This window comes from Sparus aurata, chromosome 8 (assembly GCF_900880675.1).
Source record: "Sparus aurata chromosome 8, fSpaAur1.1, whole genome shotgun sequence".
NCBI lineage: Eukaryota > Metazoa > Chordata > Actinopteri > Spariformes > Sparidae > Sparus > Sparus aurata.
The window spans coordinates 23,754,373-24,042,730 of record NC_044194.1 but is presented as its reverse complement, the minus strand read 5'-3'; the positions used below and the strand labels follow the sequence as shown (position 1 = coordinate 24,042,730).

The following is a 288,358-nucleotide window of genomic DNA, read 5'->3' as shown; positions in this document are numbered from 1 at the left end:
CATGCCAGAGAGGCATTTTTCCACTGTTTAGAGGCTGCATGTTAAAATGGTAGTAGTCAATGTTTTCAGAGAGATTACTTCCCTGTCAGGGGTTTGTTAATCTTCTTTTTGGGAGGATCAGGGCCGTTCTGCATGCCATGCAAGGGTGAGAGACGGACTGAAAGGGAGGGAAGGAGAATAGAGCGTGGCCACGAGTGGCCCTCACATTCTCGCCTGTGACCTGCTTCTGTTTGCTCTCTTTTATTAAAGCCGTCATTTATTCTCCGCTGACAACATGACAGAGAGTATTGATGAGGAAGCCTTTAGACACCACCAAACCTGCCAAGCGGCCCTTTGTAATTGCAAATAGCCTTTTAATTTAAGCCTGCTTATCATTTGGCTTATTAATGCTTGTCCTCAAAGTTCTGTGCTTTCACACAAATCATAATTTAAAACGATTTAAGGTTAGCATTAGAGCCCCACCAACATATCGTTTGACAGATATTAACAGATATATCCGTATTGGCGTATTAGTTGCCCGATGTGCACCAATGTGAAACCGTCATATTTTCAACATCATATATTTTACTTCAAAATATCTGTGTCAGCAGCGCCCCAAAAATCCAGTATCAGTTAGGCTCCAATTTTATTGCACTGTGAAGGCAACAAAATTCATCAAAACTGTTTCGATGTATATGCCAGTCATCACCTGGAAAACTATTCAGAGACAGCGGTCAGGTCTGTCTGGTCGATGTCCCCTGGCCTGGATATATTTGGACTACTTCCTGAAGCCTAATGGCTACCGACAGCAATGGAGCCGCTCTGATGACCCCGTATCTTAACTGGACATCCCAGCGTCTGCAGCACTGGCCCGTGTGTGGGGTTGAGCCAAATGACTGGCTAATAATGACCCCGACTTCTGACTGTCTAGACAAAGCATTATCTCGCCCTTCGCTGCTGTTTTCATGTGGATTTCAGGGCACCGCCTGCAGCAGCTTCATCCCTCTTCCGAACATAAGGAAAGATCAAGATAATGTGTCTTAGTACTGGAAGGTATCGGGCCACCAGGCCAGCTTCTTCTTTCCTCATTTGACATTTTGTTCACAGTGGTGAAAAATGCTATCATGTTAATCTAAACCCATCAAATCATTCAGTGAGCCGCTGTTCTCTGTACTATGGAAGCATCTGTGTTTTCTCCTTCATTCCTTTAAAGACCTATAGGACAACATTTGGGCACCTGACTCTCCTGACCTTTCCTAAGCAACTTACAGCCGTATATTTTAATATTATCCGAGGTGTTTTTTCAGTGATAAACAGATCGAATCCTATATTTCACTTACTGACCATATAAATGCATCTAAAAAGGACGATAGGAAGGTTATTACATCATAACAGAGAAGGCTGGAGCAAAAATAACATTTTCAGAGATGTATATTATCCCTTGAGCGTGAAGAACAAAAGTGTCCTCATAAGACTCTTTACTGCCGGCCCAGAAGAGGAGACCACATGGGTTACCTTGACGAATCGATGCTGCAGGACGTGATGGCACAATCCCGTATACTACGAAGCCCCTGAATACCCAAACAAGACATGTGTGGTACCAATGAAAAGCTGAGAAACACCACCTTACATGGGTTTTTAAAGCACAAGGACAGGAATAGTCAAAAATCAAAAAATCTCAAAACACTGAGTGTTAATTGATATTTCAAGGTTTCACCCATCAGGACAGGCATCTTTAGTTGGAGTGATGCTACATCCAGATGAACACCTGTAGTGGGAACACTGACAGAGACTTTGGGTTTACACCGACCAGTAAACGCACCACAGACGAGGAACATCTTGTCCATACAGAGCAGCCTAGCTTTGTGTTCCTGCCTCCTGCCTGAGCTCTGCCCTCAGTGGGGGAGCTACAGCTTGACACCGCATATCTCTCTCTCTCCCTCACACCCGTGGCCACTATTGACTACCCTGTCTGCTTTTTTAGCTCTCTCATCTCTGCTTATTTATAGAATAATGCATCAGACAAGCTCGCGGGGAGATACTGTCACGCAGGCCGCTGCTCCATCAGCCATTACGCTCATCCTGACCACGGTATCTGACCGTTTGGGATCGCACCGACATTGCTTCCAAACGCTGAAAAGAAGGGGACATATCCAGCATGCGGCATCCCGCATATTGACAGCTGTGTCACAGACACTCACAGGACTTCTTCGTGGCTTGCAAATCAGCAACGCGCCGGCTGTAGATGTGACACTCCCTCAACTCCCCCCTTCCTGGAAGCAAACAGCCAAAGATACAAAATGTTGTGTCGGCTGTGAGATAACACGTTTGGTCAGCACTTGTTCAAACACACACGCGGATACATGAGCAGGACGAGACACACATGAGGGCGACTGATTTGAAACACAACTCCGGATAAGTTCAAGTTGAAATATTAACACTCCTAACCTAAAGTAAAGGTTGGTCCACACAAGGTAACCGTCAGCAGATAAGGAGGCTGCCACTCACGCTGTAAAGTGCAGTCATAAAAAGGGCTGGTGTGAGAAAAAACATTTGTCTGGTTTATACTGTCAGGTCAGCCTGACGAGGCTGAAGGGACAAAGAACGGAGGAGAGGAGCACAGAGGCTGTAGTCGAGCTGGATCTTTATTAATCAAATCACGAGTGACCGAGGGAGGGCCGAGTGACCAAGTGCACAAAGAGGCACAGCAGAGACCAACTTCCTCCCAGAAGAAAGAAAGAAAGAAAGAAAGAAAGAAAGAAAGAAAGAAAGAAAGCAAAGAGGCCTTGCTGCAGAAGTAAGACACTGAATGTAGGACAAATAAGAAACTATATTTGCTCCGTGTGGCGGCATAAAATAAGGACAAGGGGAGCGAAACATGCCTGACCATAAACCGATGCCACCTGTTAACTCACGGCTTGGCTGCACTACCGCTGACTTCCACTGTACGCATCGAGCAGTGCAGCTCGCAGCGCGGGGCCATGCAGGGACACGGGTGTACCTGATAACCAGCCGTTCTCCAGAAAGCTTATCATTTACGCGCAGCGAGAAACGCCCCGCCACACCACACTTCCTCTTATGTCATTAGCATCAACAATGACAGCTGGACACAATGTACCGTAATGAGATCAACATACGAGAAACTGCAGGCAAGAAGCAGAAAACAATGCAGGGGGAAGGGGAGGGGGGCGCGCGCACAGATGAGTAAAATCATGTGGGAGAAAGACACTGTACTGTACAATGGTAAATTGATTAGAGAGGGGCCAGCGATGTGTGGATGCTGTTGCGTGCCGACCGTGCTGCACTATAGTCAACAGAGTATGGAAGTGTAGGGAGGACAAAAGCCAGTGATATGCAAAGACGAAACACCAGCAGCGCCTACGACACACAGGCCCGCATACGCAAACCGAAGGAGAAGCCGTGATACTGTTAGCTATCAACATGGTAGTCATTATTCATCCTGATGTTCAACAAAAGGCCAAGAGGAGAGCGAGGCTTGTAAAGGAACCTTTGAGAGACGGATGGACCCCTTAATTCCATTTCTAAAGGGTCTTCCTGGACACGCAGATTGAATTATACTGTCAGACGAAAACAATCAATTGACAGGGAAGAAAAACAAACCAGAAAAAAGGAACGTAAAAAATGTTTTTCATTTAGTATGCATGGGTTGTCCTGTATATTCTGAACAGGTATTTACCTTGTGAAGATTAGAACTGTATTAACATGCAAAGTGTTAAATGAGTATTACTGGAATATTAGCACTACTTAAGGTTATTAAACTAATGATTTCAGCTCTGCAGAGTACGAATGAGAGAGTCAAACGGGGACAGTTGGAGGGAGTGCTGCCTTGGCCAGACGGCATCATTGCTCCACCCTGCCACCCTGCCCTGTCCTGCAGAACGGACCCGGATTTGGGTGTGCTCTTCAGCTCAGGAGTCAAAGTGTGCTGCTGCGTTAATATCCAACAGCTGCAATAATGCCTGTCCTGCTCGCTGCGCCCATCTCCACCACCAAGGATGCACTGAGCACCAGAGGCGCAGCTCCCTGCATGTGTGCACAACGTGTGAGATGCACGCGTGTTTGTCTGTGCGTCTGGCTTGGCTTTCGGTGCTTCTTAAACCTTCCTGAACTATTTGTCAAACCTCTAGCATCCTAGCTATGTGTTAATGACAAGCATGGACGCACCACCCCAAACACACACACACACACCTAGAGGGATTAATCGGGCGCCCCACCCCTTTTGAAACCCTTCACTGAACCCACACAAGACAGGAACCAGTCGAACCTGACCGGGCACCAGAGGTGCAATCACACACACGCACGATCAACACTTCCCGTATTTACAAAACACAGCTATGTTCAAGCTGATATGATAGAGATATCTAGCTTGAATTAAAAAACTTAACAGAAGAGGAACAAGATATTCGGAAAATATATATGAACGAAAAGTGCTTTGCAGATTTCTCATTTTGCATTGCTGCAGCTGGTGCGAAACTTCCGAAAAGCTGGCCGTTACTTTCAGCTCTCAGTTGCTCACAAGTCCTCAACTTGAAACCAGGATGGCGGAGGGTGCTTTTGATGCCGGTGCTTGAAACCCACTTTTTACTGCCTGAAACAGAGGCAGACACAGGAAGAAACAAAACCTCTGCCCATCTCACATCAGAGCTCTTTATAACCCCTCCACATGTGGTCGGCCTTCCGCTCCCTCGTCTCCCCCGGTATATCCTGCGACCTCCCCTCCCATACTCTCTGGATGGTGCACATGCCTCCCCAGGCGACAAGGGTGTGTGATATTTCAGCAGGGGGTGCGAGGCTGCTGCTCGGGGCCTATTAAGGCCACAGATCAAACTCATTTTTTTTTTTTTTTACTACAAATGCTTTTTTTCTCCCCCTCTTAAATTCCTCAACGTGCACACCTGCCTTCATGCCGCGGGTTCCATACGAACGCTCAATAAATTGTTTTAATCTCGTAATCTCCCTTCATCTTCTTCTCTTTAACCCTCGCTCCCTCTGCCGCCTCTCTCATCCTCTCTGTCTTTGACAAAGTAAGGAGGCCCACTGCCGCCACGCTATATATTCAAACAGCCTTTTAAAAGATTACGGCGCACACACACACACACACACACAGAGACACACACACATGCTCACATACCAATTTAGCAAAAGCATATGTGTCCTTAATCCGACTGACAGTGTCTCGTAAACATGGCTGTTGAGTCTTTCTGGCCACAGGGCTGAAGAAATAAATATGGCTGGCCGACTCAGCCCTCTGCGTCTGATTCAGCGTGAAAATCATGGCTTTAGCAGATTATATTTACAGTGTCCTGACAGTCACAAATAGCAAAACCAGGCAGGAAACGGCTCCTCTGACCATCGGTTTTTAACACCCACATGCTGGGCGGCCGTGCACACATTTTTGAATTAGCTTGCATAAACACCTTCAAAAGGAGCACGAGAGTTGTTGCTTTTACAATTATAACCATTATGACATACTTTGTTTGGTTAATTACACGAGCAAGAAATAGCAAATTACACGAAACAAGACCCGTGTAAGAGAATTTGCCAGTTTGCGTTTGGTCCTGTGGTGGTGGAGGACTTATTTCTGAACTCCCAGTTCAGGATAGTAGCTGAGAGGGATTTTAACAGATGGAAAAGATGAGCTGTGGGAAGCCAGTAAATAATGATTCATCGTACTGTAAGATGCTTGACTGTGAGTAAAGATAGAAATGCTTGTGTGTTAGACTAGCTGATGTAATTTTTTTTCTGGCCGGGCTATTAAAGCATTGAAAGGATCTGAATGAGGTCCGTGTTACTGAGATGGATGCCACTTAACGCTGCCATGTTTGTGCCCAAATGTCTTTAAGTTTAAGGCTCAACGATCGCAGAGCTCCTCCTCCGTCTCACAGAGGCCTAATGAGGTAAAAACAACCCGCCTGGCCTGAACAGCTCTGGAGCAGTGGTGGAAAGAGAACAGGTCCTCGTCGTTAAAGGTCATTTTTTGGCCTTTGTCCGGGCCAGCTTCTCTAAAAGTGATGGAGGGGCGGGAGCATGTTGGTGTGTGTTAGCAGCTGCCGGGCTCTGTCAGGGGATCTGAAGAGACGGGCGCCTCACCGGACAGCGCTGATCCCAGATGTAAGACAGGTTAAAGGAGAGGAGCGGGGTGAGACCCACAACCCCCAACACACCGCCAACACTGAAATCCCTCTAAGTCCAGTGACCCCCCCCCCCACACACACACACACACACACACACACTCCACTCCTTAACCAACTGCCAACCCCCCACCTCCCCAAGCGCCCCTGACCTCAGGCGGTGCCCCGGATCCCCGCAGGCCCCCAGAAGAGGGTATTCATCTCTTCACCCCAGCTCCACTGCCTCCCTCCCTCCATTTTCTACCTTACTTCTTGGATCTTTGTCACTCCCAATCTCTCTGCCATTCTGCCTCTCACTCTCTGTCTCTCAGGCTGAATGAAGGGGTCAGTTCAAAAGGCTGCCAGGCAGAGAGCTGCCGGCTGGTCATGATGTGCCTGAGGCTTTGAAGTGAGGAGTGGATCTAAAAGGTGTGCAGCGTGATTTGTATGCTGCAATATAACCAGAAACATAAACAGGTGCTGCCATTGCTCTTCTTTATAGTTAAGTTTACCACTCATGCATGCTTTATAACAATAAACACTTCCAAATGGATAAATGTTGCAATTGTTTCTGTTATGTGACCATAAATATGTGTCAAAGACAAGCCTAAAGTTTCTATTGTAAATCTACTAAAATAAAAATGGCTGCACTGTATTCCCTCTTTGTCTGAAACCTAGTCTCTTCTGATTGGTCAGCTCAAACATGCCTGAGCCAACACCCATACAGTCAGTCAATTCCAACGTGCCAAACTAGCCATTAGGTATAAATTATTCAAATGCGTGACATGGTGAGGTAGTGTGATGTCACAAAGTCACAGAATTAAAGGTGGGACGACTGACGAGGCATTTCAGGAGCAGTGTTTTCTGTGGGAGAGAGGAGCTTCTGTTGGTGCTGACTTTTACCTCTTCGACTCCCAAGAGCTTTCACATGCACAAGAACCATATAAAACAATGAAGAAAAGGGGGGAAAAAAAGCATAGTAGGGATCCTTAAAAAAAAAAAAAAGTTAAAACTGCCTTCAAACAACCATAACGATTCATTTATGCTGCAACTGAATGAGTTCATGGAGCTGTGGGGAAATATTTCTTACAGATAGGACTTTCCTCATGTCAGCACTGGAGCGGTATTAGAGGAGCCACAGGATTGTCTAATTGAATCAATGACTTTTTAACTTCGCTGTCTTTTCTACTTTATCCCTTAAAAGCTCATAAAAGCAGCCTTCAGCGGCAACACAGAAATAATTTTCTCAAAACAAGCATCCGCACGCTCAAATCAGTGCAAAAATCTTTCTGCATAATCCTTAAAATCTCAGCGATTTCTGTCAGCACATTTTGTCACTTCCACCTCTCGCTCTTTCTGATGTGTGACTTGTGCTTTTACTGTTTTGTGGGACCCATTTTTCACGGGTAATACCTGAGAGAATCCCTGATCTGAACCGAATTAAGAAAAAAGAGGCATCCCTTGAGACGGAGAGGTGCCTATATCTGTGACAGTCACATTTTGTTTCCATTTCTGGTTTCATCGCAGCCCGCTTTCATGGTAATAGAATAATGGGAATCATGCAGCATTTATAGAAAAAAAGAGATAAGTGGTAGCAGATCGAATAAGAAGATGAGAATTGGAGGATGATTGTATGTGAAAATGAATGTGAGAGCAAACATGGCTCCAAAAAAGGTGAGCAGAGAAGAAGGAAGGGGCTAAAGCTGCTCATTTCCATGCCTGTTGACTCTTTTGACTAGCCCAGTCCTCGTCTACGCTGCCTCCTTTCTCTGGTCCGTGCCTTTTGCCTCCTGGCTCTGGACAGAAATGGGCTTGAGCGCTCGTCTGAGCTTTGAAGTCCTTTGGTTATCAGCCAAGCGTGGCGCTGTACCTGCAGCCATCTGTGAAGGGGCCGCCAGCAGCCACCCACCGCTCCACTTCCCTTCCATGACCGAGAAGGGCCGGAGCCAGCAGTGGTGATGGTGATGGTGATGGGGCTGGTGGCGGCACTTAGTCCACATTGGCTGGCCGCACATGTGTCAGCGAACACTGGAGCATATAAAGCCCCTAAAAATTCCAACCTCAGTGGCCTGATATTACTGTGTAATCCTGTCCTTTTCTGCTCATTTCAATATCTGCCTGTAAACTCTCCCGCTCTCCCTCTTTATCCTCACCCGTCCTCCCACCACGGGGAGGGAAATCATGGAGGTTATGAAAGGCTTGATTAAAAACTGCAAACCATTTTTCACTCTGCACCCCGCGTAATATGAAGAGACGGTTAGGATCTTTTGTTTAAATGAAGTGGCGGTGAGAGTGGTAGTTGCCCTCACCATCCAGCTGTAGTATCTTACATCATCGCTGTTGCATTTGCGCCGCATTATCCGAGGCTTTGATCAACTTTTTTTTCCGCTCACTCCGTGTGGCATGTCAAGTTGACAGTCAGCAGGAGAAGCAGCAGTTCTTAACCAACATATGTGCAATGTCAACCGGACTTGTGTGTGTGTGTGGGGGGGGGGCATCACCACAAACAATAGGATTAAAACCTGGTGCAGCGTGCACCACAAACAAGGTTTGGTTTCGGGGGTTAGTGATGGCAATAACACAAGCCAGGAAAGGGATTGAGAGGCGGGAAAAGATGGGGGAGTCTGAGGGCTTCAGGGTGGGGGTCATGATTACAGAGAACAAAAAAGCTACAGTAGTTAGACCTCATCTCAGGCCAGCCTCCAATTACACACACACACACACACACACACACACACATACACGCACCCACATACATGGGGGCTTCCAATCTGGCCATCAGGCTGTTGCTGGAGTGTCACATGGGCACCATGTGTGCTGGCCAATGGCCTCTCGGCTTATCAACAAACAGAGCTGGATGGAAGGGCAGATAAGAGATAGAGGTGGGGGTGGGGCCATGGAAAAAAACGCGGGGCCGATGGGTGTGGGGGTGGGAATCGGAGGGGTCATTGGCAGATGATGATTACAAAGTGTGCGCTCAATCTCCAGCATGTGAGCAAAATGCAGATCACGCGGCAGCGTGGTGTTATAAATTCACATATATGTATGTATAAATAAAAAAACAATTCGACACCTTCGGCATATAAAGTGCCCTTTATGCTGGAGGAATCCCTGTGTAATTACTGCTTAACGGGCCCGAGTTAACAAAAGGCTTCATTCAGTCTGCGCTGTGTTGAGAAGCAGTAAAATGTGAACCTTTGTTTGAACAGTGGCTCTCGTAGCAGATCAAAGCATCGGATGTGTCATAAGGTGCAGAGAGTCTCGGTAGGCTATCGAGCTTTTAAAACAGATGCTAGTCTCATCCTCGCTGTGGAGCAGGAGGAGGCTATTCAAATTAAAGATGGACATTCGTCTATTTTTTTTTTCCTCTCGCGCTGAACATCGAATACAAGGGGGTGAACATTATCAACCAGAAAAGTGTTTCCCAAAAACTACAAATCCATCCAGAGGATAAATGATCCATTCAGCACTTATAATCAAAATACTATGTGTGTTTTAAGTCTTTTTCAAGCAATCAAGGGTACTGTGATCTCAAGGTTTCAAGTTTTAAAGTATGTCGTCATTTATGCCACTGTGTGTCGGGGGTGTCTCAATCAAAACAAAGCGAACACCGCGTGGGATCGTGGGAGTTGTCTAAATTGCTGATGAAAATCTATCTAATGTTTACGGACAGGTCACACTTTAACATTTAATTCACCATATGTTAAGTCACATTCCTTCCTCAATCGGCAGGCGACCATTTGAATCGCATCTTGACTTTCAATAAAATTAACGATTTCTCCGTGTTTCAACAGTGTTGTAAACATTCCTATAATGCACATACACAACTCAACAAAAATATCATGACAGAAGTCTAGTCATTTTTAGACATTTTAACGCAGAAATGTTTCAAACTGTTAAATCCAGATATCACAAAAGGTCTTTTACATTTTTTTTATTTGTTATTGGCCGGTAAGTAAAAACAACTGCGAGACGCCTGTTACACCAGCTTCCTCCTTAACAGAGCCTGGAGTCGTTACACTGCTAGTCAGAGAGAGCCAGAGGCAGCTGTTCCACACAGGCTGACACCATGCACAGTGTGAGACAACAGCGCACAGGGGGGGGAAAAAAAGGCCCTTCACACATGCATGACAACCAACACGGAAATGCCTTGTGTAAGCAGTCGACGGGGTTGAGGCTCCATCGCAGCCAGACCCCCACCTCCCCCCCTCCCCCTTTCCACTTCGATAAAAACGAACTAATGTCAGCAACTGATGTGGTCTCCCGGCTTCAAGGACCTCAGAGCCTGGCTTTCAGAGTCGTTTCTGAGAGAGGTCTGAAACATATGGCAGAAGCACTAAAACAGGAGGCTAACTGAATGAGGAGAAAATGAGAATTGCAAGGTCCCACTTGCATCTCAACTGAATTTCCTCCTTTCAAAGAAAGAAAAAAAAAAAAAAAAGAGTCTAGAGAAGAATGATGTGCTGGAGTAGTAGAGGCAGTTTTACTCCAGAGAAATCTGCCAGGAGAGAGTATATGAAAAGTTGAGCCTGTTGAAATAGCCAGACGTATTCTGCTCGTATTCAAGACTGGGGCCTCCTGCGTCAGACTGGCCTCCACTAACCTGTCATTTCGATCCAGGCTGACGCCCCCTCACGACCCCCTCCCACCCCCCATTCTGTTTCCAAAACCCTCAGATCACACCTGTGAACTATTTCAGCACATCAGAGAGCTCACATATTCCCCCGTCTTCCACTGAGAGCTCCGCACACACACACACACACACACACACACACACACACACACACACACACACACACATAACTCGTCTCATATAAAACTCACATCCTATCTCCCTTCAAAGGTCTGGCTTCTTCTTCTACTAAATGCTTCAACAAATCAATAGCGCCAAGAATCCCCCCCCCCCCCCCCCCCCCCCAACACTGGATTTCACTCCCTTTTTCAGATAGGAAGCTTTGAATAATGCAAAAGTGATACTTGTAAAGACAGCTTATCCATTTTCATAACCCTTTCAGAGCAAGAGCCTCCTCGCAAACAAGTCAGGAGGTTATTCACCGGGTCAGCACACAGATCAAGATGGCCACTGAGTGAAAGTGGAAAAACAAGAGATAAACATTCACAATGGCACCTACAAGGATTCTCTGAGTGATGACTGCTCTTTCCCCGCGAGCTATTTGAGTGCAACTAATCACTCCATCTCTCGCCTCCCTCCCCTGGCCTTTTCTCCTTCTAAACTGTGGACAGTGAGGAGCTAAACACACCACCGCTCTTGTCACACCACGTCAGGAAGAGAGACCCTCCTCGGTTCCCCTCCGACCCCGCGGCCCCTGAAGGCCCCGAGCGTTCTTCCTGCAATTCTAATCAAAGTTTAAAAAGCTGCAACCTTGGACTCTCGGCCCGGGTCGAGGGCTGCGAGGAAGATATCAATCAAGTGGCTCCAAACAAGCGTGAGGGGAAGAGGGAGGGAGGCAGAGAGAAAGTTGAAGTCTGGCTCTCGGTGTCCCTCTGCTCCGTCCTCAGAGGAGTAACTTCCCCTCATTCCCCATACCTGGAAAACTACCAGGTAATTCAGGGGCGCATTAACACGTAATGGCCGTGTAGATGGATAAAACATTAATCTGCCTGTGATGCTGCAGCGCCTGTCACCACCGCCATCATCATCACCATCATCATCATCCGCCTCTGAGTCATACTCTGTACATTTTTCCAGGCCGGAGTGAATGAATCCTCTCTGGAGTCGCACTGGTTGACCTGCGAACGAAACTGACTTCCTGCCCGGCCGGTGCCCAGCTCCGCAGCTGTCTAATCCCCTCCCAGGCTCTGCCCTACAAATGGGTGAAGGCACATGTGTGCGCACTCATGCACAGATAGAGAGACGTGCGCACACGCAGGCATGAGCACGCCACAACAGCCATACCTAGCCAGGGAAGAGGACAGACAGGGGGATTGGCGGTGTCTGAATATTATCTTTTCCACAGCTGGGGGCTGCTGGAGCCGCTCCGCTCATCAGACATCCATCAAGGTGTCAGTTTGGGTTATGAGACTGAGCTCCCAGGGTGATCAGAACGCTGCCCCGGCTGCCAGCAGGCCCGCCTGACGGCCTTCTGTCCCGGCCAAGAAGGACCAAAGGCAAACACGTACTAAAAAAAGGGTAAGAAGCATAACCAACACGGACACAAATTGAAACAAGCTGACCACTTACTCGGCCGAGGATGATCCTCGTCCTGATGGATGATCATGAAAGAGAAATCAAGTTCAGCGAACAAAAACAAACCTTTTTCAAACAACAAACTTTAAACCATCATGGGCAGCAGTTAATCATATAGATTTGAGTTGTTACTTGCCCTCCAGCTAAGGGTGAGTAATCACCATAACAACTCCCCCCCCCCCCCCCCCCCCCCCCCCAAGAAAACATTTCCACCAGAGACTTTGGTCATTTCCATGACTGCTCCACATAACAGCCCTCTCCAACACTGAGGAGGACAGGCGAGGTAATTAATTCCCCCTGCCGCCTCTTTCTCTTCCCTTCTCCTCCTCTCCACGGTGAAGGGAAAAGCCGGGGAATGTAATTTACACTAATTACCTTTTGCATAGGAGTCTCATTTCAACTTTCCTTTTCATGTCGTAGCGCCGTAGTCTCGGGCTATACGCCTCTGAGCCCACCGCCCCTAATGAAGAATCACCACAGTGCTCCTATAGCGACACAAGAGCACTGAGTGACGAGTTTACAGCAAACCTGCTGATGGTCTACATCAGCAGCTTTTCTACAGGACGCACACGCTCCTGTTAGAAGCCACCATTGCAGGAGACTTTCTTCCACTAATGTCACTTAAATATGACTTTTCAACAGTTCTTTCTCTTGATGGTGATTTGGACTGGAGAAGAGAGGTGGGTTCCCTTTCACGCCACCAGAGGGACCAGAGAGCAGGCAGGGTGATAGAAAGCATGAGGCTGCTCAAAAATAAATATTGGAGAAGGAGAAGGGGTCAGCATTTTGCTTTGTGTTGTTGCTGTTCACTTTATACAAGCTTCCACTCAGCATGTGGTCCGTACACTTTCACAGGTTATCTCTCCTAAGCATCTGTGCCAGGCGAGCATACTACTTCTGCCCGATGCATGACTACAGCTCAACGAAACCACAATCAAGCACACTAATGCATGCAACTGTATCACACTAACGCATCTGTTTGTATCATACCATATGATCTGCTGGTATTATTTGTATAGTTGCATGAATCATGCACAGTAACCCCCTCCTCCTCCCGATCATGCACGGATTATAATGGGCCGATTGCGTTGTTTTACATTAATAACCCACCTTGCAACGACATTGCAAAGCAAACACACACCGCCCGTGCGTAAATGACTCTCGGAATAGCAAAAACAAAATAAAACAAAAAAACAAGACAACAAAACAACAAAAACTGCATGACAGCGAACAATTTGGGGAAGCATGCGGGGCTGCATCCTCTCAATTGGATTAGTCACAGCCACAATGCTGCAGCGATAGCGAATCTGCTGTGTTTAAGCTCGCCTCTGGTTCCCGGAAGAAAAAAAAACACACACACACACACACACACACACACAATTCACAGGCACCGAAACGCGTAAAGTCAGTCAGCTTCACAGACCGGCGTGAATAAATAATTGGGGGATGAGAGGAGGAATGAGAGGCAGAGGGAGAGAGGGGGGACTCGGACCGATCGGTCTCCGACCTTTTTTTTTTCTCCTCCATCCCCTCTCCTGAACGTAGCAGAGCTATCGTTTCCAGCGGGGACGCGAACACAACGCTCCCAGGTGTCTGGACACACGCAGGCTGCTGTGTGTCAAACATACACGCCAGTTCTGTTTTGGGGGGTTTTTGCAGCCCCTCTTTCTCAGCGCGGTGTGACCAGGCAGAGCCGCTCAGTCGCACTGACTCATAATAACGCTGTTCTGTGAGTGGACGCACGGAGCTGTGGCTGCAGAGGAGACTCACGTCTGCTCCGGGGGAAAAAAATGACACATAAAGTAAATATACGCTGAATTAATCCCGAGGGAAGGAGGAAAGGGGAGCAAAACGCATCTGCCTCCGTATCAGCCGCAATTCAAATTGTACCACAATTGATACAGTGGCAGAGAGACTGAGGAGGGAGAGAGAGAAAAAACAGACAGCACATTTCCCGAACCCGTCTTACCTTCGTATACAGGGGCCATCGGTGCAAGGATTTCTGTTATTCATGGCAAAAAATAAAGCGAGATTTCTGTTCAAAACTCAATGAAAATCTGCCATCTTGAAACACTGATGAGAGTGTCGCCGCGGTCTTCTGCATTACTGGCCCAGTTCATTAGTGAGGAAAATGCTCATAATTCATATCCAGGCGTTTCCGAGCGGAGGCTCCGACGCGAGGGGAGCGACGGAGGAGAGGCTGTGCGGCTCTAATCCCACCTGCGGCGTCTTCTCCCGGGGCTCCGATGATGAGCCGCGATGACAGGTTTCCACTTCAGCTATTGTGCGACATGTCTGTGGAGTGAGGAGTCTCTGCAAAAGTTGCAGTGGTCAGAGCGCAGCGAGTTTGGTGTACAGTGAGAGAGTCGAGCGACGAGCGAGTCGATGGGAGGGAGGGAGGGAGGGAAGGAGGAAGGAGAGGAGAGGAGAGGAGGTGCATCACTCACAGACACACGGAGAAATGATCCTCAGCGTCATTATTATTATTGTTATTATTATTATTATTAGAATATGGTTTTATGATAATAATCTGAATAATGAACAACGATTTCAAGCCTGAGTCAGGAATAAAAGTGAAGAAAAAAAATAATGTGATTAATGTCATTTATATATGTTTTTGTAATGCTGCGTTTTCCCTTTTGTTCTGCAACTTAATTATTGCTTATAATTTTTCATTCCCCCCCCGTGTATTCGACCCTAGTGTTTTCGAAACTTGCATGCCAATAAAGCTTTTTCGAATTGAATTTGATATGAATGATCAACAAGACTCCTACCAGTCAAGGCAAGGAGTTCATGTTTTTTTTTTTTCACCTTGCAGGCCAAAGGTTTTACATAAAGTGAAGAAATGCATAAGGACAAGATTCAAACGCAATGACGAGGCATTGAATTTCAAAATAAAATAAAATCAGATTTAAAACATATGATGTAAAATAAGAAGAAAATATCGATAAAGTACATTCATAGTACAGCTGGGCCCTACTTTTATTAATACAACTATTAAAACTGCTACAGCTACTTGTTATGAAGTAAGTAGTTGCTTTATTTTGAGATGTAATTAAGATTGTGTGTGTTATGTTTACTTTTTGTTTATGTTTATAGTGTATTACTGTGTGTACCTTTCCCTGTGTTATTAGGCCTGCCATTGCTTATATATATATATATATTTTTTTTTTAAGCTTACACTGATTTAAAAAAAAAAACAATAACATTATGTACAGATGATGTAATGTAATAACTATTACTAACCATAATAACGATGGTAATTATAATCAGAATACTGAGGAAACAGCAAGATTAATATTAATCAAGCTGATAGGATCATTAGTGTTTTGATGTAGGTATTTGGACGTAATGCGCTGACAGCTGTTCCTATATTATTCACAGCCGTGCAAAGTGCATCGGGGATCGATGGCTCCGCGGTTGTTGGGTCAGGCCTGCGCGAGGCTGGAGCGCTCCTACAGTAGGCTACAGTATGACGACATGAGATTTGCACAGAATGAACTAGAGCGGAATCGGATTACATAGGCTCACACAAATGTGAGTAATCTGTCATTTACCAGCGACCCTAAACTGCACTCGCAGCAATTTGCGCACCAACCTCTAAATCAAACATGTCGATTTAGACATGTGGGCGGCTGTTGATACAGCAGTGCATCAGAGAGCAGCGGTGTCACCCTATAGCCCACCAAAGAACACTAACCCCGACAAATACATCTGCGGATGTCATGAGCGGGACAAGAGGCACAAAGTAGTTTTAAATAACCACAGAGTTATATTGTGTAAGTGTGAACAAGTCACCAGTGGCGCTCTATCTTCAGCGCATACCGTGCACGTTAAGCCATACAGCTTTGCAAAGAGTTATGCAATTACTCATTGGGTTTAAGTATGTCACAGGGCCCTGCGCCACGGCGCGTCCGAGCGCTGATGTCACTGCAGGACGGGCACGGAACGAGGTCTCACAGGCCCGCAGGGTGTGCAGACCTGTATTTGTTTGGCATTATAACAACAAGTGATGTATGAGACTCTCTCATCAGGAGTGCATCGTTCAGTCATGCTAAGTCCCGGTGTACACAGAAAACACTAGAATGTTCCTGAATGGATCTACTGTGTAATGTGAGCATGCTGGAATAATGTAGAAGCCCGTTGGATATTCAGAAGATGCTGAGGCACAGCCTACTACAGCTGAAGCACCAGCTTCAAAGGAGAAGTTCCATCCACAAAGGGAATTTCAGTCATTATCTACTAACCCGTTCAAAGTCTGGGAAGTGTCCGGGTTTCATTGTAAACAGCAGCATTCGCCTGAACAGCTGTGGTAGATGGGAACTATTTATTTATTTACTGTTTCTAAAATTCAAGTTTAATATTTACAATATTCTTGAGATACTAATACAAACTAAGAAATATATTTTTTTTTTCCATAACTGACTGACAAGCTGTTCTCAGAGGAAAATAAGGTCACCGGAACACACAAAAATAAGAACAACAGCTGAAAAGAAACATGAAACATGAGACAGCCAAATCCAAGCCTCCAAAATCCCTAAAATCCCAAATGGATTTGAAAAGACATGATTTACACCCTTGACAAGCTTCAGCACCACCTTCAGATGGGGTGTGTGCCAACACTTTGAGCTAAGTAGCTATACTGAAGATTTTGGCTTTAAAAAGGGTGGAACTGAAATCTTTTTAAATCAATTTTGGAGACTTGAATTAAACCTTACAATGTGTGGAGCCATTTCAGGTATCTATTCGGTTGTTATCTTTAATTTTTTAAAACAAGTCCCCATCTACTTCAGTTGTTGAGGAGAATCCTTCAATGTTGTTTTGCTGTTGTAATAGTCGGAGTTACTGAATGTAGCCTCCTTTTATTTAGTGGATAATCTAACCTGTACCTAGAAGAAGAGCAGGTGTACTTCCGCTCCACTATGCGTAAAGATGCCGCCAGCGGAGTGAAGACCCCTTTTTATTCTATTTTATTTTGTGACGTGTTGGTGTAGGACCCTCGGCCTGTGTTTGTCAGTGCATGTATGCATGTAATAACTTGTGCCGCAGAGACCTGGCTTGGTATGGTCTGTATAGTGGAATAACAGTATGTGCGGAAATCCCACATGTTGTCTGCTGTGTCTTTAAGCTAACCGGAGCTACCGCCATTGAAAGCGGACCATAACCTTCCCCTTCACCACCCGGTTTACACCGTGAAGCTCCAGGAAAGTTTTGTGGAATATGAATAAAACTTCACCAGACTTTTGACCAGCATGGGGTTGAGTAGATAATGACTGAATTTTCATTTTTGGTTGAACTTATCCTTTATGTCAGCACTTGGCCTTAAAGGAGTATCCAGACTAAAACTGCAATCTGAGTAAAATATGTCGATATCTGCACTCGTGACGAAGGAATATCCTTTATTTATTAATTCAAATCAATGAAAAGCTTGTTCTGTAGAAAGGTTTCTTAGTCTCAGTAACAAAGTCATTGATCTCAAAAGCAAGAGATCCTCATTTTTGAGGCTTTCCTGTATCGTATCTGTATCTTATATTCATATCAACTCACATTAATTTTAACGTCCTGTTACTACTCACCTTTAGGTTAAGCCCCCCTATTCCAAGTAGATACAGATAATAGTGTATTCATCCCGAATAAATATATAACAATAAGTTTACTTACTGTTCCTTAATTATTCATTGACTGTCTTTTAGTGTGGTGCGCTGGCTTTACATAGTATTCTTCATGATTATTTTATATGTTCATATTGCCAAACATTTCATCTAGTTGCGTTTTTCCTTCTATTGAGGCTTAAGCAGAAACAGACCAACAGGTTGTGCAGGGCTGTTGTGGGGATTAGGCAAGAAGGAAGAATATTAACTTGTGTTTGTTATTTGCTGATTTCGCTGCAGTCCGCCGGTCTTTCCCGCAAGGAAGTGTGTGTGTGTGTGTGTGTGTGTGTGTGTGTGTGTGTGGTATCAAGGCACGTATACACCACAGGGCCCCCCTCAGGACAATCAACCCTGGAATAGAGAAATGATACAAATCATTCTCCTGTTTCCTGCAAATCTGACCAGAGACATCTGATTTATTGTGTAGGAACAAATAAATGTTGCAGCTATTCTGCCTCCCTCAGGCTTTCAGTCCAATTATACCAAAGTCCAAATGGAGCAGCGAGACATATCCGTCTCCTCGTCCCCTGTGTTTCCTAAAAATCCAATTACCCAAATCCATTTTTTAAAGAACTACGGTCATTTTTATAAATTAATTATAATACTTTACTCACCAGTAGGATTTTAAATGTGGCGACACAGCAGACATCAAATTAGTTTTAATAAACTTATTGGGAGATTAAAAATGTTAGCGCGCACAAAATGTTCATTACAGTCACTCATTGCATTGCAAAACTGTGTTCACTGTCAGCTATAATAGTACGCACTAGGCCAAAGTTGAACCAGGATGTAGCTCTGCAAAAAGCATTTCCCAACAGTTTGGGAAATAACTTAAAAGTTCAATTTCACCTTTCACTTCCCAGCAGGGTTTTATGTGAAACTGGGGACTTCTAATCTTTCTGACTGCTTGTGTTGCCTTCCTGAATGGTTAGAACTACAAGATCTTGAGGAAAAGGGAACTGTCCTTTAAGGTTTGTGAGCATTTGTAAGACTTTGTCAACGCGGGTGTGCAAAACTTACTCAAACCGATGCTGCAGCAGCCTGCTTAGGCAAGTCTCCAGAATGTCCGAATGCAGCAATCATGCCCTGAAGTTTCATTAAAAACCAGTCAGGAGTGGTGAAGACATTACCCGTGACAGACAAACAGATGATGACATGTTGAACGGACGGACTGACGTACAGACAGACAGATGGTCCGGGGTGATTACATTGGATTAATGACCCACCTCAGCCTCCCCACCCCAAGTTCATCATGTAGGACAATTATGACTCACAAGCTGGAACTACAAATCCCACTGAGTGAAGATAACAAACAGGATGATGTGGCGCACATGTACTCCTCACATCTCATGATTTTCTAATAAACTGGAGGTTAACAAAAGTGACTAATTTGTTATTTTATTCTAGGGAAAAGAAGGCTCACAGACTCCTACAGCCTCTCGCTAATACAAACTGGTTCTTCAGCCAAAGTCCGTCACGTGACACTGAACTGTAATTACGCGTGCATTGTATTTATGGTGTTAACGTGTGTTTACGTTTTCGTTTTGGTTACAATTCGGATTATTTTCCATTGCGAACTTTGCCACACTCAATATGAATTTTATGTGTTCATTTTTTAAGAATGCATGTTTTACACATTAATTGTTAAGGGTTTTGATCAAATCAGTAATTGCACATGAATACATTTGATAAAACATGGCTGGACAAATAATTGCATTCAGCACGTACAGGTATAACAAATGAAGAGTAACAATATAGAACAGCGCCTCTCCATGACCTGCTTTTTCATTTTTCCTGACAAGTGTTTTTGTCTTCCCAGGTCACCTGCAACAATAGGTGTCCCATTCCCGCTGGGATTATAGCGGCCCTTTAAGAACCTCATCCAGACCTTCGATCATTTTGTTAGTAGGCTAAGTAGCCCATTCATTAGTTATGTCTGCTACTAAGCACAAAAATACTACTACTTCTAAGAAAAAAAAAAGGTGCGTTATTTTTCCTGAAGTTTTATATATCAATAGTGAAAACAAAGGTGAGAGAAAAAAATTAAACAGAATATTGTTTCAGAGTATTTCAATTCTGAGCTGTACCGGTCAGACAAAGGGGATTCAAAATGTCACTTTTTGATATTCAGGTACTTTTCGGGCCTGTTCTCAGATTTGTTTTCAGTCTCTGTTATACGATACCTCGTTCTCCGGTTGAGCAAAGACTATAAACTGTTATTAAGCAGGAGAAGATATGAAACATACGCAGCAGATAGAATTAAAACCCCTGTAATTACGGAGACTTACAGAGTGTATCTACACACTTGTGAGAGTTTTGGGTGCTCATGTTTGTGTTGACACAGGACAGAGTGCGGCCTGCAGTGCTAGAGGAGACACACATTTAACCACACGGACTTAAGCACAAGTCGAGTCTGGTAAGAGTGAGATTGCGTCGAAAGTACACAGAAACAGCCTGAACTTAAAGGAGAAACTCAAAATGAAAATAAATACGCCAGCTCTCTTATTACGCAGCAATTGCCAACTGCATGCGTGCGCCTCATATACTGTTGGCTTCCCCTTTCATTATCTTGTATTGCCTCGTTCTTGTTTAGATGTATCTTATATGTAAAACTGAGTTACGTAGGAGGCTCTATATAAATAAATACCTCCTCCTATCTCTCATTATGTGGATTGAGACTGCCTGCGCACTCCTTTGGAAATGTGTTTCTTCTGTTTTTCCCTCTGTCCCTCCACTGTTGAAGGAAAACATGCTCAGCTGCAGCTGACCTCTGACCTCTTGTGCAGCACTGAAATAAACCCTGTGCTGATTCTGACCCTGAACTGCTGTACTCCACTGTTTAGTCCCACGGGTCCAATTATTACCTCACACATATGAGAATCAGGGTTGCGTCTCGGTTCACTGACATGGATGACATCATTGACAATAAAATTGACATTTCCATGGGAAAATCACTTTGACCCAACCAGACTATGATTTAAAAAAAAACTTTGCCTTGAGAGAAAAACATGCCCGCGTAACAAGTTTAGTGACTTCCTGTTTATAACCAATCTGTTTTTCAAGAGTAGCACCAAAAAAAAGTGAGACATGAATATTCAGCACAGCAAAACAGCTTTGGAGCATTCTCCTAAACACCTAAAGTAGATGACGATCTGCTTGGAAACTTAAAATAAGAACTGAAAAAAAATGAAAAGAGTTCCATGCAGCTCATCCAGAGTAAGACATCTCCAGAAGCCTGGCGATCCCAAATTGACTTAAAAACATTAATTACACCCTCTCATGTCCTTGGGCAAGATGTCAAACCCCAAATTGCACTTATTGTGTGTGTGTGTGTGTGTGTGTGTGTGTGTGTGTGTGTGTGTGAATTTCCTTATGAACGGTGGCTCCTTGCATGGTAGTCTGGTGTGTTGTAAAGCACTAGCAGGACGGAAATGCCCTATAAAAATGCACTCAATTTACCATTCAGTTTCCATGTTATCTGTCCTATGAGCAGCAGTGATGCAGTGGTTATGATCACACTGTATTTCAGCTTCAGCAATAGAAGGCTTGATTCAGTTAATGAATTTCCTCTCATTGACAATTAAGCTTCATAATTAACTCAGTAAGCGGTACACACTTATAGGCTCGGGGAAAAGTGTTCATCAATCCATGGATCTAAACACTTATGAGGAAATATTTTTAAAAAAGAGGAAATAAAACTACAGCAACAACAAAAAAAACAACAAAAAAAACAGGCCTTTCTGAGTTGTTATATGAATGACAGCTCTCCTACACAAAAGCTGTGTTTCCTTTTGTGCTAAAACCCCTTTTGTGGCTTTTGTTGGTATGTACGAGTGTGATGTTTTTCCTGCCTGTGAGAACTGGTGGTTTACCAGACATCTCGGCAGAGTAAACAGAATTTAGATTCGTCTGACAACGTCTTCGGCACCGACCACCTTTTTCTGATTGAGCTATGGTATTTCTTTAACGACAAACAAGTGGCGTAAATTACAACCCAAAGCTGTAAATGATTATCCCATATGCGCCACACGCACCGATGCATGCAGCTCACCAACCAGGCAATTTGTCGTGCCTTATAAAATAGAGCACACTGAATAGCTTCTCTTTCTTTTTTTTTTATGTATTTTTTGAGTGTTCAGCAGTGTTTCTCAAAATGCTCTTTATGTGTTGCAACGTCCTGTCTCGTGTCTCGCCTTGCCTCTCCGGCGCTGCCTGTTCCCGCTGCGGCTCAGCCCGCGGTGGCCTGTGGACGTTCCTGAGAGGTTTATCATTGACACAGTGTTACTGAGGACGGGACGGACATGACCTCCTGGGTCACAGTTGGAGGGGAAGGAAGGGTGAGAGCTCTACCAGCCTCCAGACAAAAGCTGCTGGAACAAATAATTGACAGGTTCCCTTGGAAACCGACCAACTCATCTGCATGGGACAAATCAGCCTCGCAGCACCGTCTAAAGAGATGATGTAGCCTGGAAGAAAGTAGCACTCAATGTCTTCATTTCAAGTCGTAAGAGGTAGCTTATTATACATGGTACATGCTCTGACTAATACACTTTAAATATGATAGCTGGCGTAATCATTACAGAGTCATCCTTCACAATGTTGACACATCGAGTATAAACAGTGCTTTCTCTGTCATATGATCTCTTCCCTGCCTTTCTTCTTTTCCATGCAGATGCCATCTATATGCAGTTACATGGAGAGTCCTTGATGTGCAGGCAGCCGCGTTTCCACAATCATCTCTCTCTCTCTCTCTCTGTCTCCTTTCCTTTCTAGGAGCCTTGATCAAGGGCTCGTAGTGTGCCACTAAGGGGTGTTTCTTCCATCACTGAGGCTGTAATTGATTTCTAAATGTATTCCATGTCGAGGCCAGTGGGCTGTCCACGTCAATCAAGCTCTTCCTCATCTTTCCGGAGGTTTTCTACTGGTGGGTAAATGTGTTCAGCCCCGAGCTCACTGTTAAGAACCAGCGGAGGCCAGCAAAAGGTGGTCACTGGTGTTCAAACGGGTGCAGCTGGATTTTAAGGGGATCTGCACGTCCAACACAGTCGCCAGGACAAATGTGCACCGTTAGCGTTTCTGACCACAAAGGATATGATTACATTTTACATTTCTTTATTTTGATGAAGGTTGTCAGTCATCCAGGTCATGGTAGTCCTAAGTGCCATATCAACTGGACTTGTTTCAGTTTCTTGAAGACGCCTCACCTCACATCCGAGAGGCTTCTTCAGTTCTGAACAGCTGGGATGTCAACATGGCACATGGCCTATGACACCTACGAATGTGAACATATCAGCGCTTAACTGAAAACATTTTTTCCTGGTGACTGGGTCTGATAGGTCAGATGTTGTGTCCTGTGAGTTGATAATTGAGACCAGACAAAAAACAGCTTAACTATCATAAGCTAGTCAAAATGGTGCAGCTTCATGACCAGATGTTAATGGTCAAGTGACATGCCTAAGGTAAGTGTGTCAGAGTTTTGACTGGTCATCATCTTGATACCGGAAGATTGCTATGAAAGAAAAGTTCAACCTCTAAAAAAGGATTTAATGTGATTTACAAATCTGTACAAATTGTTCTTGTAAACACAAATTGTGCAAAAAAAAACCAGGGTCATGTGTTTCTGCTGAGCACCGATTACACAACACAAATAACGCTGCGGACCTGAGGCGAAGTCCTTTTCGAAGAATTTGTAACCAAAGCATCACAGTGAAACATCGAAAGGGACTCTCTGTTTGAACGACAGGAGGAAGAGAAGAGAAGAGAAAAAGTGTCAAAGGACATTTTACTGATCACTAAAAATCACTGTAAAAGTTAAAGGGGCATTCCACTGATTTTCCGCATGAAGGCCAGCTTACTCATCATGGGAAGCACCGCTCAGCTGCTGAAAACATGACTGTCATCTGTTGCTCTGGAGGGAGTTTTCTATAGGCTGAGAAAGTAACCCTGATGATGTCATTCAGGCCATTCATTAGAGTTAGAGTTGGGCTTGAACATATTTGACAGAAAGGTGATATAAACTGGAGGCATTTCGTTTGTAAGATTATTACATTGTGGTAGCATCTTGGGAATTGTGGGATCAAACATATTGGAAGCTTGACTCCTACAAGGGAACGTAATTCAGAAGAATTACACTTTTAACTCATGAATCTAAAAAGTCTAAAATAGCATCATGAAATTCATTTGTTGACATTATAGAGCTATCACTTGCGGAAAAAGCTCATCTGTCAGATGTGAGATGGGACCCAAAGAACAGGCAACACGCTCTTGGTCCATCGCACCATCACCTCATTTTCACACTAACCCAAGAGTAAAGAGACATACCCTTCTTTATTGTCTATTTTACTGTAAATGGGACCATAATTTACCAAATGAACGATTGAGACCATAAAATTATTAGGGAACTATTGTGAGAAGTGTGGTCATTTTCTCATGAACTTATATGCAATCAGATTAATTTTGAAACCATTGGAGTCGCCTCCTGCTGTCCGTTGGAGAGAATACTGGTTTAAGGCACCAGCAAAATATGGACAAACAATCTGGGTCACTAAGTGCTTCTGTCCCAGTGCACTATATATTCACTGTACACACTCGGGGTGTCTGTTTAACTCTATTTCACTCATATCGTTTTGGACCCCTGAAAATGAAATCAAGCCTGCATGTCAGCAGGGGTTTCCAATGTCAGGAAAAGCCTTCAAGGGGAATTTAAGGTTTGAAGTCTGAATGTAATGAGTAGGGACTGACCAAAACCAACACCACTACATCTGAAAGTACAGATTACAATTGCTCAGTATCAATTAATGGAATAATTCTGCATATAAAAGTACCAACAAAACTGTCTACCCCTGCACAAACAACAGCAAACTGTAATGAAAATGAAAGAGAAAATGCAGCCTACGCTCTTTATTTAACTCCGAGTGCTGTTTAGTGCTACAACAAGGCTTACTTACATGTACACACAGTGCCTGTCATGCATGTTGTTCCCTAAAGAGACTCCAGGTTTCAGCTCCTCTATAGTTGGATGAACATTAACCACTCAAGATGAAGCACTTTCCTTCAGTTGGCAAGACACTGCGTACAGTCTAAGTGCTTTGATCCAATTTTGCAACTACTGAAAGTGCTGTTTTTATTTCCCTTTTGCACTATTATTACTTGTGCACATGGGAAAAAAATTCTAAAAAGCAGCCACACATGCACAGCCACACACGGAGAGTCAGAGAGCAAAGGAGAATCTGTGTCCAGAACATGTAAATTCCTGTCTGTTTGTGAAGCTGCAGCTGCTGTGGGAGTTATGCAACCTGCTATCAATATAAGTGAAGATTTACATGCCAAAGAGCAGAATGTACATGTGAGCTTATATTGCATAAAAACCACTGTGTGTGACAGCAGCTGTGCCCCCCCCCCCCTCCTCCCAGATTAGAAATGACAGGGTTCAGGGAAGTCCAAGTCCAGAGACAAATAGAGAATTACGCCCACACTTTCAACTTCACTCCTCAGCAAAACAAACTAAAGGTTGTGTCCTTGAAACACAGCCTGTCAGTGGTTTCTCGAGTGCTAGAGGCCTGTGCGCTACCTTTTCTTTCCTGTCTGACATACTGAACAGCGCAAAGCTGTGCATGCCCTGGGAAATCAAAAAGCTTTCCTCGTTTTCACAGAAAGAATGCCTCCCCTTTCCCATTTCCTTGGGATGAATGCTCTCACGGCCTACACACCAAAGAGCGTTAATGATCGTTATCTCCAAGTGGCTTAAATGCTCAGCTGAAGCAGTTTAGTACACGCACACAAACACAGGGGCAGGGGCGTTTTTTTGCAGCGCCGAGGAGAAAACATTTCCTCCCCCTGGGGCCGTGGGTTCAGCAGAGTGTGGCAGGCAGACTGGGTTTCACACTCCTCTGCCGGGCAGGCTTGAACCCACGGTGAACTCCCCCGCAGTGAAGGCAGAGCAGTGACTGAATGACTGATTGACTGACCCCACCTCTCCGCGCCCCAGACAGTCCCAGCCAGGTTCGGTTTGGTGGCTGCAGCAGCACTTGTGTCTGGAATGGGGATCACAGGTTAGAGTGACACCTGCTGGAGTCTGAAGAAAAATGATTTGCTAAATCTCGTGTGAGTTATGATTCTCGAAGGCCGGACCACATGTGTTGAATGCTGATAATGAAATGCTAACAAGGTTTAGAGTCTTTCTAAATAATGTTTTTTTTTTCTGTAACTGAGAAACTTTGGATGTGAAAGAAAGAAAACTGGCACACACCGGACAACCTTACGTACAGCTACGTCTCCAGTTTTACTGAGCAGGAGAGGCATTCGTTACTCTGAAAATAGAAAAGGGAGCTAGACTTTCACAGCTCGGTGCGGTGTATGTTTTGGCCGGCGTGCCTCAATGGTCTACTCACTCTGAAACCTTATAATAAGGAAGCTGATATCATGATGAATGTTGTCTGAAATACAATGCCCCATGGCACAGGGACTACCACTGTAATCCCTCTCCTCTCCTGTTTTCTCCTATAAAATGCTCTAATGGTAGCTAATCACTTAAGCCCTGCAGTATGCTGTGTAACTAAAGCAGGGCCCGTTCAGGGTCCCAAGGTTGCAAGTGGAACCGATGACATATTCTTAGATGAGCTCACAACGAGTGAGTTTCAAACTGTTTTGCTAATCCAAGCGGCTCCTTTCTGCTCATGGACAGAGTGACTCATGGGGTCGGTAAGACAGATGATGATGATGATCTTAGGTATTCTTTTCATTAGATGTCATTAGCGTAATTGAAAAGTGGCAATGACATTCAGTGCAGTCATGAAGTCCTGTGCAGAACACAGATCCCAGAGTAATAATTAGATCTCGAACTCCACTGCAAACTACATGACAAAAAGCCTCCAACTATGATTTAGATGATGTTACGAAACATGACTTCGCAGTCGCAGCGTGCTTTTCCTGTTTTTCCACAGGACAGATAGGATGCTTATCCCCCGTGGGAACAAGCAACTGGATGCCTCCGCAGTGCAACCGCTGAGTCCGTGGTGGTGATAAAACGCTCAATGTCCTGTCCAGATTGTTCAGGAATGTTGGAGAGGAGCTCAGTGATCCATATGTTCTTTTCCACATGGCGCAGTTATCTGGACTCTTTAGATCACATCCAAACCAACGTGTTTCATTAGAGCTGGCTGTAGGCGCTTGCCTGTGGGGGATTAAGTCCATAAATCACAGCTGAGATACTTATTGAAATCAGCAGCGGGTTTGCGCGGAGATATTCCCCAGCAAATCTGAATCGACTGATTGCTGACGTGAGTAGTTACACGGCTCTGTTGCTCACCGCTCTGCAGGAGCGCTTCATCGATGGGGACAACAGTTGGTGAGGGAATTCAACTTTCTGTGCGTGTGTGTGTGTGTGTGTGTGAGGCTGTGTAAAACTAAAATAAAACCAGAATGCAATCATGGTGTAATATCCTTTACACGATCACATGTTTGTGATGGTGGTCGATGCTTGTGCACGACTGAGCCTCTCGAGGATGCCCCTTTCATACCCAATCACAATACAATCACCTGTGACCGAAGAACATGTTTGCCTGTGGACTGTTCCAAACCGGTACAAACTAATAATCCATGTCAATTTAAATAGAATCAATAATGGAAACTTTGGTTCGTCCCAGTGAAAAGTCGAGGAATAAGAGCTGGGGGAAACAGAATGTGTCCGTAAGAAAAAGCTCCAGTTGTGCAAAAAAATGTAGCTACTTTTAGCTTGCTACAGTGAGCAGCGTCCTAGACCGCCTAAACAGAAACCAGATGTATCAAAACCGAGACTTAAAGGGGTCGAGACCAAGTCAAGACCAAGACCAGACCAGTGGGAGTCTCCCACCTACGACGAACGTGGAACATTACTCGGCCTCCGCTCTCTGCTCTGTGAGAAAGCAGTTGCATTTGAACCCGGCATTATTCATCCAATCACAGTATTAATGATAAAAACTGACGGTGATGTCCCTGCAGTTGTAGTCTCAAGTTAAACATTAGAGTTAGATTGATTATGGGCACAGTGTTAATGCCTTACGAGTCATTCAGCTTTTACTAATACTTAAAATTAAGGATAGTCAGCTAAAGGACAACATTATACAGAATCCTGTATGACATTAACAGCACAATCACTTCATTATCATTTCACCTGCACTGCTCTTGAATTTCTTGAATTCATTTTCTCCATGCTTCAATTTTTGGTCGCCTGCCCACAGAAAGAGCAGGGATCATCAGCCAACTCTGTCAATGAGTCAATTATGACATCATTTCAGCAAAACATATTCTGGAGAGAAACAATTCTCAGCTCAAATATTCTTAAATTGAATTTTCGTTCAGTAGGGTGCATGGCAACAAAATTGGGCTACTAAATCACTTGTTAATGGTTCGAATATAATTCAGGGTTAAGTAATAAAAAGGCTGTGTTGCCAGAGGCAAACAACCTTCACAATAGTTTCTGCATTGGCACTGAAAGTTTCCATTGAACATAAATCACTAATGCAGAGCAGTATTTGTAGGAGACGGGGTTGTTATATCATTGCAGGGGAAAACATTCGGCTTTGTTTGAAAGCTACAGAGAGCCTTCATACAGCCAGCAGGCTGAAAATCAAAGAATCTCTTTTGGAATAATCAGGAAACCTTGATTTCTTTCTCAAATTATTCAGTTTACCATTGGTTTGCTTTTTTTTTTTTTTTGTTGCAGCACGGTAATGAGGAGACAGGAAGTACCTACGTGTTACATATTCTAAACATATTACCATCTATTTTTATCTCGCTTCAAAACACATTTGAAAATCAAATTACACAAATCTTTTCTAGCTGTAAGAAAGAAAAACGTCCAATTCATATCTAAAACACCAACTCTGCCTCTGCATACATATGTGAGTCCATCCGTGAGTCTGTTTGTTCAGCGAGTGTGCTAAAGAGGAGGAGCTGCCAGCCTCTAAAGCCTCTGTAATAATCAGGGTTTCTCTTTGCTCACAAAGGCTGAAGCCCTGACAAGGGAGTCAGCAGCTTCTGCTCAGGTGTCAAAAGCTCTACACACACACAGGAAGAAACATGTGTGGATCTCTGCGGTTGTAGACGTTAGACAGGTCTGCTGACTGGGCGGCACATTGACCTTCCACTCTCTCTGTGCAGTTTGACTTGTGTTGTCATTGGCCAACATGGTGAGCGCTTGTTGTTTAATTGAGGCTCATTGGGCGGCTCACATCTGTCCCTGTCTATATCCCTGTTAACAACACCCCTTCACACTTTTACTTGAACAAATGACTACATGTGATCAGTAAATGGTCTCTGATCAGCCGTCAGAGAAGATACGGAAAATACGGCTGGAGAGGTCTCGCAAAAAACATGACGACACGTTCCCAGCAAAAATACTAAATGACTAGTTTTATGTTAGCACAAACATGGCGGGAAATTGTCCAGAGATCTCCTTAAAAATTTCCAGTGGTTTCGCACTTACAAATGTTGAAACACAGTCTTGAACTATGGTCACTGGCTTGCCAAATCTGTGTGTGTAACTACAATACAAGAAACACATAGTCAATGCTTTCCGCTGTTGGTCCGGTGGTGAGCCGGTGCAGTCAGGTGGATTTTGGTGCCCCACTCCGCCCCTGTGTGCATCAGTACGTATACATATATGTAGATGTGTGTTAAGGGGGGTAACAATATGGGAAGAATTTTGCTGCACATTGCACGCCATAAACTAAAGCATTAACCATTTTTATGTCCACATGTAATAGCCACCGGATATGGGAGAATGAACACTAGATCCTGGTAAAGCGAACCTGTAAAGAACAATCTGAAGAGCCCATTTATCTATTTCTGTCTTTGTCCACCCCTCTCTCTAAACATTTCTCTTTTTTTAAAGGCACACAGCCATCAAAAGATGAGACACTCAGCACCTCCTAGCAACAGGAAGAGGGTCTGCTCCCCTCGGAGAGCTCCTGTTAATCTCTACCCTCATCGCTGCCTTTACGACCACGCTGACGTCAAAGGCCAGGCCTCTGTTATTGTCTCTCTAGGATTGAAGTGCCTCAGATGCAGGACTCACACCAGCGTCGTGCTTCCTGTCCGAGTCTAGAATAGCTGTCCTCTCCATCAGACTGGCAGCGATCGTTGAAGTCACCTACAGGACTGCATGTGCTGTGATGGGGGGGGCCCAGCTGTAAATATCGCTGTTGTTGTTGAGGGGGATGATGTGCTCAGTGGGGAGGGGATGCACAGCACTGTGTGCGTATATGTGCTTGTGGACAAGAGCATACGAGATGGCACAGGTAGGGGGGATCCATGTGACTCACAGCGAGGGGAAAGGCTATGGATTAAGGGTCACATGCACCTTTTGTGTTGCTGTACGAAGGGAGAGAGGCAGGTACGACATGTCTCGTCTCAGCGTACACATGCCTGATGACGCATTTGCCTCCTCGGCTCTCATGTCTAACATGCAATTTAATAAATCATGAGCATAACCATCCTCTTTTTTCTCCTGCCTTGCTGTCTCCATTGTCCGCTCCTCTCCCTCTTCTGTGCTTTGTCATCTGTCTTCTTTCTTTTAGAGGAAAAACATTCCCCCTCTTTTCCTGCCTCAGTGGTTCATTTCTGTCTTGTGTTGTTTGTGGAGGCTCAATGGAGCGTCACTTACTGGCCCCTCGACAGATTCCAGACTACGCACTGCAGCTGCGGCTATAGAATAGACGTTAGGGCTGGCACCGCGTTGCTCCAAATTACTCGCTCTGCTTTCAGTGTTTAAATAATGGTCTTAGCACAGAGTTAATGGCGGTAGTGGGAGGCCAAGTGATGAACGCAGTGTTTTTCGGTGCAAAGTGTTCCAGCCAGAGCGAGCTCAGGACGGACCGGGTCCCCGGGTTAATAGGGCCCGGGGAATGATATGTTGTCTTAATGGAAATGAAGGCTGCTTGAGGGAGGACATTACTGTGATTCTTCCATGTGTGATGTTTTTGAAGAAGTGAATGTGGCCATTATTTCCTGCCGTCGCGTTCTCTTGTTGCATCTTTGGGGGAAGGGTATCAGAGTGAATGGGTTACAGTCGGCTAGTGCCCCTTTGTTAACGCCTTTGGCTTACATGCAAAAGGACAAAAAGCAGCGCATTGATCAATGTTCTGTCTTCTTCCACTGTGTGCTCCTCAGTTTAATTGTACATATTTGAGCCACAGAAAGAGACAAAGTGACATTCCTGTCGCCGTGCAGCTCCTTTTTCATTTTTTTTCCCTGCGACTTCCAGGCCTGTGTTGCGGTAAGAGATTGTTTCATTAGGGGAATATTCATGGGTGGGGAGTGCAGGCTCAGTTATTGATGCAGCTCATTGGCTTTTTGTGAGGCACAATGGGCTCCCTTGATTGATTGCGCTAGACGGCCAATGATGTGACACAGAGGAACGGCAGACATGTGGAACTATGAGCTATAGATGGAGATAAACCCCCACTGAGTGCACACACAGACACACACACAAACACACGTGGTTGTAAGCACACTGTAAGAACATATCACTGTCATGAAGACAGATCTCTGATGGTAATGAACAACATCTAGTCCTATACGATGAGGAGATTGGCCCCTGTTTGGACAAAGCAATTAATATTAATGCTTGGCTGCCAATGGAATAAAAGCTGAGACTGCCGCTCCAGCCCCAGTAGGTTTCGACGATAAAGAATCCGGAGCAGTGGAGAGGATTCTGGAACACAACTTCTACAGACTGGTCTGTTCTGGTCCGGGTTTTCCAAAAGCTTATCAGGACTAAAGTCATCTTCAATTTCTGACAAACGACATCAATGTTCTGTTTGTTCTGTTTGTTTTTTTTGTTCATTTTTGGGAAGTACTGCAGCCCCGGAGCTAACCAGATTTGGTTAGAGCGGATTCTTTTGGCTTGTGACTCTGCAGTGCAATAGCTTATTAATCAGAGGAGTGTTCTGCTCTCTGTGATAAGCCTGCGTATTGTGTGTGTGCGCGCGTGCGTGCGTGCGTGCGTGCGTGCGTGCGCGCGTGCGTGTGTGTGTGTGTGTGTGTGTGGTGGTGCAACTGTGTGACCACCAGCCAGGATGTGGGATCCGGGGCTGAGCTAATACAGACAATGCTCCACAGTGCAAACACTGAGACATGCATGCTCACACGCAGTCACTGAAGAAGAAGCTACGTTTCACACTCATCCAGCAGCACGGGGGCTCTTCCCTCTCTTCCCCCTACACCTACCCCACCCTCCACCCTCCACCCTCCTTCTCCAGTCTCTCCTTCTCTTTTGCCCATCTGGACACATCCATTTAGTCAGCCCTGAGTCTCAGCAGGCCAGTGTGGGGGTCCCAGGCAGGCAGATCTGATTCTGGCATCCTCTCGTCCATGTGACTGCCTCTGCATATGTGTGTGTGTGTGTGTACACGCGCTTGTGTATCATGTATGTTCACCATCTGGGGGGGCTTACTCAGCCGTGCACAAATCAATGGTCATGTATCGATGCCGTTTTTATGAGGCACTTAACAATAAAAAAGCAATAAGCTATGACACGGATAATGCGGTGGGGCATCACAGGCATTGCAAAGCAATTATAACAGCTCTGCTCCTCTCCGTATGATTTACAGACATGCCTGCAGTCTTAAAGAGCTCTTTGATACCAACAACATTTCCAGGAAGTGAAAGGAGGATTTATAGAAGTGTTTGCCTCGCTCATCCCGCGCTACCTCGTATCCATTTTCAGGGTTTTAACTGATATTGAGCTGAAGTGATATCATTAATAAATGGAGTGACTTTGCTTCTCCCTGGAGCCTCAAGTGCATTACACTCCGCCGGTGGGTGTGTAGGTGTTTTTTAAATTGTCACGTATCACTCTTTGCAGTCCATCACAGCAGATGTAGCGCATTTCACCACTAATATTGTAAAACCCGGCGGTTGCACGATTGCGTGTGGGTTGGTAATATTGTTTGTGGATTTGCCCACAGCATTCTTACCCGCCGATCATAACGCCGGATTATTCATGAAGTGAAACTGCAGAGAATTACTGTGAACCCGGTGTAATTATAAAGCACCTCAAATTGGCCTTATGTGGGCGACTGAGATACAAAACACACATGACAGCAACAAAACTCCATTTGATTAAAACTTCTGTTTGCATAATGCTTGCTAGGTCGTCCGTTTTGATCACAGCGTGCTGTCAATCTTAGCGCTGTTTCATTTATTGCAGTGGGATCGAAACATTTTCCCTCGGAGGGCCCAAGACTAAACTTAATGGTGGGCCAGGGACAAAAAGGCGAACACCTGATGTATCATATTGTTACCATGCAAAATGGTAATTAGTTTTCAAGTTCCTGTAACTGAATGACTTCATGTACACAAGTGTCACTCTGCCAGCTGTCACGTTATTAAAAAAGAATGAATAATCAAGATCCTACATATCTAAAGAGCATTTTTATCTCCCAAAAAATGTAAAAGTCAAATTTGTAAACTTTTTTTTTCATTTAATCATTCAACTTTTTTGTTTTTTAATGATTTTGATTGTTTTATGTTTGACTGTACACATCTGGCAGGCCACATCAAATCTCACGATGGGCCAACTTTGGCCCAACTGTATTATTCATAAATGTGCGGCTCATTTTAATTATTCTAATTTAATAGTTAATATTTGGTGAGATATTCCACAATATGTTAAAATCAAAGTGCACCTCAGTCACTGCTGCTGTTGCCTTGTCACATCAACTTCATCTATGCAGATTAGTTGCATTTCACAGAGACGGTTCATCATAATGAACTGTGACAATATAATAGAAGTCTATCAGGCTTTAGAGAATACTGTTAAAAAGCGACAGTTTTTCAGTTCTTAAATACAGTAAGGCAGCTTTCTTTGTAAAGCACGTCATACATCATGGAAATTCAATGTGCTTTACAGGGTAGTAGAATACATCAAAGGTAAGTTATTTACAATTTGAGAAGTGCGAAAGTAAAGGCAAGCAGTTCAATAGATGGTTATAATAGTTATGAGGTTAAGCATTTTCTCCTGCATCCATCATAATCAGCTGGCTATTGGTGGTTTCTCTTTCAGTTGAACATACCAGATTAGGCCACAATCAGAACTTTAAATCTATTCTCCTTTCCTCTACCCTGTTTATCTCCAGCACCCAACGTCTGACCTTACCGGAGACCCGCTCCTCTTCCTATCCAACCAGATCTGGTCTATTCTCTTCTCCAGCATCGAGGCTCCGTCATGGCATCATTACCCCCATAAATACATTGACAACACAATGGGGTCTAATCGCCAAGGACTGTTAACATTTCTCATCTTTGCTGTGCACGTGTCAGTAAATACTTGTTCGCTCGTAATGAGTCTCCTGATTGAAATACTTACACGAGCGGTGAGGCTTTGAGTGTGAACGCATCAGCAGTGTCTGTTCAGAAGCACAATGTTGATGCTGATGTGGTTGGTTGTTTTATTGAAGTTTCTAGCCCCTTTCTTCGTGTGCTCAAATGCACCGCGTGAACTCTGGCAGCGGCTCAACCCTGCACCCTGGGAGGAAGTGTGATTTATGATGATGATGAAGCTGTGTACTCAGGAACCGGTTAATTGACATTAGTGATCGAAATGTGATCCTAAATTACTGGCTGGGTTTTTTTTTTTTTTTTTTTTTTTTTTCCCCGGAAAGGAAAAGAAAATCCAGCCACACCCCACCCCTCCAACCCCATGTGCCCTTCTTCAACCAGGATTAGGTTTTTTTTTTTCTTGCACAGGCTCTCTCTCATCTCTCGCATGTCACACTCCGACACCGTGTGTGTGTGCCTCTCACAGATGTGTTGTGGAGTGCATTTTCTGGACATGAATGCAGCCTGGTGTGTGTGTCAAAGGGGTTAGTTATCTCTAAAAATCCTGCAATGGCCATCCCCAGACGGAAGCAGGAAAGAAAACAGGACAGACAGCTATTATATTTAGGTGCCTTTCAGACCCCGCTGAACTCGTCTGGCTCATTGTGGCTTTATTAATGTTGCATGCCCAGCCGTGTACGCTATAACAGAGCCACTCACCACTGAGGGAAACTAATTGCTTCAGTCTGAGCAAACTGCGTGCAAAGACACATTTGGGCTTTTTAAAACGAGAGTTTCTGTTGCGAAAGTTATCTTCGAATCCAAGAGCGCCCAATCTGTCATAATCTAATCTAAGAGCCCTTCACACAATCTGAGCGCCTTCATCAAGGGGACTGATGATGATTACTGCTATGTATATGCATATTATCTTATATGCAGGCTTTTATCTGTTATATGGCAGGCCCTTGATGTAATTCAATTTGCGGCGATGATGGTAATTGTGATTGCTGTTTAAAGCTGTCCAACCAAAGACATCTCCAGCTTACATAAGGCCGAAGATATAACAGTTGATTTTCGTGCGTTATCAAAGTAAATCTTGAAGTAAGTGTTACATTCACTCAGGCGAAGATTTATTTGAGGGTCCTCTTCCTATCAGACTCCATTAGACAGTATTACAAACGGCTCACGTATGTGTCACGTAGCATCCTGATCCCAGACTTCAGCAGCAGTCTGATGAAAAAGAAACTTATCTAGCTTTGGCTTCATCATCCAACCCCAATCCACCCCCCCACCCCCCCACCCCACCTCAGCCCTTAACCCGTGGTCACTGCTCGCACAAATCTCCCTCTTTTTACTTCCCACCCCATTTTTAGTTTGCGTGGTTTGCACAAGGCGTTTGTGTTTCAATGCATTCGAGCAACTGTGACGCGTGTAAGTGTGTTTGTGTTTGTGTGTGTGACGTCTGTGGATGCAGCATTAACGTCACACACGCCTATCTCACGCAGCATGCAGCCACACTTCCTCGTCTATTTCTCCCTCCTTCCTCCGTGGGCTCTATCTATCCTCTGTCTCTTCCTGTGAGACTCCTGCCCTCCGCAGTCACTCTCTTCACTGTCCTCTGGTCCATTCTTCACATTCGTTGTCCCTCGTCCGCCCTCTCCTTTCCCCTACGTATCAATAACACAGCCTCCCAGATCTTTTCATCGCTTCACACCTCCTCCGGTGTGAAATCTTCCACCCACGGTGTCCCTCATTTGATGTTGCAGTTAAAATAAGGAAAGTTTCATTACGACTAAAGGTCAGACCTCGTCATGTTGCTTTTATGTTCTTTGCATTTTGGTCATGGAACTCGAGACTTAAGTTGAGAAGTCTCTTGTTTATGTACCAAGCATGAAAGAATTGGTACTAGTTTGTTGATGTTTGGTGAGCTAACTGGCTAGCTCACTAACGTTACACTGTTACTGCTGATGTATGCATGACTTTCATTTCTGCATTTTACATATTCTAATGTTGCTTCCCCAAATCTGATGTCACATGACGCCCAAAATGTAACCAAAGTCCAGCAGTGAAGTTGCTGCACTTGGTACCACTCCTTTTAGTAGCACGGTTAGCTAATGTTAGCCTATAAAGCCTCGCTTATGGTCAGGTAATGAAGCAGTGTTTTTTTTTTTATTTGAACACTTGATTGACAGTGATAAATGTAAGTGGCACTGTGATGATTCCAGGATGGCCACAGTAACAGCATAAGACTGCACAATGGAAATGTTCCAATGACAAGGGGGTACGAGTAAAAACTGGATGTCATATCGCGTTTTTACAGATTATTATGAACGTGAGCTGAATTTCACGTGAGAGGGTGGGGAGCTTGAAAGTGAGAGCTAGGCAAGATGGCTTCCAAGCCAAAGACCACTGTTCCACAATGTGTTTCAAGATCTTTCGGACACGAAACCACTGGATAATGAGAAGCCAGGACAATTTCAAGTTGTGGTTGAGGCAAAAAAAAAAAACTAAAAAAACCAGCAAAATCAAACCATGATCTTTTTTTAAGCCTTCACCAAAACAAAGTGAACATAAAGAAACATAAAGCTTCAAAATATCTGTGGTTTGAAGAAACGCACATTGCCAACGTTTGTGCAGCTAGCAGATCCTCTGGTCAGCTGTTGTTGTTGTTGTTGTTGTACGGTAGCCCATCTTTTGTTTCTGAAAGACAATGAACAGAGATTTTGGGCCCTAAAACTGTGTCCAAGCTCTATTCTAAAAAAGGTGGTGAACCTGAGTTTACGGGCTTACATCCCTGACATCTGACCACCCCCCAATCCCACTCTAACTGCATTGTGCTTAAGGAGTGGATGCAGCTCCCAGAGGCACGCTCCTCATCCCTCCCTTCGTCCTTCCACCCCCACCCCTCTCCCACTGCTTTGTGCGAGTGCAAGAGATGCATCTCCCGGTGAGGTTAGTTGCTCATCTCTCCCTCTCCCGTAAGGAAGGAGTCTTTCTCTCTCTCACTCTCCCCATCCCTCCAAATATTCCTCACTCTCTCCACCCCCACCCCTGTTGCCTTGTTTTGAGGGAGAGAGAGAGAGCGAGAGAGAGAGAGAGAGTTGCTGGCTCCCAGAGGCAGACTGCTCATCCCTCAATAACTCCAGCTGGCTCCCTGCGGTGCTGAGCCCTGTCCTCCACCACTCAATTACTCCCCTCCATAAAGACGTACAGATGGGCTGGGATGCATACGTGCACACACAGACACTCACGTAAGACTCTCTCTCAAACACACACACACACACACACACACACACACACACTCACACTTAGGCATGCCAATTTACACACATGTGAAGTCAGGAAAGCACATATCTGTCCGCACACACATGTGAATCGATGCACACAAACACAAACATCCTGATCAGCCAGCAGGGCCCCTTGCACAGGTTGCTCTGTGCCTTTTCCTCCTCCAACAGACTCACGAACGGACACGAAGACAAACCTCTCCTCCTTTTCTTTATTAACAGGAGACAAATCTGTATTGTTCTTTTTTTCTTTCACTCTCTCTCCCTCTCTTACAGCAGCTTTTTCTGAGTCCCCCCCCCCCCAACACCCCAACACCAAATTCACTGCACATCCACGGGCGGTTAATGAGAACACAGCACAGATTTGGCTTACCTGCTCGCCTTCCTGCCTCTTGTTCAGCAGAAAATACCCAACAGACAAAGACTCGCACCCAGAACAGGAAAAACACCGGGAAATAAAACACAGATGCATACACACAGACACACAGAGGTTAATTCAGGGGCGGCATAGCTAATGGTAATTTCCACAGGTTATAATGGGAAAGTAGCACTGTGTTGTCTTTGCATGACCTTGCAGGAGGTGTGCAGGTAAGAGACTTTTGCAGCGCTGATCATATAAAAGTGATGATAAAATGGCGGGTTGCCCTTTAGGCCCCGAAAAATATAAATGCACACTGTGCTTTACTTTATTGAGTTTATGTTCTTTTTTAACATAGTGCATTTTGTTTAGCATGAATTTGAATTAGCAAGTCAAACTAAAATCACAGAATTTCAAAATGTAATACTAATGCAAGTAATTCAAAATTCAAATGTAAAAAAACACAGTAGTATCAGAGTGCGCTGTGATTTGCATGTCTCAAAAGGCTCAACCTCAGCACCAGTCGAAGGAAACGGTTTTTAATTGAGGAAACTGAACATGTAATTCATTTAGATATAGCTAAAAGTGATGTTCGGAAATCAGAGGGCACTTGGCAGGGCGTTTACCTTTACCCTCACAATTCTTTTTGCTGTTTATTATCTTGAGAGTGTGATTGTCCATGAAGACAGCTCATTTATCCGGTTCAGTTTAACAGTCAGAGCAAAGTCCTGTAGGTCAGAACTCCTCAGAAGCCAGAGAGGACTCTCTGTCTGCTGGATTTCATGCCATCCAGTTGCCAGTTTTGGAGACTATCATTCATAGAAGCAAAGCATTCAAGCATGCACTTGATTTTAAGCTATTTAAACACCTGTCACATTTCTTTTAATTCTTGACATCAGCATCAGCATGAAAACTCTCATTTCATGCATTTTGTGGGCACCTTTTCCGTATTCATCATCCTATAGATTCTGTTTTTTTTCCCTGTTTGCAATTACTCTGAGCTGCCTCTGCTGCTGATGATGATAATTATGCCTATTCATGTTGTCTGTGTTGCAATGATTAATTTTGTATTTGGGAGGTGTTACACAAAAGGTAAAATCATCCACCTCTCTATCTGTATATCTAACTCTGATATTGTATTTTAACAGATGTGAGTCATTAGTGGTGCAGATTAAAATAAGAAAATAGATACATTGCCTGACACATTTTATTCTTTATTTTAGTTACATGTTGCATTTCTATTATTACCATTCTATTTTCTTTTTTTTATTTTATTCTATGAGTTCAATGTAAAGTGTCACATTTAATGCAAAGGTTTCCTGGCATGTTGAGACAGCGATGTTATATAAACCTTGAACGTGTTTTTTCAGCTAGTAACTATTAAGTTAAGGGGAACTATTACCACTAAAATGATGTGTTTTTCAGGTGTTCACTATTGAAGTTTTGTTGTAAAAGTAACATCTTTCAAATTGAATATTCTGTCTCCTGTAATAAATCTGCACTTCTAGTCATCATTTAATTGATTCGCATTGACTTGACATGATAGACGGACTTTGCATTAAATGTGACTCTTTACATTGACCTTGTGTAATGCGATTAGAAAGATGATTTACACAAAATTAAAGGGTAACCGCATCAGTTTTACACATTGAAGCGTGTTCGAAGGTCCTGTGGAGTGTCACTGCATATGTGAACAAAGTGGTATTTGGTGGCTCAAAGTAATCTGACAAATTGCCTCCAGTGATGTCACTCAGTGGCTAAGTTGAACTGTGGGTAATGTAAGAATCAGATTTGGAAAGGAAGAATGAATCTCTGCTTCTGTTGAATTGATTTGAATTATTTGTTGCTCATAATGAAGCCAACTGTGTTTTAGGAAAGCAATGCTGGACCGGTGGATTGCTTTTAAAAACCCGGTGCCTAAATTAAATACAATGCAACTCAAGCACTGAGTGACATCACTGCAGGCAACTTATCACACTACATGCAGCTTCCTCTGGAGCTGCAAAATACTTAAGGTACTTTTTCACACATGCAGCACTCCCTGAGATCTGTTAATACATTTTACTGTTTAAAGTGGGTGGAGTTACCCTTTAAAGTTGGTGTTTTCAGGCAAATAATTTTTTCGAGTGTAGTCTGGGATCTTGTCATTCCAAATCTCACAGTGCTGGTCTCAAACACATGCTGCACTCAGAGGTCTCCACACAGGCAGACTTGACTACAACACCACCATCTGCTCTGATCAGCCTGAGACGCAGCCAAGCACATACAAACATCCCTGCGCAGGCCTCTATAGGACTTTTCATTACCTAACGTCTGGTGAGTCTGAGAGCTGTTTGTCACAGAGGGAACCATAATGTGCGTTTTGACCTAATCTGACTTACTGTGTTATTACGCATTAAGTGATGTGTTCCAGTGTGTGAGCGCCGCCTGTTTCTCTCCACCTCTACAGCTGATATTTTCATGTCACTTTCAAATTTGAATTTTGTTTGTTTGTTTGTTTGTTTTTGACTGTGGCTCTGTTTGGTTTCACGTCTGTTGATTTTTCTCAAAACCAAGTCGAGCAAGACACATGTGTAATGTAGAAATCAAGAAAACAAAGCTTCTCTCTCTCTCTCTCTCTCTCTCTCTCTCTCTCTCTTTTACACACACACACACACACCAAGGCAACAAGGGAAGCAAACATCGTTTCTCACCCGGTCTGCGGCGCTTACACTCACATTAGACGCCAACCGCTGTGTCACTCAAAGCCCCAGAATACAATCTATTTAACACAATGGCAGCTTAGTGTCAGACACAGAGCAGTCGTAAACAGTGTACGCTATATTATATCTGGGATTCTACCGCTTAATAATGAGCACTCCTGCTGAGATTATCCCTCAACCAATACTGTTTATATCAACACAACATTCTACAGATGTTTAGCTGCTTCTACATTATTCAGGCCATTTTGTTTACTGTTTCTCACAGGCTCTGGGGTTATTTGTAGCACATGGTACCGAGGGTATGAGAGAGATGCAGGAAATAGAAAATAAGGTGTTTCGATCCGTTTCTTTTTCTTTTTTAAGGTTTTTTTTTTTTTAAAATCCTCTCCACGCATAGTCAGGAGCACAGGAGGGAAACACTGCTGCCGTTTGAATTATTCTGAACAGATGTTATCTGCTACCAGTAACCTCTACATCACCCTCCTCTCCACTTGTTCTGACACGCTGGCCCCTGCCTCTGTGCTGATTAGAAGGTGAATAAGCCAATTTGTCATATTCAAACCTATTTATAATGCAGGCAAATTGATTAAGGCTAAAGCCTATATTTAACACGTGGAAGAACAAGCAGAAGAGGACACAGTGTGTCTCTGTGTGTCTGTGTGATATATGCAGGAACCCTGTCTGTCAATTCTGACACATGCAGTTATAATTATCACACTGTCATTAAAATGACTCAGTGTGAGTGCCTGGCAGGCTGCTTTATTGCCGAGTTTAATCTATGACCGGTTCACATCTCATTATTAATATGGTAATGGATCTCCTTGAAGAGATTAAGGGATGGAGTGGTTGGTGGTGACAGTAAAAGCTATTTTAGATTTTAGAATCAGAGAGGGGGTTGATGCTGCAGTAGATGAGTACTGTCGTTTAATGTAGTGTGGGTTTCTTTCATGGCTGCTAAGCTCTTTTTTTTCAGCCGCTTTTAGTAAGTTGTGATGTGTGAAAGTGCACTTGCATGTACAACAGGCACCAGAATCAAGTTTTTATCATTTTATGTACGACACATCCAAATTTGCACTTGTCATACATATTATATCAACATTTCTAAAATACACATCAAATCATGTTCACATTCCATTTATATAAGCATGAAATAACTGGATTCTATCAGCAACACAACAGCAACACTGGGACAATAGACCAATCACACTTCAGGGTGATGGTAGAGGAATGTTGCACTGCTGTGATCTATATTATAAGTACATAAGGATATATGCAGGGAATTTGACAAATTGTTATCATTTCCCTGCTTCCTAATTGGTCAGCATATGTAAAGACAGTGGAATATGAAAATCTGGAGGGACATCAGGCCATATTTCAAAGTCAAACAACATAATAATCCATTTGCTTCCACTGGACAAATGCTAATGTTAGCCTTCAATGGTTTCCTCGTTAACATTACGTTTTGATAGGATATGATATGAAAGGTGTAAATGAATTCTTATCTGTCAACACATGTCTTGGACACATTTATTGAAGCCTGGAAGTGACGCACTCTGAATGGAATCAAACTGTACTGTTAGTTAGGAAGTGGTTCAATGCTAACGTTAGCTCATGGGTTATCAAATACGTTTTAGCTTGAAATATGGCCGATGTCCCTCCATAACTTCACTATCTGTTCAGTTGCTGATCAGTCAGGCAGTTGATAGAAATTTGTCAGATACGTTAATTAGACCTGTAACTTGGAGACCACCAGTGTGGCGTTATCCCAGCATTCAACATACAGTCACGTTCTATTTCTAGCTGTATTAGGGGCTAAAGAACCAGTGTTGCCAACTTGGCGACTGGCGCTAGATCTAGCAACTTTTCTGACTCTCTTAGCGACTTGTTCACACCATCAGGAAAAAGGTGAGAAACACATTCAAATTTGTAATTCCTCTGCTGACAGTGCCAAGGTCTCTCCCTATTGTCTGCCTCCAGCTGCTGCAGGAGCCGGAGTTCGCTTGGTTGTACAGTGAGTGTCAGTGGATTGAGCTTTTTCAGTAAAAATGATAAAAGTGTGTTTGAACTTCTCTATTACTCTTTGTCTCTAGATCTGCATTGGGGTATTAAAGTTTGGAAAAATGTAAACCATTTGATTCCTCTGCCCTTTATATGGCTCAAAGTGATCCCTCACTGCAACTGACACTACCAAAAGAGCTTCGTGTTGCAATCTGGCAACATTCATTGTGAATATGTTGGCTACACTGAATAGAACCAAGACAATAAATGATCTATTCCTTACTTCAATCCACATGTATGTGCCTAAGCCTAACTAGATCACAAAAAAGGCATTGTCACAAAGCACAATTGAAAATTCAACCTTAGGAAATGTAAAGTTTCGACATATCCGTGATTTAGAGTCACGTACATTATCCTGCCGTTTGGTTTGGCATTTGATGTGTCTGCTGTAACATTTTTACTGGTTTTGTGAGAGTCTTTTTCATGGGTTCTTGTGTACAAGCTGGTCGCTCCTGTCTAACAGCTTTATTTGCCGTCTGTAAATGCCATCACTGCGCTCTCACCCCCAGCACACAGCGAGGAAACCCATCCAGTAATTGGCCTTTCATCGGTCAAGGCCACCGCTGCTGCTGCTGCACTCCGCCACCGAACCCTCTCTTTCTTACTCGCTGCAGAACAGAGGAGGCACATAACAAGAGTGAATAACATCCTGCCACATCCTATAATGCCCCTCAAACAAGGTCCTGTACAGAAGTCCTCTGAGCACGTCCAAGGACTCGCATGTCAGCGAAAACCGTGCCGATGTATATGAATAATGCATGGAGGAGGTTTTAGGAGTCTTGGGGCGGGGGGGTGTGGCGGGGTTACATTCCCCTGAGCAAATAAATCCGTCAAGTGTCATGATGTTGTGTGTTCATGTGAGCAGATGCTTATGCCGTATATCCAGGATTAGATGCTGTAACGTTGGTTGAATCTCTCCCTTTATTTGCTTTAATACTGCGCTCATCGGGACACCTCTGCACTTTTTCTTCGAGGTATCCAGTCTTCGTTTTTTCCAAATCCCAAACCATCACAGCCTTTTCTCCTTGGCAACACATCCATGTTTTCGGCAGGTAGGATTAGACTGAGGAGGGTTTGATATAATCTCTAACATCTGCTACACATTTCCATCCAGCTTCTTTCCTCTGGCTGTCTTTTCTTTTGTCTTTAGCAAAGCATTTCACCCATGTCAAAACTACTTAAGTCCTTGAGACAAACCCACACAGACACGCGCACACACCACACGCACTGAGCAGCATATCACCCCCCTAAGGTGAGAGAAATCTTGCTTCTAACATATTACTGCACTTCATTAGATTTGTTCATTAAAGAAGGCTCACAAGTAATGACTTTCCTGCACCATGTGACCGCCAAATAGATTACAGTATTGATAATTGCATTAGTTTTATGATGAATATGTAAAAAGTGGAAACGGGGAGTGGGCGTGTTTAATATTGCAGAATTAATAACGTTTTATTTCGTCTCAGCCTCAATTCCTCCACAGCGACTGAGACACTGAATGCTTCGGCGTCTCACTGAAGGGGATTATAAGCTCGGATACAGAATATACTCTCCACTGGATAAATTCTATTCATGCTGTTATTAATGAAAGAATGCAATACCAGTGAAAGATAAACAGATTTACGCTCATACATTCACATACATTGTGTTTCATTATATTAAAGCCCCACTGCAGACATCTGACCTTGCTTGGTCATGACACAGTGATTTACCTCTCGGCCTTTCAGTATCCACTTTCAATTTCAGTTTTGATTCAAACAGTAAATAAAGCAGTCAGCATAAAGACAGTAAACAGTGGTTTATATTTCTATATTTTAAAAGGATTATTTACCCCTTCTTCATGCCATGCCCCAAAAACGTATTATCCAGTCTGAATGTAAAAATGTAGTAACATCAGAGGCTCCATACGTTTGATACATTACACATGTTTTATACATGAATATGTCATGAATATGTACATATTATTTCATCGAAGTAAATGTTACAGATGTAAAAATGTCATATAAATCATTCAGTTTCCTTCTAATATTTCTTAAAGGGTAACTCTACCAATTTTATGCGTTAAACTTTTTAAATGTCTTGCAGAATTCTACTCGATGTGTCCAATGTTAGACCAGTGGACTGCTTCTCAAAACATGGTGCCTACATTACCCACAATGCAACTTAGGCACTGAGTGACATCAGTGGAGGCAATTTATCAGATTACATGCAGCTTCCTCTGGAGCCACAAAAGGCTTTGTATGGCATTTTCCTAAAATGCGGTAGTACTCCCCGAGACCGGCAAACACGATTTATAGTTATGTGCACTCTTTCAAAGTCAACAAAATGTATTTTATTCTCATGTGTAGCCACATGCTTGTCATATGCACTGTAAATAAAGCAATACACAGCAGATTGCTCCACAAGTGTCAAAACCTGTACAGGTTGGGTAGCTGGTTAGCATGCTAAACACTCCAACATGATACATAGAAGTCATAAGGTCAAAACTGATATTTCTCCACATTCTGTTGATAATTTTAGTTAAGTTTGGAATTTTCAATTTTTAACCATATTGCACCTTTAACAATAAAGACATTACATTGAAACATGGACCTTCCTAACTTCTCTGTCCCTTTCTGCCTCAGATATTAATTCTAATTTCTATTTTTGAGTGTTCGGGCATTTTCATTTCCTCTATTGGACAGCAGGAAGACAACCTGAAAGGGGAGAGGGATGTTGAATGACATGACACAGTGGCCAAACAACCCACTTGCGGTAAATGCCACCACAGTTCCTCATTAATTCTCTTTTCTACTGCAGTGTTGTTTTTTTTTATTCATCTGTTCACTTGTGCTTATTTTCTTTCAGCTAATTTGCCAATCACATTTTGTCTGCTCCTGTTTTCATATCGCTTTGTATTTTCAGTTTGAACGGAACATTAGGTTGGAGGTCAATATGATAATATCTTTGTTTTTTTAATGTTTTTAGATACATTTAGTTTGGAATGTCTTTTTTATAATTGTATTACTGTGCAAAACCGTGTGGACATTTATTGTGTATATAGCTTATGTTTATGTTAAGTTACGTTTGAGGTAAGTAGTGGTAATTATTATGGTTAGACTAGGTCTCCATTAATGAATGTAAGTCCATGTAATGTCCCCAAAAGTAATGGGAGCTGTGTGTTTGTGTCTATCAGTGGGATGGAGGCTGTTTCCTTCCTCATCTCTCCTGCTTCTGACCCTCATTGGAAAGTTACTAATGGAAGTCCAAAAAACCTTTGCCTGTTGATGAGTTTTCATACAAACACGACCTACATACATTTTGTCTTTATGTCTTTTCGGGCTCCATCAGTATCACGTCCTGCGCCTGCAGCCACATGGAAGCTGTTCGCTTTTGTCTCCCTGCAACATGCCCCTGCACAGGCACATGCAAATAGAAAACTCTAAATAAGAAGCTATGACCTGGAGTCCAGAACAAACTGAAGAAAAAGGCGATGAATGGAGGAGTTGTGTTGGCAGTGGGTTTGGCAAAAACACAGCAGTGGAGCCCTCTTGCTGTGTGATGGCAGGGAAAGCTGTGGCTGTGACAGACTGAGAAGGTGTTACTGCTGCTCCTCTACAATTTCTAAGTCTATCACTCAGAGAGGAAAAATATAACCCATCCATCTGGCCCTCATGGAAGATGATTCAATTTGAGCATTCCCTTGAAAAATACAGTTCAATTGTTGCTCGAAGGCAGAGATAGTTTAGTTTAGTTTTTTTGCGATTAACAAAGGGCCGGCATGCAAAACTCCTCTCGGGCTGCCTTCCTGTAATTCTTTACATTCATCAAACAAAACAGGTGACAGAGGACAAACACAACTCTCATTTGAATGCACTTGTTTCCAATGCAAATCAAGGGACGTCATCTGTGCACCGCAGCAAGATGTTGTTTCATGTCAATCCAGGCGAATCTGCGTCAAAAACAAGTGCATTTACAGCACATCACCCCATTTAGCACAATAATCAGATGATGAGACTCATTACAGGACTAAATGACTTGTTAAGATGTTTTGGTTTTTTTTTAGTAGTGTGGGTTCATTCAGCCTCTAACCCACTACCACCCCCTCTGTTCCCTGAATACCCAGCAGTACATTAGCCGGAGAGCTACTATTACACAGTCCCAGTTCCAGAGAGCAGCTACCGAGAGCTGAGTGTTACAGTAAGCCCCCACAGGTTTAATGGCGCGGACTTCTCTCACCACCTCGCCAGTTCATAGCCTGCTCTCTCTAGGAGCACCAAGGTCACATTAAAATGGAGGACACAGCAGCTTCCATGTGTGTGTTCGTGTGCACGCCTGTGTGTGTGTGTGTGTGTGTGTGTGTGTGTGTGTGTGTGTGTGCCTTTGACTACAAAGGCAGAGGACGGTCATTAGCAGGGGGAAATTTTAAAAAAAGGGGGTGAGGTTTTCTCCCTAAATGTGGCTGAGAGCGAGGTCTCGCCATCCTCAAACACGAATGGAAGTGTCTAATCCCCCTCGGTAAAAGAAATTCCGATAGGACAAACTTCAGATCATTCTGCGTTGCGCGGAGTCAAGAGTGCCGTATTGATCTGCTCTGTCTGTGATGAATCCACAATTAGAGGCCTGGCAGGCCGCAGGGGAGTCTGTCCTCTGTTTGATTGAGCCTGCCCTCTTTGCCTCCACAGCTACAGTATGTGGATGAAACATTAAGCAGCACGCAGAGAGCTGTAAGTGCATGTGTGTGTGTTTGTGTGTGTGACAGCTGTGGCAGGTTCGTGTGCGTGACAGAGGCAAAGACTGAAAGGAGAATGAGATGAAGACAGAGGCGGTGAAGTGCCAAGATGCTCACTGGCATTACAGACACGGACGGGGCTGAACAACAAAAAGGGACCAGGAGACATTCCTCGTGGCTGATGTAGTGCTGCAGAATGAGGTGGTTTGGGCGGCGGGCGAACTCTTCTCGGGAACGAGACCAAGACATGAAGACGGAAGAGGCCTGCCAAGAGTAGAGATGGTGATATTTAGAGAGGAGTGCTTTCGATTGCAATATGAGGCTACGCACGAGTTGCAGGTGTTCGAGGGGTTCTGCCTGTAGGAATGCCAGTGTCAGAGCTCAGCAGTGCAGAGAGAGGGAGAGAGAGAGAGAGAGAGAGGACATGGGGGTGAAGTGGGGTGGGGGGGCATCCTGCCAACTGGGTCTGCAGCTTAATTAAGTCTAAAGCAGGCGAGCTGCGGGGCTGCCCCGTCGCCTTGCATATCAACGACCTGAGCGCTTTCTAAGCACCTTAGCAGACAAGCCCTCCTTTGTGAGCCCGAGGAGTCTATTCAGCCGGGGCCGGTGGAGCCCAAGGAGCTCCTCTCTTGTCTCTCCTCCCAGTAATGGGCATGTACTGGGCTTTTTCTTCTTCTTTTTTTTTTTCCAAACATTTGAATGGAGCTGTGGTTCTTTAGTCAGCCGAGCGCTGAGGGCTGATCGAGAGAATCATATGTGAGCGTTTGTTGCCAACAAAACACACTTAAAGACATTTTTCTTCAGGGTGAAAACATGTTGTCAGATTTGTGAGTGCCTCAGGACTGCACCAGAACTGACCAGAGTTTGAGAGCCTGCAGCCACGGCGAACGATCAGCTCTTTGGTGATCTGTTCTTATCTTTGAGAAGGTCACAGCGGTGCCTCTTCAGACAAAGCTTTCTGTACTGAAGCGCAGCAGCCCTGTTTAATTCATTACCAGCGTCAACTCGACTAGCCACTGACCTCTAGTGGCCTGGGAATGAATCCCTCACAATTAAGCCCTCTCTAATTATGATGAAAATGAAGGTGATGGTCAAGAAGACTCCAGTTTGCCATCAAACATCCATCACCAATGTATCTCAACATTAAAAAAAAAGCACATAGCTCAGCGTTTTCTGTCATGATTTGGTGTTGCAGAGGCGACATGCCCGGCCAACGTTGCAGAGCATAGTTTTGTCTTTTCTCCCCCCGTCACTTGCATGATTGTGTTTGTATCTCAGGCATGCTGCACGCTGGTCAATGATGAGATGAGAGAATGTGTGTGGACATGCACACACATGCACACACAAACCTCGCAGAGCAGCAGTGCAGAGGTCACGACTGATATATTCTGCTGAGAGCACACAGAGATCCGTGATGAGAGCAAGTGGGATTATTACTTTTGGACCTCCTGGCTCCTTCGGGCTGGTTGGCTGGCTGACCTTGAGCTGACGACTGGCTAGCATGATGACGGACTGGGTTTGTGGTGGATGACCATTCAGCAGACTTATTGACCACATGCATGCCCGCAGGGAGGTCTAGCCAGCAGGCTGGTTGCCTGTTTTGCTACTTTTTTCCCTGACTGACTGACTGGAGGCTGATTGATAAGCTGCTGATTCGTTGGTAGCTGGCTGATTGACTAACTTGCTGGCTGGCTGCATAGATGTCTCTCTGCTGTATATTTCATTAGGCCATCAATTTCCTGGCAGCTCCGCTGTTACACAGCCAACACTTCACACACATCTGCTATCACCAGCACACCTTTATCGCCCTGCAGAGAGCTGCATGTGTCAAGTGTGCAGATGGACAAACCAGTCTTTTGTTCAATTATATCTTATTTTATCAAACATAGCTCAAGTAGAGCCTCCTGGGCTCAGCAGTTCATTTACACAGAATGAGAATATTTATGTATATTTCTCGCTATTGACAAAAATGTATTACAGTCATGTAAACTGAGTGATGGAACTGGTTTAGTATAATGAATGTGTGCAAAGAGGAACAGATTGGTAGTTTGTTTCATCGGGCTACACTCCTCTGATTTACATCAGCATCTGAGATCATAATCTCTCACCGTCATCAGTGTTTTATCATTGTTATTTATTTATTTTTTATTTTTTTCTACTTTATAGTTCTTTGAGACCACTGGACAGGCAGGGAGGGAGAAAATTCAGTGACACTTTAAATTTATGCAGATAGAAGGATGAAAGTATACATTTGTGGAAATCAGTATTCTCAGATTTCTATATTGCCAGAGCTCAAAAGACAGATGTACAGCTGGATCAGCCTGCTATGTTTGGTTTATTTGTAAGGGTAAGTAGCTACGGGGAATATCAGAATATCACCTCACGCTTGTACAAAGTGGTATTAGTAGACAGGGCATGCCGGGGCTAGCTGGTTAGCATGCTAACTTCAGCAGACGTCTCTGCAACACAATGCAGAGACATCTTTAACATTTCATCTACACTGTTCCTTCTTTTTTTGAACATTTTGAAGTAAAATTGTGGCCATATCTTACAAATTGGCCCTTTAACCTTCGCAGGTATTGATGCAAAAAAAATCCCTCGTCAAGACAGGAACCTGAGAGCGAGCACTAAGCTCTTGTCTTACATACTGATATTGTGCTTCAGTAGCACAATACTCCCAAACAAATTTGCAACGAATCATATAACCTGAAACATCACCTGCAGACATAAATGTGTGTCGTGTATAAATGTGCACAGAGTAAATACACAAACACTCCCCTTCACTTGTGTCTGTCCCCTCTGTGGTGTCAGGTTTGGTCGGGGATCAGATGAGTTTCAGGGCTGCTGCTGTTATCGTGCTGTCAGCCGCCTGTCAGTAAAAAGAATCTGGATTCACAAAGGGCATTTAATGCTGATCAATTCAGCTGTCGCCTCGTTTCGTACTCTGTATTCACCATTAGCCTGTGGCTGATGATGAACCTGTCTCTTACAGGAAATGATCTCATTCTGTGTGAACAGTTCTGACTCACACTTTCTAATCCCAGGTTTCTGTTTGATCTCTTGTTTTCATGCCTTTTTTTCTTTTTTCTTTTTTCTTTTTTCTTTTTCAGGGTCTTGCAACTGTTGTTGCTGTTGTTGCTCATCAAGTGTATTTTCGGGGCTTTTTCAACTCACTGGTCTCATATAGACACACAGTAGACTGTGTGTGCGCACGTAAATGAGATCTCTCTACAATATCAACCTTGTATAAATTCTGCCAAACAGTTTTGAAAACGTTGCATTGATGTCATTTCTGCCACAGCATGTGGTGAGGTTTATAAATGCAAGGTCAGAAACTGAAACCGTTAGCATATAGACACGTTTGATAAACACTTTTCCTTCAAATGATGTTCGCTGACAATCTTACCTAACCATACGAATAATGCGTGACTAAAATGTATGCACACACGGTCTTGTGTTTGCTCTCAGAATACTTGTCAGGTATCAGAGTGTATCGTGAGTAGCACCCCACCATGACAGCCTCCCAGTGGGGACACCGGCATTAAAGTGCCACACTCTCCGATGCCTCGCCTGATCAGTCTGCCTAGAAAAGACGGGGTGCTTATGAAAGGCAGATTTCTTTCTTAAGAATACATCAAAGCGACCAGGCATGCTCACTTCCCTCCTTCCACACTCTTCCGAGGCTGAAGAAAGAAAACAAGAAAGAAGGCAAGGTTGGGAGGAATAAGCGCGGCAAATTGGGTTTGCCATGGCTGGATGTGATGCAAAGACCGGACGAACTAAGTCAGAATTCAGGGATATATGCCAAAAGAAATTACTACAGCTCTCAGTGAGAGTAATCCACCACTTCAGTGTGTACTTCCTTTTCTTTTCACAGCGAGGGGAGCTCATGCCATCTTTATTGAACTCCAGTATCAGCTGTCAGAGCATGAAGGATTCTGTGATGTATTTTGAGCAGCTCCTTCAAAAAAAAGTTTACGTTTCTCTCTGAGGGATTTATAATCTATAAGTGCTGGGGTGAAATTTGCATAGATTTAAAGACTATCATTTGGTGCTGGAAGTTCCTCAAGCAAGAAAGTACTGATTAAGAAAATCCAGTCAGTCTGAGATAAAACAAACTCTCCTCGAGGTTTGCTCATGCAATTATATATTTCACCAGCATCAGCCAACAGAAGCAAAAGGAGGTAGAATATGATCTGTATGATAATAAATAGATACATGTTATGTTAATGACCTTATGTGGCATTTAATAAAAGTCCAATTCCTTCCTGGAATAACTCATTATAGCCGCATTGTTCAAAAGCTGCTGACTCACATCTACAAAATAAACTGCAGGCATCTTTGTGTCTATAGAAAGAATAACCAGCAACTGCAACTGTAACATACACATGAACTGTAGGTTCTTCACAGAGGAAGAGCGTCTGATTCATAATTTGTATGTGTGTGTGTGAGTGTGCAGCCCACCAGCAGTTTAGAGGGCAGCGTCTGCAGGGGAGCCCGTGAATGAGCACGGCCGTCTAAATCAGTGCTGACAGCCTCGCTGCTCATCTCAAAGTGTGAAAACAGAGAGTGCACGGACAGCTGAGGATCAGCTAAGAACTGTGAAGGATTCTGCGATGTATCCACTTCATCTCCTCCCAAACATTTTCAAAAAATCTCTGTGGTAAGTCACTGGGTATTCACACCTCGGCTATGAGAATTAAGCTTTTAAAAAGCCATCACACTCAATTAATTGTTACCCTGATTTGCCCTGGAAGATTTTATATCCAATTATCACTTCAACAATAAATGGTTTAAATTATCTACATTTTTTCCTTGTCACTCTCAACTCAATTTTCCATGTGAAATTGATTCTCATTTAAAAGGCTCCTGAGAGTAAAGACAGTCTTGTGTTAACTTTTAACCTCCATTGTTATAGTTACCACACTTAATACTCAATACTGTAATGTGCTAATATTCATTTTAGCTGGAACAAAGTGCACCATAACACAGACATTTTACTTTATTCAACATTTTAGTGCTAAATCACATTATTAAATGTTGCCTTTCTCTTACAATGAGAACTGTTTCAAGGTCTACGTATCCCAGGATTCCTCATGTTTGAGCTGAGAGTGTGTGTGTGTGTGTGTGTGTGTATGTGTGTGTGTGAGAGAGAGAGAGAGAGAGAGGGCCCCATGTGACTGTATAACAGTTTGTTATATATGGTCAAATCTTTGACCTACTAAACTGCAGATGTCTGAGTGTATGCACTTGCACATGGTGCACATGTGCATTCATATGTTTGTGTGTGCTCCTGCACGTTAGATCAATACATCAGAGACTGAGATTTGACTTACACTAGTTGCCAGTAGACTGGTCTGCCTTAGGATCATTACAGATTCTCGTCTACACATCTGTTGAAGGTCAGATTGCTTTTCCAGAAAGTTGTCGCCCTGACCAGAAACAAAGGCGGCTTAATATTTCTTTGCCAGAAAATTGTCAGAAATCATCAGTATTAAAGGGTAGCTCTGCCAATTTTTCAAATGAAAGAGTGTATACTTGCTTTTATTTTTTTGTATGGACCTTGAGTCTGAAAATAAAGCTTATCTATCTATCTATCTATCTATCTATCTATCTATCTATCTATCTATCTATCTATACAGGTTTTGGGAACAACTACTGCATCATGTGAAGACAGTAGTAGAACGCCTCCTGTTCTATGGATTGCCACTCAGTGTTTAACTTGCATCGTGGGTAATGCGGAAAAAAAGAAGTAGAATAGAGTAGGATTTAAAAAAAAAAGGCATATGTCCAGGTGAGATGAGAATGTAAGTAAATCCACAGGTTTTTAGTAATTGACGAAGGTACTGGAGTATTGGATTTTTAAACATTTTTTTTTTGTGATAAATTATTTTCTATTTTCAAGAGAGAAGGGCATGACACAATTCAAAAACAGTGATGCAACAAGTAGTATCCACTTCCCTCTACCTACCCCTCCAGAATACCCCCCCGGAATAGTGACAACCCCCTCCCTCAGTGTCCCAACACGATCTTCTACATTACATACTGTACAAATAGTGATACAGCACATAGTACATTGGTCATATCAGTGTCCTATAGGCCAAAGTAAGTGCACAGAATTAAAAAAAAAAAAAAAAAATGACAAATCAAGTCAGATTTTTAAACAATTTGTAAACCTGTTGACGGCACTAGCTGAAACGTTCAGAGATCATCACAGTTGTTGGAACATAACTGTACCAATTTCTGTGTCAGGCTAAAAGCACAAATAGAAGAAGTGTTAAAATATCAACTAAAAGTGAAGTGTTTGGATGAAATGGTATCACCACAAAATCACTTAGCTTCACTCTTGCCATTTCATGGTAGACATTTAGTGATGGATCATTAAATGATCCATGAGGAAAAATATCATCTAACAAGTCCTGAACTGCACAGAGCCATCAAACTCAAAGCTGCAAAGGTGTATTTCTCTCTAAATGATTTTTATAAAAAAAAAACCCTCAAGCAAAACAAATACCAATGCACTATTTTCTCTCACAATCCCAAATGAAACCATCTCCAACTTTTTCTATCAAAGCCAGCCGTGTGTGTGTTTGTGTGTTTGTGTGTGTGTGTGTGTGTGTGTGTGTGTGAAGGTGTGTGTGTGTGTGTGTGTGTGTGTGTGTGTGACCCTGTATTGTAAAAAGATGATGTGTGTTTTCTGTACAAGTTCACGCTCTGTGATTTCAGAACAGTCTTTGGGGCTTTGGTGTCCTCATCCTCAGATCCCACAGCTGAACCTAATACAGGGGAGCGCTGTACGACGGGAAGAGGGCAGGGAGCGGAGCGTGAAGGAGCAGAGCAGGGCGGAGGAGAGCAGGACGGATGAAAAGGAGGGTTTGAGTAGAGCTGAACAGAATAGAGAGAGGCAGATAGAAAACAGAATGCGTTGAGGGAAACTGAAAAGAGTAGAAGATGATATAGAGTCCTCCATAGTGGAGTAAATGACAATTTAGCTGGAAAGTATCAAATGCAGCCGAGGTGAAAATCACACCGAGACAAGATCCAGGCAGAGCAGAGGAGAAATCGGGATATATCAGCATATACTGCAGCGGTATCCTAGGATGCAGCCGTCACACCTAATGATAGGCTGAGACATGCATCAGATAGGGTTCAGAGGTCACAAGGCCACCCTGGCTTTCATCATCCTGTATATTGGCTCTGGGTTGTACAGTGTCTGAATGTCAAAGGGGGATGAAGCCGGCTGGAGGGAAAATCAATGCACTTTGGAAACACTGTTTGGCGCCTGCACTTTGTTCACAGTACACACATTCAAACACACACACACACACACACACACACACACACAAAAGCATGACGCAGACCTGTTTTGACATTTTACCTGAAATAAATCGGTCTGAACTGAGCTTTCAGCAGGTATTGTGGGAGGCACCTGCTTTATTTTGCTATATGACTTCTCTTAAAACCAAAAGCTCAAGCGCGAGCACAGATTTACTTATCAGTAAAGCTTCATGTTGAATTGTGTATTGTGAAACGAACATTTGATGTTTTTCTGCCCGTCGGTGAGTTGCGTTGCAGCTTCTTTTACTTTACTGAATCAGACAGCAGCATTAAGAGCAGCATTAAAAGACCACATAAATAGCCTGTGGAATTACTAAAACAAATTAAACTCCCAGCTGGCTGATGTGTACATAGGAACTCAGAGCTGAACAAGATTGATTTCGTTACGTCAAGTGAGTGAATTCACTGTAGTGTAGAAATAAAATGTGCCTTATCAGGGCTTGACTTCTGCAGCTGTCAAATTCATGTTGAGTTACATGGCCAGAGAACATATCTGACAAACAGCTTTATTTGATATTGTGCTGAGCCACTCCTGTGTATTTAATCTGTGTTTCTAAGAAGAGTTATTGCAGAACCTTCTATGGATGTGAGTGCCATACAGTTATCAAGACGGTAAACAAGTTAGAAGTCAAACATCCAGCAGTCAAGTTTATAAAGACTTTATAAGGGTCAATGGTCAACTCCTAATCTGTGAATTACTTTTTTTAAAGCACTAGCAATTAATAACTCAAGTCAACAGGTAGAAAAGAACAAACTTATGCAAACTTGGATTTGATTGATAAAATAAAACTCAAAGGAATGGTTGCAAAAAATATGATTGCTCATCTATGTTACAGAGTGTCAAGAAAAGGTCCTAAAACCCAGAAATTAGTTAAATTAATAAATTTTTGCAGTTCCACTTTTCAAGGTTTTTGGAATGGGTTTTCAGTCCTAACACCTTAAATAAGGTCTGTGGTTAAAAGAAGCTTAAGAAATGTTCACATTTTGCTTTGTAACATAACACATCTCAAGAAATGTCCATTTTGTGAGTTTCAAATGTGCCATATGCAAGAATTTTAGTTTCAAAACACTCAAAAATTAACGACTGTACATAGAGACACAATAGTTTTGAAATTATGTCAAAGCAGTTAGTTTATTGTTTAGCAGAGATAGGTATCTACTAAAGTTGCATGCTAACCAGCTAGCCCTGTGCCCGGAAAACCTTCATCTGAAGCCAGTCTGGCTAGCTGTACAGCTAACTGCGCTAACTACCTACTGTAACAGTAACTACAGTCATGGAACAGAATACAGTTAGTGGCGATTAGCGGTTACTCTGGGGATATGTTAACTTATATCCTAATTGTTGTTGCCATTATGAATTCAACAGGTAGCTAAGTTTTATCGTGTTGCACATTTAAAGGGTTTCCAGATCTTTTGAAAGGCGGCTGCTAATGAGTGGCGAGATGAGACTAAGGTAATATGGCACATAAAACGTTATCACGCCAAACATGGAGACTCATGGAAGGAACTAGGGTGATGCTAGATTTCAGGTTTTCCTACAAAAACATGTCATCCCTGCAGTAACCTGTAGGGATCAGGGTTGTTTTGTTGAATAAAAGTAAGATGGAGTAATTATACTGTGGACTGGACACATAACTGGGATAACACAAAAAATGAATCAAGACCAGGATGAAGTGTGCATGTTGAAATACTCATTGTGGTATATTTAATGTATCTATATTGAAGACAGCGCCATCCAGAGAAAACCTTTCAGGTAGTTTGTATTCTTCCAGAGTTTTGCTCTCCTGTTGTATTTCTGTCTCCGAGGCCCAGGGATTGAGGATTTAGCGATGATCAAACTCACTGGCCTGGACAAGAATAACACAACAGGACCAGCGCTCTGACTCCTCCATCTATTGTCGAGATGATTTGACCATCTGGGGTGCTGGGGCCGCGGAATGAAATAATGACCCGGAGAATTGCCGACAGAGGATGGGGGTGACGGAGGGGGCAAGCAGAGGTGTGACGGGTGGGTGGAGGTGTAGACAGGTTTCTTTCTCAGGCATCTGATTCCAACGTGTAATATGGACACAATTAGGAAGAGGAAGAATGTCCTGGAGCAGCTTTATCCCCAACCTCCAGGATCAAAGAGATGAGAGTGACTTCTGTCGTCCTCAGCCCGCAGCGCTCCTTTTTTTTTCTCCATCTAACCTTCACCTTTTCGCCACCTTTCTCCTTTTCTTCTTCTGTTCTTTCTGCTGCTTTCTCTTTGTCTCATCTCCTCCAACCTCACGACAGTCGGCCCAAATCCTCTGCATTCTATTCTTTCATCTGCTTCAGGCTCGGAGACCCATTAATATTCATCCATCCATCCTGTACTTATTTTAATAATGTCACTCTTATATGCATGTCCACGTTCACATGCTCATCATATGCTCATCTTTCGTGTCCATTTACATTTACAGCAGCTGTTACTCGTGGTTTGATCGTGTCCTGTTTGATGTGCTGCATCTTGATTCTGAATTCAAAATTTGCACTGTGCAGAAGGTCTTCGACCCAGATGTGTGTCACACTCTGAGTATGGATCTGCATCCGTAGGAGCAATCTTGCGAACATATTCCCGGTGGGACTCGTGTATTAGTTGCGCGGAGCTGCACTGTAGATTCCCAGGTTGTGAATGGGCTTCAGTGTGTTATAAAGTGTCTTGTGCATGTAAAAGGTCTTGAAGTTTAAAAAGCCCAAAGTTCGCACCCATGGGAGCTCCTCTCTCCCACAGAAAACACTGCTCCTGAAGTGCCAGAGTCGCCTCATCAGAAGTCCCGCCTTTTGTCCTGTGACATCTTGACATCACACTAAATCACCATGTCGCACATTCGCATAAGTTATGCCTCTACTCAAGGTAGACTGAAGCTAACTGGAAGCTGACAGAGTCGGCCAGAGACATGGTGAGTGGCGTTGGCGCTGGCTCAGGCGTGTGTGTGCTGACCAATCAGACGTACTGGGTATTCAGTAGTAGGGGCCTTAAAGGGACAGGAGCTAACACAGAGCATCTTGGACAGAGCTGCCACACTGGACAGTGTGCGAAAACTGATATGTTTTTGAGCACTAAAGCGTGTAAACCTAGTAGCAACCCAAAATATAATTATAAACCCTGAAAATGAACACAACAATTTCTCCTATAATTCCGTTGACGAAAAAAGAATAATCCAGCTCTGCGAATACCTCACTCTCCAACATATCTTGAATATCTCGAGAACATAAAGGAATGGTTTCACCCTCTCTCCCTCATTCTCGCTCCCTCCGTCTCCTTTACCGCTGCATGGGCTGTGACACCGTGACAGAGAGGCATTCGACGAGGCTCCTTTTCACCCTGGCACATACCAGTGAGGGTCTACTGCTCTCAGAGCTTTTGAAGCACTCAGCTTTCCCTCTTCACTTCGTTTTGCTCCTTATCTGCCCTTCTGCGATAGAAAGATAAGTGGCCGTGACACCACACACCTTTGTGCCTCAGTTCCACTTTGCAGGTACAACACACCGCATCTTTCAGTTAATATTCATGCGGCGAGAGCTCATGTTAATAAAATGTGGAGTATAAACGTTGTGCAATATTCTGTCCACAGTCTTCCGTTGCTCGCATGAATAGGGAAGTTGTTTTCATGACCAGTTCGCTGCACAAATGTGCGGCGCATATTGATTTGAATGCCGACGATAACTCCGGTGCATTACTGTGATGAAACAGCAAACAGCCCTTTAGCCTTGAAGAAAATAATTCTTTTTTGCCTCTATTGTTTCCAGACAGGATTATTTAGCTGTAAAATAAAAAAGAGGCCAACCACAGAGCTTGGGTGAGCCAAGCTGAAGGCTATAATTACCCAGGAGACGCAGGGGGAGAGGAGAGAGAGGTGGTCATTTAGATGGGATGTTAATTGTAATTACTGTTCTGGTGGGATGTCGCCATGGCAACCTTAGCCACCTTTAGTCTCGACCTGACCATGGAGCCTGTTTGTGTGTGCGTGACAGCGAAGGCAACTGAGATGTCCACAAAGCAACACTGGAGTCCATTTTTTAACATCCAGCTGACAGAAATCCCGTCCACTTTTACTCCTCCACCTCCTCCATCCTCCATGTCTTCCCCGTCCCTCTCACTCCTACTTTACTTCTCACAACTCTCGCAGCTCCTCCACCTCCTCCTCCCGTCATTGCTCCCTCATCCACGCTGACCTGATGTTTTGCTTTCTGCTCTGCTGCTTCCTCCTCTCATGTCAGTCGTTAATCATACACAAGTAGTCCATGGACAGAGTGTACTTACTTGGTTTCTGTTTACAGCATATCAACCAAAGGCTCTTCTATTTTCCACATTCAGCACATAGCTCTGTGTGTGTGTGTGTGTGTGTGTATGTGTGTGTGTGTGTGTGTGTGTGTGTGTGTGTGTGTGTGTGTGTGTGTGTGTGTGTGTGTGTGTGCGTGTGTGTGTGTGTGTTTGAGTTCCTGGGGAGCAGGACTTTGGTTGAGAACTGTACCTGTGATTCATGCCACGCAAAAATAGCTTGTAAAGGAAAGCTGGGAGCTCTGCAGGACTGTGGGTCGTTCAACAAGAGTTAATCACTATTTACCAATTTGTTCTGCATTAGGGATATTGCATTTCTTCTTCGTAAACATGTTTTTCTGCAGCTGGTGGTTGTGGTCGACTGTGTGTGTGTGTGTGTGTGTGTGTTCTGTGCAATTGTGCTGTAATGGTGCAATGAAAGCAAAATTAGCATTATTACTTTATTCACTTTACACTCCTGTCCAGCAGATTATGAGAACACAATTACAAGTTATGACATCAGACTCTGAGCTCCTGTTGATCTTTCTCACACACACACACACGTGCGTGCACACACACACACACACACACACACACAAATGAAACACTGGTCCAAGTTTTAACATGCGAGACTGATCTCAGTGGCGATGATCCGGTGTGGTTATAAAAAGCATCTTAAATGAACCTTACAAACTCTCCCAAACAAACATATTTGTCCCACACAAATGTTATCTCGTTGCACACCACAGTTTCTGTTTGCTGCTTCATGCCTGCCTGCTGTGTTTGTTTTGCGTCGCACAGTGGCCAGCAGTTGGACTTTGTGCAGCTCTAGTGTACACTAGATAGTGTGCTCATTGAGGTTTCCAGTGACTGACCACTTTGCCGTAGCTAAATACTCTATGCTGAGTTCAAGCGTATTTGTATAACCAGCCAGGCGTAACATCCATTCAATTCAAATAGAGGGCCGCAGTTATCTGTATTAATATTACATCACACAACGGTGGTGACACCGTAAAGTTCAAAGAGGTGGGGCTACATTGGAAGATGAAATTACAATCGTTTTAGCCGTAAAAAAAAAAAAAAAAAACTCCAAGTTTAAATTGATTTTAAACTTGATTAAAGGATAAGTTCACCCAAAAAATCCAGTCATTTTAAGTCAGGTGACTTTTTGTAGCCCACAAAACATTTTTTGAAAAGTGTTTCCTGAATAATTGAACTAGAAATAGGGTATTGTTTTAAAATGTAAAAGACACAACAGAAAAAAGAACTGGTCCATACACCTCATCAGGGTATTTCAAGTCTGCCAAATTGATTTGAAAAGATGATGGTATTTTTACTTTTAAAAATATCCACTGTAGCTGCTTAGCTGAAAACGTTAGTGTGCACCCCATCTAAAGGGTTCAATAGACAATTTGGGATCTCAGGGCCTCTGGAGACTTGGATTATGGCAGAGGAGCCTTTTAAAAACATTTTTTGACGTCCACATCTACTTCAGTTATTGCAGAACGCTGCAACAATGTTTTGCTAGGAAGCTCCACAAATGTTTTGTCGACTACGTAACTTCACCTGACTTCCAGTCGGCTTGGGGGTGAGTAGATAATGATCATAATCTTTGGTTGAACTTCTTTGAAGCCTTCCTCACAGAACTGGTAAATGAGGGTCTGCTGTAATCTAAGTGTTGTTGGTAAATGCTATCAAATAACTATGATGGCAGCTGTTAAAGGAAGGGCACTGTACCCTTATACAGGGTACCAACATTTGCTGATTTCATCCCTTTAAAGCCACAAGTGCTTGTGCTTGCTAATAATTAGTGCTGTTAGCTGGGCCTTCATCTTAAAGCACTAATAAGCAGTAGTTGGAAAATGAAGTGCAACTAATGTGACAGATAAAAATTGGTAGTTAGGAGCAGGACTTGATTGCTACAGCTGTAGAAACTGACGGGTGGAATAAGAGAAGAGGACCAGTGTCTCACTCATTGAAACCAAATGGGAGAACCTCCTTGCACAACTGCTGCATTAATCCTTAAATTGAATATTCCTCGTTGGAGAGATTAAGACCTTCAAGGACCTGTTTCAAAAAAGGCTGAAGAGCCAAAATCTAGCTGCAAGATGAGAGGAGGATAAGATTGGGGAAAGAGCAGAAGGAGGGCTAACGCGAGGTCTGACCTTAAGATATTGAAGCTTGGACCTGAAGGGGCAAGACTGAGATTGGATGCTACAGCAACCACAGGGCAAAGACAAAGAAAGAGAGGCTGTGCAGGGATCAGAATTAAACATGATATCAGAACACCTCCAGGCAGATTCAAATTGGCAGAAAAATGTAGTTAATCAAAAAGAGGTCAATTAATTTTTAGAAGCAAGAATATAATGCATTTTTAATATAAAAATATGTTTAATTTAACTTAATAAAACGGCGTATTCATACGCTATTCATTCTGTGAGACGGAAAATAAATGCTTTAGACAGTAATACTGAGGTCAAGAGGACCTAAATGTCATCCGAGACAATCCACGCTTGAAAGCTGAATGGAAAACTACCAAAAAAGACGAATGAATCCTTCAACAGAGCGCAAAGTGAGGCGATGGTGTGTGAAGTGATGATCGTCCATTCCGGTCCTACTGGAGGCAATACATTTTTCCCTGAACTGAGTCTCCCAGGCAACACTGCCTCCAATCCCTAGCAAAGGGTTAACACACACACACACACTCACACACACACCTGTCTCACATCAGCCTCATTAGCCCTGCTCTGTTCCCTGTGTCTCTCCACCTACACCTCGTCCGCTCGTTAGCTTAGTTTGTATTTAAGCCTGTGTTGTTACCTCACTCTTGTTTGGTTGGTCTCTTCTTGTCCTGGTGTCAGTCTTGTTGTCATCCTGTTTCTCCTGTGCCTCCTGTGCTCCTGTGCCTGTTCCCTGATCCTCAGACCTCATGTGTTCCCTGTGTTGTATTTTTCTTTGCCTGACTTTCTGTTGCCAGTTTTTGTCGCCTGCCATTTCATTGTTTGCAGTTCTTTTGGAATAGGTGATTTTGGACCTCAGCTGATTAAAGCTCGCTTCAATGCCCGCCCGTGAGTCTTGTGTTTGAGTCCTTTCTCTGTGTAACTGTTGCAAAACAACCGCCTTTGCCGATTAAAATCTGTTGGGCAGAAAAATGTTCACAGATGGTAATGCATTAAAGTTTTATTCACGTTATGAAACCTGACAATGTATATACATTTATTTTGACTATTATTGGTATCGGTATACGTAGTATTGGTCTCATTAAAATGTGCTCTGGGTACTAATACATATTTTGATTTGTCTAATTATGTCAATGTCCTCCCAGAAAACAGACTGACTGCAACACCCACAAGTAAATCTGACCACTATATAAATAATGCCATGTTATGCTGCTAAACAAAGACCACTGGTGAGGATGAATGTGAGAAGCTGCCAAAGCATCTGACGTGTCAGCTTGTGCTCCGACCCGTTACTTTTGATCTGATGAACTGTGTTGTCTGCTGGTGAGGAAAGGAGTCTGGGAGAATCGCGCTTCTCGCCTTTCAACATGCCCTTTGGAAAACAGAAAAAGGAAAAAGCTCAAAGGGAACAAATCAAATAACTTTTTATTGACTTCTCGAGGTTTCTCAGGCTCATTCGCATCCAACTCGAGATGACCCAAACCTCTGAGCGAACCCTGTGATCAGCAGGCCATGAAAGTAAGATCTCCAAGACGGGACAAAGCCGGAGAGAAGGTCCAGCTGGGAAAAGAGAAGCAGCTGGTTGGACTGGGAGGGAAATGGAAGTGGGGCGAACAGTAGCAGAGACAGACACCAGTGTTCCCAGAGCAGAAGAGGGATGCCATGAGGGAATGCTAAATGCCTGACAAGGCTGCTAAAGGCTCCAACATGTCAGACGAAATGTAAATCAGAGCAAGTGAACGGAGGAATGAAGGAAAATGTTGCCGCTGCTTTGTAGATGAGCAGAAAATGATGGTTCTGTCATGACTCTTGTAGTAGCGTGGAGACCTCCTGCAAACAGTGCTCAACCTATTTCGAGTTGGTTAGATGAAAAAAAAATGAAAAAGGATCTGTGTAGCAACAGACGCAATTGACAAAGCCACAAGGACCGCCCTTCTGCAAATAAAAGAGACATCGATTAAGCACATTTTCACACCAAATGAGCTTTACTGGGGGAGAGGTTACTGACCACGTGTAACCTTGGTGACTGTAATGACTGCAGCGTACGACAGTGGAGGATGCACTGCGTCTAACTCTGGACTTGTAGAGATTGGTTCCCTGATAAAAAAAAAGGGAGAGCACCTGCCAACTTGGCTGAACCTGAGCATAAGCTTTGTTAGTGGTTGCTGCAGGCTGGATGAAGTCTTCGCAGTGAGAGCTTTGGGTTACCTTGGGTCAGTCCTAGTGTTTTACCAACTATCCCTGTCAGAAAAAAAAGAAAACCCAGGGGCTGACAAAGACGGATCAGATGGCGAGAGAAGGGAATAGACTATCATCGGATCATTTCTTGTTATTGTGAATTCTATCTCATCATTTTTCCTTAGCCCCTCATCAGAGCCAGATTAGAATTTATGAAAGAGCAGTTCCTTCTCTCCTTCTGTACGTGCATGCATCTTTATGTGTGTGTCCACATGTGCGCTATGCTCCACCAACGTTTGAGTGACCAGTGGCCTCCTCCAGCCCGCGAAGGTCTGCTGCCGGCGTCATGCCACATAGATTTTCATTTGGGACGCTCTGTGCTGCAGAGGAGGAGGACACTGCTCCTGTCACGTCCAATCAGCTTGCCTGTTCTTCTTCATCTAACCCCGCTTTCTGTCTGCCTCAGCCTGCGACCTGGCGTCCACCCTCCACCCAGCTGCACCCAAACCCCTACGCCCTGGCCTAGCTTTGAGTCAAATCCTACTTGATGTCGAGGAATGGTGTTGTTTCGGAGTCATCCTGCCGAGGACATTTCTGTGGCCTGTGCGACTTCCTGAACTAAACACAGTATCCTACCGATGTAAAGATCTCGTCTTTCATTTTGTCCAGCAGGTATTGATGGCTGGGTGGTGTAGTGCGCCAAAAGTGGAGATGAGGGGGGAGGAAGCGAGAGATGGTGAGGGTAGACAGGGCTGTGATGTGTAAATGTCTTCCAGTTTGTTTGTCTTCATTTCAAAACCTACAAGCAAACAGGCAATCCAGACACCTGCAAGCACACATGCTTACTCTTTCTGCCTCTTCTCCTCTTTCCATGTTATCTCCTTCACTATTTCTCCATACACACCCATCCACCGGCCCCACATCTCCAGGCTGAGGAAGCAACATAGCATGTTCCTGTCATTTCCTTGGCCTCTGGTCCCCGAGCCATTTGAGGAGGGATCAATACCAAACATTAATGTCTGCTGCTCCCTAATCACAGCTCCACTGGTGGGAGATGAAGCAGATAACCAGACTGTGAAGCTCCCCTCTCTTTTTGCCTCCTTTCCTCTGTCTTACCTCACGCTCTTATTTTCAATTTTCATCTTTCTTTGCGACCGGTCTGACACCTTGTGTGTGTGTGTGTGTGTGTGTGTGTGTGTGTGTGTGTGTGTGTGTGCGTCACCCAGCTAGAAGCAGCTGTCCTTCGCAGCGCCAGTAAATGTCCATGTGTTCTAGTGTCCTTTGAAAAGCAGCCAGTACATTGGCAATAAGTTGCCTTTGATGTTTGTTCACGTTTCATATTCATATTTTCCGTCTCATGTCAAGTTCTGATGTTTCGGCGGAGACGCTGCGCTCGGCGCCCGGCTCTCCCTTGCTCTCTTTCCATTTTCATTACATTGCACTAACCACGCTTGCATGAGAGCTGTGTGTTAATGAATAAATGAATTAATTAGATCTTGTTTGATCCACCATCATCATCAGGCGTCTCTCCCCCTTGGTAATGACCTCAATAATGGTGCTGACTTTAATGGGATTTTAATTGATTTAGCTGCTTTAGTTTGCTGCTGTGCGTGTACCCCGCGCTCCTCAGACAGAGGTGAGCAGAGGAGCTGATCCTTAACCGCTCAAAACATTTTCTGTCGTGTCCCCTTTTTTTCAACATGGCGGACAAACATCAAATCCAGCTTTTTATACAGCACCATTCAGGCAGAATGGCACTATAGAGTAATTCGGATTTGATGGACTATATAAATGGTGGGCTGATATGGTACTTCATGGTTTCATTTGAATCTGTTCACACATTGTGATGCCCTCAGGTCCTCTGGCTGACTGCATCAGAGATGAAGACAAAAGACACTAAACCCGCTTCTCTGTTGGTCTTATTACAGACCAGTGTAACGGGATTGGAGCGATCATCAGATATGTATTCAGGCAATCATCCGCAGAGTGATCTAAAAAACCAAGAGGTGGGTCTTAAAGGCGATAAGAAAACAAAAACATGTACATTTATTCCTTTTTGTTCACTTGTGATTTCCCTCCAGCTCGTTTTATGTCAGAGTAGATATAGATCATTCATGAGAGTTCAAAAGAAACACAAACACAACATACAACCCTGGAATGCATCCTAGATCAGTGGCCTACTGTACTGTGCTGAGATACGACAAGTAGATCAAGTACTATCAAGTATCAACCCCATTTGTGTACAGCTGAAAATAGAACATGAGAGAATGTCTTCAGAATTTCTCCTGGGGAGTATGAAAGAGGTCGCTGTAAACAGAAAATGCATTTAAATTGAAATTAATTTGACTTGGTATTCGCAAACACTGAACCAACGACCTTTAAACAGTAAATGATGATAACAGACCTTTGATTTTAGTGGAGTGGAGGCTTTTGGAAAACCACCAGATTACCACATTTTTCCACTCTGAGCAGCACTTAATGTTGCGCGAAAATCTGGCAGGAACACATCCAACAGTCATCTGACCATTCAAACATTTATTGTTAAAACACTGGATTGTGGCACTGAAATAAGCAGTAGGCACGAATAAGCACCCATTTCACCTCAAATAGGAAACTCATTATATCTCACTCCTTCCTGTATAATTGCCTGTGACAGTTTGGTGGTTGTTGTCCATGTGTCATTAGTCCAGGCGCCTCCGCTGATAAGCTTCTGAGTGCAGATAACTAGTAATGTTCCAGCGCCTGTCATAAATAAAGTACATTACCACTGCAGCTGCACCGTAATAACCTCCTCTCTGCTGTGCACCCCTGCTCTCATCACCCTGCTGACCGCCGAGGTGAGGTGGGTTTTAGATTATCGCGTGTGCGTGTGTGTGTGCGTGCGTGCATGCGTGTGTGTTTGTGTGCCTGCATCCTTGTCTTAGTATTCAATTTGTGCAGGCAGGAAGTTACATTTTGAACATCGCTCTATTTCTTGGCAGTGCCATCGACCAGGATTCTCATTTTCAATCAGTCTCTCGCTGTCCTTTAATTTGATGTTCGGATGACTAGCTAGACGGTCATTAAAAGTCATATTTGCCACTTGAAGTGCCAGGATATTTATCTTGAGATGGTTCACGGCTTATACTAAGCGTGTATTCCACTGAAAAGACATCATGTGGTTTTATGTAATCTTATGATGTCAGTGTGCCCGAGTTAAAACTCAGGATCAGTTCATCCAAAATCCCCAAAAGTAATTTTCTCCTTAAAGACTTAATATGTAGGAGTTCTGCTCTAAAAAGTTTTGAAAAACACTCAGCCTTTGTTTTAAACTTTTGTTGAGTCATGTACCTAAATGTTTCCAGCAATCTTCAAGTGCAGGGAAATCCACAAGGTCACTCAAGGTGACCGTGCTACTTCCAGGATAGGGACGTCAGTGAATGACACTAAACTTAACATTAATTAAACTATAAAACATTACCTCGTCTGTGAATCTTTTTACCTGAGTCACGTCAGATAGCTTTTCCTCAGCAGTGGTGGTTGCTCAGTGGTGCATTAAACACAGGCAGAGCAATCACTTATGTTTATTCGAGTGACTCCACCCCAAGCGGCCAGGTTACTTAACTGTACATTAGCCATAAAATAAAGTTAGCAAGCAATGGCATACGCCACTTCGGAGCTCACTATAGACCCAAACCCTCGTACATCATGGCACGCAAACACCTGACAGTGGAGTTCACCTCCATGCATGGCTGCTGCATTCAGATTGATAAACAGGAGTGAAGATAAATCCACTTCTTACTCCCATAAATTAAAAACTAATCTCTGTGCCCTCCTGTAAATGGCTCCAGATCAGAGCAGAGCCCGATGCGACTCTGGGTGTTTATTCTTGCCAGCTCTGACAAGCTTTGTTTGATATAAACAGAGGTTTAATCTTGTTTATTGAAACCTCAATGTTATACAGTCAAGCATATGCCATAACTGAGCCTTTTCCATACAGTACAAAGTCATTCCTAGGTTCTAATGTTCTAAGGATCCTATGTTCCCCAGTTCCCCAGTACAATAGTTAACAGTAAATCAAGAGTTCAGATAATTATTTTTTTAATACTTACAAACTAAGGTATTCCTTGAGCTGTGGTTTTCGTTGTTTATGTTTAGCGAATGGGCGACAACTATGTGTCTGAAATGGCTTCCTCCTCACTCGCTACGATTACAGTTATAGAGATATATGGTTTATGTCTACTCAATAATGTGTATAAATTGAGTAATGAGTGATTGTGTGTCACTGACAGGTGCACAGTCAGCAGAAAGTAGCCTACAACACATGGATCGGTTCTTTTATCATGTTATTTTTGTGCGCACACACTCAAAATGGCAGACAGTATTTACTTTAAGGGAAGATCATTTGCTCTTCAAAAGCTCTTTTTGCATGTGCCAGTTGTTCACAATAATTAGACTATATTATATCAAAGGCCTGTAATTATTTGGTTCGTAGGATATCCTGAACTGAACATGATGTACCAACCGGTCCAGGCCGAGCACATGCACCACCACTGCCCTCATAAGTCTGAGTGATTGTGTATTTCTGCATGTGTGTGCGCCCTTTGGGGACATGTTTGTATCTTATGAAAGCCACTCTGTCCTCTCCTCCATGCTAATGCCCTGACCATGGCCTTGGCTCACTGCGCTGTTCTCAGGCAGCCAGCCGACCGGAAGACAGGATCAAACACAGGAGGAGGAGATCTCAGTGACTGGAGTCAGACGCTCTTTCATCTCTCCTCTGCCATGCCAGCACACACTCTAATGCTTCATTTTCCCCCCGCACAGGGGAGGGAGTCTCCACAAAGGGAGCTTTCTGAGTGAACTCTCAGTGTCTGTCTCTCTTTTTCAATTCTGCTTTAACTGATTCATCCCTGATAGAAATACAGATCAAGATGGACTTAGTTATGCACCTCAATTTTATATGCATCCCTCCTCCCCCGAGTGGGGAAAAGTAAATATGTGTTTATTTCTTCCTTTTCCTCTCAAGAGAATTCAGAGCAACGAATAGACTTGTCTAAAAGGACTATTTCGTATGTGAAGAAGTGAAGCTAGCAGTCGTGTCATTATCTCGTTCAAAGTAATACGTACAGTGTATGGCTTCAGCAGCAGCATGTACTGTGTTAAGGCCTTATGTCAACTGAAACAGGTTGCTATAAAATAGAAATAAACAGGAGTTGATTGGCTACACACGTCTGTGGATAAACACCACTTCCAAGATCAGCTGAATGAGATCTGGTTTCTTCACCTGCTCCCGTAGAGTTTGCCGCCCACTGCTCTCCATTTCACAGCCTTTCAGAACAGTGAATGAGAAGAAAAAAAAAAAAGGGTTCACCTTCTGTTTGTTCTGAATGTCGGCTGACATCGAGATGGATGGATGGATTGATCTCGTGTGTTTGGCTGGTCTTGTCGAAAAGCCGCTCGCTATCGCTGCAAGTTTAGGGAAGAGAGAATAAAAAGAAAAAGGGATTACAACCAGCAGAGCACACAGACCACTGGATAATGAACTAGTTTCAGAAGAAAGTCTAAACACCCAGGTCAGTGATAATACACACTGTGTGATGATGTATACCATTCATTTACATCATATAGATTTGCATCAGACTAACGAGGCAAGTGAAGTCCTTGATATCAAATTGCCTTGAGTAAATGCAGTCTGAGCCCACTATTTCTGATCTGCAGACGTGCAGGATTTAATTATGCTGAATTAGCAGCCTAGAAGAAGATGTGTAAAATTTGAATATTCTCATTAACAAAGAAATGGGAAAAGCCTCTTTCAGCAAAAGAAACTTGGCGAGGGAAATGAAAGAATAAATGATATAGTAGAGCGAGAGAGAGAGAGAGAGAGAGAGAGAGAGAGAGAGCGAGAGAGCATACATCTGATTATGTGACAACTGCGTACATCTTACCTGCTCCGTTAAAATGATGTATTCATGTCTTGACAGACAAGAGCAGAGGAGAAATCGGAGGGCTCTCACTGATATCTTTTAAACACAAATATGACAAAACTCTTTTCCTTAATGAAATTCAATCAGCCTCCGGTGAATCTGACCCGATGTTAAGCACCTCTCGACCTCTGACCTATAAATCCACTCTGGGTTTGAATGGATGCTTCTTTAAGAATTAATTTCTCACATTGTCTCGCCATGATGAAAAGATATCCTGTAAACAAGTTGCCGCCATGTTTTGATGTGCGTCCATATTCATCCTCAACAAGCTTTTCGTTTGGATGAAATCAGACAATATCTGACAATCAGCGTGTTTTTGGAAAGCACTGTGACCAGGGCCAGGCTTTAGAAAGATCTACTCATAATCCCTCTACAATGGGAATTTTCCTGTATCGCTGGATAAATCATGAATAAATATCAGATTTGTTGTCCCAGTGTTTGAATGACATGAAAGCCAGCTGGCTGACTGATTACACTGGTGGGAGGCTGGCTGCTCACAAAATGACCAATTTGTTGGCTGATCAGCTGGTTAGTATGCCTGTTTTGTCTGTTGATATGTGCTGAGCTGAGTGACTTGGAAGTGTGACTGCAGGTCTACAGTGCCGTGTACAAAGGAGTGCAGAGGTTGATATAGAGGGCAGAAGGGCAGAGGATTCCCTGAGGGGTTTCCTGCAGATAACCCGAGCTCTTGGGATAATTTGGACAGAAGGCTGAATAAGAGCAGAGCGGTGAGCCCCTTCTTATAGACCTCTTGCACTGACACAACATGACCCAAGCACACAGTAACCTTACCCTGATAAAGGGGAAGAAGAAGGGGGAAAAGAAGGTAAGGGTGGAGAGGTTGCAGGAGAGAGGTCTGTCAAGCCAGTGACTAAAGTTCAAGACTTTGTTTCAACATTTGTATGTGTCAATTTTTTTTCTGTTTTTTCTGTTTGTTTTTTTAACAAACCCTGAACAATTTTCAAGAACTCACAACATCTCTAGCTGTATTCCTGCCGACCAGGCCGTCGTTAGACCTGGGCATTCGGGGCTATTGCCCCAGATGTTTTGGGAATAGCCCTGAATCTCTGTGCCTTAAAAAAAAAAAAAAAGAATATATATATATATGTATGTATATATTATGTATGTATAATTGCCTAATGATGAAAATAGCCCCAGAGGTTTTTATGTGGTTACATATCGAATGGCCAGCATCCACAAATGCAGCATTGTCACCAGTGCAAATTGCGCAGAAGGTGACCTGACTTTCCTTATGGCATATGCCCATATATGGGCAGAATCAGAATAATTTGTTGCAAATTACAACTTATTTCATATTGCAGAGTATGAAGAGGAGTCAAGTTGGCTGTGAAAGCCCAATACAGGACACAGAGTCAGTGAGGTTGTCATAGTACACTACATTTATTGAACATAAGCTTCAAACCTGCAACATTTTGGGGTCATTTGAGGGCACCTGAAACAAACTGTAAATACTGCACTAAATATACAAAAGTAAAAATGCACACTTGTTTGCTCCATTTTCTCTCACAATTTGAAGTAAACAATTTTATAATGTTTTTTGGGGTTTTCTTTGTAAAATTACTTATATCAGATTTTGAGCACACATTTGGTAAAATCCAATAAGATAAGCCATCCACCTGACAGCTGTGGCAAATCAAGATGCTGATTGAACAGGAGTCAAGCACAGGTGTTCCCTGCCCAGCATGCTGGTGATTGGATGCTGGTGACCAGCTTCATCAACAGCTTAACCAGCAAGACTATGCTGGTGGGCCAGCATAATTAATGGGACCTTGCTGGTGGACTTGCTTCATCACTTGGTCCACCAGCTAAACCAGCACCAAACCAGCACTAACCAGCATGGTAACCAGCTAGCCTCCAGTCTGTTTATACCTCAAGAGGTGATAGCCTGATAGTAAACAGTACCAACTCTTCTCTTGTAGTTCGAGCAGAATCAAAATCAACTAATACAACTAGCTAACGCCAGCTAGCAGCAATGTTTGAAGTTGTTTAGAGTAAGTAAGTAAGTTTTGCTAAGCCAAAATACTTTACCAAACCTTAACCAAGTGTTTTTAATGCCTAAACCTAACCAGAGTGTAAATACAGCATTGTCACAAGATAAATAAAAAAGCTGAACATAACGAAATGTAAAATGTCAACATGTCCGTAGTTTGCAGATACGTATATTGTGAACATTTTTGGGGGGTGATTGAGATGCAATAAAAAATCTAAATAAATAAATAAATACATAGTTTTATGATAAAGAACTGAGTCCTACAACATAACAAGAGAAAGATGGCATGTTGGTGAATGCAGGAGCACTGATAGAAAATGGCCTTTGCGTGGCTGCATGCACGCACATGCATACGTGGCAAAACCATGTTTCCATAGTCGCATCTCATCCCACTGAGTGGCCTCTCCTCTCTGCTCCCTGGCGTTCACAGATGCCTGTCACGTCACCCTGAAGAGACAAGAGCGAGGGAGAGCCTGACACAGATTCACCCTCACCCCAAACGGAGAGACAGGCAGATTGAGAGGTGTAGCCGATCCCTGAGAAGCACTGCAGGCTTAATATCCCCGCTATATCCCCTCTTCGCACTGTCTGGTACCATGAGACTGCAGGCTGACGTCAGTGTTATTTCTGTCCATCTCTTGGTCAGGGAGGGGTCATCATCTCTAATGCATTATTCACGCAAGCAGCATCAACCTAGACAGGTCTTATCTCGACAGGGCGAAGCGACTATCACTCCTGGCTCAGTGGCTGAATAAACAGGAGAAGCACACAATAGCTGCAGCTTCATCCTTTTGTGACCAATGCTGCTGATTTGTGCTGTATGGTGACTTGTTTATACAGACAATGTATTATTTACCTACATGAATCTGTTATTTTATTATCTCTATGTGGCAGCATCGAGTGTTTCATTCACTTCTTCTGTGGCCTAATGCACATATGTTTGATTCTGGACAACAGAGATGACGACACAACAGTCATTCTTCCTCAAAACACACAGGCTCTCTGATATGCCTGTCTTGCATGGCCCTAAACATAATGTCGAGCTATTCAGTGGTGGCTTCCAGACTGATGTTTTGAATGTCAACAGCTGTCATGTGGCACACATTGTTAGATAAGCCATCTTTTCTTGCGGTGGACCCATGGGAAGTGGAACCACACACACTTACTGAATGCATAATGACCACTCCCTCTGTCTTTATATACGTTACGCAGTTAGAGTAATAAAGAGATCCATCATCTCCCATTTTGTATAGGTGTTTTTCCTCATGCATTGTATAACTGCGCTGAAGAGGTATTATCCCTTCTCCCTGCCCATGATGACAGTGATATCCAGCCGCCATCCTCCACTGTAAATCTGTTATCCTCGCCACAGCCACCTAACAGCTCGTATAGAAGAACTGCTCCCATAAAGCCTTAAGGATAATTCAGTTACGCTGCTGATACCTGCCATATCAGTGCACTCAGAAACGAAGTACATGAATATATAGAATAAAAATGAGCCCATGATGAAATGTCCCAGATAAAAGTGTGTGTGCGTGCTGTCATCCCTGACATGCAGTCACATTTTGCAGGTTTTTTGGCTTTATTTTTTTGTTTTTGGATTCACGACATGTCATGTAAAGATAGCTTTGATTTGTACTGATACTGTCTGATGTCGACTACATTTGCATTCCAGATGGAGCCTGACATGTAGAGAGAAGTAGAGTGAAGACCCTCTCTCCTCTCGCTCTCTGTCAGATCCAGCTATTAGATGTAAATGTTGATCTTCCTTCCAAGACAGATTATCCATAGCGGTTCCTCTGTGATCGTCTCAGAGAGGGTGAGGGTGAGGGTGAGTTTGATCTAAGTTAAACCGGCGCTAGACAACTTTTTTTGCTTTAACTTATCACTCTGAAGTAAATATCAGTTGTGCAGTGTAATGGCTGTAGAAATATGACAGCATCCACGTATAGATTGGTTCCCTGTAATGTTGCTTTTCCCGTGCTTTTCGGTCTGCCAGCCGCTCAGTTTTCACGTCAAAACAGAGGTTGAATTCTGGCACAAAGGAAGTGCATCTGCCATCGTCCAAAACAGGAGGAGGTATTGTCTTACCCGCTCACTGTCCCCAGGTATCTGTAGAACAACTGGAATAACTGTGGGAAACCTGCACTGCAACAAAAAAAAGAAGAACCCTGCTAATGGAGGAGGTAAAGAAGGCGAAGACGGAGTGTGACGGAAACCATGAAGGGATGGGCATTCACTCCATGGAGAGCACGCTGGTTTTTCTGTTGGTTCCACGGTTATACGTGTTCGTAATTACCACTGGGACTCAAGGCAGTTTAAAACCGGTTTTCTTTCTCTTAGATCAGTAAGTAACGAAACGTGTCTTCTTATTGCTGCGAATGCTTTGTTTGTTACAACGGCACCAACAGTAAGACCACAGGAAAAAGTGAGGAGGGGAGAAAGTTGCCTTTGATCTGAAGTTTTAGCTGCATGCAGGGATTTCCAAAAACAAAACAGTGATAAGATGATTTTTGTTAAGGCTGTTCTAGCATAGCATGTCTGAGATTTTGTTTGCCACCTGGCCAAGTTCCCAGACATATTGTAAGGCCATGATGAGAAGAAGCAGGTAATCTTATGTTACCTTTAAATAAACTAATTTTACTCCAGTTCCATCCCTGAAGTGAATCGCATTTGGTAGATTTAATACAGACAACTGATCTAGTGCCGAGAGGATCCAATTAATCTCCTAAGACAGAAAAGCATTAAGGCAAGCAACAGATTTTTCCCTGTGAGGCGAGCAGTTGGAAGACAGACATTCAAAACATGTTTGCAGACAACAGTCCAAGTAGTATAGGGCAACAGTCAGTGTCTTGGCAGCCACTGCCTGTGGCTGTTGTCTGCGCACTTCTTCTAAAGTATGGCAGGCTAGATGCATCTTGTGAACATGAGACTATTTCTACAGGATGGACAGGATTGGATAACAGGAAATCAACAACAGCCTGAAGTCTTACTGCCAAAGGAAACAAGGTTTTTATTGTTATCAGCGGTGAAAGAGTTGACTACTTTTGGTTACACCACGTCATCATCATCATTATCGACCACTAAGTGATATTTGAGTGATGACTACTGAGTAGTCATGAGTTGTAATGTCACCATGTTGATTCTAGTCTCTAGATACAGTGTGAATTAAATTTAAAATGATCTCAGTCTACTTATTTAGCCTGATTTTTGGGGGGTAACTTCTCCTGATTTTTGCCAATTTATTACACATATTCCCCTTTTAGTTATCACAACACTTTTTTTCTGGCACAGTGCAGTCTGTATTGTTAGTGAGACAAACACTAGATTTTTCAGACATCCTGAAGACAAGAATTCCAGTTTCAACTCTCATCAAGAGGCTGGCAAACATAAGGCAGTGGCTCACACACACTCTCTTAGGGCCAGGGGCAGAAAATGAATGAGTGAATGGAAGGTGGTAAATGTTACATTATGACACAGATTTATGCAAGTTTACGCTTTAACATAAATGTGCTGTTGCATTTTACTTATTATTTTGTCATTTTCGTTCTTTAAATGTCATCAGAATACGAGAAACAGTCCTTGAATCTTGAATTTTGAATCTCTACTTTGGGGCCTCAAGGTTGGCAAGTACGACAAACATAGGTATATTACCCTACAAGTGAGCTAACAGTTGCCTATTTACATGCCAAGCAGAAAGAGAGAAGCATCGACATTCATTAGGAGTCAAATGGAAATGAATGCGAGTCTTATATTTGCTCTACTTTTAGCTCTTTTCTTTCTCGACCGACTTCTGAGGGAAATATTTGGCCCTTCAGCTACGAAATGCTTCACTTTGTTCACCACATCGTCTCTAACTTTGTCCGTCCTCTATTTATGAGCTGGACGGGTTGTGTACAGTTTATATTTCCCATTTCCATCTGTATAAAATGCCTGTGGCTGTAGTTTATTTCTGTCTGTGTATGTTATAAACCACAGTCTTGTTTAGGTGTTTAATGACTGTCTAGCTACCTGCTCACTACACGGCCCCCCGCTGGCCTGGCAGGGAAACCCCATGGCTTCAGGGCTCCTTCACTCTTTGATGTCACTCACAGCGGGAATTTCTGATCGCTGTTAATAGATTTGGCTTTTTCAAAAAAACATCGACTTTTACACATATGTTTCTGCATTTATAATGACCATACCATCAGTACCATAATGCATTTATTCAAAACACACTGAGAAAATATATTTCTGATTTATGCTCCATAAAGTACAGTTTTTGTCTGCGTCTTAGACAAATCAGAACAGAAAGGACTTTCTTTTGTTGCTTTCAGGTATTAGTTATTCATAATCCGTGCCTTTCCTGCCCCCCTCCCTTGCCATGATCCCGGGCTTACTGTATATGAATGTGAGGTTGAGAAGAAAGGCGGCTGATGGATGTATACCACAGCCATCAGCTGCCTCCGCTAACGCGGTAATTGAAATGGTAATTTTCTGATACAGGATGATGACCTGTGTTCAGCCAGAAATCCCCGGCCTTATTGGATAATGAACAGGGAGAAAATGGCCCCATCAAAACTCATTGGAGGAATCTCTCAGAATTCAGTCTGCCTACGTGAGGGTGTGTATCCTTCGGTCAGCGTGGAATGGAGCGCTGCATCTTCCTCCGCTCCTCTTCTCTCTGTGTCTCTTCTTTTTTCATTCAGCCTCGCTAAATACTTGGCTCTGATATGCAAATAGATTCTCTCCTTACATTCGGCGTGTTTCGCCTTCAACAGCTCTTCACTATTTTTCCTTTATGAGGACAATGTGTGGGTAAGAGTGGGTGTACATGTGTAGCAGTGACTGTCTGTGAATAAGTGCTTTGTATAAATGAGTTTCTCCGGGGAACCTTGTCTGTCTTTTTAATGTTTTAAATTCATTTATTTTCCCAGAGGAAACCTTGTGTCCCCTCTGCCTGGCATATGGCCCGATAGGCAAATGTGGTGTTATTTGTACTGTATGCCAGGCAGGTAGCTTTGTGTTTTTGTCATTCAAATCATTATCTTAATTGCTTTGCATTGCTTTGATGGCTTAAGGGTGGCTAGCCAGTGAACCTGAACAACGACTCACAGTGACCGGCTCTTTTTTCAGTGCCTCTGTCTCTCTCTGGTCTCTTGCCAGACAATAATACAATCAACCCCCCCAGCTCCCAACGCGCACGCACACACACACACACACACACACACACACACACACACACACACACACTCAGACACTCAGACACTCTTTTAGCAATTACTCAAACTAATTAACAATTTGGCCACTGGAATAATTACCTCTAGTAAAGCAGAGAGGTACACTTGAGTGTTTAGTTCTTTCCTCATTCTTGCTCCCTTAATTGTGACTGGCTACCTTTTTTTTTCTTCACTATTTGATCATCAGATAAATGTAGATTCTTCCTCTGCCTCAACACTGCATTGCCCCTTACTGTTCGTTAAACAACAGATTTCTGGCCATCTCATGGCCGCGGAGACAAGCCATAAAAACATTAGTGACACATTGTTATCCATATTCTTTAGCAAGCAATTGCATATTCAACAATCTAGCAGATACAGAGCAACATTAGCATTCATTTACTAGTTGTTTGTCTGGCAATCTGGTGAATGCAAGTCCAATATTTATTCTCCCTTTAGTTCTGTTTTTTGTATCTACCAACTCCTGAGGAAAATATCGGGCTCCTAAAGGTGCAACATGCAATACATATGTGAGAAGTTTAAAACATTCATCAAATCTTGAACCAACAGTTGTAATATTATGTCAGAGATATCTATATAGCTATTGTGTTGAAGATATATAGACACATATATATATAGATTAGCATGCTAACCAGCTAGCCAACACACAGCTCATCCTGTAACATAACACCTCTTTGTACCTCAAGAGGCGATTGTCCATGGATTTTCCAACTAAAACTGGATACAGTGTTGGAGGCGGAGCCCTGCTCATCCCAATGAAAGCTGCTCATTGGTGCATGAAGACAAAAAATGTTGGCTTCCCAGGTCTAAAATTACCCTGACGTGCTGGTTGAGGAGCCAGTAGAGCAATTTCTAGACATTACTCCTGTAAGCTGTTAAATGTGTTCACCAGCAAGTCACTAACTCTGTGTCTGCTCGCCATTTGCTGCTTGGCAGGAAGTGTAAAGGGGACGTTTTTGCTGCAGCTGGAAAGGAGGTCAATGTGCCCAGCAAGATTGACATATTTAGTGTTTTTATCTCATTGTTTTGTTGAAAGGTGGGCTAGTTAAAAAAAAACAACAACAACAAAAACCCTAGGGAGCAGCATATTACCAAAGTAACTGCTGCCAGCTCACTATCCTCCTCGCTGTAGCTATCTGTACCTGAAGCTACTAGCTGCTGTTAGCTAGTCAGCTCAGTTAGCTGACCTTATTAACTGAGTGGAGTCTGCCAGATTGAGACCTTGGATCTGAAACTTTAATTCATAATGCACATGGTTGGATTTTTCTGTTTAATAAGTAAATTAAGAATATTTCCCTTTTTTAAAATATTTTTATGGCTTTATTGATAGAACAGCTGAAGATATGACAGGAAACAGGGAGAGAGAGAGGGGGAGTGACACGCAGCAAAGGGACCCAGGCCGGGAGTTGAACCCGAGTCCGCTGCAGAGCCTCGGCACATGGGACGCGCGCTCTGCCAACTGAGCTAAACGGTGCCCCGAATATTTCCCTTCTTTACATTTTGTGCATTTATGTGTTGATTCAGGAGTCAAAAACAGCTCAGAGAGCTTGTACGATGTAGGATACTCTTCACAGATCTCCCTGTTGAAACTCTGAGGGACTGTGGTAAGAGACAATAGCCTGAAAACCCTTGAACTGAAGCATTTTGGTGTTTTAGCACATTGTTCATTGTATATAGCTGAGGTAAACTGCTAGAAATATTAAGCAAGCACCATAACTGGCTATATAGTATTCAGGTTATTTTCACGGTCCACTGCCATTGTGTAGGATCCCACATTTGACCCATGTTTGCTTTAAAAGGGTTGTTTTTCCCATTCCGTCCATCCAGATGTTTGTAGTTTGTGACCATAACAACATAATGCAAACCGCCAATCCATATATGCGTGCGTTTCAACAATTTCCCAAGTGCTACATTGTTTCAACATATATGCATGTTTATCAATAACCAGTGATGGTTTCTATGGTGACCATACATGAATGCGAGGGTGAGGAATCTAAAGGGATCAGTGATCCTGTGAGAGGCTGCCTCCGCTTTCCTCTGCACAGTGTGCGTCCGGTGTCTGTCTACGTCTCTACTCGTCTCTCAGCAGGTCTCATTCAAATGGGACGTAATATAATGTAAATAAGCCAGGATGATTCTACAGTAGGAGCAGCCAGTGCCAGGAAGCCAGGCAGGCGCCGGCTGGAATGAGAGTCTGCACAAAGGAACATGGAGGCCACGAACACAAAGACAAATCAGGCATGAAAGGAAGGGCCACCACAGCTGACATTACTTGCACAGTAATTGGTTGTTTTTGTCTCCATCAAATGGGGTCTGGTAATGAATGGATTGGAAATAAAAAAAGATATAAGGACGCTGCGGCTCTTTTTACGAGGCAGACCACTGATAAGAGATTCCACTGCGTTCCAAGTTTTTTTTTTTTAATGCCTCCATTACTTAACCTAATTTCACAGAGGAGAGGCTAATATAAGCGCACAGCGGCAGGCCGGGCAATGCTCTTCTGTTCCTTGAAGTTTTGGGGAGGGTCCTTTGAATGTGGAAAATATTCAAGGAATTTCTGTGAATATTTTAACGCAACGCTTGAGCTGTTCGACATTATTTGACACATCCTCTGGTGGTTAGTGTTTATTTTGAGGTAATTGCTTCTGAAGGCGGGGTGGTAGGGATTTCATTAGCTCCTTTGCCCCTGTCTCACAGCAAACATTTCACCTGGACTCATTAAGCATCAGACATGACACATCAGAGAGACTGTTCTGCCAGCGTTCAGCCTGTTACTCTGCCAAGGTCTGCCCTCGCTGAATAACCTGCCAAAGCTGAGAGCGCCTTTTCTCTGGTGCCCTAAAAATTTACTCTCCTTTTAGTGGTGCACATTTGTCTTTAAACCGATTCATTTAGTCAGTCCAGGCGAAAAAGGAAAGTGTCTTCCCCTGCTTTGTGCAGGACTGTGCAGCGACGTCAACCTGTGAAAATGTGTTTATCTTTTAAGAGCTTAAATTCAAACCTATTAAAGTGTTTCCTTTTTGGCCCGCCTGCTGGGAAATTCCACCTTAAAATAGAACTCAGATGTACTATTTGTGGTCCTAAATCAGTTAGTATTTATGAACACTAACAGCCCGAGTGAGCAGCTTAGCCAAAACCACACAAATATCTCCTTCTCATGAATTATAAATTTGAGCACTCTTCATGTTTTTCTTTAAGATTGTACATACAGATTTAATAAACTTCAACGAGTTCTCAGTGCACAAATATTTTCTCTGATATCTTGACTTAGGAGATTAGAGTGTTTAGAGGCAACAAGCACTGCCTGGAATAAAAGTACAGAAAACTACGTTTCTCTTTAAGTTTAGATTATTTTGTAATAAAAGAACAGATTGATAAAACAGCAGGCTACACCTCTGTGTGACGGAAGCCTTCCTGAAGGTGTTTTGCCCTTTTAAAGGTTGTCCTACAGACTCTGGCCTGTTGGAGCCTGTGACAATTTTAAATGGTTTAAATGGGTCTGAAAGTCTGTGAAAAGCATCAGAATGAGATACAAACCAGTACTTGCTTGGAAACTAATGACGACATTGCATATAACTGACCATGTGCCTATTTGCGCCACTAGCTGGGCAGCATCTCAGCGACACTGCTTTCAGACTGCATTCAGCCATACGTCAAACATTGACACCCAGTGGCTTCAGGCTGTCTGAGTGGTAGTAGACTAGCAGAGGTGGGGGGAGAAGGGTCGTCGTAACGTTTCATTTCAGGCTCCCAGTGCCCTCTGGCGGTCCTCGGAGCAGGCCATACCCAACTCCTCATTTCTTCCTCAGAAAGTCTCACTATTAATAGCTTAATGCCACTCCAGCTCCCATTGTTATTCCTGCCTGGCTGCCTGCTGTGCAAAGGATGTCAGATGTTTATCAGACCAGAAATATTGTGCATCTCTACTTTGGGAGAATGAACTTTGAGAGAGAGAGCCTCCTCTAAATCCAGATGTAATCCTTTTTTTAGTCCACAACTGTCTTTATCTTTGTTGTTATCTTGACCCCCGAGGCCGAAGGTAAACAGCTGGATCCCTGATTCAGTTATATGTCAGTTATAAGTGTCTATCACTGCTGAAGACTTTGGAAACTATTCAAAGTGCCAAAACAATGTGTAAGTTAAAGAGCTCATTGTACACAAGTCAGCACTGAGATCTTGACACCATGCCTCTTCATGCAGGATGCACACACACACACACACACGCACGCACACACGCACGCACGCACACACACACACATACAAACACACACAAACACACAGAAAACTTGCAGAGTCAGTTTTGTTTAACACCTCAAAGGACTCGGATAAGTAACCATCATTGAGTCTACATAATTAGGACGCCATGTCATCTAAATTCAAAAAGCCCAGTTGCCCCGGTGGTTCATTTTTCCTCAGAGTCGAGCTCCCGAAAATAGCCACTGTGAACATCAGCAGTATGAGCACTGCAAGCATTGCTCGCCCTCTTTGTTTTGCCCTAAAAACTAATTTTTTTTCTTCATATATGAAAAAAAGAACTCAGCGTGTCAGTGCGGCGTATGTGACTTCTCATAGTTTAACAGGAAGTTGTAGAGGCTGACATGCACATTTATTTATTTTTTTTTATTTCTAAATAAAACTGACCCAAATGGCCATTCATCCTAACTTAAATCAAAAGATGAACAGTTTTGCTTTAACGCGTGCTCTTAATGTGTTATGCAGTTAATATTTAGAATATATTACCATATTTTATTAGTTCTGAGAATATGATCATCCTGTGGTCCCTGTCAACAGCTGTGCTTTCATGTCATTAAATAAATGGTGTCAACTGTTGTTTTTTTGACTAAGATGTATGTCTGAATTTGCTTGTTGATGCAAAATGTATTGATGTGTTTAAGGCATTACTTATTGATTTAGCTCTGGTCTTCAGTGGGATAAAGATCTCTGCGTTAACGCTGATCCTGACGCGGTATGTTGTTTCCCATCATCAGGGCCATCATCAGCAAGATAAAGATAATATGGTGTGTGATTGCGCTCTACAGGACATTTCAGGAACTGCAACAGGCAACCTTCTGGTTTTAACAGTTCAGTATCCTGCCTTATAACCAACCAACATGCTTCAAAAACCAGTGATCAAAGTTTTGGCTGAACAAATATGAGGGTTACGCCTGCTACTTATCAATCTTGTTTTAAACTTTCAGCTAGACACTTTTCTTGTCACCCGCCTCTTTGTGCTTCAAACTTGCTACTAAGTCTATTCTGTTTAATCATAATGTCAAAATGTTGGCGTACTCAACCTAATGGTGACACACCTGCAGTAGGTTGTGTCAGTGATGGAGCAGAGCCGCACAGTTGGGTGACAGATAAAGAGGCCCAATCACAGCCTACCTATATCAGTCTGAATGTATACAATCATTCTTAAAAAGTGAGAGAACTTTATCTGTTTTCTACGTCTATTGTATCTTTTCTGCTGAAATTACTCGAAGTACACACATTTTAATTAAATATGATGAGAACTGCTAATAGATATTGACAAAATGACCCATAAGTTGTTGTAGGAGGGGTCTATATCAGGGTGGATATAGTGCACAGAAACATCCCAAAAATATGCAAAACAAATGTCCACACATGTATAATGATCTGTTTTGTGTATCTAAAACAAATTATAGTTGTTCAATGATTTAAACTGTCAAGTTTTAATAATGGATTAGTGTGTCAAAAATATGAGATACATTTGATGTATCACCCTATCAAACTTTAGGCTTCATATCCTTGAGGTCATTTCAATACATCAATAAGTAGACATCATGTATCAATGATAACTGAAACACAAGCAAAAGATTTGGTTCTTCAGCATGCCTGCTTGTCGAAACAGACCCCTGGTGACTAAAACAATTGTACAGAGTTGTTTTTAGAAGCTGTTCAGCCAAATATTATTAACAAATAACAAGACACCTGCAATGATGCGACTATCATCACTATCATCCTAACATCCACAAACCACATTATCATTTTAGATGTCTGATGTTGTCATTTATTGCATTCAACACCTAACCAGTGAAAAAAAAATAGTGATCAGTAGGCTGCGTAGGCAGGCAGTCTAGACCAATCAGGAGGCTGTCATCCTCTGGCACTGGCTGACTCACTGTCCCTTCAGATAATCTTAGAGTGGTTCAGTGGACATCTCAGTTCCTCTTTTGAATTGACAGAGATCAGGATGTTGACCACATTTCTCCTGTAGACTCCATCATATCTAAATAAACCATCTTTAATGTCTGTTGTCAGAGAGTTTGTAGTTATCAGCGCGTAACTTTCAGCTTATGACATCTTCATATCACCTTTGCTACTTTTGAAGTCTAAGTAAGGACTTACTTCCTTATTTCAGTAAAACACAGGTTACTGTCAGTCTCCCACTCATCTTGTGGTCAGGCATCCTTCTCATCTGGTCAGGAGAAATCAAGGAAACTGAGAAAACATAAAAACACAACAAAGTGGAAATATATAAAAAAAAAAATAAAAAAAAGTGATTCTAAGAGTTGGAGAAGACTTTTGGCAATGCAGAGTATAACCATAACTGTGTGAGACATTATGTAGTCATCTTTAAGATGCTAAAAGTTAAAGACAACAAAGTCAGTAATATAAATAGTCACTGAATATTTAACAGGAATACAACAAGACTTGCAGGATACTTCTGGTGAAAAGACACATGGACGAGTTGTTTAAAGATTGTTAATGTTGTTAATTATTACTGTACCTCTGTCAGTTATAGCCCTCTACTTACGAAAAACAAACTCATCAAATTCAACAGAGACCAAATCATGAACAAAAGATTTGTGCAAGAGAAAATTGTGAATATTGTTATCACTGTCTTAGCTCTGTCTGCTTCAGGCTACTTAAAAAAAAAGAAGTTAATCACATATATGAATGTTATTGTTTCCAGACCTCTGGCAGATACAGTTATTTAGTTAATAAAGAAAACAAAGTCCTCAAATATTTGAAAAAGCTGAAAAGGCAGAAAAAGGGGCCAAACTCCAAAAAATTATAACAGATGTTTGTTTTAAAAATTGAATACTAGCGAGCACCCCACAGACAAGAGCTCAAATAGCCTACACCAAAGAGCAGCTGAAAAAGCAGCAAACCTTGAAAGAAATGTACATCAACAGGGGGAAAGAAACCACCAGAGAGCTAGAGCGGCTGAGAAAGCATAGCGATAATGTTGTAATGTTTTGGGGTTGTTTTTTTTTTTTTTAAATCATGTTTTGTTTGAGTAGCCTTCCATGGGTCTGCTCTCAGTTAGGCTGTGTCTGCTTTCTGTCTCTGACAGCTGAGAGATATTCTGCCAGTTCCTGATGTTTTTTCAGAGCCAGATATCATTCTAATCTACTTTGGCTTTCAGCTTTCTTCTTTCCAGTTTTATTTGCATGTTTTTCATTCTACATTGTATTAGGGCCTATCATGATTTGGTTCACTCTGGTTGGTGTTTTGCAAGTGTTGGTGTTCTGATTGTGCCTGAGAGGATTTTTTTCCCGGGCTAAGCTTTTAGTTTTGAAGGTGACTGAAGACTGAGTGCTCTCCTTTGAATGGTACCTACCAGTGGCTATCTTGTCAGATCTGCTCTACATGCAATTGTTTGTGTTTTTTCATGAAATCCTACACGCGTCAATAATCCCCCTCTCCAACAATCTGGCATTGGCTGCAATGCGCTCCCGTGCGGTAGGTGGCAGTATGCGGCTCTGATTTCTACCAGCTTGCGTAACGTTGAGAAGACGAGGACGAAGAAGGACTTCATAACAATAATAATGACAAGTGAGGGGAAGTAAGGTGAGTTGTACACACACACACACACACCAGATTTTCTCATGTTTTAAACATTAAAGTGCTCCACATTTAAGAAGAGCGCTGACATAGTTCATGAAAACGTGACTCGACGTGCAGCGGAGAGATACACGAGTGGTAGACCTCATTTACTTGGTTGTAGCTGGTAACGTTAGCCTAGCATCACACATGACCTATGTTACAGCATCACCTCGGAATAATAAACGCTGTTTTTCCAGCTCAAATAAAGACATGCTGTATGTTAGCTGTTTGAAGGTATGTGCTTCAGCCGTAGCGATGATAATCGTAGTTGTTTTCCCCCTTCTACACAGCTCTGTTATAACAGGTCCCAAAGCATCACTTGTGCCTGTCAGTAGGAGGGATTGACCTGTGCACACTGTTATAAATGCAGAGGAAAGGTCAGACTGACAAAGCTGCTGAAACAAATCAGCAACAAAGAATTTAGTTTCGCAAAACCGACACACCTATCTGTTGTAGACTGACCGGTCTGAGAGCAGCCCACAAATAAATACCACCACTATCCCTCTTTCATCTGCTTTCCTCATTGTGAAGAAGTAAGCTGTGTGTTATCAACTGTGTTATGATATTTAAGATGTGGTCTACATGTAGAGCCTTGCTTCAGAGATAAACCACGCAAAATGTGGAGACAGATAAATGTTTTTTTCTTATGAACTCGTGATTTGTAGTTAAAATCCTTTTTCTTACACTGACCCAGTGATTTTCTGTTCCCCTTTTCAACCTAAGGAGCTTTAATCTGGTCGTGGCAGTGGAGAGCAGAGAGAAGTTTGACATTATGGAGGCCGTGGTTGACTTCCTAAACGTGTTCCACGTCAACGCCAGTGGGTTCTCCGTGACGCTCAGTCTCTTCCTCATCTTTCTGGGTCTTCTCTACTGGTGAGTAAATGGTTTGAGTCCTAGTCTGTCTGTGATGCTGCAGCTGCTGTCAGTAAGGAGAAGGTACCAGACACAAAGCATACTCAGCAAGCCCTTTCAGACAGTCAGTGCACTCAATCAGTCGATGTTTTCAGGCTTTGTAGCACTGAGATTTCTGATTGCATTATTTTGGGAAGCTCTTGAAGAAAGACCTCAAAATATTCTAGTCCAGACGGTTAACAAACGAACAGAGGGTTTATCACGCAGCTTTATTTGCTCCAGTGAACACCAGTCAACATGCAAGATTTGTTGGGATGATTGGGCAAAAGACTGTATTAAGAAAACAAAGGGCTGAAACAAAATATTCTTCACTCCCTTTGCTTTTTTTCTCTGTTTTCTAGGTATTCAATTTACCCCTTTTCAGTCCTTTCTCGATGTGGCATCAAACATCCGAAGCCAATACCTTTCTACGGCAACATATTCATGTTTCGCCAGGTGAGATATTAATGCGTGTGGAAGCTCTCTAACCTTTATTTCTTCTTTGCCTTTGGTTTCTGTTTCTGGTTTCAGAAAAGTCTCACTTCCAACTCATTACGGCACCTTATCAGATTGAACAACACTCAGATGCAGCAATGTTTTATGTTGTGTTAGCCCGAAATAGTTTTAATGTAATTATAATTACACTGTGTTCTGTTTTGTTTGGTTTGCTGTAATTTGACTACATCGTCAATTTGTCTGGCCTTGGATTAATGATATGCTTTTGGTTTTCTTTGTTTATGAAATAGAAAGTTAAAAAAGAAACACTCCTTAGTTAAAACAAATATATATATTTTTTATATATATATAACATCAAATAATGATGTTGCAGGTTTTATGATATTTGGATGTGTCTCTGTATAGCATGTGATATGATTAATGCTCACTCGGTCAGTCTCGGTGGCCCTGCCCCTGTAGGTCACATGCAAGTTTGTCATGCAAGTTTCAGTATCTTAAATTGAGTACGGTCGCTCAAGTGGCGTCTAGAAAACCAGCAGGATTCATCGCCTCTCTTTGGAGCGTGTTAGCTGATGTCTCACTCAGTAAGGATTGACAGTTACAGCATTTCCTTACCACAGGTGATATGAATCATATCAGAATTGACGTGCAAGAGCTCATTATTCCATTGACTTTATCTAACTCTGTTATTGACAAATACTGTTGAGAGTACATTAACCTACATGCCAGTTTGGTGCAGTCGATTAAGATATTGTTGAATTTTATTTTGTTTTTGTAACATTTGTGAAACTGGGACACCTATTGTGTTTTATTCACATAACACAAGATAAGTTATGTCGAACTCTTTGAGAGAAAGTGCTGAAATGGAAGGCTGCGGCTGTGAAAGACTTCTGTTGCTGGTCGTGTCTGCGTGCTTGTAGTGTGCAGTACATCTGCTTTTGGTTGTCAAAGAAAGACTGTAGCGAAGTTGTTTGATATTTTTACAACTGCTCCCTGTGTATTATGAAAAGCACTTTCTTTATGGGTGACGACAAGAAGGGCTTGTAGTTCTGTGGTTTATTTGAGGTGGCCTGATAATTCCCTCACAGACTGGGTGCTGGGTATTATTCCCTCTTCTCCCAGCACTGGCCTGACTAACCAGTGACCTCTAGTGGCCTGGCAGGGTTTTGATCGACATTCCCAACTGACTTCACAAATGTGATTTATGTAATAATGTGAAGTTCATCTTGTTTACTCCCCACTTTTGTGGCTTCATGATTTTAATACTTTTGTCAGTGAAAATTACAATTGTGATGCTAAAATGGTAATTTCCACAAATTACTAGTGCTACTAATGCAATATGAGGCGCTGTTTAGCTCCGTTCGTAGAGCGGGCGTCCCATGTACAGAGGCTTTGTCCTCACTGCAGCGGCACCGAGTTCGGGTCTCGGCCTGGAGCCTTTTTGCTGCGTGTCACTCCCCCTCTCTCTCAACCTGTTTCCTGTCATGTCTTCAGCTGTTCTGTCATTAAAAACCAAAAGGTGAAAAAATAAAAATAAGTAAATAAATAAAAATAATTGCAATATGATATCTTGGCAATATCATGCAGCTGCACTTTTGACTTAACTACAATTTACATGAAGACAGCAGCCCCAATATCAAAATGTCTCCAACATTAAAGGTACAGTTTGTGAGAAAGTTGATATAATGACACTGACAGGACGGGTTGAGTTTTTGACGAGTTGATGATGAGACTCAAAAATGGGACTTGTTGAGTTATTTCGTTTTTAAGAAGAGCTTCTGTGCTTCCTTTCTGATGTGGTGGGATGTTATTTGGGTGTAATAACCTTGGTCTGATGGAGTTCTTTAACTTTCTTTTCAGGGTTTTTTCAAACCTATCACTGAACTCATAAAGACACATGGCAGAGTTTGTGGGTAAGTAGAAAAAGTAACTTCTACATCAGCACACTGAAAAATTAAATGAATTCTTTGCTTGTTAGAAAACCTGTTAGAAGCAAGCATAAGGTTCTTCGATCTGACTCTCCCTGATGTATTTCAGGTATTATTTGGCCCGCAGACCAGTGGTGGTGGTAGCAGACCCTGACATGCTGAGACAAATTATGGTCAGAGACTTTAGCAGCTTTCCAAACAGAATGGTGAGGACATTTACCAGTGCAGGCAAATGTAAACCATGTATTAACACATGATTCCAAAATAAACTTTGATGGGTTAATCATGATAGATATCTGTGCCTGTACTCTCCTCTCTTGCACTCTGTGCAGACTATCCGCTTTGCTACCAAGCCCATGAGCGACTGTCTGCTCATGTTGAGGAATGAACGCTGGAAGAGAGTACGGAGCATCCTGACCCCGTCATTCAGTGCTGCCAAGATGAAGGAGGTGAGATATGCGCCATTTAACTATCAAAAGGGAGTTGGACACGACCCAAACGCACCATGCACCCAAGATTGTTTGAATTGGCTCCTTTCTGTCTTTCTGTCAACACTTTCACACACACTCAGCCAGGAGTAACTTAAAATATTCATCCCCGCAGTGTTTACTGCATGTTTGCTTTACAGTTTTTCTCCATTGTTTACACACATTTTCTGAAAGCATGCCTCATGCTCTCAGAACTCTACACACAAATCAAAAATCACACACACAATGGGCAAAACCCCTCAATTATCCTGCAAAATTAAACTTTACATTCAAAACAATGTTATTTCTTCTCAAAATGGTATTTTGTTTTCAAATGACACACACAAACCATCAAATTAATAGACATTTATAAGAACAAGTTGAACACTGATGTGCTCAGTGTAAAACACTATGATGAATGGAAAACACTTCTTCTTCATTCATCATAATGACTTAGGCATTTTTTGTTCAGTTACACTAACTGCAGTCAGTACATACATAAGTGTGATGTAAAATATTTGAGAATATTGTTTTTATACTCAGAACACACAAATACACGGTAACAGATATATTTTATTTTTCCCACAAAAACAATGTACACAGTGTACATCTCAACCAACACAAAGTGCATATACAACAATATACGGTCTACCTACAAAACAACAGAAGAATTTACTGTACACAGTTACAGTAAAAAATAAAATAAAAAAATAAAAAACTGTGCAGCATGATCTCCTCTGTTTCGGTCTGGCCACAGCACCTCATCCACATCACATGCAATGTTTTCCCTGGCCAAGCAGCAAGAGAAACATCACCTAGCATGGTGAATCCAGCCATGAAAAGCACCAACTGCTATACATCCACATGCATCTTCCATAGCTTGGAGAAGGGGTATACACATTTGTGGATTTGTGGATTTCGGTCATACACTTTACAAAAAATTCTCAATAGGATTGAGGAATGGAGAATATGGAGGGAGATAAAGCGTGGTTGGGCAGTGAACCAGTTACAAACCAGAGCAGCCCAGTGGAAACTTACGTTGTCCCAAATGACAACGTACCTGAGCTGCTCTGGTGGAATGAGTGTGTTGTGTGTCTAGGTGTTTGCCCATGTGATGAGTCAGTGTGCATAGTAGGGCAATTCACTTTAGAATTTTGAATGACAGAGTGTTCTTTGTGAAAGCAAGAGATTCTCTTCATGAAAATTGTGCCAAATGCAGAGAATTGTGTGTAGTGTTTTGAAAAAAGTGTGTTTTAGAACTGCAATTTGAGTGTAAAGCAGGAATTGTGCTTGTAGTTTAGCAGAATTGGTTCAGGGGGTTGGTGCATGAGTTACATGTTGTGGTCATTTTGTCTCAAGTACCAGTTTTTGTGTGTAAACAATTAAGAAAAACTGTAAAAGCTCACCACATGTTCATCTGTTATTTACATCTTAGAGCAGTTACTGTCCGTCCACTGTTTGTATTTACTGGTATTTTGATCTACAAAGGCTTCTTGCCAGCTGTATAGAGTTAGGATGCTTTATTTCTTTGTGGAACCACATTGACCTTTTCCTAGTTGTTGTGGTGACAGGTTGATGTGTGTCTTCCCTTTCCCAGAAAGTCTTAGCAGCTATGAGAAGTGTCACCGTCTCTTATATTTTCCTGTAGATGGTTCCGCTCATCAACACAGCCACCGACGCCCTGATGAATAACTTGAATGTTTACGCTGAGTCAGGAGAGGCCTTTGACATCCACAAGTAATCACACGCGCAGTGAACAGCAGTCATTAGAATAACACTGTCCTTTTCAGTTCCCTGTAACATTTCTGTTTGTGTACTTGTTCCTGCAGGTGTTTTGGCTGCTTCACCATGGATGTTATCGCCAGTGTGGCATTCGCAACACAGGTGGACTCGCAGAACAACCCCGATGACCCGTTCGTCCGCCACGCACAGATGTTCTTCTCCTTCTCTTTCTTCAGGCCCATCATGCTGTTTTTCAGTCAGTCCAATCGATTTATACTGTTGTTTATTTAGGTGAATTATCACATTTGAGACATTTATACAAGCGATTTAGATAGGAAAGAAATGTGGGGCAAGAGAATAAAGCATTAATGAAGCATTGAGTTGAAACTGGAGGGTCTGTTATCCTCTATTGTTTCGATTGGGAATATGTCTCAAAAGTATCATGGCTGACCAGGTAATTGGATAGTAAATTTGAAGAAAATGAAGGATAAAAATTAAATAGTTAATATATCTTTCTAAACATGTACATTTTATGATTGCACACCTGCGTGTGACTGTGTAAAGCTGGCATTTGTCGCACCAACATATTTGGTTTGTGTGTCCAGTTGCTTTTCCATTTTTGGCGGCTCCTCTGGTGGGACTCATCCCCAACAAAAGACGAGACGAGATGAATCAGTTCTTCATCAACAGCATCCAGAAGATCATCGAACAGAGAGAGGAGCAGCCTCCTGAACAGGTGGACTTCATGGATGTACAACTTACGATTTCCTATAGATATTTTTTTTTAAAGAATTAATTTGTTGATGATCTTTTGCGTGTAGAGGCGTCGAGACTTCCTTCAGCTGATGTTGGATGCGAGAACCAGCAAGGAGGCCATGGCTTTGGAACACTTAGACACTTTGACAGCCAAATCTGCCAGTGACCTCGAGCACAGGAACCAGCAGACCCAACCGTCCACCTCCAATCAGGACGATCGTCCTCACCCACAGGAGTCCCCCACCAGACGTCCACAGAAAAAGATGATAACGGAGGATGAGATCGTGGGTCAGGCTTTTGTCTTTCTGCTGGCAGGCTACGAGACCAGCAGCAACACGCTGGCCTTCACCTGCTACCTGCTGGCCATCAACCCTGAGTGTCAGAGGAAAGTACAGGAAGAGGTGGACGATTTCTTCACCAGACATGTGAGTGTTGCTTTTAGTTGTGAACGGTTGTGGATTTATCTCAGAACCAGACAAATTCAGTGCATGCAGACTTTTTATTTCATTTTTATGTTTAAACCTCTACTGAATTATGCTGAATTTACTTTGTTTTCCCTTTTTTGTAGGAGTCACCAGATTATGCAAATGTCCAAGAGCTGAAGTACATAGACATGGTCATAAGTGAAGCTTTGCGCCTCTATCCGCCTGGATTCAGGTAAATGTAGAACATTAAATGAGGGTAAAAGATCGTTTTTCATTAGATTTAGTAGCTTCACAATGAACACCATCATTTGTTTCTGTACATACTGTACATTTTTAGTTATGTTTATACTCAGCAAAATCATAGAGGAATCACAAAGACAATAAAGACGGAAAATGTAGTGAAAGTGTATCAAACATGACATTTTTCACCCAACAAAGGTTTGCAAGAGACATCGACCAGGACTGTGTGGTGAACGGCCAGCTCCTCCCTAAAGGAGCGACGCTTGAGATCCCAGCAGGCTTTCTCCACTACGACCCCGAGCACTGGCCAGAGCCTGAGAGGTTCATCCCTGAACGGTAGGAGCCTGTTCTTACAGTAAATAAGAAAAACATATAGTACCTGCACCTTGTGTGCCAATATCATCCAAATCTAGGAAATGACTTGGCTGTGCTTGCTCACAATTTGTGAATGGGGCATTATGAATTATCTTGAAAAAATGCACCATCGCCACCTGCAACTAACTGAAAAGTGGTGTGCAACACCCAAAAAAAATACGAACATGTCGTCACATGACTTTCAGGTTGAAACTACTCAAAGGTCTCAAAAGTAAAAACACTTTGCAGAAGGCATTTTTAATTGTCACCGTAGGAAATACACTTGTTTAAATAATAATGAATGCCGGCTGAATTCCAAATAGCTGCTTGAGTTCCAGGGTCACTGTATTGTGCCTGCTGGCTCATTGTCACTTTATAATGACTCATAGGGAATGGAACTTCTGTTGTCAGTATGAGATTCCTGTTGAGACATGTCTGCTATAAAAAGGTCCCTGCATTTGTGGACACCATGCCTGTTGTCATGGCAGTGAATAGCCTTGACATAGCGACAACACAACGTGAATACAATACCTGCTGGTATCTTTACCTGGTACTGATATGGTGGACAGAAAAGTTACTGTTACCGTTACAAAAGTGATGCTGCATGTTGTCTTTAAAATGTTTTCTGTTAACAGTGAAGTTGCATGAACCTTGTTACAACCTTGTCAACCTCTTTATCATTAATATGTACAGCAAGCCTATTCAATGACTTTTTTAGAAGGGCCAGATTTGAAATAAAGTGCCCACTAATAAAATGATCAAAGAGAAACAATCAGTGTTATTAAAGCGTCAAATCGCGCCCATAATTGAAATAGTAAAATACTTGCATTGAACTTAATTGAAGCTCAATAAAATATGTAATTTTTTTACTGAATGACTCCTATTCTCTTCTGCTTTTAATTCGCAAAAAAAAAATTACTTGTTGTTGTTAATCTCCAGATTTACACCAGAGGCCAAAGCCAGGCGACATCCATTTGTGTACCTGCCGTTCGGGGCAGGTCCCCGTAACTGCGTGGGGATGAGGCTGGCCCAACTGGAAATCAAGATGGCTCTGGTGCGTGTGTTCCGCAGGTTCAGCATTGTGGCCTGCTCTGAGACCAAGGTGGGTTGGACGCTTTAAACATTAAAAACATCGATCTGTTCTCAAGCCGGTCTAAGAACTGAGTCATATACACAGATGACACATTTACCCACTACACATGTGGAAGAAAAAAAGGTAAAAAGAAACTGTATTCTTCAGCACTAACAACGTTCACACTAGTAACAGCTCAGATGAAAATGGAAAAATACGTCTGCATTTATGTTTGTTAACATCCCATCGTCATACACCCATGGGTTAAATTATCATAAAATATTAAAGCGTTTGGCTTTGTGAATAATCCAACAAAAATAAGAATTTGTATAAAAACTGTATCAAGCAGCATAAGAGATCAGAGAGTGGAGATCCAGTCATCACAGTGTAGTCATAAGTAGTATGATGTTCACTTATTGTATTAACTTGGGGATTTTACAAACATCATAATAAAACAGACAAAGCAGTCTTTGCAGAGAGCGAGTGTGTAGCCGTTCTCTTTTCATTGCTGTGGTAGACCAAAAGCATATCACTTGGACTCTCCAATTTAATAATGTAAGCAAAATCATTGTCAATAAAAATATGTGTAAAATAATATATCAATTATGAACGTAATCCCATAATAACAAACACATAAAGTATGGAAGAAGTTTCTTTACATGTGGCATTCTTTTCTTTGTGCAGGTTCCTCTTGAGTTGAAGTCTTCGAGCACTCTAGGACCGAAGAATGGCATCTTTGTGAAAATTCAACGCAGAGACATGGGAGAATGTCAAGCGACTACTCCAGCTGAAGATTAGACACTCGCGTTCATCTTATTGAATGGTGGAAACAATCCTAAAGAGTTACAAAGCATTATTTTAAGTCCAGACACTGTGTCTGTTACCAGTTTGGACCTGTTCCTTACATGAAAATATTTCCATAGGTAACCTAACCCTGATCAACTTACAGCACGCTGTACATGTCCATCATAGTGCTTGTTTAGTGCCTTTCTTCTTGAGAGTGAACTGGAAACAGGATAGAAGGTGATAAACGGCATTGCTTTACGATAATGATTTGCACAAAAAGTGTGAGTGGTTTAGGTCCCTCTGAACTCCCCACTGATGGCTCCATATGTTGCTTTGGTATTATATAATAAGGGAGAAGGGGGGAGGTGGAGGACAAGTGAATGAAGAGGAGGGAGCGAAAAAAGAATAGAAGTATGCTTGACTTAAGAGAGAGGACCTCTCAGCCTCCTACCTCAGTATTTAGCAATTATTATGATTTTGTTTTAACAGGTTACAACATATTTTCATTAACCATTCATCTGAACAATGATTTTGTTTTCACTTCAATCAGGTTAACCATTTTTCTTCTTTGCACTTCGTAACTTTGATTCTTTTATTACTTTCTAAGTGCATTTAATATTTTAACTTATTTTATTGTCTTCACAAGTTACTGCAGTTAATTCAATGAACAGCTGAAAATGCAGAGATTGATCCTGGGCACTATGTGGTTAAATATAATGATATAAAATAGTAAACTGGCAGCTGAATCTGAAAGTTTGCACATTCCTTCACCAAATGAGCCGTCTGTTTTTGAGCTGAGCTGCTCTCTTTGCTGCTTCTACCCGGGAACGATTGTTAACTACAGTATGTAATAATTAACCAGCAGTCCCAGATGTCCCAAATAAGCAGGACACGGAACTGAACATGTTTTGGCAGGAGGGTGGTTTGTCCCTTGTGATCAGCGTTACTGATTAAATTTGAATATATAATGACCTACACAGTCCTGTCATGTTTGCACTTCTTTTTATTTCTCCAACTGACAGCTATAACAGAGAGAGCAGGGAGAGGAAATCCCTGTCTTGTTTTTATTCCTGATGACTGGAGTCATTGCATATCAACTATCACAAAATGGGAAACCAGACCTTTCTTGCCCAAGTTTCTCAGTGTGTATTAGGTCCAACTTTAAATCATAGGATAAAAAAAGCATTTGATCACTTTCCTCTCAATGACGTTGTTAATTATAGTTACAGAACATTTACGCCTCATTGAAATGAAAAGGTTACTCAACTTTCCCCCTATGTAGGAAGGTAAATCTTAGTCAGAACTTAAGATAATGTTTTGGAGTTTCTATATTCTTGAGAAATGAATTGTAATATTTAATGTGCACAATAAGAATGATTTACCGATGATTAATTCAGATGTTTCTATAAAACAACATGTATACATCAGAAGCTGTGATTGAATGCAGGGGGCTGAATGTGCTTGTTGTACAATTAAAATGTGATGATGAAATTTCTCTTTATTGGTCTGTTCTATTGTTACATAATTCGATTGACATGGCATGGCAATTACTAGCATGTTCATTACGTAACAACCTGTGACATTCTTACATCAACAGACACCAATCATTAAAAAAAACGTCCAAGGATATTAGTTATGTCTGACACCAAATTCACTAGCGCACACAATAATAATCACACCGAACAATTTCAGTTTTTTCTCTCTTTAGCAGGAAATATTGTAACATGTTTATAAATTGAATGCAACGCTATATAAAAAAAAGTTCATGTGAGCTCTACCTCAATTTGCCTTAAACGTTTCTGCATGAGTAATAATAATCCAATAATTTAATATACAATATAACCCTCACAGGGGCCATTCTGCCGCTCTTTTGGTTCTTCATTTGGATTCTTTAAGTATATTTTGTTGCTACAGCTCAGTTTTTACATACAATTCAGAATGCAGGACTTACTTTTTTACACTGGGGTGTTACATTTACTACACGTGAAGTATCTGAATACTCCCTCCACCACAGGAAAAACTCCACAAACCCTAAAAAAAAGCCACCTACTGCTTACCATCAAAGTGCCAGTGTCCCATAACACTTTGTCCCCTGTTCTAAATCTTGAGAAAGGGAAACAACAGTATTGGGACTTATAAGTAGTTGATAAGATACTCTGGATAAATCTGCTGCTTATCAAAGATAACATAGATGCTGGGGTCGCTCTCAAGGTTAACACAACTGTCATAGAGGGTCTTGCCGTCTCTTTTTGCTGGGGGACGGACATGAGCACTGCTTCCCTTGGTGTACTCCCCCACCAGGACCAGAGCAGCAAACATGATCTTGTTCCGGCTTTTCTTGCTGGTGTATCTGTCTGAGTAGGACGCATCTCTGGCAAAGTAGCTCCCTAAAAACATCATAACGTACGTTTAAAGAAAATACATTTCTTTTTCTTTGTGAACAGTGCATGCTATAAATTCATCTTGACTGAACTGGCTACCAAAGCCAAGTGTACCTTTGCCATAGGCCGTCCCGTGAACACCACACATCCTCCAGTCAAAGTTTTGTTCACAGATGGCTTCAATCAGGGACTCGTCTGTCCCGTGGAACAAGTACTGCTGATTGACGGCTTTCCCTCCATTCCTCATCATCATCTGCTCCTTCTGCCTGAACACACACAGTAGAAACATGAATGTGATGACGTGATGAATCAGTCAATTCTCACGGGTGATTAATTGCTTCTATACATTCTGTTTTCAATCTCTACAAACCCCTGAGACAAACATCTGGCCTTTTACCTCCTAAACGCAGTGTCTGCTGCGTGAGTGCTTTTTCACAGAAAGCAGCTGCCGGCTGCCACCGACTATGATGCTACGAGAAATGTTTACCAAAACAGTCCACTTGTGGGCTGGACAAATAAACATTAAGCTGGAACCTGCTATAAAGCTGTGTACAGCTAAGCAGAGCTGCAGATTCAGCTGATAATCCTCTGTGGGTTCATCACTACAAGGTGGACGACCCCTTTCAACACTGTCACACACATTGTTGTTATAAAAACATCACATATAGCTGCTTTAAGACAAAAAATGCCACATCTGCGATTTACCACTGAAAGACTTTCCACAAAGACGGGTTCTGGATCCTCTGGATGTTCTTAATTGTACTCTGTGGCATGGTGAGCTTAAACAACGTCTCAATCCTACTGTATTCCTTCGCAGATTGAGCGAGAGATATGAGCTGAAAGACAACAGAGAACAGTACAGTTAACGAAGGGTTTAATATACATTTAGAGTTGAGGAATTTAAATGTCCCATAGTGTGGAAAGTGAGATGTCCACGTCTTTTTGATTATAAAGCAGGTCTGGAAAATATATTGATTATCGGAAAATTAAAAAATAAAAAGCTCAATCTACAGAGAAATCTACTTTCCCCGTTTACCAACTGTGCCTTTAAACATCCTGTCAGGACTACCCGCAAAGTTGTGATGTCAGAACAATACACTGAAATGGAGCATTTAGATAGAGGGTGAATAAAAGCATTAAAGCATGTCATATTCCCTGAAAGACACCAAAAATAGAAGCCTTAAAATATCAGCCTTAAAATGAGCATAATATGGGATGAGCACAATAACACATGAAATAAAGATACCTTGTATCCAAAATCTGGAAGGGCATTCTTGTCCCAGTAGGAGGGGAAACTTTCAGCTGTGGAGGAGCTGGAGCTGTGTGATGACCCACTACAGGAGGAGACGAATAGAACTCTGACAAGTAATTAACCTGATCCAAAATGCCAATTAGGATGGCAACGAAATGAAAAATGTGGAAAATAATGGAGAAATAAATACCTCTTCAGCTTCACCTCCACATCTTGAGCAGACACAAAGCGAGGCCTCCTTCTGACCTCTCTCCTGGTTTTGTATCTTATGTTCTCCTGAAACATCTGCTGGGTTCCCGGTGCGCCTTTGAAGTGGAGGATATACTGCTGTTTGCCAGCACTGAAAGGAATCTCTGTATCTCTGTCTGCCAGGTACACGTTCTCCAGAGTCTGAGAGGTGACGGAGGCTGGTGTGTCACCAGCACCCTGAAGAGAAGGAGCAGAACAGATCCATCAAAGTTTGACAATGACCAAAAGGAAAAAGAATTATTAGTGAAGTCCAACCCACATGTCCAAACTCCAGCCATATCCCACTCTCATCCTTCCAGTACCAAATCCACTCTGTTGTAAGAATGTAGTGCGGTGGCTTTGAGACAGAGGAGGAAGTGGACAGGCGACGAACTTGAGCCCCTCCATACGTCATCGACGTGAAGTCGACTGACGGCTCAACGGGGGACGCAGAGCTGAAAGCAAGCGGTGAAAGAAAGTCATCAATTTCCTCTAGGGGACTTTAGCTAATGCCGTCTATGGTGGACAATCTATTTGTAGGAGAACTGTGTGTACTTCTCCACTCATGCACCTTTGTAGAGAAAGAAATCTGAAAATCCCCAAGGCGGTGGTGGGTGATGGTTGATCCTTGCAGTTTCTGTCACTTCCTGGATCACAGTAGGCCTTCTCAATGTCCTCCATGTTGGGCAGGTCCTTCCAGGTCACACCATCGCTGTCTAAAACCTGCCACCTGTAAGGCAAGTGCCAATGGACCCGGGCACACTTATCTATGGTACAGAGGCGTCGATTACACAGTGGCAGACACACAGGCATCATGTCCTTTTTACACAGAACTACACAGTGTGACTAGTCTCAGTGTTACCTTTAAAGCTGCAGTGCCTGCGAATGAAGAAGAGGCAGATTTCATTCTTGTCAACATCGCTCATGGGTTTGGATGCACCAGCAGAACGAGCGGGGGGTCCAGGGTTGTTCTGGGAAGGCGGCTGACTGGGGAGTCTTACTTCAGGCAGCGCTGCAGGAGACACACATATATATCTAGAATCTACTGTGCAGTTCAAAAACTTTTCAACAAAGTCTATATTCTTTACCAGGAACAGCAGCGGCTCGTCTCTCCTGTAGTTCCATGATGATGAATTTATTTCTGTAGATCTCATGAAGGTTGTTGATATTCTCCTGACTGAATCCTCGGAAGGTCTTCGTTCCCTGCACGTTGATATTGTGGGTTCTCTTACAGGAAGGGCCAAACTTACAGACACCCTGGAGGTAGTGTTGGCAGACGTGAAGCTTGTGGCAGTCGGTTTTGAACCTGCAGGAACCGTGCTCACCGTCGCCCTTGTTGTAATGTGGGCAGACCTAGAGGAGTGTACAGAGGATGGCGACCATATAATGTTCACTCAGACATCGGCATGATTTTCTACACAGCTCTGAACTCCCACCTCAGTCTCCTGTTGTTGCCAGTAAAACCTACCTCAGGAAGCAGAAAAGGATCATTCTGCAGTAACAGCTGGAACAGCTGCTTCTCCGTCAAATCGTGAAGACCGGATCTCTTCAACAGCTCAGCGTTGTGCGGAGAAGCCAGGCTGTGGGGATTTTTACACTTGTGTCTGCAAAATTAACAACACAAATAAAATAGTTCAGGGGTTAAGTTTTTTTTTTATTTTTATTTTTTTAAAACACCCACTGAACATTCATTACTGCTGTATCACTGTACACAGTTTAAGGTGGGTTATTCAGGGAAAGTTACGATCAAGATTATAATAGGATGCAAATTGCTGCCATCTTCTGGTCAGATAGATGTCATACAGTGTGACTTTTTTGCACTAAGGTCTTGGTCAACAACTGTTTCCTTTCCATAGAAGTCAAACTGTGAAATGCTTTTTGTCTCTCGGCATTCACTAACACTTTCTGCTCAGATTAGTAGCTTCCTCCAATTTGTGTGCGTCTGTTTCAAGAGAAGCCACAGAGAGCAAAGAAAGGCCAAAGGTCATGGTGATGTCCGCAGCTAATAAGATACTACAGTATGCATGGTTACAAATTGCTCAATCATAACTTAATGTAGAAGTCCATAGTTGTATAAATAAACATGTAAAAAAATAATAATACTAGAAGTCCAAAACAAAGCAGACACAACCCCGTCAAAGTAACAGGAGTAAGTTCACCGGCTCTTGGACTGGTTAGTCTTTTTATTCTTCCTGATTTCTCTGTGGTTTAACAGGTTTAAAGTACCAAGCACAAGATCAACAATTTAACTTTGACATTTGGCTGAGCACAGTGTTCACACCCTGCATGCGCTCTCACACAGGTGTTGTCCTTCAGTCATTATTAGGCCTGTGCTCAGGCTGATGTTGGGTGGAGCTTCTCTGGAAACTAGGTCAATGGAAGCAAACTTATCACATAGGCTGATTACAGTGTGAGGTGTCCAGCCAAAACACATGCAAAAACATCAGGAAGCGAGTCAAATGTTGATCGGCCTGTCGTACAGGCCCACAAGTATCCAATCAAAAGCGAAAACAGCAGTGAGGCTGTGTGGGGATTTAAAGTTTAAAAATCTACACACTTTCTTATTGCTCTCATCTACATCTCTTGTCTCTCACAACTATCGAAAAATGTTAATACATATTACCACACGGTTGTCATGTTGAGCAGCGTGACTGCTTGGAAAGATGAAGGACAACAACAGTCTTCCAACTTACCCGAACGTACACTCTCCGCAAACATAATACCTGCACAGGTGTAACCCGACACACTGCGCACACTCTCCGGCTTTCTTCTGACACAGTCGCAGGCTGGTTTTAGCCACCACCAAACTGTCCGGGCTGATGACCTGACCAGCAGCCTCTAGTTTGCCTTCTTTAATGGCTATTTTACCGTCGTCGAAGAGGACACTCTGCAGGACTGAATCCGCAACAGTGAAACTCTGTGCGATCCTCTCATCCAGGCGCCTGAAGTCCAAACATCCCTGGTTGTCACACAGGGTCTTGATGATGAATTTAGAGATGATCGAGGTCATTTTGACGTGAGTTCAGCCTGAACTACACTTTTGATAGAGCAGAGCAGAGCAGTGCAGAGCTGCTAGCTCCCCTCCGATACAGAAAGAGACGTCCGGTTACTGAGAAATGAAACCGAAACTTAAAAAAATTAAATAGAGAGGATATGAAAAGGTACGCCAACCGTTAAGGTAATTATTAAGAAACGTGCTATGTGTAAAATAATTTGTAAAAGTAATAAAGTTTCAAAGAAAATGAGCTCGTTTCCACCGAACCTTCCTTTGTGTCCTGTTTCGTTGCGAAGTTTACGGATGAGAGATTCACGTAAGTACGTGAAGGCATCACCAGCCCTAGCAACCAGACAGCAGGGCTTCAGTGTACCATAGCAACCATGGAGGACGAGCTTTCGTTGATGGAAGGAAAAGGCAAAGAGGTCACCAAAGAACAAAAAGAGCACCTCTGCAACCGAATCGAAGAGCTTAAGTAATGAAAATAAATATTCAAGAATGCCCTTAAGTGAACCGTAAAGTTTATTAAGCTAAAGAAAACCTAACTAAACTAAAAAAAACCGTAACTATTTTGTGAAACCTGCTAGCGTTGGCTGCTATATCTAACTTAAGCTAGCGCTGTTGAGCAATTAGCTAATCTTACTGTACTAAAACAATACTAGTGGCTAGCTATATATCCTAGAAACATTAGCTAATAGTAATTGTGTAGGGTAAGAAGTGTGTCACGTATAGTCATATTAGTTATATAACATTATGGCTCACACAATGTTTAATACTTGAGAGTGCTTGTAAGGGTATTAGGTATTTTAATGTCATCTGTGCTAATGTATAGCTAGCTACATAATAAGTTGAGATGCTGTTTTCCTAGCTAAATTATTAGAGGTGAGTAAATAAGTAGCAATTGGCAGGTGGTTAAATTGTAGACACTTTGAATCCTCTTTGGGTTTATGTTTCCAGCTTATGCAACCAAGCTTTTTGCTTCAAGCATTTTCTTTATCTGACCCTCGAGTTGTTTACTTCCACCCAAGACGTGGCAATGCAGCCCTCCTGGCAGAGAATGACATGTTCGAGCGGTTCATCTGCCGCATGGATCCTCAGGACCTGTTGTCCCAGTCTGGTGGAGACAGTCTGGAGGCAGCAGGAGCCCCCCAGCTGGAGGGTGGAGTAAGTGCAACTCAGTGACATGACTTCTTTAAAACTCAGTGTTTTTTAATGTAATGGGATTATAAGTTTCCCACTGAAAATGAACCGTGGTGAAGTTAGTTTTAGGTTTTAATATTGGACAGCGGTGTCTCTTCCTCAGTATCACCCAGTGTTGGCTGCAGGAGGACGGTTGGCTCGCCTCCCAGAACCTCGCACTGCACTGGAGGCTGATTCAGGGACCATCCATAAGTGACCCTATGTTTGTTTGATTTACAAAAAAACAATGTTTCTTCATGCTGACTTGATGATATTAGTGAAAATTATGATTAAAAAATATTATACTAAAAATTATACTAAACTGATTTCATGTAGCACACTTATTTTGATTGCTATAGTGTTATGTATTTATTTAGCAAAAATATTTGTATAAGACAAAGGCTTTTTTTGTTAACCATTAGCTTGTGTCATATGACCCACCGACTCCAAACCAATACCAAAATATATCACTAACGGGACAAATAAGACTCACCTCTTTTTGATTACAAACATGCTTTTTCTATTTTATATAAATATTTATTATGAAAATCCAGCAGCTATTTTTCATTAGCTTCCATGTCATGTGACCCAGTGACTCCCAACCAGTACCAGAAGATATCACCACACAGGTCACAAAGGACACACCTCCTTATAATGGATTTTCCTGCTTCTTTATTGTATATGAACATTCAGCATTTCTTTTCAATAGCTTCCATGTCATGTGACCCAGTAACTAGTGACCAGTGACAACACTCGAGTGAATGCCTGAAACTTCATCACCTTGGTGAAAAACAAACACAGGGAGGACAGATTATGATACACTTTTGTTCAGGAGTAGACAGTTATTCTTGCTTAAAGTTACAAAACCAAGAGTTCAAAACAGAACATATTGCCACAATCCTAGAAACAATCGTAATGCTGCACATAATTTTGTGTGTCTTGTCAGGGTCGTGGAAGAAGGCAGAGGTCCCGGTCCAGTATAGCAGATCGCCCTCATCAGCTGACCTTGGAACAAAAACTCTATGTGGCACAGAGAGAAGTACGAGAGACACTACAAGACCAGGAAAAACTCAAACAGAAATATGAGAACATTCAGGACAACTACAAGGTTACAACAAAATCCATGCACAGAAAAACAAAACTAAAATTAACCCCAAAAAAAAAAGCTTTAAACTAACAGCACATTTTGTCTTTTCAGGCCTCCCTGAAAGAGGCTGAATTGCGTCTTGCAGATATCCGGAAGGCTAAGAAAGAGTTTGAACGCAGACTCCTTAAACCTATGAAGGACAACCGGTTGGAAATGAAAGAGCCGGAGAGGGTGCTCCAGTACATCGGAGACAAGTCAATGGTAAATACTGAGTTCAGTCTTGTGCAGAGGTGCCCAAACTTTTCTCCCTTAGGTAACAAAGGTGAATGGACGTTGGGCCAAAAGCCAGCCTGATCAGTCTTATTCTGATCTTAATAGTTTCCCTCCTGTGTTGTTGACGTCAGAACAGTTGAAAAAATGTTTTGGCAGGATAATTTTTCTTTTTGCCAAAATTAAATGGTATAAACAGTGATTCATATTATAATAAAACAAATAATTAAATATGTTTCTGGGTTTTGTTTTTTTCACTAGAAAAAATCTGCTGCTCCAAATCAAACCCTATGGCCAGGCCCACTTTGGGCAGCACTGGTCTTGTTACATCAACTTGTTCAAAGCAGCATTGGAATAGATTCGAGGCTCAGCTTATTGTCATTATACAATACAGGGTTCATAACATAACTGGCCTCTTTTTACCTACTACCTGACAAAAGGTGTTTGTTTGTCGCTATTAGTGTAGTTGAATGTACACTTCTGATGATTTATTTCATCAATTAATTAAAATGTAATAATATGTTTATATACCATGTTCATACAACAAATTTACATTTTTAATATTAGTCTGTCGCCATGTCATGTTAGTTCCTGCATTTTGCCTTTCCACCTCAAAATCCCATCAACCTGATTATTTTTCTAACATGGTATAATGTGCTGCCTTCTAGCAGCACTAGGGAAATGCCAGTAATCCTAACATGTTCTTTTAATTCACCATATGATTGTAATCATATCCCATTGAATGGGAATGACAGACGGCGGGGATCTAATTTATTTTTAGATTTTTTGATTGTTGTCTGCTTTCCCCAGTACTGTCACAGCCCCTACTCTTACTCATCATCCTCCTCTCTTTGATCACATCATCTGTTCTATTCACGAACACAAACGCACTCAAACAGGTCGCCCAGTCGGAGAAGTATAATCTGAAGAACCACGCACTGAAGGTCCATGAGAAGAAGCTCCAGCAGCAGCTCCAACAGAGAAGAACCGAAAAAGATACGGGCGCAGCAGAGTTCAAGGTAGAGAATCGAAGTGTGAAAGCAGCCAGCTGTCTTTTGTCAGTGGATTGTGTAGTTTGACAGTGAGACTGTAAGAGAACAGTGAATCACAGTCAGTAGTCTGCCCTATTTGTGCTACTTAGTAAATGTAACAATGCTGGATGCTGTGTGTTAGGACGTTTTCCAGGATTTTAGTGCGCAGAGGATCCACCAAAACCTGGATGAACTTCAAGTCAACAATTTGAAAGTACAACTTGTCCTCAGTTCACACAAGGTAACTCACTAGAAATGTGTGTGTGGGAGAGAGAGGGAGTGTTCTCAGTGTAATTTCCCGTAGACTTATGAGACAACCTTTGCAGCATCGCTTATCACCTTGAACTCAGCTCCAGCTTGTGAAATCTATCTGTGCATGTGTGTGCCAACAGGACAAGCTGCAGAATGTGACACGGGAGTCCGCAGAGCTGAGCAGTGATATCAGCAACAGGAAGCAGATGCTGGCAAAAATTGAGGAGGAGATACAGCGTGCTGAGGAGGTTTGCCCTTAGTACAACAGTTAGTCAGATCTTAAAGTGGACACAGACAGCTTTGTGTACTTCATCCGTTCTGCTTGATTTTCCCTCTCCTCAGGAGCGTTTGAAGGCAGAGGCTCTCAAGCAACACCTGCGCCGCCAGATGACAGACTATCAGGCTCCTGATATCGCAGAGTACATGCATGTCAAAGACAGGCACAAGAAGCTGCAGCAGAGCATTCACACTTGGGAGAGGAAGGTTGGGATTGCTCAGGTAAATCCAGATTTTATTTTCTCTCCTCCAATATAATCAACTCACTCCTGTATTCTCTCCTGGAAATTACAGTCACCTCTTAAAAACTGGATTTTCGCTCCCTTTTTATCATCCTCAGTCCAAGTTTGTGAAAAAAACACACAGATGTGTGTCAGTTTGCAAAACGATGTGCCCTCTCTTTTCTGTTTTCACCAGATGGCCTTGAGGAGCCAGGCTAAAGCCCGGAGCACACAGAGAGCCACTCTCACTCCTGCAAACAGTGCTGAGGCTGGAGCCCGATCTAAGGAACGCCAAATCTCAGTAAAGCTCCCATACATAGCAGAACACAGAGCATAGAGGGATGGAGAATCAGAAAAAGACGACTGAAGTCATTTACGAAAGGTGGGAAATGTGGAGAAAAAGCAATAAAGCGTTTTCGACTCGTACACGGAATGTGTTCTGGGAAGATTTATACTGTGCACCATATGAAGAATGAAATGTACAGTAGGTGTGCTGTAAATGTAAAACCCCTCTCCATCAAGTCTTGTCCAGTTAATGGGTGTAAAATCTTTGTATACTGAACTATGTTGAATAATAAAAATAACCTGATGCCATATACAATATTGATTGCACTGCAACCATAATATTCCATATTCAAATGTTATTACATTAATTACGCTCTATTGATGCCAACTAAGGTCCCCCTGTAACTTCAGGTCGGCTCTGTTGAGATTTCTAAAATACAAGCCTTAAACACTTTATAATGAGGGTTAAAACAATTTGCCTAAATAATGCTTCACTAAAGCATGACTCACAATGATTTAATGCAGGCTGTGTCATGAATTCCTGTTGCTCATCATTAACAAATGGTCACGTCGTTATGACCATGTAATTAGTTCGCACTTAATAATAAATCATCAGTTTAGAAAATGGTAATTCAGTTACTTCATGCATTAACTGAAATGCATCTACATGAGCTGGATGAAAGTTATCTTATGTCACTGAGTTTATGTTTATTATAGAAGATGTTTGCATCTGACCAGTGTGATTTAAAAAAACAGCTTATAATGTTTAAGAGAACAGGTGCCATTCTACTTTCAGAGGTTGAGTAAGTAGTTTTATGTAACTTGCTTGCACATCTGTTATATAAAGTCATAGTAACCCATTCAATTGTTAAAGGTGAGCAACAGGAATTCATGATACATCTGGCATTAAGTATATGATTTGTATCCTTATTAATAAGTGTTACAGCTGTGTAACCAAGCACATATACTCCAGTACTTTAGCTTAGTACAATTTTGAGGTACTTCTGTAAGCTTAAATAGTATCCTTTATGATAGTTTTGTTTTGACTTTAACTTGACATGTGACACACAACAATGGTTGGAGTGTATAAGAAATCTTGTGTGTATCATGAGGCAGATGGAGAGCCCCCCGATCCGCCGCTCCACCTCTTCAGGCCAGTACACGGGCTTCACTGATGCCCACCACCACCACGGCGGCAAGATGACAACATGAAAGATGAGGGGAGACTGCCTCTCTTCAGTCATCATCTATGCGCTGCGAATGAGTGAAAGAAATATTGTGTCACACTTGGCGGTTTGGCCAACTCTCATCTGCACTAGAGATGTGACTGGTTTTCAGTTGCCACGCCAGCATCTAGCCAGGCTACAAGGGGAGTGTTGTTGTTTACGCTACAAGCACAGGAGCTTTTGGCTGCTTGGAGAAAGAGGTTGTTTTTTTGTTTTGTTTTTAGGCCCGGGGCTAGCTGGATAGCACGGTTACTTCTGTAGACATAGTCAGACTGTTATGCTTGACATCCTGATGATAATTTATGCTAACTTTCGGACATATCGAGCTGTTAAAACACTACTTCCACATTCAAATGGATGCCACATTTTACCATTGCATAATCGATAGTTACACAATAAATCTATATATAATAAAACACTGTGGAAGGGGCCATTCTTAAGTACTTTTAAGTCCATTTTGTTGGTAATACTTTGTTACTCTTAAAGTTGAGAATTCAGGACTTTAACCTATCCCTTTTCACATTGTGCCATTTCCACTTTTACCCGAGTCCAATTATCAGAGCGCTTCTTATTTTGACAATTAATAACCTGACGTAACAGTAACTCAGTATAACAGCGAAGGCAAAGAAGAAAATCCACCTAAGTCTCAACAAACTATTTCCTTTATTAGAAAGAAATCCTCGGAGGTATAAGCCCTCAAAGAGCTCTACACATTATGATGTTACATGCCATATATACAGTTATATACATAAAAGTGCAATGTCACAATGGATAAGCTGTTTATTTATTATTAATTCTGTCATATAACTGTTTGGAAAATGGCATCATTACTTATTCATGTGTCTTCTTCCTGCACCGCATTTCCTCAAAAAACACAGCATCAGACATGAAAATGCGACAGTACAGGATGTCTGAAGTTCCTCTAAAACATTTTCAAAGGCACTTTCACAAGTACATACTACAGATGTACAGAACACCACAGAGTAGCTTAAAGCCTACAGACGGCATAATAACTGAGTCCTACTGTAAATGATGTTAGCATAGTGACAAAAGCACACATTTTACAACTGGCTTCATACTGTAGGTGGGACATTTGTGTTTCAGGATATTTAATCTACATCGTTTGTTTTCATTTCTACCCAGAAACACAACAAAACATAACAAAGAAGATTACAAAAATAATGAAAGTTAGCAAGTCAAAAAAATCAATTATTGTTTGATTATTATACACACAATATCTGTCAAGTCAAAGAAAGTGTAAACCTGCGGTTAGAAAACATTGCTTGTTCATTGCAAACTTTTCTGTGTTATGCTAGCCAAACATTCCCCGGACATGCACCCACTTTATTTCTACAGTACAGAGGTTTTTTTGGGGGGGGGAAAGACATACAGGGGTGCAGTCACAGCTGGAACTCATACAGTTTTTACGGCGCTATTGCGTTTGAAATTATTACTCACACACATGAGCTGACTGACATGGGCTGTTCATGCGCCTCCCCCCTTCTGTTCCCACATGTCATCATCCACAAAAGCAGACGACCCACAGAGAAAGCCTCAGTGTCAGTCAGCACAAAACAAAACAAAAAAAACCAAAACACTGACATTCTCAGCTGAACATGAAACAGACCGGAGGGTTCACAAAGCAAGCTGCTGTTTCCAGAGAAGCGTAGGAAGCAGGGTGAACACATCACGAGGCTTTTACACTAACAGTCATCAGGTCCATGGCTACCGGCAGCACTCCCACAGGGCGCCGCTATGAGTCTATACACATCAGTCAGTATGAAGAATACCTACATCACATATGGCAGATCTACAGCCACGCCTTAACTTGTACAGTCTTTGGGTAGAAAGAGCCAAGCAAGGTGTAAAAGAAGCTACAGCTTGTGTTCCACGCCATCAATAGCATGACTATAACTGTATGTAGGAGATGATTTATCATTAGAATTTTTCACACTGCTCCCCATAGATTATACACATGCAAAGGCATGAGCTATTCGGCATATTTTATCCCTGCATTGTGAGCTATTGAGGCAGGAATTTAAAAACGTTCATAATGGAGTAGTGGTTTTATCCAATGGTCATGTCATTCCAGGCAGTATGGAAATACGTTCAAATAAATCCAGCACAGAGGTGATCTTTGTACATTTCTGATACACAACAGATGCCTTGCCAAAGAACGTTTACACGCTAGTGAAAAAAATAAAAATAATAAGCATCAGTTCTTCTATCTATGAACAAAGTACCGTTAGTTGTTCAGGGCTCTTCAGGCCCTTGATCAGTTCAACCTTCAAACCACTTCTCTCCAGGTAGTCACAGCACCTTTATAATATTTAACATTTGAAAGTCAGTAAGGCCTTTGAACCAGGTCACAACACCTTCATGGGCCCATCCTAGGTAACAGCAAATAAAAGTTACATCATCTAGTTGTATGTGAATGCCACTCTCATCTGCTCACTACAGTTGTCTTCAGGCTCCAGGTTCAGGTTCATTCAGTGGTAAACAGGAGCGCCTGTGCATGAAGCGTTTTCTTCAGAGATACACAGTTCATGAATGTCTGTAAACTAACTAATGTACATTTCTAAAACCTTGAAGGAAGCCTTTGTGATTTGTTGTTTGAATTTCTTCTTTCTTTTTTCTTTTAAAAGAAGACATTTGTTAGATAATATTAACCTAAGCATATTAACACATAACTGTGCATGTTATGTCCAACTGACAGATCTGTCTACGTTGCAAGTCCTGAATCAGTCTCCACTTTATTTTCACCTTTATCCTGTCCTGGTCCATGTACTTTACACACTCTCTGATAATTTCTTGTTGTATATCTATAAAGTCTCGACACTGGTAGCATTTTGCAGCCCCGCCAAAAACGTTGACTGAGGTTTTCATTGTACATGTCTACATGGTGCAGGACTTGTCCAGAGGGTCCTGAGCAGCTGGAGGCTGTAAGGCCTGGCTGGATTTGGGCAGGACCATGGGCTTGGGCCTCAAGGCGGGGGGTTTGAGTTGCACCCCCATGCGGGGTGCTACCACAGGCTTGAAGGTGCTCATGGTATCGCTGGAGGAGCTGGTGCTGCGGCGGATTGGTGGCTCAGTGTTGGCAGTGGACCTTAGCATGACGCCATGAATAGGACTGAGGGACTCGCTGGAGCTGGCCGGTGTGGGCCCCCCGCCACCGCCAGAGGTCTGCCGCTGCTCCAGGGTGTCCAGCACCACGTCGGGGGCGTGCTTGGCGGAGCTCTGCCGCTCCAGCTCGCGCAGCTCATTCAGAGCGGTGTTCATGGTTTCTTCTATGTCCTGCAGGAGACAGAGAGAGTGTGTGTGTGAGAGAGGAGTGGGGATGTGGATGGAATGACAACACTGGTGAGAGAGAAATGGGTAGAAACAGGAAGGTTGGAGTTAAAAAAGAGAAGGTGGAGTGGAAAAAAGAGAGATGATATGAACGGTAGAGACGTGAGAGAAGGGAGAAGATAGAGTACAGTTTGGTAGGAAACATAAAAAGCGATGTTAACAGACGACCACAGAGACAGTCTTTCAAGAAAACACCAAGCGTGCATTATACATGCAGAGAGTTAGTAGAGAGTATTACTTTGCTCCAGCACCTCTCCCTCTGCATGCTAATGACTTTGGATAGCGAAGGAGACGCAGAGAAGACAAGACATGTTCATCTGAGCATGCTCCCAGTAGGCAGACAGACAGCCGAGCACCGTTGCTCTCAAAGTGCTCTCTGTGACCTCTGCTTTCTAATTGAGCCTCTATTATTATATACAAACATCATTTGTGGATTAAGCGTGTGATAACAATCACATTACAGCCACCACCTTCCAAATGAGGCAAACATGGATGTCTGCCTGAACACAAATTATTACCAGTTAAGCATGGAGATATTTTGTGATAGCTTTTCACATTACAAAGCTTTGGGCATGCTGCAGTAAATATCCTGTGATGAGTCCCAGTGTCGAGCTATGCTCTCTGCTGTCTGCTGCCTGTGAAGCTAGTCTTTTTGCGTGTATTTAGCACACAGACACAGTTGCAGCCAGAGGAAGCAGAAGACAGGGACTGACTATGTTTTTACAGGGCGGGGCAGGGCTTTGATGGTGGAGGGAGCTGCGGTCGGGTCGCCGCTCGTCCCGCGCTGACCTGTGCGATGGTCTCCGGGTCCAGGGGCTTGCCGCCGTGGTGGTGGTGGGCATCAGTGAAGCCCGTGTACTGGCCTGAAGAGGTGGAGCGGCGGATCGGGGGGCTCTCCATCTTTTTTAGCGACTCGTGGCGACTGATGTTGGTCAGACTGCCGTGGCCGGTGCGGCGCCGACGTTCAGGGCTGTCCATGGGCATGTGGTTACGACTCCGCAGCATGTCCCGGGGGCTGAAGTGGCCTAGGACTGGGGAGCCCATCTCTGGGGTGCCTCCATGTCCTCCATGACCATGCTGGGAGGGATGCACCATGCAGTGTACATCTGTAGGGCGGGCTGGGGGCCGCCGAGATGGTGGTTCTAATCTTTTCTTGTGCCTGCTGAGATAGAAGAGGTAACCACAAAGGTAAAAATGTATTCATGGCATTAGAGCTTTCGCATTTAATATTTTTACACATACCTCTAAAAAACGCTACACTCTGAGTTAAGAATTTCTTTGAAATTACAGCCAGTGTGCAACCTTGTATCTCCCAAATGTACAAATAAGCTCCTCTTACAACACTGATGATTGATGATGCACCATGACCCTCCACATATTGTAATGTAGAAAACTTTGTGTGTGTGTGTGTGTGTGTGTGTGTGTGTGTGTGTGTGTGTGTGTGTGTGTGTGTGTGTATGTATGTATGTATGTATGTATGTATGTATGTATGTATGTATATATATATCTTATCTCTATCTCTCTCTCTGTCTCTCTCTGTCTCTCTCTCTCTCTCTCGTCTCTCTCTCTCTCTCTCTCTCTCTCTCTCTCTATCTCTCTCTCTCTCTCTCTCTCTCTCTCTCTCTCTCTCTCTCTCTCTCTCTCTCTCTCTCTCTCTCTCTCTCTCTGTGTGTGTGTGTGTTTTGTGTGTGTGTGTGTGTGTGTGTGTGTGTGTCTTCTGTCTGTCTGTCTGTCTGTCTGTCTCTCTCTCTCTCTCTCTCTTCTCTCTCTCTCTCTCTCTCTCTCTCTCTCTCTCTCTCTCTCTTCTCTCTCTCTCCTCTCTCTCTCTCTCTCTGTCTCCCCCCCCCCCCCCCCCCTTCTCTCTCCCTCCCTCCCTCCCTCCACCCACCCCCCAAGTTTTCTACATTACAATATGTGGAGGGTCATGGTGCATCATCAATCATCAGTGTTGTAAGAGGAGCTTATTTAGGGAGCAGGTAGCGTAGCCTGGCCTTCAGCCAGAGGATGGAGGCCTGTGGTTCATCAGAGCACCAAAACAGGCTCCCTTCCTGGGAGAAGCTCCAGCTGCACGGTTGCCCTTTATCTGAACCTGGACCAGCACATCACCATACACACCTAATAATCTCACACACATTAGAAACATGCAGAGACAGAGCCATACACAGACGCATGTTTGCTCTGTTACGCGTGATGTTTCTCCACGGTAACATCTACTCCCTCGAAGCGGTTCTACTGCTCCATAAAAGGCCAATAGAGCAGCTCATGCTCCTCTGTATGGCTCTGATACACTCTGCTCTGCATATTTATGACTACCAGCACTAAAGTAGCTACACACAGCCTGAGTCAAGAGCTGTAATGATTAATCAAAGCACCTATCATCACTGTCTGTCTGGCAGCTATGACTAGATAGGAGCATGACTATTTGCACTGATGAACTCAAATTCAATAATACAGTTACCTGATATTTATCATGTGACATCTCAGAAATTCATATCGTCTTAGGGTGAAAAAGAAAGTAATTTCATGATCATGCAGTCACTTTTTCAGTCGGTGGAACATTAGTTACAACTTGAAATATTAAATCAATAACATCTGAGAGCTGATACTATTATAATACTACTACTTAACTATTTTAATTGGCCTGCTGCCTGCATTATTGGTTTATTGTGATGTGGTGCCTGTGATGAATAAGCACTGAATTACGCATCCTTTAATCACTTCTCTGAGGCGCATGGCTTCATTTGAGAGTTTACGTCTGCCTAATGAACGCTGTCTCAGCTGTTATCGTTAAGATTTACTGGCAGCTTCATCACCGCGCTAAACAAAAGCAATAATGAGTGCGGATATGAAAGACTGTGATGCTCTCAGAGAATGTAATTGCAACTTTGCATCTCCCCAGTCGACTCATTTCATCACAGAAAACTCCTTATCAATGTGAACTAGAGAGTCTCAACAGCTGTGTGCGCTTATGTAAGACTCATACCTGCTCACACACTGAAATGTAAATGTAATAACAAGAATTATTATGCACCAAAAAACATCTTGACAGCATAAAATATGCATCGATGAGAGTTAAAACATTTTAAAAAATGAAGACTTCTTGGTAGAGTGTAGCAGGCTAGCGAGTCTGGTTGGAGATTTTTTTTTATTTTTTTTTCTGACTGCAGTGAGAAATCTGAAATAGTAAACAACTGCAGGAACCACTGACAACCTGCAGGGGGAGCAGTCTACATTCAAAACACCAGTCCCCTGCTGGGACAGTGTATGACAACATGCACTGCAACTTACTGTGCAGGCTGTCGACACACGGACAGCTCACGCTCTGTTTGTTGTGGCTTTTTGGCTGATAATACCGAAAGGACAAGACATTCCATCAGTTTTTGACCTCAAAACAGCTAAGAGACCAACTGAAATACCTGCTGTATGGATCCTCACCACTAAAAGATGCACTGTCTAGAGTCTCACTGGGTGTGAGAGAGGTTCAATCTGGTGAGTGTGCGGTTGATTGAGAACGCCAGGAGAGGGAAATATCTAAATAAAGCTTGCGATATAAATGATTAAACACTTCTGAGGACTGTCTGAATGGAAGAGCAGAAGAGTGAGTGGGGGCGGGCGACAGGCGACGAAGAGAGACAGGTGGGGGGTCACCTAGGAGCGGATGACAGGTAGAGATTTTTGTGGCTTTGGGAGTAAGAGCGGCTTCATTAAGGTCGATGTGGAAAAAGATGATTCATTCAGATATATCCTCCATCCGCATGCAAATACCTGCAGCTGGTGTAAATATTGCCCTTAGGATGAATCATCAACATTTCAACAGTGAAGTAGAGGCAGTGAGTGTGGCTCTGAATAAAATAGCATTTGTTCATGTGTTAGGCAAGAGCCAGTAACAGACGTTTCAAGGTCGCTCGCTCACTCCACCACCAGAAGCAGCAGTAAAGAGAGGAGCATGAGACACAATATTGGCATGCAACCAGCAAAAGCTGCCAAAAAGACTGAGGTGTGTTTGCATATATATCTGTCTGTGTGTGTGTGTGCGTGTGTGTGTGTGTGTGTGTGTGTGTGTGTGCGCGCACGTGCCACAACTGTCTATGCGTGCATATGTACAGTATGTTCCAGTGGGAACAGCTGATGACTACCACTGTTAGATGTGTATTTAATACTCATACTTTACAACTGTCTAGTCAGTGGCAATAAAATGAAGTGGGAGAGGTTTTTATTTCCTCCAGTGGCCATTAGGCTAAAAGAGGTGAGCTGAGGATAGAGGATGACAGGAGAAAGCAACATATGTAACAGTGAGGATTGGGTGCAGTATCTTACAGGTCGTCCCTGCTTCCTACAGACTCGCTCACAAAACAGACAAATCAGATAAACTGGTCTTGGTGCAGGCTTGCATTGAAGTAAAGGGTTGAAGCAAAGCAACTTAATCTCTATCCTGGGTTCCTACACATTTTCTATTTCAAAATGTTATAGTTTTCCAGACTGGATGTTTTTTTTTTGGGAGATTCAAAGATATCAATGAAATGATGATTCAGTCCTAAAGCACGTAGGGCAAAGATGTACAGGTGTAGAGGCAGGTCTGCATGGGAGCGAGCCTTCAATCACACCGCACCCTCTCCCCTTGGCCTGCACTCTCTCACTCAGTAGAAAGCACTGTGGCTGCACTGGCTGCAAATGCCATGAAAAACTCTCACCTGTGATCAAGTCATTTTTAGGAGTCATACATTTTATATTAAATGAAGAAAAATTTGAAAAGAATGAAAAGAATATTTCCACACTTTATTCTCTGTTTCCATACTGACCAAGACCTGGAAATAACCAACAACAGGAACCCTGTCTACATAAAGCATTTAAAGTTTGTTCATTTTTCAAGAGCTTTGGGTTTGTGTGTGTTTGTGTGTGAAGGTGTATGTGTTTTTGATACCTATTGGGGACTGTTTTGGGCATAAAAACTGACCGTGACCTATAGTCCTCATGAAGACCAGAGGCCTAATGCAGAAAAGCGCGAATCCTGAGGTCCTGGTTAAGTTTGGGGATGTGTAATAAGTTGAGGTTCTGTTATGAACTGGTGATGATTAGGGTTTGGGTTAGGCTGTATAAATGAATGGACGTCAATGTAAGGTCCTAATAAGGATAGCTGTGCAAACCTGTGTGTGTGTGTGTGTGTGTGTGTGTGTGTGTGTGTGTGTGTGTGTGTGTGTGTGTGTGTATGTATTGGTATTCACACCTGAATCTATCTAAGCTCCTTGGATGATGCAACAGTGATGTTGTTGCAGACAAGCTGCTGCTAGACTGTCAGTCCTTATTGGATTGGCCACCTCTAATTAGATAAAGCCAATGTGAAGTCTGTAATGTATTATGGTCAAACTAGTGTCAGTAGGACTGGCACTAATTAACCCTGCAGCATACATATTAACCCCCAAAAATGTGTCTTAACAGCAAAGAAATTCGAAATATTTATCTTTATAATGAACGTAGCTATTCTAAAATACGCAAAGATTGTAGACGTATAAGATCCCTTATGAAATTTGGTAAAATCCTGGGTGTTGTTTATTATGTACTTTGACATCTTTTCCTTTGGATTTTCAAATAATTGAGTATCAGTTTATAAAGACTGCGTCAATCACTTGTCAATATAACATTCCCTTTCCGTACATCTCAAAATTGATCACTTTCATTGAACTGGATTTTTCTTGGGGGAAAACAATACAGCAAATGTTCAGACTTCTTGTGAATTGTTTAGAGATTGCAAAGATTTAAATGCCAGATTCTTACTAGAAATTGTTTAGTAGAGGCGTTAATATTTCAGTCTGATACAACCAATTCAAAACCAACCTGGTAATGAAGGCCTCAGAGATCCTGGAGTCAGTGGGCGAGCCGATGTCTTTTCCCGAGCATTTATCCTCTCCAGCGTGGCCGCTGCTGGCCTCACTGTCAGCTTTCTGACTCAGAGTGTCTGAGAAGTTGTCATCTCTGAGAAACGGAGACAGAGTGACATTGAGACATGAAAAGAGCAAGAGAAAGTGACAGAAAAAAAAAGGAGAAATCAGCAAATCAGTCGATCTTTTATATTTTGCACCGGTCTTCGATGACAGCATTTGATATCAGTTTCCCGTGAGTCAGCACGTCTTCCTCTCTCCCCCAAGGTCCAGAGGGTCGGATGAGTCATATTCCTGGGCCTCTCATTATTCTGGTGGTGCACTGTGATGGTGACATGCGCACACACACGCGCGCACAAACACCCACACACAAGCCAGCTGGTATGGGTTTCAGTGAGGTGTGTGACTGGATACTGGGTACAGTTGGTGCCTGTCAGGTGGCAGTAATCAGAGCTACTGAGCTGCACTGCTGCCTCTGATGGTGTGTATTATCCGATATAAAACATGGTCAGTGTATCCACAGACTGAGACATAGGCAGGATGAGCCGTGAAAAGAATTTACACACAGTCACGAGTAAGTTGGAACACCCTGAAAGTCGAGTCTGAGAGTGACTTCCTGTTCTGAAGTGGCCTCTCAGACATCTCGCTGCATTTTTTATTCTCGGCTCTTTTGTGGGACAAGTGAAGATCACAACCCTGTGTGCTCTTACAACCCTTGGGCTGCTCTGTTTAAGTAGAGAGCAGGATGTTACTGCAGTCTGGGACAACCCGTACAGCTGTAAATCCCCCAGCTCTTTCATTAACTAAGAAGACACCCCATCAGCAGTGGCCCTCCTGGTGAATTATTGATACAGGCACACTGACGGGACCGCAGTAGAAGAGAAGAGAAGAGGGGAGAGGGAGAGGGAGAGGCATTCTAAATGGCTATTTTGTCGGCCAGCTACTAAGTGATTGGAGTGATTCTTTTCTCGGCCTAATGAGACAGTGAATCCAGTCCATTAAGCACCAACAGTCGCCATGGCAGAGTGTATGCTGGTTAACGCTGAGAGCGGGAGACAGTGAAAGAAGGGCCCGGTTGAGGACCCTGGAGATGGAAAATGTTCCACAGCCCAGCGGGGATGACACTGGCGTGCAGAACAAACAAGGCTGAAGGTCCTCTACGCACCAGCCTACAGTCAAGGGATGGCCAGCAGCCTCTTATGGAGCAATGTCAACAAGGACAAGTGTGTCGTTTACACACAGGGATATCATCAGTGAAAGCTGACTATGCCACAACTATGTGGCAAAAACAACTCTATAGCCATGTAAGCAGTCCTGTTAGGTGCTTAGAGCTAAATGCTAACTTCAGCAATGCTAACATGCTCACAGTAACAATATTAGTCAGCTGATGTTTAGCAGGTGTATTAAGCATCAATTTTTATTTTGATCCATTTGGAAAAAAACTCTTCAACTCAAAACCAAAAAGAAGACTGTCCCATGTTTACGATGTGTTTCTATACTTGAGCTAGACTTTTGACACGAAAAATAAAGAGGCTGTCACTGCTGGACTACGTCTCTGGTTTGGTAAAAACACTACTATTAAGATAGTTAGCTGGACAGCGATAACCCCTCCAAGTGTGCGCCAGACACACGCAAGTAGGTCCTGCTTTTGTTTTTGATGATTGAAATTGAAAGACCATTTAGATCAATTTCCAATTTAAAGCTGAAATCATGACACCCCAATTAATTAGCAGTTTTTGATCATTGTGTTAGATGAAAGGTTAAGGAACCATTCAAGCTATTACAATTTATCCTGATGAAACTATGAATGTAAATTTAATTTCACTTTAAACCACCAAACGTCAACCTGCTGGGGCACCATCTAGGTGAAATCAGGGGATGGCCAAAGTTAGTTGGATTCATCATCATCAAGGGGCTATGAATGGACAGGATATGTTTCAGTCATCTTGTACGTAGCCTTGCTAGCAGTAGCACGGCTACGTACAAGATGACTGAAACATATCCTGTGCATGAGTTTTGCTTCAAGGTGGCAGCAGTTTCCCACATCTCTCCTCTGTAAGTCATATTGTTAAGAGTCATTGTGTAATGATATAATAATAAAAAATTAAGAACCTCTCACAGTGAGGGGCTCTGTCACGGAGGTGATCTATATTTCAGTCCAAACTTACAAATTATACATGTCTTCTATCTATGTCAGTATGAAGGCATCTTGTTGAGCATTAAATCATACACAAGATAGATGCTGATTGAATACACTTTACTGCATTACTCAGTCATATCTAAAAACACTCACATGTCTTGGACCACAATATACTGGTGTGGCACCAGGCCATCGATGCCATTGTGCCGCCCCTCCCACCAGTCTTCTGACGCCCGCTGATACAGCAGCAGGGAAGCGCCCTTCTTGAAGGACAACTCACGGGAAGAGCGCCCAACGTAGTCAAACTTGGCAATGGCTTCAATGGGTTCACCCTCTGTCAACGGAGAGAGGATTACACAGGTCAGGTATGTCAGACAGGGCAAAGGCATCAGGTACAGACGGCTATTATCGCATGTCCAGACACTTGTAATGACTGACACAAGTGGGACAGCTTGTGAAATAAAAATCTTAAGACAAGACATCACATAAATACACTTAAATATATTGTATGCTGGCTCGTTTATGTATGTGCACATGGATGCGCATGTTTGACAACTCAAGTGTGCTGAGGCAGTCTGTTATTTTAGCTGTAGTCAATAGTTACCCGGCTCAACAACAGCAGGCCAGGGCCGAAACAGGCCCTGAGGAGCTTCAGCAGGATAATTATAGAAGCTGGCGAGAGGAGATCTATATGACTCAGGGGCATGTCAGTCACTATATGGATCATTAGACTGGGCTGATATCTACTCAATAACTGTACAAGTAGAGCCCTGGATCAGTGACATGGGAAATGAACATTTGAAAGATCAGGAAAAGTTATAACAGACATCATGTACAAGTGATAGATTGACCATATAATGTTATGATTCATTTCAATCTAGCTTTATTGACTGCTTTCTTCAAGTCCAGTATTTTTTATATCACTGGATCAGACTTCAGCTCCATTTGACTCTCTTATTCAAAAGGTACACGTCTCCAAGCCAATATGCATGCACTACAGCAACACAGGTCTAAAAATAGCGTTTTTATTCCTCCCTCGCTCCTACCTCTGCTCCCCTCCCATCTCACTTTCTCACTTCAAGTCAGACCGGGGGTCCCTGGACAGAAGGAGCCTCACCCTAACACAGACTCTCTCTCTATATATATATACACCGGGAACAGAGTAAATGGCTGAAGCTTGTATCTGCTGTGAAAAGCCATCATGTTATGTCTTTCACAGGAGCTTGAGAGTTGTTCTCAGATGAGCAGGGCGGCCATGTGAGACAGGAAATACGGGTGAGATTCTGCGATTCTTCTCTCCGTTTCCTCTTCATCCTCATTTATTTCTATTAGATTTTTTTTCCCCAACCTTTAAATTGCCTTCCTTGCTTGACTTGGTTGTCAGGACTGACGGGGTGGATGTGACGTGGCTCCAATGAAACGTGACAGGCAGGAATTTACCGCCTGAATTAATTGGGCTGCACTGCAGCGGACAAGGCTGTTAATAAACTTGACGGAGCCTTTATCGTTGCGGGGCATTTCTCTTGCTCTTTATTTTCTCCATCTCTTTCTCTCACTTCAACCTCTCCTTCCATCTAAAATTTCTTATCCAAGGAACACACGAACACACAAAGATACATACAGACACACCCACAGTGCAAGGACGCACCTGTGGCTGAAGGCAGCAAGCCGTGAACTCAAATCTCAGTGCTGCTGAGGATCCCCTCTGTCATGTTGTGCAATTATAACTAAGAATCTCTTCAAACCCAGCCACCCAAGGTTACCCATACACACACATGCTCGCACGCACCCACACAGACTCACTCACACTGCGACTGGAGCTAAAGAAATGTTGGATTGGAGAGTTTGCGGCTGTAAGAGATATGAACTGTCAGATGTCTTACACAAGCCAGTGGAGCGGTGTCAGAGGGGATGTTCACACATACAAATAGAGGAGCAGGAGCCTTTTGCTAGATATGGTTGGGATCAATACAATAGGAGAAGGTATAAAACACTTTTTTCCCGAAGACAAATATTAATCTCATGGCTCTTCACGGGGTAAAAGATGACCCTTCTAGTTAAGTAAAATAAATTGCCCTTTTACATGTGCAGTCTTGAACAACAAGGACATCCTACTGTACCGCTGCAGTGATATATAATCAATGTGCCAGTTAGTTCCCCTTTGACCTTGTGTCGAGTTTACCAGCAGATAACATCAATGTATTGACGGCGTGCGAGAAGTGCCACTCTGAAATCAGGCAGTTAATCTCCAGGCACGACAGCCACCGGCCATGACACTGTCATGTGTGTCAGGCACGAGCAGATATTTGCTGACAAACAATGTATGGCTCCAAACAGGTTATACATACAAAACTGACTTGAAATTTACCTGACTTGCAAGTACAAAGGGAAGCTGAGGCCGGTAGGAATGTCATTTGTTTGCAGGATGAAAGTTATCCTGCTGTGTACAGCAGTGTCTTGTATTTTTTGATCCAAGTGATTCGAAAAGTCCTTAGTAAACCCTGTTAAATGACTTTCGGATATACAATATGAGGCACAAACTGGGGCTAAGGTCTTGAAACACGTAACATGACACGGCCTTTATCTCAAAAATTACATTAAAAAATTAACAATCCACAGAATTGTCCTCCACTTTCCACCAGCAACCTGATGAAAGCAATAATCACTTAGCCGTGTGTGCTGTGCTCTGTCTAAATCCACCCAGTCCAGATCATTTATCTGAGCTAATGAGCTCTAACACACTCCAGGGGGCCTGTGCCGAACAGATTTCCGGACAGCTACTTCGACAACACGTGGAATGACTTTTACTCCACTCTCTCTGGCTGTCTTCAGTTCACTTACTTCGAGGGCAAACACATTTTGAGAAGAGAATAAACAAACCGTTTCAGTCTGCAGAATCAAGTGCTGGAAACAGGAAAAGAGGTTTGCCTTTGTGTCTGAAATCCAAATGAGGTCATGGGGATTTAAAAATAACTGATGACAATAACTTGACCACAGTTCAAGACTCCACAGGGAGGGACTAGAGTCAGTGAGGACATCCTCCCCGTCCGCTCAGAGAAGCTTTTGGAACAAAACCATGGTAGCAAGGGATTTCTGGAAAATGTAATCCTCCATTAATTACTGAAAGAGTTGATAGCTGCCATCTGTGTTTTACAATGGGAATCCTCACATACAGAAGTTTCCCTCTCTAATCAGATGTCAGTTTTAGTTAAAAGGGACATCCAGATGATGACTTTAATTTGGAGGCGGTGTGATTAACAGTTGATGTAATGAGAGGAAATCAACCATACTTCCATATTCCAGAGAATGATGATGAACAGTGTCATGAAGCCCCTAAAATTTATGTCCGAGTGTGAAAAGCAGACAGGATTGGGGTCTTAGCCGTCGCCATGGAAACTGGTTTAGGGAAGTCTGTTCGACTATATGTTGACTCTTTTCTGCTCACATTGTCTACATCTGGCCAGCTCTCAGTCACCGATATCTATCACTTTTTAATGAGCTGGAAGTTTTATTGTTCTTTTCTGCTTTTCTGCTGGATGTTAACAGCAGCGTCTGACCCCAGCTGATATTTTGGTTTCAACTCACTCGCTCACTATTTGATTTGGACCGGACCAACTGGTATCCATTTCACTCAAACAAAGGACCACATGTATGACCACACAACTCTGCCTTATACCAGCATGTCTGAAACGAGTCTATTGTATCCTCCAGCGGTCCATGTGAGCCTGGTGTTTTTTTAATTCATATTTCTCTTGGACACATGGAAATGTAATTAAAGGTAGAGAAAACACAGAGTGTACAATCTTTGAAAAGCTATCAAAACCTGAAAATTTTGACTCTACCTCCATATTTTTGCTATTCTTTTACAAATCACTGTTTACCCAAGGTAATAAAAAAAATATCAATTGAATTCAAACATTTCAACCCAAGGCTATGACCCATGGGAAAAAAGATCCAGTGGGTGCAGACCACCATGGAATTTGTAAAAGGGGGATGTGGAAGTGTCCCGAGGCCCCTTGGGAGATGCAAAACCATTAGAATATGAATGGCCGTCCATCACTGTGAGCCTAGTTCCCCTGGCCCTCCAAGGTTACTGCATTTAGGTGGCTGAAAGGCAGGATTAGCTGCAGAGAGCTGGGTTTAACCCTCGCAGCACTGGTGACACGAGGGAAAGCTTAAATTTGGATACAGTATATGGACAGGACAGTACAGCTTTTTCCTTCACGTGTGAATGTGTGTGTTGAGGCGCTAGAGTTAAGTTTAATCAGTGATGGAATGTAACCGAGTACATTCACTAAAGGACTGTACTCAAGTCTAAATTTGAGGTACTTCAAATTCACATTTTCTGCTCAATTATACTTCCACTCCACTACATCCTGTAGGCAAATATTGTACCTTTTACTCAAACTTCAGTTACTAGTTATTCTGCAGAGCCTATGTTGCTATTTTAAAATTAATTTATGTCATTGGCAATCAGAAAAATTGTAAAAATCTGATAATCAGCTAGCTACTACACAGTACATCCATATTATATGAAACTAACTTTAACTGGTACTTTTTATACTTAAGTACATGCAATATCAGATCCGTTAAGACTTTCACTCATGCTCTATGTGGATGACTTGCACTTATTATAAACGTAATATTTCAACTCATGACTTTACTTATACAAGTATGACTTTTAGGTACTTGTCACAAAGAAAAACTGGGTTTTGCCTGCTGAGGTTTAAAATGCAGTTTGGTGAATAAGGAAAAGTGAAAAAGGTGAAAAAAAACACATCACACACGTAATCACATATAATCACAAGTGTGCCTTTGATGTACTGCAAGCATTGTTTCTTTTTAATCATCACTCACCATCCTCGCTGGTGTGTGTCTCTGTCCCTCCCTCATTGTCCACCTCCTCCAGTGCTCCGTGCTCACTGTAGGGGCTCTCACTGTGGGGTGACAACATGCAACTGTCAGGGTCACTGCCAAAGTGGGGTCAGAGGTCAACGGACAGTATCAAAACAGACTCAAATCCCAGTTTGTCCTTTCATTTCCATTTTCTTCAGAAAAAAAAGTAGTTAAAGTCACTTTATCTGCTATTTCATAATGCAATATAAGATTTTTGCTCAAACTTCAATGGTCAAATCTAATTTCAGTGAAGATGACAAGGAAGAAGGGATTTTTTGGGGGAATTAATAAGACATGGGGGAAGTTCAAGTAGCGGTCACTTTATGAGAGGCTTAGATCCTCTATCTGTGGGTCTTTTTCTAATGGTCCTCTTCTGGCACCGTGCTGGCAGTAATGCCACACACACATCCACGGATTACCCCTGCCAGGAACTGAACGGTCTCCTCCCATGCCAACATGTCACCAGCCGCCTCCTCTTCTACGAGAAAGGGAGGCAGCCAAGACAACAAATCTCCCCGGGGCCGCATGTGCTTTTCCGGGGGGGACATGGTCGTGCTGAGACGGCTGATTAGCTCGATCCAGGGATAAATCCCTGTCAGCCTGTGGTGATGTGAGGGCATTGAACAGGGGGAAGAGAGACAGAGACAGAGAGGAAGAAACAAGTAATACGTTGTGCTTACAGATGTGAAGCTGGCAAAGTGCCTCAGGTTTGATCTGTTTGACTGTGTGCTGCAATTCATCTAATGATCCTCTCACTGCCAGGTGACCTTTCTCTTTCCTCCTGCTGATTGTGGTAATTAAAGTGATTGTTTCAGCCTGTCTCACCTAGAAAAGTCCACTGTGTAAAGTCAACTCTGAAACATGCTTCTACCTTGTCATGTTCCTCAAACACAGACACCTAATTGGTGAGTGTAATTACTCACCACCTCCACTGACATACTACTGACACAGCTGCAGTGCTGAGAACACACATACCTGCATGTTTACCAAGTCCCTAAGGTTTGGCTGCACGCCTTTGTTCCATTCATGGTAATGGAATAAGGAAAGGACCGGCATCTGTCAGACTTTCAAACCTACATCTCGCTGTGTAAATCTGTGCAGCTGCAGGAGGTGACCTCATCAGGATGCTTTTCATCTTTTAATCCTGGATAACCAACAACTTCACCTTCAGACAACAGTGAAAGGGTGGCCTCGGAGCTAGACAGTAACACTGTGTTCATCAAAGTGTATTGCAAAGTTTTGCTGAACTTTACAAACAATCTGCAAAATAACTTGCAATTTGAGATGGCTGTGGAACTCTGACCTATCATTCTATGCCTGCCCTGTGGCCCAAAACAGACAACGAGGGCTATTTTCAGGTCACAAATTGGCCTTAAGTGACACTGTTGTCTAATTGGAACTTTGACCATGCAATAATGTATAATGTGGACCGACTGTATTTTCCAGCTGGGAGAGGCAGTCACAAGTCGTCTCCAGGCTTATTTTTGCATTTAGGTGAGAGAAAAAAATACAAAAATTCAATGTGTTCAAACTCCCAAAGATTAACGCCAGCTTGGGAAAAAAATACAGTGCATTACTTTTCAAAAGAACCCAAAACCCTAACCCATGCCTCATTTTGGCTACACTGGGATAGGCATTTTTCATATATTTTCATAAATGTTACTAAATGTTTGCAAGTTTTTTAAATGTTGCCATTTATCTACCTGAAAATCCTGACCCATGACTTTCAGAATGACTTAATAACTTGATAACTAATCCGTTGCGATAACACATTAGTGAATCATTTCTCACCAATAGTCTCCTCCAGCCATACACTTCTCATAGATGGGCCCATCCAGCTCTTTAGCATCAGGAAAGATGGTCTCATGATGGATGATGATGGTCTTGATGATCTCATTGACGTGGGCCTGGCAGGACACCTGATCCTGGCTGTCTGGTGTGGGCATGAGTGTGGGGCCGAAGCATATGGCCAGGTTGTATGGGTCCATCATGTTCTCGTCGCTGTACTGGGACAGGCTGGAGGAACAAGGAAGAGAGAGATGGGGAGAAAGAGACCAAGAAAAAGGCAGAGTGAAAAGAGGACATAGCCCTGGGGACAGTATTTCGGACTTCGTTCGTTCGCATGAACTGGTTTCTGTCTGTTGACTTACTGGTTGAGGAAGGCGAAGAGGTAGCGCATGACGATGAGGACTGATCGAGGAATGGTCAGGAGGATCTTACGAATGTACAGCGCTCTCTCATACAGGTTCTCTATTCCTAGAGTAGCAAAAAAGGATACAATGTTAATACAGTAAAATGCAATCATATGTGGAAAAAAAGATACTCTTTTAACCTCTGCTTGCAATGATCCATATATTTATATATACTCATCTATGTGATGATGTCCACATATTGATCATCACCACACCCTGTCCAAGTATACAAATGCAAGAGTACATTGAAGCTGAGTCAATTACTTATCAGAATTACCCCAAGTCTCATGAGCAAAGATTTACCAATGCAGTAATGTGTAAAGTGTGTGTTTGTTTGAGTGCGTGTGTGTAGTCCACAGGAAATGTCTTAACAGTGGTGCTGACCTTCACCAGTATTTTTCCCTCCTCTAAATGAAAACAGAATTACTATATACATATATTTGTAGTGTACATCTTGTTTCCACATTTTAAGCTCATGAACACACCAAAGTTTTAAGAAACTTCAGACAGGGGACCAACCGAGGAGCTGAGTGCACAGCTTTTTCAGGAAGATTATCATAGATTTAAAGTATTTAAAATCTGTATGAGATTGTGCTTCATCAACATGGCAGGGAATGCAAACCTTGTATCTTTCATTACCATCTCATTTGTTCTGCTGTGACACTTGAAGCATCCTATTTTATTTGGCTGAGCAGGGGCTCTGCTGCTGCTAAAAATAGCCCTGTCACCCTCCAGCCACTTTGTGCCATCTGGGATTTGGGCTTCTGGGATCTTTGTGATGCATTTCATTTTTCATGAATACCTAACATGGATTCTGGGAGGTTCCTGAGCACTTCAGAAGCTCTATTTATAGATCTAAGCTAGCGTAAGCTTATACATCACCTACAAACACACGTGTGAGCATTCCCACACAAAGCATCCCTGCTGCCGAAATGAAAGATAACAATAGCTGCAGTGAGGGAAAGAAAAACACTCAACCAAGAGCAGTTAAATGGAAAAGTGATCTTGTAGCTGGTCTGAGCTGCTCCATATGGACTAAGCAGAGGGTTTTAATATGGAGCCCGCTGGGCGTTCAGCCCACACTGCAATCACTGGCATGTTGAGCTGGGGAATGTAAACAGGGAATCCCCATCACTCATCCTGCACAAATGTGTAACAGTACACACCCAGGAAAGACACACAGACACACTTCACAACACACTTGTGAGTAGACAAAAGCCTGTGTGTAAAGTACACATGGCACACACAGTCTGCACCAGGCATTACAGCACACGCTGTGCCCATGTGACTCTGTGCATGTTCAATTGTTCAGTAAGAGAGCCTCAAAGTCCCCCATGTAATGTCTAAAGATCAGAACAAGCCACACAAAGAGCTGACTGATGTGTGAACTGACAACGTGACTATTCTTATGAGGACTTCAGTAAAGATTCAGAGCTGCGGGCATTTAACATTCCACCACATTGCTGTAAGCATGGCCAGCTTTGTGCCACTAACAACAGATAATCATCCTTCTCAGAACTCAACTACATACCAAAGAGTAGTATCAACAAGTGTAAGAGAGAAGGAGGAGTAAGAGCCATTCTGCTGATGAAACACTACAGACAGTTTATTATATCGTTTCATCTGAGGGCTGTTTCTGCTATCTAATATATATACTCCCCAGGACAGTGTTTCAACCACAAAACTTACAATATCCAGCAGGCGTTTGCCACCACGATTATCAGACATTTTCAATATAAGGAAATAGAGAATCTGCTCAGTCTAACACTGTATTATTGACCATAACATGCTAGCACAAGTGCTAGATCTACAGCTTGTAGGTTAAATGATTAATGTCTATGGTTGATAACTAAAAGTTTTTTCTTTATTTAACACGTTTTTCATAGTTTCACTGAAGATAAAATGTGTGTGTTCTTACTGATGCAGGCCAGCAGATCATTGAACCTCTCTTTGGGGAAAAGGGGGTTCTCCAGACCACGAAAGTAAAGCTTGAGAACGCCAGCCACCGAGTTGATGTCATGATTATTCTCTTCATCTGTCAGAGGGTCGTTTCCTAAGACACAGACAAGTCAGCAGGTCATTTGGACCAACTTGATTATGAAAAAAGCACATTACACTCAAAAAGCACAACGGCTAAACATGGTCAATATAATGTGTCATGATTAATTCCTTACATTTAGGCCTGACAACAATTAAGCAATAGAGATCAATTTGATAATATGCAGTAAATACTGTTTAAAAAACATCATATACCTCTTTCAAATGAGTTCTTGATGTCATTGACTTCCAGCTGGGATCCAGATACACGAAATATTCCTTGATGCTGAAGGCCTGAACAAAGAAAGACAAAGAAAGATGGTAAGGAAGAAGGAGAAACACAAGGTAAAGGAATAGCACAGACACACTCAACATGGTCATAAAGACACTGAGACGGTCACAGAAATAAACTCCCTCACTCAGCAAATAAAGCCTATTTTAGTTGGACCTCAGAGGCACATCCTCTTCGTTAAGCCCCTTCACTTTTCTAATTAAGGATAATTAATGAGGCAGGGAGTCCGCAATCAAGCTTGACTAAAGTGTCTTCCAGCTGGGATTAGGACTTAATAGGAGCAGAGGTCAAGGGTCAGGAAGAAGCGTGATTAGTCTGCGGTTTGTCTCTTTAGGATTTCTCTTGACGTCATCAGTGGAGGCTGCAAACTAAGAGATCACATCTTAAATGCTTAAGTTCGCATTCCGTCAGAGTGTCTTTTTCAGTCTGGCTCAAAACCAAAAATTGTAGCCAACCACTTGTGCCAGGGTAAGCTGTGTGCCTGTTTGTCTCATGGTGTGTTTGAAAAGCTCGGTGAAAAAGGCTGCTCGGGTGTAAACAGGATGGAATCTGCATTTTCCCATGACTGCAGCTTGAGTGGAACACACTGAAGCATCAACATGAAACACGATGCACACGCCCAAACAATTAGTGCCTGGAAGTCACTCAAGTGTCACTTTTAACCAAAGTTAAGAAGACTTGGAAATGAAGCAGGTTGCAGTTTTGTGAGAAGAACTAATCACATAGCATATAAAAATACAGTCATCAATTTATGATTGCAGAGCTGAAGTGAGAAAATGTCTCTACACACTGTGTGACTAAAACCGACTCACCATACAAATTGATGTAGCGAATGCAGCTTTCAACCACGCGGGGGATCGCTTGTCCAGAGTCCTTCAGAGGCAATATAAACAGAAACTTACAAATGTCATTTATAATTTGATGTTTTTGATAACATTATTAATAGCTAGAGCCCGACAGATACAGGAATTTTGAGGACATTACCCATATCAGTAACACTTAATAATAACCAGTATTAATAAATGGTACATTTATAGTTAATAGTTCATTTTTCGTTTAATAGCTAACTTTAGTAAGAAATATTGGAACGATGAAATGCTTCCAAACTATTATTAAGCTTACAAATACATTGTTGTTCATCTATTAACATTATTTGGATGACTGTAATAAAGCTTTACCTGATGTTTTTATAACTTTGCTTGATAAATGGTATATGAAGCATGTCATTCTAGCAGTAAAATAACTGTTAACTAAGGTTCAATAAACTACAAATTAACCGCTAATTAATGATGTTTTTAATAATATCAATAATTAAGAATGCTAAAAATCTATTTAAATATATTGGGTGATCTTGTTAATATATTAAACACATTCTATGATTTCAGTTATATCAGTGTAAATATAAGATAACAGTTCTTTTGATCAGTTTATGGAATTGAAATTAGAGTGATTTTAAACAACTATAAATAACAATTATTTATATTTAGATAAAAATGTGCAGCCTCAAATGTACACAATATATTTGACTGTTGACTGCAAACTCTTTGCATACATCTAAAGACAAAGGTCAATGCAGTGACGTCCCAATAAATACCAATTACATGGGCCTGTTGGTGTATCGGTCGGGCTCTAACAGAACTTACTAATGTTATACTAAAAGTCTACTAACATGCACACCCAGTGTAAGTATGATCCGTGGGGTTACATACAAAGTGAGGGTTATCTTTATGAGACTTATGAGACAGACTGAGTTCCGGCTGTTTGACTTTTCATGCCCAGTCTCCTATATTAACTCACTGATTATAAAATACCATCAGAGTGTACGAAACTCAACAACAAGCATGCACAAACCTGTTGTCCAATGCATTTCAACCCTGGGCCTCCAGTGCTGCTAAATATACTCTTTGCTTGTTATGCTGGCAATCAAGTGCACCCTGTGTTTGAATGAACTTATCTACAGAGCTACAGGAGGAGGGCAGAAGTGGTGGGATGACAGGAGCAGCAGCGTCTCCTTCAGAGAAAACACATTCCTCTCACGCACTTTGACATGGACGTGCACTCTTGTTCCGCACTTGGTGCCAGCTGCTCCTGCAGCTCAGTGCTGGACAGGGATTCAGTACATGCTTTTAATGATACAGTGGATCTGTTTACAGCCCTCTGGGGAATACACATGGTCAAAACACAGCCACGATGCCAAAATCGACTATCTCTGGAGTGGAGCTGCGAGGGGTTGAGGCACAGGTCTGGGGCAGCACGATTATGTAATACTATCCCTTCTGATATGTGAGACTGGGCATGAGTCTTTTGTGTCACATAAATTCAATTCCAATTTCGAAGCTGGAAATGGTCCATGCTGGGAAATAGTAGTTTAATAGTAGTAGTAATAGTATAATAGTTGACACTAAAGATGCAGGTTGCCGCAGGATCTTCAGTTCAGTCTGTCTCAGTCGACTCACTTAAGTCAGGTAACAAACACACATGACATGGAGTAAAAATGTTGTTAGGGCAGGACAGGGTAAAGAAAAGAGCGCAGGCAAGCAGCATGGGTCCCCCCCAAGATGCTTCAAGGTGTCTACCTGATGTCGAGCGTGTGAGTTCCGTCGTCCGCGGCTACAGAGAAGTGTCGCGAGAGCCAGAGATGGACACAGAGAGACAGAAACAGAGAGAAAAGGCAAGACCCAGATTAGCACCACAGAAGCTGCCCACCAAAGCTTTCACCAAGAGCGCACCCTCATTCCACTCTGTAAACAACAGGAAGTGGACAGGACCAGGCAGGACTGGACATAGCCACCAGCAAGAGGCAGTGAAGAGGCCAGGAGGAGGGAAGCAGCAACACCTTATCAGTCTGGCATCCGCTCCCTGACTGCCATTTATACTGCTGTTTTTCACTAGCCTCTGCTCTCACCCTGGAGGAGGAGGAGGAGGAGAGTATCTCTACCAGAGTAGCTCAGTGATGCCAGGTCAGCAGTGAGTCAGGGGAGCTGACGGAGGGAGACAAACATTTATCCCTCCGACTGCTGCTCCTCTCCTCCTGATCTATCATTGCCACCCTTTACATCTCAGACGCAGACCGACAGAGCTCACTGACTCATGAGGAGGGTTTCCAGAACCCATCTTAGCACAAATATGCTGTTGTTGTTGGTAAAAGATAAATCAAAGCTAAGATGCTTTGGGGGAACCCACCAAAATGGCCAGAAAGCCAGAGCAAGACAGAAAATAGATAGGAGGAGGAGCAATGTCAAGCGGGCAGACTGGTAATCAGTACCTTGATAAATGACTCCAAATTGCCATTAAATAACCTAACATTAAAAACAGAGCGGGGTCTAGCCCGCCGGGTGCCAGTGTGGGTTTTGTACGGCCCGTTGGGATGTCTAGAATACAAAGAATGCATCAGAGTAAGTAAACAATGCAGTTTTTTTCTCAGAGTGGTTCATCTATTCTCTAATAACCTTCTTGTCCTTCAGAAACTTGAAGTTGAGGCTGACTAATCTTCAGAACCTTCCAACTCGAGATGATGGAAAGGTGACTGAGGGTATTTTCAGACACTGCTGAAAACCGTGAACAAACTTTTTCTCTATAATCCTGGCTTTTATTTCACCACAGGCTATCACAGGGCAGTGAAATATCAGACCTGCTGGGAGCTTTGTATGTGTCAGCATCCACCTCATGACAGGCCCTGCGGGGGATCTGTGACTTAATGCAGTTTGGCTTCTTGTGACCAGACGGAATGAGATTGAAAGAGTCCGGGACTTTGGTTTCTTCTGCTGCTCAATCACAGCGACAGAATGACTGTCCATGTGAGAAAGGGCCTGAAGATGTTTTAAATATCTGACCACGCAAACACAAAGGAGGACATTTCTCTGAAATAAGAAGAAAACTGTACCATGGCCTCAACAGGGCTCAACTGACATAGAGCAACGATACTTTATGGATGTGTTACTTGATCACATATACTGGTGTCATCCTGCGACCATTTATCTTATTTATAAATCTGCCACTGATTTTCTAATTTAGTCCATAAAATGTTGGAAAACAGTTTTGCAGAGCTCAAGGTGACATCATATAACAGCCCAAAACCCCAATTAAGAGGATAGAAGTAGGGAATTTCTGGTATTCTTGCTTGATTCTTTAACAGTTCACCAATCATTATTTTTGCTTTACTCTGAAATTGCACAGTATCCCATCTAAAAGTATATGCAAAGGACCTTTTCCCTACAGTTCTATCACCTAGATTATTTTGATTATAAACACAATACATAACGAAAAAATTATATATAAAAGTTATACATAACATTTTTCTCTTCCTTGCTGACTGACCATTCACAGCTGATGGCTCTATAACTAGTACATTTGCTTGTGAAGGACTAAAAGTATTTTTACATCATTTTTGTCAAATCAGATTTCAGAGAAATATTCCACTACACCAACATAAGTGACAAAAAATGGTCAAATAAAGTACTGGAAGTATATTCAAAGTTATTTCCATACTTGAACATAAACAATGAGGAGTCAGACTAAAGAGTCAACTGACCCATCCCTTCCTGTCTGCCCTTGTTTTGTTGTTCATTAAAATTGATGCAAAAAAACGTCAAACCCTAACCCTAACCCTAACCCTACAAACTAGTAGTAGAGTAACACATAAACATGATACCAGGTTGGTCTTAGAAAACACGGCGACCGGTACATCTGCTTGGTGCTCTTCAGGGGCCATTATTCCTCTGCTTTCAACGTCACAAAGGACTTCACATGAGAATTTCCTGAGGCAAACTGTGTGCTGCAACACGTCATGAAACATTTCTGCCGCTGTTGAAAAAAAAGTGGACTGGATGTGCATCTCGAATATGCACTGGTCCTGAAATGTGAGTGTGTTCTTTACCTTGTGGTCATGTAGTCAGCTCTGTGGCCTGCGGGCAAAGAGAGGGAAAAGACAAGAGATGTGAGCGGAAGTTCAATGTGAGGACATGCCAGGACCTGTCTCTGAGGTCCCTGCGGTACATTTTGCATCTGCCTAGTGAAGCATTTGAAGCCTGCCATCTGTCCGCAACCACTGGCCTCTTGAGCAGCACAAATACACACACCTATGCATGCAAACACAGACGCAACTTGCACGGTGACTTCTATAGTCAGCACGTTAGCTACATTACAATTACAGTACAAGCACAACATCTACCAGGCACATAGTCGTACGATTACATCTGACGTAGGCACCCAGTCACACTAATCATTATAGTAATGAACAGAGCTACAAGTTTTGACAGGTGGAGAGCAAAAATACCTTCCAAATGGTTTTGGAGAAACAGGAGTAGTTTTGACTTTGTAGCCATCTGTTCCCATGAACAGGATCTGACCTGTCTGTGTGTCAGAGTGACTCATACTATACTTCATCTCATTGACAACAATATGATTAAAGAGCACGTGGGAAAAAGCAGGAGGCTTTTCTCTTCCTTGTTAGATCCATTACCCATTAAGTGGACAGTTGAGCTGAGTGAGACCACCAGGACTGTTGGGTGGAACAATGACTGACAGACACTCTCTGGGTTGACGGTAGATTAGCTGAGGCCTCGAGGAGATCCCACCAATGTAGAACAAGGCGCGAGCGTCGTAATGACCACCACCCCCGCTAATACAAGGCGGTCCATTAAGTTGGGAGCAAATCAATCACTAAGACGGATAATACAAATTCACAATCCCCCTTAGCTCTGGCTTGCCTCGCTAAAACCTAGATTGCCATCCAAGAGCTTTGACTAGTGAAAAAAGCTGGCAAACATTGGGAAGTTTGCCATGGAAAAGGCTGAGATTTGCTCAGCAGGACTGCAGAATAAAAAAAAAGATCAATGAATTAACAGTTATGTTGGATGTTGGGGGACTGATTAGGGCTGAAATACGTCTTCATTATGTCTGAAGGTAGGCGACCGGAGACTCTATCAGGAACCGTGCACAGTATAAAAGTAAAGGGATCGTGACTCTACCTTCACCAAGTGTCCTCTTCAGCAAGTCATGTTTGGCCTGCAGTTTGGAGATGAGATTACTGCCCTCCAGAAACTCCCGGAATTTCTGTTGAGAATTGAGAGTAATTACACAGCAGCCCTGAGTGCCAGCCACAGCAGCCGCTCTTAAGACAGCAATCTACGATAAGAAAGCCAAGGGCAAAGGACGCGCTGAGAGTCTTTTTAAAGCTGTTATCAGAGCATGTCCATCTTCAGACTGAAACAGGATAGCAGTTAGCCTTACAAAATGGGAATATCAAAGATTTCAAAGGGGCTTGGTGCATGGGAGTGTTAAATTTGCATGCACAGATTAAAGCATTTTAAAGTCCAGATAAATGCTTTGAAATTTTAGTATCAGATTTTTGCAGTAGCTATTAAACATATTATATAAATCAAATGTGAGAAGTCTGGCATTTTTACGTTTTTGAAAACATCAAACAGAAACAGAAAACAAGTAGAGAAAGGCGTCAAAGAGCGTCAGTAAAAGAGATTTATTTCTATTTTCATACAGAAATCTCCCACCCATCTCTCCTCACCATGAAGTAGAATTGCTCTGTCTCCTGCTGGTTTGCCCTCCTCTTGGCAATGCTGGGTTTGCTGAGGTACGTCTCCGACACGGTGGACTTGACCGACTCGGTGGATCGGCTGTGGTGAAAACACTCGGACACGTCATAGTCTTCAATCGTCACCATGTCCTGGATGGTGGTCAGGGTGGCTTCTGACGTCTTTTTGATCTGAAGAAACACAAGAGATGAGGGGAAAGAGTTGAAGAATTAGTCAGAGCAAACACTGGCCTGCTTAAAAGCTAGATGTCATCTCTTCACTATTCCCATGTTACTGTCACAGCATACTCAGCAGCATGTTTCATCACACTCCCTAAAACCCTCTCTTGCTTTCCCATGGCTCTCTAAAAAATGCAGGTGTTTCTGACAAGACCCACGTTCTTCAAAATCCACCGGTCCTTGAACATGACTCCAAGCCAAGGCAATCAATTTGCATGCACTCAGAGGGGCAGAGGTGAACAGTGTCTGCTGGAGACGGTACATTCAGTGGCAGGCTTTTAGGATTCATTTCCATAACCGCCTTGTCCCTGTCAACAGGAGTGCTCTTGCCGCAGCCTATAAACTTCAGGACTTGGGAGGGCAAATGTGTGTAATAGCTACGTAACAATGTGAGAGAAGAAAGCAGTTACAAACTGATTATGTGAACCATAAAAAGAGAGACTTGCGGTATACAGATGTGATAAGGCATCATGGAGTTTTAAAGCCACCTTTGGGTACAGCTGAGACTTTATTCTTAAAGTCTAATTATTAACATGAATGAAAAAAAATACAATATCATAAAAAAATGTTATAATTTGCATGATTGTCATGTGAGAATTAAAATTTAGTTGTTCTTTTTACCTAACTTAGGTACCTAACTTACACCAGAGTCAACAGACATGTTAACAGCTCTATGAAGCTTTACTAACAGAGTAAGCAAACCAAACCTCGAGCTAAATGCTAACATCAACATGCTAACAATTTCACAATAATAGTAAAAATAATATTAGTAATACTAAAAACAATAACATGCTGATGTTCAGCAAGTATAATAACCAAATCCGCCACTTAAGTGTAGTGTGTTAACATGCTAACAATGGCGAGTTAGCACTTAAAATTATGTACAACCAAGGCTGTATGAATACGTATTCATATTTCTTGAAAATGTTTACTTGTTTCCTCCCAAGCCTGGCTCTAGTATACACCCAATTGAGAATTTATATGTCCAAATTCTGAGGATTAAACATTTATTTCATTTATTATATTGAACTATGATTTATGATGTAAGAATGTATTAAAACCAGGTTCAGTCAATGGTCAACAAAGCCACCACTCTACCTTATGTTTAGTCGTAAAATTCATTAACCTCCCACCCAGTTTACTTATTTACAATATAGAGCAACATAAGCTGAGGCCATTTGCAGTACAGGGATAAATGGGAAGAGATAGAGAAAAAGATAAAGGAGACAAGCAGACAGGGGAAGAGCCCAGAGGCTGGCAAGTGCATGACTCACTGATGTAGAAAAGCTGCATGGGGAAAGAGGCCACGCTGATGTAGAAACATCAACAAGCACCTCTCAGGAAAAATTCAGCAAAACGCTCCTCTTCATTCAACAGACACACTTTGGGGCAGAGTGAAGTGCTGCAGCCATTGCAGCTTGATTGTGTGTGCTTTTAAAAGGTGGGGGCACCGCAGGTCAATGGGGCCCTTAGTGAGACACAGCTGGAATTCCTCTTAATTATTCTTAATGGTCTGGACCCCCACTCAAAGGTAGTGACCCCATTTCTTAGTTATTAAGTGAGTCTGACCTCAGTGCTAATGAAAGGACAAAGTGGATTCCTGGTGCACACGCATAGACAACAGTGGATTATCTTGTTGTTATTCTTTTTAAAACAGCTTGACCTGTGACTCATTTGGCTTTCAAAAAACACCTGAAAAGCAAGGTGGACTTCACCCCTTTCATGTGGTACACTGATGGATTACAGCGCTGACACACATGCTTAGGGCACGCAACGTGGCTGTATTTAGAATCATCAACCCCATCATGAAGACAAAACATACTGCAGGTCGGAGCACGGCTAATGACAGTGTGGAAAAGGAAATAAGGGTTCCACGGCCATGAATCCCGATCATCATCCTCTCATGTGACAACATTTGGGGATGTCATTTGGTGATCAAAGGAGTAACTGTTCTTGAAGGCTGCAACTAACGCTTATGTTGCCGATTAATCATTTGGTCAATAAAATGTCAAGAAATTTCCGACAGCTCAAAGTGATTTTTTGTCTAACCACTGATCCAAAAAACCAAAGATTCTTCATTTACAGTCATTAATGACAAAGGAAAGCAGCAAATGCTTTTATTTTGAGGCTGAAACCTGCAAATGTCTGACGGTTTTGATTGGAAAATGACTGAAATGATCAACCAATTATCTAAATAGTTGGCAACTAATGTTTTGTAGAACAACTAATTGGTTAGCATCCCTATTTTCCACACGAGTAAAGAAAAAAAGCTTTAGTAGTAAGCGAAAATACCAAGAAATCTACAACACCATCACTTTGAGGTTATGCATTCTATTTTTTTCCATGGCAGGTCCCTATAATAGGTGACCTACTGTGACATACAGTCATGTGTTACAAGTTCTGAGTGTGTTTGCCTGGCAGCCTCATCCATGGTGGCCCCCGTGGAGGCGAGAGGCTCGGCTGTCATCGTGAAGACAGGACTCATGCATGCGAGAGAATCACTCTCCCGGTGAAAAAAAGCTGTTGAGTTTATCCATTATTCAGCAGACGAAAAGTTACCAGTGTTCACTGCTGGCTCAATTACAATGGAGCTTTTACTGAGACACGCTGGGTATGCCCATTAGTCCCTGTAGCTGCACAACAGACCTGCAGAGAAGTCCCCGGGACTGAATTAAGTTTGTTTATTTTTAATAAAGAACCGTGACTCTTTTTTTTTCTACAGTGTTATACAGGCAGCCCGCCAATATGAGGAGCTAAGCAGTCTGGCTTACTTGCAGTCGACATTCACTGGACTGAAAATAACTTCTGTTGTGTCAAAATCCAAAATGATTCCACTTATTGCTTGCACTTTAAAATCAGTGTTATTCTGAAGTGCAGCAGTACAGTGTCAGTATCCGTTATGGCGACATCCATCATCACATCTCAAAAGGCAGACTGCTGTCCACAGCTTTCAACAGACCATGTAGTAAGTGTGTTATCTGCAGATCATCGCGTTATGAGTGCACACACACATTCACACACATACCCACACAGGCTTTGATGTGCCCCCCTTAGATTTATCTGAGGAAAAACAAACACACCCCTCAAAAGGAGATGGTATTAGATTGAGTTTAGTGTGAAACGTCTTGAGAATACGAAAGAGAGCAGAGCAGGGAAATCAGCCTGCATTAGCTCCTGTTCATAAGGAGGCAAATGAGATCTAAATGGCCCGATTATTACATCTGAAAAAGAGATGAACCACACTGACTGACTGAGGAGCTGAAATGAGCGATGTCCTCGCAGAGCAGACTTTTTTAATGAAGAAAATTCAATTGTAATTTCTGCAGCGAGGCACCCAGCAGGGCAATGTTAACCCCAACCCCACATCCAGAGTTTTCTCCTCACATCGCACCCAACCCACCACTGATGCAGGGTAAATTATTCAGCAATGTTTTCTTTCACCATTTCACGGGAGTCAAAGAGGTTTGAGGAAACAGCTGCACTTCTATTAAGCACTGCCATGCAGCTTTTCCTGACCGGATAAAGACAGACTCCCTTTCTTTTCTCTCTTGTACATTTGACAGTCGTGCTTGTAGGTCGTTCGCTGAGCTTTGAAAGTTCGTTTTTTCAAGGATGTATCTGGCACGATGTTGCCGGGAAGAGAGGCCATCTGGTGATCCTAACACAAGGCAGCAGCGCCCTCCAATTCTGACCCACCAGGACATCCGCTTCAGCGAGGCAGGCGGAAAAGGACATGGTGCAGCCACGGCTTGTCATCATACCCTCACACATACACACATAGGCACACACAGGGTGCGTGTTTATGTGCCCAGTTGCTGAAATACTGTACACACTGCAGGCAATGTGAACTGTGATAACACCAGCAGGACTCTGAGCAGTCATGATGCACATTTAACAAGAAACTGGGACTGAATGTACTGTCGGGCCACAACTACGGCTTATTTCTATTTTTGAGCAATCTGATGATTTTTTTTCTATTTATAAATCATTGACATGTCAAAAACACCTGGTATTAAAATGCAATCCATATCTGAACACGTTATCTGGATAAGGAAAAATGTTAATGTGTGGTGTAAATGTAAATTGTAAGTCATGGTCTAATTAGGGATCGACTGGTATGGATTTTTTTAGGGCCGATGCCGATACCGATTTTTTTTTCATCAGCCTTAGCCGATGACCGATACAACTGCCGATTTTCTTGAGTCAATATTTGGAGCCGATACTACTTTTGCTCCCTCAATTTACATCATAAAAATTACACAATGATGATAACAAATGTTATGAATAGGAACATTTATTGAAATTAAAAAACAAGAACAAGTAAACAATATTTAACAAATATTAAAAACAGGCGAGGTAGAACAGTGCTCTGTGAAATGCTGCCACACTGAATTGGTTTTCTGTTCTGCCATTTCTTGCAGCGTCTCCAGCAACACGGAGCTGCCTTTGGACACCTGTCTGTAAATAATGCCGGATCGGCGAACGCAGCAGCCCGCATTGGCCGATGCCGATACACGTAAAAAACGCAAAAATTGGCCAATAATATCGGTCTATCACTAGTTCTAATTTAAAGCGTGAGCAAGCAAGAAAGCTGAAAATGGCTAGTTACTGATTAAACATCTGTTCTGTGCCATAAATGTGCCAAAAGTTGCATTAGTTAAAGGCGATATGGATGGAAAATAAATGATATACAGTAAGAAATAACTGTGTGTGTGACTCATCTGTGCGGTGAATCTGCTATTAATAAACCGTTTACTTGATCTACTCACAGAGCAAATAATGAGCCGGTTCTGCAACAAACCAGGACAATCTGACCAAACTTAATTACATATGCCGAATTTACAAGATGAGACAAATCAATTTGAATTTGTCGCAGACATCCTTTCACAAAGTTTATAAAGTTTCCCCCGTCTAGAGGCTGATGGCAACTGCCCACATTCAGAGCAGAGACAGGGGTTCAATCTCATTGAGGATAATGAGAACGCTATAAAAATACCAGGTGTAAATGAAAAGACAAAATTGGATAATTTTTTACCCAGATACAGATCCTTCTTTTAAACTGATGATGTAAATATGGTATAAGTCTATAAAAAGTCAAGAAAATATTCAATTTAGAGTGATATCTTAAAGAGATACAAATCTGGCGGGGTTGAACAAGCTAATTTTTGGTACTTTCGCGCAATTAAAAGACTAAAAGAATGATCAAAATCCACAGATTGAATTTTAGTAAATCCACCTTTTGATTAATTGACCAGGTATTTCAGATCTAGTAATTACCAATATCAAGTATCCCCCTTAATGCAACTTTGCTGTCCATCATGTAATTCCAATAGATGTACGTTCAGTCACTTTCACAAAAGCGTCGACAATAAGATGAAAAAGACTCTGAAGTCACAGTGAATGCAAAGGAACTTGAGTGACACATGCTCCTGTGTCTTTGTAACAGGATGAAAGAAAGAAGGTGCACCAATGTGGAGAGAGAGAGAGCGAGAGCGAGAGCGAGAGAGAGAGAGAGAGAGAGAAGGCAGAGAGAGCTTATTGAGAGGAAGCAGGTCAGACGCAATACAAAAGCCAGCCTGATGGACGTGATTGCACTCTGCGTTAGTCGTGGTTTTTCGCCTCCGTTAGCTTCAGTTTTGTAGAAAATGTCAAGTAACTCAAGCATGCTGCAGACAGATTAAAACCAAACAGCCTGAGAGGCAGCGATGCACCCCCAATGTCAAAACAGAGGAACGCAGGACAGGTTTGTGCAAATAAAAGCGAAACAGTGGATTCTACCGGTGGGAGCAACAAATGGAGGCATCACAGAGAGGGTTTGATGGCTACCTGCGGGGCATGAGAGAGGGAGAGGAAAATATAGAGTGTGCAATGCGTGTGCCTGTGTGTGGTGTGTGTGGTGTGTGTACGCAACAACAAAAACTTTGATTCTTCAGAGATCATCAGAAACTATTCCGTGTCTCACCTTGGATGACTTCTGGATGAAGTTAACTTTCTTTAGTAGCTTTAACTGTCAGCATCTTGCACCCAACAAATACCAGCATAACTAAATGTTTCTACAAAACCGGAGCAGCAGAGAATAGTTTTGACATGTTTGACATCTCTAAACCCCCACACGCCAGAAACACCTGTATAATGAGTTGAATTTATTGCGTCGTTTTACCTCTTCGTTCTCGATCTTCAGAGTAGCCAGGCGAGACTGAAGCTGCTGAAACCTCAGGATGAGCTCCCCGTTCACTGGTGGCTGCACTGAGATCTGAGACACCTTGGGAGGGGAAAAAAGAGGAAATACAAAGTCAATGATAAGGGAAAATGAAATTACATCCTACTGAGGGAACAACAAGGCCACGTAATTTAAACAGGATGCAGGCATCCAAATTCTTCTTCAGCTGCAGAGCAAACCGCAGTGACTTCTGCCAGATGAATGCAGACAGCCGCACAACAACAGCTAGTAAAAAGACATGATATCAGTGTAGGCAGTGCCAACCAAACAGTAAAACTCATAACACATGTTGAGCTACATGACTGCAGGGTGGGAATTAACACATGATTTGTCAAATTCAGTGCCCTATAAAACCTGATCCAGCATCCCAGACGTACTAAAACGCTGCATTTAAGCCACTGAAAATCAGACCTCATTAAGTCTGAGACTTGTTTTAATCAACTCTGAAGTCACTTCCATGTTGTTCAGTGTCTTGGAAACAAAACATCATAAACCCCATGATACATAAACCATATAACAAATGCACAACTACCAGAAATTTCATCATCGCTGCTACTGAATTGACTGTATGTACCTCGTCTCCCATATGAGGCTGGAACTCAAATTTAGTCGGTGGGCAAAAGGCCGTCGGGTACATCTCCATGAACCTCTGTCGGTCACTCCGGGGGTCCAGACTGTCCACAGCATTCTCTATGATGTCAAGACCCTCGTGGCGTGATGTCTCGAGGTTGTATTCGGCTGACAGGTAGGTCCGCAAGGCCCGGTTCAAACTGGCGTGGTATCCTAAATCACAGCACTGGGAGAGAGGTAAGAAGAGGGTCAATGACAATGATACAATTTCCTAATTTTAAAGCCGATGTTGTTGCCTTCAAAAAACTTGTTTTCTCTGATCAGCTGATCAACCAAAACAATGGACTGACCATCATGACACGCAACAAATCTTGGGATTAGATACTTTTAACTAAACAACAGCTGGATCAGTCAATGAGTTTCTGATGTTTTCTGTTGCTTTTTAAGGTTTGTTAAAAGCATAAATGTCTAAAATATCAACAAATGCTTTATTTGTTTATATGCAAATACACCTGTAATTGACTATGATAAAAAGAAAAAAAAGTAAAGAATACACATTGGCCTTTTAATAAGACAAATTTTCACCAGTCAACAGCCTAGCCTTGTCTGAGACTGTGTTGTGTGTTGCCTCTGTGTTACGTAATGTTGCCTTCAGGAACTAGTGCTGATTTTTTAATAACGGAATCTTGGCCAAGGTCTCTCCTGGGAAGGCATGCAGGTTCCAGGCACCCACAAAAACAGACACACACACACACAGACAGACACACACAGACACACACACACAGACACAGACACACACACACACCCCGGTGAGATGTGAAGGCTTGAGAGCAAAGCGGAGAGAGGGGTAATTTCAGCGGACAGCATGCTGCTGAATGAAGGTTGCATTTCTCTTCTCTTTCAGTCATGTCCAGAATGTAGAAACACCACAGAAAATGGTGCCATACGTTTATTTCTCTAACAAAATAACAATAACCCAGCTGAGTCAGATCATAAATAAGTCGTGTTTATCGGTTTGGTAGAAAATAAGGTCACACAACCTGCTTGTAAGGTAGTGCTGAGGGAGATGAGTGCTGTAGTGAATGGATTAATAAACCACAGCTTTATATGGAAAAAAGGTTTCAGGTTCAGCACTACTCCCGCTCTCTATACAAAGATGTTTCAGAACAGCAGGCAAAATGTCAGGAAAACACAGTAGAAATTAATATAATATGCGGGTTTTAATAATAACATGAAGAGAAATGTGGAAAGTGTAGTTTTTCATCACAAAAGTTAATAAGCTGCTTTAATTCTGTCCTACACTGTAATTTCATTCCCACAGTCTGGTGCCCTACGATCTCTTTTACATTAGGCCTGGGTGTTAAAGTCATCAGTTTCTCCTTTGATGATGAACTTAAATCTCCTCTAAAGGTCTCTGAAACACCCCTGAATATCCTGCATGAGAAGCACAAAGAATCATAATAAAATCTACCTTAGCACACAGCACACAGAGAGACAACTCCAAAGTGTGTGTTTTGGTTATGTAAGAGTGTCCTCTACAAAAAACTTTTCCCCAGCAGCATCAAACAAGCCTGTGCTGAAGATGAAGATGTTTCAGAGCAGCGCTGACAGAAGCATGTGGTTTTATATACTTACATCAATTAAGTCCGACAAGTCGTGGATGTAGTATTTGAACACGGAGGAGTTTGACGCTTCCAGTGTCAGCAGGTACTCGTTCCGCGCTTTGATCGACTTCAGCTTGTTCTCGGAGTACTTCGCTTGACGCTGATGAGAGAATTAGAGGCAAGAATGAGTAAACAGAAAACAACAAAGCCAGTGAGTGGAGGATGAATTTAATGAGTCGAGAATTGCCTTTTTGACAAGTGATTGTGCTTTAATGTCTCCGCACGCACTGCAAGTCTCCGAGCTAAGGCTAGATTACTGGCAAAACAACAGCTTCAATAAACATTAGCGGAGAAATAAGTTACATTCTGTTAAAAATAGAAAAAAAAGGAACAAGGAGAAAAGAGGAAAAACAACCAAAAACAGCCTGTGTCCTTCACTTCAACTGGGGTGTCTCAGTCAGAGCCATCTGTCTTTGTCCTACACTTCCTCTCTACCAGACAAATATAAGGCCGCTAGTTAGTCACCATCCACTGACCGATGGGCTCTGACTCACACACTTGTAAATCATCCATATTTTAACACTTCCCAAATGCTTTCCAGGAAGAGTCATGCTAAAAAAGACCATTTAATGGTTTGTCACAGGGATGTAACAGAAAACAGGCCTGTTCTGAAAACAAAACGCCTGCTCGTCCGACAGTGCTTACAGTGTGTTTTTACTTGAGCTTAACCGTGGCCTATGGTTGTAATGTATAGTTCGAAACGTCATTCATAACGTTGACATGTCTGCTTAAATCAGGTATTTCCACACAGTTGCAGACAAAGATTAGGGTACACTAATATAATTACTATTACACTATTTTTAGAAGATTCCAGCAGTGGCTACATAGGTTTGATTCTGATTTGTGTGATCCAAACGTTTTCAATAACTGCAAAGTGTTGTGCAGTCCAAATGCCATAATTTGGTGAATAAAGACACAAGTTATCATTTGCTAAATTCACAACATGCTTTATCCAACAAAATAACCTGCTTCAATCCATATTTGTTGGCATTTCGCCTTTCAAAAACGTTGAAAACAATTTCCACCGCGGCCAGTGTTCGCCACGAGGCACACACATGTGATAATAATGGGCTGGACTAGAAGCAATCCAATAGCATTTTAAATCACATAAAAATCTGTTAGGCTGCAACACTATTAAAGTGAATTCATTGTTATAAGAGCAACAACAAAAATACCTGCAAAATATGACAACAGACTTCAAATCTTAATCAAAGAAAAACTCAACAGAAGCTTCCTTGTGATTAAACCCTAATCAGAGGTTTTGTTAGAAAGCCCCTAATGGAAAAGTACAAGGTGCAACTACTAGTTTAAATTTACCACAAAGTGTTCAGGATTGTAAACTGTTGGCGTTCTACCTTCTCTTTCATCTTCTCAATCTTCTTCACAGAGCTCCGTCTCTGGTATTTGTCCTCCATTCGGATGCTGAAGACTGGATCTCCCCTGCCGATCTGCTTCTCCTCCTGCTTCTCAGCCTCCTTCAGCTTGCTCTCAGCACTGATGCTCTCCGAGTGGTACATGTGGTAAGTCTTCATCACCTGGAGACAAACAAAAGGCAATAAGCTTAAAAGAAAATAAATTTTTCAATATTTGTCATCATTTCTTCCTTGTTTCTTGGTTTCTTTCTTTGTTGTTTTTTTGTTGGCAAAGGGCAACATCCTAAGACTTTGCCATGTTAGTTGAGTTTCAGCTTAGTCTCTGTGAGGTCAAAGGTTGGAATAATCCATCTTCATAGTCAAGACGGACCTTCTATAGTCCACAACTAAGGATTCCATGCTTTGACCCGCTCATTCATTACAAATCGATTCAACTCATCTCGTAGCAGGCGCTTCGTCTCTCCCTGAGCCACAAACCAAAGACAGATTCTCTCCAGCCTTTTTATATGAGACTCTCATATGACCACTACAACCACAAATCACTGCAGCTAAATCTAACATGCTGCCTTCATTGCTCTGTGTTTTCAAAAATAAAGTCAGAAAGGAGATTTGGGTTTGTCCTTTGATTTTGACATGAGGTTATTAAGAGGGGGGTTGGTTTACTGGGTTAATCAGATGTATGCAATAAGATCCCATGCATTTTAACCACAAGAAGGACTTCTTAGAACTGAGGGCTAACATTTTTTGTCTGGCTTCCTGTAGTATATGTTTCTTAAATAAATATTTATTTTTGTGAAATGCAAATCAATTAAACTCTTCCTCCCATTGTGTCATCACACTGTAGCTATCCAATACAAGGTAAATGCATTACCTTGATGATGAATGACTGATTAGCGCTACTTCCTAAAGTGTGAGCCATCACCAAGAGAGGAGGTTGGAGTGGAAGCGTTGCTCACATACTCCATGGATCCATTTAGCAGTGACTCAGTCGTTAAGTAGCAGGTAAACCGCGAAACACAAACAATGAGTTCTTGAAGAGGGCCGAGTGATTAAGGTCTTATGAACACCGGCTCAGGCCATCAGGAGAACGGGTAACCGAGAACAAACACACATCTGCTCCGAGGACAGAGAATGAATCACAGGCCGTGGGAGAATAACGTGGCTGAAGTCTGTGACGCAAAAATGAAGTCATCAGCAAAATAAACTCACAGACCTTCACAGATGCGTGTTAATTAAGAATGAGAGGGAAGGAAAGGAAGGGAAAGGAAAGGAGGACTTTCCATGTATTGTACCCTGACAAATCACCGTAAATGTGGACGATTTTCGGTCTAATCAATCAACATACATTAGAGACAGGCAAACTGTTGAATTTAAAAAAAGCGAATAAATTATATTGTGTAAATCTTATCGGGTGATCCATTTAACCACAGTTTAGATTAAATCTGTCTGCCATTTGTCACAGCAGGCCAAATGTACAGAACTGAGAACAAAGGCAGAAAATACATTCAAAAACCCATGAGAAGGCAGCAATATAGAGCACCGGTGGTTTAACCTGGAACGAACCACCTCCAGCAAATTACAGCTCCACAACCTGTGTATGCAATACACTTGTCTGCACAAAACCTCAACTGCAGTCAACACAAATAGACTCACCCATCTCTAAATCTAAACATCTGAGTTATTTCTGTACCAGTGGAACAAAAGCGCAATGCCTGAATCGTCTGGAGCCCTCTGCATTTGGTGGCCTAACTGGAAGCATTTTAAAGATGGGTGACTGACCTTGGGTCCTGTACTCCACACTTACTGGTCTGGAGTCGGCCGCTGCTGTGTTTACTTTGGTGTTTCTTTTAGAAGGACATATTTAGAGATGGAGCAGACCTGTTATTTCATTGGCGGAGGCTGACATCGGGGACTGAGGCTGTCTGATGCTGTCTGATGCAACAGCTTAACAGTGTGTTAGTGAATATGTGTGTGTCCTCCCACAGGGGCTAAACGAGGTCAAATCTGGAGTGTGGACCGTGGTGAGAGTGACACACACTGAGTTTGGAGCTACACGCCGTTGTGTTTGGAGCAGTACTGCCATCGACTGGAAATGTAACCACCATTGTCTTTCTATGGTGTCAGTCAATCTCTTAGGATGCAACATCAACTGCCTCAACTTGTACCTCTATCTGTTTACCTCCCAGATTACCATGATGATCAATGAGGATGCTAAACTGACTGTAAGTGAGGAATGACAGTTGACTGAACACAAAAACACAGATGTTAAGTATGACTGAATGTTTTTGTTTTACTTTGGTTACATTTGATGCTCACTGCCTCATCAGTGTTTATCGTTGTTGATGCCTGTGAGTGACCTAAAGTATCTTAGACGACACTATAAACCCATAGCAATAATATAAACAAAATAACCTATAAGTAACACAATAAAATCAAGCCTCCAGTCATCCTGTCTAAGAATATACCAGCTTCTAATCGTCAAACAACATGTGGCATTAAAGGCATCAAAGTAAGCCAGTAGTCTAGCAGAGCTGACTGGGGCAATTAAGGCAGTGGAATTAGCTATTGATTCATGATTTAAGTACCTTTCCCCTCCAAGGTCATAGATACACGCGGACAAACTACTTACAGAAAAGTCGTTGAACAGAGGAGATGAAGTGGCCCTTACAGAAACCAGATTCTGTGCAGTTTGTTTGATGCAGAAGTTTGATGGTCTGGTGAAATGTTACTAAGAGAAAATTGAACCTCTGGGTTCAAAAGTCTATTTTTATCATTTACTCAAAATATAGATGATGGGTGTCCCTGTACATTAGTGGTCTGAGGCGCATACCACGTAATCGCAACATCCCTGATTCGATTCAGACTGCATGTAATCTCTCTTTCGCTCTCTCCCCAGGCTTCCCATCTGTCTCTGCTGTCAACTATTGCACAAAGTCAACAATGCACAAAATAAATCACCTTAAAAGAAGAGGCAGAAAATATATTCAGAGAGTTTCTATTTGGCTCATGCCCCCTGGTGTGGCTTTGCATGAATCTGTTTAGAAGAGCAGCTGATAACAGCCCTTACAAAACAGAGAAGATGAACTCTGATGAGTCGAGCAAGCATCAAGTCAATACTCCACAGTTTGAATCACTAGTTCATGAGATTGTGTTTCAGTTCTGCTATAAATTAAATTAGACAGACTTTCCCTACAGCTTGAGCAATCTTTGGTATTTGACTATTTGTTTAAATGTTTAATATTTGATCCCTTAGGCATGTTTAAGCCACAGGGTTTAAGACTTCAAGCTGTTACAAGCAGTTAGAAGCTAGTTAGCTCAATGCTGTAAACCAGTCTCGACCACAGCAAAGACCAATGTACTGAAGTGCAAGTAGTGTAGAGTAGTTAGAGAAAAAAAGGGCAGTCATTACTACTTACTGTGTATAGCTCATTTAGGACCTTCATTAAATCTTCCTGGAGCTGAAAGGCTATTTCCTTACTCTGAAAAAGAAACAGAAGGAAAAACACGTTACAGAAAGTTCGATACAATTAAAAGCACAAAACAACCTTTCCTACACTATGATCATAGTTCATACAAAGCAACACAGTAGCATCATTATGTCAGTCCTGTCTGCCAAGATGAATTTATATTATAGACACTGCAACAACTACTTATTGAAATGAAACTGGAAAAAGACTGTTCAGCAATTGCACACCATTTACTGGATATAACGATTAAAGGAACACTATGGCTTTGGTGAAGAAATGTATACTCAGAATTATAATATTAACAATTAAATTAATAAGGTAATAATACAAACTCTTTCCATATATAGTCAAGTTGTTCTCAAAGGAAAATAAGGTCCCCAGAACACAGTTTGAAGCTAGAAAGGTGGCAGGGTCTGCCAAATATAAACAAACTAAAACAGAATGAAAATCTGTTGTCCTTTTATGGCAGTTTGTTTAGGCATAAAAAAATCCTTCAATGAAGATCGTTCTTCTCTGATTAAAATGTCTTTCCAAAACTGTGTAATGCACCGTTAACATGAATAGTGGACAACCACCAGACATTGACCCGTGGTTCGAAGGGTACCAACACAAAGCAGAGCCATGATTTATCATCCTGCTTCTCATACAGGTTCGTGTTTCTGTGTGAAAGTGGTATCAGTGTCATGGCGGCTTTTCCACTCAAATCACCGAACACAGCTTGAGTTTCACCATCCACATGCTCAACACATTATCTGCCTTCTACGCCTCAATGTGAAAGGTTTTTCTCAAATATGTTAACTCAATCAGTCGTGCCACAAGGCTGAGTCAGTAATACTATCACAGACACGCATTAATGCATCTCACAGCCGTGGGATACAGTCTAACTGTGATGCCGTGATGGATTTAGAGGGGCTTTCACTATTAATTCAACTATGAAGCTCACATATTTCCTTCACACCAACTCATATACTGTATCACATGTTAATGAGATTGTGAGTCATGACAATGAATGTTTGATCTCTCTCTACTACGTTGATACCACGTGCTGCTACCTGGATGATGTTACAGCCTTGGCCTGCACTCCGGGTCTTTCTTTAACCCAATTATCCTCAGACAAATCTCATTCTGGGAGTCGCTCCTAGCAAAAGGCTGGAAGAGTGTTCTGAGATGGTATTGAACCAGCTAGTGTCGTAGGATAGAGTGGTGATTTACTTCTGATCAAGAATGGGGTGCACTGCAGATTTTAAAGGGCAATGGTGGTCAAAAATACAGAAATCAAAAGGAACAGTATTGAGTGATGTTTTTATGATCATGTCCCTTTTTCATATTTGACATTGACATGCGCACACAGGCACTGGTGTCAAGCTATCATAAGTGTTGAACAGCACAAGTAAAAAAAAAAATTGACATAGTCAGTCATACTCATGTCTGACAAATTACAGGCATCACTAAAATTCAGATTTTTGGAAACAACAACATCAGCTCTGCTAAAATAGGCAACAAGAATTGCAGATTAACCCTTAAATTGGAGTGAAAATATGAGTTATCTTGTAATCAGTCATGGCAAATGAGAATAGTGTGAATCCCAATGCGTGATTTAAAAATGTGAAAACATTGTTTTGCAAATGTTTAATGAGAACAGAAATTAATTCAGTGCATTTTTAAAACTTGGAGAAACACACCTTGGTGGGATATACTGAATGTAAACATATTTTTTGTTTGTTCACAAGAAAACTCTACAGGGAATATGTTCTTTCCACGGTGCAAAAAGTTGAGAAATTTCTGAGACATGTTTTTATGTTTGCTGCAATTCATAACAACCAGAATTTGTGAGTAGGTGTCTACTGGTAGTAGCTTGAGGGTCCAGAGCACACAGTCAGGTAAGTTGAAACCAACAGGCTGAGAGAAGGACAACATAATCACAAATGCAACAGACTGCTTTGTTACATTGTGTGCATTGGTCTGTCTTGGAGTTGTTTACAAGAACTTCTACCACCAGCAGTTATCAAATCCTGAAGCAGTGTCCTTGGCAATAATGCCAACAGCGAACAATGATGGGATTTCCTGATTGAGATTAGTGATGAGTCACGCATCCTCTGTTACCTCGCACGCATGTGGCCTTGTATGGTTGTTGGCAACAGGTAAGGGGCTCTACTGAGGTCAGATACCTAATTGATTCAGGTGAGTTTACAAACAAGTTCATTCTGACACACAATTGCACAATTTTGTAATACATTTCATTTAGCTCTTAAAAGGACATTGCTGAGTGACCTGACAAAACCCTAACGTGAAGACAGAAGCAACGTTGTGAACACTAGCGTGAACAAACAGCCAAACTATCCCTCTTGTTCCTCAACAGTCACTGACAGGTCAAGCTGCACGATGTCCAAGGATGTGAATAGATAGCAAAGAGGATTATGCTCTCTGTCACCGGCTGCCAGGCTGTTGAAATAAGAGTGTCATGCTGGGTGACCTGGCTGATTGGCATATTCCCAACCAGCACCTTGTCTGTCAGTTCCCCGTTTTGTAACTCTTACCTAATCAGAGGGCACACAGCTTGCGAGTCTGGATAACTAGAGATCTAGAAGCACTAAACTTGGCAAGAGTCAAACACAAACACGAGAACGGCAGTTAGATAAGGGACTGACGGAGAGGTCTCGAGTTAAATTACACTTATAATTGAGGTAAATTATAGGATGATTTAGTGCTTGAGTGTATAGTGGATCCATAATTGTATCTTGCAAAAGATGACAGAAGCATATTTCAAGTAAACTGACTATCAATTGTGGATTCTTACATATTACAGGGATCATAAAGACACATGCCTTCTCCTGTGGGAAAATCCATTAGCAACCTTCAGTTCAGAGGACAGAACCTTTGACTATCTGTCAGATTCAACACCCGTTAGTGCTTCTCCATTGAGAAGGCTGGGAAATGATCCAGAGCTCAATGAAAAGCCTTCTCATGGATCACATGAGCTGTGAGAGAGTGCGTGTGAGAAAAGTAAAGACAGAGATGAAAGTAAAGGGGCACTGCATTCAAGACATGATTAGAGTGCTTTCACCAGAAAAGCTACACGTAACATAACGCTTCAAAGAAGTGTGAAATAGTCTCTCCTTTTCCTTGCTAAATGCAACAAAGACTATGTACACCTCAAATTACAAGCAATAAAGGCTCCTTTACTAAAAGCTGTATTGTCTAACTGGTGTTGCTGATTTCATTTGCACAGCTTACTCCCCATCACAGTGAAGGAATCTCAGCTGGGGGGGGTTTCCAATTTGGTTTAAATTCATTAAAAAGATCCTCTGCATGGGTTTCCCCCTTTAAAGCACATACCATCTGTATTCTAACCACATGAGAAAGATGAAACAACCCAGGAGCGGAGAAACCGTGTCAGCCTTTGGGGAGTGGTGGGTTTCTTATTGCCATTGACATTAATCATGGTCTAGAGGTGGCAGTTGTATACCCTGTGGGGCCCTGTGTGCTGGTGCTTAGCTTAGATCCGAGTGCCTTGTCAGTATGACACAGACGCAAAATTAAGGTACGCAGGAGAAAGTCTGACAAGCTCTTAGCTGATTTTTTATTTTTTTTTGGTTAAGATAAGCTTCGACCAAGTTACATAAATATTTGATCCTGTTTTGTAAATGTCGAAAGAACAGTGGAACATTTTGGGGAATTAAAATAATTTATTTTGAGATAAGCAAATCAATGTTTGTTCATTGAGTACTGAGCTGAACTTAGGAAGACTGAGCGGACTAGAAACGGGGGGGAAACAGCTAGCCTGGCTATGTACAACGACAAAAACCTATCTTATTTACACAGACTATCTTGTTTGTTTAGCCTGCACATGAACAGAAATGTAGAAAACAACAATTTGTGGTTTTAGGCGTTACATGTTTAAGCTTACAGTTTATCCGTCTGTCAGCACATCTAAGCAGTTGCTTTGGCTATAGCACAGTTTTCCACATACAGTTAATGAGCACAGGTTTTAGTTGGAACAAAAAGGTAAAATTGCACCAAACCTGGCAACCTCATGATGACAAAAAGACGCAAGAGGAGGCTAATCAGGCTAACCTGATTAACACCTGGTGTGGGCATCATTTAAGTCTTAAATGCACGACAGGCCACAGCGCTACTCAAAACACGGGTGTTACTGATAACATTAACGATAACTCTATCCTGTTCAAGTGTCCCAGTAATTTGTGACAGTGTGAGACAGCATGAGCAATACCAGAACCCCGAAACTGGAGCAGCTAAATGGAGCTCTGCAGTAATACGTTTTATTACATCTGTGCTTTTCCTACCATGAAATGTCAAACTGTTTTCTGTAAGAATGCATGTTAAATAAACACTATCCAGCACAAGCTTTGCCTGTGGAAAAGTTCTAAACTGCCCCTGGAAATTCACCTCGTAGCTGCAGCCACAGAACGTGACTTCCATAAATAAAACAGGGCAGAGTAAAACAAAGAGCTGGTTGTATGAATAATGAAAACTGAATACATGTGATAAGATCTATCCAAGCGTAAGGACAGTAAGAAAGCGAGGTCCACTCCTTGACTCTAGTATTCAAACAAAAAAGCCTAAAAAATGGCGTTTTCTAAAAGAAGTTTGCAGCTGTTTAAAGAAGTGACCACAATGCAGCACTGAAGAAACAAATGCACATGCCAAACTGCAAACAGGTCAACCAGAGGATGTTGACGGAGACAACAGGGCTACTCTGGGGTCTTCCTCTGCTGTTACACTTCGCAGCAGGAGACTTAAACATACAAGGAAATAAAAACACGGGTCTTTGATGTGCTAGAAGGATGACAACAGTACAGCTGTCTCGTCAAAGCTGTGAGGGAGCCCACGTAACATAGGAGACTTCTCTGTTGTTTGTGCCTCGTTACTGAAGCTCTGCTGAGATCAAAGGCTCAGGGAAGCTTTAATTAGAGGGCGAGTGGTGTCTCGGGTCTCCTATGAACCAGGACCTCCCACCAGTCTGCCGTTTGTCTGCACAATGTCACCTGATACACTGAAAAAATGCATTGCAAACTTTAGGGGAAGAACCCTGCAGACTGTGAGGACTTGGTGTGTATTCAGCGTTACAGTCTGAAATGTAAATCAGCATTGGAGGTAGTCTATCAATATGATCATTAAACTGTTGAGTCAGTGGAGGCAACGAGAGTAACATCTGAAAAATGACTCCGTTTCACATCTGGCCTCATTAGCAGAACCATAAGCCTTTAAACACTATCAAAAGGAAATGACTGCTGCAGCTTCCTGTTTGTGTACTAGGGGGTTTGGGTGAGCATTAGAAGACCACGCCCCTACACAATCAGATGAAACCACAACCATTAAGAGATGTAAATTGGTCTGAGAATGAGTAAAAGACTCCCGCTTTTACTTTTAGTAAAATCCAGGGTTTAAAGTGAAGCGGCGCAAAAAGAGAACGAAAAAGAGGAAAATCAGGGATACAAAAAGTTGCACAAGCTAAACGGACACAAAGGCCTCCGCTGAAGAAAAAGCCACTTTGTAATTTAGGCCTGTGGTGAGTTCATGTGTCTCCTGCAGCATAGGAGCTCATAATCTTCTAGGGAGTTGTCGTCTTTGTGGTGGAAAAGGCAGCAGAGGCCCGGTTTCAGCCATAAAGCCGCAGTCTTCTGACGGGAGAGTGAAGGCATACTGATCTGAAACTGTGGTAACCAAGGTTCCTGTGCTCTAATTCTCAAAACTATACCACAGGAGCCCAACAGAGTTTCATCCCATCAAACGTAAAGCTGAATATATACTGTACATATCCTTCATGCATATCATGCAACTAAATATACTTTGTTGTCAAATGAATGGGTTAATTGAAAGTGAAAGACTGTTTGAATAACATGAGTGACTGGAGACTCTGCCCGATCTGACCGCTGAAAAAAATCTGGATCCCGTTAGTGGTGAGTTCAAACTCCTGTTTTTGATGATCAAAGAAGAGTTACATCTAACCCCTCCTAGCAGAGGTCAAACATCAGAACAGTAGAAAGAAAAAAAGGCTGAAGGAGTCAAAACGTGACTTCAGGAACACACAGACTCGGGGAAATGTTAACAACAGTAGGCTTCACTGACTGTGTATAAAACTGCCTTCACTAATGAAAATGAATTTTGGTTATAATCCTACACATTAAAGAAAGAGAACACAAGAGTGTTTTAATATGTATACAGAGTTTATATATGATAGACTTTTCTGTGTATAAACATGACCTGGACCTGAATTATTATGCACCATTTTATAGGTGGAATAAAACAGTCTTGTAATGTGTATTTGTATTGCAGTTATTTCTGGTATAATATATTGCCCAACAAATGCGTTGCATCATCTCTGACCACTAATCACCTTTATTTTCGGCCGTAATGGGAAATGACTTTGCAACCTCAAAGACTGCATCACACCAACTGCTACATTACATAACCTACACTGTGGTTTTGGTGGCCATAAGAAAGAATCGCCATTGAAACACTTCCATTGCAGAATACAGTTGTTCTATTTAATGAATGAAATGTGGGTAACGTGTGTGTTAACGCCGTCCTCAGAGGCACCCTGACAATCACATTTAGCTTTACTGAGATCCCAGCATGCATGCATTTTCCAGTCTCACCTTCTTCAGTAGTCTCGTAGAGTCTTCACTGATCTGCATGAACCTCATGATGACGTTGTTGAGGTAGATGTCGCTCAGTGTGGCGTGGTCCTTGCTCTCCCTCCTCACCTGGTTCAGCAGCAGGTACCAACAGTTGACTGGGGACAGCAGGTTCTGGTCTTTCCTACATAAACCAGGGATAGAGGAAGGTGTCAGATCAGTTGTCAAAGATCCGTGTGGAAAATTTATATTCTGATTCCTCATTTATTTTCATGTTACTAATGAAAATGAGAAAGAAAAAGACTCAGTGTGTACGACAGAAAAGGGAACATAAAGGTTTTTAAAATGACCCATGATTTCCTTTGACACACTGTCCACATTTATACAGAAGAATAAACATGATCACAGACTTTAAACCCAGTCCACAGTTATGCAGTGTTACCCCCATGTGTTTAAGGTTTGCGTCAGCGCATTTAAACATCCCCTGCGTATTTGTATCCATGTTAATGTCTCAGCCCTAATTTTTTTAGACAATATCTGTCAGTTTCACAAGGAGACTGTGGCAGTTCCTCCACTAGCAGGATGACTACAAACATATCAAGTGCACTAGAGCCAATTATAGAAGCAGAAGAGAGATGCGTCACAGGCCTCCCTTGGTGTTAAATGTCCCATATACTGCTGGTTCTGGACCAAAAAAGCTCTCCGTATATTACATGGCCACCGCAGTTAGGTTAGAAGTACTTTGTATTAGTGACATTTCTGGGCCAGAGCTCTTGCAATGCTATAAGCCAAAACAACTTCCTACAACCAGGGAAGAGTGTTTCACAGGCTTTAAATACGCTGAGTGGAATGAATTGGAAGTGGAGAAGCTACGGATGCATTTTAAGTAAGGTTGAAAAGTAGAAATATGTATGAGTTGTGACAGCAGAAGACAGACAAGCAAGGGAAGCGTGATCGCAGCAATGAGGGATGATTGAGTTCTGAGGCCAAAAGAGCTCAGGAGTAACATAGTGGAGCCTGAGAGCTGTTTCCTGTGCTGTGTGCTGGCTGCTTCCAAGCTAACTGTAGGACATTGTCCAGGCCAGAGCAAGCTGAGGCCCAGTGTAAGCACAGGCCTACATGCTGACTTCCTCTGGGTTAATCTATAACATTCCTCCTGACTGCTAAGAACAGCATAGAATATGAGCGTGTGTGTTTGGGAGAGGTTTAATGGTTGGGTCTGGGGTCAAGCCTTGCAGGAACCATATGGAAACTCGCCTCTGCTCTCCTCAAACAACTCTAGTTTGTGGAGACAGGCAGCACTTGTCAACACAACAGGTGAAACTCTGCACTTGGCGAGTGACCCTGTCCTGAACTAGCCTTGAGCCCGGCGCAACATCTGCTGTAGGAGCAAAAAACGAAGCATTTCCCCAAATGAATAACTGATACACACATTCCAACCAGCTGATATTTTCCCTGAGAATCTGCAAAAACAGGATGCAAACTGCATTTGATGAAGGCAGAGCCAAACATGCCGACATGAATAACATCTGAGAGTGTTTTTCAAAGACGCCGAGAAATCGGTGAATGAAAAAAATATATTTGAGTTAAAAACTGAGTGATGTGCTGGTGCCACATGCCCAGGCTACAGGACACGTGCAAAAGGTGTGGAAGGTTAGAAAAAGAGAAAATAATTGAGGCAGCCCCAGAGCTTTAGAAGCGAGACTGCTGGACAGCATCACACAGGGACATGCTGTCATAGAGTAATTACCATAAATCCTCTCTGCATTACGTATCAGCAGAGTGCAGTATTTCCATTCTACAGCACAGAATCTAGAATTGTGAAGGCAGTACGTGTGTATGTGTTTATTAATTCATGCTGACTTTTGCATGTGCTGATGCGTAATGGCCAGATGTTCCCTGACATGGAGCCGAACATGGGACTTCGTACATCTCTGCAGAACTGCATAAAATAATCATCAACTTTAGATTTCCTATCTCTGACCATTGTGTCCAGGTAGTGCCAAAATTAAGTTAATTTGATTGGAGATGCAAAACAACTTAAGCCTATTTACAGGATTAGCCAGAATTTTTGGTCAGGACTTGAATTGCCAGACCTGCTCTGCTCTTTGCTTTATTCCCACCTTATTGCTCAAAGCACAGCCCTCACTGTGAACAATTTAACCTAATTCAGCATCAGTACATGCACAGGTCTTGAGTATGCTGCTCAATAGGCAACAAAAGCAGCGCTCATCTTTCACATTAGGTTAATTTTTTCAAATGAATGGCTACTTCAAACATAGGATGACCCAGAACTCTTAAGAAGTGTTTCTAAGAATTACTTACTAATTTACTTTTCAAAGTACCTTGTGTCTTTGTTAATGGGCAGACAAACTACATCCAACTGGAATGCCTGAACGAGAAAACAAGGGGGCTGCTAACATCAGCCGTGATGACAAAATAACTTCTCGGAGTTGCTTACCCTACATAATGGCAGGAAAACTCTCAATGTCATCATTTCCCCCCTAAGCCTGGGCAGGAACTGGGTCAGACAGACTCACAGACAGATAGACAGCCCCCTGAGGGTCTGACACACAGGTATGAAAGGGGAAACTAATGTCCAGGACAGGCAGGAAGGGACAAAAGTGAATTAGCAACTAACAGCCTATCAACTTACTTTCGTATCAGAATATCTGTGTGCTGCACACTATTCCCGCAGTTAAAATCCAGGAGTCACCGAGTCAACGTCAACATGCTTGCAGTCTCATACAGTAGCAGGGTGCTGACAATGATGGATAATTACCACTTGAGTATGCAGGGCATTGAAACAGGAGCCCTTATCAGCTTCAGAGGCAATAGGTCCTCCAGCTCCGTACTGATAAAATCTTTCATTAAAGAACTGCCGCCTTCATAGCTGCAGCATAGTGACTGGCATTGACCTGTTATGTAAGCGTGTCGCTGCTACCAAAAGAAAGTGATCACTGAAAGTTCAATCTGGAGCAGGCCTATTATGTAAAGTTAAACACGGTGCAAAAACTAATGAATAATTCCAGTTTCATCTTATTCAGTAAATGAGTGCATAGACTAATAATAGTGTCAAACTTGTGTCAAATGAGAATGTCGTCAACAGGTAGCTCCTCTTTGGCACAGCTGAATGATCTACTGAAAGTAATGCCTTGCAGCACATACAGTATGCAGTGGCAGCATGCTGTATACCTTCTTTTTATTCTAACAGACAAAGCGAGGAAGTCCCTTAACCAGAAACGTAATTCTGGATAAAGCACCCTTTTTAAAAATGATCCCAGCTGTGGCATTGGTTTTATAAATAATTCAATGATCCCTCTGGTAACCATCTCTGAGTCCCTCCCTGAACAAACTTTGCATAATACCGTATCTCGTTTGTGCATGTGCGTTTGTGCGAGTGTGTGTTTAAGAAAGATCGGGGGCGATAGAGGAGAATGTTAGCTCTTATTTGTTCATTTGTGTGTGTGTGTGTGTGTGTGCGTGCGTGCATGTGTGCGTTCTTCAAACAGGCACAGAGGCACAAATGGACTGGGCAGGCAGGACTCAATGTCTCTTCCACAGACTGTTGCTGTGGGCAGGACACCGGGATGTGGGTCTGTTGTTTTGTTTTCTCACAGGAAGGAAAAAAAGGAAAAAGGAAGACTCCAGTGGACCTTTTTCCTTATAGTCATTAATGGCCATTTAATGTCTAAACCCACAGATGCATCTCATACAATCACTAGCGGCTGCAGTCTTTTCTGCTGCTGACATCCTGGAAGCTAAAAGCAACTAATGTTTTCAAGAAGCCATTATGAAACAGCTCACAGAGACGTGTTGCTCTTTTGACCAACATTGTGTCAAACAGCGTGCATTCTGTAGAGTTAGCTAACTTGATTTTATACATCAATTATCAAATTTAACTAGAAAACTTTGCTGTTTTTTCCATTACTGTGTGTTGCATTCAAAGTTTCCTGATGTAAATGAAGAGGAAGAACTAAACTTGCAGAAGTTCTCTTCATATGTAATTCTGGACCAAGAAAACAATGTTTGATTAAAGTATTATTGTAGCCAATGTAGCGTTACACAATCTGGACAGTTGACCATCGCTCTAAATGGAAATCCTTGTTAATCTAATTGTTCCTCTTTAAAGTGTTTTGGTTGTGTGTCATGATGAATGTTTCTAAAAGGTGCCATAGTTCCAGTCACCCAAATCTTAAAGTCATATGTCTTTAAAAACATCCATCTTTACTTTAGAGTTGACATCATCAGTCTTCCACTGCTGTCTTGCCACCAGTTTTGTCAGACTGAGAAACAGATGTACAGCTCGACACAGGGCACGTTCCCTGGAGCAAGATGCATTCCTCTCCAGCAAGGAGCTGGTGCAATACTTTCACAGGTGACACAAAGTCTGTGCTTCCTGTTGAACACTAACTTTATTTCACTCCCATAGAGAATTCAGGACTGAATCCCTTTTGTGCTCAAACTTTTTCCTCACTCAGAGAAACCTGAGACAAGCAGATTTAGACCTTGGTAGGATATAACACATTTGTGCTTCAAGACACCTAGATCCGATGCCTAGTAGGGATAGCAGCAGCTTGGTCATGAATACCAACAAACACAATACATGGCTATGTTTGCAGCTTGTTAGGAAGCCAGTGGGGGATCATGTCTGTGTTGCTTCAATGGCAACACGGCCTGTACAGAGTGGGTTGAACCGTGGAGATAAAGCATCTAATGCTGTAACTAAATACTACTTTTAGAGCCCACCAATTGGTCGATCTATAATTACGTTCATTGTCATAAAGGTTGTTTCAGTGTTTCCCAAATCCAAAGAGGACGTCCTCAAATGTCTCGTTTTGTCCACAACCCGAACGTTCTTAGATTTCTGTTGAAGGTGAAGAAACTAAAAAATATTCACATTTAAGAAGCTGGAATCGGTGAATCTAAAAACGTTTTTCATATAATTTGCCCAAACCAATTAGTAGACTGTAAAAATATAGGAAAAATAAGGTGCGGTCTAATAGCATCAACCTTTACCTGTGTTTTCCAGTGTTGGTGAAGATTATTAGTGGCAGCAGAAACATTACCTCCACGTGTTTAGAGAGGATGCATGTAACTGCATACAGTGGAGCTGGTAAACTGTCTTCCAAACAACCCAAACATGTCAGACATAGTGTACATAGTGTACATTAATTCACTGTTGACTGTTTTTTTTACAAATTGTCAACATGTCTCAACATCAGCTATGTACACCTGATAGCCAGTGGCCCCCTGTTGAATGCTGCTTGTCTGAACTAATTACAATCAGATTTAGCTGCTCATTTTAAAGCAACTTAAGCATTTTGCAGCTCTGCCAAGCTAACCTGTCATATGAATGGTGGCTTAAGGCTACATACAGAATAAAAACACCACAGACAAGCCTGTCCAATGAAAACAACCTAAAGAATATGGAAACACAGAAGGCTTACTGTACGCGTGTTGTTTATGTGGATACAAAAATATAGGCCACATGATTTAAAACCCACAGGAAAGTTTTTAATGTTATTCATACGTCTTGTATTTACTTAAGAAATGTGCTCATGGCACTTGCCAAATGTTTAACCTGTGAATGAAGTGACCAGACTGCACATCACACGATGAAAACCACAGAGCGCCATACCAGACTCCCTCCACCAGTCACACACATGGGCACACACAGCTGCTAGAGCCATCGGAGCTGCAGACAGAGAGCGGGGGCTATTTGCGGACGGCGAGGACAAATATACGTTTTATTTTCGTTCCCACCACAAGTTCAAACAATATGCTAATGTCTGCTTTTTCCATGAGGAGACTCCTACAGTGTAATAAGGCCAAAGTCTACAGCATGCTTAACTGTCTCAAAAAGTCTCCACGTCAAACTGTGAGATGGAGACAGAAAAAGGTGACGGACATAAACATCTTCTGAACAGTTTTATAAAGACTCTCATTTCATATGATCCTTTTTCCTTATGTACCCTCCACAGCAAGATTAACTCTCTGTTTGCTCTATAAAGACTGGATGAAATTCAAGGTTTAGTTTCTTCTTTTTTACTCCTCCAAGTTACAGTCACACTGCTCTCTCAGAGAGAGTGTACAAGTAGGCCCAGGTATTGAGACTAATTACCCTTTAAGTATTGTGAAGTGACTGTTTGAATTCATTGTCTCGTTTATTAAATCTTTCACAAACTTAAAAGTTAAACTTAGTTTTAGACTTAAACCCTCAGAGGTGTGGCACATTTGTTGAAAAACAAGAGGTTTTAGAGAACTATGTTTTCTAGCATTAAATGAACCCAGAAAACATTAACAAACTGAACCCAAATAAACAACAGGAGTCTCTTTACTTGTACTGCTGGTGGTCCTTGGTGCTGCGTGTCTTTGCCATGAAACGTTCGGCCAGTTTCTCCAGGTTTCTGGAATACTCCATCTCGATTTCAGCCTTCTTCCTGAAGAAGTCCTGGAGGTCCTGCAGCAGCTGGACCCTCATCTCTGTCTGTTGGTCCAGGCATTTCTGCTGCTCCACCAGCTGCGCCCGAATCTCTGAGAAGACACGAGAAGAGAGCAAACAGATAAGGATGGAGCAGGAACCTGAAGACTGAGCTTTAAAAATTCTAGAAATGTGGAATATCAGAGCAACACAAACTCTCGGTTTACATAGTAGACACTGTGTCCAACTCTATGGCATTTGTTTCACAAGGACTCCATATTTGACCAAGCAGTGTTACTATAGTGTAGAGACCATAACAAACAGCCAGACAACCGGACAAAAGACATGGGTTTCATGTTTTTTAGTTTGGCCAAAGTTCAAAAGGTTTACCTCTTAAAACCGTTCGACATGACAGTAGATCTTGCCATTTGAAAAAAATAATTTTCAAATCTTAATATAAAAAGAAATACACAAACAACTTTGAAGGTGCAGAACTCAGAGATACAAATCAGCATGCCAACATTATACATCTAAAAATCGATCAGTTTTAAAAGGAAAAAGAACAGGTGAGTATTATAGTGCAGCACATGTACACATCCACTACAGAACAGCCCAATGCAGCTTATTATCCTTTAGTTAAGGGACATCTTGTAGAGATGTGAGGTTGGCAAAACTGGTCTCAGGTGTTTCATTAAGGCTGAAAATAACTCCAGGATGAATGGAACCTGATCCCCAACAGAGCAAGACTTACAGCACAGAACAGGCCAAACACACACACAAGCACATGCACTATGACTGAAAACCCAGGGCACTTAAGAAAGCAGAGGGGCGACAGCAGGCCTCACTTAAACAAGTTGTATGCAAAGGTAAATTACCCTCTGAGGTGCCTTCTGAGGATTCATGCCTGTCAGTGCAGCCCTCATTTAAATTTTACATTCTTAACAAGACAACTGGGATCTAACACACACACACACACACACACACACACACACACACACACACACACACACACACACACACACACACACACACACACACACACACACACACACACACACACACACACACACACACACACACACACAAATTGTTTCCTCTGTGTGTCCTCTCTGGCCAGGGCCATGTATAATGGATTTCTCCTAATGGAAGGCAGCCTGGGCCACACATCTTCAGCGGAGGAAACAGATTAATGAGGTGATTTAGAGCCATGTGGACAACAATGGAGAGGGGCACGGAGTGATCCCTCATAATAAAAGACTAACAAAGGCTGCGACATGCCTTCACAAATTATTTGTACAGCTCACTGGACTGGGCATCATTATAAAAGGTAACAGCATGCAAGGTCTTATTGGCCGTTTCTTGGCAGAACAACAAAATACGGGAAATAACAGTCATAAGATCAGCTGAACAAGGCGCAGATAATTGTTTTAGGGCAAAGTTCGATGTGCATCATGTTGTCCCTGCTTACAGTTAATTCGGTAACGATAATGAAAACATGAATATATAAAAGGTCAAGTACTCCACAGAGGGTATTAAATAAATCATAAACCTTTAATAAATCATATCACAAAACTTGAAGAGGCACGATGATTGTGATACTACATGATTACACACAAATAAAAAAAATCAACAGTGTTTATTAATATATGACTCAAGTCTGGGTTGAAATAAACACACTTATATAACAGAAAAAGTAGACTGTGCACCCTGAGACACAGAGATACTTTATACTGCAGCTCTAATGAATTATAAATCTGCGTCAGTCTGATCTGTGCTGTCTGGATCACTTGTTGATCAGAAACCATGATCTTCCCACCATGAGGTATGCTGTGTTTTCTTTACTCCCAAGTTAATGTCAGCAATTGTCAAATTTGTTTTGCCGTTTTCTTGATAAAAGCATGAATACAAAGTGTTACCGAAGACATATTTTGGAACATACGACTACATTTCATGCTCAAGTTGAGTGGTGATAAAAAAAGTTAGCCAATATGAATACGTTCTACTCATAAAATCAGTGTGTATTGCACAGTGTTATAGTTCTTTTTCCACTGCTCCTTATGGCAGGTGTTGCATTTCAGCCCAGTTTCACAGTCCTGATTAGCAGCTCTGCCATGAGTACCAGCTTTCTGAATGCATCAGTTTTGCTTTTTGTGAGTAAACACTTCCTGTAAGGCGTCCACTCAGACCCTGGCAGGAGGTTCGACTGGTTACTTGGCCACAGAAACAACCACCAAATTAATTTATGTGGCAAATAGGCTGTAATTTGGGGTGCTTGCTTGTTTTTTTACTCCTCTGATGATTTCACAAGACCTGTGTCATTGCTGACAAATACACTTTCCAGCTTATTGTGAAGCAGTGGTTAATGCCACTTTAAAAAAAAAAAAATCCTTGTTAATGTGGAGTTGCTCGTTTAATTGTCTACATCCCCGTTTGTAGAAATATCACTCTGGACACCTAATGAGTTGTGAAGATAAAAGGAAAAATATTCTCTTTATTTCCAAGACAAGCTCAGCTGTTGTAGTCACTTGATCTAGAGACCAAAGTAAACCAGAGCGAGGGGACCTTCAAAATGCTTAGCCAAGATACTAAATCTGCCCAACCTGTGGCTTAATGAATACACTCATAAATATGGAAGTAAAATGGACTAAAACAAAGAAACGTATTTGATGAGACAATTAGACAGGAACAAATATTGTTGCAAAGAAGCCAAAAGATCGCTAAGAGCATTTAAGGTACACAATCAATAGCTCAGTAAGTCAAGCTACTTAATGGCCAATCAACTACTGACTCAATTAGAAAGCTTCCAGTCAGAGAGTGAAAGCAGCACAATTCTGTATGTGTGTGTGTGTGCATTTGTCCTGAATGCGATAATCAAATTACTAAAAGGCTTCGCTCCATTCATCAGCATTGAATCTTCTCACAAACTTGATAAATGAATTAAAAAAAATAAAAAAAATAATTTACATCAAGTTGATTAGTAACTGTTGATTATTCTTTTTGCATTTTCAAGTAGCATATCTTCCTTCAGGCACTCACAAGGAAATAAACCACTTAGACAGAGACAGACGCGGCACAAGGGAGGTGTTTCAGCTATACTAAATCTGAATGAATGCTTATCACAGCAGCTACTCTAGAAAAGTGAACCACAAACATCATTAACATTGATGATGGGCTTTTTCAACAGCAGAGGAGAGGTTTGTATGTTTGACTGCAATAAAAAACTCAAAACTTCAACGTAAAGAGCAACAGGCCATCGACAAAACTGGGAGACCACCAATGAGCACTAAGGAAGAAGTTGGTCTTAAATGTGACTGCATTAAAGTCCACCAGGCCTTTTTGATGAATGGGTAAACCTTGCAATTGCTTCCATCTCCAGAGGATGTGGGGATTAAGACAAAGCTACCATGGCACTGACACAAAGGAGTGTACTGGATCATTTAACACAATTACATTCATGACTGCACAGGGAAACTCATTAAATCATTCATTTTCCGAGTCAAACATTGGCCATTGAAGTTGTAGTACCAAGTTGAAGTATAGAGGAATTCATGTTTAAAGGCAAGCGCCTGTCAGAGGAAATTACAGGTTTGGCACTTCGTGAAACTAGGACGCGCTGCAAAACCTCACTCTCTCATTTTAGGAAAAGAAAAGAAGAAGAAAGAAGAAGAAGAAGAAGAAGAAGAAGAAGAAGAAGAAGAAGAAGAAGAAGAAGAGAAGAAAAGAAGAAGAATAAGAAGAAGAAGAAGAAGAAGAAGAAGAAGAAAAGAAGAAGAAGAAGAAGAAGAAGAAGAAGAAGAAGGGGAAGAAGAAGAAGAAGAAGAAAGAAGAAGAGAAGAAGAAGAGAAGAAGAAGAAGAAGAAGAAGAAGAAGAGAAGAAGAAGAAGAAGAAGAAAAGAAGAAGAAGAAAGAAGAAGAAGAAGAAGAATAAGAAGAATAAGAGAAGAAGAGAATAGAATAAGAGAAGAGAAGAAGAAGAAGAAGAAGAAGAAGAAGAAGAAGAAGAAGAAACAAAACAGGTTCATGACCACAGAAAGGCAGATATATTTGAGAATGGATCCATTTTTCTTTTTTGGTTTTCAACCCGAAATCAGTGTTTTTTATTACTGCTTTCCATGTGCATGAACCTGCATGTTGAGAAGACAACAATCTGTCAGCTACATCTGTCTGATATAGGATATTGACTTTACATCAGCACTCAACACAGCTCATGTAATTTATCCTTTTGTTACAGTTGTCAGATACATGTGCAAACATAACATATTTTTAAATCAATGGTTACATTACAGCTACTAAGGAACCCATGACCATCTTGATTATCAGATAGCATTTATTATCTAAATGCAAAAACAGAGTAACACTAGAATTGTATGTGTATGTCACAGAGGGTTGCAGAGGATCTGATTCAGATGCCTCCCAAATGTCAACAGGTTGTTGTAGAGGAAATCCATATAAAGCCAGCTGAATGGTTGAACCACCTCCTTGTGGAAGGTGAGGTTGATAAGGAGAAGAAAATGAGTTACTGTATGAGTGTTACTGTACATTAAAGTAAAAGAAGAGCTATGCAAATATCTCCAGGAGGAGCATGTTTAAGCTATAACTGAGGCAAATCAGTTGCTGCTCTCACCAGGTGATGGATGTTATACACAAAATTGCCAACAAAAGATTGAGACAAACTGAAACTAATATAAAATTAATCATAAAACAATTTTCAAAAAATGTTGTTTACCCGGCTTTGTGTTGACATTACCTTAGATTATTACATAAGAGAGGTTATCACATTCTATTGGCAAATATTTGAAAAGGATAACCTTTTTCACTTGGTTGTTTAAGGACCGCCAAACAGCTTCTTTTGATCATACCGATGCTTGATATGGATCCACTCCTGCAGGCATCATTAGCCGTCTGACTGGTTTCTTACGAAACTAATCATGACCAGCAAGACTGGCACATGCAACCACCGTTTTTTTTTTCCAAGTTAGATCCATCTTACTGTTGAGGCAAGTCTTCCTCTATTACATGGCGCATTCCTCTGGTTCTGAGGTCATCTGTATGGTAAACACGTGTGGAGGCCTCGGTGCCGAGGGATTTGGGTGTGGGTAAAGTGTAAGGGGGGGCATCAAAGCCCTCTGTGATCCCTTTCAAACTGGGGAGCTGAGGGGAGATGAGAGCACCTGTGCACAGTGTTGAGAAATAACACAACAGCATACAGGAAAGAAACAAGGGTGTAATGTTGCAGAAAGATAATAACTGACCGTCACTCTGTTTCTCTCTCAAGCAAGCACAGGCTTTTATATGCATATCCAGATACATTTTATAAATGAATGGATAGTGGCTTGCAGAATTAAAACAGGGCCTATAAAGTTGTCAGCAACAATTCCAGCTGACTGAAGGACATCCAGTCAATGTGGCCCCGAATGCACATGATGATATGGACAATGAGAGAGCGCTGTTTGGTCTTTGTGGCAATCAGTTTGGGCCAAAGCCCTTTTGTTTCTGTACTGGATGTTATCCAAGTGTTCCTTTGGAGGCCACATCACATACTTCCCATAACCCCATTCATGGCGACAAATATGTCCAAAGTTGCAGTTCAGAATGGCTTCTGATTTGCCAGATAGGCCTGTTCTATTGTGAAAGAAACTGCCTTGTAAGCAGGATGGGTACTGACCCACACTGTTGACCCCCAGAGAGAAACGGGGCTTCGGTAAAAACAACTCACCCACTGTCAGAGGGCCACAGAGATACGTTCTTTCTTTCTCCCTTGAACCAAACAACATGCTCTCTCCTGATGCTCTCAATTAACCTTGCTATGAATCAATCTGTCTAAAATGTTACTTTGCAGAGTGCAGCAGCATATTCCTCAGACTACAAACTCTAAGAGTTTCTGCAGTTGCTCCTAGTTGATTACAGTCTCCACCAACAGCTATCTGGGGCATGGCGTACCACATCAGTCCCAGTGCTGCATTTCCACATACAGAGTGGTTCATCAGCAGCACCTGAAATAGCAGCTAAGGGCCTGGGGAGGAGGGTGCCCAGCCCTACCATCTGCTTCAGATCTAGGGTTTGGGACTAGGGGAGTTGTCCATGCTTTTTCTGGAGGCTGGAAACAAGATGGGATAAATACCATCAAAGGTAATTACGAAATGGTCGATCAGTTTTTTCAAACGGAGCAGAAGCTTTCAATTACAGCTGGAGTGGGATCACATGCCACAAAAAGCGGAGCATCTACAGTTCATCTTCTTCTGACATTTTCTTGACTATTTTGATGTTCCAACAAAGATCTTCTGCCATATTTAATCACAGCGGAGCTATCATTCATGTTCTTGCTTCTTTGATAAATGTATACCATGTGGCAAAAATTATACAGAAAGTAGTTTAATTCAAGCAATTATATGGGTAAAAGACGAGCATGCCTACCACGTTGTTAAATTAGTGTGACTAGCTATGCAGTGAGTTGGTTTTTATGCTGAGTCTTGCGGTAAACAAGGATCTGTTGTGATCGGGTTTACCTCCTTATGTCTATGCTCATTTTGTTAGTTCAAACAATGGACTATACTCTCTCATTTGCATTCCTGCCTGAGTGGAATGCCCTCTTTTATTAATCATAAATGCACCAGCTGAACAGAAGATATTGGCTTTGAATAAACAATTCAAACCATGTAACACAGCCATGTTTAGATGAGATATTAAAAAAAGGAGTCACAAGGGAAGGATCATAGATATGAATGTGGTAAAGTTGGACACGTGGGCACATACCTGTGCCAATAAAGCTACCAGCACAACCCCTGCAGTCGCTGAGTTCAAGAGATTCCATCTGATGAAAACTGATGCGGCTCATTCTCTTTTGGTTGGATGTAATATACACTACTGTGAGCACTCTGAACCTCTTGGCCATCCACCTCTGATCATCTCTCTCCACCTGAAGCCTCTGTGCCTTCTCTCTCCACACCATTAACAAGAAGAAGATGGATGAGAATTGAAAGGCCCGCAGGGTGAGTGACTTTTTACCAACACTGTTCCTCTAGGCTGCCATGGGGTGTTTCATCACAACCACGTGGCATTCCAGGCCCTGGACCAGATGGGAAGACACATAAGGGATTGGTACGATGAGCACTGACAAATTTCCAAAAATCCACAATAAGTTCTTTTATCAGTTTATTTTTCAATACTTGTTTTGTCAAATTCTACCTGTTACATTTTTGTTGCTCAGCAACAATAGAAATTGAGGTTCAGACGAGGCACTGAAAGACAACCATGCAATTCTTTAGTATTTGTTTTACTCACTAATTATGTAAACTGAAAAAGAACATTGAGTCGAAACCCTCAGCCAGTGGTGGCCTTGTAAGATGGCATCTCACCAGCACTGGTGTTGGCTCAGCTACACCCACTTTACCCTATCATATTTGCTTTAGAGCCTTCCGGATGGGAGCAGTTTCTACATTTGACATCTTGACTCATTTTGGCCAGTAAGTCATGACCAACACACAAAACACTTATGTACAGTGACTCAGGCCACCAACATTACATTGCGCTCTTTGAAGGAGGCCTTAAGAAATTACTTTATTATGGGGACCAGTAAGAAATGCATCATGTGTTTGGTATGTCAGACATTGTTTGACCCAAACAGCCCCTCTGCTTTACATCTTGGCATGACTGCTGCAATGCGTCACTGATTATTGTATTGTTATTTTTTATGTGAGATTACATCCCTTCTGAAATTAAATTACTGATAATAAAGGCTCCTTTTGTTTACCAACATGTGTCATACCCATTGATTAAATCCCATTTTTGGTCAGCGGAATAGTAACAACCTGAGGAATAGTCGGATGTGTCCACAGTAATACAGACTTGCCAACCAGGCTGAACAGAATCTCTCCAATCACATAAAGCGCAGCCAAACTACACAGAGCTAACTGCCAGCTTTACTTAAGCATTTTATCTCAAAATATTACAGAACTGGCAATGTGGGCCCCATTACAACATCTGACTGACATGTTAGCAGCTTCCAAAACCACAGAGAGAGTTCCAGTGGAAGTGCTGTAGGCTACCGTGATCCAGAGAATGACTGTTAAATCAGTGGAAAAGAGCCTGGACAATAATCCTCTGCTTCTTTGAAACACAGCGAGCTGAAGCGATGTCCTTTGGGATGTTTTATGATCCAATAGGAATATAGTGCTACTCATGTGAAGAGACTTACAAGAGCTATGCTTGGCAGCCTTGTTTGCTGGTCACTGCTGTCACATCCATACTGCTGAGAAGAAGAGGAGTATATGCTGCTATTTGTAAAAGGTAAATTAGGATTTCCTCTGACATGGAGAGACACACGTAAGCACTACTTCTCTCAACAATTCCGACACACACACAGGAAATGCAGTAGTGGCTGTGATTGGAGTTCTCTTGGGCCTGGGAGCATTGTGGGCGGCAGACCCAAAGAGCTCAGGTTCCTTCCTGCGCTCTGGGTTTTATAGTCTGCTTCAGAAACAGCTCAGCCGTGGCAGCTAACTGCACTTACTGTTCAAACACAATACACTCCAGCAGTCAAAAAACAGATGTTCGACTAGACGATACTGACTGAGCAAAGTAAACACTAAAATCTGTGTCAGTTCCATTGAACGAGGTAATATTTAAATGTGTAATTTCAGTAAGTGAAATGAAATAATCTCTGCCAATTAGAATCAGCTCTGCCAAATGGCATATGAGCCAAAAAGCCACAGTTGCTAAGGTGACGCCCCCACAGACGAGAGGCCTGCAGCGAGCAGGAGGGAGATCAATCACCGCTGACATTACAGTGGCCTGTGAGGACCAACGTTTTGATCCAAACAAAATAAGAGAGTGAATGCTGGGAGAAGTAAGCACACTTTAGAGGCAGAGCTGTTTGTTCAGCTGCTGGTTAACATCTAGACATTCTGTTTGATCTGGACAATAGTCTGATGTGTGTTTGGTTTGTCAGATGGACTGGCCGTAAGTCCGGGTTGGATGTGAGCTTGTGTGTAGGTTTGTTTCTGAGCAGGGTTCTCCTCAGACGATGGAACAGCGGCGCTGCGCCGCTATACCACTAGGTCAGCGCCGCTATACTCCGCGCGTGACGGTGACGTCCGTCCGTCCGTCCGTCCGTCCCCAGTTGAAGGCTAGGAGCTCCCGGCTGATGGCGATGAGCGTCCGTCTGTTCCCCGGCTGACGGAGTTGATGACCGATGACCGATGACCAAGCTTGCAGTTAGGAGTTGATGGTACAGTACGTTTACCATTTGTGAACTGTTTGAACTTACTGCCCTGTAAACTTGCTGTCTTGTAACTTTCTGCAACCAGTCATGTTTTGTGGAGCAATGTATTTCTTGACAGCCAAAGTAACATATTAAAAGTGAATGGTGCATCACATCTGATAAGCAATGATAGCTCCTTCCATTTTCTTCCAGCTCTCTGTTCCCTCATAGGTCAGCACTGTCAAAACTGCTTGCTTTTGTTGCCAAAAATGTGTTAATCAAAAGTTCACCAATGTTGAATTTAACATGAAAGATGTGTACAAATGTACTTTATCTGCACATATAAAATGTTGTGCCAAGGCCTTTATACACCAGAAGCTGTTTGGAGAGTTTCTATGGACAATTTGCTTCTTCTTTGTATTGCTGTAACTCTGGGTCACCAGTGGAATCCTTTTGTAATTGTTGAGAATCAAAGCAGTCCACAGCTGCATGCCTCTTCAAAGAAGCAAGCTGCAAACCTTTCAGAAATACCCTCAAGCTTGCTGGGCATGAGAATTTAAAGCTCAAAACATGGATTTTCAGCAATGCATCCCAAATAAAAACAAGGGACCAAGTAATCAAGCAATTGATGCTGCTTCACTTTAGCGCTTTATGCTAAGGATGATAAGAATGTGGACAAGGAAGCGGTTACATCTGTGTGGCTCAACATTAGAGAAAAGAGAATCTGAAGCAAATACATTGATCTCTTTCAGTCTCTTGGCCAGACTACACCCACTTCTTTCATTCATCTGTAGACAGTACCCAGCTGCTCTGCCCTAGAGGGACCAATGTGGATGCTTGTGTGTGAAAGAAAGTCGAAGATATGCAGATACCTTGTATACTCAGAGCCCATCTAGGCATAGGGCCTCAGCTCGTTTTAATTCAAAGGCCAGCCAATAAACTACAGTTAAGAAAATCACACTGGACATACAATGTCTGGACCTCGGATGTACTGATTTTTTCTTTTTTTTACCAAATGTAACATGACACCTCACCTTGTATCTGGCCTGCCTTTGTCCTTTTGTTTGGGGATATTAGTGATGGGAGAGATAAAAGGGGCTAAAGCTCATATGTCAAGACAGCCAGTCAGCCTCTCATTCCCAACAAAGCTAACCTCAGGCAAAAGACTTGGCTGGGCAGGCCCACAACTCTTACAGTTGGGATGTTTGTTTGGGGTAACAATACTATGAAAATTCTGCGGTTGGACAGCTGAAGAGATAAATGCCTTTAACAGGGGTGTTGCACGAGAAACATCTGGAACTGTGGTGCATACGCTTTCATCTACATGACTATTTACTTCCCCTTGCAGTAAACAAACTGATAATGATGAATGCTTGCAGAGACCCGAATAATACAAACTCTGAAAGATTAACTTAAAAATAGCCAAGCAGTTATGTGGCCTGCGGTGAAAAGTGTTCGAAGGAGGGGTTGTTTCTAAGAGACTGTGGATATTTTACCTCCTCATGGGCCCCAAGGAGGTGGGAGAGAGAGAGAGAGAGAGAGCATATAAATGAATAACACAATGTGGCCCCTCATCCACGCACATGCACAAAACGGGTAGAGGAGGGAGCGTGTGCACCTGCGTGGGGAATGAGTACATTACATTGCAGGTATGCATGCCAGACATTTCTAGTGGGGGAGGTGAATCAAAGTGACAGCTTTGTTACCAACAAGCTCCCTGGCTTCAGTTCCCAACTCTCCTGTGCATCTCATGACCCCGTCTCTCCACACTGCACACTGGACAGTTCGGTCTCAGGTCGGGTTTGTCAACGACCTCTGAAGGCACTCTAATTCTACTGCTCATTTCTGTCCGAAGCATGTCTGTGAATAATTTACTCTTTATTGGTGCATTTAACTCCATTTATAGATGTGAAGCAGGTGCTAAAAAAAGTCAAGTGCAGCAACCATTGATGAGTTTAAAAATTGTTTTATTTATTCATTTTAGCTTTTAATTAGGTTATAAATCAAAAAATGTCAGTTATACAGAGAAAATATATTTTAAAGCCATCTACCTGCTTCTGCTGTCCATCCATCCGTTTGACTCTATCAACGCCATCTACACAGTTGCCCTCCTCTGCAAACTGTTTGTCACTCCGTCTAGCTGTCTATTCACTGAGGTGTTTGTACATCTGCCTCCCTTCACAGTATGCACACCTTTATTTTAAAAGGCCTTTTCTTTTGTCTGTCTTCCCACATAGCCACGTGGAGACACTAGAGCTGGGCAGGGACACCGGGATCCATGGCCCAGAGCCAGCTGGAGCCAGCTTGGGGTGACAACGTGTTCCCACAGCCAAAGGAAAGTATGGGGGAGGAAGAGGAGATGACTGTACACAGCTACAGCTGAGGTGTCACTGACAAAGCAGGACCGCCCAGCCAACATACAACCAAGAAGATGAATAAACTTGGTAACAAAATCATGGACTCAGATAATGTGTAAGTTCTGAATTTGTTGTGAATATTTGCATTCAACTATCTATGAACTTTGACCCCATGAATACTGCATCCCAACATTTTAAGTCATAGAACTCACTTCAGTTCTTCTTCAGCAAACATTCGATGTTTTGACAGAGCCTAATGCAGAAGATCTGTCTACCATTGGTGACAGCAAATCAGAAAAGCGGTAAATTCTGAAGGATGTCATGCAAGACATTATGAAGCCTAAGTATCATTGCTGACTGATTCCTAACATCCAGTGTACAGGAGCCTGCTCGCTCTGGTGTTAGAGAAACTAGTCCCATTCTCACAGAGATCTCTGTTAAAGCCTCCAAGTCCCAATTATCACACACTCCATCTCCATAAACAACTGCTTCCATGTCTCCCTTCAAACTCTTCAGACACATTAAGGTCCTTAATGTAATCTTAGTGGACAGCTCTCTTAAATTAATTCTACATGTTACTGCAGCAGAGAAAGGGGAAACACACCTTGAGGCTATTTTTCATTCTCTTTTCTCATGTTCAAATGTTTCACTCCTTTAACTTAATGAAAACAAATACCAGCAAAGAAATTGGCCTGTGATTAGCTTAATCCACCTTTAATGACTCCAAGAAGAGATCAGTAGATGAAGAGAGGCTATGGACTTCAAAAAAATGTTAATGCAGGAGCAAGTTCAAACCTGGGCTGTAAAACACAAACAACACACAAACAACACAAGATAGCAATAAAGTAAGGAAGAAGCTCCCAGTGGTTTGAGCTTTAATCAAGGTTTGTCCTGCAGCCTCAGCCTACGTAAGGCTGGATTAATCTGGATGAAAACTGTATTTCAGTCAAAGTTTCATTCATGGTCTCATGTGATAATTTGCTGCTCTCCCTGTTCAGCCAAATGGCTGATCAATTTATTAAAAGTAGTCTGCAATTTAATCGATAATGACAATAATTATCAGGTGCAGCACTACAACATTTACCATCTTAGTTTAGCATATTACCATGGCACAGTTTGGTAATTACCAATAAAATCAAACTGTATCTGATGCTAATAGGGAGAACTCTGACTAGCATTTTTGCTTTCTTTATTTTTTTTTTTAACAAAAGTATTGGACAATTGCACTGGTTGAAAAGTGTGAGGATTGCCAGAGTTGACTACCATCTGAAGGAAACGTGAGTGTTTGCATCAAACTTAACAATATTAACATCTTGGTTCCACCATAGAAAAGGTTGTCCCACAGTCATTAGGATACACTGAACAACAAATGTCTGGACAAAATGTTTTGCTAATCCAACCCACAGTGGTTGAGATATTCCATTGAATAAATCAAATCTTTGATCTGCTTGTGGCACTAGACTAAAGGTCCAATTTTATGGCAATCCATTATGTCTGCAACAACGTAGTGGACAAACAGGCCAAGAGACCAACCAACATTTACATGCTGCAAGTTTGGCCAACACAAAATTATTAGTCTGAATTAGTCCATATTGTATCTTTGCATACTGCTTTAAATGCAGAACAGTTCCTCACAACAAAATGTTAACACATGGGGCATACTTCTTCAAAAATGTCCATAACGCCAAATGTACAGTGAATAAAGAGTAAATCACTGTTAGACAGAAAGTGTTATGTGGTCATTTTCCTACAGTAGGGAGGGAAAAGATTTATCTACACTGATATGTTGTTTGATTCCTCCTTATTTCTTTCTGCGGTTGAGTCAGTGATTGATGACACCTTCAGGAAAGCAGGCGGCCAGCCACCACGTGTGCCAAAGAAGGAAAGAGCAATGTCCAAGCGCAAACTTTCACAGCAGAGTACATTAAGGCCAACATCAGAAGGGCGCACAAAAACCCTGGATTCAGAGCAAAAACGCAAATGGGAAATATTAGCCATTCCTTCACTATTTGTCCTGTATTCACTAAACAGCAAAGAAAAACACTATCCTCTGCCCGTGTGTTTTCCCTCCCGTTACTGACCATCCCTCCCTTCACCATGCCACAAAAAACCAACACCCCACAGGATGTGTGGTTTCTGGGCCTTTGATAGGGTTAAGCCAGCAGGGTTGCTGGAGGGACCAAAGAGGAACAACCCTACTATTCAGGACTAAGCCTGTAATTCCAGAGGCAAAGATATGTGCTGCAGGCCCAATGGGGAGATACAAGGAGCAAGAGAAACAGAGAGAGGATGCAGAAAAGGGAAGTGGCTGGTTATTAGTTGAAAAAGTATCAGGGAAGAGGCCAGAGGACAGAAAGCCCTAGTAAACTCTCAGACTACAAAGAACTGAGAGGCACAGTTTTCTGAAGGGTGAATATATTTTTCTGACAAGAGAAATGTTACAGAAAGCTCAACACTAAGGTGACCTCTCCCATATTTATCTTAATTAAACTGATTAAAAATAACAGAAATAGATCAACAGAAATACATCTGAAGACACGTCACTGTACAACAGTAAGAACAATGCAAATAGACTAACATATAAATACCGAAAGGTTGTCAATGGACAGAAAGTTTCAGTGATGGGAAAGAATTCAGTAGAAAGTCAGTATGCACACATGTCGATGTACAGTCCACAACAAACAGTGGAGTCTTTTCTCAACTGTACATAAACACTCCCATCTGTTTCTCCCTTTCCATTAATCTGTAAATCTGAGGATTGCTTAAGAAGACTTTCTTCCTCATCCTACTTATCTCGCACTTCCAAACACATTTTTGAAAAAAGAAAGTCAATGCCAAATTCAACTTGAGCTATACATTTTGTAAATGAAACACAAAGATGGACCCTGTGACGACTTTCAAAACTTGTAATTAGCTCCAGGCGCCTATTCAGATCTTCTTGGGACAAGTTTAAAGAGACAATGCTACGTTCAAGGTCAAAGAAGATGGATAAGACGTCTTATCTGCAAAGGAGCAGCTGGCTGAGACAAAGTACAGCCAAAACGCACACTCTATGCCCACATCATGCACAGATACACATGCTCATTCAGCCTTTCTAGCAATACTTTTACAAACCCCACTGTGTCTACACACAGGCAGTATTGATTACGAGGGTAATGCCTTTAAATTAAACTCTAAGCAGCATACAGCGTCCTTTTGTAGTAGCCTTGTGAGTGTAAATAGGATACATCAATGTTTGTTTAGTGAACTGTTGTCTGTATGCCATTTGTCAGTCTTCTTCTTTTCAATCATTCCAAGTGAATAATTTATGGTACATTTGAGAAGAAGAATTTGCAGGTCATGAGTTAGATGAACAGCAAATGCATGTTTTCATTAACCACATAGTGATGTCAGTCAACTATGAAAAAAGTGCATAAATACTTTTAAAAAAATACTGCAGGAAAAAAGTAGTTTAATGGCCTCAACTGACTCTGGGAAAAACACAGTTGAAATTACGACATGGAAAGCAGCCAAAATTAAGTAAACTATTGGCCATGTAACTATTTTATAGGTAGCTGACCATAAAGAGCATTTCAAAGAAATCACATAAAGATAAAACTTAAACTGCTACTGGCTCTGGTTCTAGCTATTAGTGGCAGCACGGACGGGGGGCATAAAGGCATTTATCTTCCTATTTTAAACTTTTCTATAGTGGTGATGGGCTGAAAACTTTGTTCAATAAGCAGAAACGTCCCCCAACCTCCTCTGAGGAAAAACATTTCATCTTTCTCCCACCTGGTGCTCAGAGTTGTGACAGCTGAAATAATCCACTCGCTTCAGCCTCATGTAAACATATTCACTTTGGGGAATGTGGAGTCTGATCTCTAGCAGGATGGGTAGAGCTGTCTTTCAACTCTGCTAAAAAAAACATCCAGTCTTCATTAAACTGCTCGCCGTGAGTGCGAATTAATTTTGTTATTGAGATTAGCAAACTCTCACAGATCAGCATTGTGAAATGTAAATCATAACAGTGTCTCAAAGTTAGAATCTGTCTGCCTGTGCCACAGTGCTGAATGAAACACTTGAGTCAGCATCCGAATATTCAATCCTCTATTTACTATTAATTGCTAAACGTCTTGACTATTAACACCTGATATACACATATCCCGAGAACCATAAGAAACAAGCTCAACTAAGTGAGGTATGTAGCTACTAAACTATTTCTACACTGGTTCCTAGTTATATGGTCATCTCTGTGAAGAGTGGATGACATCACCCCAGTGGGACATCAAGATCACAGTAGATTACACACCTGACATTTCTGGTCAGCTGGTGTCCCATGAGGACGATGGAGCTGGAGCGAACCGAGTCAAATAAAGTCTGCCTTCTATGTTCTCTGAGTGGCTGTCTGGCACACTTACCAGTTTGCATAGCTATGACATTATACCTCACTTTGACTAAAAGGGGAAATTATACTACACACTGTGATTATTATAACTATCATGCAAGAAATCAGTTTGCTCTAGTTAAATTTGCCTGTAGTTGGTGGGGGTGGGCAATCTGGCAAAAAAAAAGAAATGAAGTTATGATTCACAATCTTATATTGTGTTCTTTTTTCTCAATTTTGAAATGACCTGTGAACCAGACTTGAAATAGTTTATGAATTTCTCATACTGCATCATTAAATCACAATATTGCAATGTAGATAGTTATTTTTTGGCTCCTCATCCATCATGTTGCTCGCCATTATTGACACTGCATTTTCCTGAAGCAATTCCTTTAATAAGCCTAGCCATCTAGTTTGCCTCTTCATTTTATTGGTTGATTGTTTTTAGAAAACGCCTTTTCAAAATAAAAACATCAATAGATCACACAACCTTAGTAGTGTGATTATATACAGATCACTGAACTAGTGCCACTACAAATGTGCAACAAGTTGGGACTATCACCCAACTATCTTGTGCACGGCTCGACTACAGACATTTCAAACAAGCAGTATTGATGAGGAGCACAGCCCATTGAGCTGAGTCTTGTCTACCATCACAGCTACATGTTGTCAGCGTTGTATGCAGCAAACCATCTACAAATGTCCAAACAGATAATGTTTTGATTTCAGAACATCTCGAGAAGCGTGTCAAGACCCGAGCAGCTGCATCCAAACTAAACGAGGCCTGATCACAAACTAATGACACTCATATTATAACCTCTATACATTATGACCTGGTGTATTGACAACTCAGCCCTCAGACTGTCAGAAGAGGAGCATCCATGTGACTTTGGACTTCAGTGAGTCTGGTCACAGGCTGGGGATTGAGGGCACAGGGGTTGAGGCTATAAGAGGGGCCGGTTGGGGGTTAGAGTAATGAGGTGCATGGATGGGTGAGCTAAAGCTGGGATTGAGGATTGAGGGTAGGGAATTAAGGGCAGGTGGAGGATAGTGGGGGGGGACTTTGCCTTAGAGCTGGGGGTTTAAGATGGGCGAAGAATCTTTTCACATACAAAAGAGGAAAGGCCTCCCCCGACACAGAATCCACTTATGCATAGAGCCAAATCTGATTAACTGATAATGATATCACGTACAAATTGATCCATAACACTCCTTCACAAAAAAATGTACAGATATTTTGTTTATTCTAAAAAGTGCACTATAATTAGCCCAGTATGACATTAAATGAAAACTAAATATATTATATTTTTTGCTTACAGACATCAGTGAAGCTTTTCCTAGAGCCACAGGAAAATGCCACCAAAATTTTGCCTAGAGCCAAACTTCAAAGCAAAAGCATAATCTAAAATCAAAGAGCTCTAATTATGCTGATATGATACACTTCAGGGCTCCAACCAAATATGCACACATGCATTTTTAATGGATGTTTAAGGCCTGTGAATGAATCATCAAAACCCCAAGAAAGAGGGGCCATCTGATACGCCTATAATCATTGTTATTCAAGTTTCATACGTTCCAAGAATCAAACAAAAATACTTAGTGGAGCCCCATGTTTCTGGAGCTGAGACTAACCAAACTGATAGCTCAAAGCAAACTTTAAAAGAGAGGGGGAAATTATTGCTATACCAGAGGATTTGAATTTTTTTGCACTCTGTCTGATGCAACAACATCTCTAAGGCCAAAGCTGCACTGCAAGGGCATAATAATGAGGCTGCCGTGATCGAGACAGTTCACTGCAGTGCAGTTGAACCTGGGGGTTTAAACTGAGGCACAGATAAATATTTGTACTACGTTCTTGTTCTTAAACTTCAAGATCAACCGTGGAGATCCTCACCTGACAAAGGACTCTGAAGTAGGGAGATGGGGAGCTTAAACAGGCTGGATAATTATAAGCTTATGTCAGGTTAAAGACAACATACTGAAACACACAAGCAACAGAGTAAATTTCTCATGAGAAACTCTTAGTTGTACCAACATAAAATAAAAACAGAGGTTTACCTATTACCCCGAAACCTTCATTTGCACTAACAAGCTCCTTGTGCAGTAGGAGTGGCTGAAACCAGTTCCAAATACATTTTTACTATATGGTTGATCACACATTTTTGATTTTTGTACCTAAAAAAATGAAATACATTCCTATCAGTCTTTAGTGCTAATCAGCATGATATTTGCCACTGTGCGCATGTTAGCATGCTGAAGTTAGCATTCCACTGAAAGGATCACTATGTTTACCGACAGCCTCAAAGAGCTGCTAACATTGCTGTAAACGATTCTCTAACTCAGAGCTATAAATGTATAGGCCTTGCTGTTTTTTCTGGGACACAGGAAAATGTAATGATGTAGCAAAAATCAAAATGAATGAATGAACAAAGCTGATGTTTAGCCATGTTTTTGTCTGCAATTTGTTGAGCGTTGCTTTTCTTTTGTTTCTATGTTAAGCCATTGTCAATGTTTCTAAAACTACTTGGCTATTTTCCAGGCTTGAGCCTATGACAAAATCTGATGTTACTGAAAACCTGTTATAATATTACAGGGAGATTTGCGCATGCACATACACAAATCACACACATTATTTTGACGTTTATTTTACTTTTATTTCAGTTATTTTCTGAACATTATAACCATATGTGCTTTTTTTCCCCTTTCTTTTTCTGTGCACAACTTAAGAAAGCTTAAGTTTTTTTTCTTTTTTCTAAAGCTTAAAAAAGGCATAGCTTTAGTTCAAATCATATCCCAATCTTTCCCATCACTCAGGTTTAAGACTGAGCACCCTTACCCTGTCCAGCCCTGCAGCCTGAGGCCCAATCAGTCCCCTTGTCACAGACCCAGTCACAGCCAGCAGGGATTGATTTCTCACAAAGCATCTGCCGTGAAACCAAGCCGTGGAGAATGAGGAAGTCCACACTGACACCCACAGCCCCCTTTCTCACAGGGCACCAGAGGCCAAGACAGAATAACATGTTCAGCTCACACGCATATGCACGCACAGACACGCACGCACACACGCACAGACACACAGAAGAATGAGGAGGCTTCACAAGGACCTAATTTCCAGATAATTATAGTGTACAATATAGAGGAAGTGACAGAGAGTTACATGCTGTTATCTCCTCCGACCTACCCTCCAGGAGGCTTTAACTGCCAATCCTCTCCCACTTTCCTTAGCACCAGTGGCCAAGTCTGAGAGCAGGCTCTCAGTCAGGCTAGATGACTTGTCTTCCCATGAAAATATGAATATCTCAAATTAAAGCCTTTGTCATCATCCCTGCGTGAACACAAACTTGACAAGACTGGACAGGTGAAACTGGATGCCAGTTTTGCCTGCGGCGAGTAACACCACACAGATCCACCCAATGCTTTCGGATTACCACGCTAGATCTGAGCGGAGCGCAGCCACAGAATGTGATCGACCTTAGGGCAGCTGCTCAGAGTGCGGGAGCGAGGGACAAAGAGGGAGGAAGAAGAAAAGAACAGACAGATCAGCTTTCACTGCTCTTTGTTTCTCTATACTATAGTGAGCAAGACTGGAGCTTTCTCTTTTCTGTCTCCCACAGAGCCGGGAGATAGAGGCCATCCTTTCTGCATGTGTGTGAGACTACAGTCCAGTCATGCATGTGCCACACACCAAGCCAGGTTGCCATGCATCACGCCCCTGTGACACGCCATTAACCAGGACAAATCACAGAACCCCAGGGGAGACGGTAGCTTCCTCCACACTGCCTGATTAAAAAGTAAGATATATGAGGCCACTATGTCTGTGTCCATGCGAGGCAGCTGACTGTGCAAGCGTATGCAGACACACACAAGCACACACACACAAAGCGTGCTGATATTTTTGAATTGTTCTAAACGATCTTACTCGCCCATGGTGCTTCAGCAACTTCTGTCAGTTTGGAGCAGATCACAATCTATAATTGAAGTTTTAAAAAATCCTCACTACGTCTTTCTTCATGACCATTTGTGTCACACAGGCTTTGCTCTACTTACAGTTATGAGAAAAGGGGCAGACCAAGAGGGCATCCTCATGTTGATCTATTTCAAGACCAGTATGATCTAAAAAACTAACTTTGTGGCTCATGCCACTCCTATTAAACTATGATAAAATGGGCTGTCAGTAGTCTGCAGAGACTTCTTGCAGAGAGAAATGTGCTCAAATTCAGCCTAACCTAAAAGAAAAAGGAAAAATCTACCAGAAAGAGATGACGAGACAGAGCTTTCGGTGAACTGAGCTGAAGCCATTTGCAATGCTACCAAGCTCTGCCAGGCCAGTTCTTTCACAGGTTTTACTCATAGAAACAGTAAAAACAATTGGTAGATGGAAATGTGGTAGAAGAGGCTTTGAATTACACTGTAATGCTAAAAACCAATCTCTTACTCCACTGTCAAAAAGCCCCAACAGCCAACAAAGGAACTTTTCCAGTCGCACAGAAATCATTAGAAACTCAGGACCCAAACTACATTTAGGTTCCGATGAATGCTGATTGTTGACGGTATAAGCAAAGCTCATTCATCACCGTCTGACTACTAGTCTAAAGAAATAGAGATATTTGCAAACAAGATAAGAGCATGCACGAACTGAAGAGAAGGAGCAGTGATCTAGAGAGCTACTGAGTGGACAAAAGACACACATTTCTATCTGCCAACTGTTTCCGCTCAGTACATTCACCCAATAATCAAGGATGTAAATACAATGAATGAACAACCCAACCATTACTAATTGCTTTGCAGTTAAGTTTCATTAAAGAGAATACATCTTTAAATAAAAAATTAATTTGAATGACTAACGAGCTTCCATGATCCCTGCAATCAGTACAACAGACACACTCATCTAATTGTACAGAGTTGGCACCGTATTGCGAGGATTCAGGTCAAGGAGCAGAGGTCACTGGTTTGGTGATCAGAGGGTCAAGTTGTCCTGGACAAAGGGCTGCCAGCAGGGGGTTTAGGGAGAGGACAGAGACAAAGGACTCGACAGACTCACACCGAACAGCAAATATGTTGTATGTCAAAAGTTAACTTTGACCATTAATTAGTCCGCTGTGTGTAATAGTGTAAATTGTATGGAAATAGTTGATGACTTAGTTGGATTATTTTCTTTATTCTGACTGTAAACCATAGGCAAGAAGAGGAGGAGACTACTTCATCTATTGCATAATAACCACATGACATGACGTCTTATGACAATAACATCATTGTGCTATTTAAGGAAAATGCTGACCAAAGTTGTGTAGCGGCTAGTTTCAAGGAATGTAAAGGCTTCACAAATGCTAAAGAGAATAAAAGAACTATAAATACATAAACTCCCCTTTTAGCTTATTTTACTATTGAACATTAGCTGTCAGTCAAAATCTTTGAAGCTTCACTAAAACTGAGCGAGTCGGATGAGATACAACACAGCACCCAACCCCCACATATCCGTGGCTTGAACCACAACTATGGCTCCAGTTTCCATCTCGGGGGAGGGTGGAGGAGGGTTCAGGCCAGAACACACAAGACCTGCCTGGGGCTGCTCCGACACCAGCCACGGCTGCACACTCAGCTCTGGCCTCCTTCTGCTGCAACCCACAATGAGCCTTTATAGTGAGACTGATAAGCCCAAGAACTGAGACCATGGGAAACTCTTTCCATCTCTAACCATTAAAAGCGGTGAGGGAACCAGAGACAGAGGGAGAAGTGACCACATAAAACAGCGTAGACATTTTGGGGTGTCGCAGCAGTTAGACTGTAATATATATTTCAAATAAAAGACAGGGGGGGAGATTTGGAGAAAGGCTGTGCGTGTAACTTTTTGGTCTCCAATTCACAAATGATGGCCCTGGATTAGATAACGTGCTTTAGCTGTTATTAAATTAGGCATTTCTTATCACTTTGGGTTTGGACTGGTTATGTCTCAGTACTATAACGAAGTTAAAATATTGCAAAGAGAAAGAACCATGTCTCATTTTAGACAGAAGGATAGAACCAGTGAAATCACAATATTCAACTGATCTACAGGTGGCAGTAATGCAACATGATGTGCAGAAATGCAGCAGCAAAGGCAGAGAAGAAGATGACTCTTCTTTTAGTACATCTCTCTGAGCACATCAGTAGTGGATCTGACTAATGATGAGTTTACATCACCTGGAAATGAAGCACTCTACAAAGCATGACAGCTTGTGTAATAGAGTTACAGGAAGAAAGTGTTCCCCTTTCTGTGAGCCATGATTATGGATCATTGCTTTCCTAGCTATGACCCACCCTACTCTGTCTCTGATTAGCTTAACCTGATATTCTTACCATAACCCAAACATAGCCAACAACGGCAACCAATCACAGGGAGAGTAGGGCAAGTTTCAGCCAGACAAAGCATTAGAATCTATAATTATGCTTTCATGATTCCTAAGTAAATGTAGCCAGGAACAGTCGCATGGAGTTATAGTAACATCTTGATCATAGTGTGGCTTTGCCAGGGAGAGTCTTGGGGTAGAAGGAACAAAAATCAATTCTCAGATTCACTGCCATTGAGCTATTGTCTCAATTCCCAAAAAAACCAAAAGCAATTCAAACCAAATTCTTGACATTACAATTGCCTGTAACAATTCCGCAAGACCTGGCTTTACTTAAATTTCAGCTGTATAGAATGCATGGTAAAATGTAACAGGCGTAAAACATGTTTCTCACTGCTTCAAGTACACGTTTCTTAAAGCTGAATTGATCCAAATGAATGGTGAAATGCAATGGAAGTAAAGGTGTGCAAGATGTTTACATTCTAAGCAGGTTACTTGTTGAGTTTTGGTGAGGAGACTGAGAGCAAAAATAATAGAAGTAGAAAATGTACTCTATGATTCAAAAAGTAGCAAGCTGTCAAACAGTAATGGAATCAAATCATGTAAAGACATTGTTTTATAAAAGTCATCTTAGCCCTTTTAAATCATTAGCCCTTTGTAGATAGAAAAGGCAGCACATTTGCTCCAAGGTAAGGGCAGCAATGTGCCACCCTGTCTTTCTAAAACGGAGGCGTAATATTCCTCCTTTTCCAAAAGCCGCCACCGGGGTAGGTGACATGAACCACGAAGTTGGGCAGTGAACAGTGACAACGATTTTGTCTTCAAAATAAGAGCTTTACATTGCACCCCACTGGAGTTTAGAAGTGGGTTCTTATAAGGGGGGCTTTTAATTTGAAAGTAGCGACCGTTAGTAGCTTGCCGTTACAACAACAAGCGGACAACAAAGACAGCAGCTGAGATCCAGGAGATGCTAGCATCTCAGCATTTTACGGACCGCCTTCTGTCTAAATCTGCGGACCTAGCCGCAAAAAAGCCGGCCAAATTGGCAGCAAAAACGGCTAGTATCAAACAAAATCGGGAGGTGCCCACTCTCCAGACATTCCCACATCTAGATGGAACCCTATAATTCTCAGCTTCAGTTTGCAGAGGCTTGATAGGCTGGGGTACCTGAGCCAAGTACCGAGCCACAGCTTGTCAACAGATTGTCATGGTCAGTAAAAGCTTTTACATGGAAAAGAAGAAGCCAAAGTAGCAGATGTCCCATTGTTTAAGTGAAAACAGAAAATAAAGACCAACAAGAGATTTCACTTGTAGCATGTTTGCACTCATGTTGAAAAGCTTTCGCCATTGCTCAATATATTAACGGCTTACATTTCAGAAGATGAATCGGCTGAACACACACAGAGACGCAGATTAAAACAAGTCAAGCAAGGCAGAACTTATGACACCGCCTTCACTTATTCCTGCCTGACCTCGTACTGTTCCTTCCCATCCCCCAATCTCCTTCGCCTTAATCCAGCCCCACTGGGTGGCAGACAGCAGCATGGCCCGATGGTCAAACTGTGTCTGTCTGCCTTCCTGTCTGCCCATCTGCTGGACCCCAACAGTGGTTCAAAGGAATTAAAGCTGTCTAGAAAGTTGCCAAAAAATCTCTACAAATCCCCCTTCAACTCTCCCTTTTACTGCACTTTTCAGTTTTCTTTCGTCAGTTCAATTCCTCTGTTTCACTTTCGCTTAGCGTGGTCCAATTCCATTAACACCTTGTACCTCCCCTCAGCGAATGCAGTACAGCTACACACCGAATCTCATCCAGCTCATTACCAGCACTCCAGTCCCACACAGGGATTCTTTGCTATGCCCCGATACAACCAACAGAGAAGGGGGGACTAGCAGCATGGTTTGACTTGATCCTTTCTTGGAATAAATAGAATTTACCAGTGTTGGCTACAACTGGAGACAATACACCAGACTTTGTGTTCTGTCTTTATTTGCAACAGTGCCACTTCAATTGAAACCTTTTTGTTTGTTTTACGGATGCAGGGGATGGACGTGAGTTGGTTTGCATGTTGGGGGCAGAGTCGGGGGTCATAGGGGGGCAGCGCTAATGTCCCGGTGGCCTTTGTGACTATCATGAAAAGCACAGCAGGGAAAGTGTAGCCTTGCTTGAGCTCAGCAGAGTTTATTAAAACTGCAAAAAGGGTGAGTGGCCACAGATGGTGCTGTCAATAACCGTTCACCCACCCATGCAAACGCAAGCTCATGCACAAAAGACACACCATTGCCACACCCAATGCCATACCACTGGGTGGAAACACACGCACAGTTATGGAGGGTACACAGATGGTAAGTGTGTGGATAGATGTGTGATGTTGTGGAGAAGTGTTCCAGGGGGCGATTCCATTAGTCTTTCAACCTCTAAACTCCATCAACACCTCTGAGAAGCTGTTAGGATGGTGCTAGAGTATTAGATACAACTTAACTGCTGTGTGTAAAATAGCAAGAACTGCTCACTGAGGCAGCAAATTCAGACTACTTAGATTCATTGAAGGGCAGAAAATGTGCAGATTTTTTTTCACACTGGATGCATCGGTGTGCCTAACTTTTTTAACTTAAGTAATTCATAAAATATCAATTTCTTTTCACATCATGTAATTGTTAATAGGAGTAAAGGGTGCAAATACATGATTTTCTTCATTTAAACTCAATCTATCAAAACTACTTAATTTCAGGTGCACTGGTGCAACTAATGAAAATGTTTAGTTACACTGGACACATTTTTGGCAGCATTTGTGACCAAAATATTCACACCCTGCGGCCCTGAGAGCCTTGTGTATTTGTATAGTCCAGCATCAAATGCAACATTTCAATAGTCTTTAGGAGCCTATAAGGGAAATGGTTCTGAGATTTCTGGATGATTTCATATGCAGAGGCGAAGCACTTCATCTCGTGGCTCCAGCACGGTGTTAATGGGTCAAAATTTGACCAGTGCAAGAGGTCAGGTTTTAGCGACAGCTGGCTTGAGATCCACTCATGCTCCCAAACTCACAATTGACGGTATTTACCCCTCAAGTAGGGCCAAAGGGGCGTAAGGACACTGCGTTCTGACAGCTGTTCTAATGTTCATAATCACATAATTTAAAAGTGTATCCACTCATAAAAATGGAACCTAAGCAAAGAATATTGTAAAGCATCAGTTAGAATGATGAACCAATGGTTGATTACTATCAGTCATGGGAAATTAATACATTGATAACATGTACACTGGTTGAAGCTGCACAAGAAATTTGAGGAGACAAATTTGGACTCTGATCATTGATCATGAATTTGATATGATTAAAGAGGTCATTCAACTAAAACATGAATTAATTACGAAGGCAGGTATCTGTGGTAAATGTTGAGATGTTGCTTCTAAAAACGTTTGATGTGAAATGGCTATTGGCTTTTGTTTGTATAAAATACTGATTGTTAAGCTGCAGTCACATCTGGGGTTCTACTTTTTGTGTAAAGCACTGTGAAAGTGACTGTTTGTGTTCATTGACCTAAAGAAAATATTTGCTTGACCATTCCTATTTTTTATTTTTTTATTATAGCATAAAACTTTTCTATATAAAAGAATAAAGGCACACCACTACCCTCTCCACATCATCACATGCTGAAATCTGGTGACAAACTAGATGTACTTCCTTAAAAAAAAATGCACACTTACAGTTTTTACTGCTTGATCCAGAGGTAACATATGTGTGACATCTGGATTGAGGAACAGACAGTGATCAACACATACAGTACAAGTTCATCTTCTGCCACACACTAGGACGATAACAACAACTACCATTTTTACTTATGTAAATATGCTAATGGATTTTAACCACAAGACAAATCCTATTAATTTGAAAGATTATACCACCTCTGAGCAGTTTCCTGCCTCTAATCCCCCTTCATACAAACATAGGCAGACCTCTCTCTTTGAGTATGCAGAGGACCAGGGCTCTGATTTCAAACAGCAGAGGAGGCAGGTCAAAGGGGGCGGCCTTTATGATGATGTGGGAGAGGACCCCTGACAGGGGCTCAAGGGGTCCTGCCATCAGAGTCACGACCCTTGAGCAACCAACAGCAAGCCACGCTCTGACATCAGACCAACACTTTGCCCAAGAGAAGACACGGCAGTGTTGCTATAGATCACAGAAACAGAGGCCCACGGACAATACCAAAGTACCCACAATCTTTTCTTAGCCTGTTTAAATCGACTGCAACTGATGTGCGCTGTAAAAGCACAAACAAATTCCACTGTCTTAACCCAATCTTCTTAATGTTTTTGTTTTTCCAAAACAAGCCGAGTCCTGATGCAGATGCCGATGTTGGCAATTAGCAGAAATTTAATCCCCATGCTGCAGAGCTTTTCAATAAAAGACTAATTTCCTTGAATTGCCTAAATGACATCCATTTTCATTTCATCTGTGGGAGGGTTAAAAAGAAAGGCTGATGGAGGGTACTTAAGAAGTGAATGTCAACTGAATGACAAGTCAGACCATGGAACAGTAGTGTCAGCCAGGCTTTCAGACAGACAGTCACCATAAAGAACTACACTGAACACTGACTTCAGTAACAATTGCCACTCAGCACACCATTGCAAAATACTGTGGCCTAAAACTTTGCATATAAAAATGATTCCAAGAAGAAAAAAAGGGGGAATTGTTGGTGTAAATCTGCATGACTGCGGGCTAACTGGATAACAGCAGACCACCACGTGCACATGTCATTTGTTAAAATTGGGACAGAGAGCTTCAGGCTACAGATCAATGTGGTTACATAAGATGAAGCAAAAGTTGTCTCCAGATAGGCCTATCTGTCGAGCTATTGTGAAAATTAAAACAATTCTTTTCGAGAGTGATACAGAGAGGATGCAGACCAACAAGATCAAACATTGGCTCAGGCTGTTTTTTTGAGCTGCTTGTTGATCCACTTCGTGAGTAATCAATGTCTGTTCACGAGAATCTGCCTCTGGCAATCACAGCTCTACTGCAGATGTGATCTCACTCATTATCACGGCAAACTCTTAACTCATAAACACTTCACAGCTGTAAAATCAGGTGCTGCTCTACAACTGAATACTTAATGTTGACCAAATGCATTTTCTTCCACTCCTGACTACTCATATCCTAATGAGCCTGGCGGCTATTATTCCTAAACAAACAGTAGGCTGCATTTACAGGAGTCATCTGACCTATTAAAGACTCTCATTGTCGTGCCTTACAACTAGCATAAACATATTAGAAGAGATGGAACAGTGTGTCTGAATAGGCTGGCCATGAAAATATGTAGCATGAAATCCCTCCATGGTGTATTAGAGAGAGTTGGATTTATAAAAAAAGAAAGAATGTGACATATTGTCAGTATCCTTGTTGCCCAAAAAAAAACTGATGAATGATATGAAATAAAATCTCAAATTAAATACTCGCAGGGCATTTGCAATGCAAAATGAACCGGTACTTGATGCAAATAGCTTGGCAGTACCTGTGATGTGGAATACATTTACAATGCACGACAGACCTCAGTGCATTACCCTCACAAATGAATTTCACATCTTCAACTAAACAATACACCTTAACACTGGTTTATTCCATCTCTGGTGGTCCTATGTGGCAACAGCTATTCACAGCAGCATCAGGTTGTTGTTATTACCCCGCTGGGTTCTGCATGACAAATGAGAGGCTTCGTCATCTCTTGTTCAGCATCCCCTATGACTGAGCATCATCCTCTGTTGTAGGCTCAAAGCCCTTAGTCATTCTTGCAAGGAGAAGAAATGGTGCCGAGCATTCCCCGCAAATGAGGGCTTGTGCCCAACCTCATGCAATCTTTTAATTTGTTAAACAGTAGTGGTCCCCTCTTCGATCTGCCCCTCTCTGAAGCCACCACCCTAACCTCCTTTCTTTTTCTGGATCTAAGGTTGGATACAGGGGAAGTGAATAGGTGGTATTTGAGCATGCTAAAAGCGCTGAGGAACAGAGCAGGCTGGCTGGGGGCCAAATCCCCATGGTTACCCTAGAGCAGCAACTGCCTCTTTCCTGTGCTGGTCTATCTGGGAATAAACTACCTCTGCTCTGCATGCACAGAGGGGCTTGAAGGAGACAGAAAAGACCAGATAAGTTAGGGTGGTATCATTATGGTGCCTTGCACACCTTTAAATCACCCACCTAAATCAGGGCGAGATGCAGTTTTATGCAGTGTGTGGGCTTGTGACAAAAAGGGAATAGTTGAAAAGGACCCAAGCAGGGGCAACCGGCTCTTCTGAGAGGCAACACACTGAGTTGTAAGACAGGTGTGCTGCCTGAACTTGTGCTCCTCTTCAGGTGCATTATCATGCTCTAATACTGAGGGAACAATGTGGTGACTACAGAGTCTCACAGCTGCTCTGCATGGCGAGAAAAGCTCAGTCACTTGCCTGGATAGTAACAGGTAGGCGATCACATCAACATTATTAAATGCACCAGACCAAGAAGAAGTAAAACAATTACGTGTTTGAGCAAATAAAAGTTGCAAGACCTCTTGATAGGTCACCTGCTAGATAGATAGTGATACCCTGTTTGGGCCAGCAGGGAATCTGCTGAGCACTTTCATTGGCTTTCACATGCAAAACTACAAAATAAAAGCGCCTCCGGACCACAGCTACCAATCTTTTATTTTGCTAATTAAACTGACCCTCCTGTATTGCTTACATAAATACCATTACATTGTGATAGGCCTGCCTGTGGATCATTTTACAGAACATGCAAGATAAATGAAGATTTAACACCAACAGGAGGTCATATTTCACCAACTTTTTCTCATTCACCACACCACATCACTGGCTGTGATTCAGATTGTGATGAACTAACACTAGCCTGCTCTCAATTAATCCTCCAGCGGCTCCAACAAGCACATTTCCCGGCGAAACATTTCCCTCTCCCTTACCTTTCACTTGGCTCTCGTACTCCGCGATGATTTCTTTATCCTTCTTAAACCTCGGCGTAGACATTTTCCGTCTTCTCGTGTCCGGAGCTTGTTGTAAACTTCTTGTAAAAACTGTTTGTCAAGAAGCGGGATCCTAAAGCAGCCGACGCATCCCACACAGGACGAGAAAATTAACGCGAGAGAAGAAGAAGAAGAAGCTCGAGACAAAATGACACTTGGAAAGGATTTCACTCAAAAAAGAAGAAAATGTTTAGCTCTTCATGGTTCCCTTTCCCTCTGTGGATAAGCGGTGGATACACGGCAGAGCCAATGCGCAATCCTGCTCCCACCAATGAATCCAGTCAAGTAGCAGAGTAGTCCGCGCGGCGCAACAGCGCTGCTGCCACCACCGAAGAAGAAGAAGGAAGAAAAAAAAAAAAAACAATCACGCAAGTTTCAGGGTCTCCTGAACAGCCACAACCCGTCCGGAGGGCTTCGAAGTCGGCTCGAATTGCGAGTGTGTGCGCCTATTTCTTGTCTTTTTTTGGTCGTAGTGATTTCCAGTTTGGGGCCCGCGCACACACTCACACACACACACTCACACACACATACATACACTCTTCCCCCCTGCTCGCTCTCCCTCGACGGTTTCTCCCTCCAACTCCCAGCAGGCTCAGAGGCAGACAGGGCAGGCCGACTGCAGCACACAGCAGCTGGAGCCAGGCAGGGAGAGGAGAGGGAGGGATCTACACACACACACACACACACACACACACACACACACGGCTAGCGGACACCAGTGGACCGACACTCCCAGATCTCAAGGCTTTCTTTTATTTGTACACAGTTGTCAGCTTTTGGAAGAAAATGCAACATCTAAAGTCTGTAAGTGCATCTACAATTTATACGTAACCATTATAAGTGTTTTCAACTTTTCACTATAGAAACATTCCAACTTAATTCACATAAAAACACTAAGACGTTGGGTTTTGCAGTTACATTCAAAAGCAAGATCCCATGGATCTCTTTCAAATATACAGGAGTCCAGTGCTGCGCAAGGTGGAATACCAGGTATATATAGAGGCCCACAGCTGCTTTGGTCCAATAAAAGGTGCAGTTAAAAAAACACTCAGGGGCCCCACATTGCTTTACCTATGCACCCTTATAGACCACAGCTATTAAAGGTGTCTGTCCCTAAAAGTGATATATTGCACATATTTTAAAGAAGCTATTGGTTGAATATTGCAAAAAGACTGTAAATAAATTTTTGTCTGAGAAGTTTACAGCCCCTGAAAGAGCTTAAGATACTACCACGCTTTCGCCCCATTATTCGATCTATACTGATGTGATAAGGTCAAAAGTTTAACTTTTTCCCTGCATTTTTGCCAAACTACAACAAGCTTTCCCTCACAGAGGCGTGATCACTGTATACATTGAAAAGTAACTGGTGCACAGCGCCATCTGCAGAGCAAATAGAGGAACAGAACAGGCACCTCCACTTAACTTCTCTTCAGTTTATTTTATTGCACTTTCTTACAAAATTCATGCAACACAGCACAGAAATAAATATAACAAAGAATATATGTTTTTCTAGTTAGGTTGTTGTAATTTTAATTTATGTTTTAGGGTCTTTTCATGCCTTCATTAGACAGGACAGCTTAGGAGAGAGATGACAGGAAATGGGATGGGGGGGGGGGATGACATGCAGCAAAGGGCCACAGGTCAGACTCGAACCAGATGAAACAGCCACTGCATATGGGGCACTGCTCCGCCAAGTGAGCCACCGGGGGACCCTTGTTGTTATGTTTTGAACAGAAAAGCGACTCATGCCATAGCAACAACAACCATTTTGAAGCTGCTCACAATACAAAACAGCTCTATGTTCCACTTTCAAACAAGGCCTATATCACATTATTGTCGCATTCTACACCTAGTGTTTATGGTTTCCTAAAAATCACAATACTAACAGCATACAAACAAAGATATAAAACACAGTGGAAATAATGTGAAGACTTTAAAATGCAAAGGCAATTTATTATTTCTAAAACACCTGGACTTTCCACCATTGTAAACATTAAGATGATAAATATCAATTAATTATTAATGGCAGCTTTACTAAACATACAAACTGTTTTATAATAACCCGCACAGGAATATTACACTGAACATAATCATGTTCACTTCACCAGTAGTCACTTCACCAGTAGTGTGTCACATTTCTCCACAAACCACAAAATAAATAAAATCAATATTGAACATCTACCCCTGTTTATCTTTTAAAGTTTTGTTACTGAAGCACCGCGGTCAGCCGCTTTTGAAGAAAGTCTCCTCGATGACCTCTGTGAACCTCTCCTTCATCTGCTGACGGAAGCTGGCGTACCACTCCAGCAGCCTCCTCCTCCTGTCCACCCTCTGCTCCTGGCTCATTCCTCTCTCCCTCTCCAAAATGGCCGGCAGTTCTTTCCAGTCGCTGATGAAGATGAAGGGCGCACCTGCAGCTTTGAGCAGACGTAGCGGGGAGCTGGGCCCGACTGCACAGGTCCCAGGTGTCAGTACGTCCTCCACCACGGGCACTGAACCGTAAGAGCAGGCCTCGTAGATGCGATAACACTCCGTGTTGATCCCGACCGGGCAGAGAGTAAGCTCGCTCTGGGCTAAAGCTGTCTGATAGCGTCTCAGACTATCTGATGTCTCCTGAGGGAGCCACCTGAGGCAAGGAGGAAGAAAGGCTGTGATAAACTTATGATAGATATGTTCCAGTACCGTTTCAATGAAACAGTTCATGTTGTAGATATCTCACCTCAACGCAATATATAATTCAATAAGTAATAGTAAAATAACAGAAATTCTTCATTTAAAATAGCCAAACACACTAAATTGAATATGACAGCAAAATAACATTATAATTTGTGATTTAACTGCCAACTGTCTATACTGTACATCATGATACAAATACCTAAACAAGAGACATCCCTGAACTGCATTACAGTATTTACAACATACAGGAGTTTAACATGGTCAAAGGGAAAAAACAACAAAAGCGAAAGCCTTCTATGTTAGTCGCATCCCTAAAAAACTGCTTACATTTAAATACATTCAAGAATTATTTGATTGGTATGTCATGCTATTTACATATAATTGGTTACTATGCATATATTTCAGATATTTTTTAAGTCCGTCTTGAAACATTACTTAAAGGCTCTAAGTTGAAAGAGATACTGCTTGCTGTAATCATTCCTCCTGTCCATGGAGGTAGTAAACCTCCTAACAAAGTTACAATGTAAATGATGGGGAACAAAATCCAAAGTCCTCATCCTGTGTGGAAATTGCATTCGTAAGTTCAAATGAAGCTAATACGAGGCAGACCGACTTCACGAGAAAGTACATTTTTTTCTTAAGTTACAGTCTTTTTAGTCCAAAATCCTTCTTTTTTGTGTTACTGTCCCTCCACTGAAGCTCAGCGATGTAACACAACCTATGAAAACACAAAGGAATTGTGACAGACTATAGCTTTATATTTGATTTGATTAACTCAAGCTGCTGAAGCTTGATGTTAGCTTCAGCTGAACTTTGGAATGCATTTTTTTGCACAGAACACGGACTGTGGATGTTGGATTCCAGTAACCTTGAAATTGCTTTAATAGGAGATCTGTTTGCAACCACCATGAACAGGATGATACTGTAACTATACAACTCTACAATAACTCTTTTGGAGTTGTGTTTCAGGATACACCTGGTTCTCAGGGGGCTTGGATATCTGACAGTTTATGTAATAAAGCATTTAACTCGTTTACTTATAACCATGGTAAAATTACCATGCCTTAGCTGACTACAGGCCAACAAGATCACATCACAACTAAAACCGATTAATGATAGTGTGCAGTCTCTGAAATGTAATCCAAGTATTTAAATTTCACCAGAAGATGAAATTGAAAATCATTTGAAAGCCTTGATGTGTCAGTAGGTGTGAAACCCCAATGACTGCTGAAAAAAAAAGAGTTAATATACCTAAATAAATACATTATCGCTGATGTTAAAATAAAGCTACAATAGGAGGTTCAGAGTGAGAATGTCCTGATATTAATATTCTCAGTCTCAATATCTCATTTTATGTATTAAATCAAGGCATTCACTAAAACAAAACACAAATGTTTCACTCTTATATATAATTGCTTGGCAATCATTAAAACATTAACTTACTTCTCCCTGGCGGCAGTGATGCATTCCTTATCCATGCCAGATTGTTTCAGCACCTGCATGAGGGTTTCTCTGGAGGAATTTTTGTAAACAGTTCCTAGGAAATTGCAGAGGTATGGTCTGTTGGAGGTGATTAGTTGGGCATTGGGTCTGATCATAGGAAACTGCCTGTATCTACACAGAGACAGGCAAAAAAGAACAACTTGTTAGACAGTGTTATTCAAAAACAACCTGCTAACAGTTCAATGTACTGCTACTGAGCTCTCATGAGGCACTCACACACACACACACACTCACACACACACACACACAGTAGGACTTCTAAGAAAAGACATACGTGGCGACACCAAGAGGCCACTGGAAGACATCCTTGTCGTTGACCCACGGGCTGTCGTACACCAGAAACATCAGATCCACAAAGCCACCGTTTCTCTTCAAGTACGGGCTTATCCAGTTGTTGTTGCAATGCTCATTGCCCAGCAGGACCACAGCCACATGTGACACTGTGTGGGACTGCACCATAGCTTGAACATGTTCAAGCCACCGTGTGGAGTAAGACACCTTCTGCTGCTCCCGGCCATTCAGAACCAGAATCAGACTGTTCATGTCCTGAGGGACGTGACCCTGGACCACAGCTGGACCTGTATAGAAACTAAAGACAGAGAGGCAAGAAGAGGGGCTATTATAATGTGACTCCAAAAACACAACTATAAGGTCAGATTTTGTGGTTTTTAAGAGCTTCATCTTTGAATCGTTACCTGAAATCAATCTTTCCTGACTGCAGCTCTCCCTCTCTCCATTGTGCGACCTTGTCCGTCGGATTAAGGGGTCCCTCTAAAATATGTTCCCAAAGGTAAAGCCCTGAGGAGAAGAGAGTAGTTCAATGTGATTTTGCAACCAGAGTTAAAATGTCAACATGTGCAGTGCCATCATGTTGTACTACTGCCAGGCTTTCACAGCTGAGTATGCATCACTCAAATATAGTTTTTGTCTCCACCCATGAATGTAGGCACTCGATGTAATATAGGCTATATGTAGTTGATAAGCCCTGATGTAATTGTTGACTCAGGAAATATGGAAGTATGTAAAAAATTAACAGCAGCAATGGGGAAGGAAACAATATCTAAAGTTTAGCATAATTGTTTTTTCCTAAGAAATGTTTACATTTGAAGCCTTAGTTATTATTCATTATGATAGACAGAAATATGTAATTTTCAGTTTCACAATTTCAGTTGTATTCCCCTGTCTAAGAAAGAGAACATTTATATTAAATAAGAATGTACTATGAGTAAACCAATCAAAACAAATTTGAGATACAGTTTTATATTTGGTGTTGTTTCTAATATTTGCTCTTTAAAATCTGGTTGATTTTATTTATTCTACACTCTGTGATACACAAAGATAAATAATATAGAACTCCATCTACTTTATTTATAGACAACAAAATTATTACTACATTTTATTTATAATGTATATTCATTTTCACCACACACACATACGTCAAATCATGATGCATGCCCACATGAGGTTTGGAGTTCAGTTGAATTCATAATTTTTTACACTCAGACTGTTTGTTGTACTAATGTTGTAGTGTTTCTGTATTTGTTGCACCACGGATTCAGTGAGGAGCATTCTCTTCAATGATACAAATCTATCAGAAATTATATTCTATTATATTTAAATCACCTGAACTTAGAAAAATGGCATTACTTCACTATACTGATACAAATATCAATATGTCATCAATTGGAACACCTGAAACAGCATTTTCTAATTCTATCTTACTCAGTATTTTATATAGCTCATGATATCATGACGTACCTATGGCAGCTTTACCCCAGATTTGGACCTTGTATCTTTTGGGTTTGTTCTTGTCAATTCGAGACAGGTGCTGTTTGAAAGCCTCTCTCTTTTTGTTCAGGGCAGAGTTGTACTCCACTTGCTCATCCTCCCACGGATTCCAATCCTCGGCTAGAAATGGAGCAGCACCGCCATCTCTCACACCACCTGCAAACACACCACGACATTCCCATTCAGTTTACGGACAAGTGTTTCCTTAACATAAACAAAAAACTGTAACTGTAACTAACTGTAAATCTTTGGGAATTTAAGGCAGCTTATCTGCAACAGAGGTTTTATAACGGTGGTGGGAAGCGTAAAATTACCCGAGGGTGCTCCGGTCTCTTTCTTCACTACCCTGTGCACACGGGATATTACTTTGGTGCTGAAGAAAACATTGTATGCAGCGTAGAGTGAAAATGCCACATACGCAAAAATAATTAAAAGAAATAGCTTTCTTTTTGGTATTTTCATTTTTCTTTCCTTTTTTTCTCTCAGGTTACCATTGTGCAGCTCGTCTCCGGATTTTGTGAGAGGACCCTTGTTTACATCACGAGGCCCCCTGAATACTGCCCACCTCGAGAAACGCCTGTACCAAAGTCGCTTTTATTTCAAAAGTATGTCTGGTTTCCATCAGATTTGATTAATAAATACCATACCGACACAAAATATATCAACCGTAATTTTGGTATGTATTGACAACAATAAAGCTGAATAATAACGTGATTTACTAGAAAAAACGACAGGAACACTTCGGTCAGACCAACGCGGAACGTTGTCCAGGGGGAGTGTGTTTCTGGTGAGACAGACCAGAGAAGAGCACGGTAGATTTCGTAAACGCCAGCGCCATAGCGCCTCTATCACTGGTAAACGCAAGGTCGTGTCTGTTTCTCCGGGTGTAGTTGTTTTTTATTTGGGCAAAAATGATGTCCATGGCCGCCCGGCCCGGGGCTCTATCCCCGTACCTGCGGGCAACGAAACACACGGTTAAAAGCCTGCTGTGCCCTGGAGCTAAAGAGTTGGTGCCTGCTGCTGGTAAGGGCGAGGACGGACGTTTTGCTAGTAACATTAGCCAGAGTTGTTATTGCACTGCGTTATGTAACGATAAAAAAAGTATTGTGTAGTATAGTGACAGTTCACTGATAATGTAACATTTCTATTTTAGACAACGTGTACATTTTTTGTTTTCTTCATTTTTACTGTTCTTATCTACAAACTGACATTACTGTTATCACCTTGCTGAAGCTAGCAGGAAGTAGCCGAGGTGTTGTAACTGAAATCTGACACGAGAGTGTATGCCACTGTGTATGGGACATTTAATCTGCATTACATTGCTACTTGTTACTTATTGTACTTATTGTTACTTATGGATACAAGAAAAACAACTCTGATCTAAACACTATGTCACACCAATTTGCATTGACATCGGTCTTGATGTATGACCTTTTTATAGATATGTTTGTATGTATCATAACATGTAGCTTATCAAACCACGGTATGTAACCATGGTCAAACAGGTTTGCGTTGGCGTGGTACAAGTGACAGTACAGATCTGAAGTCAAAAACTATTATTTAATCGTCAGAAATTTTGACAACCTCATAATTGTGTGATTTGATTATTGTGTAAAAGCAGATTTAGCTCTAATGCTAATATTTTTTGGTAGCATAACAGCTGACAGTAATCAAAGTTTCTAAATCTTAAAGCTGATGTGTTTTCTATTATGTGTGTACAAACATACTTTCAAATTTGGATTTTGACTGCTATGATGTTTTTAAAAACGACTTCTTTGGTTTAAATAGTCGTACATAATGTACAGTATACAAATGAGTATTGATTTCAATCCAGAATTTTAATTTCCCAAATTTCATTACCATGCATTAAATTAAATCTTCTAGTTTTCAAGGTCACTTAAATGCACCACAAATCCTTTCATTTGTATTTTTGAAACTTTATTAGTTCTGCCATTAATTAAGTCTTGAAAGGAGAAATGTCTCAAGTGTGATCATGTTGAATATTCACAAATTAAATCCAACATTTCTAAGAAGAAATGTGGTGATTAAATGTTATAAATGCTGACAAGAAAACAATGAAAATTACATGTTTGTGTAGTTAACAATTTATTATTTTCATCTGCTGCCTTTGTCTTTAAACGCTTCTTCCTTTGTCTCATTTCAAGCTCCTGCCACAGTCCGCCTCGCCCACACAGATATCAAGATTCCTGACTTCACGGACTACCGTCGCCCTGAGGTCACCGACCCCCACAAGTCCTCCCAAGATAGCAGTGAGGGAAGAAGAGTTTTCTCTTACCTCATGACAGGAGCCACCACTGTTGTCGGTGTCTATGCTGCCAAGACAGTGGTCTACCAGTTTGTCTCCTCGATGAGTGCATCAGCAGACGTCCTGGCCTTATCCAAGATCGAGATCAAGCTCGGTGACATCCCCGAAGGCAAAAACATGACCTTCAAATGGAGAGGAAAGCCCCTGTTTGTCCGTCACCGCACAGATAAAGAAGTGGCAGCAGAGGAGGCTGTTGATATTGGGGAGCTGCGTGACCCCCAGCATGATAAGGATAGAGTTCTTAACCCACGCTGGGTCATCGTCCTTGGTGTGTGCACCCATCTGGGTTGTGTGCCCATCGCCAACGCCGGAGACTACGGAGGCTACTACTGTCCTTGCCACGGCTCCCACTACGATGCTTCAGGAAGAATAAGAAAGGGCCCTGCTCCTCTTAACCTGGAGGTTCCCTTCTATGAATTTCCTGATGATGACACAGTGGTGGTGGGATAAATACTGCAGCTCTGTCTCAGTTCTTCTCTGTATAATGTAGTTTTAGATGGCTTTATTTGACAGTTGGGGATGGTTTGAAATGTTATAATTTCCTAATAAAGATATTTCCAACTTTATGATTGAGTTATTTTGTTGTTGATTCATATCTATTTTTTTTTTCAAATTAATGTATTTATCTCAACAGATTTTATCCACACTATTTAGCAAATAACATCATGTAAAACACAAAGTTTCCATGTTAAAGTGTCTTGCACGAAAATGAAGAAAAATAGAACTTATGTCACACAAACGTTGAGGCCAGAAGACTCTAAAAACAGGAGAAAATACAGAACCAATCCACAACCACAGCAGGTGAATTAAACCAAAATGTTTTCTTCCTCAGTCAGCTTGAGCCCTGCGGTGTGGATATATTTTTTTTTCGCATCATGACATGATAAAGACATGATAAATATTTGAAACAAAAAAAAAATATTGTTATGTAGAGACACATGTTTTGACAGTTTCTGCAGCAGATTTTAGTTTTTCCGTCTCCAACAGAAAAACTTCCACAGGGATTTTTACTCATCACATAACACACTGTAGCGGAACTGTGCTGCTGGACTAGTGATCGGAAGGTCACTGGTTCGAATCCCGGCTCCCCTGGGGTGGAACTGAGCTACATGCTGAAGTATCCTTGAGCAAGATACTGAACCCCAAAATTGCTCCTGATGTGCAGTTGGCACCTGTGTGGCAGCCACTGCCATCAGCAAGGGTCCTGCAATGAGCTGGCGACTCGTTCAGGGTGTGCCCTGGCCTTCGCCCACAGTCACTGGATTTGGCCCCAGTAACCTCCCCTGAAAAAGGGGGGATAAAACATCTCCGCGACCCTCAAAAGTGGAAAACGGAACATAAAATATAGTAGTTAATCATTAATGGTTCAACAACACCCAAAGTGTTTTTACAATGTCAGCCATGTTGTGATATCTTGAGGTACAGCACTTGGGGTTGTTGGACTACATTCAGGCCCATATGGGGTTATTAAAAATGCAGTTGGGGTCAAAGCCTTAAAACTCCAACACAAGTCGTACACAGAACAAACCAACATATTAGTAAAACATCTCTTAGTCGCATTTTTAAGACTGGCTAGATAGGATGGCGTTGTGTTTTTTAAGCTTTCTGCGCCTTTTTCATGGTTACATAAAGTTCAGTTGGAAAAGCTCATTAGTAAATGGATTACAAGAAACCATGTAGTCTTATTTCCATTTAATAGGTTTATGTCTGAAAATATGACATACATTTTAAACCAGTAATGGCAGTGGCCATGAGTGTCTCAGTGTGTCTCAAGTAAGATCAAGCATTTGTGTTCTGTATTTCATATTTTTAATCCAGAGGAATAAAGTGTGCCATGTTTGTAAAACTTTAAGAACTAGTGAAACGCAAACTTCTTTTTATTGATGCAATAATTCAAAGCAATAAAGAGTATGATTTAAATTACTGATGGCGATACAATATACTACACACAGATGCTGGTGAATTCCTACTCTTTTAACTTAATAATTTACTGTGAACACAGTACCTGAACTGTTTGTTCAAGCCTCAATTCAGAATAACTGTGAAAGTCAGACATGATTATCAGTGCCATCACAGGCGTAATGAATAAATGACTCCTTCAAGTGCACTTCCAATAATAAATTAATCCAGTAATAGAGTTGTTTTCATTCATAGCAATGCTTTGACCTCATACTGACCAGTGTAACCTGTCACCAGGACTGTGTTGCTGTCAGTCATTTCACAATGTATGAGGAATCCCTTCGGCTCCACTAAAACAGTTCACATTCTTCTCAAGGACCCCATCCTCCTGAGCACACGGGCCCCTGTGTCAGCTTTATACAGTCAGTTTTGTCCACCAACACTAGTCCACATAGTGCACCTCTCCCTGGAGCTCCTTGGTGATGTACCCGAGCAGGGCGCCTGTGAGCTGCTGCTTCAGGGTGGCGTTGCCCATTACTAGAGCAGTGAGCTGAGCCAAATCAGTCCACTGGACGTCTCCCAGGATGGCAACGAGATCACTGTAAAGCTTCTGCTGCTGCTGGGGAGTGAGCTCCATTATGATCTGAGGCAGCGGTTTAAATTGTCCGCTGGTCAGCCAGCAGCCCAGAAGGCCTCCTACAGCACCGCCTACAGGGGAGGAGGGTTTAAACAACAGTATTGATTGGTCTTACAGAGTTATATATATTTGCAACAAACCAGGTGATTTTGTACATACTGTACATTATAGATTGAGGCAAAGTTGTGAAAAAAAAGTTGTGGTGTGACATTTTGAACTTACCGACTGCAATACCAAGAGGACCTCCGACCAGCCCTCCAGCAAAGGCCAGGCCCCCGGCTGCTGCTGCTCCCTTCCCTGAGCCTTTCACTGTGGTCTGGATTTGCTGATTGGCAGATAACTCGCAACACAGCTTCATGACATCATCAATTCGATGACACATCCTGTAGATCACATTTATGGTTTCAGGACACTTGGCAGGAATTTAAACTTAAAGCTACATAACAATCTAATAGCAACCATAGGTGAAGAAATCTGGGAAACACTGTCTGATAGAGTAGTTTGAGTACATGCTGTTATAGCTGTTCACAAATCAACAAGTTACAACAATTACATAAGTTGGAAGACTGAACATAGTCCTACTGAGCCCCTAAAGTCCCTGAAGGGGACATTTTTATCTCGTGCTATAAAGATAACAACATGCTATCATTAGGAGGGTTTGTTGCTCAAATTCCCTTTAACTCGGTGGAAACACTAAAGTATCTGCTACTATTGATTATTAGTCTACAGTGGAGACAAATTATATTAAAGAATCAAACTCAGATCGTTTAGTTACTTTAAAGTCTTCAAACGAACAAGTTATCACGTATGTAATAACAAGCAATTAGAAATAATTTCTGCGCACAAGATCAAAAAACATCGTTTAGATGCTCCATGTGTTCCTTTATGTCTTTAATACTGCGGCACACAGTCATCCTCTACGACATTTGTCTACAGATATTAATAGTGTAATAGATATGATTGCATCAGAAAGGATCATAAGACATAAGCTAACGTTACACAGCGTTATCTCTGTTGTTATCTAGCTGCCGCCCATTTCTACCGAATATCCCCCGATGCCGAGCCCGCGGGTAACTTTAGTAACAGACCTGTCTGCGTCATGAAATCCTCATCAATAATCTTCGTAGGTTTGTTACTATATCGTTATTATGATGTCGGCTGTTCCCCGCTTCAGCCGGCTGCTCCTGATTTCTGAGCTTGTGTGACTCCGGCCGCAATGCCTGATGGTAGCGAAACAGAATGCTGCGTTCAGGGATAGTCGGCCAATCCCCGATTTCCTTTTTCCTGTTCTGTAAAACAACCAATAGGTATCAGACACAGCCAGCCCAGTTTTAGGATAGTGCTATCATTTATAGGTCATGAGACAGGCAGTCATATAGAATGTTCGTCACATGATTTATTTTTTATTATTTTTGTACCGTTTTTGAGACGTATAGAAGTATAATAATATTTATGTAAAGTTTGTGCTTATGTAGGCTATATATTTGCAGTGTAGGCTATGTCATGTACAAAGTATAATGTGTACACAGTTATGCCATATATGATACTTTTTTTTTTTTTTTTTTAGCATATTATTTATATCTTTTCATGTTTCTGTTATTTCCAGTTTCCTCTTAGCTTTAAACTCATCTCTGGAATAGAGCCACACAATTAATCTCAAAATAAGCCAAAAGTTCAATGTGACGAAGTGCAATAATCAAATCTTGAACCTTGAACCTTGAACCTTGTAGTACAGGATAAGGATAACATTGTTCCTCTAGTAGAGCAGCAACAAATCAAATCTACTTTATGTGTTAAGTAATTGATTTTTATTTGATTTCTTTTTGCTGATGAACTTAACAACTTGGCTACTACACCTTTAAGTGTTTGTTTTCAGTAAGTAAATTAAGAATTTTTGATACATCCTATGATGACACATTAAAATGATCAATTTAAGGATAACTGCTAATTAAATAATAATAATAATAATAATAATAATAATAATAATAATAATAATAATAATAATAATAGCTTTATTGTTATTTTTATAGCTTATTTCAGTTCAATCAAAATAGTGCTGTGTTGTTTCTGTAAACACATTGTTGGGTTGATTATGCTGGCTCAGTTTACAAAAAGACGTTCTAGGGTGGCTGATCATGTTCCTGCTCCCCAGAGGATGAACTATTCAATGACCACATGATGCTTCCTGTAAACACCCCAAACTGAACTACACAGACCATTTGATATTATTATTTTTTTTTTTTTAATATGTCAGTTATCAAAAGATAATTCCAGACTAGATACAAGAAGAAAAAGTTTCTTATTATCTCTTGATTTAACCTTAAACACACACTTTATAGATGCATGGATGACGCCATGACTGTGTCAGACTACAGCTACTTCTTCTTCAAGAGGTCTGGGTAGACTGATCTACCCAAAGTTGAAGAGTAGCTATTCAGTCTTTGATGGTCATCAAGTTGTATATTATGTCTTTGGTACTTTTATGTTATTTTAGAGTTCTGAACTGTCTTAAATGTGCAATAAGCAGGGCTCGTCCGGGATTTGAACCCGGGACCTCTCGCACCCTAAGCGAGAATCATACCCCTAGACCAACGAGCCTTACTTCTATGGGAAAATAGAGGGTTTAACTCTCCTCCCCTGTACTTTCCAAATCTGCATCCAAGCTCCAAACTAGTGATGTGGCAGCTTGCAGACCCACAGCTTATCTGGCCAAAGAGCGCCCTCTGCTGCACAACATGTCCATAACCCATTTAGCACCTTTCCTCTTAAATCTTCACGGCATTAGTCCAGTTCAGCTGTGCCTCATCTTTAGACATTAGACCTACTCGACATTCCCACATACTCTTATTAATATAAAATCCAATCGGCAGATATGTTCAGAGGTGGATGACGACCTCTTTGACAGAGTCTACATAATCAAGCGTAATACATTGCTCAGAGTTGGTATTTCTTTCAGGGTATCTGTATTAAATCTTATTACAGGGGGCTACATTCAGTCATTACTCTGACCTTAAAATGAGGATTAAAAATGACCACAGGATCTTTATCAAAGATGATTTTCATTGCAGTTTGACAACGACACACAGAGACTATCCACCCTGTAGTATGATTCAGTCATACAATGTGATCATTTGCAGCCTTGGGTAAAAATAATATTCGGCAACCTCTGCTGCATGTCTCATGGTACCAGTGGGCCGGCCCTAAGTAGTAAACTGATATGTGATATGACTGTGACTTGCACCTTTTCCACTGTGGTCCCTCAGCAGGTTATAAAAACATGATTATGGGCGCCTATTAGCACCAGCATTAGCACCATGGTAGAGCGGGCGTCCCATGTACAGAGGCTTTGCTGCAGCAGCTCAGGGTTCAAAGTGGGTAAATTAGCTTCAGCTGAAACTTGTTCTGTCACTGGTTTAATTTTGACCAGTTTTGTAGTTGTAAATGTACATGGCTGCATACTCACCTGTGATTCAGACCACAGATTGTTCTGTGCAAAGACAAGTTGTTTGTCGGTTCACCGCAGGGTGGCTGTCGGGAAATGTGACGTGCCGTGGGTGCCATCTTTAGTTCCTTACTCGCTCTACTTCAGTTCTTCCCTCAGTCATGAACAGGAACCACAGAGAGAGATGGACAAATGCATCTACCTGCACAATTCTCACTGTGCGTAAGCTTCTTTTCTATCAACGTGTTTCTCAACCTGTCTGTAGTTGTTTGTCGTCTGCTGATATGAACTGTACATCTTTACAGCACAATCCAAGCTTTTATTCAGAGAATCTTATGCACATATGCCGGAAAGGCTCAACTTTAAAAATGGTTAATAACCAAAAACCAGTTGGTGGTTGTAGATTTGGACACCTTGTAAGTTAAATGTAATGTACATTAAATTCACTGTAACCTTTCGACTTTACTTAGACAAAACCTCATATATTTGACCAGGAAGTCGTGGCATCTCCAGCGTGGTTTGTTGTGACAAAACATGGAGATATCACTACAATAAGTTCAATCAAACTCAGAAGAAACGAGTGTGGGTGAACTTTTTCTCCTTATTTGTAAGAATAGAGATGTGAAATGGAAGTGCTCGTGCGAGGTGTCAGGATGCGAATCTATGAATCATACAGGGAAGATTGGTCCGTCTTTTGTATCCTAAACCTCTCCATTAGTAGTTGCCTTCATGTGGGACATTTTTAGATATTCACATGTTTCGTTCTGCGACTTCAAATACATCATTAAATGTCCAACAATTTAATTGTAAATCACTTTCCACCAAGTGACTGAATGAGACTACAGAGCATGTCGACTCAACTACTCACTAGTCCATTTTTACAAGCCGACTTTAGCTACAAACTATTATTACTCTAACTTTTAAACTTGTATATTACTCAGTTTATGGAACATGTGTATATTAACTGTGTAGTAAGACGCGTAGTGGTGGTGACAATTAAGTCATGCGACTGTGATTTTGTCTGTTTAAAGCCAAAACAATAGCTTTTCACCTCTAGAGATTTTCTTTACGCTTCAAAAATCACAAAGGGGGTGTTCATCCATCTTGCTGAACAAAATGTGTTCATTATCATAAACTTATTACTTTGGTTGATATTCAAAAATCCAATTCAAAAATCTCAGAGGCTTTTTTGACGAGAGAACCAGGGCGATGCTAACTTCAGGATTAGCCTAAAATAACACATTGTCGCTACACGACTCTATGAAGCTGCTCCAGGGTTTGAGCCACTGAACAGATTCTCCCTCAGAAAATCCAACATCTTCCTCCAGGCGTCTTCCTGAGCACGAGAATGTGCCACCATCTCTCCGCCCCACAGAGTCATCACTGCAAAGACAACAGGAACAGAAACAGCCATCATAGCTTAAGTCTAAAGTCCTGATTTTTGCATGTAAACATCCAACCATTCATTTTCAGTCACCATCTACAGGTTCCTGGTGTGAAGAGGAACCTACCGGTCTCAGTTGATTGGACTGAGTTAAAGGAGCTGGCTCGGAAGTGCGGCGTGTATGGAGGTTCAATCAGGTGACCAGCGTTTGGGTACGACAGGACAGTGAGCAGGTGGCTATTCCCCGCCTGTTCCATTATTTGCTTCATCTAGGAACAGGAAGCAAAAATAATAATGTCATATTCGTCAGGACTCCCTAAAAAAATAAGTAAATGATGAAATAGTTTAGTCTTAAAAATGTAAAAAAAAAAAAAAAAAAATTCACAACTTGTTGGTCAGTTTACATGAACTCTTTTTATTTGTATGATGAGCTTATTTTATTGTCTTACAATTGCCATATATCAACATTGAGTTTCCTCTCAGTTTCAGCTTAGTTTAACCCTGCGACAGAAGGTGTTAGCCACACAGGATGTTGTCGTGTCAGTAAACTCACGTCCAGCGCAGACTCCTGGGCGGGCCAGTTCTGATCGTCATCACCCAGAACCAGCAACAGAGGGCACTTGAGTCGTCCCACCTGCTCGGAGACAAACAGCAATAAGACAAAGTATACTTTGATCATAGTCATCATATTACAGTTTTTAATCAAAGAGTCACAAATAGACTCATTACCTCATCACCATGTATACTGCAAACAGCCGTTCTTCATATCTCAACTAGAATTGCTCACAGTCGAGCACAAACCTCCCCACAGTCCCCTTTAATTCACTTGCGCCTAGTCCAACATCTAACTAGCCCTGTATCACTCTAAACTTTAAACCACCCATAACTGATCATTTCAGCTCACCAGATCTAAGATCCACATCAACTTGTTCTCACTCAGATACCAGACACACCCGACTGTTCTTCATCAACATCCATGCGTTCTTTGAAAAAGACATTTTCTCGCAATGTTAAAGTGAGAGAGAATTCCGGGATCCGAGACCCGTCCTCCATCCAAGTTTTGTGTAAATCGTTCAGCAGTACTGCACAATGAAAAGACGTGTGGTGGCTGTTGGTACTCACATCCACTTTGAGCGTGGGGTCAGTGGGGATGGGCAGCAGCAGATCTCGGTTTATCATCTCATTGTTCTTACCGGTGCGTCTCTTCCCCATGTTTCTGTATATTGTACATACATAAACGTCATCTCTGAGGAGCAGGAGGACGATCGGTGGCTGAGTTACTAAATAGAAAAAACGCTCAAGTGAATAATGAAAGAAAAACGTACTTGCTGCAGAAATTCAGAAATTCCTGCAGAGATCCGCCAATTGGCTGCACATGACTCCCACTAATACACACTGCACACCTGAGCTGCGACCACACACATAGATTTTGGACCTCATATCAGCTCATTATTAAAGCTTGATTTATGTTATGTCTTCCTGCCTGCCTCTGCGTCTGTATCTGGGTCCCCACCGTTTTTGTAAACCTTGACACAAACATGTGGAAGATCCAATAAAACTGAAGCTCATTACAGTAGTGGAGCTAAATTAGCTAAGCCCAGATGATTAAAGTAACTTTCAGCTATAGCAGTCTTACCTTAATAACCTGGGAGTAAACCGCCATTTTGAGAGTCATACTGGCGCCCAGCGAAAGACCCAACATGGCAATTCTGCTGCTGAGGACCTGAGGATGCTGCTCCAGGAGTCTGTAGGCCGTCTGCAGCAGGAAAACATGTCAAAAATCAAAGTGTTGCAGCTACAGGCTGCAAAGGAATCTAAAACGTATATAACTTTTATGTCGTGTGGATTTTCAAGCTTTATATCTGTCTTCTTTATATCAATGATCTTTTCTGTAAAAGGTAGCTTTGAGTTGGGCCTGAAGCTGTTACTCAGTCTTCAGGACTCTTGGAATAACACCTGAAGAGAATTATTAACTCTCAGTTTGCAGTTAGAAACATTGTGAGGAAAGTCTAAGGTTCAAAATATTTGTTTTCATTTGTCAACGTTTCCTGATCTAAGTGGATAAAATGTACCTTATTAACAAGAGTGTTTTGCTGAGGCAGAGGTGATTCAGCTATTGTTCCTGAGTGACAGTAAGTCTTACCTTTAGTATTCTATCTGTTAATACAGAAGCAAATCTTCATTGAGTGTCAAAAAATGACTTTTTTTGCTATTATCAGGGCAGATTCTGGCATAGAGGCGAGATATAAAGTGCATAAGATTATAATTCTGGTCATTCATTCTATCACAAGACAATGCAAAGTAAATAAATAAAGACCTTCTGACTCGCATATTATCCCCCTGGTCACCACTAAAATCAGTCCCCATGTATATTAGTGTTGATAGTGGAAATGTTTAATAAGGTCTAAAATGGCTGAAAGTGACTTCTTCAGACTGAACAGGTACTAGACAATATCATCAGCATAGAATGACATCATTTTGTCTATTTATATATGAGATCGCTTTGTTATTCTGTTTGGCCTCTGCGGGGGGTTCAATCGTCAAGTTGAATAGGGAGAGGAGATAGTGGGCATCCCTTCTGACAGCCTCTATGTAAGCCAAACCTTTCAGAGAGAGAGACATTTACACATTTTCAGTTTGTGGATTGCGAAAAAAGATTTGATCCACCTGATACATCTCTCACTGAACTAACATTCCTTCAAAACAGAATAAATATGACCACTTGACCCATCCAAACACTCTCTTGTGTAGGCTAGTCAGTAATTTTCAATAGCTTCGTCATAACAAGTGCATGATGCCTATGCACAGCCAGGCTGCTCGGGATTGATTAACTGGGGCAATACATCTTTTAGTCTTTACACAGTTAATCTTGATACTACCAACCTGCGAGACCTTTGTCTTTCTTGTGCATCGGAGATATTTGAAAAATATTTTTTTAAGTTTACCTCAAAGTACTGCTTGTCCATTAACTTCCCAGTTTCCATGGTGATTTTAGGTGTCAGGTAGTCGAGGCCTAAGGAAGCGATGCCGTAGGAGGCAAGCAGAGCTGCACAGTACTCCAACAACTTCCCTTCACCACCCCACAGGTCCAAGAGCCCGGGGAAAGGTCCCGGTCCTTCACACCAGTCAAAACAGTTCACAAACAGTTTAGTTCCACAACTACACTCAACAAAACATGAATGCAACTCTTCCGATTTTGCTCATTGACTTAAAAGATTGAAGACTCTTTCTGTGCACACAAAAGGCTCATTAATCTTGACTTTTTTTGAGAGAGAGAGAGAAACTGGATTGGAGAGAAAAGGTGTGTTACTGTCTCGTATCTGCAGAGACCCCGCATCCCTCATTTTCTCACTCTGTTGCTGCTCGGAACGCTTTACCAACCCAAAATGTGACTATTTGACATCCTGGGAATGAGACTCAACAATCAACTCTCTCTGTGGTGCATTTAGGAAGAGCTGGGAAAAATCCTACTGATTCAACCCTTAAGCTTAATAGTCTTTTAGTTATACTAGTGCAGTGCCCGTAAGAAAAGTGTATTCCTATAAAAAAGTGGGAGGTTAAGGAGCTTTTTCATGGATGGCCAAATGAGGCTGTGTTTGAAGGTGGGACGTCAGGGATATTTAGGTTTGTTGTGAAATCTGATATTCCAGGGTATAATTGGCTGTTTTTGACTATTTTTGATTTTGCCATTATATTTCATCTTAAAAGCTATTTACTTGGTGTCATTATTTTCAGCACAACCTCACATGTGTGACTGTACAGTTATTTTTTTTTATTTTGACATACTGTATTAACACAATGGACCTAAAATCACAAAAAAATATGAAATCCGAGTAGAAAAAGTTAGATTTTTTTAACCACAAATATGTTTAACAATCGATTTTTTTTTTTTTTTTTTTTTTTTTACTTATAATGCAAATATAAATTGTTGTTTATCTAAATGTGTGCATACATTTAAAAAATTTACAAAGTTATATGTAACTATTTACATTTAAATGCAGGCAATGCTCAGGTCTGCCTGAGCTCCTTCCAGCTGAATGAAGAGCTGCACTGCCTGCTCCACATTCAGCTTCTCCTCATTAAACAAAAAAACGACTCCACTACTCACTAAACACACTACACCAAACACTACATAACACACTAACTACACACTCCAAACACGCTAAATGTCACAAATCTCTCAACTCTCACACACACCGACCGTCGTTGCATGTCAATCATCCGCCTAGGTCCCTCACACAACTTCCTGTTCCTCAACAGCCAAACTTGCTGCTTGGACACTTTAGTGACAAAAGCCCCTTTTTTACCGTTTCTTCCTGCACCAGAAACAAAGCAAACGTGACGGCGATGTTCGCGAAAAAGCGTGGCGGACATTATTTACCCTAGGTCCGGTTTTGGACGTGCCGATGCTTCCGGTCCGTCGCCTCGGGAGGTGGGCCGTGTAGCTAGCGGCTAGCGGCTAGATACATCCACAGATTCCGATTCCACTTTGTTGTCCGCGCTCTCCGGATCTCCTCAGACCCAAACAGACTCGGTCCGGACTCGTTTAATCTCATTAATCCACAACAGTCAGTTTAGATGCACAGAACAGAACAGAACGGGACCGAACCGCCAGCAAAATCCCGGTCCAGCTCGCACCTGCAGGTATAAATCTGCTTGTTTCTTAAGGTGGGGGGTCGCGGTGGGCTCTGCAGTGATTGGCTCTGGTGCGAGCGTGGCCACGGTGTGCAGTGATTGGCTCTGGTGCGCACGTGACTGTAGTGGCTCCGGTGGACAATGCTCGTGGAATTTGTAAAGCATTTATGAAATAATTTATTAACGGTATCATTGCAGTCCAAACAAATGCGAAATATCACACCATTGAACCACGCAGCAGCCATGTTGAAACTCTCAGGTCAGTCTGATCCTGATCCGCAGAGATATTTGAGGCACACACACACACACACACAGACAGACAGACAGAGGTTACTCGTATTTATAGATAGATTAAAATGGCCAGTAGAAATGTCTTTTAAGTTTGATACTTAAAATAGATTTCAGAACCTGTATTTTATTACTTCTACTTGAGTAAAGAAGTTGAATCAGTACTTCTACTTTTACCAGAGTCTCAGAATCAAAGTATCAGAGCTTCTACTGGAGGAAAGAAGTGTGGACTTTTGCAGTCTCTGCTAAATGCAACTTAACCAACGCTGAACTTGGTAAGCATTCATGGTAAATTGTGTTTCATTGGTTATTGTTGCTCTAAATGTCACAACCACAACACACCATCCTCCAGTCTCTCCTGTGGCCTACCTGGGGGCAGGAAGAGGGTCGCAGTGAGTCCGTCCTCTGTGATCAGGATCCTGCGGATGCCGGGCGCCATGTACCAGCGCTCCACCACCACACTGGCCAGCGGCACCTGATCCATGAAGCCCTCAGTCTGGTGACCCTGGTACACTGAGATTGTGACCTCCATGGGAGTCTGAACATTCATCTTCCTTAACCTTAGGAACAAGGGGAAAGAGTCCATTCAATAAGATTCAGTATTGATTACCATAGCTCCATCCTTGTTGGCCTACCTGAGTCCAGGTTTTCTGCCTGGAACTGGTCTGAGGCTCCACAGTAGGCCCATCTGTTCAACCCCAGAATACGTCCCACCCAGACTGGGATCCTCTGAAACTGCAGAGTCAATGGCCTGAAAATGATTCCTTATTTGATGGTCATAATGATTCACAAACGCTTCTCTACGTGCAAACATTTCTTAATTACATTTCCTGGATTTTGTAGATTAAGGCGTTAAACCAGTTACCGTTCACAGTTCCAGTAGCATTGCTTGTGTAATGACCAAAAGCCTCCCAGCTGTGTCCATCCTCACACTTGTGGAGGGCGTGAACAGTCAGCTGGAAACCAGGTGGTACTTTCTGGACCAGGACGATAAACTTCTCATCTATGAGCCCTCTGGATGGCTGGACCATCAGCTTCACAATACACTGCTTCATTTCCATCCTGAACTGAGCACACATAAAAGGCACACACTCTACTCTGAATGGCTCCTGAAGTCAGTTTGAGTTCGGCTACAGCAGCCTGAACTGTTGAATAAGGTGTAGAAAGATTGTCGATACCAAACCAGAGTCTGGCCAAAGACGAGCTGCTACAACGGTGTGGAGGATCAAAGAAAAAGGAAGAGGCAATTTAGCTGTGAGACGAGAAAACACTGAATTGCAAGCAGTCCATCGTAACAAAATCACAGATTTCTGTGAGTTGGTGAGTTTGGGGAAACTTGATAGATGAGATCTATGACATACTCTAATTACTGCACTTTCCCCTCTTGTAAATAACGTAAATGTAACAAAGGAATTATCTAATTAACTATCAGATAATTCCTCTCTTGGAGTCATTTTGTCCCAGTATGTTGCAGGGTACTCATGTGTAGACGTATAGATAGATAAATAATTTGCCTTGCTGACAGCTAAATAGCAACACAGATGATTTACACCGAGTCTTGGCGAGAACATAATCTTTCTGCTTTCTGACACCGCTGAAAGGCAATTCGTGATGGCAAGTGATGAGAGGTTTGGATGGAAGTCTCAACACGTCATGGCCCAGGGTGAATATGAATTAAAATGTGTCAAGTTGCTCAGAATAATAAAGTTCTGTTTACAACTTTCCTTCTCTGCTGTGTCCTTACGAGGAAATCAACAGTTTTTGCTCTAACTGAGCACATTCTGAACAACATAACCAGAGAGGAGTAAGTGTTAAGCTCATGGTACACTGACTAAACATTCTCCAACAACAAGAAACATTACCGTGTTGGCAGTTGAATGTCCCTGAATGAACTTCCCAGGGTTCACAGATTAAACACACCCAGCTGGCTTCAAAATGACCCCAAAGTGAGAGTGAAGAGGTCATGTACTGGTGTTTAGAGACACTATTATGTGTTGTATCCGTATCCATTATCTGTTTGCATCTCTAAAGTGTCATCTGCACAAAATTAACAAGAAAAAAACTAAACTAAACCTTTTTGGTTATGTTGTTTCACTGCTGGAAAAAGTACTGAGTCTACTTGTACAAGGTAAAAATGAAGGTAAATACAAGTTAATTGGAGCTGAATAAGTAAAGAGGTCATGAAGTTATTCTATGTGAATTATTCCAGTCTAATGGTGCAATAAATTTATCAGCACCTTTAATTATGTTCAAACACTTACTGTACAAGCTGACTGGGAACAGATTCAGACCTCACAGCTGTCTCCTTCAGGTTTGGTGAACTGGCACTTTCATCATTTATCATTCTCACATTCACTGGGTGGAGCTTCAATCTCCTCCCAAAGCAACATCCTCACTCTGTCATAGAGTGACCAAGAATCGAGATTTATCCTGATGTGTTTAATGAGCAGCTCCACGCTGGATCCTGTATGGACGATTCCTGTATGTGAATCTGCTTCTTATCTGAGAACAATCTCCTCCTCATCTTAAAATCCTTCATATTGTTTTACTGTTAATTTAATCCTCAAAGAGTTAGACAGCCGTCTAAGGCTGAAAATTGCTCTCAATCTAAAATGTTTAATAATTTTCGAACCTCTAATCCTGTCCACATACTTTACAAACTTGTGCAAAGTAGAGCATCTCAAATTGTCCAACTATACACTTAAAGCAGCTCAACACAAAATGATGATGGACCACATGTATCACAACAGACACAATTCTGAGCTTGAATTACTTCTCCAAAACTACATTGGTTCCCTTAGAATGTTTTTTGCACAATAATAACAATATTCAAAATTAAGAATAAACATTTTCTTTTGATTTTGATATAATTGTGCTGTGAGTTTATGGTATCGTTACATCCCTAGTAATCACGTTCACTACAGAGCCCCTGAATGTCCAAACAAGACATCCGTGATACGACTGACAAGTTGAGAAACTCCACTTTACACAAGTGTGTATCTATCTGTCTACACACACTGCAACATGCTGGGACATAATGACACAGAGAAAGGAATTATCTGATAATTAGGTAATTCTTTTCTGACATGTGCCTTATTACACCCTGGGACATGACGTGTTGAGATTCAGTCAGCTTGTACAGTAAGTGTTTAACCATAATTAAAGGTATAAATAAGTTTATTGCACCATTAGACTGGAATAATTCACATAGAATGACTTCAAGACTTCTTTAATTGTTTAACTCAAATTAACTTGTAATTACCTTCATTTTGACCTTGTACAGGTAAGCCATAGCCAAAAAGATAAGTTATTAACTTAAGTTTCGTTTATTTCTTGTTAATGTTAATGTGCAGATGACAATTCAAACTGAGATACACACAGATATGTGTGTGTGTGTGTGTGTGTGTGTGTGTTTGTGTGTGTGTTGCAACAGCACTGGATTACAGGTTTAAGGACCTCAAGTGTCTGATGAGACCTGACAGTGCGGAGGTGGGGCGTTCAATAAGTGCCTTGCTCAGGGAGAAGGACAGGTCTGCACAGACGGCACAACCAGCAATGTCTGAGCCACCTCAGCAAAGATCATGCTTGCCCCAGAGTCTTCTTCTGATGAAGAGGAGGACTGTATCGAGAATGCTGTGGAGCGCTACAGGTCAGAGCCCACTGTTGGAATGAAGGGCTGTCTCCAGCAGTGGTGGTCCAAACATGAAGGCACACACATAGCTATATGCTGCACGCAAGTATACTTGGCAACATCTGCCACATCTATACCATGTGAGAGGTTGATTTCACTGTCCATAAAAAATGGGTAAATTAATCCAGAGTTAACTATGGACAATAATGTGATTAATTACAATATCTTAATCGATTCGAAGCTGTAGCTTTATCACATCCAGGAGTTACTTGGTTCTGAGCACCGCAGATCTTTCTAAATACAGCTTCAGAGTTAAAAGTAAAAAAGGCTTTTAACAATTTTCAACAATAGATTTTTTCAAGAGGGATTATTTATTTTCCTTGAAACTTTTTGATGATGAAATGTTACATTAGTCGCATAATACAGTCTAAAAAACTTTCAAAGACATTACAGTCAGTGGTTTAATGTCATAGACATACATATTTGTACTGTTAGTCTGGAAGAAACGGAAAAATCTTTCATTTTTTATAAGAGCATGAAACTTGGAACACTTGTAAAATTTGGGGCCTTGAACATTTTCAGATATTGAGCTACTGCAAAAATGTCATGTGGCAGCTTATTTTACTTTCTGCCATAACTAGATAACATATTTTGCATTATAGCTCCCGAACCAAACATGACAAAACAGGACAGGTGATGTCTGTGCCTGTATTATAATGGTCAAGAATTAAATGTATGCATAAAAATTTGATTCTCAGAGACATTCGTATTTATTCAGTATTTTATTATTTACACTACATTCCCATTGACACAATTTTTCTTCTTTTTCTTTCAAAGAAATCCTTGATGTTACTTTGCACAAAAACACAGGAGTCTCCCAAATGATGGAACCAACCAAGAAGTTTATATTATTCCAAGTAGTTTTACTTTATTCAACTTTGTTTCCGAGCAATCATGTTTTCTCTATTAATTTAGCAGTCAAATTTAAATACTACAATACCCACGAGCGTCTGCCATTGTTGGCATGGAGAACAGGCACAGAGTGAATATCATTGTAGTTTGGAGTAAGAATGCTGACTAATGTTTCTGATTTACTCCAATATTAACACAGTTAAAAATTGAATCACTCTGAGCTGCAGATTGGATTGTCAGTTTCCTCAAAAGTTAAATCTTAAGCTTTTAGCTGAAGCTATGAGCATGTAAGATAGTTTGGTGAAAATTGAATGAGACTTTCACTTCCTGAACCTTTCATTCTGTATAATTGTTATTTGTTTCCTTGGTTACAGATGGAACAATCAAGGTGCACCAGGGTTTGTGCTGCCAAACAGATTCTCCCTCAGAAAGACCAGCGTCTTCTTCCAGGCGTCCTCCTGAGCCCGAGAATGTGCCACTGTCTCTCCGCCCCACAGAACCTTCACTGCAAAGACAACAAGAAACAGACAGCAAGTCTAAAGTCCTGATTTTGGCCTCCAAACCACAAATCAATCAGTTTCAGATTCGGTTACCATCTACAGTTCCTCAGGTTGAAGGTGAACTGACCTCTCTCATGTGTGTCAAGTGTTCTGTAGGTTCCGCCTCGAGCATACGGCATGTACGGCGGTTCAATCATGTGACCTGCGTTTGGATACAACAGGATAGTGAGCAGGTGATTATTCCCTGCCCGCTCCATCATTTCCTTCATCTGCAAAAACAAAAGTAAAAAATAATCTCATTTCTGTCAGCTTTTTCTAAATTTTTAAATTGCACACTTTGAATATAACTTAGAAATGTATTTTAACTTTAATATTGTTTTTACTGAGCAAAGCTACTGTAGGTTTCTCAAAGACATCTTTCGAATTATAGAAATAATTAAAAGTCTAAATGTCATTCACTTGTTGTTCACACAGGATGTTTATCAAATCAGTAAACTCACGTCCATTGCGGACTCATAGGCGGGAGTGTTCTGATCGTCATCACCCAGAACCAACAACAGAGGACACTTGAGTCGTCCCACCTGCTCAAATGCAGAAGGATTTCAGCTTTTTTTTTGATATGTCAAATGCAAATATGACAGAACAATATGAAAGACAACTGCTGAAACGAACTGTAAAAGGTTGGTGCGACTCACATCCACTTTGAGTGAGGGGTCGGAGGGGATCGGCAGAGACAGATCTCTGTAGATCACTTCGTTCTCCTCAGTGACACGAATCCTGTCAGAGTTTCTGGCCGGACAAAAAAAGTTTTTTAATTCTTCATCATCTTCTTGAGTTACTGCTGACCAAAACCAAATGACCAGATTCAAGTGTGCTGCCTCCTCCTCTTTCTTTCCATGACTTTAAACATTCCGTTCCGTTATCTTTTCCGCTTATCCGTGAGGGTCGCGGGATGTTGCCGCTTTTCCCCCCTAAGGGGTTGCGGGGCTTACTGGGGCCAAATCCAGTTCACCCTGGATGAGTCGTCAGTTCATCGCAGGACCCTTACTGATGGCAGTGGCTGCCTTCACACAAGGTGCCAACTGCACATCAGGAGCAACTTTGGGGTTCAGTATCTTGCTCAAGGATACTTTGACATGCAGCTCAGTCCCGCCCTGGGGAGCCGGGATTTGAACCAGCAATCTTCTGATCACCAGTCAACCAGCTCTACCCACTGAGCTACAGCCGCCCCACTTTAAACATACACATATAAATATACATATTTTTATTTTAACATAAATCTTTAAATTACAAACAGCAGATTAACTTACTTATGATAGAAACCCAGCATTTGTTCCACAGATCCCTCTACCGGCTGCACATGACTCCCACCAAAGGACACCGCACACCTGAGCTGAGAGATCACATCGACAAAACTTTACTGTAAACAACAAAGATCCAATGAGTGATGCAAAACAGGAAACTATACAACATACTAATGTGTGAAAATAAACCGTGTGTGGAAACAGTATCTGATCAAATCTGAGACAAATCAAAACATGGTGAAGAATGTTAATTAATTAATAGTTAAATGATATTAATTATTGTGGAAAACTGGGAGACTCTTTTTTTTTTTAACGGAATCATTGAGATACAGTGGATTCACTTGCGGGGCCTAAGTAAATTGTCGCCAGATTTTTGTTGTCGTCAGCGAGAAAGTGCTTCACGTTGTCTTAAATATCTCCTTGTCTTCTCTCTCCGAGTTCCTCCAATGGAAGATCAACATGCCAAGAAATAACGCAAGACTCAAAAAAACACATTTGATGAAATGAGACGTCCTCTCAGGTGTCACCTGAATGACACACAGCTGTCTGTCTGCAGCTCTGAGGCGTCGTTTGATGAGTTTGTACTTGCATACAGAGGTGGGAAGTAACGAAGTGCAAATACTTTGTTACTGGACTCAAGTAGATAGTATTTAAGTATCTGTACTTCTGATTTTTCCTCTCTAGATTTGAACACACATATCTGGACTTTCTACTCCTTACATTTTCAAAACAGGCTTGTTACTTTAGTTTGAGCACCTTTATGAGGGAAAGCCACATCCAACAGTAGCCACAGCACAAACCTCCGGGTAGTCACGGTCATCAATCATCGAATTAGGATGTGCAAGTGGATTTTGTTGAGTCACTTGTCTGGTCTGACCACTGACTGTTAGCTTCACCTGAACTGTATTGAACAAGTGGTGCTATGTTAAACTATGTCAAGACAATCAAATTCACTTTCAGTTGCAGAATCCTTACTTTTATAACTTGGGAGTAAACAGCCATTTTGAGGGTCATGCTGGCGCCCATTGAAAGACCCAACATGCCGATCCTGCTGCTGAGGACCTGAGGGTGCTGCTCCAGGACTTTATAGGCCGTCTGCAACAGGGAACATGTCAGAAAACAACCAGCAGTAACACAGAGGCCAGGGTTTGAACAATTTGCTGAAGCTTGTGTGGATTTTCATCTTTATATAAACTATTTTCCTCGCTATTGTAGAGGATAAAGCATTTCTTGCAGTGTAAATCCTGGGACAGTGACAACTGGTTTGAGTTTAACCGTTAGTTTCCGATTTCATAAAATGTCTGTCTGTCTATCAGTAGGAACATACTACCATAAACCAGCTCTGATTACACTTGGCAGCTGGTCTGTTGTTCTGAAGCAGTAGTAATCTGGGTGTGACCTTTCACTCTCATCTCTCAGTGCCAGGTGACTTTAGTTGTGCAGTCATGCTTTAAGAATGTCAGTTAAGTTATTTTTGTCTTGTTTGAATCTTGAAAAATGATTCGCATATCTGTCCTGGTAGGAAAATCACACTGGTGTTTCTTAAATAAGTAATTTTTTGGCTGCATGAATTAAAAGTAACTTTACTTAACACAGCCGGATGAAAGTGGCTCTCCGTGTTTATAAAAAATCTTCTGCTTTCTGTCACAGACCATAACATTTATTCTGGTTTCTATTTTCTGATATTTGTGTGATGAGTATTTGCTGACAAAACTAATCTTACACAGCAAAAAAGTGACATAATCTTTTCCACGACAGGGTCAATAATTCTTGGCTTTCGCAACGCAAATAAAGGCATCAACCAATCAAGTTGTGTGAAACAGATGTCACATGTCATCTCATGAGAATGGAGGACCTGTTGTTTATGTCTGTCATCACCCTGTATTACAGTACATTAAATGACAAAACAATTTCAGCTGCTGGTTTAATATTCATCTGAGGTGTCTTAAAATACACCAGACTACTCTGATAGAAACAGTGATTTCACCTCGCAGAACATGGGTAGTGCTTCTATGTACCAATGCCCGGATTGGTTAGCTTTCTTTTTATTAAAAACTTTTTTTAGCTCTTGAAGCTTGCACTATTTCGTATCATTCCCTCAGACCCTGTGCACGATATCTATACACTTCTCAAAAGTAGTTCAGGATATTTTAGTGTTTCACTTGATTGTTTATTCTATGACATATCTGAAACTTTATTTTCGGTTTATTTTTGATCTCTAAAAATAATGCGACACATTTCATTTGACTTTTATTGCATATCCATGCACCCATTTATCCCCAACTCATTTTGATTGGTATATTGTAAAAGTAAGAATGTAGTAATAATATTAGTATAAACTGGTTTAACATCAGGTCACACACTATCTTTCAACTTTGAGCAGTCTTTGATCTGAGTGAGGTTGAATGAACCCCTGAACAAGTTTTTATGATTTTATTAACACGGAAACATACACACAGATAACAGACAGGCTATCTCTACCTTACACCAAAAATAAATGACAATAACCGGTATGCAGGTTGCAGTTCATGACCTGTAGCCTGATGTCAGGGCGTCCCATGTCTTCTTTATTTTATGCGAGTGAAAATGTATATTTTATTATAGAAAGTTATCCATAGTAGATTTTTTAAAGGTTGATGTCATATTTGTTGGACTAAGGTTCGAGGACAACAAGAACTGTGATTGGCTGCTTGTGTTTCCTCCAAAAAGTATGGATGCTGGTGGGGATTGTTTCAGTGAATACAAAGAAGTTGATTCAGTTAGAGATGACATGTGTTAGAAATGTTGGCCCCAACAACTTAATAGAGGGTGCAGGGATGACGTATTTTTGTAGGCTAACCCATTAGCATCACCCTGGGTTCCTCAAAATAAATGAGGGACCCAGGCAATCTCTGTGGCAATCTCTGTTCCTTAAAAACATTAATATGATTGAGAATTTATAATTTGACAAGTTTTATAACTGTGTTGACATCACTGTACTTCATCTAGTCTCGTTAGCAGCTTCTGGAGAAAAATGTCAGCAGGGCTGAGTTCATAGCCCTGTATGCGCAGCTGGATGTTATCAATAACAGTTTGCAGCTGAAGTTTGCACGTAAAGGTGGACAAAGAAGTTGATGAGTCTCTGCATTCAGTGTGATGACATTCAAATGTCCCTGACAACCTCTGCAGTTTAATTTAGCCCCTTGTCAGTTAATCCCCCTTTAAATGCCTTACAACTCAAACGTTTGGTATCAACTGATTGTAATTTATGTCACAGAGCAAAACATGAAAATCTCTTAAGCTTGTGTTTACCTTAGACCTTATTTCAGGCATTAAACCAAAAACCCACTGACTCTGAGACAAGGGAACTGCAATGTTAAAATACTGTCTTTGTCTGGTTTAACAAAATCCTTGAGTTATGTTGGGGTATTCTGACCAAAGATAACATTTTTCTGTCATTTAAATGCTCATTCAGTTTACCTCAAAGTACTGGAGGTCCACCATCCGCCCAGTTTCCATAGTGATTTTAGGTGTAATGTAGTCGAGGACAAGGGAGGCGATGCCGTGAGAGGCCATCAGCGCTGAACGGTACTCCACCAACTTCCCTGATCCCCCCCACAGATCGAGGAGGCCAGGGAAAGGTCCAGGTCCTTCAGGCAACAACAACTGTTCATAGTTTAAACAAATTTATTGTATATTTCTGAGGTTCCTGCAACTCTGGGATCACTTTAATGGAACCCTTTTAGAGGGTTTCACTTTTTTCATTCTTTCACTTGGTCATTCCAACAATATCAGCTAGTTGTGACTAACTTTAACTGCTGAAGTTAACTTTAATGGTCACTGCTGCTTAGAGTGTCACACCTGATGCACACTCCCTCCAGTCTCTCCTGTGGCCTACCTGGGGGCAGGAAGAGGGTCGCAGTGAGTCCATCCTCTGTGATCGGGATCCTGCGGACGCCGGGCGCTATGAACCAGCGCTCCACCACCACACTGGCCAGTGGCACCTGATCCATGAAGCCCTCAGTCTGGTGACCCTGGTACACTGAGATTGTGACCTCCATGGGAGTCTGGACATTCACCTTCCTTAACCTTAGGGATGAGATGAAAGAGTCCATTCAATTTGTTTCAGTATTGATTACCACAGCTCCATCCTTGTTGACCCACCTGAGTCCAGGTTTGCTGCCTGGAACCGGTCTGAGGCTCCACAGTAGGCCCATCTGTTCAACGCCAGAATATGTCCCACCCAGACTGGGATCCTCTGAAACTGTAAAGTTTAAGGCATGAACAATTATTCCTTATTTGATGTTCATTCTTTGGTTTGCAATTTCAGAGTTTCACCAAAACATAACTTTACCATTCACAGCCCCTGTTGCGTCGGCAGTGTAGTGACCAAATGCCTCCCAGCTTTGTCCGATTTCACACTTGTGGAGGGCGTGGACAGTCAGCTGGAAGCCAGGTGGTGCTTTCTGGACCAGGACGATAAACTTCTCATCAGCAAGTCCTCTGGACGGCTGGACCAACAGCTTCACAACACACTGCTTCGTGTCCATCCTGAACTGAGCACAAAAATTGTACAAACGGCTAAAAGCAGGGTTACCAACTCTCATGCTTTTTGTTAGATAAACACACTTTCTGGCTCCGTCTCATGCTATCACACCACCCAAACAAAGAAAAATATAGTCTTTCTCCACACTGTAGCATCAACATGTGAATAATGTCAAATCTTATTTATTAAGCACCTTGAAAGATATATAAAGAACAATAATTACATCACAATAATTAATTAATTAATTAATTAATTAATTAATTACAGCCCTCTTGCAGGGGGTTGGTAGGGACTGGTTTGGAGAAATTTTTAATGCTGTTTATAAACTCAGTGTAAAAACACTGTATGTAATGTTTTACCTTACCATTGAACTTCACTGAAAAAGCACATTATTGAGGTGAAATGGCCAAGAGACATTTAACCAAATATTAAAATTACTGTATGTAGATTGTTGAGCCTGATGACTTGGTCACATTTTCAGAAGACATACAATAAATTGTCTTTTTGTGTAAGCAGTTCCATGTGTGCCTCACATTCCATTGAATAAAAATTAGAGCTATAGAAACCATTGGAACTGAAGGCTGCCATGACATACATGTTCTACAAGTGTAGGTAAGCTTTTAAATTGCAATTGTAATTTTGTTTCAGTACCAGTTTAGATATACAATTTACAGACCTACAATATAAAAAAGGAGAAGAGATGCAAACTATGCAAAGATAATCATGACTGTACACATTTGTAAACATAAATACATTCACACACAATCTGCACAAGTTTATCACTTTGAACTGTAAATATGATGTCTCTTGTGCTGCATTCGATTGAGGTCAAAATTTATTTTCAATCATTTCATTTTTTTTTATTTACATTTACAAGGGGCACAATGTCGTTTTGGTGAAGAAACACAAACTCGGAAATATCTGCTTTTTACATAAGTGATAAACAAACTGTTCTCAGAGGAAAATAAGGCCCCCAGAACACTGTTTGAAGCTAGGAAGGTGGCAGGGTCAGCGAAATATAAACAAAGTTAAACAGTATGAAATTGTGTTGTCCTTTGAGGTCAAACAAATAGTTTGTTTATTTAGTTTGTTAAGGCATATAAAAATCAGTAAATGAAGATCTTTCTCTTCTGATTAAAATGTATTCACCAAAACTACATGGTGCTCCTTAAAGGGATATTCCGCTGTAAATTTAATCCATGGTCTAAATCACCGTGAAACTGTGTTAGACTCCCTCGAGAGATCAAGTTAACAGACCGCTAATTTACAGAGTTTTATCAACCTCAGAAACGACCGCACGACAACAATACACTACAGTAAATGGATCCAAATATAAACTGCCACTAAAAAGCCACAAATAATGCTCAGAATAGCACCAAACTTCAGCAACAGTACAAATAGGGTCTCAGCACATAGTCCGGGGCATCTAACCTCCGCTAGCTTAGCTAGGGAAGCTATTGGGAAGCTAAAAACAGATTTCAACTCTTCTCTATCAGCTTCCGGGTCGGGGAAGTCCCGACGCAACAATTGCAGAGTGCGATTAGAAATGCTCAATTCCGTTCTTTTCCCTGTCCGCTCTCGATAATAACTGTTTTAAACTGGCAGGTAAGACACATATGAACTTTGATTGCTTTTCAATGGAGTCATAATCATAAATTTTCATCCATGAGCCGCGGAACTCTACTGCACTCGGTAATCGACTCGTCAGGACTTCCAGTCAAGAGGAAGCTGCTGCAGAAGAGTGGTAAATTTTGTCAGCTTTTCAGTAGAAATCCAGCTAAGCTAGTGGAGGTTAGATGCCCCGGACTATGTGCTGAGACCTTATTTGTACTGTTGCTGAAGTTTGGTGCTGTTCTGAACATTATTTGTGGCTTTTTGGTGGCGGTTTATATTTTGACCCATTTACTGCAATGTATTGTTGTCATGCGGTCGTTTCTGAGGTTGATAAAACTCCGTAAATTAGCGGTCTGCTAACTTGATCTCTCGAGAGGGAGTCTAACACAGTTTCACGGTGATTTAGACCATGGATTAAATTTACAGCGGAATATCCCTTTAAATAGGAGTCCCAAGAGTAATACAAAAATCTAAATATTTCAAACTTAAATACTGTGTTTTTTGAAGAACTTAATTCATTTGCAGGATGATCAATAACATTCACGTGGAACGGTTTTATTATTAATTTGAGTGACAGTCTTATCACTATATGAAAGAGTCACAGTGCACCTTGAACCAGTGATCGTCATGTAAGGCATCAGCTTTATCCATTACATTAAGTTTACTGTATATACATAATACCTGACAGTGCTAAACACCAGGAGAATTTTGTCCTATTTGGCATGCCATATACACTATATTGCCAAAGGTATTCACTCACCAATCCAAATAATTGAAATCAGGTGTTCCAATCACTTGTGCGCAGAGGTCGCCAACTTTCTGCAGACCTCCAAACTTCATGCGGCCTTCAGATTGGCTCAAGAACAGTGCGTAGAGAGCTTCATGGAATGGGTTTCCACGGCCGAGCAGCTGCATCCAAGCCATACATCAGCAAGTGCAATGCAAAGCGTCGGATGCAGTGGTGTAAAGCACGCCGCCACTGGACTCTAGAGCAGTAAAGATGCGTTCTCTGGAGTGACGAATCACGCTTCTCCATCTGGCAATCTGACAGACGAGTCTGGGTTTGGTGGTTGCCAGGAGAACGGTACTTGTCTGACTGCATTGTGCCAAGTGTTAAGTTTGGTGGAGGGGGGATTATGGTGTGGGGTTGTTTTTCAGGATCTGGGCTTGGCCCCTTAGTTCCAGTGAAAGGAACTCTGAATGCTTCAGCATACCAAGAGATGTTGGACAATTCCATGCCCCCAAATTTGTGGGAACAGTTTGGGGATGGCCATTTCCTGTTCCAACTTGACAGTGCAAGGTCCATGAAGACATGGATGAGAGAGTTTGGTGTGGATGAACTTGACTGGCCTGCACAGAGTCCTGACCTCAACCCAATAGAACACCTTTGGGATGAATTACAGTGGAGACTGAGAGCCAGGCCTTCCCATCCAACATCAGTGTGTGACCTCACAAATGCGCTTCTGGAAGAATGGTCAAAAATTCCCATAAACACATTCCTAAACCTTGTGGAAAGCCTTCCCAGAAGAGTTGAAGCTGTTATAGCTGCAAAGGATGGACCGACATCATATTAAACCCTATGGATTAAGAATGGGATATCACTTAAATTCATATGTGAGTCAAGGCAGGTGAGTGAATACTTTTGGCAATATAGTGTACATCCGACTAACTAAAAATACACATGCGACTTAGTGAAACAAATGCGCTGTAAAACAAACATCTGTGTTTCCTGCCAGGCTCCGTATCAGTTCCTTCAACACAGCCACAGAAAAATTTGTCATTTACAGAGTCAGAGAGGTTTCTTGTACTGCTGCATAAAATACATTTATCATCTGAATCTCTGTACTCACCTCATATGACTTTACAGTCCACAAAAAAGATTATTCGTCAAAGTTACATGTATGAACTAAACCTACAGTCTGAGCAGAGTGAGGACAGATCTCTGAGCTGCTGTCTTGAGGTTTGTCATTAGTCAGTACCACCTGCTGATCCCAAGATCTGAAATTAATGACTGACTGAATCCTTATTTGACCATCTGAAGTTCAGTTTCAGTCTCCTCCCAGGACAGACCACTAACCACTGTCCTTGAGCCTGCGTTATCAGTTCTAGACCGGAAGATTCAAGCTCTAGTGTTGTTATCAAGAGAACGGCAACCTCTAAAAAGAAAGACAGATCGACCCCCCGGTTCATAGAATTACCATCATGATCTTCAATTATCATGTTCATGGCAGGGACTCTACAATGTTTAAGTTACAGGTTTTGGTGACGAGACAAAATCACTAATGCGACTGTTGGCTGTGTAGTCTTTTTAAATACGTATTTTCACAGTCTTATATTTCATTGGTTTTACAACAAACCGTGACTTTAATGATTTTGAAAACTACCTCAAATACCATGTGTGATTCATGACACAATTCAGATGGGACCAAAAAAATGATCTGTCTCTCTCCGTTCACTACCACACAAAGTTTTTCTGAATGAAGGTCTCATGGAACAAACTGGAAGAAGCACGACTTTGGCTCTCTCTTGGTCGACTTTTAGAAAAATAAATGCACATCCTCCCTGAGGTAAACAAAAGCCAGTTATGACAGAATTAATCTCTGGCTCTTTTACAAAAATAATTCCTTCATCTTTTAAGGTTACTTGTTACCCATAATTTTTAAAGCTTTGTGCCCCATTTATTACCAGTCCCACAGTATACCGATGGTGATAAAACTGATGTCAGCTAACATACAAATTCCAAACCGTCCTGCCCTGCCAAAGGTCCTAGCGTCATTAGTTAATCATCAGCCCAAATAATTCCTCTAAACTAGAATGCTCGGGCAAGTTGTCAACAGTCTCATTTCAGAAATGAATGTTTTTACTGCTTTTGAAAACAGACGAGAGCCTGGGCGATTCAGCCTTAAAACAATATTGCTATATTTTTAGGCTTTATCAGATACACAACATGTATCTCTATATTTTGTTTTTAAATCTTCTTCTAAGGCACTTCATAAATGCTGGCAAAATATATATATATTTTTTAACAAAAACCTCCATATCAATATTTTTTCAAGTGGGTAAAGGTGACTATTAGAACACTTAGAACAGTCTAATAAGCTCACAATTCATTAACTGCAATGCAGCCTTTAAAATCAGGAAAAGACAACACAACACATGACATCAAGGTATCCAGAATATAATAGGAAGATACTGAGATATAAAGATACTGAGATAATACTGATAAATTGCCCAGATATTCTCAAGACTCTCCTGTGGTCCTACCTGGGGGCAGGAAGAGGGTCGCAGTGAGTCCGTCCTCTGTGATCGGGATCCTGCTGACGCAGGGCGCCATGTACCAGCGCTCCACCACCACACTGGCCAGCGGCACCTGATCCATGAAGCCCTCAGTCTGGTGACACTGGTACACTGAGAGTGTGACCTCCATGGGAATCTGGACATTCATCTTCCTTAACCTTGGGGATAATGGGAAAGAGTCAACTCTGATACCAATAACTGATTCTGTATCGATTGTCATTGTCTGAATTCCTCCATCCTTGTTGATCTACCTGAGCCCAGGTTTGCTGCCTGGAACTGGTCTGAGGCTCCACAGTAGACCCATCTGTTCAACCCCAGAATATGTCACACCAAAACTGGGATCCTCTGAAACTGGAAAGTTTCACAACCTTTCCAATACCGGCAACAAATTCTACATTAATGTTCCTGAATTTTACACAGTTCACAGTCCCAATGGCGTTGCTGATGTAGTGACCCAATGACTCCCAGCTGTGGCCATCTTCACACATGAAGAGGGATGGTCAGCTGGTAACCAGGTGGGGTATTCTGGACCAACAGCTTCACAATACAAAGCTTCCTGTCCATCGTAAATTGAGCAGACAGATAACATATTTAATCATAGCTGGACTTCCTGTGCAATGTGATTGGGCTGCAGGTACTGCCTCATGCTACCAGTAGTAACAAGGACAATAGCTGACCACAAAACTAGAGGAGAATCAGTCAGGAAGGACAAGGACAAAACAACTGTCTGTGGCCACCTTTCCCTTTTTGGGGGTTGTCTTGCTTTTGCCTCTCCATTGCACCTGTTGTCACTTTCATTTTAACCAAAGCAGCTGGAATTAAATCACAATCATTTGTGCATCCTAAATGGACAGATTGATATCCATGAAGTTTAACTGACTTGGTGTGATACTGTGATGATTAAGTGTATGCTTAATTTTTCAAGCACTGTATTATGATCCCCTACGCCAAGAGGTTATATTTTCACCCGTGTCCTTTTGCTATTATTGAACAGATTTTCAAAACATGGAAGGAGTATCAGTCTTAACCCAGAATAGACCCAATTAACTTATCAGGATAAAGGGATAAAGACCCAAGATTTTTTCAATTGCTTTCTTTAACAGTGGGAGATAGCTTCTTTTCTTTTTTTTTTCACATTTTCGATAATTACTCTGGGAATAATGCATGGATCTTAATGACAACAAGAGCCATATTTAGATGTTTGATATCTATGGGTGAGCACAATTTAATGCAGGTCCTAGATCTAAATGTACTTATGTTTTGTTTTTTTAAATTTAAAGTAATACAGGGCTATAAGGTTTTATATTAGATTAGGGTAAGGAGAGTCTTGGACAGTGAGAGAGACAGAGAGAGAGAGAGAGAGAGGTGTGTGTGTGTGTGTGTGTGTGTGCGCGCGCACAAAATGATCTATCATTTACAAAGACTTCTACTGAGGGTTAAAACGAATAATGGCTAACTGGGTCTGTGTTGGCTACCACTCAATGAGCTCAAAGTGCACAAAAACATTTCTGCCATTGGCAACAAATTAAACTGAATTGTACAGTTAAACCATCTGGCAAACACCGTGAGCTCCACTTACTGTATGCACAGATGAGAAAGGAAGAAAACGGGTTGGTCGTCTGCCAAGACAAAGTTGTTAAAGAATTTGTGTGAACTCTTGACAGGGTACACTGACCCGACAGCTGCTTTACTTAACTGGGTCAAGTTCAGCCTCTCCGGACAGCATCAGCACCGAGCACCCGCTCGGCAGTTCAGAAACGCCTCCCTTGACTCGCTGCCACATTTCCTGGGAAAACCCATTGGTCCGTGTTTGTTGTTATGACAGTCACTCTGCTTTCAGGTGATTGTTTAGCAGTATGTTCTACTTTTTAGTGCCATTTCTATTTATTTAACCACTGCCATGGAGTCATGATGAATACAAAATAAAAACATAAGGGAAAAATTAGCTACTTGTTTACACATTTTAATTTACAAGTTTTGCACAATTTCTCTTTGTTTTGCACTTCTTAATATTATCTAAAAATATACTAATATCTGTTCCATAGCGTAAATGTGAATGTAAAATATTGTACATATTGTACTGATCTTATTCTTATATTTAATATTTACATATTAGGCTATATATCAAATATATATATTTATTTATATATTTTATATTTTCCTGTTTTAATATTATTCTTGCGTTTCTGAACTGCCGCACGGGTGCCAGGAGATGCCATGAACATGCCACAGGTTTCCACAGACTGCCACTGCGGTGCCACTACCTGCCAATGCCACTGGGAGAGCGTCAGTCCTTCCACTGCAACATCAACGGGACTGGACACAAGATGGCGCTGCCGAGTCGCAGATACTCAAAACTGTGTCCGTCGCTCCAACTGAAACAAAACATCTTTGGAACTTTTGGCAATCGAGGCTCTGTTGCGAACAAAGGTTACACATTTTTAAATAAACATATATGTCTGTTGTTGGAGAGAGATGTTAAAGAGAAGCTTTTGTGTCGTCTCTTGCCTGCTGATCGCTCCACTGATGCTTTGCGGCATGAAACTACATTATCCGCTCGTCATCTGCCGATTGGCATCATGGATTAATGCAGGTATCAGGTTTAAGAAAAGAAGGAATGGCATGAAATAAAACAGACATTATCTTCATTAATACTACACCGATTTGCAGCAGCACCGAGATCCTCCCAGTGGCATTGGCAATTTGAATACGTTTCTCTTTTAACTGTCCATCATGAGACCCTTAATGATGTAGAGAGGCTCAATGCTCAGGATCCTTGATATATGACTTGACTTAAACAGGTTTGTGTATGTCTTTAGATTTCCAAACTAAAGATATCAAATTTCACCATTGCAGTTATATTGTTTAGCAGGTGTAGTCAAAGGGCAGTTTTTTACATAGGCTACCTGTGTACAGACTTTGGGATCCCAGTCAGATTCAGAGTGTTTCTTAGATTATTACCTAAATAGCTTTCTTAACATCAAGAATCAACTATGTATTTAACTCACAATATTTGCTTAATCCCAGGATACTTCCTATAATAATCTTCATACAGACATCTCAACTAATTTACATAATACCTTCCCATATGGATCCCTATTTTTGGCAATGTGAAGAAGGATTCTGGGTCTCACAACATTTTCTGATTTCTAAGATATAAACACTGCTGTTTATTTATTGCACCAAATCTACATCTACCTTTTCTAAAAGCATAACGGGTTGACAATCCTGCTAAATCCAAGAAAAATTAACTCATTTAGAAAATATGAAAACATTTTTCTGTGACAGAAACCTAGTTTTCCTTTCATTGAAAAATTTATTATTTATTACTGCATCTTATTAGTTGTTCAAAGTTAATTTGAGCTTATAATACCATCTATGAGCTATTTTCAGGGTAAAAACACCTCTAACTAGTGACTGAGAATGAGTAATAAATCCATTAGACAACAGAAATAAAAAAAAAAGTTTAGTGATAGAAATAACAGGAAACCAATCAATGGAATATTAAATCTGTACAGACTGTATAATTCTGAATTGTTTGAATTACAACGTGTCATGACAACACACCCTGAGTAGAAAACTGGCAGTTAATTTGCATTCCTGAGATCAGCAAACTTCTGTCGTCATTTTCAGCCATAACTTCATTTACATTTACATTTAAGGCATTAAGCAGACGCTTTTGTCCAAAGCGACTTACAGTAATTCGAACTAGCTCCTACGTTCATACACTGATGGCGGTGGCTGCCATGCAAGGTGCCGACCAGCACATCAGGAGCAGTTTGGGGGTCAGTGTCTTGCCCAAGCCGCCCCATGAAATGTGTAAAGATATATAGTAAAACATGTTAGTCCTACTTACCTGACTTTTCTGCTTTGATTACTTCATTCATTGTGTTGCTTTGCGAGCGACAACCTGGACTAACTCCTACTTATAGTAAACTAAGCTGTAATTTTCTTTAGTCTGTGCCCAAACAGGTACATTTGGTATCCAACCAAACATTTGTGATAGTGTTGTTATTAATGGGTTATGAAATCATCAAACATGCATTTGAGATGAATTAGATGCACTTTAAGATAATGTCATGAAGGAAGTGCTGGGAGTTTGGCATAGTGACCTACTGCCAAGATGGTGATGACTGGTAGCATCCATACTGAGCATGATTCTGGCTCCACACAAACCTGTGGGCAACCTTCCTCTACTTGAACGTTCACTCGTATTTACAGCACGTGTGTATCCCCTTGGTTTATTCATTAATGTATTTATGAGTGCTATAACCCTTATAATTATTATTAGAGATGTTCTGTTACCATTATTTCTTTCCGGATACTGATACCGGGGCTTTGGGTATCGGCTGATACCGAGCACTGATCCGATACAAGTCTGTGTTAAAACAATTAAAAAGAAGAACATTTTCTTTTATGTATGTATGGATATGGATGATTGCCATTATTGTTGGATGGCCTGGCTCAGGTAAAACCTTGCAGAGAATGATTGCCCTACAACATTCTTCTATCATCTATTTTGACAGTCAGTCATAACAAAAAAATGATTTAAAAAAATACATCTAGGAATATATAATTACCTTAAAACTTACTGATGGAACCCTTGAGTAGTAAATCTGATTGGCTGCACGTCGTTCAGCCTACATGAAATGTGCTCCCTACTGTCTCATAAAGTTTGGGTGGAGCAGTTTCGTGGTGCTCTTCAAAGGGTTGATAAGGTTTCTGGTGTTGAAATTGGCAACTCTGGTGCCACCCCTTGAAATTACAGCCTTGCACACTGAACATGTCCCCATTTTACTGATGGTGTTATCCAGCATAAAGTATTGCCCAACCGCTGATATGTTGTTGTCTCTGTCTGACTCACGTGAAATCAACTTTCTCTTTGCCACTCTAAAAACAGTAGTTGCCAGAATTGATTTCCGTTGTGTAACATTAAGCAGAGCAAACAGAGCTAACTTGGAAGTATCAAGGTCCCGTTTCTAAATTGTGTAGTATCGGATAGGTGCATAAACTTGAGTACTTGCCTATACCAATACCTGCATTGTCTGCAGTATCTGTGGCATTTCAGAGATTGTAATCGGAACAGCTCTAATTTATGATGACCAGATGACCATTTTTTCTTGATGATTCAACCTGAAATGACATGTCTACCCAAACTGGAAGCTCTTTAACTGATTTGGATAGATTTTTACTTCCTAAACCTCTGATATTCATTCCATTAGCTGTTGCCTTGGTTACAGGTGGGACAATGAAGGTGTACCAGGGTTTGTGCCACTGTACAGATTCTCCCTCAGAAAGACCAGCAGTTTCCTCCAGGCATCTTCCTGAGCAAGAGAATGTGCCGCTGTCTCTCCGCCCCAGAGAGCCATCACTGCAAATAAAACAGGAAACAGAAACAGCAGTCAAAACCCAAGTCCTAAGTCCTGATTTTGATTTCTAGTATGAAGGTGAACCTACTCTTCTCTCGTGTCGCCATGCTTCTGAATAAACTGGCTCTGGCGTGCGGCGTGTACGGAGGTTCAATCAGGTGACCGGCGTTTGGATATGACAGGACGGTCAGCAGGTGGCTATTCCCCGCCTGCTCCATCATTTCCTTCATCTGGAAAAAGGGAAGTAAAAAAATCAATCTTCTAATTTTAAAAAGGTTTCAGTTTTTTTATTTGCATTCCTTGGATATGACCTTTAAATGTTCATGTATCTTTGGTTCTGTTTTTGTTGTTGTCATCTCTGGACTGTCAGAAATCTTTGCAGAATGACTCTTAACCTCTTGAAACTCTAGAAGCTAATGAGCTAACTCTAAAAAACTATGCTATGGATTGAAAATGCAGGCCACCAAGGTTCTGATTCTGTTGTTGTCATGTTGACTGTCAGAAATCTTTGCCGAACAGACACAACCCTACAAACATCTACACCAGTAAAATGCAACACACACATTAATGCAGCAGTAATCAATGCAATCAAAATATCAGATATATTAGTAAAACACTGACAGGGAACATATTTCTGTCTGATGACAACTTTTACTTTTGATCCTTTAAGTACATTTTGCTGATAATAGCCTACTTGCATACTTTACGAAGGGTTTCAATGTTGGACTTTTACTTGTATTGGAGTATTTTCAGTGTGTTTATCTGAATATTTCTTCTTACAAGTTTCAGCAGGTTTATCACATTTATTCTTGATTTCCACTAAAAAGACATTACATCTTGTGCACCTGACTTGACGTGTCGATGATGACTGAACATGACTGGATACCTCAAAACAATAAAATAGCCATTTCTGGCACAAACAAAACACAAAGGGAAGACATGAGAGATACTTTGGTGGTTCAAGATGTTAAAACCAAAACCCAGCAAGCTGTTCGCTACAGGACGGATGGATGACAGCTGTGGCTCATATCACAACCAGTTTCGGAAAGATACGAACGCAAAATGTAATTGTTTCTAAATGTGAATCTACCTACTCATTCCTCAATCGGAAACTTCATCTTGTAATGTAATTGTATTTACATTGAATAAAATTGTCGAGGCCATAAATGATATTCAATATGCCCCTGTTGATCTCTTAACAGTGTATACAGCATAAAAGCCCTACTGTTACTCAAAAAATGACTCAAAAAGATTGGACTGAGGAAATGAAAACTAAACAAATAGCTTATTCATTGCTGGGCTACAATGTAATCAAAACAATAGGTCTAGTTTATCAATACCAAATATTGGGTGCTTATAGCTGTATACTAACATACTATACAGCCATTTTCTTCATATGCAAAAGTTATGAGAATATGAAAGTATGATTTCCATAGAAATGTATCTCAATAACTATTTTTTAATTTAAACTGGCTGAAACAGAAACAGTTTGTTCTCTTCACTATCACATCCCTCTGTTTGCTGTGTTTGTGCACAATTTTTAATAACCATGAGGATTAATTTCTAGGGAAATGTAACAAGAAGAGAAATAAAGAAATGTTTGACTTAAAAGAGCTAACAGATTGTTTAAGAAAGTTTTGGTTCATTTACATACTGTACAGTGCTCTCTTCATTCATATGCTTATCTTATTTTTTTTGTGACTTATCAGTTTTCTAATAGTTTCAATAAAGTGTAATTCTTCAGTCTGCACATTTGGACTAAGCCTGTGATCCACATGTGATGCTGTCACGTCAGTAAACTCACATCCATTGCAGACTCGGAGGCGGGCCAGTTCTGGTCGTCCTCACCGACAACCACCAACAGAGGACACTTGAGTCGTCCCATCTGCTCAGAGACAGAAACAGAGACATTTCAGTTTATATCACCAGCTTCAAATGTTTATGCAGCACCGGATATCAGCTATGGAATAATCTATCCTTGGACTTTTGAGATATTACACAATGTTACACAGGAAAATCTCCACAGAAAAAAATTGAAATTGGTAGATTTAGCAGAAATGAAAGAACATAAAATCATTCACAACGCTGTTGAGTCTCTATCGAATAATTTCACAGAATGCAGATCACCTGTTAACTAGGAGAACTGACAACATTACAACATTAGAGCAACACTATGTGGAAATTGGCATTTTGTGCAATTTAGTGCCCCCACATTATATATATTGACATATATGACAGATTGACATGCACAGTGTGCCATAAAAATCTGCCCAAAATGCTTTTCAGATCAAAATGCATTTACAAAACTCGAAGGAGGACATATTCTGGCTGGTAATACTCACGTCCACTTTGAAAGCAAGGTCGCTGGGGACTGGCAGCAGCAGATCTCGCCAGATGAACTCATTCTCCTCGCTGACGCGAGTCCTGTCAGCGTTTCTAATTAGACAAAATATATATTTTTTAAACTACATCTTCCCTTTGGGCAACAGGAAAATCACTCAAGTAACAAATAGCTTGTGGACTTACTTGTTAAAGTGCTTCAGTATATCCTCCATAGACCCATCAACTGGCTGCACATGACTCCCACTAATGCACACTGCACACCTGAGCTGATATCACACACACACGCACACATAAAATTATTTTTAATGTACAAACAAGATATATAATATATATATATATATATATATATATATATATATATATGTATATATATATATATATATATATATATATATATATATATATATATATATATATATATATATATATATATATATATATATATATATATCCGTATCATACAAAAAACTTATATTTCAAAAGTATAATGCAGAAAAACATGCTTGGGGTTATTGACACTGGTGTAATGACATAGTAGCAGAGTGCGCTTCGACGCGGAATAAAACAGCTGGTGTTAGGAAATATAACAGCTACCTCTCTAATGGTTAAACTAAAGGAGCCCAAAAATGACAACTTCAAAAATAACATAAGCCACCATGTTCTGAAACGACACACTAAAAACACTTACAAAAAGTAACATTTTGGTTTGGAACAAAAATGGCAAACTTTTGTGGATCTGGTAATTTTTCGTATTGATACAATCGGGAGTCTGCAGAGGGCATTTTATTTTGAAGATTTACTGGATGCTCAATGCCGTTCCTATGTCTCTGACTTCCTGCCGGCGAGATCTGTTTTGTGCAGCTTGTTGCATCTTCCTTAAAAAATAGACCAGGCAGCCTGAACCCAAAGTAGCCGTGCCCGGCTTGACTTCACTGTGCGCCAGAGCTGATTGCTTGTGATTTGTAACACACTATCTGCTACTAGCGAATGGAGAGTGATGGCAGGTTAACAAGGGGGATGATTTTTGGTAATTTTGCTAACAAGGGGAACGGCATCCCCCCTTGAATCGCCTATTTTACATATACATATATATATGTATATATATATATATATATATATATATATATATATATTATATATTATATATGTATATATATATATATATATATATATATATATATATATATATATATATATATATATATATATATATATATATATATATATATATATATATATATTAGGGGTGGTTAATCGGCCCAATTTCCCGATTCGATTCGATTCCGATTATTGAAGTCTCGATTCGATTACAAATCGATTTTTGATTATTAACGATTATCGATTCGATTTTCAATTATTAACGATTATTGATCTTCCATTTAACATCAGTCAGCTGCTGAATTATTTTACTTATCTTTTGAGTAACACCTCACAGCACCTTCAATATTGTATAGTGTAACTGTAATATCAAAATTATTATTTTTTAATTTGTGTTAAATGTAGTCTTTCACTGTTAAAAGAAAGCTGCCAAGCTCAGCAGCCGGACTCATGTTAGAAGCATTGTCGGTGACGAGAACCAGGGCGTGTTTATCTATTCCCCACTCGCCTGCCATTGCTTTGAGATACTCACACATATTTGCGCTTGAGTGGCTATCATCCATAGCTTTCGTCTGAAGTACGTAGGACATTAGCTTCCATTAACTGCTGACATGATGAGCTGTAACAGTCACATATGAGACTGTAGCTCTGGATGTCCAGGCATCACACGTTATTGCTACCCTGTGAGCAGAGTTGAGGGACTCTTGCAAGGAAAGGTTTGTCCCCTTGTAAAGATTTGGAATCGATTTAAGTGTGAAAAAGCTCCGGGATGGAATAACATATCTTGGCTCCAGACTGTGGACCATGTAGCGGAAGCCAGTAAGAGGAGGACTCCAGTTTGTATTACTATTTTTAAAAAATTATTATTTTTTTTTTTTAATCGATTTTTGGAAATGTAATAATCGAATCATAATCGTCAATATCATAATCGCGATTAATCAATAATCGACTTTTTTCACCACCCCTAATATATATATATATATATATATATATATATATATATATATATATATATATATATATATATATATATATATATATATATATATATATATATGTACAGGGTTCTCCCCAGACGGTGGAACAGCGGCACTGCGCCGCTATACCACTAGGTCAGTGCCGCTATACTCCGTGCGTGACAGTGACGAGCGTCCGTCCGTCTGTACCCCGGTTGACGGCTAAGAGCTCCCGACTGACGGCGATGAGCGTCCGTCCGTCCCCCGGTTGACGGAGTTGATGACCGTCTGTCCGTCCGTCTGTGTCAACCCCCCCCCCCCCCCCCCCCCCCGGACAGACGGTGCGCCGCTACACTAAAAATTTCTGGGGAGAACCCTGATGTATGAGAGTTGCTTTTCTGGTCGGACCAGGGGCTGTTGGCTTCAACTATCCTTTATAAAGAATTTGAGTTATGTAAAGCAACGCCAAGATGATGAAAGTAACTTTCAACAACAGTTGTCTTACTTTCATAACTTCGGAGTAAGCAGCCATTTTGAGGGTTATACTGGTGCCCAAGGACAGACCCAACATGCCGATGCTGCTGCCGTGGACCTGAGGATGCTGCTCCAGGATTTTATAGGCCTTCTACATCACAAAAACATGTCAGACAATAAACAGCTGTAATACAGAGGCCAGACTTTTAAAATTTTGTGATGGAAGAAAAGAAAATTACATTTCAAATCCCCACTCCAGTCAAAAATATGTTTTCTTCTTGTTTCTTTAATTAAGTGTTTTAGATTCACTGTTGTACCGTGATGTATGTGCTGAGTTTGACACAAGGAAAAGTATACATTTTCTTTGAGCTCATTGAAAATCCTGATTTTAAGAGGTGGAGCCTATGAGCATGATTCAAATGTGGGGTATTTATGGACATATTTTATGTTTTTATGTTTTTTTTATGTAGGACTCATTCCTGCAGCACTCTTTCAAAACTCCTGCTGCTGCCAGGCTTGTAAACCTACTTAACAAATATGACTGTTTTACACTAGGGTGGTTTATCGTTGATTTCAACATTTTATGCCTAGGTGAATCAGGCTTTCTGCTACATTTCTATAACAGTCTGATATTATTAAAAAGTAAAAATGTAAGAGCGATAATAGTAAAAGAATTGGTCACAATCAGGTCACACCAACAAAATCTCTGTAATCTCTTTAACTCTGGTCTGAGTGAAAGTGAATGAACCCTTGAACCAATTTTATAGGTAGATAAATGCACAGAGATAAAAGACACACAGCACAACCTACGTAACCCATACCCAGGTGACTCCGTCTATCTCACAGCCAAAATAAATGATCATTATCAGCTAATGGTTAGCTCAACTACTTTGTAAGGGGATATTATCTCAGTTTGTTGTGGAGTGCTTGCTACTCCTTGTGGCGATAACATCAATGTCTTTAAACAATCCTGTAGCTGTTTTGGGGAATTTAGGATAAAGATTGAATTTTGTTTTATAATTTAGGTGCTGATAAAGTTTACCTCAAAGTACTGGAGGTCCACCATCTTCCTAGTTTCCATGGTGATTTTAGGTGTCAGGTAGTCGAGGGCCAGGGAGGCGATGCCGTGAGAGGCAAGAAGAGACGCACGGTACTCCACCAACTGCCCTCCACCACCCCACAGATCTAAGAGGCCGGGGAAAGGTCCCGGTCCTTCAGACAACAAACACCGTTCACAGTTTACAACTTTATTTCATATTTCTGTGGTTCCTTGTTTCTCCAGACGAGGGCTGGGCGATTCGGCCATAAAAGAATAACGCAATATTCTTAGGCTTCACCAGATACACAACATGTATCTCAATCTTTTTGAAATCAGGAAAAGACAACACAACACATGATATCAGGGTATCCAGAATATAACATGAAAAATAACATCTATAACGATACTGAGATAATACTGATAAATTGCCCAGATATTCTCAAGACTCTCCTGTGGTCCTACCTGGGGGCAGGAAGAGAGTCGCAGTGAGTCCGTCCTCTGTGATCGGGATCCTGCTGACGCCGGGCGCCATGTACCAGCGCTCCACCACCACACTGGCCAGCGGCACCTGATCCATGAAGCCCTCAGTCTGGTGACCCTGGTACACTGAGATTGTGACCTCCATGGGAATCTGGACATTCATCTTCCTTAACCTTGGGGATAATGGGAAAGAGTCAGCTCTGATACCAATAACTGATTCTGTATCGATTGTCATTGTCTGAATCGCTCCATCATTGTTGGCCTACCTGAGTCCAGGTTTGCTGCCTGGAACTGGTCTGAGGCTCCACAGTAGACCCATCTGTTCAACCCCAGAATATGTCCCACCCAGACTGGGATCCTCTGACACTGGAAAATTAAAGGAATGAAACTTATTAAAACGTTTTCTTCTGCAATTCACAAACTTTCCAATACCTGCAGAAAATTCTACATTAATATTACTGAATTTTCCAAGTCTGGGCTTTCAACCGTGTACCGTTCACAGTCCCAATGGCGTTGCTGATGTAGTGACCAAAAGCCTCCCAACTGTGTCCATCTTCACACTTGTGGAGGGCGTGGACGGTCAACTGGTAACCAGGCGGGGCCTTCTGGACCAGGATGATAAACTTCTCATCCACGAGCCCTCTGGACGGCTGGACGAAGAGCTTCACAATACACTGCTTCCTGTCCATCATGAACTGAGCAGACGGGTAAAATATTCAATAATAGCATCAAATGTGTTTGTCTGTGAAGATTCACCAGATTTTTCACACAAAAAAGTGTTAAATAAACTAGAATATGTGTTATATTTTATATTCTTTAAATTAACCACCTTTTGCTTTGATGACAGCTTTGCACACTCTTGGCATTCTCTCAATCAGATTCATGAGGTAGTCACCTGGAATGGTTTTCCAACAGTCTTGAAGGAGTTTTCAGAGGTGCCGAGCACTTGTTGGGTGCCTTGCTCTCACTCTGCAGTCCAACTCATCCCAAACCATCTAAATTGGGTTTAGGACCGGCGATTGTGGAGGCCAGGTCATCTGACACACCACTAAATCACTCTCCTCTTGGTCAGACAGCATTACAAAGCCTGGAGGTGTGTTTGGGTTATTGTCCTGTGATGAAACAAATGATGGTCCCACTGAGCGCAAACCAGATGGGATGGCATGGCGCTGCAGAATTTTGGACTTTTGTGTTTCTTGGCCCAAGCACTACTCTTCTTCTTCCTGTTCCTGGCTTCTTTGCAGCAAATCGACCATGAAGGCCTGATTCACGCAGTCTCCACTGAACAGTTAATGTTGAGATGTGTCTGCTACGTGAACTCTGTGAAGCATGTGGGCCCTAATCTGAGCTGCTGTTAATTTCTGGTTTCTGAGGCTGGTAACTCTAATCAACTTATCCTGTACAGCAGAGGTAACTCATGGTCTTCTTTTTTCTAGAATGGTACTCATGAGAGCCAGTTTTCATGTTGTGTTTGAAGGTTTCCACGACTGCACTTGAATTAACATTGAAAGTTCTTGAAATTTTCCGGATTGACTAATCTACATGTCTTAAAGTAATGATGGACTGTTATTTCTCTTTATTCAACTGAGTGGTTCTTGACATAATATGGATTAGAACAGTAGTCGAATAGTGCTATTCACTGTATTGAACTGTGTACCAACCCTAGCTCTGCACAACACAACTGATGGTCTCAAACACCTATGAAGGCAAGAAATTCCACAAATTAACTCTTGACAAGGTTTACCTGGTAACTGAAAACCATTCCAGGTGTTTACCTCATGAATCTCATTGAGAGAATGCCACAAGTGTGCAAAGCTGTCATCAAAGCAAAAGGTGACTACTTTGAAGAATATAAAAAATAATCATATTCTGGTTTGTTTAACACTTTTTTTTACTACATAATTCCATATGAGTTATTTCTAGTTTGGATGTCTTTAGTATTTATCTAAAATGTGGAAAATAATCAAAACAATTAATATTAAACATATTATGTATAAATATATTTACATACACATCCGTACACACAAACATACATACATATACTCGAACATACACACAAATACACATACAAAAGCTATAATTTGATATACATAATATACATTAACTACATCTCTATATCTTAGATCTTGTAAAAGTTAAGTTATTACTGCATATCTATATTTTATAGCATATTGATATTTTCTCCACTCTAACCCATGCACATATCTATGAAAACACCTAGCAATTTTTAATGCCCTCCCTCATCTCTGTACCTTTTGAAAATCATCTCTTTGCAAGTTTAAAAACAAATTGAATCACAGCTGGACACTGCTTTAGCTCCACGCTCGAACCACAGATTCACACCACCGCTTGAAATGCACTTTTGTTTTATAGTCTTGCAAACAGTAAGGATCTTGAAATAACACTTCTCCCTTCAATCATATACCCCTTCTCTATCAAAAGAAGTTTCTAAATATTGCCTGGTATTACTTTGTTTCTGGCTTTATACATCATCTGTGCAGTTTGTTATTCAACCAGGTCAATGAACTTTAAAGCACGGGAATTCAAAAAACAAAAAGTTACCTGCAGGATCACAAAGCAGCAGGATTTATAGGTGATTAAAAAAGAACTTGAGAGTAAAGTTCAAAAGCCACCTACTCCACCCAACTGGCTATCTGCTGAGTAAAGTGAGCATTGTTGTTGCTGGATTATCTGTTTTTTTTACAAGTTCCTGAAGCTGATTGTTGTAGCCTTTATGCTGTTGGAAAGAAATGTAAGTGCCAATAAAACTTTATTCTACCACCAGCAGTTAGCCCCAATCAAACGAGGATACTTTTCACAATATGAATTACTTGTACCTTAATGGCTTCCAATAAAAACTTCAAAACATAATCCTGCGCCGATTCCTCTGAGGAAACAACATTACATTACTCAAAAGTGTCTAATGTTAACGATTCTGCTACAGCCAGAACAGACTCAATTCACTTCTGATGCGGATCCGGATAAAGAGGCGTACAAGGGAAGTTTCTCTCACTCTCTCTAACATTGCAAAATAGGATGTTTTCTGACATTTGTGCATATCTCAGATAATAAAAAAAACAGGCGTGTTTAGGTGGCTGGTATACATATGGGTGAGTAAAGTTTGCAGTCGGTTACGTTAAGCAGACACCTGGAGTCCGAAGTATGCCATTCACTGTATCATATATAATCTGCAAGATAGACAAACGGTAAAAGTACAATATCTGTCTGTGAGTGAAGTAGCCCAGCTTACTACTGCACTTAGGTACAATAGCCTACTTGAGTAAATGTACTCAGTTACATCCCACCAATAATATTAATGTTAGTATACCGACCTCAGCACAACACAGCCACACAATGTTCTGTCATTTACAAAGACTACTGAGGGTAAAAACATGTAATGGCTAACTGGGTCTGTGTTGGCTCAAAGTGCACAAACACGTTTCATCCATTCGCACCAAACTGCTCAGCTGTTGTCAAAGTATCTCGCCAAAGCCATTTCTCAGCTATACTTACTGTAAGCGCAGGTGTAAAGGTGTGAATCGACCTGATCGAATCAAATTTTGACAGAGCACACTGACCGACAGATGATCTTTGCTCCACCGTAACTCAAGTTCAGCCTCTCCGGACGGAGCGTCAGTCTCCTCCCACTGCAACACCAACGGGACTGGACACAAGATGGCGCCGCCGAGTCACAGATACTTTCTTCTTCTTCATCTTTTTTTGTAGCTCTTAAGCATCCAGGCAGACCTGTGCTAATGTCTCTAAAGACTACAAGACAAAAATAACATTCTGTGGGTGATAAGTTAGAAAGAAATGCTTTTGTGTCGTCTGTTGACTGCTCGTGTCTCTCCTCGCCGCCCATCGAACGTTCAGCAGCCGAGTTGACTCATGGGTAATGTAGGTTCAGGTTATGACAGTGATGAAGAAGGCATGGAAATAAAACAGATGACATACTGATTTTAATACTTCTCTCATTTAACAGTCCACCAGAGATAATTCAAGTTCTAGTGTTGTACATGTTCCTTGAGTACACCTTGCCATACATTACATTAAAGGGGCACTAAGTAGTTTTGGGGAAGAAAATCAAAATCAGAATTTTAATATTTACAATATCAATGAGGCAAAAATACAACCTTAAAATTATATTATTTTCTTTCCATAGCTGAATAAAGAAACTGTTCTCAGTAGAAAACAAGGTCTCCAGAACAATTTCAATCAGTATGAAAACAGTGTTGTCATTCAATAACAGGATACGAATGAGTGGAATAATATAACGGCATAAATAATATGATTCTGAATTGTTTGAATTACAGCAACATGTCATGTATCTAGACGACCTCACACACCCTCTATTAAATTGCACTTTCTACCCGAAAGTTGTTGTGAACAAGAAGCAGAAGTGATTCTGTTTTTAAGGTCTGATGCTGGACTGTTTAAAGGGTAACTCCACCAACTTAACACATTTAAGTGTATTTACTGGTGAAAAAAGTAGTATAACTTCTTTTGTGGTGCATCTAGTGATGTCACTCAGTGGCTAAATAGTATTTTGTGAAATCAAGGCACCAGATTTTGAAAAGGAAGACATGGTATATAAAAGTGAAATCTCTGGCTCTGCTGTATTGACTTTGGTCATTTGTTTTCAAACTGCAGAGTAACAGAAAGAAATAGGTTATCTGGTGAGTGCTGACTTTGGTTAAAGAACAAAATAAACACAAATTTACATTTACATTTAGCAGACGCTTTTGTCCAAAGGGACTTACAGTAATCCATCAGAGGTGGATTTCATTGTTCGATGTTGAGATTCAGTTCCTGTCGGTCAGTTCGGCAGGAAGAATCGTTTACATCGTTCGTTGGTTTCGTTCGCTCAGTCGTGTTTCCGGTACAACGTCGTTTAGCAGTGAATCATGTAATGCACAGTTCTCAGCTCTTTGTTCTCAAACGACCGTGCTAACGGCCAACATAACACTGTAGTTCAAGGCAAATAAATAGCTGCAACTTCATGATTATGTGTTCTTTAAGACAACACAACAGTGGATAATGTGTATGTTCACCTTGACATTAAATTGACATGTATTGAAGGTAAGCCAAGGGTGACTGATTGACTGAATGAGAACGATGAGCTACGAACGAAATGAAATGGGTTTTTTCTTCATGTAAACGGTTGCTATGCTTTCCTGTTTCTCATTGGCTAAAATTCTACGACAGTGTCCTAGACTCAGCATACGATTGGCTGGCTCTCAGTTCTCTTCACCTCTCTGATAACTAAACAGTGAACAACACAGCAACTAGTCTGTGAGAACGAAAGAACGAATGAGAGAGAAGTGAAACGTGGAATCAGGTCAGTTTGTTCGCGTTAAAGAGTTGTTCCTTCAAATGGATTCGTTCGCAAACGAGCCATCTTTATAATTCATACATTCATTAATACACTGATGGCAGTGGCTGCCATGCAAGGTGCCGACCAGCACATCAGGAGCAGTTTGTTGGGGTTCAGTATCTTGCCCAAGGACACTTTGACATGCAGACCAGGGGAAGTGAACCAGCGACCTTTTACAATAACAAGACGCTGGCTCTACCTGAGCCACAGCCGCCCACAAATAAAGTTACACACACCCTTCATGCCGGTTGTTGCTAGCTATCTTTTATCTTCATTGAACCTGTTTTGGCATTAAATTACTCTAAGATAATCTTACTTCCTGAACCTTAGACACTCTCTATTAGTTGTTGCCTTGGTTATAGGTGGGACAATGAAGTTGTACCAGGGTTTGAGCCACTGTACAGATTCTCTTTCAGAAAGACCAGCAGTTTCCTCCAGGCGTCTTCCTGAGCACGAGAATGTGCCGCTGTCTCTCCGCCCCACAGAACAATCACTGCAAAGAAAACAGAAACAGCCATCAAAACACAAGTCTGAAGTCCTGATTTAGTTAGTCTCAAGTTGAACCTACTCTTCTCTCGTGTCGCCAATGATTTGAATAAACTGGCTCTGGCGTGTGGAGTGTATGGAGGTTCAATCAGGTGACCGGCTTTCGGATATGACAGGACGGTCAGCAGGTGGCTATTCCCCGCCTGCTCCATCATTTCCTCCATCTGGAAAAAAGAAGTAAAACATCTAATTTTATATTTGTAAAAAGGTTTCAGTTTTTATACTTGCACTGCTTGGATATGACCTTTAAATCTTTGCAGAATGACTCTTAACCTCTTGAAACTCTAGAAGCTAATGAGCTAACTAATCTAAAAAACTATGCTATGGATTGAAAATGTAGGCCACCAAGGAAATAAAAGATCTTGAGAAAATCTATTTACACTTCATGAGTATAATTTTTGAAACGCGGACATCGAACAACCCAACAGTGAATAAAGTAATAAAATGATCTCAAGCTTAAACACCTACACCAGTATAATGCAACTCACACATTAATGCAGTAGTTATATTTATCCTACAACATCAGATATATTAGTCAAACACTGACAGTGAACATTTTTCTGTCTGATGACAGCTTTTACTTTTGATACTTTAAGTACATTTTGCTGATAACTTGCATACCTTTAGGAAGGGTTCCAATGTTGGACTTTTACTTGTAGTTGAGTATTTTCAGTGTGTTGCTCTGAATATTTCTTCCACCACAAGTTTCACAGGTTTAAAACATTTATTCTCGATTGATTCCACTAAAAACACATTACATCTTGTGCATGAGATTTGAACTGTTGATGACAACTGAACATGGCTGGATACCTCAAAACAAGCTAAATAGCTCATTATGGTCCAGACAAAACACAAAGGGAAGAAATGAGAGATACTTTAGTGGTTTAAGATGCTAAAATGAAAATCAACAGGCTTTTCAGTACTGGACAGATGGATGACAGCTGTGGCTCATATGATGACCAGGTTCAGAAAAGTAGAAATGCCAAATCTAATTGTTTTTAAATGTAAATCTACTCACTCATTCCTCAGTCGGAAACTGCATCTTCTAACGTAATTGTATCTAAGTTGAAGCACATTGTTGAAGCTGTAAAGGATATCAAACACACCCCTGTTGATCTTAACAGTGTATACAGCATAATAGGCCTGTTGCTCCATCAGTAACTGCAAATTGACTCCACAAGAAAGCACTGATAAATTGAAAACCAAACAAATAGCCTAATCATAGCTGAGCCACAATGTAATCAAAACAATATTCTAGTTTATCAATACCAAATATTGGGTGCTAATAGTTGTAGACAAACATATCATACAGCCATTTTCTTGATATGTGACAGTTATGAAAATATGAAAGTCTAATTTCCATAGAAGTATACTGCGATAACTATCTTTTAATTTAAAGTGGCCGAAACAATAACGGTTGCAGCACAGTTTGTTCTCTTCACTATCACATCCCTCTGTTTGCTGTGTTTGTGCACAATTTTTAATAACAATGAGGATGAATTTCTAGGGAAATGTAACAAGAAAAATGATAATAAAGAAATTGTTGACTAACAAATTATTTAAGAAAGTTTTGGTTCATTTACATACTGTACAGTGCTCTCTTCATTCATATGCTTATCTTATCTTTTTTGTGACTTATCAGTTTTCTAATAGTTTCAATAAAGTGTAAGGGTTAATAAAGTGTGATCCAAATGTGATGCTGTCACGTCAGTAAACTCACATCCATTGCAGACTCGGAGGCGGGCCAGTTCTGGTCGTCCTCACCGACAACCACCAACAGAGGACACTTGAGTCGTCCCATCTGCTCAGAGACAGAAACAGAGACATTTCAGTTTATATCACCAGCTTCAAATGTGTATGCAGCACCCGTTTCAGGTGTTGAATCATTTATCAGTTGACTTTTTTAGATATTACACAATGCAAAAAAATTGGTAGATTTAGCAGAAATTAAAGAACATAAAATCATTCACAACGCTGTTGAGTCTCTATCGAATAATTTCACAGAATGCAGACCACCTGTTTACTAGGACAACTGACAACATTACAACATTAGAGCAACATTATGTGGAAATTGGCATTTTGTGCAATTTAATGCCCCCACTTCATATATAGTGACATATATGACAGATTGACATGCACAGTGAGCCGTAAAGATCTGCCATTTCTTTTCAGACCAAAAATGCATTTACAAAACTGGAAGGAGGACACATTCTGGCTGGTAATACTCACGTCCACTTTGAAAGCAAGGTCGCTGGGGACTGGCAGCAGCACATCTCGCCAGATTAACTCGTTCTCCTCACTGATGCGAGTCCTGTCAGCGTTTCTGATTGGACAATAGTTTTTTTTTTAAACTGCATCTTTCCTTTGGGCAACAGGAAAATCACTGACAAGTAACAAAAAGCTTGTGGACTTACTGGTTAAAATACTTCAGTATTTCCTCCACAGATCCATCAACTGGCTGCATGTGACAACCACTAATGCACACTGCACACCTGAGCTGACATCACAAAAAAAACACGCACACTTGAAAACATTTTACACAGGATCAGCTGAGACAGAAACCCGATCAGAATTACTTTTGATGTACAAACATGTGGAGTGTAAAGAGAAAAGAGACAGATGTTTTCCATATAGAGACTACATTAGACATTACCATCAAGTGTATGTGTCCTTGAGACCTGTAAGTCGTATCTGATGTTATCAGTTAATTTAATACTACAATGTTAATTTAATCCTTTATAAAGAAGGAGAGCGATGTTATATGATGCTATGCTACGCTATGATATGCAAGATCATTTTGTTGAGTCACTTTTCTGGTCGGACCAGGGACTGTTAGCTTCAACTATCCTTTATAAAGAATTTGAGTTATGTAAAGAGACGTCAAGATGATGAAAGTAACTTTCAGCAACAGTTGTCTTACTTTCATAACTTCGGAGTAAACAGCCATTTTGAGGGTTATACTGGTGCCCAAGGACAGACCCAACATGCCGATGCTGCTGCCGTGGACCTGAGGATGCTGCTCCAGGATTTTATAGGCCTTCTGCATCATCAAAAACATGTCATACAACAAAAACAGCTGTAACACAGAGGCCAGACTTTAAACATGTTGAAATAGAAGGAAAAAATACATTTCAAATCCCCCCTCCACTCAAAAATATGTTTTAACTCTTGTTTCTCCAATTAAGTGTCTGAGCTTCACTGTGTAGAATGATGCATGTACAGAGTTGTGAGGCCGATCTTGGTCCAATATTCAGCAAACGCAAGTGTGATTTGAAAACTTGAAGCTTCCAGTGTACAAACACTGAAAATGCACATTACAGTGACATAGGAGACATCATGTGTCTGCAGTTAGACCTGTAAAATGAGAAATACATTTATATTTCTGGAATTTTAAGTGAGGGACAAGGTGTAGGGCCTATTTTCAAGGATTTCTGCAAAACCCGAAGTTGGATACACATTATTTGCATGTCTTAATAAATGTGTCCTGTTAGCTAAAACCTTTTTTAAAAACAAAGAAACTTCCAAATTCAAATGTGGGGTATTTATGGACACTTTTTCTTTTCTTCTTTTTTTAAATTGCTAATTTATTTCCGGGTTGTAGGACCCATTCCTGCAACACCCTATCAAAACTCCTGCTGCTACCAGGCTTGTGAACCCACTTAACAAATATGTTTTTCACCATGGAGGTTTGTTGTTTATTTAAAGATTGTATTGATTTAAATCAAAGCCTGGGTGAATCAGGCCCTCTGCTACATTTTTCTAACAGTCTGATATTATTAAAAAGTACAAATGTAAGAGCGATAATAGCAAAATAATTGGTTCTACATCAGGTCACACCGACAAAATCTCTGAAACTTCCTCCTGTTATATTTCATTTCAATTATTTAGCAGTCTCTAGTCTGAGTGAAAGTGAATGAACCCTTGAACCAATTTTATAGGTAGATAAATGCACAGAGATAACAGACACACAGCACAACCTACATAACCCAAAACCAGGTGACTCTGTCTATCTCACAGCCAAAATAAATGATCATTATCAGCTAAAGGTTAGCTCAACTACTTTGTAAGAACAACAGTTTGTTGTGGAGTTCTGCTACTCCTTTGTGGCCATAATATCATTGTTTTAAAAGGGTTAGGGTCCTGTAGTTGTGTTGGGGAATTTGAGATAAAGATTGAATTTTGTTTTGTAATTTAGACGCTGATAAAGTTTACCTCAAAGTACTGGAGGTCCACCATCTTCCCAGTTTCCATGATGATTTTAGCTGTCAGGTAGTCAAGGGCCAGGGAGGCGATGCCGTGAGAGGCCAGAAGAGACGCACGGTACTCCACCAACTGCCCTCCACCACCCCACAGATCTAAGAGGCCGGGGAAAGGTCCCGGTCCTTCAGACAACAAACACAGTTCACAGTTTACAACTTTATTGTATATTTCTGTGGTTCCTCGCTTCTCCAGACAAGGGCTGGGCGATTCGGCAATAAAACAATAATGCAATATTCTTAGGCTTCACCAGATACACAACATGTATCTCTGTATTTTTAAATCTTCTCAAAAGCAGAAAAAAATAACATCTATAAAGATACTGAGATAATACTGATATATTGCCCAGAAATTCTCAAGACTCTCCTGTGGTCCTACCTGGGGGCAGGAAGAGGGTCGCACTGAGTCTGTCCTCTGTGATCGGGATCCTGCTGACGCCGGGCGCCATGTACCAGCGCTCCACCACCACACTGGCCAGCGGCACCTGATCCATGAAGCCCTCAGTCTGGTGACCCTGGTACACTGAGATTGTGACCTCCATGGGAATCTGGACATTCATCTTCCTTAACCTTGGGGATAATGGGAAAGGGTCAACTCTGATACCAATAACTGATTCTGTATCGATTGTCATTGTCTGAATCGCTCCATCATTGTTGGCCTACCTGAGTCCAGGTTTGCTGCCTGGAACTGGTCTGAGGCTCCACAGTAGACCCATCTGTTCAACCCCAGAATATGTCCCACCCAGACTGGGATCCTCTGAAACTGGAAAATTACAGGCATGAAAGTTATTGAAAAGTGTTTTTCTGCAATTCACAAACTTTCACAAATACCCGCCAATAAAAATTACATTAATAATCCTGAATTTTCCAAGTCTGGGCTTTCAACCATGTACCGTTCACAGTCCCAATGGCGTTGCTGATGTAGTGACCAAAAGCCTCCCAACTGTGTCCATCTTCACACTTATGGAGGGCGTGGACAGTCAGCTGGTAACCAGGCAGGTCCTTCTGGACCAGGATGATAAAATTCTCATCCACGAGCCCTCTGGACGGCTGGACAAAGAGCTTCACAATACACTGCTTCCTGTCCATCGTGAACTGAGCAGACAGGTAAAATATTTAATAATGGTGTAACAACCAGCACCACCAGTTATGATACTGAGCACAAATATGTAACAACCAACGAGCATTAGATGTCTTGTTTTGTTTAGTAAGAGGAGAGTAAATAAGTTCACTATGGGCCAGAATATCTGAAGCTCCAGGTCGCTCGGGAGGAATGGATTACAAACAGCAATGGTGAAACAAGACACACACGGACTCAGCAGTTATGTTTGAAGATAAGTACCAAATATTTATTATCTCCTTTCTCTCTTTCTTTCAAGTGTGTACTTTAAGTGCAACAAGAACATTGAAAAAATGACTTCAGATTCCCAAAACAAAACAATAATCACTTTTGTGACTTGCACTTGTTTTCCTTCTTCCAGATCTAACCAGGAATCCACCTGTTGAGTAAGTATATCTATTTGCTCCCTGGTATTTGAATGTTAGTTTGTGTATTATGGTGTTATTTAGGCACCACTCATTAATTTAGCACTATTTTGTGTTACGACTATTTTGTAGCCTATTTTAGAGTGCCACTAGAAAACCAACAGGTGATTCTTTTGACCCCTATTTAACACATAACTCAATTCAAACTTTAGTATCAACTGGTTCACTTAATGGAACTCAAACCCAACTTCAAAACACATGGGATGTTCAGAATGCATACAGTATTGCTCTCACTGCACTAACCTGAATTCTGTTGGAGGAAGAATGTAAATATGAAGATTATTCAAAAGCTACCATAACCTTTATGGCCCGAAATAGCCCAGAACAAATCACATAGTAAATTAAGGAACAGACATTACGATTAGATGTGCAATGCACTCAACTCGACTTAATCTCAACAATTGCCAAATCAATGCAGAGAGAGAATACCTAACAATCAGGTGCAAACATTTAAAAGAAAAACAATAATGATAACATGTGACGGATCACTTGTGTTTCAGTAAGTTCATCTTAGATTGTAGGATCCAATGGCTTGTAAAATCCAATGACTGTAGCATGGGGCAATTGAACACGATTGTCCTACCAATGCGTTGAGAATCCTTACGGCTGGACGTGGGGCAATTGAACACGATTGTCCTACCACTGTTAGTCTGACGTTTCAAACATATCTCATCCTCTTTAGATCCAGTTCTTGGGTTAGCTCGCCACTCCAGGACCAACTGTACTCCTCTCCAACAGAAGCAGCCGGCTGAAGAATCCAGGGATCTCGTCTCACACAAATGATCAACACAGGAAAACAAAAGACCTGGCCTTGTACCCACAAAGCCAGGGGAAAACAAATCAATAAGTGATTCAAATGCATTTTTTTCCTTGATCTGAATCATTATGGCATTGCCATTTTACATTAAATGATATAATGCCTTGTATCTCTTAACTAAAATACCCTTGTTGCATTTAATCAAATAAAACACCTTTAACAATTTGGCATTCTTCTTCTTCTCCAAAAAAACAAAACAAAACAACAACAACCATGTAATCTCTATGGTCATTCTACACAACACACTGCATAGGCTTAGCTTTGTATAATTTTAGCCTGAAATAGCAACAGGCACCTCCAATCCCAGTACAGGCCAAGGGACATGCTAACACCAACTCAGTCAAGGATTAGTTATCTATATACACATTCTTTGGCATCACAATTGGGCACTAGGAAGTTAAGCTGCTAATCGACATTACTGTTGCAGCCAACAACGCTAGCATGAGTAATGCTAATGACGCTAATATAGCTAGCGCGGTAGTCGCGACGCTAATGCTAATGCTGCTAAGCTAGCGGGAGAGCCGCGACGCTAATTTATCGCTTCTTTCTTTACAAACACAAACCGAAGTCACACACCAGCATCTTAGACAACTCACCAAGAATTTTCCTTTGGCTAATGGCAGCAGAATTGTAACCACCACAGGTCTTTTGGATGAGAGCAATGATTCAGTTATCTGGCTTTTACTAGTAAGTAGCTGATGCCTTCACTGTCCAAACACACGTCCCGTTTCTTTAGCTGCTCCGGTAGGAGGAAAAAGATTTCTTAGATGCACTGGCAAGTTCAAGTGTTTGACAGACGTGGATAACGTCCATAAAGTCAAAGTCAAATCTCAAACTATATTATCACATGACCAATATATATATTGTTGTTTTATAATTTCTGTTCATAGTGTTATCAATAGCCACAGGTTATATTGTTTATCCATCAGTAAACCCCACCTTCTCATATTGGTCATTTATTTGACTTTAATTGGGTTTTAGTAACCAGGGGTTACACACTCCCCTCTCAAAGATGTGTACGTCCCGTTACACCTACATCGCTGTCCAGTAATAACTGGATGAGGGCCATTGGGACCAGCTTCATTGTAATTAGTGCCTTGTAGCATGTCTGTAAAAGCTAAACTTAAACCTTGAAAAAGTGACTGCACTATTGACACAAGAGGGTTCCCCAATTGGGGGTAATGGAATCTCTTTGGTGGGACTTTTTTTCTATTAGAATGTCTGTGTGTGGTGTCTTTTCCATCTTCATTGACTACAGCTCCAGTCATGGGTGCCTCGGTCTCTGTTTCCAGAGATTCTTCATCACTGTCGGACAGGTCCGAAAGCGCTGGCAGAGTCTCATCCATGATATTCGGCGTATTGTCAGGAAACTTGGGAAGTCTCCCCACTGAGTGTTGTTGCCCCAACTCTTCGTCGGACAAGCTTTCTCCTTCCGGTTCTGTGTCAAGTAAAGTTTCTCTTTCAGTCTCTGTTCCAGTTCCAGGTAAGTCGCCTTTTTCAGTTTCTGTTCCAGTTCCAGGTAAGTCGCCTTTTTCAGTTTCTGTTCCAGTTCCAGGTAAGTTGCCTTTTTCAGTTTCTGCTCCAGTTCCAGGTAAGTCGTCTTTTTCAGTTTCTGTTCCAGTTCCAGTTCCAGGTAAGTTTGTCTCGTGAGAGCTGCTGTTGGAGTAATTGTAGTCTCTTAGTTGTCTGTCCTCTAGCATACTACTGCCACTGTTCAGCTCAGTTTGGTATGTGTGCCAGTTACTTTCCACACATACTGGGTTTGCATCTTGATATACAGTAATGTCATCATCTGACTCGTGGTTTGCATCCCCATCAACATCTTGTGTCACAGGATTCAAGCGAGCACTCCGACGTGGCCGGTTGCAAGGCACTGACACAGGCAAGGTAGGAGGATCTTCTGGTGCAGGGAGAAACCCACAAGGTAGTAGTAGATCTCTGTGTAACGTCCTCAGGGGTCCATCTTGATTCTCAGGTTTCACAGTGTACACTGGAAGGTCACCTGCTTGTTTTGTCACGACATGAATCTCATGTTCCCACTTATCAGCAAGTTTATGTTTTCCGCGAAGGCGAACACTTCTCACCAACACACGATCACCAACTTGAAGTGCAGACTCTGTGACGCGTCCATCAAATCTGGCTTTGTTTCTTGCAGCAATTTTAGCAGCATTGCTGGTTGCCAGTTTGTAACTCTCCTCCAAATGAGACTTTAAGTTACGCACATAATCTGAGTGAGATGTTTGAGGATGCTCTCTGAGTGGGACACCAAATGCCAAGTCGATAGGTAATCTAGGTTGCCTGCCAAACATCAACTCGTATGGACTGTATCCAGTGACTTCACTTTTGGTGCAATTGTAGGCATGCACCAACGGCCGGACAAAATCACGCCAATGCGCTTTGTCTTGGTCTTTCAAGGTTCCCAGCATGCTCAACAAGGTCCTATTGAACCTTTCGACTGGGTTTCCCCTGGGATGGTACGGTGTTGTCCTGACCTTCCGAATTCCTGTCACTTCACACAGCTCTTTAATGGTCTTGGACTCAAAGTCGGGCCCTTGATCGCTGTGTAAGCGCTCTGGGATACCATAGTGAATGATAAAGTTCTCCCAAAGGCATTTAGCAACTGTCCGAGCCTTCTGGTTGGGGGTAGGAACAGCCACTGCGTATTTGGTGTAGTGATCTGTAATCACCAAGATGTTGGTGGTGTTGCTGCTGTCAGGTTCGATTGAGAGAAAGTCCATACAGACCAATTCTAATGGCCGAGTGACTTGAATGTTAACAAGCGGTGCAGCTCTCTGTGGTGGAGCCTTTCTTCGTATGCAGCGATCGCAGGTCTTCACTTTTGTTTCCACCTCAGCAGCCATTTTAGGCCAGTAGAACCGAGACCGCAGCAGATCGGTAGTCCGCTCTATACCTAAATGACCCATGTCATCGTGTAAACTCTTCATGGCTGTTGCTCTCAACTCTTTAGGCAGGACTAGTTGGAAAGTGGTACGTCCCATTTCCTTCCTCTTTCGGTAAAGAACTCCTTCCTTTATCTCCAGGCGAGGCCATTCCCTTAACAGCAACGGAAGCTCGGGAAGCTCTTGTCTCAAGGTTGGTGGGGGTTTTTGCCCTGTTTCAAGTTGCAATATAACCTCCCTGATACTGAAATCAGCTCTTTGCTTTTCTTTTAGCTCAGCGCTGGACAGATGCTTAACTGTGGGTGTTCCCTCTACATTGTCTTCTCCCTCAAAGATGTCAGGAATGGCATCTGCATGCATAGCAAGGGATTCGACAAGAGCGATGCAAGGTTCATGGGATTCACTCTCTGGTTCATGACGAAGGAGGTGACATCCACAAACTGCTTGGATTACTTCAGGTTCAACCTGAATGAGATTCTTATTGTCAAGTGAATGACGTGAGGCGAATTGTTGAATCCGTTCACGCTCTTTCTGTGATGCAAGATCATTCACTAGATCACCATGAGGACGTCTCGATAAACCGTCAGCATCCATGTTGTGCTTCCCTGCTCGGTATTGGAGTGTGAAGGAGAATGTAGAGAGAGCAGAAAGCCATCGATAGCTGGTAGCATCCAACTTTGCTGAAGTGAGTATATACGTTAATGGATTGCTGTCAGTTATCACGGTAAACTGATTTCCATACAGGTAGTCGCTGAATTTTTCCGTTACGCTCCACTTAAGGGCTAAAAACTCCAGCTTATGGGCCGGGTAGCGAGCTTCACTATGTGACAGTCCTCTGCTGGCGAATGCAATAGGTCGCACTAGTCCATCCTGCTCCTGGTAAAGTGCAGCTCCCAACCCAGTCGTGCTTGCATCCGTGTGCAGGATGTACGGTAGTGTGGGGTTAGCAAAACCCAATACTGGAGCAGTGGTAAGTCTATCAACCACTTCATCAAAAGCGGACTGGCATGCAGCAGTCCAGCGGTCTTTGAAAGGCTCCTTCGGGTGGTAATATGTCTCATTCTTCTCCTTAGGTCTTTTTGTCTTTCGCAGGGGTGGGTAGCCAACAGTTAAATCAGTTAATGGCTTGACAATCTTGGAATATCCCTGGATAAATCGCCGATAGTATCCTGAGAACCCCAAGAAGGACCTCAGCTCTTTTAGGTTCGTTGGGCTTGGCCAGGTCTTCAAGGCACTGGTTTTCTCAGGATCTGTTTCGACACCATTCCTAGACACAATGTGTCCCAAGTATTTCACAGACGTCTGGAAGAACTTGCACTTGTCAACTGATAACTTCAAGCCGTACTCCCGAAGACGGTCAAGGACTCGCAGTAGTCGTCTTTCGTGCTCTTCGAGCGTCTCTGAGAATATGATGATGTCATCTAAGAAGACTATAGCTTCTTTCAGGTTCATGTCGCCCATGCACTTCTCCATGAGCCTCTGGAAAGTACTTGGCGCATTGGTGATTCCTTGGGGCATGCGCTGGAACTCCCAAAATCCCAACGGACACACAAAAGCTGTCTTTGGTTTGTCTTCCTCCTCCATCTCGATTTGGTAGTATCCGGACTTTAGGTCCAACACCGAGAACCATTTAGATCCATGCAGTGCTGTGAAGGTCTCCTCTAGGTTTGGCAATGCATATGCATCTTTCACTGTTTGAGTGTTTAACTTACGGTAATCGATGCACAGCCTTACATCACCATTTTTCTTCCGAACCACTACAATAGGAGAGGAGAAGGAAGACTCAGACTCTCGAATAATGCCCGCATCCAACAGCTCATGGAGATGTTTGCGAACTGCCTGGATGTCTTGGGGGTGAATGGGGCGTGCTCTTTGCTTGAAAGGGGTCTCATCATGAAGGCTGATGTGGTGTTTCACCTTGCTGGTCTTTCCATAGTCCAAATCATGCTGTGAGAACACATCTGGCATATTTCGTAACTCCTGCTCTATTCTCTCTTTCCATTCTGTAGGTATCGGGGAGTCGGCGAAGTTGATTGAAGGTGTAGAGGCTGGCGGTGGTTTCGGCGGGTCAGGCGAAGGGTCTTTAGTTTTGCTCTCTGTCGGGAGTACTTCCTGTATGGCATTGAGCTCTGCCAAGACACTCCTTTGCGGCAACAGTATGTCATGCTGTGTCTCATTGGTTAACACCACAGGTAGTCTGTAGGGTGCTCTGGTTGGAAGGGTGAGAAGGGAGCATGTAACTAGTATACCTCCAGGAAGGGAATAAGTGGATGGGGGCTCCATTACTGCCCACTTCTCAGCAGGCACACTGTGTGTGTTGACCACCCCTTCCATCACGACTCTCTGGCCTGCTGGGATAACTTCTGGTGATCCCCCTTGGAGCCTCACCAATCCCAGGTTGCCGTCTTTTCTTTGTTTTTGTCTGACTGCAAGTGTTTTCAACACTGCTCTGTAGCCGTACGGATAAGGCTGATGGCGAGTAGCGTCCATTTCACTGTATTTATCATACAGTACGTCTAATGTGTTGGTGCCCACTAACACTGGTGACATGGCCATGGCTCGACAATCTGGCACTACAAGGGCTAAAGTTGGCACTTCAATGTCGACACCCAAGAAGCTCTTTGGAAAGGTTATACTGATCTCAATGTAGCCTGTATATGGGACTGTCTGACCATTAGCACCTTCAACTTCCAGCAGGTCATCTAAGGGGTAAAGGATCTGTGAGGTCAACTTTTGTTTGTAGAAGGACTGCGCAACAGTGGTCACTTGTGACCCTGTGTCTAACAGACAACTACACTCTTCTCCAGCGATGAGAACTTCAGCAGTGCATCTGGTTCCTACTAACCCTTCCGGTAGGCAACCCTGACCGTGAGAAAAGGTTTGCTTAAGGTGAGCTCTTTGCTTGCCAGTGGGACGAGTTACAGGCCCTCCAGCTCCCGTCAGTCCCGCGACCGGAGCTGACTTTAGTTTAACTGTTGTGCACTGGGAAAGCGGTTCTGGGCTTCCCATCTTTGTTGTTTCTCATGTAACTGCTCTTTTTTTGCTGCAACCAGGGCTTGGTTTGGAGCTCCATCGCAATTTGGTGCGGTGTGCCCATCTTCGCCACACCTGAAGCAATACCACGGTCTAGGTTTCCCCTGCTGCATCCTTGCTGTAGTGGGAACTGAAAGGTCACTGGCCCTCCCACGGGTGTTAGCTTCAGTAGTGGAGGGGGGAGTGGTCTGTGCTTTCAGCGCCAATATCTGACTCTGTAACTCTGCCATTTGTCTCTGTAGACCATGGATAAGCGCATCAGGCTGGGAATAATTAACCTGGGGCCTGGGTGCCTGGCGATTCTGGGCTTTCAGGCCTGCCATCTGACTCTGAAGCCCGGCCACTTGTTTTTTCAGGTTCTGTGTATCACACAGTGTGTCCACTGTTGGATTACTCACTTGTAATGAAGTGTTCTCCTCTTCTAAATGGGTGCAGGTGCATTGAAGGTTTACGGCAGCTCGTTGCTTGGCGATCCCAAGGTGTTGTTTCATGCGAGCTGCCTTTGCAGTCTGCCTGTCTTCTTCTGTACGTAGGAGTAACAGCAATTCAGAAAAGGATGGCGGGTTATGTTTCCTTTGTTCCAACTGAAGGCTAGCAAGGATAGTACTGTCCCAGCAGCCTCTACAAAACTGTCTCCGTAAGTATTCGTCTTGTTCAGTGGGGGCAACGCCTCCTCTTTTCACAGTCTGGCTGAGGATCACCTGCAGTCTGTTCAAGTATTGGGAGGGTTTCTCCCCAGTATCCTGTAGCATGTTCATGAATTTAGCAAAGAGTTCTGCACCATCATCAACAGTGCCAAATGCAGAATCTAACAGCTGCAAGTAATCAGTGGGAGAGGCTTGAGGGCCTAACTGTTTCACTATATCAGCTGCAGGGGTTAGGAGACTTTCAAGGATTTTTCTTACTCTGTGTAGGTCAGAAATGGCCGGGTCTTTGATGACGAGTTCAACATTTGCTCGCCAAGTGTCGTAATCTACTTCACTGTTAGGGTGTGGGCATTTCCCAGAGAAAGATCGCAGTCTATTAGACATGGCAACAGAAGAGGAAACGTCAGCATTTCTTACTATGTGTTCTACTACCACTCGCTGTATCTCGGGTGGGTTGACATCATTGATTCTGAGGTTGGGAGTGCCATAAACTCCCGTCGGGACGTGGTGGGGTGAGTTATCTTCAACCTCTGGGGTAATGCCCAACTTTGCAGTAACAGAAGGTGTTCTTAGGTTCAAGCTTGCAGGTGGCACAGCAGCTGTATTGCCAACTGCTCCAGCTGCTGCATTAGAGACCATGGGCTGGAAGGTTGTGGTAAGCTGAGGCCTAGAGAAAAGGGTGCCACTCTCAGAAGAGGTATGTACCACATTTTGTGTGGATTCCATCATAGGACTATCACCCGTCGCATCGGTTGGGGCAACACAAGCAGCTGTGTTAAGCTTAGTAAGTTCTGTTGCAAGGAGTTCTTTCAGTGTCTTGCCGGTTGCTTGTGCAAGGCTCTGCAATTGTTCAAGGTAGGTCTGGGTGGTGGTGCTACTTAATTCTGGAGCATATACATCCACAAGTGGTTTCAGAAGGTAGTGGGTTCCTTCTTCATTCTGGCATGGGAATGTGCCTGGCAACTGAGACTTGAGGGACTGTAGTGCTGTGCTGTCAGTGTATTCAACCACTACGTGCTCATGAAACTTTGTGTTAGGAGCATCTATGCTAACAAATCTAGCAATAGAGCCATGTTGTTTCAGGTGGTCAATTAATTCTTTATCAGATTCTGCTCCAAGGGGACCACTAATGATAAGGGAGTTTCGAACCTTTATATCGGCGGACTCTATAATATCCATTTTTTTTTTTTTTTTTTTTTTTTTGTGTAACTTGTCACCAATGCTAATTGCTAAGCCCAACTCCTCCTGGCTAGCTCGCCAAGTTTATGTAACAACCAGCACCACCAGTTATGATACTGAGCACAAATATGTAACAACCAACGAGCATTAGATGTCTTGTTTTGTTTAGTAAGAGGAGAGTAAATAAGTTCACTATGGGCCAGAATATCTGAAGCTCCAGGTCGCTCGGGAGGAATGGATTACAAACAGCAATGGTGAAACAAGACACACACGGACTCAGCAGTTATGTTTGAAGATAAGTACCAAATATTTATTATCTCCTTTCTCTCTTTCTTTCAAGTGTGTACTTTAAGTGCAACAAGAACATTGAAAAAATGACTTCAGATTCCCAAAACAAAACAATAATCACTTTTGTGACTTGCACTTGTTTTCCTTCTTCCAGATCTAACCAGGAATCCACCTGTTGAGTAAGTATATCTATTTGCTCCCTGGTATTTGAATGTTAGTTTGTGTATTATGGTGTTATTTAGGCACCACTCATTAATTTAGCACTATTTTGTGTTACGACTATTTTGTAGCCTATTTTAGAGTGCCACTAGAAAACCAACAGGTGATTCTTTTGACCCCTATTTAACACATAACTCAATTCAAACTTTAGTATCAACTGGTTCACTTAATGGAACTCAAACCCAACTTCAAAACACATGGGATGTTCAGAATGCATACAGTATTGCTCTCACTGCACTAACCTGAATTCTGTTGGAGGAAGAATGTAAATATGAAGATTATTCAAAAGCTACCATAACCTTTATGGCCCGAAATAGCCCAGAACAAATCACATAGTAAATTAAGGAACAGACATTACGATTAGATGTGCAATGCACTCAACTCGACTTAATCTCAACAATTGCCAAATCAATGCAGAGAGAGAATACCTAACAATCAGGTGCAAACATTTAAAAGAAAAACAATAATGATAACATGTGACGGATCACTTGTGTTTCAGTAAGTTCATCTTAGATTGTAGGATCCAATGGCTTGTAAAATCCAATGACTGTAGCATGGGGCAATTGAACACGATTGTCCTACCAATGCGTTGAGAATCCTTACGGCTGGACGTGGGGCAATTGAACACGATTGTCCTACCACTGTTAGTCTGACGTTTCAAACATATCTCATCCTCTTTAGATCCAGTTCTTGGGTTAGCTCGCCACTCCAGGACCAACTGTACTCCTCTCCAACAGAAGCAGCCGGCTGAAGAATCCAGGGATCTCGTCTCACACAAATGATCAACACAGGAAAACAAAAGACCTGGCCTTGTACCCACAAAGCCAGGGGAAAACAAATCAATAAGTGATTCAAATGCATTTTTTTCCTTGATCTGAATCATTATGGCATTGCCATTTTACATTAAATGATATAATGCCTTGTATCTCTTAACTAAAATACCCTTGTTGCATTTAATCAAATAAAACACCTTTAACAATTTGGCATTCTTCTTCTTCTCCAAAAAAACAAAACAAAACAACAACAACCATGTAATCTCTATGGTCATTCTACACAACACACTGCATAGGCTTAGCTTTGTATAATTTTAGCCTGAAATAGCAACAGGCACCTCCAATCCCAGTACAGGCCAAGGGACATGCTAACACCAACTCAGTCAAGGATTAGTTATCTATATACACATTCTTTGGCATCACAATTGGGCACTAGGAAGTTAAGCTGCTAATCGACATTACTGTTGCAGCCAACAACGCTAGCATGAGTAATGCTAATGACGCTAATATAGCTAGCGCGGTAGTCGCGACGCTAATGCTAATGCTGCTAAGCTAGCGGGAGAGCCGCGACGCTAATTTATCGCTTCTTTCTTTACAAACACAAACCGAAGTCACACACCAGCATCTTAGACAACTCACCAAGAATTTTCCTTTGGCTAATGGCAGCAGAATTGTAACCACCACAGGTCTTTTGGATGAGAGCAATGATTCAGTTATCTGGCTTTTACTAGTAAGTAGCTGATGCCTTCACTGTCCAAACACACGTCCCGTTTCTTTAGCTGCTCCGGTAGGAGGAAAAAGATTTCTTAGATGCACTGGCAAGTTCAAGTGTTTGACAGACGTGGATAACGTCCATAAAGTCAAAGTCAAATCTCAAACTATATTATCACATGACCAATATATATATTGTTGTTTTATAATTTCTGTTCATAGTGTTATCAATAGCCACAGGTTATATTGTTTATCCATCAGTAAACCCCACCTTCTCATATTGGTCATTTATTTGACTTTAATTGGGTTTTAGTAACCAGGGGTTACAATGGCATCAAATGTGTTTGTCTGTGAACATCCACCTGATATTTCTGGGGGATTGCAACTCAAAATGAATGAGAACCACTGTGTTATATTACTGAATTGTACCAATAATTTCCTTAACATGTCATTTACTGAATGAATGCAAATTTTTTCAGACGTGTGAAAACAAAACAAAACAAAAAGTTAAATTAGTTCCACAAATAAGCCGAATAACATGAAGCGCATGTTAGATTCAAGATTCAAAGTGTATTTTGTTATATGCACAGTAAGGAAACATGTTTCTATGTACAATGAAATTCTTCCTTTGCTGTCCGCAGGATGCCAACAATATAAAAAGAAATATATACAACCGAAATATACAAAGTAAAGCACTTTTGCAAGGCACATGTGATAAATAAGAAAAAGTAACAATAATAATAATAAAAATAATAATAACAATAATAAAACAGTGTAAAGCCCGAAAAGGGGTAGGACGAAGTATACACTTATTTAATCCTACCCATTCTCCACAACTTAGTAATTAATCATAATCAATTGACTTCCATTCCTGAACCTGTGTACCTTCATACGCTCCCATCTAACTACATGAAATTCAATATACTATATGTACACTTAATATATAACATAATAACTATAAATATATTCATATATATGCATATATACATATGTGCTGAACAGATACATACATACATACACTCACACATATATACAAATATCCATACATAACCTATAATATAATCTAAACACTAACCCATGCACAAATCTATGAAAACACTTTTACTGAAGACATTTTTAAAGCCCTCTTGGACCTTGACTGAAGGTAAGATAGTTACTGAGTGCAATGCATTGATAGGAAAGTGATAGATAAGCTGCAAGGTAACCACAAAGTAAAAGTACAATATTTGTCTGTGAGTGAAGTAGCCCAGTGTACAATGAAAATACTCAAAGTACCTCAAAACTGTACTACCATTCCATAGATTCACACCACCGATTGAAATGAACTTTCTTTTTATAGTCGTGCTAACGGGTAGCATCTTGAAATAACACTTCTCCCCTTAAATTATAAACCCCTTCTCTATCAAAAGAAGTTTCTGAATATTGCACGGTAGTACCTTTTTTCTTGCTTTATACATTATTTGTGCATTTTGATATTCAACCAGGTCAAGTAACTTTAAAGCACGGGAATTTAAAAACAAATCACCTGCAGGATTGATATTTGAGAAAAAATGAACTTGACAGAAAATCATCCATGGGATCATGGAAAAGATTACTTGTGTTACTTCTGCTAAAGCCATTTTAACATACTACAAGGAACTTTTAACTTTATTAGTTGGTTGGTTTGTCAGAAGGTTCGCACAGGAACTACTGAATAGATTTTCAGAAATGTTGGTGGAGAATCAGTTTTCTGGCCCAGAAAAGACCAAATTAACTTTTTATGCAAATCCGGATAAAGAGACGGATAGAGGAAGTTTCTCTCACTCTCTCTATCTTTTTTGTGCATATCTCAGATAGTAATGCATGGATCTTGATGAGAAAACAGGTGTGTTTAGGTGGCTGCTATCTATGGGTGATTACAGTTTGCAGTCGGTTACGACTCCTGGACCTTGACTGATGCTATGTACTGAGTGCCATGCATTGATAGGAAGGTGATGTATATTCTGCAAGACAACCACACACAGTAAAAGTACAATAGCCTATACTGTGAGTGAAGAAGCCCAGCGTACGATGACAATACTCACAGTTTCTCAAAATTGCACCTAGGTACAATAGCCTACTTGAGTAAATGTACTGTTACATCCCACCAATAATATTAATGTTAGTATACCGACCTCACATGCCACAAAACATTCTGTCATTTACAAAGACTTCTACTGAGGGTAAAAACATGTAACGTTAACTGGGTCTGTGTTGGCTCAAAGTGCACAAACACGTTTAATCTATTCGCACCAAACTGCTCAATTTCCTTAAGTATCTCGCCTAACCCATTTCTCAGCAATACTTACTGTAAGCGCAGGTGTAAAGGTGTGAATCGACCTGAGCGAATCAAACTTTGACAGGGCACACTGGCCGACAGCTGATCCTCTCCGGACAGTCTCCTCCCAATGCGACATCAACGGGACTGGACACAAGATGGCGCCGCCGAGTCACAGATATTTCATTATTGTTAATGAAATATTGTTTTTTGTTCAGCTCTTCAGCATCCAGGCAGATCTGCACTGATGTGACTAAAGACTACAAGCTGAAAATTTAAAAAAATATGTGGGTGTTTAGATAGAAAGAAACGCTTTTTCTGTAAAATAGATGACATACTGCACTGGTTTGAATACTTTTCTTTAACAGTCCAACATGAGACGGTAAATGTTGTAGATGTTTAATGCGGAGGATTCTACAAATGAGTCAGGTGAAAACAACTAAAGATGTCAAATATGTCAAAGTTTCTCCTGATTTAATTTTTTTTTCTGCAAAACTACATGCACGGTGCACCTCTAAGCAGTGGACAATCACTACATTTATACAGTTTTGCAGCTGTCGTCAAAAGGCTTATATTGGTTACCTAAAGTGCATGGCTGATCTCTCCAAACACAGAGGGTCTCTGTAAACCTTTTGCAAATAACTTTCTTAACATCAAGAATAAGTTACGTATTCAACTCACAATATTTGCTCAATCCAAGGGGACTTGCCTTCCTTTAATGATGCTCACTGAGACGCCTCGACTAATTAAAATAATAGCCTTCTAATGCAGGGATGGGCAATTCATTTTTCCAAGGGGCCACATGAGAAACCCGAGCTGTGTTGGAGAGCCGAACCAACACTAATTTGAACTTAATTCTGCTCAGTACTTTATTTTTTTAACATGTTAAGGCACAGTGTTTTGCAGTGTTAATCAACTTTATACAAAAAGTAATAAGTGCTTTTGATGTTTTTTTTAGCTCATTTTAAGTCTTCCGTCTGTCTTGGGCTTGAACAAGTGGACTGAAATCTGGTTGAATATCAGGGGTGGTTATGTGGAGACCAGCTGAGAGGTGATCATCTGTGATAGAGGATCTGTATATGGATTTGTTGAACTTCATCACTGAGAAAGTCTGTTTCCAGTGTGTGATGTGTAGGTACATCCAAAGAGCACTAGAATCTTCTGATCATGCCACCCCATGTGTGAAAAGCTCTCCTCTTTGAGGGAAGAGTAAATGTCCAGCAGTGAGACTGACCTGAAATGCTCTGCCCAAAGCGTGTCAGCCTGCAGGTCAATGAGTTCGAGCTGAGCATCACCAGGTGCATTGTCCATATCGCTTGTGAACAGGAAACAAATCATGTGGATTTCATTCTCAACTCTTTTAAAGTCTTGAAATCGCCTTGAAAACTCACCATGCAGTCCCTCTAACATGGATGAGTACCTGTGAGGGTGATCAGCTGATATTGTGTGGCTTTTTCTTCAGTGTTGGCAAGTGGGTGAGAATGTTGTCCTTCATTTGGCTTGACAGATGCTGCAACTTTCTCACGAAAGCCTTCACCAAACTGTACATTATATGCACCAAAAGGCCCTCGCATTGCAGTTTGACATTTAGCTCATTCATTAGTGCAGTCACATCGACAGCAGAACCAAGGTCTGCAATCCAATCTGAATCTGAAAGCTGTGGGATTTCATTCCCTTTGCTCACACAGTACTCTTGAATCTCTTTTGATCTCATACTCTTCTAAGCACAGAATTCAAAATAAAAGCAGAGATTTATGAAGGCAATCTGCAATTTCACACAAATTCAATCAGTCAGTCTGTTGATTGATTGATTTACTAATTAAACGATTAGTAAATTAATTGAGCATTTAAGGAATTAATTAATTAATGAAGAAGATGGAGGCCATGACATTTCATCTGTGTGAATAATTAGTCCAATTAGAGAGAGAGAGAGAGAGAGAGCTGCCTCATGGAGAACTCCACCACGCAGGTAGATAAGACAGGACAATAAAAGTAGAGCGACTTGAACCTTTGTGAGTTATAAATCCATTAACATAACTTTCTTGTGGGGGCTAACAAGTCGCCTTCCACTTATTCTCCGTGCTTAAATATGAGTCATATTTCAGAAGAGTGTCCATTTGTGCTCGTTAAACTAACTGCTTGTTAATTAGAGTTAAGAATAATCTGACAGCTGTCTGTGTCGGCTGTTTATCTTGCCACAAATCCTAAACTTCTTTCAGATATTGAGTTTATTGTGACTTTGCTGTTGTAAACATTGCTGTTCCTACTAACAGTCACAGTAGTCATTTCTTGGTTTTGTCACATCTTTATATGTGTAGCCTGTATTTCTAGTTTGCACTTGCCCTCCAATAAATAGCCTAATAATAAACCAGTGTTTTATTGCTTTTTAAGAATTGCAGCTGAATTGCATGTCTTCCAAACCTCAGTATTATGATAATGTGAATAAACTTATGTTGACAATAATTTGTTGACACAAAAGAAATGGCAGTTGCATATCACTCACAGCTACACAGGATACACAGCTAAGTAGTTAGCTTTATAAAAGTACTTTGTTTATTAATTTTACATTAATTAATCTACATATTGTGTTATCAAGGCCTGAAAAAAAATTTGGCGCACACTGTGCGCACGCACGTACTGCCCTTTCCTGACTTTGAGCCCCTGCCCCTCTATAATCATGTGCACGTCCCTGCTTCAGACTAATAGTACTCCCCCTCACTCATATAATACCAGATGGATCTGAGGTGGAATTTCTAATTCAAAGCCCTCTAAAAATTGAAATATTTTCAATATTTCCCTTCAAATTCAGATTGATATTTTTGAAAGGAAACTACCTGTTTCCCTAGACTAATTTCAGTTCAGAGTTATAGTACTCCACCTGACAGTTTCACTCATGTAAAACCAGGAAGTTCTGATGTGGACTTTGAAAATTAAAACCCACTGAAATGTCAAATATTTTCAGTATTTCAAGATGAATTCAGATTTACATTAAAAAGAAACAACCTGTTTCCAGAGATATATTTCAGTTCAGACTGATAGTGCTCCATACCAGAGAGTCACACATATAATATCAGGAAGGTCTGATTTGGAATTAGTCTGTGGGAACCGGTAGTTACCTCATATCAATCTGAATCTAAAAAGAAATATTAGAAATATTTGACATTTTACATGTCTTTTATTTTGAAATTCCACACCAGAACTTCCTGACGTCATATAAGTTACTCTCTGACGTGGAGTACTATCAGTGCGAAGTGAAATTAGTCTGTGGAAACAGGCAGTTTCCCTCCAATATCAATCTGAACTTGAGGGAAATATTGAAAATATTTTGCATTTCAGAGGGTTTAAATTTTGGAATTCCAAATCAGAACTTCCTGTTATCACAGGAGTGACTCTCTGAGGTGGTATACTATCAGTCTGAACTGAAGTTAGTCTGTGGAAACAGGGAGTTTCCTTTTAACAAATCTGAACATGAGGGAAATATTGAAAATATTTGACTATTAAGTGAGCTTTTATTTTGAAATTCCTCATCAGATACTCAAGTTATAGTTCTTATTTTTATATTGGACTAATGATTCACATAATTAAAATGCCATGACCTCCATCTTCTAAGGCTTTAATGTGATCAGGATTAGGATGGTAAAACGAATTATGTGAATAATCAATTAATTAAATGCTCAATTAATTAATCGACTAAATAAATGAATTCATGTGAACTTGCAAGTTGTGTTCATAGGTCGGTGCTTTTATTTTGAATTCTGCTCTTGGACTGCATTACCATAATATCTACTATATATTATCTTTGTATTAAAGATAAAAAAGATAATGCATTGCATTTTGCATTTTATTGCATTTTGGTTTGACCGTTAATCACACGTCTGTCAAGTCAAGTTCCTTTTTGTTCATTTTCACAGATTTTCCACAGAGGGATTTACAGTGTGTTTAGAATAACAAATTCCACAAACACAACCACTTAACAGGAAAGAAGAAAGAAAGCTCAGAGGGAACAGGGGAGGGATCTCTCTTCCAGGACAACAGACATGCTGTGAGTGTTGTAAACAGTGTAGGCAAAAGCAGCAAAAACATAATGACACAGAATGACCTGAGATGTGGTCGGGTGGGACAAGTTACTATGCATTGCCACACAACTTGAATGGCGTATTAACAAAACCTTTACTTTGCCTCGAGAGACCATTGAGGGGGAAACATAATTTACAGCGGTGTCAAGATGTTGCACAATTCCTGCAAACAAAACAGCTAATAACAGTAAAAACTATGTATGATAGTTAAAAGTTAAAATGCAGGATAATAAACATTTATTTCTTCTATTAGTGCGGAGCATCAGAGTAACAAACTGAATTTACAGCATGGTTAAAAACAAACAATCAATTAAAACAAGACCTGAAATAAGGGGGAAGTGGGGACAGAGAGCCTAGGTTTATGACACTCTGCCTAATTCAGTTTTGAATGGAATGTGATACAACAGCCTACTGAGTGAGTGAGTAACGTGATTATGTGAGTTCAGAGTTAAAAGATGAAATATAAACAGAAAGCATCTGTATTAAAGATAAACATACAATTATCAAAAACTGAAGAGGAGGCATTCATGTCATGTCACACTTGTTGTGATTTGAAACTAGAAGCCCTTCAACTGATGCAGATTGATTTTTTCTCATTGGCTTTTACTTCCTGAACCTCTGATACTATCTCCATTAGCTGTCGCCTTGGTTATAGGTTGGACAATAAAGTTGTACCAGGGTTTGAGCCACTGTACAGATTCTCCTTCAGAAAGACCAGCAGTTTCCTCCAGGCGTCTTCCTGAGCGCGAGAATGTGCCGCTGTCTCTCCGCCCCACAGAACCATCACTGCAAAGAAAAACAGGGAACAGAAACAGCAGTCAGAACCCAAATCTGAAATCCTGATTTTAATTTCTAGTCGCTAGTTGAACCTACGCTTCTCTTGTGTTGCCAAACTTCTGAAGAAACTGGCTCTGGCGAGCGGCGTGTACGGAGGTTCAATCAGGTGACCGGTGTTTGGATATGACAGGACAGTCAGCAGGTGGCTATTCCCCGCCTGCTCCATCATTTCCTTAATCTAGAAAAAAATAAGTTAGAAAAGCTAAAAAATCTTATATTTGTAAAAAGGTTTCAGTTTTTTCATTTCCACTGGATATGACCAGTAAGACCCAAGACATAAATTACTCTGAGATATTCAAAGATATCTTTCAAACCTGTCCTTAATCTGAAGAGCATCCTCTGATAATTGATTGAGTCTGAGAAAAATACATGACTCTTAACCTCTTGAAACTCTAGAAGCTACTGAGCTAACAAATTAAAAAAAAAAAATGCTATGGATTGAAAATGTAGGCCACCAATTAAATATATCAGATCTTGAGAAAATCTATTTACACTTCATGAGTATACTTTTTGAAGCATGGACATTGAACAACCCAACAGTGAATAAAGTAGTTAAAATGAGCTCAAGCTTAAACATCTACACCAGTAAAATGCAACACACAAATTAATGCAGCAGTCATATTTATCTTAAAACATCAGATATATTAGTAAAACACTGACAGGGAATATTCTTCCCCTTCAACCTTCTTTTCAAGGAGTACTTTTACTTGTTACTTAAAGTACATTTTGCTGATAATGGCTTACTTGCATACAGGTTTCAAAGTCAGACCTTTACTTGTTTATTTTCAGCGTGTTGATCTGAACACTGATTCCACCACTATCTGCACCAGGTTTTATACATTTATTCTCAATTTGTAACAAAAACATTACATCTTGTGCACATGACTTGAAGTGTTGATGATCAAAAAATGCATCAAATAGATGTGGTGGGGAGGAAGTATAAAGTTTCAGATAATGGAAATACTCAAGTATAGAACCTGAAAATTGTACTTAAGAACAGTACTTGTGTAAATTGTACTTTCGGTTAATTTCATCACTGGTTGTTTGAAAATTTGACACAATTTGAATATGGGTCCCAAATATCAGTTTTCAGTCTATGCGTTCTATCGGTATCAGCCCTGAAAAAGCCATATCGGTCAACCTTTAATTGAAATGACAGAGAAATGGATTATCTACTCACTCATTCCTCAGTCAGAAACTGAGTCTTGTAACATAATTGTATCAGTCCAGGCATATATTCAAAGCTCTAAAAGGATATCCAATACGCGTATTTTTAAAACTTTTCGACGTTCAATCCTGTTGATCTCTAAACAGTGTATACAACAAAATAGGTTTAGTTCAAAAAAGTTTTGTCCATTTACAAACTGTATTGTCATCTTTGTATTCATATAATTATTTTGTTTTTATTACCATCTGTTTGGTCTCCTCAACTTTATTCCTGCATTTTGCACCTGTGAAACTGTCATGTCAGTAAACTCACATCCATTGCAGACTCAGTGACGGCCCAGCTCTGGTCGTCCTCACCTACAACCACCAACAGAGGACACCGGAGTCGTCCCATCTGCTCAGAGATAAACAGCAGAAGCATTTGAACTTTTATCACCAGCTGCAGATTCAAATATTAATACATCACTTGTGGAATCATTTTTCACATAGCTGCAGGGGAAAATCTGTCAACAAATAGAATGTTCTTTGTAGATATAGCAGAAAATGAGAGAACATCAATTCATCCACATCGCTGTTTAGTCTCTCATTGAATAAATCCACAGAATGCATCCTGTTAACTAAGACAACTGACAGAAAATGGTTCTGATTCAAAGAACATTAAATAATCATTACGTAGAAATTTATATTTTGTGTGTTTTGGCACACCACTGTCGTAAATAAAAATCCTAGGTCTGTAAAAGTTTGACAGATGTAATGTAGGTGCTAGCTACAAACAAAAATCATTACCTCATAACTGTTATGTGTTGAAAACTTTTTAACTGAACTAAACATTTAAAGCTGTGATCCTACCTTCTCACTGAAGTTACAGAATGCAGATAGAAGTGACAGGGATTCCATTTGTCCTCTTACAAGACACTGTACCATAAATATGATGCTGAAGTTGTTTTTCTAAGATAAAAAAGTTACAGAGGCGCGCAGGTGGCTGAGTGGTTAAAGGAGTCATCACCTGGTTTTTTACATATCCAGTCCCTCTTGGATCGCTTTGGATCAATTCTTAAAACTTATTAGAATTTTTTTTAAATCAAACATAGAGCTTGTTCTGACACTTTTTCATACCGCGACTTTCTCACGCGAGATTATGCACGAGGTTTTGACCGGTCCGGATGTGCATTGTATTAATATGTAATGAGGCACACGTTGATTGGTCGCAGGAAGGACAGAGCCGGAATGGGGGGTGAGCCTGCATGCACACACAGACTCCAAAACATAAACAGCCCCCTGTCATGGCGCACACACTAAATGACGAACCTTACGGAATTCAGGCATTTATGTACGAGCCGGAGTCTGAATCCGAACGGGAGAGTGAAGAGGCAGAGACGATGGAAGAGACACGTTTACAGCAGGATGTCTCTGAATGGTAAATTCTTTTTTTTCCTTCTTACTTTTCACACTCGTGTTTTACATGTAAGACCTGAGTTTTAATGCTGGCGGTCATGATGTATGGCGTGAAAATGACAGAGAAATAAGCAGATTCTGCGTGCTCACTCAGAAAGTCTGGCAAAGGACGGCTGTGAGCCGATGCATATGCAAGTAGCCTCCTGTGGTAACGTCACCACGGGAGCAGAGACAAAATCTCGTGCTTTAGGAACGCGCACTTTTGTGCGCTATTCCTGTTCGGAAAAAGAGCCAAAGCGAAAAAAATAAGCCACTTTCAAACTCCAGCTTTTCAGGCAAGTTTCAACAGAGGTCCAACACCAATATGCATGATTTAACGAGAGAAATTGCGATTTCCGGGTGATGACTCCTTTAAAGCGCATGCCATATACGCAGCCGACCCCGGTTCGATTCCGGCCGGAGGTCATTTGCTGTATGTCACATCCCCCTCTCTTTCCCGTATTTCCTCTCTGTCTACTGCTTAATAAAGGTGTCTATGCCGAAAAAAAAAAAAAGTTACAGAATGTTACTTTACATAAACATCTATTATTGTTCTACAAAGTGTGTAATAAATTATTTAATCTTAAGTGTGTTTTGCATCTTTCAAATTACACAAGTGAGAATCAGATATTATCTATGGACACACACACACACACACACACACACACACACACACACACACACACACACACAGCAGTTAGAAATCCCCTCCCTCCTCTCTACGTCCACCACATTTACACAACTCCTTTCTTTTATTGAGATAGCTCTCTTTGCCTCTTTTTTTCTTGAAGCATTTTTTCTTCACCCTGCCGTGTTTGGTATTATAAGCTGTCACCGGGAGCCTACATGGCACTCACATCCACTTTGAGTGTGGGTTCGGTGGGGATTGGCAGCTGCATATCTCGACTGATGACCTCGTTCTCCTCACTGAAATAAGCTCTGTCAGGGTTTCTGATTGGAAAAAATATTTTTTGTCAATCTCCATCTTCCCTCTGGGCAACAGGAAAATCAGTATCAAGTAACAAATGGTTTGTCAACTTACCTGTGTAGGTTCTGCAGCATTTCCTCCACAGATCCATTGACTGGCTGCACATGACTCCCACTAATGCACACCGCACACCTGAGCTGAGAGACCACACACACTTAAATTACAGGTCGTACACAGGATCAGCTGGGACGGAAACCTAATCAGAATTCTTACTGTTGTAAAAACAAGATCATATAATTGAAACAAAATGACAAAGAAAGAATATAATACACTAAAAAGAAACCAAGAAAATGGACCAGATGTTTGCTCTGACCATGTGTGTCCACCCTGCGCTTTGTCAGAGGGAAACATCATAACAGAGTCAGTGTCGGAAAGTAGGTCAAGCAGTGAACCCCGGTGGACAAAAGTGAGTAACACACTGTCACGACCCGGCTCTAGGCAGGACAAACACATTGAAATGTACAGGTAGAATAAGAAATTAATGTATCTATTCGCCAAAAGAATATCTCAACAAAACATAATCAACACAAAGAACACAAAGAAAACACGAGGAGCTGCGACGGAGCTTTGCCCAGCTCTCCCGCTGCAATGGAGTGAAGCAAAAAGAGAGGCGAAAGAGGGAGGACCGCCACACTCTTGTAGCCTACACATGTAGACTGGCCAGGCCCACACAGGTGACAAAGCACCACCCACCAGCGACCTGCAGACAGACGCACAGAGACAAAGGGAAAAGGACAACCACACAAACATCCAACAGGTACTACCGGCAGGAGGCCGTCACACACACTTATTTACCAGTTACAGAGCTCACCTTTTTAACGCTTCTTCACTGAGCTAAACCTGCAGAATCTTTCTCACTAACTACAATATTTTCAGTTAGCTTGCTAATAGCTAATAATAGCTCTGTAGAAAACCAGCTACACCCAGTAGTTGCCACTGTACAAACCTACAGGTGGTTACTGTCAAAAAGCTTCTAGCAGCAACTATCAAATGAGAGTGCAGTGGTGAATTTTTGAGTCACTTCCTGGTTGGACCAGGGACTGTTAGCTTCCACTAACCTTCATTGAAGAAGTGGAGATTTGTTAAGCAGCATCAAGATGATTTATTTATTTATTCTATTATTGTATTAATTCATTTGACACGAACAACACACGTTGGCATTGTTACATCTAATTGAAGTGTAATGTGTGTAGGACTTCTAGCCATGGCTAATTTGTAGTCCTTCTCCCTGGTTGGGCTTTTGGGGAAAGACACACTTGAAACAATACCTGAAAAATAGACATAAAGACTAGCAATCAAACAGACCTAGAGAAGCAGATAAGACATTGATTGATGATAGTAACTTTAAGCAATATTTGTCTTACTTTCATAACTTTGGAGTATACAGCCATGTTGAAGGTTATACTGGTACCCAAGGACAGACCCAACATGCCGATCCTGCTGCCATGGACCTGAGGATGCTGCTCCAGGACTTTATAGGCCTTCTGCATCAGAAAAATATGTTGGACAACAAACAGCTGTAACATGGTGACATGGTATCATGCTGAAGTGTACATTTTCTCTGAGCTTAGTGAAAATCTGAAATCTGAATCAGAATCAGAAGTGACTCAACAATACCAGTGTATACAGTTGTGATGCCATGCCAAAGTATATAACCCAAATGAAGAATAACAATATAAGGCTATCCATCAAAACTCCTGATGGAGCCATGAGTCACGTTGAAATTGATGGAGCATATGGAGTTTAGTCTAAAGAAGAGACAAAAGGCTAAAGCCCAGAGGAACAGGAATGTAACTCTGGTTACCTTATCACCCCACCTGCCTCAACAACTGTTCCTTATTCACGCTATGCAAGAGTTACAGCTGGATAGGGGCGAGGTATCACCTCTCATGGAGAGGGCTGTGACCCTGAGCGTGTGACCTCTGTGCAACTTACCTTCCAAGTGAGCAGAGAAAAACACAAACACCACATTAAGAGAAAATGAGGAACAGAGACTAACATGCCCACCAGGATATGGTTTGATCACATACAATAGAGCTCAACAGTGACCGTCCACTTTTTTAACGGCTCCGGTTCCAGAAGTGAATTTGCCATTCATTTACTCCATTGACGTTTCATAAAATCCTTATATAAAGAGTTTTAGGCCTAGAACCAAGCCAATCAGCTAGCAGATGAATCATGAATATAAAACATTTAATTTGGCGCAAAAAAAATATTGGAAAACGGAGAAAAAAGCAAAGGTACAAGACTGTGTACATAATTATCTGAAGAGTAAAGCAACTACTCATCCCATAAACCATTGCGAATGTAACAGCGACGTCTCTGATTGGTGGAGCTCGCTGTTACCATGTAAATGTTTACTGAACCCGCAAATTTCATGTTCGGCTGAACCCTTAATAAAACTCTTCTCCTCATCACTAAATGAACGCAGTAGGTCAGAAAGTGAAATCATGGTCGCTCTCTGGTAAACGATCGTTCAGTGTTAGCAGTAACTAGCTAACATGAAATTCGCGGGTTTGGTAAACATTTCCATGGTAACAGCGAGCTCCACCAATCAGAGAAGTCGCTGTTGCACTATATTGTGGATTGTGGGTAGTGTAGTACTTATCCATGACATCGCGAATAAAACATGTTTTTCTGAAAACAAGATTGATATCATACGGACTTGTGGCTTCTAAAGGATCATATATCATCGTTTGACAATCTGATAGCTCGTGGTGAGTCTACTTTGGATGGTTACGAAATTATGGCCAATAATCAAAATCTATATGCAGAATATGAATGGCATTTTCACTTCCGGAACCTCACTGTTGAGCTCTATACTATTCGTAGAGCTCTTTTCTAACAGTTGCAGCTCAATTACTTAGTTAGGTGATAATATGTCAGTTTGTTGTGGAGTTCTGTTGTTCCTTGTGGCCATGATATAAAGGTTTTTTACAAAATCCTTTAGGTATAGAGGGGCATTCAAAATCAAAATTACATTTTTTTTGTTTACCTCAAAGTACTGGAGGTCCACCATCTTCCCAGTCTGCTTGGTGATTTTAGGTGTCAGGTAGTCGAGGGCCAAGGTGGCGATGCCGTGAGAGGCCAGAAGAGACGCACGATACTCCACCAACTGCCCTCCACCACCCCACAGATCTAAGAGGCCGGGGAAAGGTCCCGGTCCTTCAGACAACAAACACAGTTTACACAACTTATAAATCAGGGTATCCAGACTATAACAAATAAATAACATCTTTAAAGATACTGAGATAATATTGATATATTGCCCAGATATTCTCAAGACTCTCCTGTGGTTCTACCTGGGGGCAGGAAGAGGGTCGCAGTGAGTCCGTCCTCTGTGATCGGGATCCTGCTGACGCCGGGCGCCATGTACCAGCGCTCCACCACCACACTGGCCAGCGGCACCTGATCCATGAAGCCCTCAGTCTGGTGACCCTGGTACACTGAGATTGTGACCTCCATGGGAATCTGGACATTCATCTTCCTTAACCTTAGGGATAATGGGAAAGAGTCAGCTCTGATACCAATAACTGATTCTGTATTGATTGTCATTGTCTGAATTGCCCCATCCATGTTGGCCTACCTGAGTCCAGGTTTGCTGCCTGGAACTGGTCTGAGGCTCCACAGTAGACCCATCTGTTCAACCCCAGAATATGTCCCACCCAGACTGGGATCCTCTGAAACTGGAAAGTTAAAAGGCATGTAATTATTCCTTATTTGATGTTCATTGTTCCTCAATGTTTCAATACCTGCAAAACTTCTACATTAATATTACTGTATTTTCAAGAAGCGGGCTTTCAACATGTACCATTCACAGTCCCTATGGTGTCGGCAGTGTAGTGACCAAAAGCCTCCCAGCTGTGTCCATCTTCACACTTGTGGAGGGCGTGGACAGTCAGCTGGAAACCGGACGGGGCCTTCTGGACCAGGATGATAAACATCTCATCCACAAGCCCTCTGGACGGCTGGACTAACAGCTTCAAAGTACACCGCTTCCTGTCCATCGTGAACTGAGCAGACAGATACAATATTTATTCTATTATCTGTGTGTGAACACCACCTTGATCTACAGTGCCTTGCAAAAGTATTCACCCCCCTTGAACTTTTCCACATTTTGTCACATTTTAACCACAAGTGTAAATGTATTTTATCGGGATTTTATGTGATAGACCAACACAAAGTGGTGCATAATTGTGAAGTGGAAGGAAATTGATACATGGTTTTATTTTATTTTTTTACAAATAACCCCCCCCCCATATATCCTAACCATGCTTTAAACTTCTCCACAACTTTATCCCTGACCTGTCTACTGTGTTCCTTGGTCTTCATGATGCTGTTTGTTCACTAATGTTCTCTAGCAAACCTCTGAGGCTTTCACAGAACAGCTGTATTTATACTGAGATTAGATTACACACAGGTGGACTCCATTTACTAATTAGGTGACTTCTGAAGGCAACTGGTTGCACTGGATTTTATTTAAGGGTATCAGAGTGAAGGGGGGTGAATACTTTTGCACACCACACTTTTCTGTATTTTGTTTGTGAAAAAATTTTTTTAAACCATGTATCATTTTCCTTCCACTTTCAAATTATGCACCACTTTGTGTTGTTCTATCGCATAAAATCCCAATAAAATACATTTACACTTGTGGTTAAAACGTGACAAAATGTGTAAAAGTTCAGGGTGAATACTTTTGCAAGTATTTCCCGAGGAAAAGGCAATGTTAACCCTTAAACATGTTCAAAACATAGCTTACACTTCAACTGTACGTAGTTACGTACCACTCACCTGTGCACAAAAACGTTTCATCCATTCACATCAAGTTGCACAACAATTGTTAGAACTATCTAGCTGACGCCATTTCCCAACTGTACTTACTGTATGCACCCGTGAGAACAGACCTCAGAAGAGTTGTCATCAGGTTTGTAGTCCGCCCAGAGTTCGAAAGGTGTGAATCGACCTGAGTGAATCAAACTGTGACAGGGAACACTGACCGACAGCTGATCTTTGCTCCACCGTAACTCAAGTTCAGCCTCTCCGGAGAGAGCGTCAGTCTCCTCCCACTGCAACATCAACGGGACTGGACACAAGATGGCGCCGCAGAGTCACAGATACTCCAAACTGTGCCTGTCGCTCCAACTGCACTAAAAACTACTTTGGACGTTTCTTTATTTTTGCATTTACATTTGAGTCTCCACGCTAAGCTGCTCTGACGTGAATGCAGGCTAGACGTTTTCAAATAAAATGTGTGTGTTTGTGTGTGTGTGTGTGTGTAGTAAGAAAGAAACACGCAATTGTTTCGTCTGTTGTCTCCTGATGGCGACACTGCATTACCCGCCCATCATCCGTCGAGTGGCATCATGGGTAATGTAGGCATAAGGTTTAAGAGAAGAAGAAGAAGAAGACATGAAATAAAAATATAGAATATCTCCAGTAATACTGCACGAGACTCTTACATTTCACATGCATGTTGCATTAAAATGTGCTATGTTCATCAATACAAAACAGTGCAAAAAATACAAAAAGAAAAAAAATAGAATATACAAGTTTCAGTGTAGCTTTCACTCAACTATTTCAGCTCAGATTTCTGTTTTAGTGACACCATTTATTTTTTTGCTTGAATAACATAGGTTGTAAAGCAGTTACAGTCAGTGATAGTCTTGCAGAACTCACCTGCTTCAGTCTGCATTTTGCAGGAGGTAGGTGGTGTGCTGGATGTGATGATGCTGCTTCTGCTTTTTGCCTGACCTGCAGCTGTTTTCAAACATACAGTGCATCCATACTGTTACACCACTGCATTTAGTCTGTTGTGTCAGTCTACTTCATTTAAGTGGGCATTGTACAACATAAGCTTTATTTAATGTGACCAGGACTGACATTAATTAGTAACAAGGTTTAACTATATAATTCAGTAATGATTTAAATACTAATAACAACAGAGAGTGGTGTAGATGGCAAAAATGTTCTGAGTGCATCTGGACAGTTATGGAGTAGATAAGCCTGACTAATACTGTACAAAGACTGTACTTTTCACTCTGAAAAAAAAAACACAAACCCTATTAGGACCCATCTTACTTTGAGAATAGCAGATCTTCTTTTTGCAGGTCATACAGAGGCATCTGTTTTAACTGAGCCTGTTTCATAACCTTGTAGTGTGTTTAATTGTTAGACGCTGCTGTTTGTCCCTGAGCAGCTGGGAAACTGAATATTATATATGGCATTCCAAAGAGCTTAATATTAAAATAATATTAAAACAAGTCAACAGGAAATAAATGAATGGAATCATAAATCTGTACAGATTATGGGATTCTGAATTGTTTTAGTCAAAGCAAGGTGAGTGTCATGTCTCCAGATGACCCCACACACCCTCTGACCTTTGACCTCTAAATAGAATGGTGGCGTTGGGGAGGGGTGGTTTTTGCCCAAATGAGCACACAACAACAAAGTGTCGTCGTCTGGTTGTCAATCAGCACCAAAACATCCATCTGTCCCCTGGGTGCCCTCTAACTTAAGGCCACAACATATGCACATTACGTGCTTTCAGGTTCCTCTGGTTCTTCAGTCCTGTGGCACCTCAGCATCTCAGTTTCTTAACAGAAACACTTGATAATATTCGCTCTTCTAAAAAGACAAATCATGTAGATATCTGGTTCCAAGAATATATATCCCACACTTCCAGACTGCAATGCCAGACATCATTATTGACACCATAAACAAGCTTTGTGGTGTGAAAGCATCAGACAAGGGATGACATGTAGTTGGACAGTTATTAAGACAGACGCAAATTCTTGTGTTGTATGCACCTTTTAAATTAAGTTAATTTTTACACAATCTAATGATGATGAAGATCCAGGTTGTCAATTGTTATGTTTTTTTCTTTTTTCTTTATCATTAAGTTCGGCTCAATAGAGTGGTGTAGCCTGTAGTCCTAAAACGCTTAGTGGTGGTGACGTTTAAGTCATGCAACCGTGACGTCGTCTGTTTAAAGTCCAACATAAGCTTTTTAATACTAGAGATTTAATACATGCGTCAAAAATCACCAATCATCTGGGGAAATTATCTTGCTAAACAAAACATATAAGTATTATAAACTTGTGTTTGTAACAGAGATTATTTTTGGTAATATTCCTAAATCTAATTTAAAAATCCCAATGTGTTTCTGTCGAAGGGAAGTAGAGAGATGCTTACGTCAGGGCTAAAAATACATCATCATTACACCACTCTATTCTGTTTCTTTGCCGACAACATCAAGCAAGTCCATTTTTCCGTCCAAAATTGCTGCATGTTTTAAATCAGGTTTCAATCAAGTTTCAATTGATGGCAAATTTTCACTATCCCTTGTCCAGAAAGCGCTGAAATGAAAACAATTTGTCAAAATTCTCTACATTTATAGGACTTGCAGCCTGGAAGACAGCAGTACAACATTTCAGTTTCCAGCTCCCAGCCCTGCAACAACAATTCCTGCGTAAATCAGCAGCTCGGCAACTGGAGAATTTACTGCTATGAAAGATACACACCACAAACAGCTGAGAGAAAGATGAAACTCAAACTCTGTTATTAGTCTTCATTCCCTCTGACCAAACGCTGCACGATAACAGAGATAAATGTGCTGTGCCTAATTGTGATCGTCCTGCTTTATTTCTACGGTCTGTCTTTAAACACAACACGCTCTGATGATGAATGAACCTCAGCTCCCAGCAGCATCCTGGAAGCTACGACGCTAATCCTGCTAATAACAACTCAATGTGAAAAAGCATATTGAGACGAGTTAAGAGGTCAAAGATCAGCTGTCTCCGACATGGTGAGAAATGTGTAGAGCCACGCCTCCTCCGGCTGTCCACACACACACACACACACACACACACACACACACACACACACACATTAAATCACTGACTACCGAGACTGGTTAAGGGAAGCAGACTGAAATCCTCAGCTGGTTCAAAATATATTCAAACATTTAATATTCATGGGAGTCACACATCATTGTCTGCTTAGTCTGACAGTGGGAGGGTGGGGTGATGTGGAGGTTAGGGGAGGGAGGGGTCGTCTCATTCACGACAGAGAGACACAAAGGAGGGGACACCTGTTACCATCAGGACAAAGGTTGTCTGTGTGTTTTGACTGAAATTTGAATGGAGCATGAAATTGTGAAATTTTACTTTGAAATGCTTAAATCTGAATATTTGTGGGACCATTGGGATTTTATTTCATTTGAACTTTTGCATGTTATATCCCAAGTCATTCCTGCACAAAATTTTGGTGGACAGCCAATGATTTCATTTTATTTCTATGTAAAACAACTTGCAGAAAGGAAAAGCACCTAAACATTAAAGCCATATAATAACCTGCATGTTTTTATTTTTATAGCATTTTAAAATGGCTCTTTCACAGGAGAACATACAAAAACTAATTCCAACAATTAGCGACAGAAACCATTGGTGAGATGGCCCAAATGAATCCCTTTAAGTCATCGTCTTGATATAATTAGCTGTGACGTCTTGTTGAAAAATGAGTTGAACTCAACTTAATCTGATTGAACCATCCCTAACACTGACAGTGTTAAGGAAAGTTGGGCCTAAAAAAATCGTCTTGGTGATGAAAATGCTGCAGACTTTCACTTTTGTATCAGTCCAACATCATTAGGATGCTGCAGTCATCACATGCACTTCTTGTCCTGTCAGCCAGGGGCAGAACGAGAGGCGTGTCTTTTTGCTTCAGTGGAGAGGTCAGCAGGTTCGTCTGGCTCTGAGGACTCCAGCTTCTGTCTCCACTTCCTCCTCGCTCTCTCTTTTCCCCTCTTTTTATTCACTTCGCATGGTTTAAGATTTAAGAAATGTAGGCACTCCACACACTGACATTTAGATTATTTGGTTTGTAAATAAACATGTAACCATCTTAGCATCATAGACACATTACATTGTCAGAAGAAGGACAAATAACAGATGGGGGGGGGGAGAGAACGTGTGGGATCTTTACACTGATGTATTATAATGTCTGTCAAGTGTGTGTGTGTGTGTTTCTCCAATGGGAGCGCTCGATGATGCTGAAGCAGCACAAAGGTGAACCAAGGGCAGAGTCCAAATGCACACACACACACACACACACACACACACACACACACTGCAGGCGCAGAGGAGGTTATGAGTGGTTGAATTGTTGTAGCTGAAATAATAATAATAATAATTCTATGAGGGAGAAAAGAAAAGAAAAAAAGGGAAAAACAGAGAATAGAGAATGGAAAAAAGAAAGAAAGAATAGGAGAGAGTGAGGGATAAATGGTAAATCATGATTATGAGATAAAAATTCAACATTTATTTAATTATTTTGTCTTCTTTGAGTTTTTGTCTTATCTCAGAATAAGGATTATCTATTGACTATTTATGACTTTATAGTTCATACTTCTAAGACTTTTTCCCATGATTTAAATATTTATTTCATATTTTGGACTCTTTATCTCCCAATTATGACTTTTATGTCTCATTATTTTGATGATATATCTTTTAATGCATAATTCTGACTTTTTACTCATAATTTCAAAATTTTATCTCATATTTCTGACTTTTTATTACATAATTATGACAGAATCATGACTTACCATGAGAAAATTATTGTTCTATTTAATTTTTTTACAGAGGCCAAGTTTTCATCAATTTCTTTCTATAACAGGAATGGGAATGCAGAGGCAGCAAAACTTTCTTGAGTAACTGCGCATTAATTAATGTGCTGGCTGTGTCCTAGCATCCACTCAAGCCAAATACCATATTAGTAGGCCAAGTTGACACAGTGGCCACACTGTGTGATGCAAGCTAGCTCCCCCCAAATAAGTTTTTCCAGAAGCCTCCATTGTGAAAAGAAGTGGCCGTGAAATGGTGGATAACAAACTCTTCTCAATCAGAGTTTGATACAGCTACACACACACACACACACACACACACACACACACACACACTACTGAACCTCCTTAATGCCACATTTGTTTAAAGAAGACCAACTTCATGTTGTCTCACTCTGCAGTCTATAAAAAGCCTCTTTTTCCCCACTGAGAGAGTCGGCCATTTACGAACTGAAGGTCTGAACTCTGCATGCTGGTGATCAGGAGACAGCACTCGTCTTTGTGTTGAAGACAGTAAAGAGGAGACATTGGTGGAGGTTGGGTCGTATCTCCTGATGGATGAACCTCTTTTCGTCTAATTCATGTATGTACAGAGAAAATCACCGATCGTTATATAAAGCTTAAAAGTTCTAAAGAGAGAGCTGGAGATGGCAGCTTGTCTGCAGATTTCAAGTTTTGTATTATTATATTTCTGTATACGAAAATATATATTCTAACATTATATTATATTCCGGGATGGCTTTCATGCTCTTTGGTCATTTCAAAGGTTTCTTTAACCTTCAAAAACTCACTCATATCACTTGGATAATCTGCACCAAAAAATTGAATGTATTAATATATTTATTAATACATGGTTTAATTGGTGAAGCAAGTGTTCCTTTTCAGATTTTAGGAGACGAATCAGAGAAGAGATTTCTTCTTTTATTGTGTGCAATATAGGAAAGGTCATGTCCTAAGGGCTTTTTGGTTTTTGGTTTTTGGGAACCCCACATGTTCACATGTAAAAGACATTAAATAGTTATGATTTGAGTTGTCACTTTTTTAAATTAGTGGGTTATTTAAAGGAAAGTCAATATATTATGTATTCAATTAATTTGTTAATAAAGAACTTTTCAAATTAAGATTTTCTTAAAAGGGACTGATGTTTGTCTTTTAAAAATAACTTAATAACATAACAACAAAAAATTAGGGGTTTTCTGGTATTTTCAGAGGTAAATGAAGAATGACTGATAATATTTTATATAGTTCTTGTTTCATAGTAAGAGCAGAGAGAGGTTTGACTGAATGCCTGAGATGTCAGGGTGACAATCAGGGGCCGCCCCGAGGTCAATGCAAACATGGGAACAACACATCATCACCACTTCAGACAACCAGTCTGTGTGTGTGTGTGTGTGTAGGCTGTATTTAGACTGACCTAGTTCCTCTGCAGTGCTGGTTGGATGAAACACGTCACATGTAAACACAGAGATCATAAAGCGAGCGTCACCTTGTTGACCTCGACCTGCAGCCAAAACAAATATACTGTATGCTCGCATTTTACCAGCCCATCTGACAGTTTTCCTCCCTGATGCTTTTTTCAAATCTGTTATTTGTCGTCTTGGAAAATCTAAAATAGTAAAGGAAGAGCCAGACATTACGCTCACACTTCCTGTTTTTAGGCTGGAAACTCATGTGATTTACGGTCACTTCATAATATTCGAGTTGGAGGAATCTGACAGCCCAATCTGTTAAAAGATCCATAGAAGTTTAAAACAAACTAGTGGCAATGTCACTATTACTGACATTCAAATGAGTTGCAACATTAGTCAACGATCAAATATAGAAAGAATACAATCAAATACAGCAAACTACAACCGAATATAGCAAACTACAACCAAAAAACAGCAATGCAGAAAATGAAACTAAATACTTGCAGCATAATTCAACTAAAAAACAAAAAAATAGGGCTCACCGCTGTCTGTTTCCAATTTTACCCAGTAACATAAAACTATTACGAAAACAAGAATCTAAAAGCTAAGGCTGATTTTACATAAATCTTAAGGGTAACTAAAGACTAGCAGTGTTGCTAACAACTGAAGCTGACAGCACAGCAAAACTGAGCTATCAGCGATCTGACATCAGCTAGCAGGACAGATGGAAAACATAACAAGGCTGAGTTTCAAATGTATATTTTTTTTAATTTAATTTGCAAGTAACTAGGACTACGTACAATATTTACCATAAATGTTATCAATACATGTATTGTACCAGAGTTATCATGAAGCTCATTTTCACCCACAGTCACTTGTGGGTGTGTTAAGACACATAACACACAGTTACACCCAGCAGCACTGCTAGCTAGTTCAACCTCCTCCACTCCTTCTACTGCTTTCTGCGCCTTAGAAAAATCAGAATGTTGCTGAAATCAGGATTCAGAATCGCTTAGGAAATATTTAAGATCTATCTCGCACCAGATTGTCTCAACAAACAATGTTCAGAATCACTTCTACACTGATGTTGTGGCTGAGAAGTCTGAGATTGGATGCTGTTGTTTTACTCACTGCCCATTTCACAATATTCTAAATTAGATCAAGGCCATTGATGCATTAATGTTTTATCACATTAATGTTACAGATGGCACCTGCAAGTAATTAGTTACTTAATAGATGTTGTGGAGTAAACAGAATGATATTTAATCCGACAAAGTAGGGATTTATGAATTGGTATACAATGGAAACACTCAAGTAAGTAAAAGTCCCTCAAAATTTGAGTAGTTGGGTAAATGTAGGCTGCTAAGTTACATTCCATTAAAAGAAAAAGATGGAGCCAATACAAAGACGAACAATAGCCGTCTTGGTTTTTGTTAAACAGATATGGTGAAGCAGGAGAGGTTTGATAAATGCAAATTTATTTTCATGTTAATGTAAACATTAAACATTAATTTAATGTTGTTGTTTAAAAGCAGACAGCAGATCCTCGCATCGTGTGGCCAGACTGATAACCTGATTAATGTCCTCATATAGACACTCATCCATCACTGAGTCAGAGCTCTGGCTCCTGGCTTCACTCCCGGACTCAAGCCGGAGGTTGCGGAGAGTGTTGGCCAAAGTGCCGTGTCCCGGCCTGACCCCAGCCTCTCTCCTCATCCTGGGTCAGATTTAGCATCGCTGCCTGCTGCTGGCGTCCGGCCCGGCTGCCCGTGGTGCCTGGCTCTGGCTGCCGCTCACCTCCATCGTCATCATCGCTCAGTGCCAAGAGGAAACAGAGGCTGCTGCAGGAAACAGAAGCTCTGTGTGAGGACAAACACTGGAGTTCACATGGAGCCAACAGCACTGAGAGACACACTGACTGTATGAGATGAATCAGATTCACATTTAGAAAACACATCCTGACAATGATAGAGGGCCTATAGACAAACATGTAATCTCCTCAATCCTGCTGTTTATCTCAAACTCTCCCTCAATTGACTGATTCTATTGTATAAATCACAGCTTTATTTGATAATTAAGTTACGGATTTTGTGGCTTGGATTCATTGTTTGCCTCTGTTCACTCTGCCTTGGTTCCAAACATTCTGTTGTAAACCACTTACCTTTAACATCATCAGAAAATATGAATATCTCTTAATGCTATGAAGAAACAGCCCCTGACGTTCTGACACAAGATGAATTTACATTTTCATTTATTCCAGAAGTCTCATGTGTTGCTTGCACATGGACCCTGACATTTCAATAATAATCAGAAAGAAATGCTCCATGAAATTTTTTTTTATTTATATAGCACCTCTAAAAACAGAGTTTACAATATGCTTTGGCAAACAAGCAAAAGCAGGAAACTCAGGAAGACAATATTACGGAATACACACTCAACAGTCAAGCCAAACACAGGGAAGCTGAGTCTAAGATGAGTAAAAACAAGAAGGCAGAACAGAAAATGTAAGAACACAAAAAGTCATTACAAGTAAAGGGAATAAAGGCCATAAGACAGGCACAATCACAGAAAAAGAATGATGGGCAGTAAAAAGGATCAAGGACAATAAATAGATTAAAGATAACAAATACAAACAAAAAGGACAGTAACAAATAAAGACATCACAAGGGAGGAATTAAAAACATAAATAGACTAAGAGCAGGAGAAGGAATGGAAGATGGAAAGATGAAGATCAGTTAGAAAAGGAGGACTTCTCATAAAAGCAAGTCTTTAAAAGTGGGTTTTAAGAGGAGATTTAATCACCTCGGCAGGAAGACACTGGGCTGATCTGGTCCCATCAGGTCAAGAGAAGTGGTGTTAAAGGGGCAATGTGTAGTTTTGGAGAAGAAACCCCATTATTTACATTTTATTAGAAAATTAGTAGTTTTTTTTATCCTGCCCTAATGGGGAACACTACAGGTAAAACTGACCACTAGCTAGGTGAGAACATTATTATCGCCAATGATAGAAATGATGGACAAAACTGGAAAGAGCCGAAGATGTAATGAACAACATCATTTCTGTGTGCAGAAACGATTGAATGTAAATGAATTCTCTGAGAGTTATGGCAGCATGAGCGACTCTGGCAGCTGCAGCAGAAACGTCCACACAGATCCACTTCTGGGGAAACCCTTCATCTGCCGTCGGGGCTTCCAGTTTTTTCCTTCTATGTTGTACTCCAGAGTCATGCTCCTGTTGAGCGTGAACACGGAGTCACCTCTCACCACTGCCGTGAACAGAGACCCTTTGCTGTTGGCGAAGTGTCCAGGTAGGGACGACCACTGTCCCGAGCTCAGATTATAACAGTCCATCAGGCATCTGAGGAAGTCGTCCGATGGCCCGTTTCTCATGACGTACAGGCTGTCTCTGTGGCCGACCATGCAGTGGCCATAGCTCTGTTTCCTGATCAGGGTGCTAACGAGCTGCCACTCGTCTTTCCTTGGGACGTACTCGAAGATCTCTGTGGTCTCCATCGGCCTCCATAAACATACAAATATCCGGCCCATGGCCTTGGTGCAAGCTGCTCCTGCTGCTGGTCGAGGTAAGTGAGCGGCAAACTCCCACCTTCCGGAAGTTACATCATATGTTTCCACAGACGACATCACTCTTCCATCATATTCTCCTCCAATGGCGTAAAGACGACCATCTACACCTACAAGGCTGAGATTGTATCGCAGCTGTGACGGGCTGGAGATCCTGCTCCAGCTGTTGTTTTCAACGCTGTAGCAGAAACAAGAATCTACGACTTGTTTAGGAAGTCCATGAACTCCTCCGACGATGTAGAGTTTGTTGTCTAAAACAGTCACTCCAGCCATGGATGTGCTGGCTTCTAGTGGAAGATCTGTCAATACTTTCCAGTTATTGCCAGCTTCATCCAGGTAGCAGATTGTCCTTGAGGCAGCATGCACAGTTTCATCAACACTGCAGGTCACATGGGCCCCCACGGCCACGAAAGCACTCGGGGTCAAAGACTCAACGTAGGAGATCAGCTCTGATGGAAAGGTTTTCCTGACCTCTGCCTCCAAGTCGGTGTACATGTTTCGGATAAACAGCGCAACAGCGTGGTAAAGGTCCATGAGGCCGAAGGTCGCAGCAGTGTGATACATCAGCAAACAGTTGTCAGAGTCAATGGCATTGATGAGATGCTTTGTGAGCAGCGCCACCTGCAAGAATGCAGCGCATTCAATGGCTTCCACAATGTCGTCTCCATCCAGGACGGGCAACTCACCTCGTAAAACCGCCAAGGCGATTAGGAAGCCTCGAGCACGCAGAGACTTGAGGTGGATTTTTTCCTGCCGGCACTCCTTCATCCCGGAGCGATACAGAGCTCGGAAATAGTCACAGCTCTGAACAAGTAGCATCTTCTCCTCTGAGAAGAGAGTGTCTCCCACCACGATAGTTAATTTAGCAGAAACGAGTCCAGAGGCACAACATGGCAGATGTCTTTCACCTGCAGCGTCACAGCTGCTGCTGTCCTCTGATTCACTGCTGTCCGCTGACATTGCTATTTTCTGACAGTGACGCCCGTGGAAATACGCTCCATGAAAGTGGCATGAGAAGTCCAAGCGTCTCCAGAAGTCTTGCAGAGGAACTGGAGAGAGAAGTGACTCAGTACAAAGCAGCTTCACTCTTCGGGGAGGCTCGGTTGTTTCACAGCTTTTAAAAATAGTCGCAGCTAAATATAGAAGTGAACAAATGACCTGGGTCACATTCATGTTGTAGACAGGAGGGTAACAAGAGAGCACAGGGTCAGAGAACTGTTCTGCAGAGAACAGTCAATCAGGTCAACCAACACACGAAAACAGATTTTCTCACTTATCTATCATATTATCTAGCCATGATGATAGCTTTGGTTTGATTCAAAGCTTTAAGATCGTACTAATTCTCTAACAGAAAGCAACTAAGCATTAATCCTAAAATGGCAAACATTTGAGTTCTTTTAAGGTTTATGATCGAAAGGAGTTGCAGAAAAAAACAAAACACTAAACAATGTGTGAGAAGTCTGACATTTCCAACGTGTCGTCTTCAGCTGTAGTGATTTTTCTTGCTACCATTAGCAACCAGTGCTCCTACCCTGTCAGTCTGATCTGATATCAGGGGAACAGAAACAGTTGTAAAACTTCGCTGTTTGACTCAAGTTAAATTCTGTAATAATGCATAAAAACTGCATGAAAAGAGTTGTCCATCAAATCTCTTTTGAAAAAATGGATTAAAAGTATGTTGACTTAAAAATAATAATAATAATAAGGTTTTAAACATCTTTCATACTGCTACCACACATACATTTTAAGACAGTCTGTGATGTAAACAGTAAAAGTCAAACAATGACGTGATTACTGGGGAATCCTGCCTCCTACTCAGGAGATTAAAGGTCATGTTGATCATAAATGAGGTCTTGTGAGCTCAGATGCGTTTGAAGATGTCTCTCACATCCACTCTCTGTTTTCTGTCAATCTGTCTCCGTACATTCCCTTATAGTAAGGGAGGAGGGGCTGACCTAGATTTGGGCTCAGTGAGGCAATAATAAAGCAGTCATGTGACCCAGCCGCAGCCACCTCAATCAAAACAATCCCACCGGCTCTGGCAGTGTGTGAGCAGACAGAGAGGGTTGTGTGAATGTTGTGCTGCTGCTTTGACCTGTCCGACCTGCTGCAGGTGCTGCTCCGCTCCACTCAGTCAATACATGAATAGCATTATATAGCATACATTTTTGAGTTGGGGCAATAAAAAAATGAAAAACACACAGGTATAACAAGAGGGAGAATGCAGGAGAACACGAGTGGTAACACAGACAAGTGACCCGCGAAATCATCACATTACTTTTTTGACTCCCATTCTACTTGTCTCACGCAGTTCTCTGAGTGTTTTAAAAGGTTTTCTGGTAAATGTAGGAAAACATTATGTGAAGTAGATGAGTCACTTAAAAGGAAAATGGGTTCACCTGAAAGTAAACAATGAGCTTTCATCACAAAATAACAGCGAAGAAGCTATTTTCCTTCTTCAGGTGGATCGATAACCAAACAGTTGATGAAATTGATTTATATAACAGAAAGTCTGTTTCAGTTCACATACTACCAATGCAGTTAATGGGTGAAGTTACTCGCTATAGTTACTGGATATAAGTACAATTTTGAGTGATTTGTTCACTTGTTTCAGGTGTCTATTTACCAGCTCCCTTTACATTATGCTATTGCTACTTTTACAAAAGTAAGGAATAAAATAATCTTTTCTTCACAGCTGGAAAGCAAGAAATAACAATTTCTACAAAATAACTACTTTGGATTTTGGATTTTGAACTGTTTTATTTCTCTGGAAATATTCCCATGCAGATTTTGTAGGTGACCTTGCAGTCAATATACCAGTTGCCTTTACATTATGGTATTGCTCGTTGTACTGATGTAAGGATCCAAATACTTTTCCCACCACTGCAGGAAAGCAAGAAATAACACTTTCATAAAAAAAAAAAAATAAAAAAAAAAAAAAAAAAAAAACTGCTGCAAAGAGCTGAACTGCTCAGATAATTTTGATTTGGACCTTTACCAACCATGATTGATGAACTGAAAGCCTTTATTTATATTTATTTTTATTCAGCCTTTAAATTACCAGGAATATCACCATTGAGATTCATAATCTTTTTTACAAGGCAGTCATAACCAAAAAAGATCACATAAAGGAACAAGCAACAACTTAAAACAAACAACACAAATTTATTTAAACCAATCAGCAAATTACATAGACACTGCTAAAATAGCCCTTGATCTTATTTT

At 41.6% G+C, this 288,358-nt stretch overlaps 14 protein-coding genes, 1 long non-coding RNA gene and 1 other non-coding gene across 34 annotated transcripts in view; 4 read left to right on the top strand and 12 right to left on the bottom strand.

Annotated features, from left to right (window-relative positions):
* The window catches only part of hipk2 (homeodomain interacting protein kinase 2), a 75,399-nt gene extending 60,701 nt beyond the window's left edge, over window positions 1-14,698 (bottom strand). For all 5 annotated transcript variants that reach the window (XM_030425573.1, XM_030425576.1, XM_030425574.1 and 2 more), the window contains exon 1: window positions 14,288-14,698. In XM_030425573.1, the coding sequence (XP_030281433.1) occupies window positions 14,288-14,306 (19 nt within the window). In that variant the 5' untranslated portion in view covers window positions 14,307-14,698. The remainder of the gene's footprint in view (window positions 1-14,287) is intronic.
* Window positions 14,699-25,792: 11,094 nt separating this feature from the next.
* On the top strand, window positions 25,793-30,444 carry LOC115587288 (uncharacterized). Its single transcript, XR_003985020.1, has 2 exons — window positions 25,793-26,020; window positions 29,842-30,444. It is a non-coding gene; the product is annotated as an uncharacterized LOC115587288 (long non-coding RNA).
* A 53,850-nt stretch (window positions 30,445-84,294) lies between these two features.
* On the top strand, window positions 84,295-95,003 carry tbxas1 (thromboxane A synthase 1 (platelet)). The gene is made up of 14 exons (XM_030425835.1): window positions 84,295-84,379; window positions 85,139-85,288; window positions 85,669-85,762; window positions 87,623-87,675; window positions 87,800-87,896; window positions 88,023-88,139; window positions 89,806-89,894; window positions 89,987-90,135; window positions 90,485-90,615; window positions 90,701-91,060; window positions 91,204-91,292; window positions 91,499-91,636; window positions 92,594-92,756; window positions 93,411-95,003. The coding sequence occupies exons 2-14, from the start codon at window positions 85,188-85,190 to the stop codon at window positions 93,522-93,524; spliced, it is 1,695 nt and encodes a 564-aa protein (XP_030281695.1). The 5' UTR covers window positions 84,295-84,379; window positions 85,139-85,187; the 3' UTR covers window positions 93,525-95,003.
* On the bottom strand, window positions 94,991-100,676 carry parp12a (poly (ADP-ribose) polymerase family, member 12a). 2 transcript variants are annotated; one of them, XM_030425833.1, is made up of 11 exons: window positions 100,067-100,676; window positions 98,842-98,977; window positions 98,462-98,726; window positions 98,236-98,385; window positions 97,945-98,140; window positions 97,654-97,828; window positions 97,336-97,571; window positions 97,140-97,251; window positions 96,599-96,729; window positions 96,008-96,159; window positions 94,991-95,899 (listed from the first exon to the last, which is right to left on the bottom strand). In XM_030425833.1, exons 1-11 carry the CDS (start codon window positions 100,381-100,383, stop codon window positions 95,646-95,648), a joined length of 2,124 nt encoding a protein of 707 aa, XP_030281693.1. In that variant the 5' UTR covers window positions 100,384-100,676; the 3' UTR covers window positions 94,991-95,645. The 2 variants fall into 2 exon arrangements, with proteins under 2 accessions (XP_030281693.1, XP_030281694.1); XM_030425834.1 differs by having other exon boundaries at window positions 95,512-95,899; window positions 97,140-97,227; window positions 100,067-100,675.
* Window positions 100,677-100,711: 35 nt separating this feature from the next.
* Window positions 100,712-107,784, top strand: cfap263 (cilia and flagella associated protein 263). Of its 3 annotated transcripts, none has more exons than XM_030425839.1 (10): window positions 100,712-100,843; window positions 101,397-101,532; window positions 102,494-102,655; window positions 102,746-102,895; window positions 103,804-103,923; window positions 104,078-104,176; window positions 104,328-104,435; window positions 104,530-104,685; window positions 104,881-105,066; window positions 106,086-107,784. In XM_030425839.1, exons 1-9 carry the CDS (start codon window positions 100,752-100,754, stop codon window positions 105,019-105,021), a joined length of 1,164 nt encoding a protein of 387 aa, XP_030281699.1. In that variant the 5' UTR covers window positions 100,712-100,751; the 3' UTR covers window positions 105,022-105,066; window positions 106,086-107,784. The 3 variants fall into 3 exon arrangements, with proteins under 3 accessions (XP_030281699.1, XP_030281700.1, XP_030281698.1); XM_030425840.1 differs by having other exon boundaries at window positions 106,082-107,784; XM_030425838.1 differs by lacking the exon at window positions 106,086-107,784 and having other exon boundaries at window positions 104,881-105,280.
* On the bottom strand, window positions 106,836-190,001 carry srgap1a (SLIT-ROBO Rho GTPase activating protein 1a). 5 transcript variants are annotated; one of them, XM_030425828.1, is made up of 22 exons: window positions 189,259-190,001; window positions 159,980-160,175; window positions 153,660-153,822; window positions 146,989-147,051; window positions 143,555-143,734; window positions 142,171-142,299; window positions 140,540-140,761; window positions 139,906-140,007; window positions 133,500-133,697; window positions 132,946-133,030; window positions 131,853-131,880; window positions 130,242-130,347; window positions 127,789-127,849; window positions 126,901-126,978; window positions 126,566-126,700; window positions 124,606-124,711; window positions 124,247-124,471; window positions 122,417-122,496; window positions 117,713-117,893; window positions 115,376-115,513; window positions 110,333-110,705; window positions 106,836-109,552 (listed from the first exon to the last, which is right to left on the bottom strand). In XM_030425828.1, exons 1-22 carry the CDS (start codon window positions 189,320-189,322, stop codon window positions 109,091-109,093), a joined length of 3,375 nt encoding a protein of 1,124 aa, XP_030281688.1. In that variant the 5' UTR covers window positions 189,323-190,001; the 3' UTR covers window positions 106,836-109,090. The 5 variants fall into 5 exon arrangements, with proteins under 5 accessions (XP_030281688.1, XP_030281689.1, XP_030281690.1 ...); XM_030425829.1 differs by having other exon boundaries at window positions 106,836-109,489; XM_030425830.1 differs by lacking the exon at window positions 130,242-130,347 and adding an exon at window positions 129,553-129,586 and having other exon boundaries at window positions 189,259-190,000.
* A 735-nt stretch (window positions 190,002-190,736) lies between these two features.
* Window positions 190,737-195,835, bottom strand: rxylt1 (ribitol xylosyltransferase 1). The gene is made up of 6 exons (XM_030425837.1): window positions 195,600-195,835; window positions 195,256-195,441; window positions 194,193-194,295; window positions 193,772-194,086; window positions 193,438-193,608; window positions 190,737-191,944 (listed from the first exon to the last, which is right to left on the bottom strand). Exons 1-6 carry the CDS (start codon window positions 195,745-195,747, stop codon window positions 191,542-191,544), a joined length of 1,326 nt encoding a protein of 441 aa, XP_030281697.1. The 5' UTR covers window positions 195,748-195,835; the 3' UTR covers window positions 190,737-191,541.
* A 180-nt stretch (window positions 195,836-196,015) lies between these two features.
* LOC115586648 (cytochrome b-c1 complex subunit Rieske, mitochondrial-like) lies at window positions 196,016-198,177 on the top strand. The gene is made up of 2 exons (XM_030425841.1): window positions 196,016-196,308; window positions 197,451-198,177. Exons 1-2 carry the CDS (start codon window positions 196,197-196,199, stop codon window positions 198,059-198,061), a joined length of 723 nt encoding a protein of 240 aa, XP_030281701.1. The 5' UTR covers window positions 196,016-196,196; the 3' UTR covers window positions 198,062-198,177.
* A 1,111-nt stretch (window positions 198,178-199,288) lies between these two features.
* LOC115585994 (protein C19orf12 homolog) lies at window positions 199,289-201,389 on the bottom strand. The gene is made up of 3 exons (XM_030424712.1): window positions 201,236-201,389; window positions 200,370-200,530; window positions 199,289-200,218 (listed from the first exon to the last, which is right to left on the bottom strand). Exons 2-3 carry the CDS (start codon window positions 200,527-200,529, stop codon window positions 199,953-199,955), a joined length of 426 nt encoding a protein of 141 aa, XP_030280572.1. The 5' UTR covers window position 200,530; window positions 201,236-201,389; the 3' UTR covers window positions 199,289-199,952.
* Window positions 201,390-202,673: 1,284 nt separating this feature from the next.
* Window positions 202,674-202,745, bottom strand: trnap-agg (transfer RNA proline (anticodon AGG)). The gene has a single exon. It is a non-coding gene; the product is annotated as a tRNA-Pro (tRNA).
* Window positions 202,746-204,373: 1,628 nt separating this feature from the next.
* Window positions 204,374-212,313, bottom strand: LOC115586930 (peroxisomal succinyl-coenzyme A thioesterase-like). Its single transcript, XM_030426405.1, has 11 exons — window positions 212,158-212,313; window positions 210,762-210,963; window positions 210,532-210,631; window positions 210,266-210,456; window positions 207,919-208,088; window positions 206,610-206,729; window positions 206,299-206,381; window positions 206,096-206,189; window positions 205,527-205,607; window positions 205,101-205,242; window positions 204,374-204,972 (listed from the first exon to the last, which is right to left on the bottom strand). The coding sequence occupies exons 2-11, from the start codon at window positions 210,955-210,957 to the stop codon at window positions 204,848-204,850; spliced, it is 1,302 nt and encodes a 433-aa protein (XP_030282265.1). The 5' UTR covers window positions 210,958-210,963; window positions 212,158-212,313; the 3' UTR covers window positions 204,374-204,847.
* Window positions 212,314-214,278: 1,965 nt separating this feature from the next.
* On the bottom strand, window positions 214,279-227,618 carry LOC115586656 (peroxisomal succinyl-coenzyme A thioesterase-like). 5 transcript variants are annotated; one of them, XM_030425860.1, is made up of 12 exons: window positions 225,931-227,618; window positions 225,647-225,837; window positions 220,577-220,778; window positions 220,387-220,486; window positions 220,121-220,311; window positions 219,703-219,872; window positions 217,219-217,338; window positions 216,250-216,332; window positions 215,635-215,728; window positions 215,440-215,520; window positions 215,067-215,208; window positions 214,279-214,944 (listed from the first exon to the last, which is right to left on the bottom strand). In XM_030425860.1, exons 2-12 carry the CDS (start codon window positions 225,821-225,823, stop codon window positions 214,823-214,825), a joined length of 1,482 nt encoding a protein of 493 aa, XP_030281720.1. In that variant the 5' UTR covers window positions 225,824-225,837; window positions 225,931-227,618; the 3' UTR covers window positions 214,279-214,822. The 5 variants fall into 5 exon arrangements, with proteins under 5 accessions (XP_030281720.1, XP_030281719.1, XP_030281723.1 ...); XM_030425859.1 differs by having other exon boundaries at window positions 225,647-227,618; XM_030425863.1 differs by lacking the exons at window positions 225,647-225,837; window positions 225,931-227,618 and adding an exon at window positions 224,233-224,451.
* Window positions 227,619-228,817: 1,199 nt separating this feature from the next.
* LOC115586657 (peroxisomal succinyl-coenzyme A thioesterase-like) lies at window positions 228,818-241,325 on the bottom strand. 2 transcript variants are annotated; one of them, XM_030425866.1, is made up of 11 exons: window positions 240,952-241,323; window positions 237,932-238,133; window positions 237,705-237,804; window positions 237,421-237,611; window positions 236,962-237,131; window positions 235,951-236,070; window positions 233,575-233,657; window positions 233,391-233,484; window positions 232,853-232,933; window positions 231,137-231,278; window positions 228,818-231,050 (listed from the first exon to the last, which is right to left on the bottom strand). In XM_030425866.1, the coding sequence occupies exons 2-11, from the start codon at window positions 238,128-238,130 to the stop codon at window positions 230,914-230,916; spliced, it is 1,317 nt and encodes a 438-aa protein (XP_030281726.1). In that variant the 5' UTR covers window positions 238,131-238,133; window positions 240,952-241,323; the 3' UTR covers window positions 228,818-230,913. The 2 variants fall into 2 exon arrangements, with proteins under 2 accessions (XP_030281726.1, XP_030281725.1); XM_030425865.1 differs by having other exon boundaries at window positions 230,852-231,050; window positions 241,017-241,325.
* Window positions 241,326-242,985: 1,660 nt separating this feature from the next.
* On the bottom strand, window positions 242,986-262,130 carry LOC115586658 (peroxisomal succinyl-coenzyme A thioesterase-like). The gene is made up of 11 exons (XM_030425867.1): window positions 262,054-262,130; window positions 248,508-248,709; window positions 248,278-248,377; window positions 247,994-248,184; window positions 247,571-247,740; window positions 246,279-246,398; window positions 245,773-245,855; window positions 245,588-245,681; window positions 245,079-245,159; window positions 243,381-243,522; window positions 242,986-243,305 (listed from the first exon to the last, which is right to left on the bottom strand). Exons 2-11 carry the CDS (start codon window positions 248,701-248,703, stop codon window positions 243,169-243,171), a joined length of 1,314 nt encoding a protein of 437 aa, XP_030281727.1. The 5' UTR covers window positions 248,704-248,709; window positions 262,054-262,130; the 3' UTR covers window positions 242,986-243,168.
* A 3,715-nt stretch (window positions 262,131-265,845) lies between these two features.
* Window positions 265,846-275,857, bottom strand: LOC115586655 (peroxisomal succinyl-coenzyme A thioesterase-like). 3 transcript variants are annotated; one of them, XM_030425856.1, is made up of 11 exons: window positions 275,429-275,856; window positions 274,336-274,537; window positions 274,111-274,210; window positions 273,827-274,017; window positions 273,520-273,689; window positions 271,889-272,008; window positions 270,579-270,661; window positions 270,394-270,487; window positions 268,416-268,496; window positions 266,972-267,113; window positions 265,846-266,884 (listed from the first exon to the last, which is right to left on the bottom strand). In XM_030425856.1, exons 1-11 carry the CDS (start codon window positions 275,597-275,599, stop codon window positions 266,748-266,750), a joined length of 1,491 nt encoding a protein of 496 aa, XP_030281716.1. In that variant the 5' UTR covers window positions 275,600-275,856; the 3' UTR covers window positions 265,846-266,747. The 3 variants fall into 3 exon arrangements, with proteins under 3 accessions (XP_030281716.1, XP_030281718.1, XP_030281717.1); XM_030425857.1 differs by having other exon boundaries at window positions 266,748-266,884; window positions 275,406-275,561; XM_030425858.1 differs by lacking the exon at window positions 266,972-267,113 and having other exon boundaries at window positions 266,746-266,884; window positions 275,429-275,857.
* An 8,763-nt stretch (window positions 275,858-284,620) lies between these two features.
* On the bottom strand, window positions 284,621-286,407 carry kbtbd13b (kelch repeat and BTB domain containing 13b). Its single transcript, XM_030425086.1, has one exon. The coding sequence runs from the start codon at window positions 286,304-286,306 to the stop codon at window positions 284,654-284,656; it is 1,653 nt and encodes a 550-aa protein (XP_030280946.1). The 5' UTR covers window positions 286,307-286,407; the 3' UTR covers window positions 284,621-284,653.
* Between the last annotated feature and the right edge of the window lie 1,951 nt (window positions 286,408-288,358).

Excerpts from the sequence above, each read along its gene's own strand:
- rxylt1 (XM_030425837.1), bottom strand. The coding sequence starts at position 195,747 with ATGAAAATACCAAAAAGAAAGCTATTTCTTTTAATTATTTTTGCGTAT. Across the intron at positions 195,442-195,599 it reads AGAGACCGGAGCACCCTCGG|GTGGTGTGAGAGATGGCGGT; the intron begins GTAATTTTACGC and ends GTGTGTTTGCAG. Across the intron at positions 194,087-194,192 it reads TCAGGAAAGATTGATTTCAG|TTTCTATACAGGTCCAGCTG; the intron begins GTAACGATTCAA and ends CTCTGTCTTTAG.
- LOC115586658 (XM_030425867.1), bottom strand. The coding sequence starts at position 248,703 with ATGGACAGGAAGCAGTGTATTGTGAAGCTCTTTGTCCAGCCGTCCAGA. Across the intron at positions 248,378-248,507 it reads CGCCATTGGGACTGTGAACG|TTTCAGAGGATCCCAGTCTG; the intron begins GTACATGGTTGA and ends GTAATTTTCCAG. Across the intron at positions 248,185-248,277 it reads GGCAGCAAACCTGGACTCAG|GTTAAGGAAGATGAATGTCC; the intron begins GTAGGCCAACAA and ends ATTATCCCCAAG.
- srgap1a (XM_030425828.1), bottom strand. The coding sequence starts at position 189,322 with ATGTCTACGCCGAGGTTTAAGAAGGATAAAGAAATCATCGCGGAGTAC. Across the intron at positions 140,762-142,170 it reads ACTTGTCGGACTTAATTGAT|TGCTGTGATTTAGGATACCA; the intron begins GTAAGTATATAA and ends CCTCTCTCCCAG. Across the intron at positions 124,472-124,605 it reads CTCTTCGCCTTCCTCAACCA|CCTGTCCCAGTACAGCGACG; the intron begins GTAAGTCAACAG and ends TTGTTCCTCCAG.
- LOC115586655 (XM_030425856.1), bottom strand. The coding sequence starts at position 275,599 with ATGTTGCAGTGGGAGGAGACTGACGCTCTCTCCGGAGAGGCTGAACTT. Across the intron at positions 274,211-274,335 it reads CACCATAGGGACTGTGAATG|TTTCAGAGGATCCCAGTCTG; the intron begins GTACATGTTGAA and ends TTAACTTTCCAG. Across the intron at positions 272,009-273,519 it reads TGGACCTCCAGTACTTTGAG|AAGGCCTATAAAGTCCTGGA; the intron begins GTAAACAAAAAA and ends TTTCTGATGCAG.
- kbtbd13b (XM_030425086.1), bottom strand. The coding sequence starts at position 286,306 with ATGAATGTGACCCAGGTCATTTGTTCACTTCTATATTTAGCTGCGACT.
- LOC115585994 (XM_030424712.1), bottom strand. The coding sequence starts at position 200,529 with ATGTGTCATCGAATTGATGATGTCATGAAGCTGTGTTGCGAGTTATCT. Across the intron at positions 200,219-200,369 it reads TCCTCTTGGTATTGCAGTCG|GCGGTGCTGTAGGAGGCCTT; the intron begins GTAAGTTCAAAA and ends CCTCCCCTGTAG.
- LOC115586648 (XM_030425841.1), top strand. The coding sequence starts at position 196,197 with ATGATGTCCATGGCCGCCCGGCCCGGGGCTCTATCCCCGTACCTGCGG. Across the intron at positions 196,309-197,450 it reads AGAGTTGGTGCCTGCTGCTG|CTCCTGCCACAGTCCGCCTC; the intron begins GTAAGGGCGAGG and ends TCTCATTTCAAG.
- cfap263 (XM_030425839.1), top strand. The coding sequence starts at position 100,752 with ATGGAGGACGAGCTTTCGTTGATGGAAGGAAAAGGCAAAGAGGTCACC. Across the intron at positions 102,656-102,745 it reads ACATTCAGGACAACTACAAG|GCCTCCCTGAAAGAGGCTGA; the intron begins GTTACAACAAAA and ends TTGTCTTTTCAG. Across the intron at positions 104,686-104,880 it reads GGAAGGTTGGGATTGCTCAG|ATGGCCTTGAGGAGCCAGGC; the intron begins GTAAATCCAGAT and ends TGTTTTCACCAG.
- LOC115586657 (XM_030425865.1), bottom strand. The coding sequence starts at position 238,130 with ATGATGGACAGGAAGCAGTGTATTGTGAAGCTCTTCGTCCAGCCGTCC. Across the intron at positions 237,612-237,704 it reads GGCAGCAAACCTGGACTCAG|GTTAAGGAAGATGAATGTCC; the intron begins GTAGGCCAACAA and ends ATTATCCCCAAG. Across the intron at positions 232,934-233,390 it reads ACCTTGCTTTCAAAGTGGAC|ATGGGACGACTCAAGTGTCC; the intron begins GTGAGTATTACC and ends GTCTCTGAGCAG.
- LOC115586656 (XM_030425859.1), bottom strand. The coding sequence starts at position 225,823 with ATGTCCAGATTCCCATGGAGGTCACACTCTCAGTGTACCAGTGTCACC. Across the intron at positions 220,487-220,576 it reads CGCAACAGGGGCTGTGAATG|TTTCAGAGGATCCCAGTCTG; the intron begins GTAAAGTTATGT and ends TAAACTTTACAG. Across the intron at positions 214,945-215,066 it reads ACTTGACACACATGAGAGAG|TGAAGGTTCTGTGGGGCGGA; the intron begins GTCAGTTCACCT and ends TTGTCTTTGCAG.
- tbxas1 (XM_030425835.1), top strand. The coding sequence starts at position 85,188 with ATGGAGGCCGTGGTTGACTTCCTAAACGTGTTCCACGTCAACGCCAGT. Across the intron at positions 90,616-90,700 it reads AGGAGCAGCCTCCTGAACAG|AGGCGTCGAGACTTCCTTCA; the intron begins GTGGACTTCATG and ends TTTTGCGTGTAG. Across the intron at positions 91,637-92,593 it reads GAGAGGTTCATCCCTGAACG|ATTTACACCAGAGGCCAAAG; the intron begins GTAGGAGCCTGT and ends GTTAATCTCCAG.
- parp12a (XM_030425833.1), bottom strand. The coding sequence starts at position 100,383 with ATGACCTCGATCATCTCTAAATTCATCATCAAGACCCTGTGTGACAAC. Across the intron at positions 98,978-100,066 it reads TGCGGAGAGTGTACGTTCGG|ACACAAGTGTAAAAATCCCC; the intron begins GTAAGTTGGAAG and ends TTAATTTTGCAG. Across the intron at positions 96,160-96,598 it reads TTGTGGAAAGTCTTTCAGTG|GCAGAAGGAGCAGATGATGA; the intron begins GTAAATCGCAGA and ends GTGTGTGTTCAG.
- LOC115586930 (XM_030426405.1), bottom strand. The coding sequence starts at position 210,957 with ATGGAAATGAAGCAGTGTATTGTGAAGCTGATGGTCCAGCCATCCAGA. Across the intron at positions 210,632-210,761 it reads TGCTACTGGAACTGTGAACG|TTTCAGAGGATCCCAGTCTG; the intron begins GTAACTGGTTTA and ends TTGACTCTGCAG. Across the intron at positions 210,457-210,531 it reads GGCAGAAAACCTGGACTCAG|GTTAAGGAAGATGAATGTTC; the intron begins GTAGGCCAACAA and ends CTTGTTCCTAAG.